We start from the raw sequence: 288,358 nt of genomic DNA, 5'->3' as shown, positions 1-288,358 counted from the left end.
CAAGAACAGGACCGTACTCATTTTCCTGACCATTCTATGTCCAGTATCTACAACAGCGCCTACCTCACTGAGGGTACTAAGCAAATCATTTTGTTGAATGAATAATGGGAGAGGAGGTTGTGTAAGGCTGGGGACACCAAATGATGAAGGGCCTGGAATGACAGGTGATAAGCTTGAATTTGATCTTATCAGCAGCACAAAGATAATTCACAGCGCACATCCTGACAGATCTCACCATTATGAGGTTCCCTTAACTGTGTTACTGAGCCCCTTGAAAAGCCTCCCTCCCTTCTAGTTATTTCTGAAAATTTTGCCTCATGGCTTCCATCACTTTCTTCTCTGTCTCTGCCATCCCCTTGGAGATTACCAGATGACCAGTGTCAGAGCCTCTCAGGCCCTAGATGTGCATGTGTGCAGCCCCCATATGAGCAAGGGGCACGGGAGCCTGGAGCCACCAGCAGCCTGAGTGTGCTGTGCCCCGTGCAGAAGAGCAAAAGCCCTCCCCACTCAGCATAACTCGTCAATGGGCCTGGGGGTCGCATGAGCTCCTTCGCAGGTGTGGCTCATGACCACAGCCCTTGGATGTCTCCTCTCCGCCCCTCTTCCCCTCCAGCTTAGACACAAATCGCCAGGAAGGACATTACGATGTCCTCCTCAAAACCTAACCCCAAACCTTGGGTGCCCTCCCTTCCAGTCTGCCCCTTTCCCTTCTGGCCATCCCCCACAGGGCTCCTTAACCATCCCGCCTGACATGGGCCTGATGCTCACTTTTGACTATTTCAGTTTTCCTAGAGGTGAATGTTTTTATAGGGGGCCAGGGGTGGTAACCATGACCTGGTGGAAACCTTTCATCTCACAGAAGTAGAAACTGAGGCTCAGGAGGGGCAAGTGACTCACCCAGCTTTAAACGACGATCCATGCCTTCTTGGTCCCTGGTCCTGAACTCCCTAGGTTTCTGAGTGGGAAAGTGGCACCATCCTCACAAGGCTGCAGGGTGACGAGTCGGGCACTCTTGGCTCAGCACTGAGCGAGGCTGGAAGCGAAGAGATCCTCCGTGCTCTGCTGCCACAATGCAGGGGAGCGGGGATGGCTGTGGAGGGGGAAGGCAAGGCTTAAAAAGGAGTTTGGAAGGAAAACATCAGGAAGCTTGGTGACTGGCTGGAATAGAAGAGACAAAGAGGAGGAGGAGTCAAATAGGCATACTCCTTTCCAGGACTGAGCCAGCCCCTGGGCTTGCCCTACAGGGAGAACGACAGCTGCCCTCCCCCCCCACCGGCCCCCAAGCTTATTGCACACTCTGGAGCACAGTCGATCAAAGAAAACATAGGAAACAAGAAAACTTGCAGGGGGGCAGCAGGTGGGTGAAATGGGCGAAGGTGTCAAAAGGTACACACTTGCAGTTATTAAACAAATAAGTCACAAGATATAATGTACATCTTGGGGATCATGGGGACTGCAGTTAATAACACTGTATTGCATACTTAAAAGGCGCTAAGAGAGTAAATCTGAAAAGTCCTCATCACATGAAAAACATTTTCGAAAGCTTGCAAACCAGGATATGTGCCACAAAAAAAGAAGCAACCCGCTAGCTTGAGGACTACTCTTCTTTAGACCAGGTGGCTGGAGAAAGTTCTTGGGTGGAGATGATAAGATGTTTCAAATGGTAGACTCATGAAACAGTGATGACCTTGATGAAAGTGGCAACATTTGGAAAACGGGCTGATTTATGAAAGGAGAGCACTTTTAAGGAGACAACCTACAAAAGAACATGAGCGCTTAATTGCTAGCGTTTTCCCCGATCAAGTTATTGTTTGTTAAGTAAAGGGGCGAGGGGGAATCTTGCTGTCTTTTGAAAGTGTTTGAATTATTGATTATTGCAAAAGGAAACACACCACACGGGATGCTCTTGAGGGAACTGTGCAGCGGGTCTAGCCCAGCTGAGCACGAGTTCTTCCCCGGGTTATCACGAGCACTGGGGCTGAATACGTGTGTTCTGGGAGACCCTCTGAAAGGAAGAATACTGGTTGGGGCTTTGATAGCTGGTGAGAGAAACCCTTCGTAGAGCTTTGCTTTTAGCAGCCTGGACTCTTCCAGAGTAAAATCCCTAATTCTGCAGAGCCACACTCAGCCAGCCAGAAGGGTCCCATTAAAGAGTGTCTCCCACTTGCAGAACTGTGAGGTATGAAAGAATGTTCCCCCTTGGTGACTTCTTTCCTTGCCTGGGTTGGAAGAAGCAGTGGTTCTTGACACTAGAAAGCGTAGACCAGTAACCCCAGTCTCTGGGAAAAGGGAAAAGGGGCAGCACTCCCATCGGCACTGGGCAGTCCCCGGAGCACCCAGGGTTTGTTCTGTTCAGTGCTGTGTACCCAGCACATAGTATGCATCTTTACCCCTACTGCACCCTCGCACACAGCCTTCCTCCCCTTGACCGCTAGCCCAGCTTCCTGCCAGAAAGTTCAGAAAAGACTCAACATATTAACTCTCTGAAAGGAGCAACCACATTACTTCCCTAACAGGCACAAGACCAGAATTACACTATTTCAAGCCTCAGTTAAATAGAAGGAAAGAAGAGCAGGTCCTTCTAAAGGCATGTGGACCTAACATCCCCTTGCCCTGTTTGTAAGCTTGATGCAGTCATCAGGATAAATGGGCTCAGTGAGCTGTGCTGGCCAGAGGTACGGCTCGTTCTCAGGAGCTGGGAGCCAGGCTTAGCCAACTTCTGTCTCCCCAGGACCACGGTGGGAGGCCGATGGAAGCTGGAGTCCTCTCCTCAGGAAAATGAATCTCTGTGCATACATGGACTTGTATTTCATTTCATGGGAAGTCTATCCATGAATGTTCAGTTGAGAGCCTAGGGTTCTAGCTTGTGGTCAATCTGGCCAGCATTCTTTGATATTCCTGACCGTGATTCTAGGTGGAGAACGTAAAGTCTCCTGTCTGGCTGAGAACCGCCCAAGTGTGGTCCCTGGATGAGCCTCCGGAGGGCTCAGGGATGTCACTCAGACACGGCCAAATTGGCAGCCCAACACAGAGGGCTCTGGTAGACTCTGGGATGAGAAGAAACTTGGTCCTGCACTTATCCTTCGATTCCGACAGCTCTTCTCTGGGGTTTTGTTAAGTGGGGCAGAGTTTTCTTCTGGGCAAGAAGATGCCAACTGATCTGGCCTGAATGTTGCTTGTCACTGGAACTCCTTGGCCTGGGGCCCTGGCCGCCTCTTTGTGCAACAGCTTGCGTCTCTCCTCTGTTCACCGGATGCATACTAGTCACAGACCGGTACCACATGCACAGAGAGACCACGGGTTGGATGGGGAGAAACAATTAAGGGTCATTTGCTCCCAGTGTCACATAACATTAGCTTCTTCTTTGGAGTCCACATTCTTTTAATTAGAGTCATTTAAACTCCAATTTTCAGAATGTGATACCCTGCAGATGGGTCGTTCCAAGATCATCACCCACTGTGCTTTTTTCCAGGGTCTGAACACTACATTATGACTTTTTAAATGCTGTCATTATTGATGGTGCTGCTCTCCTCCCCTTTGTTTCTCATGATCCCTGAAAAAACCTGTCATCGTCCTATGACAACAGCTGCACAGAACTGCCATGAACACTTCCTGGGCCATGGCGGTGTTGCTAAATGGAACCCAAGATCAGGAGTGGAAATGGGTGAAACCGTGCGGAGTCTGGGTCTAGGCCTGGCTGGACCACCAATGAGCCAGGTGATTCTGTGGAAACCATTCCCCTCCCGGGCCTCACTGTCTTCATCTATAAGGAAGGATGTTGGTGCTGCCTAGGTGCTAAGTTTCTGCCACTCTCCACGTTCTGGCATTCTGTGACTCCGGCTAATTCGAGCTTATCATAACCCGGTCTCTCCCAAAGTTGTCATTAAGATGAGAAGTTTGCAGGTGGGTGAAATGAAGCATAGAAGCTGGAAGACTAGAACCAAGAACACTGACTCCTAGCCTTCTGCTTCCATACCAAGTCACCCTGATTCTGAGAGAGCTGAACTCAAGAAGAACCTTCTCATGACCAGTGCTGGGTTGGAATTTGAGAACTACATTTGGATCCTCACTGCTTTTTAGAGTGAACTGAAGCACTGGGGGAGAAAACTCACTTAGGAGACCAACAGTGGCAGAAAAACTGGTTTTCTCTTGTGTTGGGGGCATTGAGAGGAAACATTGCTGTCACTTGGTAGCTAAAATGTGACTCTAGGTGGCCAAGCTTTCACTTGAGTGGCTCCCAGTGGCCCCCATCATAAGCCTACAGATGAGCCCTGGGTCAGAAATGAAAGGTCACATGTTCCTAATGGAGAGGACATTGAGTGACGAGACATAAGTAGCATCATTTGAAGCCATCAGTTTGAATTTCCCCTTAAAATGTAGAAGCCTCAACAGTGGAGGTGAGGGTTCTGAATCTCCAAGGGTGAAGGCGTGGATGGTGTTCAAGGATAAACTCGTGCTGTACCCACCTCGTCTGGCCAAATTTTAGTTCACCAAGATGTTTGGAGGGTCCCGAAAAGAAAAGAGCCAGAAATTCTGCAGCAGACCAAGTGGTGGAAGGAAACTCAGTGAAGAGATGAGTCCCTAGGGGCTTGGGGATTTTCCAAAGCTCAAGAATTTAACCAGGCAGATTCACAGGCAAGGGATGACATGACCTACAGGCTGAGGGGTTCAGAGAATTAAGCTGGGAGCAGTTTGCTCCTTTTGAAGCAGAGTCTGGGCAGGGGGCAGGAGGTGTGGAACAGCACAGCCAGCCTACGGTGACAAGAGAAATAGGAGCCCCTATGCTCCTGAGGGTCATTCAAAAGTCTGGCTCTTCCTATGAAACATGATGAGAACAACGATAGCGTTTGATACCAGATAAGGCAGCAAGGAAGAAAAGGTAGTGAAACACCATCACAGAGAAAACCCTCTGGTTGTGAACAGAAACTGGGCAGAAAAAGCGAAAGAAGAAAAAAACAAAACAAAAAGAAGGAAGGCACCAGCAGGAAGAGAAATCAGGGCTACAGCTGTCAGGCAAAGAAAGCCAGGCCACGTCTTCAGGAAGCAGAGTCATGGAGAGGTCAGGGGTCGGTTGCTCACTCAGCAGTAACTGGGGGGAGCCTCTGAGATGCCAGCATCGTGCTGGCTTCTAGAACTCCGCCAGCGAGCAACACTGACGCGGTGCAGGCTCAGAGGGGGTTTACGGCCTAGTGACTGGGTCAGAGGCACCATCCCAGAACCAGCGGGTTCCACCCTGGGGCTCCATGCCATGGTGGGTGGAAAGCAGGGAGAAGCATGACTCAGTAGCCTTCCCATTCTAAAAAGCGTCATCATCATCAAGAAAAAAGGGATCTGAGAAGAAATTGAGGCTGGGGATAGAAATAGTGGGGATCACCGAGAAGACAGTGCCTGAGTGAGAAGGTTTGGACAGAGAAGGAGATGGAGGGATGAGGGAACCCTGCTGGGGACCAGACAGCAGCAACTCTTTTCCAGCTCAATCTCCCTGTCCTAGGGGAGTAAAAATGAAAGGCGGGAAGAGATCGAAGGATGTGAATAAGGAGGGAAACAGCCCATGCTGGCTTTTCTCACCTTTTTGGAAAGTTCCTGAAGGACGGACAGACAGTTATGAGTGCCTCTGCTCATACCTACGAGCAGCTGCTGAAGGAGAACTTCCCCCCCACCCAAGGGAGAAGGAACACACCAGTAGGAAAAATGAATCCCACGACCTGCCCCTATGGGATTGTCAGATTGGGAATGGCCAGATCGTGCTAGGTTTCAACGCATCTAGGTGCTATCACACACTTAATGGGATAAATTAAAAGGGGGTCATTGATGAAGGCCTGTGGTCCAGAAGAATCTCTCAATTAGTCTGAAAAGCCAACATCTAGAGATTTGATTGCATTACCCAAGACAATATCCCTGGAACATTAAAGCTGGAGACCATCTGACATTCCAATCTTGGTGTAAATTCATTTTAACCATCTCCCTGTCTCACCCAATACCCTAGCTGCAGGGAGGAGATGGTGTTTTGAGCACATAGACTGGGAAACCCGTATTTACCTCTTAAACTATGGACACAGCAGGAAGGCCAATGTATATAGAGAACCCTAGAGCCCGGCTCTGGGTCAGCCAGACCTGGAATTTGAGGGGGCTCAAGGGAAGGAAGAGAATTCTTGAGATTCATGAATGCAAAACTGGGCTCTGTGAGGACAGTGTCCTTGAAGAGATTGTGGGAAATTCCAGGGTTCCCAAATCACTCTATTAGCACTCGCATTCATAATTCATACTTCATATATATATATATATATATATATATATATTTGCAATCCCCTGCCTACCTGATGTACAGAATGGTGAGCTCCCCAGACAGAGTATGCCAGGCTCATATTCTCGTTAAGCCCAGGCCAAGTCGTGCCTTTGTGAAGCAGGTTCCCTTAATCTTGTCGCTGTCACTATTAGAAAGAAAGAGTGGACAATATATAGGTGTCATAATGTAAGATGATTTTTTTTTCTAGAACTGACCATATTCACACTAAACCACCAGTCATGTTGGCGTTGGCCACTTTCTCCACATCTCAAATGAAGTTTGAAAAAGCATCTTTCCAATTTCGCTTCCGCCAACTGTGCACTTCATCACTCCCCATACACCATCTTCCTTCTCAAGAGATGTGTTATTCCAGTATATTTTGATATTCCATGAGGAAACATAGATCCTAAAGTCCAACTGGCCAATTTCACATCCAAGCTCTACCAGTAATTAGTTATCTGCCTGAGTGACCTGAACTGAGTTATTCAACCCCATTAAACCACAGTTTCTTCCTTGTCTAGAGTAGGGATATTGATAAGAGTCCCATAATTCTTAATGTTACTAATGGTGATTAAATTGTATTTAAAGCATTTTACTGCAAACCAGGCAATCAATATGAGTAAGTTCCATGAAAATTACAGGAAAACATTAAGTGGTTTGGAGTTAAAGAATAATGCTTTCTCACGTAACAGCAATCATCTGTATGTGTGTGCGTGTTTCAGAGGCAATAAATGTTCCCATCCACCACCGTACCATTTTGTCTTCTTTGGTTCTATAATGTTTGAATTCACTTTCACTTGTATTTGTCAAATCCCCTGCTGAGTTTCAGGGCAATGTTCACCAGAGTGGATCTTAAGCACACCCAACAGTTTGTCATGACTCTGATGGGTCTGTCGAGCAGAGAGAAACAGAAAGATGTGAAATCAAGACCTTAGGTTGATGCAAAAAAAAAAAAGTGGTGCAGAGAATAAAGAACGCTGTGAGTTCTCTATGCCTTTATCCATCACCATGGCAGTGGGATTATCCCTCACTGTGGCGATCAAGTTTGTGACAACTTTTTAATCATTGTTTTTTTTAAATTTGAAAACTCAGTAATTAAATAAGATAATCCCTAAGATTGTTCGTGCTTTAGGGTTCCATTGTTTTGTCATTCTGCTACCAAGATCTAGGTGACAGCTACTGTATAAGATGTAAAGAGGTCTGAAACTTGACTTCCCCCCCCCATAAATTAATGGATAAGACTTGAGCAGGTAAAGAGGATGGGAAAGAACATTTTAGACATCAAGACCCACCTTGAGAGGACCAAAAAATGAGCCATGATGGGTAAAGTTGGTAGTGAGTCTGGTTAGAGTAAAAGTATTCATGCTAGAAAGCTAGCTTACATTGGGTACTGTGAAGGATCCTCAATGTCAAGTGCCTGACAAGCATTTGGCAGCCCTTGGCGCATGTTGAGCAGGGGAGTATACTAGAACATCAAAAGGCATCATCAACAATAATCGTCATCATTTCGGCATAATAGAAAATCGCTGCTGAAAGTTGGCAAGGCCAATACTTTGTGAATTTTGGATTCTCATTAAAAAATACAATTCCCATGTTCGAGAGAGAAGGGATTCATAATAACTTAGGCTGTGTCTATGTAACCCCACATCAAAGAACAAAGGGAATATTTAGGTAACCCCATTTTAATATGGCTTATTTTAATGGATTCCAACTTGTTTCTATTTTTTTTATTTTTTTAAAGATTTTATTTTTATTTTTTTATTTGAGAGAGAGACAAAGATAGTGACAGAGAGCACGAGTGAGACGAGTGAGCACGAGCGGGGAGGAGAGGGAGAAGCAGGCTCCCCGCCGAGCAGGGAGCCTGATGCGGGGCTCTATCCCAGGACCCCCGGATCATGACCTGAGCTGAAGGCAAACGCTTAACTGACAGGCACCCCCCGACTTGTTTTTAAATGCAGTCAAAACAACTCGCATATGTGGACTCAGCCTAAATTTCATTTTTTTTATTACTTAAAGCTTCATCGCAGCCATCAAGCGACGTTGATGAGAACTGGTACAAACCCACCCAGTGGGTCTGGCTCCCATAATAGATATTGCATGTATGAACCAGGTGAGAACAGCCTCGGAGGATATTACACGTAGGGGCTAGCCAGTCAGATGTGAGAAACGCAGACGCATTCGGAATCACATGAAACATTTGAGAGACGTACAAATAAGTGTGTTGGTTTGTTTGCTTGTTTTCCTAGCCAGTTGGCCTGTTGGCTTGCAAATAATATGTACAAATCTGTGTTTTCTTCCAGGGTCTTTCTTCCCTGATTTCAAGCCCTCAGAAACAGTTTTTAAAATAGCATTTTGGCTCGGATACCTAAACAGCTGCATCAACCCCATTATATACCCGTGCTCCAGTCAAGAGTTTAAAAAGGCCTTCCAGAATGTCTTGAGAATCCAGTGTCTCCGCAGAAAGCAGTCTAAACATACCCCGGGCTATACCCTGCACCCTCCCAGCCACGCCGTGGAGGGGCAGCACAAGGACCTGGTGCGCATCCCAGTGGGATCGGGAGAGACCTTCTATAAGATCTCCAAGACGGATGGGGTCTGTGAATGGAAATTTTTCTCTTCAGTGCCCCGTGAATCTGCCAGGAGTACAGTGTCCAAAGACCAGTCAGCCTGCACCACAGCCCGGGTGAGAAGTAAAAGCTTTTTGCAGGTGTGCTGCTGTGTGGGGCCCTCGACCCCCAGCCATGGAGAGACCCACCAAGTTCCAACCATTAAGATCCACACCATCTCCCTCAGTGAAAATGGGGAGGAAGTCTAGAGGACAGGAAAGATCAGAAGGAAGGGGGTTGGGGGGGAGGGAATGATCTTAGGCACCCACCCCACTTCCTACTTGGAAGGCCAGTTCACTCTTCCTGAATGACAAGACAGGACCAGGGACCGGGGACCATCTGGGAATGGGGTGGGGGGAAGAGACCCGACTCTGGGGCAGTGGGTAGGGCTCAGGGAAGAAGGAGGATATCACGCAACCATCCGGCTGCAAATGATGATAAACAGCATTTCCTTGAGGCTAATGCTCTCGCAGTCATCCTCTGAGGCCGCTTTCCACGTCTGGCCCTTGCAATGAAAAACACCATGGGAAACAGAATGTCATACACAATCCAAAAGACTATAAATATAAGGTTATGATTTCATCATGAATATTTTGAGCACACACTCTAAGTTTGGAGCTATTTCTTGATGGAGTGAGGGGATTTTATTTTCAGGCTAAACTTACTGACAGCCACGTTGGATATTTACGAGGAGAGGGCCTGGAGAGGAAGAGCCTTAAGATGGTGGCCAGTATCCAGGCACATTATTTTTAGAGCACGTTTTAAACTCCACCATTTCTGACCATATCCAGTTTCTTAACTTGGGTGCAACTTGACAGTGAGATCTACCTTTTGCTGCCATTTCACCAGCTCCTGCTCCCGATTCCCTAAAGATGAGGGTGAGGGGCCCTCATGACGCGTCGGAACTCGTGGAGGCTCCTCTATGCTTGGGTCTAGACAGTCGGGGAAAAGATGGCTTTTCCTGATGGGAGACAGGAGGGGTGAGGGTCGTTTTTTTTTTTCAACTTTCCTGCTGCAGAAAAAATTCCAGTAAGCGGTTCCAAGATCAAATGGAGGAAGGCTTCTTGTGAAACATATTTAAAGATCAAGGGTTTGGGGTGGGGTGGGGCGGGTGCTAATTTCATGCTAAGAGGCTGCAAACTTCCTGCACAGCCGTTTCGATGTGGCCTAGAACGGCTTTTCTTGGCAAATCGCTTACCTTTTCCAGAACACCAGTATGAAAATCCAGAGCTTATAGTATTTTGGAAGGCGCCTCCGGACTTCCATTTTTCCTCTGCGGCTTCGCCACTGCCTAAGGAATGAGGTTCAAGGCCCTGAATGCACAGGTAGCATGGTGGAATGAGCCTTAGGATCCGGGTATATCCTTCCTGAACTTTGAGAGATACACATGCTTAGCTTGGGAGGATACCGACTGGTCACCAGAAAATCGTCTAAAGCCGGAATTTGCAAATAGTTTTCAACAGAAGCCCATTTATTCTGGTGAAAGATCCAGGAGCCCGTTCACTTCATCTATTCCCACTTTCTATGGGAACTTGGGGAACGTGCTGCTTTTGCTTTCTGTATACCAAATTCTGGCTAACCTTAATAACTCGGTATATGGCTTAAGAGGAAGAGGATTATCGTATGTAAAGAATTAAAATATTTTTCACATCCCACAATAAGAATTTAAAATAAGATTTATGGTTTGGGCATAATTCCTGGCCAGAATCACTGATCGAAAACTGCTGACTGACCATTTCTGTAGCCTCTTCCCCCTATTTGAGTAATTTCCTCTAAGAATTTCAAAGTTGATTACGGCCCCTATTTAGCCTTCACAGCCAAGGTAGGGGCCCATTATCTTTTCTTCTTCCCATGCAGCAAAATGAAAATTTCTTCAAGTGCTTCTTTAAGGCTAATATCTTTGCACACTGCCATGGGGGCGGGGAGGGGGTATGTTTGCATGTGGATTTGAGACTGTTGTCAGTCGTGCTTGGCTATTGAATATTTTGCTTTTTCAGCCTTTTCTGGAGAATGTCTTCTTGCTGACCAGACAGGCGCCATGCCTTGTGCTTATGATTCTGGCTTCAGATATTGGCCGGATTTTTAGATTCTTCTGGTCTGTCCGCATGTCCCATAACAGCTCTACCAGATGTGGGTGTCCTATTATGGACATAAGCATCAGGGAAGGACTCGAGTATGCGAACTGCGCTTGTCTTCTGCCTTGATAGGAAAGATAAGTTTCATTGTTGAGAAGAGCTTCTTTCGGGATCTGAATTTTAAAAACCCCTTTTGTCAGGCTTCCCTTCACAGGAAGGGCATCCCCACGAAAAGAATGGTAATAGTTTTGCTTCCATAAAATATGGCTCCCCTTAAACTCATTCCCGGACAAATTTAAGTTTTAGATTTTAGAAAGCTAAGGATTACCAGAAAGCTAGCACTGAAGCCACTTCTAATTAAAATAAACAACTAGGAAATCGTTTGGTCATCAGATAAAACCATGACAATTGTATTCATGTGAAACGGTCCATAAAGAATTATCTGCTACACTCTTCACCAACCCCAGTCCCTCCAGGGAGGCAAACTTTAACATTTATTTCCTTTCCCATAACGTTCTATTAGGTATAAATACGCCAATTTTACAAGAAATTGATAATGTCACCCAAGACTTAGTCAAAGTGGGATAAACAATACTCGAGTTATTTTTTACTCATCCACAAAAATCTCTGTACCTTTTGAGCATGCCAAAAACTCTCTAAAATTGTCACAGTTAAACAAATGATTGTCATATTTATACTCACATGTTTACTGCTTCTATTTGGAGTTTGAAGAATTTACCCAGAGCAACAGTGGTCACAATGTTTTCTCTAATGTGTTATAAAAAGCAGTTGCTTTGAGACTATCGAAACATCGCAAAAAAAATCAACTTGACATTATGGGATAGGCCAAACTTGAGTTTCTTCTGCAGTTCGAATTGCATGCCTTCAGGGAGACCCTGAAGCTCTCTCCTTGAACATTTCCCCAGGCTATTGCCAGGATTTCAGGAAAGCCTTTTGCTTATCACTTTTCTTCCACTTGCCTTTACTCCTGTCTTGTCCAAGACCATTCTGCTTGTTATCACTTTGCGTGTGCCAACATGAAGGCTTCAGACTCTCACTACTCACCTGGATTTGTCCAGCCATGGTGGACAAGTGATATTTGGCTAAATAAATATATTCGTAAGGTTTTCTTTTGTTAGGTTCTTCTGTGCACCAGGCATCGGCAGGACATTTTATACCCCATTGGCTCTAAACCTCATAGCAATTTCACCTTTCTATTTCAAAGGTAAAAATCTGATAGTTCGGAGTAATGAAGGACTCGCCTTAGGCCAGTGAGGAACCATGATTCAGTCCTGGATCTGCCTAACACTAAAGTCTACACGTTCTTCCCGTGCCTCTGCCTCCTAAATAGTTGGGGGGGGAGGGATGTTCCCCAGTTTGGATTGGGGATGCTGAGGATAGGAAGCCTTGCAGCGTTTTAACATTTTGTTTCTTGGGGATCTGCCTTCCAATCAACCTCCATACATATGCTGCCAAACTCCAGCCTAGCCAAATCCCCAAAACAGATCAGAATCAGAAGGGTTTGGTGCCTACAAGTCTACCTTTCAGACTGCACCATTTTTTAGAGGATAATGACATGGAAAGTTATTCAGGCCTTGCAAGAAAGACAAATTCTATCAGACTGGGAGCAGATGGGCATATAAGAGAATGCAGAAGAGGCTGCATTGGCCTAGAATGTTAAAACCCAGTTGTGGATATGAAACACGTTGCATAGGATGTTAGAGTTACTGACTACCAACCAGAGTTAATTGGCACACTTTCAGGAAGTATATCCCTTTTTAAAATAAATAACAAATACAACATCGCTGTCCCCGGTACTCCAACATTATTTTTTTATTTGAGTTGGAGAGAGAGGGAGAAGGAATTATAGATATTTCCCCAGGAATTACACCAAGCCCAGATAGCATGTCAAACATGTGAATTTCATGTGTGTTCCCGTAGGGGTATGGCTCACAATGCTGATCCCCAGGTAGCCAGAGACGTAGGCCATCTTGGGAAAGGAAGAACCCGTTGGCAGCCGTGGCTGTGGATTAGCCGGCGTCCACTTGTTCTTGGATTCCTTTTTGCAAGTGAGAGCTTTATGCCCTGAGTATCTCGGATTGCCTCGGCCCCTCAAACTGAACCCATCATGCAGACCTTCTGGCCCCATAGGTCCCATGGCCACCGCCTGGGAGCGAGAAGGTTTTAGGAACTTTTTACTTGGGCAGGTAATGATTCACTCTTTAATCACAGCTACTTTATCCGAGCTTGACAAACATTCTCATTTGCTTCTGGGGTTGGTTCTGCACAGGTCCTCTTGCCAAAAGAGATGCTGCCTCTGCGTATGAGTACTTGTTGACTTAATTAAAGAAAGAGCTCTGCTCGTCAGCAAAGGGAGAAGGGAGCCCGAGCCTGTGGAAGGTAAACTCTGCAAGCAAAAATAGGGTGACCGAAAAGAAGGCAATGGTGGCTAGTAGGAAGGCATCAGAGGGGTGCTCACTGTTGCTCTGATTTCTTTTTATGCTACTAGGACTTTTAACCCTGAAACCACCTGCACACAGCTCCGGTCCAGCCTGGTTGGAACACTATTGGCACCTGCTCCTTGTCTACCCACTGTGCCGGGGAGCAGGGCTCAGCCCAGGCTGCTGCGGGGTCCACCGTCTTCAAAAAGCAATGACAACAGTGGCCTCCTGGCCCTCCAAAGTCCCCGCAAGATGAGTGAGTGGAGATGACTTTGGGGGCCGGGGCTGGCAAAATCAAATTAGGATTTCGGCAGAGGACACCGGGCCCCTTGCCCCTGTTCCCATCAGCATGGCCTCACTCGTGCCCCCCACCCCAGATCCAGATGTCGTGGGGGCTGAGGATGGAGCTCATCTGCTCTGTGCAGGAAAATATTATTTCTTCTCTGCTACCGCAACATGGATTCCTGAGTCTCCCGGCTAGAAGGAAGGGTATGGCGGTGGGCAGGGGGCGGTGTTGAGGAGGAAGGAGAAGACTTACCCTGGACATCGCTCAAAGCAGGATGCGCGGTTTCCTAACACTTTGCTGCAACTGACAAGCAAGGAACTGCCCTGAAGCTGCTTGCTACTTCATTTCCAAACACAAAATGATTGTTTTTCCCTGTGGCTCGGGAGTCTTTACAGCACTTTCCCTCTATATTCCAGTCAACAGAGCCACATTATAAGCTGGAAATGATTAGAGCTAAGCTATGAGAAATACAGACTTAATTAGGTGAGAAAAAATCTAAGAGCAAGTTCATACTGTATTTGTAGGAAAAAAAAATAATGAAGGCGCCAACCTATTAAGAAGCCCGACTAGGGGAGGTGCCTTCAGATGCAATAGAAAAGAAGCTAAGACAGGATGTCCCAACATGAGCTTAGTATGTCCTCCCATTTGTGTAACACTTTGCACTTGGCCAAGTAATTTCGCCTATCTCAGGTCTTTCCTGTGAGGGACAAAGCTAAGGAAGGGTGTATTATCTATTCTTAACATCTGAAGAAACATAGAGACTTAAGGAGGATGCTTCAGATAGCCCCAAATCCAGCCTCTGACTCCGTTTTCCGTGACGCCCTCGGTATCCCCAGGGTCCACTGTGTTTCTCGAGACCGTGAATTTCCTATGTCACTCATTCATCTCTGATCCATATTTTCGGCTCCATTGGCACCTTCTCTGCTATTACATCCCTGCCGGAGGCTGGGCGATGCCAGATTGTTCAGAGTGCGTATTTGTCTATGCTTTTCTCATTGGCTAAAGGACTAGCAGATGTGATTCTGTTCTTTCTCCCTAGGTAGGCAGCACCAGACCTAAGGAAGCAAGCAGGGCAGGGGGCTCTTGGCTTGCTCAGCAGGGTGACGGGTAAGGCAAAGCCAGCAGGGATTAACACCTTAAGGACCTCCTTGCATTCCTGAGAATGCAAAGGCTGCAAAGGAAGTTTCAGTGAGCCTGAGGGTTGTTGTTACACCCCTTCGTCATAGTGAGCAAGCTGCTCGCTTCCTCTCCTGCACCAGACACTGCTTTGGGCACAAAAAATGCAAAGAGGCACAGACAGTCCCCAGCTCATGAGCTGGGTGGGTACCAAGTTCATCTGTTGCAAGTCAAGAACGCATTTTTCCAAGAAGCATTGTTACCGATGGGGGAGGGGAAGGGTGTTCCCAGACCAACTAAAAAAAATAAAAATCTATTTAATGTACACCTGGGGTTGGCAAACTTTTTCTGTAAATGGCTAGATAGTAAATATTTGAGGCATTGTGGGCCATACGCTCTCTGTCACACGTTCTTTTTTGGTTTTTGCTTTTTTTTGGACAGCCCTCTAAAAATGTAGAATCCATTCTTAGTTCACAGGCCATAGCAAAAAACAAAAAACAAAAACAAAACAACCCATGGGCCCCAATTTGCCATCCTTGATCTATGCCATCTCTAGCTTACGGAATAGGAATAATAACAATGCTAAACAGTGGATTTGGGTGTTCAGCTTAAAAGCATCTTTTTTTTAAGTATGCCATTGACACAGCTCCACTTGACCAAATTAATATTTCCAACCTGCATGATTTGTTAGATGAAGGGACAAGTTCATACTGAGGTGGGCGGGGGGAGGCTGCCCATATAACCCACTCACCCAAAAGACATACTCTAGTACAACATTGTAACTTTCTACCCAGGCATCGGGACAAGAGGGAAGCACCCACCACACCTTCCCACTGCTGGGTTCTGTAAAACAGGCAGGCTGCAGAAGCCCAGAGAGTCCATGGTGTGGGGGTGGGATCTTTCAGCTTTTCATCCCACTGAAAGTCTCCCAGCACAATCCAGCTGACTCCATGAGTAGCAACAACCAGGGGGTGCCATTTGACCACAGCCGATGTGAAATCCCTCCCAGAGCACTGGAGCCTGTTGAAATGGGGATCCCTAGAGGCTTTGGGGGTCACACTTGGCTTCTTGGGAAGGCTTTCTGACCACAGCACCTTGCACCAGGACATCCGAGGGCCCACCCTGGGGATCACCAAGAAGCGGGGTACAGAAAGGGGTGCTGGAGGGGAGAGACATCTTCCAAACACAAATACTAGCTTCTAGCAGGACTTCTCTTCCCTTTCTTCCTCATCCTTTTCCTCCTTCTTTCTTTGGTTTTCATTTTTAAGTCTGAAATCACCTAACTAGACTCAAAATGGTGCTGCCATGGGGAAATATTCAGTCCTTCCCTGTGATGATGAAGCCATGTTTCTCGAGGCTGGCATGTTATTGGAGGGAGTTCCTTCCCTGTCCCCATCCCCTCTCCAGTCCTGATGGGGCAGTGAGGGGGAGGCACACGCTGTCTGTTGGAAACAAGGGGTACAGTTCCTGTGGCCTAGGCCAAGGTCCACAGTGTTGAGAGATGAGACTCTGCAGCAGGGCGGGGGGTAGGGAATGGGAATGGGGGCAGAACTGATGAGGAAGAACCTGGAGATAGCTATAATAATATCAGGAATATATCTAATAATGGAATAATATCAAAAATATCAGTACTAACAGCAGCGCCTATGCTGGGCACAGAAAAGAAGGCCTCTGGGCTGACGCTATGTGGCAGCCTCCCTTCCCTTCCCCGTCCCTTTCCGTCTCGACCCTGACCCTCTCTCCTTTCCAGTCTCCTTTCCTTATCCCTGCCTCTCTCTCCATGATTCCACCCTCTACTTTTTTCAAACTGATAAGCAATGAATGATGGGGAAGGAACCCTTGCCCCACAGGGTGCCCATGCCCATGGGATACAGTGCTCCGTGCATTGCCCTGGGTGACAAGGGGGACTTCCCTCAGCTTCTCTGTCCCCTCCCCAGGTCAGGCCTGACACTGCAAGCTGGTGTCCCTGAGGCCTTGGGGAGCCCCGGGCCGGAGATGGGTGCCTCAGGGGAAGCCCATTCAAGGTCCCTCCACAAAGACTTGTACCTGGGCTGCCATTGCTATCTTTCTGGGCTTATACTATTAGTTCCATGTTAAGGGTACAAGCACAACGTGCTGGTGGTCAAGCGTGGTTCCCTGTTATTTCTATCCCCACCCACAGGTGAGCACCTCTTTTACCAGCTGCCCCCTCTCACTTTGACATTTCTGAAGTCTTTACCGAGCCCTACGATGTCACCTTCTCTTTCTCTCCTGCATCATTGGTCTCTTGCCTCTGTGTGCCTTCACCTTTCACTCTCCCTCTTAGCCCTTAGGGCCTTCAAGACCGCGATGAATCCCAAAGCAAACTTGGTTTCATGTTAGCATTAAGCAAGTTAAGCAATTAAGCAATGATTGCTCCCTCGGAAGGCACACCCTGCACAAAACTCAGCAGAACTCAACTGGGTGAAAGGTGCTCCTTCTCATCTAGCGCTCCCACTGCCTGTCCCCATCCCCACCAGCTCCTCTGCCACAGGAACTTGTTCATAGACTCTCTCTATTCTCTCATCATAACTTTGTGCCAGGAACCTTTCTCCCCTATGCAGAGGGTCCTCTCCTACCCAATGTGCTCCTGCTTTCGCTGACATAGCACCCCCTGGGGTAGGCTGCCGGGGCCGTCATAGCAGAATACCCCAGACTGGGGGCTTCAACACAGACATTTATTCTTTCGCAGTTCTGGAAGCTGGACGTCTGAAATCAAGGGTCTGCAGGGCTGTCTCTTCTGAGGCCTCTCTCCTTGCCCTGTGGCGGGGGCTGCCTTCTCCGAGTGTCTGCCCATCACCTTCGCTCTGTGTGTCTGCGTCCTAATCTCCTCTTTCTCTAAGGACACAGCCAGATTGGATCAGGGCCCACCCCAATGACCTCATTTAACCTTAACGGCCTCTTTAAAGAACGTTTCTCCAAACACAGTCTCATTCTGAAATCCTGGGGATTAGGACCTCCACATACGAAATTGGGGTTGGGGGGGACAGTTTAACCCATAAAACTTTCTCCCCACACTCTCCTTTCTGCCTGCAAAGTCTTATCCACAATTCTTTCCCCAACTCAAATGTTCAAATTCAGCCCTTCCTGCCCATTCTCTCTGAGTCCCTATAACAATTGTCTCTAAATTGCATTTGACAAGTAATTGTGCACCCTATTTGTTATCCGTCTGTTGCTTTTTTAAAATCTATAGTTTTTTCACCTTAAAATGTACTTTACACCACGCCTATATAGGTTCTGTCTTTCAACCAGATTAAAACTCCTGGAGAGTGGAACCTGTCATGTCACTCTGTATGCCCAGAACAGTACTCAGCCCCTGAGGGATCCTATCTAGGACCAGGGCCCCTCCTGAGCAAGCAAGCAGGGAGGAGACAAAGAGGGACAAGGAACCAGAGCCAAGCGCTAGTTCCAGGCAGGGGCTGGGAGACCAGGTCCACAGGGCCTTCGAAATACCAGCTGACTCACCAGGAAGGCTCAGGTAATAGGGCTTCTGAACAGTTAGTGAGATTCTAATCAGGGGTGGAGAGCACAGCAGTAGGGAATCCCATGTTAGCTGCCATCTTGAGTCAGGGCAGGCACCGAATCCCCCAGGAGACCTCTGCACCCGGAAAAGCAGACCCCCATCAGTGAATGGGCCAGACCCTAGACCCTGAGAGCAAGGTGAGATGCAGTAAGATGGGGTGAAGAACCAACAACAGAACCCAGTCCCAGGAAATGGGTCACTGAGGAGCATGCCATAGGCTGTGATCCCCACTGGGCCCCAATCCTGGCAATGGGGGAGTTAATGCTGTTTCAGAGACGTCCTCCCCACATCAGGAGCAGCGTGGAAAATGGATGCCAGTGAGCCTTCAGGTAGCTTTCCTTCCACCCTGTCTCACAGCTTAGAAAGAGTAGAGGAAAGGAAGTGACACTGACTTGATTGGATATGAGGATGTAGATAGCCATTCCCTGCTAAAAGGCTTTCTAAGTCTGACCTTCTGCAGACCACTTCCCACTATTCCTGCCCCAGCCCTCAGTGACTCTAGCGTAGGGTCTTAGCCCCCGCTGCTCCGGCCTCTTGGGTGCTGCTGCCCGTTCCGTGTGGTTTTAGAGGGTCTTGGCCTGGTAACCTTGCTTCTCTTGAGAAATTCAGTTCCATTTCTGTTTCATCAACCCCACCTAAGCCTTTTATTGTAGACAAATTGATCGCTGGCAGGGTGCTGCCCTGACAGTCATGGAGTGATGCCTTCTGCCTGGTTCCTGCTGAGACACAAAGACCATTTATCCTCATTTGGAGGGATCGGGATTGCTCTAAGTGCATAGCATCGACTGTCGCGCTTTCTGGGCAAGGCACGGTGCCACTTTGGTTTCCTGTGCCCCTGCCCCCTCCCTGGGGCACTGCTCAAATTGGAAGTGTCTCTGGCCCCACAATATCCATCACAATGGAACAGCCTTGTTGGCTAAGAGTTTGTGCTTCACCAGCTTCCATCCCATCTAGAAATTACAGGAGGAAAAATCAAATGAAAAGCCAGCACCTACCAAAGTAGTGAGTGTATTTCAGCCAAAACCATCCAAAAACAGGTTTGATTGAGTATAGCAATGGCTTATTGATTTATCCACTAAAAAAAAAGAAAAAAACTTGTCTTTCTTCCCCAGTCTGGTCCCCGTTCCTTTCGCTAAACCCAGCCTTATCTTCATAATGAAAAGGTTTCAGCTCTGCAGCTTGGCTAATTGAAGTCTCAAGGGTTGGAAAGCCTTTGGCTCATTAATCAAAAGCTAAGGGAGCGTCAGGATGAATGCTTTGCCGTCCACAGCACCTCCCCCACCCAGCCCCTGTGAACTGGCAGAGGTGACAGTCCTTGTAAAGGGCAGGGGAAGAGGGAGCATTGATGAATAGGTAGGTGGATGAGCAGCTTTAATCAAAAATAAGGATACCCAAATGTCATCTGACAAGAAGGCTATTAAACTAAGGTGATGAAATCTTTTTAAGAGCAAAACAAGCAAGTATTACAAACATTTAAATAACAATTAATTGTTCGTTTTCTATATACTTTCTTAAGGGAGTTAAACATTGACTAGGGACTAATTGGATTAAAAAGTGGGGTCCCCTGCGTGCTTATGTCCCCATCTCCAGCAGCTCACCTCACCCTCTGCCTTCCTACTCCGAACATCACTCGTGACCCTTATACCTAAACTTCAGCACACAGTCACTGACATTCTGCAACAGAAATTTTACTTCAGCTTTTAAAGCCTGAATCAAAACACATGCTTTCTTCATCAGTTGTGGAGGGAAAAAAATAGCTCCCTTTGTCTCTGGGGTATAACAAGTCACAGGCAGCCCACTTTCCAATTATACCACCACACCTACTTAACCCAATATTGCAGACAATGAAATGAGCGTGCTCCGTATGAAGCACTGTGATGAGGTATACAGAGATAAAGTTTAAGTCGGAGAAATTACATTTAGAGCACCTACTATGTGCCAAGTCCTTTGCACATTTGGATATGGTAAAATGTAAGATTATTTTTTAATTTATTTAGAGAGAGAGAGAGAGAGCATGTGATCAGGGGGAGGGGCAGAAGAAGAGGGAGAGAGAGAATCTCTGGCCAACTCCACGCTGAACGCAGAGGCTGACGCGGGGGCTCGATCTCACAACCCTGAGACTGTGATCCAAGCCGAAATCAAGGGTTGGACGCTTAACCAGCTGAGCCACCCAGGCCCCCTAACGTGTAAAGACTTCACGGTCACATTACAAAAGAAACGTTTTCACAGAGAACCAATAGGATGATACGGGTGTGAGAAGAATAGAGTCAAGTCTGATAGGGAGTGAGGAAAAAGACAAAGACTGGAGAGTTGAGCCTGCCGGTACCTCTTCCTGCAGTTAGTTCACCCGTGCTGGCCACCCGCCTGGCCTGACTTAACCACCTTCACCCAGAACCAGTCATCGGAGGAGAACTAGCGGGATCTCGTCAGTAGGGTTGGGGAAAGAGCCATGGCCTAGGAGCCATAAGGCCTGGGCTTAATTTCAGGCCCTTCTCATTACCTAACTAAGTGATCCTGGACAAGTCATTTGACCTCTCTTGACTGCATTTTCCTCACCTGTGAAATGGGGTAAGCAAATGCAATGCTGCACATAAAAATGCCTCATGAGGGCTGATACAATGTGTGGAATCATAGAAGGCCCCCAAGAAATGCTAGCACGCTTTGCCTGTCTTCGTTTCCCCTCCCAAATGCTATATTAATTCAACTTTATTATAAATTACATCACCTGTAAAGTGTCTTAAAGCACCGAGAACTCAACATGCGGGAAAAGATGGAATAAGTCTTTTACTCTCTTTTACTTTCCATCCCAGTTGATCTGTTTCCAGAAGTGGGTCGTCACCAGTTCAAGACACTAATTACTCTTTCATGAGAAAGTCACAAGAGCTGTGGTGCCATTGCTTCGATTGCAATCTTTCTCGAATTAACTACTTACTTGGCAATAGGAAGTATTTTTTTACAACAGTTGTTTTATGAAAGATACTCTATAGCGTGCAGTTATTATATAAAAGATGTGTGTGTGTTTATGTAAATGATGCTATGAGAAAGAGGAGTAATTTTGGCCACTGGAAGACAGTAGAATATTTGAAGCAAAGTTTGGGTTTAAAACCATCTAAACAAATAGGGAGGCACCTGGCCTGGGTGACTATCAGAAGTGTTTACAAGACAAAACAGCAAATTCCCAGTCATGACCCACAGGCAGTTTTGATTTCAGCCAGAATTGAAATCCACATCATGGAAAGGCCAACTCAGTCTCTGCTCTAATTTCAAGTTGCCAGTGAGCGCCGTGGCATTTCTGTGGCCCCGCCTTGTATGATCTCTGGGACCCTTCCAGGCAGGTGGCTTCACAGGAGAATCCATACTGCAAACTCCACTCACCACGACTCAGTAGGGCAGGCAGCCATACTCAAAGGCCATGTTTGACAGGGACCTGCCACCTCTCCCTGCCAAATGGTCTCTTGTGATTCGGAATCTCAGACTTGTTTTAAGAGGAGGGGGAAAGTCACTTTCAGGGATGAAGTTCTTGGCCCAGCTCTGCTTTGTGTAAACACCGTCTGTGGCTATTTGGGTCTTCTGGGTTTTTGAGAAGCTGAGTCGTGGCAAGGCTGAATGGGTTGGTGTTGGCCCAAATTAAAAAGAGTTTTTTCATTCTTTCAGTGCTAGGGGAAGGAACACTGAGAACAGCACCTCATAGGGAGCAGAAGGGGACTGGGTTGGCCAACAGGGAAATAAATATGGGCCTCGGTTTACAAAGAACCAGCTCGACCAAAGTATGAACTTGTGAAAATGCATACATTGGGTTTGTAGTAAGAATTCTTACTCTACAGAAGGCTACAGTTTTAGTCATGTTGACACATGATGCTTAGTATATTAAAAGTATTAATGTAATCCATGAAAGGTCCATTTGTCTTTTTTTTTTTTGAGGGGACATACACTCATTACATGAAGCCAGCTTCATGTCCGTGAGTGCTGTCCTCATGGCCCAGTGAAGGGGGTGTCCAGCCCAGCCCCCTTTCCTGCTACCAACTGTCTTTCAAATCCACCTCAGAAACCTGTAAGTCTTACCTGCCACACGGATTTACTTCTTTGTCAAGCATTCTTCTAAGACACAAGTCTAACATATTACTCTTGTCAAGACTGGGACAATAGTGATTTAAGGAGTGGCTGTGGATGGAAACACAAGACAGAAAAACAGGTTTGGGGGACAAAGAGTGCAATTTTTTGAGAATCAGCTTAGTACAGCTTCCCCTGTTGCATTCTTAAACATTAAACACTAAAATTCCCTTCATGTTCCTCGAATTCTAGCACCTCATAAAAGTAGAAGAAGCCATGCTGCAAAACCAAATCACCTTTTTCCAAGGGAAGTTGTCATTGCACACAGCAGTTCTTTTCCTCACCCATCCATTCTGTAATATTCGGTGAGGGCTCCAGGCTCAGCTCCAGACAGTGGAGGAAACAAGGGTGGACACATGGTCCTCACCCTCAAGGTGCCTTTGGTCCATGGAGAGGACAGGAAAGTCAACGACTATAATAGAACACAGTAAAGCTCTGTGGCACAAGAATTCACGCAGGACCAAAGGAGTTTAGCGTAAGGCACCCAAGCCACCCTTGGAGTTGGGCTTTTCAAAAAGGGTGACCTCTAATTTGGATCCTGGAGGATAAAATGGAGTGGGAAACAAATGGAGTTTTTCCAAGCAAGTAAGGAATGAACCAGTGCAAAGGCCCAGGGCCTGGTGAACCTCAGGCATGTCTGACAGGGCACATGGAAAGCAGCTTCCCATTTCATGGCGGCCAGTTGGCTCTGCAAACCCCACCCCTCAAGTCCCATGCAGGAAAACCATGCCTGATTTTCTTCCTACTCTGTTTAAGCCAAGGATGAACCAAGGAAGAGCCAGGAAATAATGAGCCAGGGGCTTTCCTGCTAGAGCTCCCATGTTTGGCTTGGCTGAATATTGAAAGGCCTTGGTTTCTCAGTTGTCTGATTCTCTTTGTTTTCAAGGCTTAGCACACAGCATTACAGTGGGATGGCTAAATAGAAAAAAAAAAGTCTGTTTCTCATTGTGCAAATAAACATCTGTTGAACATGAAGTGGCTAATCCACACGAATAACCAAATGCCTTGGAAGTCTTTGCAAGCAAATCTTACACGATGCAATTCAGTGTTTTTAAAAATTGAGGAATTGCTTTTAGCATGAAAATGTCATACAATATTAAAAGAAAGAGTTTTCCCTACCCCCGAAAAATGCAGAAAATAAATGGATCGCTACAGCTCCCCAAGGCTGTCTTTCACATCATCCATCATTGGAGGGTCAGTATCAGGACACTGCATAGTAGCGAAGGGTACCTGGTAGATTTTGCAAATCCAATGCAGTGGAGGTGTGGGAGCAACCGAAACAAAATGAAGACCTTTGAGCTGCACTTCTCCAATCAACTAGCAACTGGAAGGACTTGACTTGCTGGGGCTAGAAAATAATTCTGGAAGCTCATTTTGCCTGTGAAATTAAAACTGTATTTTAGTAAATAAAGCTGATGCCATTTAAACATGAACCCTGTGACATTTCCTGGCTTACTGCAGCTTTTCTGCTTGTCTACTCATTAGATCTGTTCAAAATACAAACATGGCATTTCTGCTTTGCCAGAGAAGCAAATGCGGGCTGACAGGCTGATTTTAGCGGCTATGATTTTCCCGTAACCCTTACAATTGTCGCAGTGAATAAGGTCCCCGCAGGGACATTTTCTAACTCTGCTATGTTTGCAGACCACGCCACTTTCTCCAGGTTTTAGTATTTGGCTGATTGAGTTGATATCATGACCCTGCCCTCCATGTAACAAACAAAATTCATCTGAACCTTGCTGAGAGTTTGTTTTGTGTTCTATGCTGTAAAAGGGAGACTTCTCTCCTAAGTCAGATAAAAATGCTCATGCGTGTGAGTCGTCATACTGGAACTTGCTGCAGCATTTTGTATTGATGCATATCTATGACACCAGGCTGACTGCAATGGCTTCTGAAGCATCTAATTCCTTTTAAATGGATTTGGTATCTTTGGAATGTGCTATTTAAGTGTCTCTGAATTTTCTACACGTCATTTTTACAGGTTCATTTGTTTTATGATGTGATGTGGTGAACAATCACATTGTTGTTGTTTTTTTGAAGAAAACAAATGTACATTTTCCTAAGCAGATGAGTAAATTATTGAAAAAATATACTTTATGGATCATACAGCCCACTGTCTAAAAGGAATTTATTTTATTTGTTTCATAAAGTAACTGTTCAGGTTATAAACATTTATATTGTCCTTCTAAATATGGATGCCATAATATTTAAGTGTCATTGAATATTGATATATGTTCCCTAATAAAATATTTTAAACCTCTTTCTTTAGACACACAGTGCCCTCGTTCTTCAATCGTAATGTATCGTTACCAGGTCAGTTGACAAGTGGAGTGGGTAGCTCAGAGAAGGAGAGCTGGTTTTTGACCAGCTAAAGAGCATAGATGTAAAATATGCCGGTTGGCAGCATTCAAGGCACAGGTAAGAGCCAAAATACAACCATATCATCCAGTTTAGAGGGAGGGAAAGGTGGTAGTGGCAGTCTGACCCGGGAGAATATTAAATGTCTTTAAGGCTGGGTATATTAAGTGACCCAAAGCCAAGTCAATAGGTTAGGGGGGGCTAGTGGTCAGAGAAGGTCACGGGCAACATGATTCAAGGGGAATTCTTCGGTGGAAATTCTTGTTTAACCAGGTTCTCAGAACCTGTGAGCCCCAGGACTACCCTTTTAGCCCCATTCCCTCAAGGTAGCATGATGGCATCTCTGGGAGCAAGAACTCTGGGGTCTGATTGTCACGGGCTTCAAATTCCTTCAGCCACTTGCCACCTACATGATCTCAAGCCAGTGAGTCAACCTCTCTGTATTTTAGTTTTCTCTCCTCAGAGACGGGGACGATTAGTATACATCACTCAGATAATAAAACACTGTCTGTAAAATGTTTCGGAAAATGCCTGACATCTAGTTGGCACCCAGCAATTTTTGTTAAGGCTGCCCACAAGGATGACCATTGCCTTCTTCATGATGAGGGGAAGCCCTTAGCATTTAAGTCAAATGATAGTACCGCATCTCCTATGCTGATTTGGGTTTTGCCAAATGGCGTCATGTCCTGCAGATGCTCTGCTGGTCACATTCCAGGCTCAATTGTCATGACGGTGGCTCTACTCCCTGGACCCCCACAGAGGGTGGGCAGTGGAGGGACAGATGCAGGATGAGAGAGCATCCTAAGGTACATGAAAGCTTGCAGTTGCTCAGGCTTTATTTTCACAGAGCTTGCAAGTGGCATAACTAGTTTGTAGACTAGCGTCACAGGGTTATGCTGGCGAATTCTCTTTTTAACTAATTTAGTTTTTGCCCCCGATCTAGACTATGGAAGAGAGAAAAAATAGAGACATGGTCAGTTCTGCCACTGACTACAATTTATAGTACCATTATCAATAATTTGGCATGAAAACATTCATCTTTGCCAAAATGCCCTGGAATCAAACTGCCTGGGTTTGGCTCCTATCCAGTGATGTGTCAGTAAATGTTTAGTAACCACATCTCAGAGGAAAATACATTTTTAAAAACACACACCATGCGCAGTATTTGCCAATTTCTGTGGTGTAAATTCTCCCACATTGACAGATAACAAGTGACCAACACGAAGTCACAGAGCGTAATTTGGGGGATAGATTGGACACAGTTGCCTCTTTGGAGCCTGTACCAGTCACCCTCGGCACGCCACGGATTCCCCCCTCTGCCCCTTAGTATCGTGTGGCCTAAGCCTGTCTGTGTGTGTAATGTTAATACTTTCCTCATTGCACTACACATGTAAAGAATTTCTGTGCTAAGCGCATACATAGTACTGCTTCCTCCAGGCACAAAGCAGAGATCATCTCCAAAGAGCAGAAGTGTTCATCCTTACTCAATTCCTAGTGCAGCAACTCCTCTGGAATATGTGGGGCAGTACTATGATCCTTTTTTGGACATTATATTGCACTGACTCCCGGGCGCCTGGGTGGCTCAGTTGGTTAAGCGACTGCCTTCGGCTCAGGTCATGATCCTGGAGTCCCGGGATCGAGTCCCACATCGGGCTCCTTGCTCGGCGGGGAGTCTGCTTCTCCCTCTGCCCTTCCCCCATCTCATGCTCTCTCTCAAATAAATAAATAAATAAATCTTATATTGCACTGACTCCCTACCCCCACCCCCAGCCCACTGAACTTGTTAGTCTCTGATCCAGAATGCAAAGTGTCTCACTGAAATTCTGCTCTTTTGTATTTTTATTTTAACCATTTAATGATCCTGTGAGCCAGTTTTCTCAAAGAGCCTCTTAATGCCAAATCATTCTGCCAGCCAATTATTATTATCTCTCCTGTTTATAAATGCAAATTGCCTCCAACAGAGTTTGTGAAAAATAATTATTCTGTTGTAGGTGGACAGAAAAACCACTCTCTCTGTGCCCACTCTTCACTCTGTTATTATGTAATGATACATACCTTCTTTTCAAAAATAATATATGCACATGACAAACTAAATAATTAAATCACTGTAGCATCAGGGGATTGGGATGAGTTTGGGGCTCCTGAATGCTACCACAAGGCACTCTGCAGTTGTTGTCTACAGGAACTATGCATAGAAAGACAAGAACAAAAGTAGAACTTATTAATCGCCGAGAGCTCTGTTCCCACCTAAGGTTTCTTATACCAACTTGCTTGAATCTAAAATGTCCAGGGCACCTGGGTTACTCAGTGAAGCTTCTGATTCTGATCTCTGCTCAGGTCTTGATCTCAGGATCGTGAGTTCAAGACCCACATTGGGCTCCACATTTAGCATGGAGCCTACTTTTTTAAAGATTTTATTTATTTTTATTTCAGAGAGAGAGAGTGAGAGAGAGAGAGAGCATGAGAGGGGGTAGGGTCAGAGGGAGAAGAAGACTCCCCACTGAGCGGAGAGCCTGATGTGGGACTCGATCCCAAGACTGGGATCACGACCCAGATTTGAAGAACAAACTCCAATGTCCACTTCCATTCAGCCCCATGAGCAAGGCACTGGTAGGAAAGCTGAAATTGAAAGTATAATTACAGCCACACTTACTTCTCCAAGTGAAGCCCAGATCGCAATGCAATGGGGATGGGAACTGGAGGAAGAAGAGTGAAATCCTGCCCACTAAGAATGTAAGGTCCAAGAACAACCAGCCAGAGTATACATTTCTCCTCAGTTTGGCAGAGTTGAGGACCATAAGGCCAAAGGACAACAGTGAAAACAAATCCAAAGTTTCTTCCTTTCTATGAACAAAAGTCAAAGTACAAGGAGCCAAGCAGACATTCTTCCCACACTCCCCATAGATATACCACACGTGGGTACAAGTTGAAAAGTAATATCTTCACCTCAGTCCGACTCCCCCAAGCTAACCGCTGTTACCATCTTCTTGTGAGTTCATTCATTCAACATGTATCTATTGAACATGCGTTATTATATGCCAGGCACCACCTCAGGATACATTACTAAACAAAGCCAGGGGGAAAAAAGGCTTGCCTCATGAAACTCCCATTCTAGAGCATCTTCCAGAAATGTTCTATGTACAGGCAAACATATGGATCTTTTAAATAGCTTTATAAAATCAGAATAAGCCAGATATTCTGATCAGTTATTGTAGATGCATTTTTATAGTTCGTTGATGAAGCGATTGGTTGATCCCTGATTATCTTAGATCTCTGAGGTTTTGCAACAAACACCCCACAAAGTTAATTAAGCAAAATCCTGTCTCTTGCCCTTTGGAAAGTTACAGTTTGATATCATGTGTCCTACAAAAAGATTTTGAGAGCTTATTTTAGAGCTTCTAGCATATTTAGGGGCCCATAAACTTATTTCAACAGTGTTGTCACTGCTTAAAATATTTTTGGAACTCTTCAGAGATTGCCTTAGGGGTCAATTTCTGTATGGTACCTCCCCTACAAACTCCTGTGTATTCCCACCAGTAGTACTAAGCCGGACCACGAAAGGTCTTGCTCCAACATGGAAGGTGAGACTTTCAGCTGAGGGGACAACTTCAGAGGTCGGCCCTGTTTGACTCCGTGGGTGACCGGTGCCAATGCCTTGGCCAGACTCCTCTGTCATTGTGTTGGCCAAACACAAGCTGGGAGAGTCAAACCACTATAAAAAGCCATTCTGCATAAATTCAGTGGAAAAAATTAGGCCAATGGTTTTCAAACTATTAAAAAAAAAAAAAAAAAACCCAGTGCAGTCCTTTCTTTAGATGGAATCTTACACAGAAGCCCAGTATGAAGAACAAAGAAGAGCAGAATAGTTCTGGAATGATGTGGGGAGTAGGGTGAAACCCCCACCACACACACACCCTCTCCCTGGTGACCCCTCTGGGACCGTTAGGGCCCCCTGGAGCAGGACTGAAGTACCATTGAACTGCACATTCTTCTGGAGCAATGGGTATCTTACCTTCCCATAGCCCTGGCACATGGCACTCAGCCAATAAAGGTTTCCCAAGAGCAAGAGGGATCAGGTAGCAAAAGGCTATGGGGTAGGGATGGGACTCGAGATGTCTCATTAAAGAGCTCAGTTTCTAAAGAAGCCTGCTAAAGATCAATAAAGGGCCAATAACCAAAGACAACTACCACACAGAGGTTCGTATCTGCCCGACTGACTTCCTGAAGGTGGGAATCCAGAGCAGGCAGAATGCGATGAAGTCTGCCGAAAGAAATAGAGGTGTACTAACTCTCTTTGAATTAATAATGTGATGAGTAAGGGACAGGCCCACACAGGTGGGGTGAATGGTGTGATGACAATTAATGACAGAGGACAAGACAGATACTCGATTTCCGTTTTGTTCCCTTCTTCCTCAGCAGAGAGAATAGTCTATGTAAACACAAGAAAAGAAAAAATAAAAAGATAAAAACAAGACAAGTAATGTATATGCATTTGAGCAGAAATTTGTGGGAATCACAGCCAAGGTGGGGTGCTCAGGAGAGGCCTTGGCTCAGGAGCAGGGGGAGCAGCAGAGGGGACCCATGGAGGAGGAGGAACTGGGTCTCTGAGGGACCCAGCATCCACTATCCACCTTCCCTCGGCAAGTTCCGAAAAAAATGACCAGGGAGTGGCCATTAGTAAACATTCGTTTACTACTTACCAACGGCAGGTATTATTCTAAATGCGTTCTATATACTAACTCCTCAAATGTTCCCAACAAACCTAAGAAGCGGGTTCCATTATTTTCCCCCTTTCATAGAAGAGAACCAAGACCCAGCAAGGTTTAGGAGTCTGTGAAATGTACACACCAGTTAGTGGCAAAGTTAGAAGTTAAGCCCAGTTTCTCTGAGTCCAGAGACCAGTCTCTTAACCAATATGCCATGATGGCTTTGGAAATTGGACTGTTGGGGGGGTTTTTGCTAGTAAAACTCTGAGTTGGAGGATAAAGCTTATATCGATAATGGGCAAATGAGCTTTGTGGGGGGCTGCCCTGCAGGCAGGGCAGGCCCAGGGCACATGGGGTGGGGGTGCCCCTGAGGAATGGCACAGCCTGAAGGGGCAGAAGGGCGCTGCTGCTCCCCGAGGCCAGCTCACCAGATAAAAGGAGACAGAGTCTGAGCTGAGCCTGTCCTGTTTGTTTCTTCCAACGTCTTCAATCAGATTAAACTCCTCGGTGGGATGGATGGGAATGAAGTTGCGGAGTAGGGAAAAACGCCCTCCCTCTCACCCCAAGCACACAGGATGCTCCACAAGGTCAGGGAAGCAGTGGGCCCCACGTCCAGTAAGAAACAAAATTCAGGGCGGTTCAAAAATCCAGTGATAAAGCAAAGTGGACGAGCTGACTACCTGCAAATGGTCTAAAACCAGGAGATATCCGGGGATGAAGGAAGCTGCCAAAAATGAAACTGGGGGCGGGGCAAAGAGTCAGCACCGATGCCATTCATTATGTGGCTTCACACACCTTCATGTGACAGGCCTGCTACCCACGCTGCCCAGCATGCTCTGTACAGCCAGCCTTTAAGGCACGTAGGATGCTCCTTTGACAGGTGAGCAAACTGAGGCATGGAGGGATTTAGGCACCTGCCCAGTTGCCCAGCTGTGGAATGCCAGGGCCCTGTTTCCTCTCTGCCTCTAATAAACCTCACTTTCTGGCAAAGACCAAGAGAAACTTGTGGCAAGGCACGCATATTCAAATGCTACCCCGAATTACAGCATTGCTTCTAAAATTCTCCATTTCATATAGCAAGGGTTTTAATGAAATGTTTAATGTGGCTTCTCTGCCAAAGTAGATTCGATACCTACAGTGGACGATATTCTGTCTTCCCAAAAACAGGATGTGCGGTTTTTGAAACAAGGCAGGATCTTTCCTGGACACACAGTTGCTTGAGGACACTAGTCCCCAGTTCACAGAGGAGGCACCGTCAGTTTAACACTGTCCTGTGCTCGGCTGCAGTAAGGAGCCCCCAAACTAATCTCATGATCCCATGAGTGAGCTGGGACAACTGATTGCCTGACTTTCTAGAAGGAAACCAATGAGACACCTCGAACCAATGAAATGTGAACACCAACATCAAGGCCCTGAAAATTATGCCTCTTGCAGCTGCTTCCAGCCTTGCAGCTGGAAGCCTCCTTTACAACTCAGATCTTGAAATTTTCCAGATATTGCTTCCAGAAAAAGTTCCTCCTAGAATTCATCTCAGGAACACTCTTTCTCGTTACTTGCAAAAATGGCACCCGAGTTAATACCCTTGCCCCCAATTATCTAGTAAGTGGGGAGTTGATTTGATCACTGCTTGCTGCCCCCATAAAGGACAGGACAGGCCCTGTGACATTATGATCAATATTTAGTAGGGAAAAAAGAGACCCTCCTTTCCAGGTCTAGTACCCTACAGCCACTTAGGAATATTGAAGTGTGAGAAGAATTCACAGCCACGTTTGGAAGAGACATCTTCAAGTTGTGGCAACAGTTGTGAACCTAAAGGAGAAAATGCTGGAACAAAGCAGGACAGACAAAATTCTTATGCCTCAGGCACAAGGTCCCTGTGAACTGTTTGGACTACAGCCGCCTGAGAAACAATCAAGAGAAATGAAAGTCACACTGACTGGCAAGCAACGCTTTCCCATGGGCTTGGGGTTAACAGCCGTCGAGGCAGGCAATAGAGACATCAGCCTTGACCTTCAGAGGCCTCACTTGGCATATGGCAAGAAATCCATGATCCCTTCAATCTTCTAGACAACAGTCCAGGTCCTGGGCCCCGAAGGCCCTGCCAGGTGGCCCAGAGATTGCTTCCTAAACCCGCCCTGACCTCTTCCCACGTCTGCCCACTCCAGCCCAGGGAGAGGCCAAGGGAGTGGTTTCCAGGGCCATGGGCAGAGCCTGGACCTGCGGCCCCCAGAGTCAAGCTGGGAGGTGGACAGGAGAAGGGAGCCAAAGGCCAGGGGCCAGCTCTCCAGCACTGGTTCCACCATTCGAAACTGTCTTCCAGATATTTCTGAATGTATATTTGCCCTAGTGGGAGGAAGAACATAGAGTCAGATCTCCTAATTCACAGTGGTTATGTTCTATAAGGTCACCACAAACACTGATTTAGAGCATACTGAACCATTGCTCTTAGGGAAGATACAGGGTTATAGTCCTGTGAGCCTCTGAACACAACTTTTTGTCAACTCACCAATATATAACCTTGTTAATGTGAAGGCACTTTATGTAATAAGTATTGTTGACTCATCAACAACTGAACCCATGGCCAACAGCATTAAAATGCATGCCTGAAGGAAGCTTCTCTAACAACTCCTGTTTTCTCTGTAAGCCACATCACAGCCTTCTCGTACTTAGGAACACCAGACAGCACTTTAGCACTACTTTTGGAGGTGATTTTAAACAGCAAAATCCCCAACAAAAGCACAAAAATGCAAAAAAACATGACACTAACTAAGCACAAAGGCCATGTGGTTAGTCCTAGAGCTGAAACAGGAAGGCAGTGCTGCTCTTCTTTGACCTCAGCCGGGAACGTACCGATGATCACAAAAATGCCACAAGTATTGATCTGGGAGTTATAAATAAGTTTTAGCAAGCAGACAAATTTGCAAATATGGAATCTGGAAAGAGTGAGGAGGACTATATTTGATTTAAGATGGTGGCATTTGGGCCTCCACTGACACTCTTGCCTTGGTCAGAAATGTCAAAAGTGGGCCTGCCAACAAGAAATAGATTCTTCCATCAGCCCACTCATGCAACTTGAAAATGGTGTGTCTGCAAAGAAAAGCAACATGATGATGGTGTGAGTTTCAGACTTTCATCAATGAAAGGACAGAGTGGACTCCTGGGGCCAGGCAGAGTTGTTGGCCAGTGAACGGCAGCCAATATGTGGACAAGCCTGATCTTGACTTAGGTGAACTGAAGGCCACATGGATGACTACTGGTGTGCTTGGACATATCAAGAGAATCATCCCTATCTTTCTTGATAGCTCCATGTTCTCAGTCTCCTACTTCATTCCTTGCCAGGGCTGGAGCCTGGGACTTTGGGAGCCCTCAGTGGCCTGGCTCAGTCATCCTGGCCCTGCAGAGCCCCCAAAACCAACCGTGTGCTTCAGAAACAATCATTGCTACCCTTATGATATGCTCCCCATGCATCAGGCAATACACGAACTGCTTTGCATATACTACCATTTATTGCTCATAGCAATACTACAGATGGTAATTGCTCATGCACATTTTACACATTAGAGAACAGAGGTCGAGAGAGGTGGAATAACCCACCCAGGGTCAAGCAGCTAGAGAATCAGCACTGTAGAGTAATACCGATTGATCCATGAGTTCCAATTTTATTCAGGCTCTCAACACACTTGTCCCTGATCAGCATCACTCACTTCTGCTGTTGTTCCAAACCTGGGGCATTCTTTGGGTCCCAAACCAACCCCTTCCCTGCTTCCCACACAGAAGTCCTCACTGCCTATTTCAACAGTACAGATGAGAAGGCAGGCACCAATTTTATTGTACTTCCAGTGCCGCAAATGTATCTAAGCTACACCAGGAATAAAATAGCATCAACCGCCATGTAACCATTCCCAGGAACTTTGCAAATTATGCTTTATTATCTTTACAAAAAATCCTGCCGGGGAATTCATAGTATGTTTTATGACTTGCTAGGACAAGTTCCCCTAGTCATTTTTTCCTTTTTCAAAAGCTTTTGATTAGACTTAACCATTTAATCTACCGGAAAATGTCAGGACCATTAGTTTGCCATGTTTCAAGAAGAAAAAAAAAAAAATCACTGGAATTTTTATTGAAATGGCATTAAATTAATAAATTAATTGAGGGGAATTCTTATCTTTGTTATGAGCCTTTGTTCCTGAGCAGGGACACCCCTAAGCCCACCTTGGGCCAGGGGTGGAAGGCAGAATTGGGCAAGCGTGCATACATCTCTTTCAGTGGGAACATGGGAACATGTCAGTGGGGGGTGGGTGGGAGAGACATCCTCCCAAGAGCTCAACCACACCAGACCCACAGAGGGAGAGAGGAGCAGCACAGAGTCACCGAGACGGGGCCTGGGACAGGGGAGCCCTCGATCCTGCTGGGCTCTATTTAGTTCTTTCATAGCTAGAGTTTTCTGTTATACATTTGGAGCGTGAGTTCCTTAACCAATGTCCATTCTCAGATACTGAGGCTATTTCTGATTTTTGCCTATTCTAAAACACTTCTTTTTTTTTTCTTAAGATTTTATTTATTTATTTGACAGAGAGAGACACAGCAAGAGAGGGAACACAAGCAGGGGGAGTGGGAGAAGGAGAAGCGGGGCTCGATCCCAGGACCCCGGGATCATGACCTGAGCCGAAGGCAGACGCTTAACGACTGAGCCACCCAGGCGCCCCTATTCTAAAACACTTCTATAAACATCCTCATGGCTAAATCTTTGCACATACCCACTATTAGTTCCTGAATACAATAAACAGAAGTGAAACTTCTGGTTGAAAGCACATGCCTATTTTTAAGTCTCTGATACAGATGGCCACATTCCCATCTGAAAAGTGTCACTTTACCTGTCAGCAGTGTTCCCAAGCACAGATGTCCCCATGTTCTCACACCACTCATTTCACTGTTGTCATCCCATTTTCTTCTTTTTCAATGTGGTAGACCAGAATGGCCGCTTGCTATGTAAGTGTGGTTTGATTCCTGGGAAGGTGAAACATTGCTTCATCAACTCATTGACAATTTGTATATCTTCATTTCTTCGTACATCCTGTGTCTCCTTTTCCACTGTACTGTTTGCCTTTTCTTATTAAGCTGTAAGGACTCTACATACCAAGAAATTCAACTTGTATTACCTATGTTGCAAATGTTTTCTGAGTGTTTTTGCTTGTCTTAAATTTTGTTTATGTTGTGTTTTTATGTAACAGGCTTTATTTTGCTTCACTTTCTGAAAAATTTTAGCCAGTCAAATCTGTTCCCATTTTTCTATGATTTCTGATTTTGGTTACGTTGAGAGAGACTTTTGCCACATGATTTTCAACTGCATTTTCTTCTCATTCTTTTAAGTACTTATAAGTTATATTTAACTTTTTCTTCAATTTGGAATTTATTTTGGTTTGTGATATAAGGCCAGGCTCTAAATTTATTTTTTTGTAAATAGTTGTCTAATTATTCCAACAAATTCCAACTGCTGACCTTCAATTCTCGTCACTGCTTCTATAAAGCGACATGGAATAAAGAAGGTTGGCATTCAGTCCCTCAGAACTTTGGTAGATGTATCTTTTCTCTTATGCCCAGAAATCTTTGAATTTGATTCATTCTGGCGTCACAGTAAACACTAAATCAAGAAGCCACTTCGCTGGGGTGCCTGGCTGGCTCAGTCCGTAGGGCATGCAACTCTTGATCTCGGAGTTGTGAGTTCGAGCCCCACATTGGGTGTAGAGATTACTTAAAAATAAAATCTTGAAAAAAAAAGAAGAAGCCCCTTCATTTATTTTCCACTTCCAAGTGTACTCAGTTGTCTCATCCACCCAAACTCAACAGATAAGCCAATTCAATGTGTTCAAGATATTCAAAATATGTCATCAGTTTCATCGCCATATTAAAATTTTACATTTTAAACTTACTTTTCTATCAACACAATGCCCTATACCCATAGAGAAGCCATGGCCCTACAAAATGAATCTTCCTATATGCCTCCATTATAAGTTATAAAATGGGACTCAGAGCAACCCCCAATCCCATCTTCTGGCGTGGCCCCAACAGAGGGTGTCACCAGGGGCCTGGGTGTTGAGTCTGCTCCTCAGCAGGCAGAGCCAGGTGATCATGCCCATCAACACCTCCAAAACTGGAGTAGACAACCCTAGATGCCCATCAGTCACACCTTTCAAAAGCTCTGTATTTCCTTCCAGTCTCAGAATTTGGAAAACAGAAGCAACTTCAGAACCAGATACGACTCCTTGCAGCAGCTTCCAAAACAAGCACCCATCCTTGTATTTGGTTGGATATCCCAAATGTAGGTGGGGTTCAAGACTACACACTTCTAGCGCTGGCCATGGAACAGGGCTGGCACTTCACGTTTCTCAAAGGAGTAAGTAGACAGAAGTAGAGAGAAGGAAGAGGAAAATAATTCATGGCTTCTCTTCTCCCACGCCAGTGGCAAGTCTAAAAGAGTATTTCTCTGAACTAAAAGTCATTTGGGAGATTTTGCCCAATAGAGGGTTAATTTGTACAGTTTTCTTTGGAGGGGGAGAGGCATCCATCAACTAGAGAAACTAACTTCTCTCTCATAAAGTAGTATTTGAAATAGCTATAAATACTTGAAATTTTTAGTACTGTGGATTGTGGCCCTTCTGGTTCCCAAGCTATTTCTGAGGACCCCTTATTCCTTTCAGTGTCTCTTCCAATTAAATTCCATTTTCAAAATTTCAAAGATTCTCTTTATCTTCTTCTCGATCCTTGAGTCCCTGGTACCTCAAAGCCAAATTCGGTGCATGCTCTGTCCAATGACACAGACTCCGCTCTGACTTATAAACAGGGTGCTATGATCTGAATGTTTGAGTTCCCCCAAAATTCATATGTTGAAAATCTAATGCCCAAGGTGATGGTATTAGGAGGTGGGGCCTCGGGAGACCTTAGGTCATGAAGGTGGAACCCTCATAAAAGAGATCAGTGCCCTTATAAAAGAGACCCCAGAGGGATCCCTCTCCCCTTCCACCATGTGAGGCCACAGCGAGAAGTCAGCATCATCTAGAAGGTGGCCCTCTCCAGAACCCAACTATGCTGACACCCTGAACTTGGACTTCCAGCCTCCACAACTGTGAGAAATAAATTTCTCCTGTTTATAAGCTACCCAGTCTGTGGTATTTTGTTATAGCAGTCTGGACGGACTGTGACATAAGGCATCTGCCATTTATAAGAAGCACTCTGCAAATGGATGGGCACAAGCTTAATCAGGCCCCTGTTCTTCATTCTAGAGAGGTATCTAGTAGAGTGCTTGACCTCATGGCTTTTGGTACCAGACTGCCTAGATTCTAATCCTAGCTCTGCCTTTTACTAGCAGTGAAAAATCCATTCTGTGCCTTAATTTCCTCATTTGTAAAATGAAGGTGGTAATAAGCATCTACTTAGCATGGTAGGATTTACATGAGCTCATACACATTTACAGCTCAGACACATGGCTGGCCTCACACCTAAGAGGCACAACCTGAGTGTTAACTGTCTTTCCAGTTATGTCTCTAATGCTCAGGGTGTCTAAGCTACATGCTGCTTCTGAACCAAGTGCCACCAAGCCTGTGCCTGAGAATCTATCATCTATGCCATGCCTCTCTAGAAATCATGCCACTTTCTGAGTTTGAATCCTAGAATAGACATCACTAGCACGTGGGAAATATAAGCATTTCTTTTTCAGCATTTCTGGGCTACGGTAGTACCCACCTAAATCTTTCCCTCCGGAGTGCCAGGTTAAGGAACTGTCAGCCAGTTTCAGGGGAAGGATAAAGAGGAATAAAGAGACTAGAGTGATAAATGCCAAGCCATCTCCAACCTTAAAAGCCTACACCCTGGAGGTCTATTCGAGATGAGTCCACTGTGGCCTTTGAACTGAATCCCTGTTTTCTGCAGGGCCAGAGCTCACCTGCTGCAGTGTGGAAATGGTCTGCAGGAGGTGACTGGCCAGGCTGACTCTGCACTGGCCCTAGAATTGATGGCTCATTGCCAACAACACAACTTCATCCTTGGGGAACTTCTCCCACCACAAGTGCCTGTTCTCCTCCAATGGGAATTCAACACAGACAACATCATCTGGTCCCACACTGGCTGGATCTGGAAGAACAAGGCAAGGCCCTAGGCAGATGCTCCAGCCATCCAGCAGTATAAGGTTAGGAATCTGAGGAGGGGAGTCAGGATCTAGAAACCTGGTATCCTATTTTCACCCCTAGCTATTCCTGCTGGGTTTCCAAGCCATTTAGGCAAGAAGAGCAAGGCCAGGCAAGTGACAACTAACCATTGCTAATGAGGATTTGGCCCAAATCCCTCTCTGGTCTCCTGCCAAATCAATCATGTCACTCCCTGCTTGAAACCTTCCAATGACTTCTCATTCTCAGGAAAAAACCCAGAATCCTTAACAAGTCCCTGGCTGAACAGGCCTCTCTTTCACTTCCTCTCTGCTCTCCATTCACTTTGCCTTACAGCTCCTTGCTTACCTGCTCCATGCACCTGGGTCTGGAAAGTTCCTCCCTCTCCACTCAGTCTCTTTCTACTCATCCTTTGGATCTCAGCTTCAGCACCACTAGACCTAAGACTAAGTCAGATCCTCTTTGTAGAGTCTTATAGCATCCCATACTTCTTGGTGGCACTTATTAAATTATAATTACAGAACTAATAGGTAATTATTTGGCCCATATCTGTCTCTTTGACTAGACTGTGAGGTCCGTGTGGGTGGGAACCATGTCTGCCAGAATTCCTGTGGCATCCGTGTGTCCAGTGCAGTGCCTGGCACATAGGAATAACTCAAAAATATCTGTTGACCAGGTGAATAAATTAAATGGGGTTGCAGTTTTAATGCTAACCAAAGAATTTCTAATTTCTTTTTCATTCTGGCTTTAAAATTTTCTAGGCTTCTTGCAAATGATATTCTCAGTTCCTTTAAATGTCATTCTCTTGAGCCCTCCCTAACCGAGATCACATAAACAAGCATTGGAATACCTTCTTAGCCAAGCCACATTATTTTATTCCTCTTTGTCATTCTAAGCCACATTTTCTCTTGCAATCCCTATAAATCAATCTGTCCTGCTCTTCTTCCCACAAGGCATTAGCCTTGACCTTTACATTACTGCTATTTTTTCCTAGAAAGCTCTTTGCTCTTAAAAGAAAACTGAATGCCTTCAAATCCTCTCCATGCCATACCATCTTTGCCTCTGCACAAATAAAGTACTGCAGAAAATGTCTTTATTGGTAAGCCCTGGATCCTGGTCACAGATCAGATAAAACCACACTCTAAGGCCTTGGTATATAAGCAAACCTCACCCCTAAATTAGATGATCTCTAACAGTACTTCCAGCATTAATGCTCTACAATTCCATGATTATATGATTACTCACAGGGGAGATTGGTTAAGAGTTAAATAAGCCTTTGAAGTTGAACAAACTTAGATTCTAGCTCTAGCGTCACTTACCAGTTCTGTGACCTTGACCAGTTCCTTGATCTCTCAAAGCCTAGGTGACTTCTTATGTGATAGGAGGGAAGTCACTGGGGGGAATGAAATAAACTGATGCCTATGAATGTTTAGAACATTTCCTAGTCCTTAAAACCATAGTTGTTGTGGATGTCACCAGGATCATCACTTTCCTGAACCATCTTCATTTATAGAATTGAATCCCCTCATTCTAGCCCACAGAGGCTCCAGCCAAATTCATCCTAATTCAGCAGGGCTTCACTAAAAATGAGGGGGGGTGGGAATAAGCCAATTTGTAGGAGTGTGTCCTTAAGGATTCATCCATTTCTAGAAATTGTCTCACTAAATTTATTTAAACACAACCATATTAGTCGTGGTTCTCCAGAGAGAACCATGGCCAATAGGACCTACATATATAAAGATTTATTATACTTATTATAAAGAGATTTATTATAAGGTATTGACTCACACAGTTATGGAGTCTGAGAAGTCCCACAGTCTGCCATCCACAAGCCTGAGACCAGGAAGATTGGTGGTATCATTCAAAGGTCTAAGAACCAGAGAACCCAAGGTGGAGACTGTATATCCAGCCTGGATCTGAAGGCCTGAGAACCAGGGGAGCAGAGACAGAAGATCAATGTCTCTGCAATCAGGCAGAGAGAGTGAATTCAAACTTCCTCCACTTTTATGTTCTATTCAGGCCCTCCAGATGCCCACCTGCATTGGTAAGGACCATCTGCTTTACTCAGTTCATCAAATGCTAATCTCAAAACACCCCCACAGACACTCCCTGACACAATGTTTAACCAGATATCTGGGCATCTCATGACCCACTCAAGTGGACGCATAAAATTAACCATCACAACAACAGTTACAAACATTGGGTTATGGTTTTTTTTAATTTTATTATTTATTATGTTCAATTAGCCAACATATAGTAGTACATCATTAGTTTTTGATGTAGTGTTCAATAATTCATTAGTTTCGCATAATATCCAGTGCTCATGTTTTTTAAATTTCCTGTTAGGATTTGTATCTTATGATACCTAAAATTTGGACTAATTTTTTTCCAGCCACTTAGCATTCATTTCATGTAGACAGAGTTTATGAGAAATCAACACAGGCACACTGTGTTGATAAAGTAGAGCTCATAGAAATAACTTGGGTTGTCGAAATACACTACTACTAGCTAGCTTCTCCATCTCTAGGCTCATTGCCCTTTATAATCTACCTACACATCTTCATTGCATTAGTTTGCTAGGGCTGCTGTAACAAATCACCACAAACCTGGAGACTTACAATAACGGAAACTTATTCTGTCACTGTTCTGGAGGTCGGGAGTCCAAAATTAAGGTGTGCGCAAGGCCAATTCCTTCTGGAGGCTCTGGGGGAGTATCTATTTCATGCCTCCTTGCTAGATTCTGGTAATTGCTAGAAACTCTTGGTATTCCTTGGCTTATAGCTGCATCACTCCAATCTCTGCCTCCATCTTCACATGGCCTTCTCCTCTGTATCTCTCAGTGTCTCCTTCTCCCTTCTCTCTTATAAGGGCTCTTGTGATTGGATTTAGGTTCCGAACTAATCCAGGATGATCTCACCTCAAGATCCTTAATAATATCTGCAAAGATCTTTATTCTAAATAAGATGGTCATACTCTGAAGTTCTGGGTGGACGCATCCTTCGGGGGGATACCAGTCAACCTACTACACCCACCAAACTAATTTTTCTCAAGTATCATTTGGCAAATCTTCGTTAGCAATGTATAGCCTATAAAATTAATCGTAGACTCTTTAGCCTGGTTTTCAGTGCCCTCCACAATCTTTCCCCAGCTTGCATTTCAGTCTTATCTCTCCCTTTCCCCTACATCAAGTCGACATTTCTACCAAAATGTTCTACTCAGTACCAAGCTACAATTTTCTCTTCCACATCCACACTCAGAAAGTCTTCTGTTGTTTTTTCTCAACCTTTGTGACACATCTTCAACCCCAACTCTCAAAAAGACTTCTCTGATGATATCTGCATGAAGAATAAATATTTATTGTTTCTACCTTCCTTCCATTTGAGGGACACTTACACTGCATTTTGACAACTTTTATGTTAGTATTTGATCAGTTACTTGAATTACATTATTATTTAACTTTCTGTATGTTTCTTCTTTGTCTCCCATAGTTTAAGTTCTTTGAGGTAGAACAACTTTTTCTCAAATTCCTGGCATCCCTCCCCCACAAGAATCTTTGTTACTTTAACTTAGAGAATATGTTAGTCAGAGTTCCCCAAAGATACAGAGACAATAGGGTGTGTGTGTGTGTGTGTGTGTGTGTACAGAGAGAGAATTTATTGAGGCTGAGAAGTCACAAGATCTGTAGCAGGCAAGCTGGAGACACAGGAATGCTGATGTTTCATTTTGAGTCTAAAAACTGGAAAAGGCCAAAATCCCAGCTCAAGCACTCAGGCAGAAGGAGATCTCTCCTACTCAGCCCTTTTATTCTATTCAGGTCTTCAACTAATTGGATATGGCCCACCCACATTGGGGAGGGTAATCTGCTTTACTCAGTATACCAATTCAAATGTTAATCTCATCCAGAAACACCCTCACAGACACACCCAGAATCATGTTTGACCAAATATCTGTGCACCCCATGGCCCAGTCAAACTGACACATAAAATTAACCATCATGGAGAGATACACAAGAGTAGTGATTAGCTCCAACTCTGCTAATGAGCAATGCACTACTAATCCCTAAAATCAGAGACTCAGCAACTTGGAACTGCTAAATCTTCCTGCAGGTTTTCTCCAGCTATGGTTTGAGATTTTTCCAGAATCTTATTTTTGTAATGGGAGGCAGTGTTCTTCCTCTCATGGCTCCTGCCACAGGAGCAATGAAATAAAGCAATATTTATTAGCAAACCAAATAACAATATAAATACCAGCTGGCCTCTTATCTTCTCAACCCATATCCCACATGCAATCAGTTCTGACAAATTATGCTTGACAGAAACTGAGAAATCAAACTCATAGCTTCCAAGAGGAATGTTTTAAGATTCCCTTGAGAATCATTACATTTACACTGATATACTATATCTGAAAGGTCACTTAACTCGAGTAATACATACCTAAAACCCTGTACTTTGTCTGTAATACATAATAAATATTGTTGAATCAATGAATGCAGAATATCCAGTTTTACTTTTATGCTCACACTGCTAAAACACTTTTCTCCTATGAATGTGATATTGTATTTCACTTCATCATTTGAGGAGATTTATAAAAGAGAATAACACTTCGATGCTGTGATTAGTACTATGAATGAAAGTGTACTAAAAATAAAATAAACTCTTTCAGTCCAATAATCTATCTTCTACTACCTACACTTCTAAGCTATACATAATGTCTTCTCAAACGCCACCATTTTTTATACCTGGCTTGAAAAGATTTTCCTGTGACATTCCCAAGTGCTTTTGATTCCCATTTATTTTAGGATAATGTTATCCTATATCTGTACCTATGAATCTCCAGCAATAATTTAATTCATTTTAAGTGTAAACATTTCTTATTCATCCATGACATGCTGAGCATTGAGCTACACTCACAGGCTTATTAAGTAAGAATATGCCAGCCTAACTGTATCTGTCAATGTCCAGCCAGGAAAATAGGCATCACTCTAAATAATCCAAAGGGAAATATAATGCAGGGAATTAGTTTTGAATGTGCTGTAGTGGCTGAAAGGGCAAAAGAAAGAAGGGTGTGGGGAAAGGCTAGGAGAGCAAAAGAAAAAAGAGAATTATTACCCAAATATCAGAGAGCTGGCCTGGAAAGGTCAGGCCCACAGTTGGTGCTCAGCTCCTTGAGCCATGGCCACTGCTGCCGGGGGAAACACGCTGCTGGCTCAGGTCACCAGCAGCCCAGACACCCATCAATAGGACAGAAAAGCACTTCTGCTGCTGAGCCCACGGGTGCCTGCTGTGCCTCAGCCACCGGCCAATGCAGCTGCCACTGTCCCCGCGGGTCCCTCGTGGTCCTGCGTGCCCTGCCGGGTGTGCCGAAGATGCACAGCTTTGACCACCAACTAACACAAATATGCTGATGTTCATGCAGTGTGCTGTGCTTGGACTTGCCAGATTTAGCAAATAACACTACAGGATGCCCAGTTAAATTTGAATTTCAGATGAAGGACAAATAATTTTTTTTAGTATCAGTATGCGTCAGGAGTAACAAAGTCCTTCATCACTGACTCAGGAGACTTGATTCTTCTGCCAGATTCCATGAAACAGTAACAGGCTAACTTCTTAGCTTGGAAGGAGGGTAGAAATCAAATCCCAGACCCAACCTTGAGGAGCCCTTGGCACTAGGGCCCACCAGATGTCCAAATCTGATCTCCATATTCAAACATACAATATAAATTTCTGAAGCTAAATAATCAGCATCCTCCCACCTCTGGTTACCCAATTCTCTTGCAGGGAGGAATCTGGTACAAAGGCTCATACATACAGCCTATGTCAACACATGTCGAGGCATGCCATCAACTCTAGAAAAAAATCTACTTCAAATAAATTGAAGGGGCACCTGGGTGGCTCAGTCTGATAAGCGTCTGCCTTCGGCTCAGGTCATGATCCCAGGGTCCTGGGATCGAGCCCCGCATCGGGCTCCCTGCTCTGCGGGAAGCCTGCTTCTCCCTCTCCCTCTGCCATTCCTTCCACCTGTGCTCTCTGGCTCTATCTCTCTGTCAAATAAATAAATAAAATCTTTAAAAAAATAAAAATTAAAAAAAAATTGAAAACTTGAGTGAATTAATTGCTTGAGTCTTTCACTTTTCAAATGATTACTACTCCATGGTTGAAGCATTCTTAGTTTGCAAGCTCTTTAGCCTGGTTTTCGTGACCTCCACCATTTGACTTCAAGCTCCCAACAGAGGGTTATATCATTTGACTCAAGTCCAGGTACAGTCAGTACATCTTAACTGAGCTCAACATGCACTAGAAAACATGAAGTAGCAGACAGAATTCTTGACTCCAACTAATAGAAATCAACCCTCCCAAACTTGAGATTTATGGAAAGACTGACAACAAGCTCAGAGGATTGGCCTTCACGATGACCTTTTGGGGGTTCAGTAGATATCACCTGTATTTATGATGTGGATTTTGAGATTGGGACTCAAAAGTCAGGAATCCAGTCATAGTTCAACTATATATAGCTGTGCAGTCATTTAGCTTCTCTGAAACTGAAGTTCTTCATCTGGGAAATGTGACTAACTCCTGGTCTCTTCATCTCGCAGGATTGTTAGGAAGTTAGGAAGATTGTTAGGAAACTATATTCTGCTTCAGGCAGCAGAATATAGTTTATGTCACTCAGTGCCTGAGTCTCCCTCTTCCAAGGGGCCCAGGGTCCCTAAAATGGTAACTCTGGTAACTCTGAATTATCAAAGCCCCAAAGCTGTGGTGAAGAACAAAATTGTCTTCAAGATAGAGCTTCATTTTGTTCTGGAAGAGACCACTTTGTGAGACCTGTTAAGTTATGGAGATGTTTCTGTAGATGCGGGAAATAATTCACATGGATGTGATCCAGGCTCAGAGGGTTAAGTGTTCTATTCAGGAAGTTCACTTGGGTTCTTTTGGAGCATAATCATGCTTGCATCTGTGAAATCTAAAAAGGTTTTCCTTAAATTTTTATTTTGACTCTCCAATGCTTAAAAAAAAATGCTCTTGAGGGATGTGTGTGTCATCTTTTTCCAGGTATTGGCTTACCAGCAATGAGGTCCTGAGCGTGGAATGGAAAATGTAAACTTGGTCTCCTCAGGAGGAAAGATTATAGAAGGCTTTCATGGCAACTGATGCGAAGCACACTGAACTGCACTGTTGGTTTTATGCACAAGTAATTATTTAGAAGGAAGTAAGCCACACTTCAAGAAATCTTTCTTGTGGTTGCCTTCTCTGGGCCGTGAGGGTGGATGAGGTTCAAGGTGTCCCCCTGAGGGACTGCATCTCCACTACTCAGTGGACTTGCAGAACAGCTAGCTCTGGGTCAGTTAAGGGGGCTCTGGGCCTGGACTCTGAGCCATGGAGATGCTGCACATGTGGGCCCACCACAGCCCGACCTGCCAGGATCAGGTTCCTGTCAGCACTTCCAGTAGCCCTGAGCCCTCAGTCAAGTGGTGCAGGAAGGTTCGGCGACAGTTGTGCTGGGGGGAAACAGAGAGGGCATTCCTCCTTGCACAGGCCAGAGTGTCGGGTGTCCTTGGTGGTCACAAACAGAGACAGGGTTTCCCAGCAAGAGAAGTGAGGCAGCAGTGGGGAGGCCCCATAAGGAGCCAGGGCAGCGAGACACGGATTCTGGACACTTCCAGTCAGTGCCCTGGGAAACCCTCAGAAATAGTCACTGGGTGTTCTAAGAAACAATGACTCATCGAACGCTATATCAAAAACTAATGATGTACTGTATGATGACTAACATAACATAATAAAAAAAAGAAAAGGAAAGAAATAGTCGGGGAGGAGGGGATTGACATTTTCAGAGGATAATGTTTCCAGAAAGTGCGTCAGTGTATGCAAAGTTTATATAATCCCATTTTATAGACTCAGAATAACGAGACTGGAAAGGTGTAAGTGCAAGACATTGTACTAAGCATTTAATACGCTTTCTCACGTTTGAACCTTACACAATACTATGACATAGTACTGCTGTTCTCATCTTACCACTGAAGAAACTGAAGCTTAGAAACTACATTACTGGGGCGCCTGGGTGGCTCAGTTGGTTGTGTCTGACTTGGTTTCAGCTCAGGTCGTGGTCTCAGGGTTGCGAGATCGAGCCCTGCATTGGGCTCTGTGCTCAGTGCAGAGTCCGCTTGGGAGTCTCTCTCTTCCTCTTCCTCCGCCTCTCCCCGCTTCTGGAATAAATAGATAAATAAATCTTTTTTTAAAAAAAAGATGTTAAATTACTTGCACACAGTCACATGCCTGCTAAAGGGAACAGTTGGGACTTGAGCTCAGACATGCCTAATACCACAGTCTGTGCTCCTAACCACTGTGCTTAGCTGCATCTGGACTGAGTCACTCCTGCAAGGCTCTGGGGATCCCAAAGTCAGATGGACGTGTGGAACTTGGCCAAAGACTGGTCAAGTAAATCAAAGAAGAAGTTGGGACAGGCCTTCACAACTGAAGGGAAAAACCTCAGGCATTGAGATCCCACAGAGTCAGGGCTCAGAGAAAGGGTTGAATACACAGCAGGAGGCAACAGGTAGCATGCGGTTGTTCTGGAAAATGACATACACCAGCCATTGTCCTGAGTCACTTTATGTGCTGCCCTCTCTCTGTTGGGACAGACTGAGACTTTGCTGGCTTGTCAAGCACAGTCCTTGTGTTGACTAATTTTATGTGTCAATTTGACTGAATCAGGGTGTGCTCAGATATGTGGCTAAACATTTTTCTGGGTTATGCCAATGAGGGTGTTTCCAGAAAAGATTAACATTTGAATTGGTAAACTGATTAAAGAAGATCACCCTCTCCAGTGCTGGCAGGCCTCATCCAATCCATGGAGGGCCCAAATAGAACAAAAAGGCAGAGGAAGGGAGAATTCACTCCCTCTGCCTGACGGCTCCAGCTGGACATCCATCTCCTCTTGTGCTCTGACTGGGACTTATACCAACAGCTCCCCTGGTTCTCAGGCCTTCAGAATCAGACTCAAATACACCACTAGCTCTCCTGGGTCTCCAGCTTGCAGACAGCACATTATGGGACTTCTCAGTCTCCATAGAGACGTGAGCCAATTCCTCAAAATAAATAAATCTCTGTGTATGTGTATCTCCATCCTACTGGTTCTATTTTTCTGGAGAACCTTAATACAGGTTTACAAATAATTTGGATCATTCTTGAAGCTGGAGGTAGGCTTCCATGGGCCTTGATCTTGAAGCTGAGCAGAGATCCTATTGACTGAATGGGCCTGGATATAACAGAACGTGACCCTGTTAATGCTTCTATTTCTAAACGGATTTTGCTACTTCTGTAGACAAACAAGCCTTTATCCTTTTAAAATTCCTATGTAAGTATGGGGAAATAGACATGGGAGTATAAATTAGCATACTTTAAAGAATGATTTGACAAATGTATATCAAAATTTAAAACGTGCTTCAGACCAAACAATCCCACTTCTATGCATTTATTCTACAAAGTCATAACTAGTGCATGAAGCTATATTTACAAAGATGCTTATTGCAGCGCATTTTTATTTAACTGTTTACTGTAAAAATGTGCATTACTATTTGCAGTAGAGAGCAACCTTCTAATCTATTAATAGGAGACTAGTTAAAAATTATGATACATCTATCTTATAACTGATATGTAACTATTTTTAAAAATGAGCAAGCCCTTTGTCATGAAAGGGTAGGTAACGCATATTAAGTGGAAAAAACTTAATTTCAAGAGAGTATATATAAAATGATCCTATTTATGTAAAAAAGGATATATTATGATGCTTTGTTTTATTTTTTTAAATTTATTTATTTGAGAAAGTGAGAGTATGAACCCACAAGGGTGCCCCTGATACTTTATTTTAAAAATATTTAAAAACTTGGGGCACCTGGGTGGCTCAGTTGATTAAGCATCTGCCTTCAGCTCAGGTCATGATCTCAGGGTCCTGAGATCGAGTCCCCTTTGGGCTCCCTGCTCAGCAGGGAGTCTGCTTCTCCCTCTCCCTCTCCCTCTCTGCGTTCTCTCTCTCTCTCTCTCTCTCAAATAAATAAATAAAATCTTAAAAAAATAATAATTAAAAAAAACAAATAAAAATACTTAAAAACATTTCCACTACTGCCAAGATCCTTCATTTTGTCCTTTTGTAACACATCCATATGTCTCGATGGTTACCCACCCCATCCCTAACCCCTGATAACCAGTAATCTGTTCTCTGTCTCAATAATTTTGTCATTTCAAGAATGTTATAGAGATGGAACCATACAGTACGTAACATTTGGGGGTTAGCTTTTATTCACTCAGAATAATTCCCTTGAGGTTCTTCCAAGTTGTTCTGTGTATCAAGAGTTTATTCCTTTTTATTGCTGAATAGTATGGATGGATGTACCACAGTTTGTTTAGCCACCTGGAAGAACATCTGGGTTCTTTCCAGTTTGGTACTATTATGAATACAATTGCTATGAACATTCATGTGCTTATAAAGGGCAGCAAAGAGATCTTCATGGTGATGAATTCTTCAGTATCTTGACTGGCAGTACGAAATATATACACACATGAGTGAGTACAAGTCAAACCGGGAAAATTTCAGTAAGGTTCGTGTATTTTATCAGCGTCAATATTCTGGTCATGATATTGTGCCATAAGTTCTGCATAATGTTACCACCAGGGGAAACTGGGTAAAAGGATACATAGGATGCTTTCTACATGTGAACCTGCAATTATCTCAAATTAGAAACTTAATTTCTTTTTTACTCTTTTAAGAACTCCACATGAAATGCACAGTTTGATTTCTGTTGTTTCAAATTTACTTCACTAAATGTCATTGATTGTCTACTATGTGTGAAATATATTCAATTGTGCTTTATAACAGCTTGATCTTCCTATGCTATTACATAATTTTAAAGGACCAAATTAATTTAACAAAAAAAATTAGTGTCACTAAAACATTTTTTTTAAGTCACAAAAATTTAAAAGTCAGCAATACAATTTTAAAAATAATGTCCATGCAGAAAGTCATCTTTCTGCCTCAAGATCCCTCCTCCCATCAAATTCCATCCCCAAAGAATTTCCGTTCACTACATCTCCTTCCTGGCTCCAAAGCATACACACATCCACACACACACACACACACATCCACACAGATTTTTTTAATGAAAAAGGAATCCTGCTATTCAAAATGATCTACATCCTGCTTTCTCATTTAATAATATATTGAGAATGAATAGTGTATCTGTGATGAATAATGACAGCTAGATCTACTTTGGCCACTTTTAATGGTGTACTCCATAACTTATTCAACAACTCCCCTATAAATGAATGTGTAGGCTGTTTCCACTATTGTGCGATTATAAGTAAATCTGCCACAATCATTCTTACACATATGTCTTTACATAATAATGATATCATTTCCAAAGAATAGATCCCTTGAAATGATATTGCTGCGTCCAAATATAGATATGTCTTTAACTGTTTACTCTTAAAAATGTAATATCAGGGGGCACCTGGGTGGCTCAGTAGGTTGAGCATCTGACTCTTGGTTTCAGCTCAGGTCATGATCCCAGGGTCGTGAGATGGAGCCCTGCCCCAGGCTCCATGCTCAGCAGGGAGTCTGTTTGAAATTCTCTCTCTCCCTCTCCCTCTGCCCCTCCCCCCACCCCACCCCACCCCAGCCCCCCAGCTCACATGTGCTCACGCGCGCTCTCTCTCTCAAAATAAATAAATAAATCTTTTAAAAATGTGTTATCAGGGGTATTACAGATATTTTCTTTTTACTTTATGCACCTGCATTGCTTAAATTTTTGAAATGAGCATATAACTTTTAAAATAAATTAAAACATTTAACCGCTTTAAAAGAAAACAAAAACAAAAAGACTTTCATCACTTTGGGTCATTCCCTATAGTCTTCTTTCCCTGAAATTATCTCTACTATTCAGTACTTCCCACTTGAGGCATTTTGGAAGTGTATGGGAGCAGGATTTGCCTAGTTGATTGGTTGGTTGGTTGGCTGGCTAACGGTTTGGTTTGTTAGGTGTGAGCTCTCAAGATGACTAGGAGTGGCATTTAGTGGGTGGGAGCCACGTGTGCCAATATCTTGCAATCTATGAGACATTTCTGCACAAAATGCCAAAAGTTTCCCTGTGCTTGGAAACCCCAAATTTTGTTTGAGAGTATCAGATCCACTTCTTCCCACTCTGGCTTTTAGTCTGAGGCCCTTACCATTATCATCCAAGGACATATAGGGCCGCAGTATCATCTGCTTCTTGATACACAAGAGTACAGATCTCAGAGAGGAGGAAAATCACTGAAGACCCAGGCTGCTGAACTGAACCTGTATCTGCCCAGACCTACCAGACTTAGCTTGGTGGCTAAGCTGCCAAGCAGATCCCTGGCATCCCTACACATGTGATTGGCTCTTGTTAAAACAATCCAGATGATGGCAACCGTTTCCATTATTTATTCATCGCCTAGCACTTGCCCGTTATGATGACTGAGAAGAAAATGAATTAAAAATCATCCAGCCTGAACTTCAGCCCAGTGGGAGACCCACGCACAGAAAAGAAAAAAAAAAAATGTATTTTCTAATGGACCAGCAATAATACAATAAGAGTCCTTTGACTTCAAATGCAGAGTCTCAGGACAGGAAGTCGGGACATTTATGGAGCGAGTAAGCTCCTAACCCTCATGACCTCTTGGGGAAAACCACAATTTGTTTTCAATAAAACAGTGTCTACAACTTATTCTATTATCAAGAGACTAGAATCCCTGTTGCCAGAAGGATAGCCTCTGCGGTCTCAGGTCTGCAGTCTGCCTATTTGTAAGTGAACCCAAAACTATAGTATCACTGACTCCCTTGATGCATTTCACAAAACCAAAAGAGGCTGTTACATTAAATTATGAAGCTTAATTTTCTTATTCCTGGCCTCCCAGCATTATGCAGAGAGGCTTCTACCTCCATTAGGAAATACTCAACTATAAATTCGCCCCCAAATGTATTTGCATATGGCGTGGTGGATGCTGATGGGCTCCAGGGGCTTCCTCAAAATTACCCTCCACTCGGGTCTGAATTTCAATGCTCTTCCTGGTGCTGCCTGAGGTGCGTTTGATAGCAAGAGAGGAATGTGCACTGAAGAGAGAGAGTGGGGAGTCATAGTCCAAGGGAGGCAGGCAATCCTGCCTTCTCGACTAGCTCATAAAGGAGGGAAGTGGAGGCTCCCTCATTCCTCCAGGCGGAACTCTTTCTTGAACCCCTGACACAGTAGAATGCAGTAAAAACCCCTCAGTTTTATCCTCAAAGCTATCTTAGATATCTCCCCGTGGTGAATTGGCTCAGGGTACACAGTGCCTTATTTAGAACCTTGCTGTTGTAATAGTCGTAGTTCAGTGACAATCTCACAAAGAAGTGCCACAAAAAAACGACACAGGTTTTATTGTTTACTTGAAATTCCGTTTTTGCCTAGGGACATCTGGCGGCAATCATAATTTACTCATTTGGACCGAATGAATGGTGTCTTATTTCCTCCCCTCTGTGCAAACCCTCAAGTATGGCCATTAGAGGAGGCAAAGCTCTCGTATGTCATCCGATGCTGCTCTTTGCCAAGAAAGTCTTGTTCCCTATTTTTAAGCTCCTAGAACAATCCCATTTTAGGATATTTTTTATCTGGACTAGCTTTTCAATAATTTGCATCACCTGTTTTCCTTTAAAAATGATTTATATCTTTTTTCCACATTGGGAGGCCTTTCTGGATTTCATGTTGGAATATTCTCAGAGTCTCTATCCGATGTCCCTGCTCATTCAGTTAAGAAGGAAGCAGCCTTCACTCTTATTGAAGGAACAAGCTACAAAGACTGTGTCAGTGGTTCTCCACCTTGGCAGCACATTAGAATCACATGGAAAGCTTTTTAAAATCCCAATGCTCCAAAAATGACATACATATAATTCCATTTACATGAGGTTCTTAAAGGGAGGCGGGAGGGGCTATAGGGACAAAGAACAGACCCATGGTAGCCAGGGTCTGAGCCCGGGGGGAGGGGTGGCTGTCTGACCTAAAAGAATGAACCAGACAATTTGGGAGGCATTAGAATTATTCTGTACCCTGATTGTGATGGGTGTTACCAGAGTCTACTATACATATGTTAAACTCACAGGAACGTACATCCAAAAAAAAAGTGAATACTACCATATATATTTTATTTTAAATCCCAATGTCCAGGCCATATCCTGACTAATTAATTCTGAATTTCTGCGTTGGAAATATGCCATGCCTGGGATCCAGGCATCCATATTTTTTAAAGCTCCCAGGGGTTTTCAGTGTGCAGTCAAGGTTAAGAACCACTGGTCTATGTGAGTAATGTTCCTTTGACCTGGAAAAGCTGCTGCTTTGTTAGCAGCTAATTCCCCACATCCCAAAAGAACTCTGCCAGTCAGGACCCACCTGCTACAGTTCAGGGTATAAGGTAGGGTTTTGTGCTTCAGTTCTCACAGAGATACTTTTCCTTATGATTAGTATGTATTTCTGTCTCTGAGACCCCTGCCCAGTGCCTAAAAGTAGTCCTATTAGACATAAAAGAGACTGGGATGCTGTGCTTCTGGACTATTCCAAGTTCACTCTGGTATCCTCCCCTCCCCTAGCCACAGAAGGTAAAAGATGTAAAAACTGGCATACGTGATCAGAGACAGGCAAGAGTTTTAGGATGGTTAATTTTATACATCAACTTGCCTGGGCCATGGAGTGCCCAAACATTATTCCAGGTGTTTCTGTGAAGGGGTTTTTGGATGAGATTAACATTTAAATCAATAGACTGAGTAAAGCAGATTGCCTCTATAATGTGGGTGGGCCTTGTCCAATCACTTGAAGATCTGAACAGAACACAAAGACCAGCTCTCATGAGTAAGAAAGAATTCTTCCTGCCTACTTGTCTTCAAACTGGGACAATGGCTTTTTCCTGCCTTCAGGCTGGAACTCAAATATCAACTTCTCCAGATCTTGAGCTTGTCAGTCTGTTGACCTGTTGGACTAGAACTATACCATCAGCTCTCTTGGTTTTCAGGTCTTCTGACTTAGACTAGAATTACTCATCAGCTCTCCTGACCTCCATCCTGATGACTCACTCTGCAGATCTTGGGATGTATATGTATGTGTATAACTATATGTATATGTATATGTATATGTATATGTATATGTATATGTGTAAGTATATGTACTGTTCCAGAAACACTATAGAAGACTTACCTGCCCTGCCCACCATGCACTTCTGTTCCAAGACACCTTCTCAGGGCCTGGGGACATGGACCTCACTTCCTGCTACAGCCTCCCTGATCACTACTCCAAAATTAAGAGCAGCAAGGAGAGGAAGAGAGATCTTTCATTGCCTTTTCCTAAAATATGGTGAAAATGTCCTCCTTGAAACAAACTCAGAAAGGTCGGTTGAAGCAGATCTTTGATTATTGCTTCCATTTCTATTGTTTTGTTTCCTCCTTGGGAATATCTGAAATTCTGAGATTGGATTTCTTTGTTATCTTCAGTAGTTATTATCCAGCCCACATCATCTTGGTTAAAAGTCCTTGTACTTTTCTTCTGCATTCTAGAAGAGATTATAACATTCATGCTCTACCTCAGTGGGCCCATTGCTTTCTGCCCACCCTGCAGTTTACTGCCTTCCAAGTGGATAGCGATGCAGTTGTTGCATTTTTAATTACTTTGCAAAGGTTCCTTAATTTACCCAACTCCTTTCTTGTCTCGTCCTCTTATATTTTCATGGAGGCAGGTTCTCCTGCTATAAATGTCTATCCCTTCATCATTTACCCCAGGTATTCCTGCATCCTGTTATGCAAATGCTCCCTGGAATGTTCTTGTACTTCTGCAATAAGTTGTTCCAGACTTTACTCTCCATCTGAATATTTAGGAAGATGTTTCCTCTCCTTTCTTTGGCAGGAGGATTTCATAAGCCCCGTGATTAAATGTTTTCTGTTAACTTATTCAATAAAGAGAAGATACCTGGGCGCCTGGGTGGCTCAGTTGGTTAAGCGACTGCCTTCGGCTCAGGTCATGATCCTGGAGTCCCTGGATCGAGTCCTGCATCGGGCTCCCTGCTCGGCGGGGAGTCTGCTTCTCTCTCTGACACTAACCCCTCTCATGTGCTCTCTCTCATTCTCTCTCTCTCAAATAAATAAATAAAAATCTTTAAAAAAAAAAAAAAAAGAGAAGATACCCATCAGGACTCAATGTTTACTAAAATTCAAGGTGTGTGGACTGTCCTTGACCCTAAACCCTCTCCACTAGGGTGCTGACTAAATTTTATTCTCAAATAGGCAGCTGGAGAGGAGTTGATATTTCAGCTTCTGGATCAATTTTCATGCCTAGGAAGCTTTTATCAGATGTGAATCTGTTAAGCTAAAATGTAATCAAATTTTATTTCCGGGACCTGACTCTGATGCTCTGAAAGGATGAAGCACATAAAAACCATAATTCCCCAAATGTACCACTGTTGAGTTCTTTTAGTCTCTGATTCCCACATAGACTCAAGGAGGCAGGTGTTAAACTTCTTATGAGATAATGCACCCTGGCCATCTCCTTCCCTCTTCTTCATGCAATCTGTGAGGGAAGGTAGAACAATAGGCAAAGATGGGATGATGGTGCCTAAAGAGCAGTGACCACTCAGTGTAACATTTTTCATTCTTTTGTTTATTGAAGGGCTATTGAACATCCACTCTGTGTTTGTCACTCTCCTATGATGAGAGCACATAGGAAAACAAAGTTCCCCCTCGTGGAGGTTACATTCTGGTGGGTACAGCACCAATGACTGGCCAAAGAGTTGATCAGGTGGGTAAGTGTCATGAAGAACGTTAACAGGGTAAAGGGATGGGAAGTAATGGAGGGGCTTAAGGATTTGGGAAAGGCATCTCATAAATTGACTTTTACCAGCTTCTTTTCCTCCAAATAAATACTATATAGAATCCTAATACATAAAACACAAAATTCTCAGTTAAAATGGGCACTCAGCTTCCTTTTGTTCCCTTCAGAGGTCCTTGGGTATGTCCACAGGGCTTCAAGAGACACAGCCGGAAAGGCCCTGAAAAGAGTCCATCAGACATATTTTCAAAAATTTTAATGGTATTTTGGATTTTTGGTTTTTTTTTAATTTTTTATGTTATGTTAGTCACCATACAATACATCATTGGTTTTTGATGTGGTGATCCACGATCCATTGTTTTCGTATAACACCCAGTGCTCCATGCAGTACGTGCCCTCCTTAATACCCATCACTGGGCTAACCAATCCCCCCTCCCCCCTCCCCTCTAAAACCCTGTTTGTTCTCAGAGTCCATAGTCTCTCATGGTTCATCTCTCCCTCCGATTCCCCCCCCCCATTTTTCCCTTCCTTCTCCTAATGTCCTCCATGCTATTCCTTATGTTCCACAAATAAGTGAAACCATATGATAATTGACTTTCTCTGCTTGACTTATTTCACTTAGCATAATCCCCTCCAGTCCCATCCATGTTGATGTAAAAGTTGGGTATTCATCCTTTCTGATGGCTGAGTAATATTCCATTGTATATTTGGACCACATCTTCTTTATCCATTCATCAGTTGAAGGGCATCTCAGCTCTTTCCACAATTTGGCTATTGCAGACATTGCTGCTATGAACATTGGGGTGCATATGGCCCTTCTTTTCACTACATCTGTGTCTTTGGGGTAAATACCCAGTAGTGCAATTGCTGGGTCATAGGGTAGCTCTATTTTTAATTTTTTGAGGAACCTCCACCCTGTTTTCCAAAGTGGCTGTACCAACTTGCATTCCCACCAACAGTGTAAGAGGGTTCCCCTTTCTCCACAACTTCTCCAACATTTGTTGTTTCTTTCCCTGTCCATTTTTGCCATTCTAACTGGTGTAAAGTGGTATCTCAATGTGGTTTTGATTTGGATTTCCCTGATGGCTAATGATGATGAACACTTTTTCATGTGTCTGTTAGCCATTTGTATGCCTTCTTTGGGAAAGTGTCTGTTCATATCTTCTGCCCACTTTTTGATTTGATTATTTGTTTTTTGGGTGTTGAGTTTGAGAAGTTCTTTATACATCTTGGATACCAGCCCTTTATCTGTAGTGTCATTTGCAAATATCTTCTCCCATTCTTTGGGTTGCCTCTTTGTTTTGTTGACTGTTTCCTTTGCTGTGCAGAAGCTTTTTATCTTGATGAAGTCCCAAAAGTTCATTTTTGCTTTTCTTTCACTAGCTTTTGGAGATGTGTTTTGAAAGAAGTTGCTGTGGTCGGTGTCAAAGAGGTTACTGCCTATGTTCTCCTCTAGGATTTTGATGGATTCCTGTCTCACATTGAGGTCTTTCATCCACTCTGAGTTTATCTTTGTGAATGGTGTTAGAGAATGGTCGAGTTTCATTCTGCATGTGGCTGTCCAATTTTCCCAGCACCATTTATTGAAGAGACTGTCTTTTTTCCATTGCATGTTTTTTCCTGCTTTGTCAAAGATTATTTGACCATAGAGTTGAGGGTCCACATCTGGGTTCTCTATTCTGTTCCATTGGTCTATATGTCTGTTTTTGTGCCAGTACCATGCTGTCTTGGTGATCACAGCTTTGTAATATAGCTTGAAATCGGGCAACGTGATGCCCCCAGCTTTGTTTTTCTTTTTCAACATTTCCTTGGTGATTTGGGGTCTTTTCTGATTCCATACAAATTTTAGGATTGTTTGTTCCAGAACTTTGAAAAATGTCATTGAAATTTTGATCGGGATGGCATTGAAGGTATAGATTGCTCTGGGTAGCATAGACATTTTAACAATGTTTATTCTTCCAGTCCATGAGCATGGAATCTTTTTCCATCTTTTTGTGTCTTCTTCAATTTCTTTCATGAGTGTTTTGTAGTTCCTAGAGTATAGATCCTTTACCTCTTTGGTTAGGTTTATTCCAAGGTATCTTACGGTTTTTGGTGCGATTGTAAATGGAATCATTTCTCTAATTTCTCTTTCTACAGTTGCATTGTTGGTGTATAAGAAAGCAACTGATTTCTGTGCATTGATTTTGTATCCTGCCACATTACTGAATTGCTGGATGAGTTCTAGTAATTTGGGGGTGGAGTCTTTTGGGTTTTCCACATAAAGTATCATGTCGTCTGCAAAAAGAGAGAGTTTGACTTCTTCTTTGCCAATTTGAATACCTTTTATTTCTTTTTGTTGTCTGATTGCTGTTGCTAGGACTCCTAGTACTAGGTTGAACAATAGTGGCAAGAGTGGGCATCCTTGATGTGTTCCTGATCTTAAGGGAAAGGCTCTCATCTTTTCCGCATTGAGGATGATATTCGCTGTGGGTTTTTCATAGATGGATTTTATGAGCTTGAGGAATGTTGCCTCTATCCCTATACTCTGGAGAGTTTTAATCAGGAAAGGATGTTGTATTTTGTCAAATGCTTTTTCTGCATCAATTGAGATGACCAAATGGTTCTTCTCCCTCCTCTTATTAATGTGTTCCTTCACAGTGATTGATTTGCAAATGTTGAACCACCTTGCGTCCCGGGGATAAATCCCACTTGGTCGTGGTGGATGATCCTTTTAATGTATTGTTGGATCCTATTAGCTAGGATTTTGTTGAGGATTTTGGAATCCATATTCATCAAGGATATCGGTCTGAAATTCTCCTTTTTGATGGGGTCTTTGCCTGGTTTGGGGATTAAGGTAATGCTGGCCTCATAGAATGAGTTTGGAAGTTTTCCTTCTGTTTCTATTTTTTGAAACAGCTTCGGTAGAATAGGTATTATTTCTTCTTGAACGTTTGGTAGAATTCCCCAGGGAATCCATCAGGCCCTGGACTCTTTTGTTTTTTGGGAGGTTTTTGATCACTGCTTCAATCTCGTTACTGGTTATTGGCCTATTCAGGTTATCAATTTCTTCCTGTTTCAGTCTTGGCAGCTTCTAGGTTTCCAGGAAGGTCTCCATTTCATCCAGATTGCTCCGTTTATTGGCATATAGTTGTTGATAATAATTTCTAATAATTGTTTCTATTTCCTTGGTGTTAGTCGTGATCTCCCCTTTCATTCATAATTTTATTAATTTGGGTCCTTTCTCTTTTCTTTTGGATAAGTCTGGCCAGTGGTTTATCAATCTTATTAATTCTTTCAAAGAACCAACTTCTAGTTTCGTTGATCTGATCTACTGTGTTTCTGGTTTCTAATTCATTGATTTCTACTCTAATTTTAATTATTTCTCTTCTAATGCGTGGCTTAGGCATCGTTTGTTGCTTTTTCTCTAGTTCTTTAAGGTGTAGAGTTAGTTGGTGAATTCGGGATTTTTCTATTTTTTTGAGTGAGGTTTGGATGGCTATGTATTTCCCCCTTAGGACTACCTTTGCAGTATCCCATAGGTTTTGGACCGATGTGTTTTTGTTCTCATTGATTTCCATGAATTGTTTAAGTTCTTCTTTGATTTCCTGGTTGACCCAAACATTCTTGAGCAGAGTGGTCTTTAGCTTCCAAGCGTTTGAATTTCTGCCAAATTTTTTCTTGTGATTGAGTTCCAGTTTTAAAGCATTGTGGTCTGAGAATATACAGGGAATAATCTCAATCTTTTGATATCGGTTGAGACCTGATTTATGACCCAGTATGTGGTCTATTCTGGTGAAAGTTCCATGTGTGCTCAAGAAGAATGAGTATTCTGTTGTTTTAGGGTGGAATGTTCTGTAAATATCTACGAGGTCCATCTGGTCCAATGTATCATTCAAAGCTCTTGTTTCCTTGTTGATTTTCTGCTTAGATGATCTGTCCATTGCTGAGAGTGGAGTGTTGAGGTCTCCTACAATTAACATATTGTTATCAATACGACTCTTTATTTTGGTTAACAGTTGGCTTATGTAGATGGCTGCTCCCATGTTGGGGGCATAGATATTTACAATTGTTAAATCTTCTTGTTGGATAGACCCTTTAAGAATGATATAGTGTCCTTCTGTGTCTCTAATTACAGACTTTAATTTAAAATCTAATTTGTCTGATACAAGAATTGTTACCCCAGCTTTCTTTTGAGGTCCGCTGGCATGGAAGATAGATCTCCATCCCTTCACTTTTAGTCTGGATGTATCTTTAGGTTCAAAATGAGTCTCTTGTAGACAGCATATGGATGGGTCCTGTCTTTTTATCCAATCTGCAACCCTGTGCCATTTTATGGGAGCGTCTAGGCCATTCACGTTGAGAGTGATTATTGAAAGATATGAATTAATTGTCATCATGTTGCCTGTGAAGACGTTGTTTTTATAGATTGATGCTGTAAATTTCTGTTGTATATCACTCTTGGGGTCTTTCTCCTTTTATAGAACCCCCCTTAATATTTCTTGCAGGGCCGGCTTAGTGGTCACATATTCTTTCAGTTTCTGCCGGGCGTGGAAGCTCTGCATCTCTCCATCCATTCTAAATGAAAGCCTTGCCGGATAAAGTATTCTTGGCTGCATGTTCTTCTCATTTAGTACCCTGAATATGTCTTGCTAGGCCTTTCTGGCTTGCCAGGTCTGTGGATAGGTCTGACGTTATTCTGATGTTCCTCCCTCTGTATGTAAAGAATCTCTTCCCCCTAACTGCCCTTAAGATAGTTTCCTTGGTTAAGATTTGCAAGTTTTACGATTACATGCCGGGGTGTTGGCCTATTTTCCTTGATCTTGGGAGGGGTCCTCTCTGCCTCTAGGATGCGAATGTTTGTTTCATTCCCCAGATTAGGGAAGTTCTCAGCTACGATTTGCTCAAATACATCTTCTAGTTCTCTCTCTCTCTCCACTCGCTCCGAGTAATTCCAGTTATTCTGACATTGGAACGCTTCATGGTGTCACTTATTTCTCTGATTCTATTTTCATGGATTCTGAGTTGTTTTTTCCTGGCCTCCTCTTTTCCCTTTTTATCTATTATATTGTCTTCCAGGTCGCTTATTTGCTCTTCTGCCTCAGTTACCCTAGCTGTTAGATTATCTAGATTGGATTGGATCTCATTGACAGCATTTTTAAGTTCTGCCAATTCAGCTTTCATTTCTGCCCTTAGAGACTCTATGTTGCCATTAATTGATTTCTCCATTCTAGCCATTGTCTTCACAATTGCTAGCCTGAATTCCATCTCTGACATCTTGGTTATATCTGCATCCATTTGTAAATCTGCAGCATAAGTCATAATCTCTGAGTCTTTCTGTTTTGGGGGCTCCTCCTCCTAGTCATTCTGTTGATGGGTGTTTGAGGGAATGTATAGAGTCCAAATTATTGATCAGAACCCAAGCAAGATGCACCTGTTTTCTTGGGACCTTAGGGTTGCTGGTCTCTTGTTTTCCCAGCCTATCTTCTGTGGGAGGGGCCTGCCGCGCTGTTACTCAGGCAACCCTGTTTGGACAGAGTTGCCCCGCCCCACTGTGGCAGGGGTTGGGCTCAGCGGGAATCAGTTTTTGGGGCTTTTGTTCTCTGGCAGCTTTCCCTGGTGGCTTTCCACGTCTCTTCCGCGAGTCAGAGCAGAAGAGACCGTTTCCAGCCCTCTGCCTCAGAGCAGAGAGATCGCAGTCTGTTCCTCAGTGAGCTCTCCAGGCCACACTGTCTCCATTTCTGTCCTTGCTGCTATAAACTGCAGCGGCCTGGGGTGTGCGCCCCTCCGCAGTGCCCCCAGTCCTGCCTCCAAGTCGGGGCACGTCTCTGCCCTTTGTGCTTCTAAAACCGCCAGCCACTCCCAGTTCGCATGCGTGACCCCGCCGGTCAGGTTTTCCACCCCGGGTGCTGCCCTAAAGTCCTTTCCCAACGCGACCGGTCTGCGAGTCTGTGCCCGTCCCCAGCGCCGGAGGCTGTCGCTCACCGGTGGTGTAGGATCCCCACGTCCAGGCACCCTCCCGCTGCCATTTATCCTCCGATATCTGCCCACGGAATCTCGGTTCCCCTCTTCGTACCTCAAAACCAACCGCCTACGATATTCTGTTTGTAGAGATCCAGATCTTCTTACATCTCAGGCTGGTTTCGTGGGTGCTCAGAGTGGTCTGGTAGATATCCGGCTCAATTCCGGGGACCAGTTGAACTAGGGTCCCCTACTCCTCCGCCATCTTTCCCCCCTCTCCGGTATTTTGGTTTTTGAAACAACTGAGAGTCATGCAGAATGGACCTAGTTCCTAAAGTGAATGAAAAACCTGGAGAGTATAATTTAGATTCCAAATAGACTAAGAAAATTTAATAAGACTATTTTTCTTACAAAGGCTTATAAACTGACAGTTTCGAATGGTGGCATTTGTGAAAAGAAATCTACAAACTGTTCAAACAATGGCCTCATTGTTGGACTAAAAGGACAGACTTCTAAAATGAGTCCTTTGAAGGAAAGCACCTATTTGAGTGAATGACTTCTGGTATATTTATTAAAAACCGGTCCCACTGCTTAAGGAAACTGTATCAGGTGGTGGAAAAAACAAATGTTCTGTGTTCAGACAGACTTGACTTTGAAGCCCAGATCTGCCCCATGATACTTACATAAGTAGGGGGGATACTTAACTTCTTTGAGTCTTCATTTTCTCATCTGTAAAATGAGAGTAAGTAGACATTCCACTATAGGAAATACACATGGCCAAGAAACATGTGGAGATGTTCAACATCATCTTCTTCAGAGAATGTAATTCAAGGTCACAATGAGATGCCAATTTACACCCATGTGGTAAGAAAAAAAATGTAAAATGTGGCAATACCAAGTGTTGGAGAGTATGTGGGAACTGCTGAATTTTTACAGATTACTCATTGATATAAAAACTGGTGCAACCATGTTGAAAAACAATCGGGCATGATCTTCTGAAGTTGAATATTTATAGACTCTGCCTCAGCAATTCCACTCCTAGAAATACACATGAGACCACATACAGCAAAATCACACAGGATTGTTCTCTATATTTACGAATCTGGTTTCTTGTCTCTTTTTTTCTTTGTTTGTTTTGTTTCTTAAATTTCACATATGAGTGAAATCATATGGTATTTGTTTTTCTCTGATGGATTTGTTTCACTTAGCATTATACCCTCTAGATCCATTCATATCATTGCAAATGGCGAAATTTCATCCTTTTAATGGCTCAGTAATATCTCATTGTATATATACCACATCTTCTTCATCCATTCCTCTATTGATAGACACTTGGGTTGACAAATTCAGAGAACAAACTGGTTATCAGAGGGGAGGTGGGTAGGGAGATGCGTGAAACAGGTGAAGGGGATTAAAAGCACACTTACTGTGATGAACACTGAGTAATGCATGGAATTGTTGAATCAGTATATTGTACACCTGAAACTCATATAACACTGTACGTTAATTATACCAGAACTAAATAATAATTAATTAATAATAAATAAATAAAAACACACATAAGAATGTCCATAGCAGTATCATTCACAAAAGAAAAATCCTGGAGACAACCTTGGTGCCTATCAACTGGAGAGGGGACAAACTGTGATGTATTCACACAGTGGAATAGAATACATCAGGTAAAGTGAATGAAATATAACCACACAACGTGAATAAATCTTAGCAAAATAATACTGGATATAAAAGGTAGGTTTTGAAAAATACAAGCTACTTGATATGCTTTTTATAAAGTTAAAATGAACATAAGAATACTTATAGATGTAATAAAATGATGTAAAAAGGAAGACAAGGTAACAACACACACAGGATCCAGGATGATGGTTACCTTGATTGGGAGGAATCAGCAAGATGGAAGCAGATGTAGTTATTGTCAAGATCCTAGCTTTTGTTTTGGGCAGTGAATTTAAGGTGTTTATCACATTAATAGAAAATATCCAACTATATAAATAAAAGTGGGCAATGCATGATACAATAACAAGAATGTGTCATTAACCTAGGATTATGATTGACCCAATTCTGTACACCTGGGATCTAATGAAAAAATAATAAAATAAAATAGAATGGGGCTGAATAAGCCTTATTGATCTATATATGTCCTGCTAGAAATTTCCTTAAAACGCATTGTACTGTCATTTATCATTACATTTGCTTATGAGGCCAAGAAGAAGAAGAAAATAGAATGGGACCAATAACACTTACTTCCCATGGTTATTGTGAAAATTTGCATGACTTAACAAAAAAAAAATATGTAAAACAGCTGACACTTAGAAATAGATCTTAAATATTAACTCCCTTAATACATATTCTTTACTTAACAGTCACAAAAATGTAGTGCTATTCCTTCACATTTTCTTGCTAAAATATGGAATAGCAAAAAGAGGGGAGAGTGCACTTAGAATTAGAAGACCTAGTTCTCCCAGCTGCTAGCTGGTGACTTTGGACAAGTCATTTGAACTCAATGAATATAGTTTACTCACTTGAAAAAAAAAAAAACAGTAAATTAAAATGCTTGAGGGGAGCCTGGATGGCACAGTCATTAGATCAAGCCCTGTGTTGTGCTCTGTGCATGGAGCCTGCTTGAAATTCTCTCTCTCCTCTCCCTCCACCCTCCCCCCATGCTCATGCCCACTGACTCTCTAAATAAACAAACAAACAAACAAACAAACAAATAAACAAATAAATTTAAAATGCTTGAGACCCCTGAATGTGGTACTCATGTCTGTTTATGTCCTGTGATTTTCTCATTTCATGAAATATCGCATTTATTTACATATTTTCCTCTTTATCATTCCCAAGAACACCTGACATACAGAATAGGATTATTAGCCAGTCCTCTTGCTGGCATTTACTCTATGAAAGTTAGAATGGCTTAATAGTAAATAATGTAATAAATAAGAAGAAACTGAGAATCCCCATTACATAAAAATTCCATATCTGTAACCATCTTTCATTGAGGTCATCGTAGCTTAAGAGTTTTAAGATTCAAACAAAGTATATTTAAACTACTGCAGCCCAAATGGCTTCTCAGATCTTAGTGCAGGTCAAGGCTCAGAAAGAGTAAGATACAAGACAAACTAAAGAGGAATAAATGGATAAAGGCGGGACCAAAGGAGATCCAGAAAATGGGAAATTCCCAGCATTTGTGGGGGAGAGTGAGAGGCCTGGTTTCATCGCAAATGAGGCTGTGGAATAAGGAAGGAGGAAGCCTCTGGAGCACAGGGAAGGATTTGAATCAAAGGGCATGGCAGGGGCACCTGGCTGGCTCAGTCACAAGAGCACACCATTCTTGATCTCGGTGCCCTGAGTTCGAACCTCACACTGGGTATAGAAATTACCACCTTACACCAGTTAGAATGGCAAAAATTGACAAGGCAAGAAACAATCAATGTTGGGGAGGTTGTGGAGAAAGGGGAACCCTCTTACACTGTTGGTGGGAATGCAAGTTGGTACAGCCACTTTGGAAAACACGGTGGAGGTTCCTCAAAAAATTAAAAATAGAGCTACCCTATGACCCAGCAATTGTACTACTGGGTATTTACCCCAAAGACACAGATGTAGTGAAAAGAAGGGCCATATGCACCCCAGTGTTCATAGCAGCAATGTCCGCAATAGCCAAACTGTGGAAAGAGCCGAGATGCCCTTCAACTGATGAATGGATAAAGAAGATGTGGTCCATATACACAATGGAATATTACTTAGCCATCAGAAAGGATGAATACCCAACTTAACATCAACATGGATGGGACTGGAGGAGATTATACTAAGTGAAATAAGTCAAGCAGAGAAAGTCAATTATCATATGGTTTCACTTATTTGTGGAACATAAGGAATAGTATGGAGGACATTAGGAGAAGGAAGGGAAAAATGAAGGGGGAGAAATCGGAGGCAGAGATGAACCATGAGAGACTATGGACTCCGAGAAACAAACTGAGGGTTTTAGAGTGGAGGGGGTGGGGGGATGGGTTAGCCCGGTGATGGGTATTAAGAAGGGCATGTACTGCATGGAGCAGTGGGTGTTATACGAAAACAATGAATCATGGATCACTACATCAAAAACTAATGATGTATTGTATGGTGACTAACATAACATAATAAAATTAAATAGAATTTTTTAAAAAAAGAAATTACTTAAATAAATAAACTTTTTTATAAAAGGGCACTGTAGACCAAAGATGCTCAGTTATCATTCCATCAGTTGGGGATGGGGGTAGCCCAGGTGCAGTGTGTGAATCTCTGCCACTCTCTTTCTTTCACAAACACCACATACATGGGCTCTCACACATCTACAATTCTATTAGACAAACCTCAAGCAGAATAAAATCTGAAGAAATTCATGTTCCCCAAAAAACAGATAAGTGCATGAGATTTTATTTCTTCAAGATAGTACCCTAATGAATATGAGAAATATTTCAGTCATTAATTCAGTCTCTTGATCAGTTTTGTGAAATATATACTGAGTATCGACTATGAAAATATTGCTAGTCAACTGGATGAAGTAAGGCATATAAGGAAGGAAATTCAGTGTCTGACTCAAGGTAGACGTGACAGCAATCAGAAGGAGAAGAAGAGGAGGAAAAGGAAGGGAGACAGAAGAGGGAGAGGAAGGGGTTCTCACATACTGCTGATGAAGCAGGAAATTAATTTACTCCTTTCAGAAAATAATTTGTCAGGGCGCCTGGGTGGCTCAGTCGGTAAAGTGTCTGCCTTCAGCTCAGGTCATGATCACAGGGTTCTAGGATCATGCCCCGCATCAGGCTCTCTGCTCAACAGGGAGCCTGCTTCTCCCTCTCCCTCTGCTGCTCCCCCTGCTTGTGCACACACTCTCTCTCTCCTTCTCTCTCTGTCAAATAAATAAATAAAATCTTAAAAAAAAAAAAAGGAAACAGTTTGTCATTATCTGATAACATTTAAGATGTATACACCTTCCAACACCAAAATCCCACTCCTGAGGAATTACTGTACAAAAATCCATGCTTATATACTCCAAAAAATGGTCTTAGCAGCACTGTACTTAGTAATGCCTACAGAAGAAACATAGTTAAATTGTGGTCTGTTCATCCAATGGAATACTATATAGCAATGAAAATTTTAAAACCACAGCTACACACAGCAATGATGACACAGATGAATCTTAAAAATGTTGATATAAAAGTTGGGTATTCATCTTTTCTGATGGCTGAGTAATATTCCATTGTATATATGGACCACATCTTCTTTATCCATTCATCAGTTGAAGGGCATCTCGGCTCTTTCCACAGTTTGGCTATTGCGGACATTGCTGCTATGAACATTGGGGTGCATATGGCCCTTCTTTTCACTACATCTGTGTCTTTGGGGTAAATACCCAGTAGTACAATTGCTGGGTCATAGGGTAGCTCTATTTTTAATTTTTTGAGGAACCTCCACCCTGTTTTCCAAAGTGGCTGTACCAACTTGCATTCCCACCAAAAGTGTAAGAGGGTTCCCCTTTCCCCACAACCTCTCCAACATTTGTTGTTTCTTGCCTTGTCAATTTTTGCCATTCTAACTGGTGTAAGGTGGTATCTCAGTGGGACTGGAGGAGATTATGTTAAGTGAAATAAGTCAAGCTGAGAAAGCCAATTATCATATGGTTTCACTTATTTGTGGAACATAAGGAATAGCATGGAGGACATTAGGAGAAGGAAGGGAAAAATGAAGAGGGGGAAATCGGAGGGGGAGATGAACTATGAGAGACTATGGACTCCGAGAAACAACTGAGGGTTTTAGAGGAAAGGGGGATGGAGGGATGGGTTAGCCCGGAGATGGGTATTAAGGAGGGCATGTACTGCAGGGAGCACTGGGTGTTATATGAAAACAATGAATCATGGAACACTACATCAAAAACTAATAATGTACTGTATGGTGACTAACATAACATAATAAAATAAAATAAAATTTTTAAAAAATCTTAAAAATGTAATGTTGAACAAAACAAGCCAGATACAATATTCATTCTGCACAATCCCATTTATAAAGTTCAAAATCTGAAAAAACTAAATTAATTTTAGGGATGTGTACATAGGTCGTAAATCATAAAGTAAAACAAAGAAGGGAGGTTGTGATCCACATGATGGTTAATCTTATGTGTTAACCTGATTAGGCCAGGGGACCCAGATACTTAGACAGTAGTCTAGATGTTGCTGTGAAGGCATGTCTTAGATAAGATTAGCATTTAGTACAGCAGACCACCCTTCATAACTTGGTTGAGCTTCACCCAGTCAGTTGAAGACCTTAGGGAAAAAAAGAATGAGGTCCCCAGAAGAAGGGATTCTGCTCCTGATTGCCTTCAGACCTGAGCTGCAACATCAGCTCTTCCCCAGGTCTCCAGCCCACTGGCCTGCCCTGCAAGTTTCAGACTTGCCAGTCCCCACAATTGCATGAGCAAACTCCTTCAATATCTCTCTTTCTCTCCCTTTTCTCTCACTCTCTTGCTTTCCATATAGGTATGTACATGTGTCCTTTTGATTCTGTTTTCCTAGAGAACTCTAACTAATATGATCATCTAGAATGGGCCTTTGGATTGCTAGGAATATTCTATTTCTTGTCCTGGATGGTAGTTACATAGGTGTTCACTCCTCAATAATTCATTGAACTGTACATTTATGTTTAATGTACTCCTGTATATATTTTTATACTTTACAATGAAAAAGGATTCATAAAAGTATTACTTTCTAGCTAGCATTGAGAAGTTCACAAATAGTCACCAGATATTGTATGTAACATCAAATGACATGCTTCATAGCTGGACAACTGGGGAGTCATGATAAAACATCCAAATGTCAGTATACCACATTTTCTTCCAGCGCCTGATCTTTGCCTCCCCCCATTCTCTAAAAACTTAAGTCTTTTTCTTACGAATCCCCATAATAGTTCATCTATACCTCTTTCTATCTTCTCTCATCTCCTCGATTAAACTGAATGCTCTGTAAGGGAAAGACTTCTGTCTCTTTCATTTTTGCATCCACTTTTGAGCACAGCATTCCTGCAGAACAATGGGGATATCTGCAGAGATGGGACAGAACACATAAACTGAGAAGTGGAACAAAGCTGATTGAATAAATAAAGCCAGGCAGGGAGACTGGGCCTTATTCTCTAAAACAGGAGCCAGTTATTATTTTCTTATCCTTTTTACTTTACATGGAAACCCCACTTTCAGGAAGAAGAACCTACAAGCTCGTTCTCCATGTGGCAGGACTCTTCATTACTAAAAGATCTAAATTCCATGTTATTGTAGTTCCAATGTTGCTGAAACACTTAGATTTCCTCTTTTTCTTTGGCCTTCAGAGAGGTAGAAATACAGTTGTTACTAAGGCATGAACAGAGTACTTTAAAACAGAGAAATGATCATCTTAGGATAATGGCCTTTGGTTTTCATCAAGGAAGCACACTTAGGAAGACCCAAGTTCTTACACTGAATTATTGGACACAAGATACAAAAGGCTAAGTCCTCATAATTGGTTAGATTGGGCTTTGTCCACAGAGCTGAGTAATATTTTTCAATTATTTAGATGGTTATTTTGACATCAAGTAGACTTAACCACCAACAGATTAGACTTTCACTTTTTGTGCTCTTGAGTTCATGCATTTCATGTCTAAAAAAACTAATAACCTTTATGATAATGCCAATAGCACCATAGAGAGATTGCCAATATCTGGGGAATGTTTTGGCCCATAGTTTCAGTCATCTCTGTACCATTGTTCTCTCTGAAAATTTCTTCACTGCTGTTCTTTTTCTTTAGCTATACATGGACTCCTAATGCAGCTTTCTTAGCTCTATAGCTTTTTTTCCTTTTAGTGTATTACATTCATAAAATATAAAGCAGCCCTCCATAATTGAATCCTTTGTGAACCAAAAAAATGAAATTAAGAAAAAGCAGAGAAAATGAGAGATGGGAAAAGTGTCTGAGAAAATGGTTAAAATCATGGGCAACTTTCCAACTTGATTTATGCGTTTTTAATTGCCAAGTCCCAGGAGCCTCTTCTGCCTGTTCTTTAATAGGAGAGGGGATGATCTATACTTTGACCCAGAGTGAACCTGAAATGATGGATGGTGTGTGCCTTCAACAATTATGCTCTTCTCGTATGTAGAAAACTTTCCCTGCCTGGGCCAAAAGCTTAGCTCGTTGGTTTATAATTCCCATAAAGGCCAGAGCCCACACAGTGTGCACTGGAATGCTACAGTGTCATGGCACCTATTTTAAAGAATGGTGTTTGTTGTAGATTCTTTGTTCTGCAATTGATACAGAATGTTTCATACCTCAATGCAAAATGGAGGGAGAAACACATTTGGAGGTCATTATTCAACTGTAAGGTGTTGTATTAGCATGTAATCCCTTACATAAAAGTAAATTTTCTTTTGAAAACAATGAAAAATATGCAAAAATATATCACCTCTTGTCCTACTACTCAGAGATAACCACTATTAATTTGTTTGTGTGTGTTATTACAACACATATAGGTGAGAGTGTTGTTAAGGACTGAATGTGTCCCCCTAAAATTTGTACATTGAAACCCTAATTTCCAATGTGATAGTATTGGGAGGTGGGGTCTTTGGAAGGTAATTAAGTTTAGATGAGGTCATGAGGATGGAACCCTCATAATGGGATTAGTGTCCTTATGAGAAGAGGAAGAAACTAGAGCTCTCCTTTTCTCTCTCTTTGTGCACAAGGGAGAGGCCATGAATAGACACAGCAAAAAGGCAGCTGTCCACAAGCCAGGAAGCAGTTCTCACCAGGAACCAAATCAGCTGGCACCTTGATCTTGGACTTCCGGCCTCCAGAACTGTGAGAAATAAATTTACATTAGTTAAGCCACCCAGTCTATGGCATTTTCTCATAGCAGCCAGAACTAACTAATACAAGCTTGTTTTTTGTTTTTGTTTTTGTTTTTTTAACAGGGAGAAATGGTTTTCCATCCCTCTCACTCACAGGTTTCTTTTTTATTTAGCCCATGTGAGAAGTGCTCTATAAAGAGAGAAAGGTTTGTCTGGTAGATGCTCCTCCCTATAACAGATTGACTAAAAGCAGGGGCTCCAGTCTGTTTGTGTTCAAATCTACCACTTATTAGCTGTGTGACATTGGGCATGCTATTTAATCACTCTGTGCCTCAGTTTTCTTAATTTGCACAAGATGTGTACAGTACCTCCTACAAAGGGCTCTTGGAGGCATTAAATTAGTAAATATATTTATAGTACTTAGAACAGCATCTGTTATATGGTAATCACTCCACAAGAATTCACTACTACTGTGTCTGTTACTCCTGTGGACTTCTCGGGTGGAGCACCACAAGCAAGGAGCTAAAACTTGAAGAAGAGGTCAGTGAGACAGAGGCAATGTGGGGCAGAAGGGAGAAGAGGAAGAGAAGCCAGAGAGAGGAAAGTATACCAAGACAGCCACCCAACTCCATAAGGACCAAAAAGCAATGTAAAAAATTGTCCTAAGCCCAGCCTGGGACAGAACCTTTTCATATGATGTAATTCAAAACTCATTCTGAAAAGAAATTAGTGTTTCTGATCATATGCTTGAGCAATTTTCTGATAAACTTTAATGGAATTAAGACTTGTTCTTGGAAAAGAAAAAAAAAAAGACTTGTTCTTGGAAACCATGCTCTGTGCTGTCAGTCAAGAGTCTAATGGTCATGCATCCTTGGGTGCAGGGTAAAGTCCCAGGTTCATCTCAGTGTAATCATTAATAGTGTGTCCTTGTTCTCTCAAATGTGTGCCAGTTGGGACAATTAATTCTTAGGACAAGTATTCCTTTCTTTTTAATATAGTATAACTTTTTAAATGTAGATTAACAATTATTAGCTAGCCATTCTATTTTCCTTTAAATGTGTCTTCCAAAAGTGAATCTCTAGAATATAATTAAAGCCTTTTCCTATGCAATAAGATTAAAATAAAACTTTGGCACATGTTCTTAACTAAACTGTTAGGAAATATTTTTACTTGACAACAACTCAATAGGTAAAAGACAAGGTGCCTGGTCCCATTCTCTTATATGGTTGTGACCTGTTAGAAATAATTTGTTACCTGCAATGAATAATTGGGATTTAAAATTAAAAAGCACAATAGCATTTTCACTAGTACTAAAAAAGTGAAATATTAAGATATAAATTTTTTAAAAGTACAAGATCTATATGAAGAAACTACAAAACTCTGATGAAAGAAATAAAAGAGGAACTCAATAAATGAAGAGATATAATATGTTCATGGATAGGAAGACTCAATATTGTCAAAAGGTCAGTTCTTCCCAGCTTGATCTATATATTCAGTTCAGTCTCAATCAAAATCCCAGCAAGTTATTTTGTAGATATTGACGAGCTAATTCTCAAGTTTATATGAAAAGACAAAAGACCCAGAATAGCAAGCACAGTATTGAAGAAGAACAAAGTCAGAGGACTAATACTACCCAATTTCAAGATTTACTGAAAAGTTACAGTAACTGAGACTGTGTAGTGTTGGTGAAGGAATAGACAGATCAGTGGAACAGAATAGAGAGCCCAGAAACAGATCCACACAAATTATAGTCAACTGATCTTAGACAAAAGAGCAAAAGTAATTCAATGAAAAAAAATAGCCTTTTCATAAATTATGCTGAAACAACTGTACATCCACATTCAAAAAAAATCTAGACACAGTCCTTAAACTTTTCATAAAAATTAATTCAAAGTGAATTATAGAAGTAAATGTAAAATTGAAAACTATCAAACTCCTAGAAGATAACACAGGAGAAATCCTAGGTGACCTTGGGTTTGGCTATGACTTTTTATTTATTTTATTCATTTTTTTAATTTGTTTTTTAATTCAGGTATAATTAACATGCAGTGTTATATTAGTTTCAGGTATACAATATAGTGATTCAACAATTCTATCCATCACCCAGTGCTCATCTAGGTAAGTGTACTCTGAATCCCCTTCACCTATTTCACCCATCCCCCCACCCATCTCCCCTCTGGTAACCATTTGTTTGTTCTCTATATTTAAGATTCTGGTTTTTGGTTTGTCTCTTTTTTTCTTTGTTTGTTTTGTTTTTAAATTCCACATATAAGTGAAATCATATGGTATTTGTCTTTCTCTGACCAACTTATTTCACTTAGCATTATGACCTCCAGCTCCATCTATGTTGTGGCAAATGGCAAGATTTCATTCTTTTTCATAACTATGCCATCATATATAATGGTGATGATTTTTTTAAGTACCATATCAAAGGCACAATTCATGAAGAAAAGAATAAATTTTACTTCATTAAAATTAGAAACTTTTGCTCTGCAAAAGACATTGTTCAGAGAATGAGATGACAAGCCACCAACTGGGAGAAAACATTTTTAAAATACATAACTGATAAAGGTCTTGTATCCAAAATATACAAAGAAATCTTAAATCTCTATGATAAGAAAACAAGTGCCCAATTAAGAAATGGGCAACAGATCTGAACAGAAATCTCACCAAAGAAAATATACAGATGACAAATCAACATCTGAAGAGGTGCTCCACATCATATGTCATTAGGGAATTGCAAATTAAAACAATGAAATACCACCAACAGTATTAGAATGGCCAAAATCCAAAACACTAAAACACCGAGTGGTGGCAAAAATGTAAAGCAACAGGAACTTTTACTCATTGCTAGTGAAAATCAAAATAGTGCAGCCACTTGGAATAGAGTTTGACAATTTCTTATAAAACTAAACTCTTACCATACAATTCAGTAATCATATTCCTTAGTATTTATCCAAAGGAGCTGAAAACATGCCCACAGAACAATCTGCACATGGACGTTTATTGCAGCTTTATTCACAATTGCTAAAACTTGGAATCAACCAAGATGTCCTTCAGTAGGTGAATGGATAAATACACTGTGATACATCCAGACAATGGAACATTATTCAGTACTAAAGAGAAATAATCATCAAGCCATGAAGAAACATGTTAAAATATGTTAAATTCATATTACTAAGTGAAAGAAGCTAATTTAAAAAGGCTACACACTGTATGATTTCACCTATATGATATTCTAGAAAAGGCAAAACTATGGAAACACTAAAAAGATCAGTGGTTGCCAGCTCAGAGAGAGGGAGGGAGGGATGGATAGGTGGAGCACAAAGGATTTAGGGGGCAGTAAAACTATTCTGTATGATACTGTAATAGGATACATGTCACTACACATTTATTAAGACTCATAGAATGTAAATGCAAAGAGTGAACCCTGATATCACTTAAAGACTTCAGTTAATAATAATGTAGTAAAATTGGCTCATTAATGGTATCATACGTACCACACTAAAGCAAAATGTTAATAATAGAGGAAAGTGGGGAGTGGGGGTGAATGGGCATATAAGAACTCTCTATGCTGGAGCGCCTTGGTGGCTCAGTTGGTTAAGCATCTGCCTTCGGCTAAGGTCATGATCTTGGGGCCCTGAGATCCAGCCCCACATGGGGCTCCCTGCTCAGCAGGGAGTCTGCTTCTCCCTCTCCCTCTGCCCCTCTGCCTTGTTTGTGCTCTCTCTCTCTCAAATAAATAAAATCTTAAATAAAAAAAAGATTTTGTGCTGTATACAGCACATCTCATAGGAAAGAGTCAATCTACAGGAAGACAATAGAAAGCAAGTAAACACCCCAAAGCAAGAAGGTGACTTCTACACACCAACATTTTCATTCACCACTATGGTGCTGAAGTGATGCTGACTGATTTGAAAGAACTAGGTTTGCTGTGAAGAACTGGCCTGGATTCCTTGACGTCTTAGAACTATCATCCAGATTCAGTAGAAGGATAAATTTCCATTTCACTTACTTTTGAAACTCACCATCCTGCTACTGATTGGCTTATAGCCAAATCCTTAAAGACTTGTGAAGAGAATTCCAGGAAGTTCAACCAAAGATAGGCAATCTCAATACATCTCTGAAAGATGGAAGTAAATGGAAGTGGGTAGCCAGTGAAGCAGAGCTGAGCATGCATGGCTTTAAACAGTTATAGAAGCTTCAGGCCTGCCTTGCTGACAGGGAGGATGGGGCTTGAAACTGGGCCTTAATGGACGGTCTGTGTGTGTCAAAGTTCACCACCCATCCATCCCTACAACCACCACCAAGCAAGCAGAAAATGTAGATACCTACAGTCTCCTCCCCAACACAGTACCAGCAAAGACCAAAGAAAAAACACAATAGAAGCTAGGGGGATGCTGGTTTTTGTTTTGGTTTTGGTGTTTTTGGGGGGGCATTATTTTACAATTTATTTTTTTCATTATGTTCAGTTAGCCACTGTATAGTACATCAACAGTTTTTGATGCAGTGCTCAGTGATTCATTTGTTACGTATAACACCCAGCGCTCATCACAGCACGTGCCCTCCTTAATACCCATCACCCTGTTACCTCCTACCCCTACCTCCCTCTCCTCTGAAACTCTGTTTGTTTCCTGGGGTCCATAGTCTCTCATGGTTCATCTCCCTGTCTGATTTCTCCCCCTTCGGATTTCCCTCCCTTCCCCTATGGTCTTCTGTGCTATTGCTTATGTTCCACATATGAATGAAACCATAAAAAAAAAAAAAAAAGAAAAATGAATGAGCTGTCTTGCTATCAGCCAAGTAAGAACAAAGACACAATTTGAAAGGTACTTACGTAATGACTCACCCAGTTAGTAGGTCACCCCAAATCAGCCTTTTTATTGCCTCATACTTAGATACAAACAAGCAAAGTTTACCAGACCTTCCTCAAATAAGGAAAACCCACAACATGAAAAAGACAGACGGACCAAGATAAACATACTACTCAAATTTCATGCGACTGAGTTTCTCTTTTACTTCACCTGATATGAACTATGAGTACAATTGCAAATTTGTTTGCAATTTCCCAGTGGACAGCTGGTGTTGCTTCCCCAAGAATACGCTGAGATCCAAGATGTCAGCTTCACCATGTGGCGGGCCTGGTCATAAACAGAGTCAGCCAATTAGAGCGTTCTAGTCATTGTGACAGCTACTGGAGGGCAGTTTAGTTTGCTGCACACCTCAGTAGTTCACTTCATGCACAAGAGAGTCAGGTTGGCACCCACAAAATGTTTGCAAGAACTGGACTCACACTGAGTAGCTGCTGTTCATGCTTTGAAGTTTGGGAGAAAGCTAAATTCAGAAGTCAGTAGTACAAAAGAGTGGTTTGGCTGTGCTTGTACTGATACTTGCTCTCACTGGGAGAGAAGCTAGTGTGTGACCAACCTTCACTTCCTTGCCTGGAGGCTCACGTGCTGCCACCATTTCAATCATGGGAAGGAGACGTGGAGTGAGCACTGGTAAGGATACTCTCAAGTTCCTAGGAGGACTAAGCCACCACATTCTTGTGATGAAATGCATGTCCTAGGCATTGAAAATGATGGTTGGACATTTCGATCAAAGTCCATTATTTTTGAGAGAATCCAAGAATGTCATTCTATTGACTCTTTCAATTCCTTTTTCCTTCTTTAGTTCAGGTTTTTATGGTGCTGCTCTATTCTGCTTTCAAAAATAGAACTTGAAGCAAGTAGCTGGTGTGCTTCCTTGACCTTTTCAGAGAACTGTTGCAAACAAACTCTTGTATCTGTAGTTGAGTACTGGACATCCTGTCAGTGCTCAGTATAAGCTGTTGTTAAATTGCTTTCAATGAAATGATGAGTACTTCATTAAAGTTGGTGCCAACCTCACAGTCAGGATACTAATTTGTTTACAGAAAATGGACTTGTAGCAATTAGAACGAGTTCTCAGAAAGACCTGAAAGACACTCTCTGGTTCTCAATTCTGATCTTAGAAAGGGAAAAGCAGCATTTGGAAGCTTTATGCGTGCTACCTAAGGCCAGAACAAACACAATTCTTGAGTAGCTCCTTCTTTGCAACTGCTAGGAAGAAGATAGTAGTATAGTTATAGTGAGGGACATGAATGGGTGAGACTAAAACTTGGCTGTATTTCAACCCTGGCCATGTAGCATTGACAGAGGACATTGCTGACATTGCTATCAATGTCCAGATCCAGAATCTCTTGTGCTTGAACTTGTTCTCATGGAAAGGTCATGGGATTCATACCAGACACTCCTTCAGTACACAGGAATTTCTCAAGGAGGAGTCTGTATTCTTGACTCTGATCGACCCTTATCATGTTGGAGAGGACACAGAGACAAACCCTTCCCCAGTGGTTAACATGTATAGATGATCCTCCCGGGTCCACTTCTTACAAAACAAGTGCTATCAGAGCCATCAGTGTCGATGAAGGACTTCTAATATTTCACTGCACGTTAGCCATAAAGAAACTTCCAAACATTAATTTCTCAGATCTTCCCAAAGTTGCAAGGAATCATTCCAGGTATCCCATGTGAATATACTTCCTATAAAGCAAGGCAAAGCCTTGTGGCTGGTGAAAGGGAAGAGTTCATTCACATACTCTACCTTGAACTCACTCCTGACTTGTGTAAGTATCCACACAAGTTCTCAAACATTGGTCTGGATTTCAAGAACTGAAATTTAAATTCTACTTGTAAGTCCTAAGGATCTACAGGAGCGAACAGTCCAGTGTTAACTGTTGGACCTTTTTAATACCAAAAAAATAGTAGTTAGCCAACTAATTCATCACACTTAAAAGTGGGCATTCAAAGAAGCTTCTAAACAATAATTCATTGCTGTTGAGGACTAGAATCAAGGTTCTGAACCTTAATCCTCCCTGAAACGTCAAGAAATCCACATCAACATTTTTGCATTTTTATATTTTGCCAAAAATAAGTCACAAGACTAAGAATTTTCTAGCAGAAAAATTAAAAATAAGCTTACTCTGGTATTAAAAAACGTCTTCTTGAAACTGCTTTGAATCCAGACTAATACAGTCTATGTTTCCTGTAGATGCACCTGTACTAATTATATGACTTATTGGCTGGCATGGAGTTAGCTTATTATACAACTAAATTTTCCTAACTGTATCACTTTCCAACAGATGCTTAAAAACTTTGCTTTCATTGTCCAGGATATAAATTACGCACTCGAGCTTGTATGATTTGGTTCTCCCTGAATCTCCAACAAATGGAGATCAGATTCTCACCAAGTCCTGATTATTATAAACAAAGTGGGATTTGCAAGAGGAGCTCCAAGTTTTCTAAAATACAAACATTAATGTAAGAGCACAGTGCCTTAGTTCTCTTTGACGTTGCAAAGAATTCTTGTCTTTACCCACAGAGAATCCATTGCTAGTAGCAAACTGGCAGCCCTGCCATGTGCTGAGAGCTTTTGGATAGAAAAATGAACTTCATTAGAGCATTAACAAGGGTAGACAGAAATATGTAGATATTACTGTCATTGTCTAAGAAATAAAGTCAAAGCGTTGGCACATGTGACCTTCTATTTCCCCTTAAATTTCAAGGATCTACTTCAGGTGATCCCTGCCATTTTTGCTTCCCATGAGCAAAAGGGTACTTTTTGTTTTTATTTTTAGTCTCATAGTAGGTGCAAGGAATACATTAACAGCCCTGGATGGCCAGCATTTAAACAGCTTCCGCATGTAGGCCTGTACTGTTTGGAGCCAGCTTCATAGCTCTGGAGTTTCTTCCAAGCTTTGAAAAGTCACACCAGCTGTTTCATTCATGTCTCCTTCAAAAAAATTTTGTTTTTAAAGTTTTTATAGCTTCCCAAATGAACATTGGTATATTTTCTTTGTGCAACAGTCTTACCTATGGTGACCCTTCAAAGAAACCTCCAGACCTTGCTGTCACTTTCCAGGTAAGGCACACAGGTGCAAGAGGCTGCTCATTCAGTTCTCAGGAACTCACCAAGGCATTAACTCTAATTGTTTCCTGGAAAGCTACTTCTGGAAATTGAATTAGTAAAGGCAAACATGTTCGGGGCAGTAAAATGGAAGTATTAGCATGCTACCTGTTTAGTCGTCAGCCTAATGAACATCAACCAAGACACTCTAGATTGTTACCTCAGCCAAGGAATAGATTTAAGCTCAGTTATTTCTCTCACCCAGTGGCCTCAAAACTTCCATGAGTCCCTACTAGCTCCCACTGTGGATAAACAGAATTACTGGTATTCAGAACAAATGTATTTTTATAAATTAGGTTATGTTCCATAAACAGGATGATGTGAGAGAGAAACATTATGGGGAACAGTGAGGGGTCAGGAAAAGACAATGCAAAAACTGGAAATGCACAATATGACTTTCTCTCAAACTACAAAGGCATCAACTACTCCTTCCAGGGAGCAAATGAGGGCAGGCAAGGGGAGTTTCCTAATGGCAAAAGTGAAGGTATTCTCCACTGGGATATTGAGCAGCACTTCTGCCTTGGCAAGAAGGGATGTTGGTAGATCTTCTGAACCTCTGTTGTTGCCTAGGATTAGATTCAAGGGCTAGAGCTTGGGTCACTCTCTTCTTGCAATTTCAAGGATTCAAGTCAAGGTGTTTTGCTTCCTGGATTCTTTCCCGAGAACAAGTTTTGTAGACAGTGAAAAAGAGGCTGTAATAGACTGTAGAGGCTTATAGGCTTGTATACAGAAATAGACTTAATAGCCTTGGTCCTGGCCCCATGTGGTTCAGATAGAAGCCTCCACATGTTTGAATGCCTAGGATTTGGCTATATGCTAGATCTGCCTCTGCCCTTCCAACGAATCCACTCACACAAAGCATTAGGAGTTAACATGAACTTTACTGAAGATCTCACAAAGGAGACAGTGGAGAGACCTGTGTTACATTACACAGCCCATAGCCCACTCTTTAAAATCTTCATTAAAAGATTCTTGGTGCCCCAGCCCCTGCACCCAATATTCATTCCCAAAACCACCACTGGGGTCTGCCGGTTTATTGGATCCACCCTCCTACAGAGGTAGCTAGACACCATCTTTTATCTTGTTGCATGCTCTAGGGGATCCCATTCAAAATCCTCACCCCTGGTAGTTTATTTTCCTAAACAAATTAAGTACTCTTACAAAGAGGAATTATGGTGAGTGAAACTGTCTAATTACACTGATAAAGGCAACCAAATAATCAAAAGCAAAGGGAAATCAGGCATGGTTGTGCAAGCACCAACTATAGATAATCCAATTTGAAAAGTCAGAGTCGTGATTACAGTCAGCTATAGCACACAGATTCCATGAACAATAGAGCCCCAGTCAGCAATTGAGGGTCCCCAAGGAGCTGGACCAAGGCCCGGGAGAAAGGAGACCCTAGGCATCAGCAGGGAGTCAAGACCTAAACTATATGGAATTTGAAGCAAAGCTCCAGTTTTAGAAGGGAAATAGAGACAGAAGTCCAGTAATAAAGCATTGGAGAAATAAGAAACGGTATGACTCAAAGGTAATATAGATGTCCAGGAGTCATGTAAGTCATACAAGGTCAGTGAGCACCAAAGCTTTCATTTCTGAGAGCCTTCCTGCTCTGACTCCAAAGTAGGAAGTTCTAAACCAAGTTGGAGAACATCAGTGACTTCCCCTAGGAGGGCCTGGCCATTAAGAAGGGCAAAAGGGGTGTACTGCTGAGCCGTATGGGCCTAGGGCCAGGCACAGCTGTCTGATGCTGACTCTTAGTACAAGCCATGAAGATAAAAAGTTATCATTTACATTCTTCTGGAAAACAGACAGTCCCCAATCTTGTCATTCTGATTGACTGTTTCTGAGAAGTATTTTGATGATGGACCCATGAGCTATAAAAATAATACAGGACAGTAGAACAATTTCTTGGATTTTTTTTCTACCTCAACTTTCAATGTCTTTGGTCTAAGGTGTTCTATTGTTTTCTGACTCGACCCATTTCTCATGTCAGGAAACTTAAGTGTGACCTAAACTCTACAGATGTTTGCCTACTTTCATTTAATAGAATATTTCTCCTTCATTATTTCATCTTAATTTTAATTTTTCTTTTTTTTTTAAGATTTTATTTATTTGACAGAGAGAGACACAGCGAGAGAGAGAACACAAGCAGGGGGAGTGGGGAAGGGAGAAGCAGGTTTCCTGCCAAGCAGGGAGCCCGATATGGGGCTCGATCCCAGGATCCTGGGACCATAACCTGAGCCGAAGGCAGACACTTAACGACTGAGCCACCCAGGCACCCCAATTTTAATTTTTCTTAGCAAAACAAGACTTGGGATATATAATGAAATAATTATATGTTCAATTTCAGAATATTTTTAAAAATATTTTTTGCAAACAACCTCTCAATATTAGAATAGGTTGGAAAAGTATATTACCATACAAAGGAATAGAACACAACCATTAAAAGCAATTAAGCAGACAATGAGGGGAAAGCTGATGATCAACTGTTAAGTGGAAAAAAAAAAAGTTGGGGCACCGGGGTGGCTCAGTCGTTAAGTGTCTGCCTTCGGCTCAGGTCATAATCCCAGGGTCCTAGGATCGAGCCCCGCATCGGGCTCCCTGCTCCGCAGGAAGCCTGCTCTCCCTCTCCCACTCCCCTGGCTTGTGTTCCCTCTCTCGCTGTGTCTCTCTCTGTCAAATAAATAAATAAAATCTTTAAAAAAATAAAAATAAAAAGCTAAACTCTCCTCAGGACACTCCAGATGATCAAATACAAAAGCTGACCTTGGAAGAAATGGTTTATGCCCTAAATGAAATCCAAGACTGTGCTCATCAAGACCAGCAGGAAACTTGTAACATGTGTAGAAGCAGGTTGTAAGGAGGCTACACCAAGGGGATAGAACATAGCATAGGACTGCGCCAACAGTATTGATCTGGGTGAAATACTTGAGATGCAGGGTTTATGTGTCAACTATTACAACTGGAAATGGTTCTCACAGTCTGCTTGGCTGGGCAACTGAACCCTGGACTCAGCAGTAGGCTACATGCACTGTGTTTGGGATTCTAGAACTTTTCTGGCATAACGTAAAGGAAGGAGTCCAAAGGGTTATAGAGATAGGAACATTAGAGTAGATTTGTCATACACATCCTGCACACCTATTCACACCCCTTCAGTGTTCCCCAAGAGGACTCAATGGACACCTCCCCTCTAAGGCATCAAGAACTGCAGTGGTGAGCAAAGCGCCCGTACCCTCACAAACCTCACTGGAGGCTCTCTCCTGGATGCCAGAGTGACATCTCCAGGGGAATGATGGGATCTCAGAGCAGCAGAGGCCGATGGCAGCACCTAGATGTCAGAGACAAAGTGGCACAATCAGTGAGGGCAGCAGGGGTGATGTGGTAGATCAGACCCTTTTCATCTGCTTGGTCTTTGATCTAATGTGGCTCATTGATCACAATGTTTCTAGGAGAGAATAGATGGAGAGAGTAATAGTCTACTAACATGTGTCTTGGTCTATATAAAAAGAAAACTCCAGATCTGGTGGTCAGACACATGACTGGAGTCACAACAATGGAAAAACTTTACTCCACTTCCTACATTCAGTCTATTTCACAAACACTTGATTGAAGGAGGGACTGGGTCACCTTAAGAAAAGACCCTTCAACATGATCACAAGTCTATACTCCCCCAAGCTCTCTCCCAAAGGACATGTGAGCCTGATAAATGGTGACTGCAAGCAGGGGAAGGAGAATATCCAGACCTTGTGGGGAGTATAAGACCCTAGCTCAGAGTGGATGCTTATTCCTAAGAACATAAAACATCTCTATGATCCACTAATCCAAGTGAAGTGTTGAAATCATGAGCTGAAAAGTGAAGTTTTAGCTGAAGTCTAGATCACAGTGGGCCCAGGAGGTCTGACGACCATCCTTATTATTATTTCTCCCTTTCCTAAACGTATAATTAAAATAGGCACACTCAACTCAAAGAATCCCCACATTGGCTCTCGGACCCACAGGGTAAGAGCTACTATGTTAGGAAGGGCTACACGGAGTCCTCAAAACATCCCCTCTCTGCTAGGATAGTAAACCCAAAGCTATACTACATCCTGAAAGGAGTTTGCAGAAATCAGTGCACTACACTTGAAGGAAGAAGGAGGGGTGAAACGTACCACTTTTCTCATTCCATAGGTCTATTTGGCCCGTCAGGAGGTAGAGAGATCTCAGGGAGTGTCAATTATTGTAAATGTAAACAGGTGCTGACTTCTATTGCAGCTGCTGCTCCAGATGTGAAATCTTTCCTAGAACAAATTGGAACAGCTCATTGCATCTTGTATACAGTGCTTGATGTGGCAGATTCTTGGTTTCTCTACTCCAGTTTTCGAGGACCACTAGAATCAATCTGCTTTCATTGGCAGAGCCAACAGTACACTTTCAAATTTTGCCAGAGGGTAGAAAGATTAATGGTCTTGACATCCCACAAAAATCATCCCAGTCTGCTGTATCAACGACATTCTGCCTATTAGATGCAATGCACATGAAGTAGCGGCTACCTTAGATGCTTGAGTAAGAAAATGCATACCAGTCAGGGGTGGAGGGAGAGATGAGCCCCGAGGTCTAAGCAGAGCATGTTGGGATATCTTCTCCAAAGTGGAAATAAGCTGCACCTTCCCCCTCTTACCACTGAAAAAGAAATGATAATGCTTGGAAGATCCTTTTTTATTTTAAAGGGAACATGTCACATTAAATGTGCTATTCTGACCCATCACAGTTCTGGTTTTCAGTGGGGACCAGAGGCCAAGAGGGAGTCTGCAGCAGGCCCAGACTCCAGGACAAGTTGTTCTGTCATTTGGGCCTTGTGGCAAGGAATATCCATGAGGCATGATGCATGTTAGTTTCTATGGAAACTAACAATGTGGTATGAAGACTCTGACAAGCTTCAGTAAGGGTGTCTTAGTGCAGAACCTTAAGGTTTGGGAGCAAAGCCTTGGCCTGTTCCATGGATAATTATTCTCCTCTGGAGAAATGGCTCCTGCCTTTCTACCAGACTTCATAGGGACTGAACATGTAGCCATGGGATATCATATGGTTATGGGACTTGAGTATCCCATCATGTACCAGTGTTATCTGATATATACTTAGTCATAACATGGGGGATGTCCAAGATCAGAGATGCAGATTTCCGAGTAGAAATGGTATAATGCATCAGGTTCAAGCAGGTTGAGAAGGCAAGGGTACCTTGCATTGAGTGTCTGTCTCAGACTTCCCTGACATCTGCTCATGTTCAGTCCCCTTGTACAAGCTCAGAGGGAGCTGCTTAGGACTCACTGATGGAGGTGGAGAAAGGCTCTTCCCTTGTGTCAGATGGCTTTGCACAATACATGAAGCAGACATGGATTGCTGCTGGCTACAACACAATCAAGAGTGTTCCTGGAAGATGGTGGGAAGAATTCCAATCAGAACATTTGTTGTTCTCTTTGGAGAGGTAGCCAGAGGCACAGTCTCTGCTGATTCATGGGGAGCAGCTAATGGTTTGGCAGGTGTCAAGGACTTAGAACAGGATTGGAAGAGACTAGGCCCCCAGCAGGAGACTAGGCTGTCTGCTGTCAAAAAGGTATGTGGGTGGATCTCTGAGAATAAGCATGGGGTGTGGCGATATATGTGTCCCATATGAATGTTAACTGTAGGGCATCACGACAGTGGAGGCTCTTACTAATTAGGTGAGAGTGAGCCAGCCTGTTTCCCATACACCCAGTTCTTTATCTGTGCATGTGCAAGAGCCTCTGGTGTTGGGGAAGGGGCTGTCTTAATCAGGCCAGGCTGCTTTAGCAGAATACCATTGATTGAGTGGCTTAAACAACAGACAGTTCTTCCTCATGGTTCTGGAGGCTGGAAGTCCAAGATCAAAGTGCCGGCTCATTTGATGCCTGCTGAGGGCGCTTTTCCAAGTTGTAGATGGTGACCATCTTGCTGATACAGGTGATACTCACAAGGTGCAGAGAGAGAAAGCTCTCTGGTCTCTTTTATAAGAGCACTTATTCCATTGATGAGGGATCCACCCTCATGACCTAATCATCTCCCTCCAAGGGTTCAACCTCCAAATGTCATCACACTGGGTATTCAATTTCAGCATATGAATTTGTGGGGAAGCACAAATATTCAACCCATCACAGGGGCTGTGCATGAACCCACTAACTTGAGCCTCTCTCCACCAAGGTTAATCTAGCCACTGCCACTGCCTAGCCTGTCAGGCATTCATTCTCCTGTGAGGAATGCATCCACCAGGCACAGACACGATGATTCCATGATGACTGCCACCCCACCATGTTGGAGTCTTCATGCCTCTGAACCAATGGCAAAAAAGGAAACTCCTGAATTAGCTAGAGTGATTGGTGCTGAGTTCCAGTAACTATAGTTATTTCTATACAATAGAAGGAAGGGGATATTTCTGGAACCCTGTGGTTCCAGTGGGTTCTCCAAAATTTTCTTAGTACTACCCTGCTCAGCGATGATAGTTAATGAAAAACTACAGTAACTAAAAAAAAGACAAGACCACGGAGGATTCAGACCCTTTAGGAATAAAGATTTGGGTTACCCTAACAAGTAAAGAACCCCAAGCAGCTGAGGAAAAGGGGAACAATGAAAGCTTTTAATACATTTTTATATTAGAATATAAAAAAGTGCAGAGAGGGCCTGAATATCTATGCCTGTCACCCAGTTTCTGCTAATGCCATCATCTTCCATTACTGTGGTACATTTGCAAAACTAAGAAACCAACACTGGTATATTACTAGTAACCAAACCCCAGGCTCAGTTTGGTTTTTAACAGTTTTTCCATCAGTGTTCTTTTTTCTAGTCTACTCAATCCATAATATGATTCTCGATTCAGTTGTCATGTCTGCTTAGTGTTCTCTGGCCTATGACAGTTTCTCAGCCCGTCCTTGTGCTTCATAGCCTTGGCAATTTTGAAGAGTACTGCTCAGGCATTTTGAAGGATGTCCCTCAATTTAGGTCGGTCTGACATTTCTCTCATGATTAGATGGGGGTAATAGAATTTGGGAAATACCTCTGAGATGAAGCACCCTTCTTGTCACATCATATCAGGGGATGCATGACATTCGCATGGCATCAAGGGTGATGTTAGCCTTCATCTCTTTGTCAAGGTTGTGTTTGCCAGGTTTCACACAGTCAAGCTGTTATCTATCCCTTTCCATACTGTATGCATTAACAGTGAGTCACCAAGTCCAGCCCAACCTCAAGGAGCAGGGTGGGGCAGAACTAATCTTCCCCTCTTGGAAGGAGGACAGAATCTGCATATGTTATATGGAATTCTTCTATAAAGAATAGTTGTCTCTTCTCTCCATTTATTTATTCAGTCATCTATTTTTTTAAGATTTTATGTATTTATTTGACAGAGAGAGACACAGCAAGAGAGGGAACACACGCAGGGGGAGTGGGAGAGGGAGAGGCAGACTCCCTGCCGAGCAGAGAGGCTGGTGCGGGGCCCAATCCCAGGACCCTAGGATCATAAACTGAGCCGAAGGCAGACGCCCAACGACTGAGCCACCCAGGCACCCTCAGTCATTTATTTATATCAGTATGGGCTCATTTACACTTTGGGTTATAATCCAATGCTACTTTATGTTCTATAGCTCAAATTGGTCCACTTTGGCCATAGGAAGCCCTCTCAAGTTGGTTCCTACGTCCTTTTGACATACCCTCATCTTTTGGGTTTTTTTTTTTTTTTTTAGCATTTCCTTACTTTCTGGCACTACAAGATGCTTCAGGCTCATCCTGTGTTTTCCTTGCCCCAGATCTAAAATCGGTCATTTCTCCAAAGAACTGTGATTCCTTTTATTAGAGAATAGAATTTATAAATCAAGATCTGGGCACTGGGTGTCCTCATTGCTATTCTATAGCTCAAACTGGTCCATTTGGGCCATAGGAAGCCCTCTCAAGTTGGTTCCCATGTCCTTTGACATACCCCCATCTTTTGGGTTTGTTTGTTTGTTTGTTTGTTTGTTTAGCATTTCCTTACTTTCTGGCACTACAAGATGCTCCAGGCTCATCCCGTGTTTTCCCTGCCCCAGATCTAAAATCAGTCATTTCTCCAAAGAACTGTGATTCCTTTTGTTAGAGAATAGAATTTAGAAATCAAGATCTGGGCACTGGGTGTCCTCATTGCTACTGGGGTGTCATTGTTTCTAGACCTTCTTAGTGGACATAGCTAGGTGATATGTGTATACATACTACCCCATGTGTATACACACATCTATAATTGTTTCTAGATCTGTCCATCTGTATACAGACATTAAATGAACCTGAGTTCCTATTGATGTCTCCAACTTAAGCCCAGTGCTACAGAGTTCATTTTAGCCTTTCCCCTTTACTTATCTATAACTTTGGGAAAAGGAAGTTTTAAATATTAACTATAGCCCTATAAACAAAAGGAAACAAGCACTCTAGTAGCTTATGCATATTTTTCCTTTCTTGTGCTGTGTGTATAGTATACATCAACTAATTTTTCCCTCTCTCTTACTTTCCTCTTTTTATTTCATGTAAAAATTGTTGGTAGTGGTTAACTGTTAATTTATCATTTAGGTTACAGAATATTCCAGAGGGAGCCTAACTGAATTTGGGAAGTAATAAATATCACCCAGAGGTGGGTGCCATGACTGACTCCTCTTGAGCTTCCTGTCTCCAACTGGAGTGGGGGTAGTCCTGGCATCTTCGTTTACCTGAAAGGTGGTTCCAGCCCCACAGAGACCCCCTCCAAGCTCCTGTTTTCTAATCATCTCACCCCTTCCCCTCCCTTGCCCCAGTCCCAAGTGTGGGAGTTGCTCCCTGCAACTCTTGTTTATGTGTTACCTCAGTTTCTCCTGGGTGCTTATTCAGTTCTCCAACTCTTGCTTAGCCAATTCTCTATATTAAATTTTCTCTGTTAAAACAACTAGTTTAGCTTCTATGTGCCCACCTGGATCCTTATAGATATTGACCACAATATGTGAGCATGCAACTAAGAAACCACAAGCAATATGCAAGGTGAAGATGGTTGTTTCCATGTGGTGAGCCCATGGGTGCTTCTGTATATTCCTCCAAATATTTCTAAAGTCCTGGTATAATTTGGTTTCATAACTCCGTGCCCTTTTCAGAGGACAGTGTGTACCCTGTGTACCAGGTCAAGCTCCTTCTATGAGTAATGATAGGTAAGGAGACCAATTTATGTAACGAACTGGTAATTTCCAGATGGGAGGGGATAGAAAGCAAGTGCTAGGAGAAAAAGCAAATAAAATACTCACAGAGATGCTATCTAATGGAGAAAAAAATGTTTTCTGGTAACAGAAAACAATCCCAGAGTTGAAAAAGAACACAGTATTTTATCACATTAAAAGTTCTGCTCTCTTTTACTTCCCCTGACATTTGGAAATGGATGAGGTACACAGTAAACTGGGGTACACCCAGAAGAAAAAAGCTGTGTTTCAGGAAGCATTCTGAAAAGCAGAGTGATGATCTGGTGGGAAGCTTCCTGGGAACGGCACTGCAAGCGTTAACGCCCTCTGTTGGTCAGGATTCTGAGGGTGAATGGACAGCACCGTGAGGGTCATTGGCTGAATCATGTCCCTTCCAAAATTCATCTGTTGAAGTCCTAACCCCCAGGATCTCAGAATGTGATTTATTTTTAGTTCTGCCCTTTAAAGAGGTAATTAAGGTTAAATGAAGACCTTTAGGGTGGGCCCTTATGCAATGTGACTGTTGTCCTTATAAGAAGAGTCCACACAGAGGGAAAGCCATGTAGGGAGAACACAGCCATCCATAAGCCAAGGAGAGAGACCTCAGAAGAAACCTTGACACTTTGATATTGGGTATCTATTCTCCAGAACTGTGAGAAAATAAATCTATTGTCTAAGCCACCCAGCCTGTGGTGTTTGTTAGAGTGGCCCTGGCAAACTAATACAGTGAGTCTTTGATTGCCATGACCACAGCCCCTCTTCCTTTGACCCCACTCCAGAAAAATGCATATTTTGTTCCTAGATAGAGATGTGGTCCCAAACCCCTATCAAGTCTCCTACTCTGGAAAATTGGGCTTGGCAAAGTAAGAACTGCAAGGAATTGGCATCAAGTTGTCTCAAGTCCAAGGTGGAATAGCTTTCTATTTCAAGAATAAGGAACATGAGGGACGCCTGGGTGGCTCAGTTGGTTGAGCGACCGACTCTTGATTTCAGCTCAGGTCATGATCTCAGGGTTGTGGGATCAAGCCCTGTGTTGGGCTCCGCACTCTGCAGGGAGTCTGCTTAGGATTCTCTCTCCCTCTGCCCCTACCCCCTCTAAAATAAATAAATAAATCTTAAAAAAAAAATGAGAAAAAGGAACATGAGGCCATGTGGCACAAGTGGAAAGAGCACCAGCTTTGTAGTCAGGCAGATCTGGTTTCAATTCCAGTCACAACACTCATTGTAGGAGAAAGCAAATCAGTTCCTTAGAGATTCCGTCTCCGTAAAATGAGGATACTAATGTTTGCCCCATTGTTACAGACTCTATTATTATGGAATGTTTGTGTCCACCACCCAAAGTTTTATGTTGAAGCCATTACCTCCAATACTGCTGTATTTAGAAATGGGTCCACTAAAAAAGTAATTAAGGTTAAATGAGGTCATAAAGGTGGGGCCCTGATCCCACAGGATCAGTGTCCTTACAGAGAGTGCTCTCCGCCCCTTCCCCCGACCAGCACACACACTGAGGAAAGGCCATGTGAGGACAAGACAAGGACAAGCTTTCCATCTAAAAGCTTGGAAGAGAATTCTCACCAGAAGCTAAAACTGAACCAGCCAGGTCTTAATCTTGGACTTCCAGCCTCCAGAATTATGAGAAAATGAATTTCTGTTTTTAAGCCTCCCAGTCTGTGGAATTTTATTAGGGCAGTCCTAGTAAACTAATACATCCATAGAGATATCTTATGGGGTTAAGGTATCCATAGTGGCTAGGAGTGTGATTTGAAGACAGATACCTTTGAAGAAAATAAGAGAATAACCAGCTCCCAATATTCAATAAATACTAGCAGCAATTTTTAAAAATTGGAGAGTAGGGGATAGAAAGAAAAGGTGACTTCATTTTCTTAATCCCAGAATTACCCAAATTGGAAGGGGATACCTTTACAGGTATGTCTGCCACCATGAAATTCAAGAATAGGCCAGAAAACCCTTGGAAGGCGTTGCCACAGAGATGACTCAAGCATCAAAAAGTGGTGGGAGAGGAGCAAGATGGCGGAGGAGTAGGAGACCTGGATCTCGTCTGGTCCCAGGAATTCAGCTGGATAGGGATCAAACCATTCTGAACACCTACGAACTCAACAGGAGATCGAAGAAAAGAAGAGCAACAACTCTCTGAACAGAAAAACGACCACTTTCTGGAAGGTAGGACGTGCGGAGAAGTGAATCCGAGGCGATATTCGGGAGGATAGACGGCGGGGGAGGGGGCCTCCATCGGCCGCTTCTGGCAAGTGATAGAGCAGCAGAGCACAAAATCGGAACTTTTAGAAGTCTGCTCCTCTGTGGGACGTCACTCGGTAGCTAAGCGGGGGGTGGAACCCTCGTGGGACAGTGTGGTCTCAGGACCCTCGGGGTCACAGAAAGACCGGGGGTGCCTGAGTGTGGCAGAGCTCCCAGGTATCGGAGCGGGGAAGCCGGCTGCAGAGACGGAGCCGAGGAGCAGGCTCTCAGCTCGGGGTTGCCCTAAACCGTGAGCCGCGGCACAGTCGGGCCACTGCTCCTCCAACAGGGACCCAACAAGCGGCAGATCTGGGGAGACTCCCCTTCCTCCCCTGGGAGGAGCGGCGCGGGAGCGCACCACAGGGATCTGCTGGGTTTGGAGACTCCACACGGGGTCGGGTGCCAGAGATAGAAATGTGCGATCACAGGCCGGGTGGGCACGGAGTGCGGCTGGAGACCTGGGAAACGGGAGTGACTGACTGCTTTTCTCTGGGGGCGCACTGAGGAGCGGGGCCCCAAGTTCTCAGCTCCTCCAGGGTGGAGATTGGGAGGCCGCCATTTTCACTCTCCTCCTCCAAAGCTGTACAGAGAGCTTGCAGGGAACAAAACCTGAGCAGATTACTTAGCCTGGACCGGGCAAGGGCGGGGCAATTCCGCCTCCGGCAAAGACATTTGGGAACCACGGCAACAGGCCCCTCCCCCAGAAGATCAGTGAGAACAGCCAGCCAAGACCAAGTTTACCCATCAATAAGAACGGCAGAACTCCAGTGCTAGGGGAATACTGCACATAGAATCCATGGCTTTTTTACCATGATTCTTTAGTCTTTCAAAGTTAATTTTTTTTTAACTGTCTTTTTTATTTTTGAATTTTTCTTTTCCCTTTTTCAACCAACATCTTATCAATCCCTTTTTTAAAAAACATTTTTATTTTTCATTTTTAGAGTCATATTCTATCCCTTCATAGTAGTTACCCTTATTTTTGGCATATATATATAAGTTGTTCTCTCTTTAAAATTTTGAGATACAGTTTCTTCTAACAGATCAAAATATACCCTAAATCTCTAGTGTATGGCTTTGTTCTAGTCTCCTGTCTGATCACATTCTCTCCCTTTTTTTTTTTTTATCCTCTTCTTTCTTTTTTCAAACAACTTCTTATCAATTCCTTTCATAAAATTTTTTATAATTTTCATCTTTACAGTCATATTCCATCCCTTTATCATATCAACCCTTATTTTTGTACATATATAAGTTTTTCTTTCTTTAAAATTTTGGGAGGCACTTTCTTCTAACAGACCAAAATACACCCAAAATCTAGTGTGTGGCTCTGATCTATGCACCAGCCTGATCATATTTGATCATATTCTGGTTTCTTTTGTTTTGTTCTGTTTTTGTTTGTTTTTATCTTTTTCTTTTTCCTTTTTTTCTTTTTCTTTTTTCTTTCTTTCCCTTTCTTTTCCCCTGGCTTCAGGTCTTTTCTGATTTGTTTAGAGTATATTTTCTGGGGATGTTGTTACCCTGTTAGCATTTTGTTCTCTCATTCACCTATTCTCCTCTGGACAAAATGACAAGATGGAAAAAATCACCTCAACAAAAAGAACAAGAGGTAGTACCGACTGCCAGGGACCTACTCAATACGGACATTAGTACGATGTCGGATCTAGAGTTCAGAATCATCACTTTAAAGATACTAGCTGGGCTTGAAAAAAGCATGGAAGTTATTAGAGAAACCCTTTCTGGAGAAGTAAAAGAACTAAAATCTAACCAAGTCGAAATCAAAAAGGCTAAAATGAGGTGTAATAAAAAAAATGGAGGTTCTAACTGCTAGGATAAAAGAAACAGAAGAGAGAATTAGTGATATAGAAGACCAAATGATGGAGAATAAAGAAGCTGAGAAAAAGAGAGATAAACAACTACTGGATCATGAGGGCAGAATTCGAGAGATAAGCGATACCATAAGATGACACAATATTAGAATAATTGGGACCCCAGAAGAAGAAGAAAGAGAGAGAGGGGCAGAAGGTATAATGGAGCAAATTATAGCAGAGAACTTCCCTAATTTGGGGAAGGAAACAGGCATCAAAATCCAGGAGGCACAGAGAACCCCTCTCAAAATCAATAAAAATAGGTCAACACCCCGACATCTAATAGTAAAACTTACGAGTCTCAGAGACAAAGAGAAAACCCTGAAAGCAGCTTGGGAGAAGAGATATGTAACCTACAATGGTAGAAACATTAGATTGGCAACAGACCTATCCACAGAGACCTGGCAGGCCAGAAAGGACTGGCAAGATATATTCAGAGCACTAAATGAGAAAAATATGCAGCCAAGAATACTATATCCAGCTAGGCTGTCATTGAAAATAGAAGGAGAGATAAAAAGCTTCCAGGACAAACAAAAACTAAAGGAATTTTCAAACATGAAACCAGGTCTACAAGAAATATTGAAAGGGGTCCTCTAAGCAAAGAGAGAGCCTAAAAGCAACATAGACCAGAAAGGAACACAGACAATATTCAGTAACAGTCACCTTACAGGCAATACAATGGCACTAAATTCATATCTTTCAATAGTTACCCTGCATGTAAATGGGCTCAATACCCCAATCAAAAGACACAGGCTATCAGATTGGATTAAAAACAAGACCCATCAATATGCTGTCTGCAAGAAACTCATTTTAGACCCAAAGACACCCCCAGATTGAAAGTAAGGGGGTGGAAAACCATTTACCATGCTAATGGACACCAAAAGAAAGCTGGGGTGGCAATCCTTATATCAGACAAATTAGATTTTAAACCAAAGACTGTAATATGAGATGAGGAAGGACACTATATCCTACTTAAACAGTCTATCCAACAAGAAGATCTAACAATTGTAAATATCTATGCCCCTAACATGGGATGCAACCAATTATATAAGGCAATTAATAACAAAAGCAAAGAAACACATTGACAACAATACAATAATAGTGGGGGACTTTAACACCCCCCTCACTGAAATGGACAAATCATCTAAGCAAAAGATCAACAAGGAAATAAAGACTTTAAATGACACACTGGACCAAATGGACTTCACAGACATATTCAGAACATTCCATCCCAAAGCAACGGAATACACATTCGTCTCTAGTGCCCATGGAACATTCTCCAGAATAGATCACATCCTAGGTCACAAATCAGGTCTCAACCAGTACCAAAAGATTGGGATCATTCCCTGCCTATTTTCAGACCACAATGCTTTGAAACTAGAACTCAATCACAAGAGGAAAGTTGGAAAGAATTCAAATACATGGAGACTAAAGAGCATCCTACTAAAGAATAAATGGGTCAACCCGGAAATTAAAGAAGAATTTAAAAAATTCATGGAAACCAAGGAAAATGAAAACACAACTGTTCAAAATCTTTGGGATGCAGCAAAGGCGGTCCTAAGAGGAAAGTATATAGCAATACAAGCCTTTCTCAAGAAACAAGAAAAGTCTCAAATACACAACCTAACCCTACACCTAAAGGAACTAGAGAAAAACAGCAAATAAAGCCTAAATCCAGCAGGAGAAGAGAAATAATAAAGATCAGAGCAGAAATCAATGAAATAGAAACCAAAAGAACAGTAGAACAGATCAATGAAACTAGGAGCTGGTTCTCTGAAAGAATTAACAAGATTGATAAACCCCTGGCCAGACTTATCAAAAAGAAAAGAGAAATGACCCAAATCAACAAAATCATGAATGAAAGAGGAGAGATCACAACCAACACCAAAGAAATACAAACAATTATAAGAACATTTTATGAGCAACTCTATGCCAGCAAATTAGATAACCTGGAAGAAATGGATGCATTCCTAGAGATGTATCAACTACCAAAACTGAACCAGGAAGAAATAGAAAACTTGAACAGACCTATAACCACTAAGGAAATTGAAGCAGTCATCAAAAATCTCCCAACAAACAAAAGCCCAGGGCCAGATGGCTTCCCAGGGGAATTCTACCAAAAATTTAAAGAATTAATACCTATTCTTCTGAAACTGTTCCAAAAGATAGAAATGGAAGGAAAACTTCCAAACTCGTTTTATGAGGCCACCATTACCTTGATCCCAAAACCAAAGACCCCATCAAAAAGGAGAATTACAGACCAATATCCTTGATGAACATGGATGCAAAAATTCTCACCAAAATACTAGCCAATAGGATCCAAGAGTACATTAAAAGGATTATTCACCACGACCAAGTGGGATTTATCCCTGGGCTGCAAGGTTGGTTCAACATCCACAAATCAATCAACATGATACAATACATTAACAAAAGAAAGAACAAGAATCATATGATCCTCTCAGTAGATGCAGAAAAAACATTTGACAAAGTACAGCATCCTTTCTTGATCAAAACTCTTCAGAGTATAGGGATAGAGGGTACATACCTCAATATCATAAAAGCCATCTATGAAAAACCTACAGCAAATATCATTCTCTATGGGGAAAAAACTGAGAGCTTTTCCCCCTAAGGTCAGGAATGTGGCAGGAATGTCCACTATCACCACTGCTATTCAACATAGTATTAGAAGTCCTAGCCACAGCAATCAGACAACAAAAAGAAATCAAAGGCATCCAAATCGGCAAAGAAGAAGTCAAACTCTCACTCTTTGTAGATGATATGATACTTTATGGGGAAAACCCAAAAGACTCCACCCCAAAACTGCTAGAACTGATACAGGAATTCAGTAAAGTGGCAGGATATAAAATCAATGCACAGAAATCAGTGGCATTCCTATACACCCACAACAAGACAGAAGAAAGAGAAATTAAGGAGTTGATCCCATTTACAATTGCACCCAAAACCATAAGATACCTAGGAATAAATCTAACCAAAGAGGCAAAGAATCTGTACTCAGAAAATTATAAAATACTCATGAAAGAAATTGAGGAAGACACAAAGAAATGGAAAAATGTTCCATGCTCATGGATTGGAAGAATAAACATTGTTAAAATGTCTATGCTACCTAGAGCAATCTACACATTCAATGCAATCCCCATCAAAATACCATCCACTTTTTTCAAAGAAATGGAACAAATAATCCTAAAATTTGTATGGAACCAGAAAAGACCCCAAATAGCCAGAGGAATGTTGAAAAAGAAAAGCAAAGCTGGCAGCATCACAATTCCGGACTTCGAGCTCTATTACAAAGCTGTCATCATCAAGACAGTATGGTACTGGCACAAAAACAGACACATAGATCAATGGAACAGAATAGAGAGCCCAGAAATGGACCCTCAACTCTATGGTCAACTAATCTTTGACAAAGCAGGAAAGAATGTCCAATGGAAAAAAGACAGTCTCTTCAACAAATGGTGTTGGGAAAATTGGACAGCCACATGCAGAAGAATGAAACTGGACCATTTCCTTACACCACACACAAAAATAGACTCCAAATGGTTGAAAGACCTAAATGTGAGACAGGAGTCCATCAAAATCCTAAAGGAGAACACAGGCAGCAACCTCTTCGACCTCAGCCGCAGCAGCAATTTCTTCCTAGAAACATCGCCAAAGGCAAGGGAAGCAAGGGCAAAAATGAACTATTGGGACTTCATCAAGATAAAAAGCTTTTGCACAGCAAAAGAAACAGTCAACAAAACCAAAAGACAACTGACAGAATGGGAGAAGATATTTGCAAATGACATATCAGATAAAGGGCTAGTATCCAAAATCTATAAAGAACTTATCAAACTCCACACCCAAAGAACAAAGAATCCAATCAAGAAATGGACAGAAGGCATGAACAGACATTTTTCCAAAGAAGACAGCCAAACGGCCAACAGACACATGAAAAAGTGCTCAACATTGCTCGGCATCAGGGAAATCCAAATCAAAACCTCAATGAGATACCACCTCACACCAGTCAGAATGGCTAAAATTAACAAGTCAGGAAATGACAGATGTTGGCGGGGATGCAGAGAAAAGGGAACCCTCCTACACTGTTGGTGGGAATGCAAGCTGGTGCAACCACTCTGGAAAACAGTATGGAAGTTCCTCAAAAAGTTGAAAATAGAGCTACCATATGACCCAGCAATTGCACTACTGGGTATTTACCCCAAAGATACAAATGTAGGGATCCGAAGGGGTACGTGCACCCCGATGTTTATAGCGGCAATGTCCACAATAGCCAAACTGTGGAAAGAGCCAAGATGTCCATCGACAGATGAATGGATAAAGAAGATGTGGTATATATATACGATGGAATATTATGCAACCATCAAAAGGAATGAGATCTTGCCATTTGCAATGACGTGGATGGAACTGGAGGGTGTTATGCTGAGCGAAATAAGTCAATCAGAGAAAGACATGTATCATATGACCTCACTGATATGAGGAATTCTTAATCTCAGGAAACAAAGTGAGGGTTGCTGGAGTGGGGGGTAGGGTGGGAGGGATGGGGTGGCTGGGTGATAGACATTGGGGAGGGTATGTGCTATGGTGAACGCTGTGAATTGTGCAAGACTGTTGAATCACAGATCTGTACCTCTGAAACAAATAATGCAATATATGTTAAGAAAAAAAAAAGAAGATAGCAGGAGGGGAAGAATGAAGGGGGGGAAATCGGAGGGGGAGACGAACCATGAGAGACGATGGACTCTGAAAAACAAACTGAGGGTTCTAGAGAGGAAGGGGGTGGGGGGTTGGGTATTAAAGAGGGCACGTTCTGCATGGAGCACTGGGTGTTATGCACAAACAATGAATCATGGAACACTACATCAAAAACTAATGATGTAATGTATGGTGATTAACATAACAATAAAAAATTTTTTAAAATGTGGTGGGAGAACATGTCTTTTCAACTTTCTTTGAACCCCACGTTTTTGAAAATATGCACTAGGATTTTAAAGTTTTTCTAAGATGACTTAATATCCATTTTCTCTGGACAAGATATACTCCATCTTATAAAATGATGGTCAATGCCATAAAAAATTATCAGAAAAGGTGTCCTTGTTGAGCTATCCTCTTGTGTGTGTGTATGTGTGTGTTATGCTTAGAATATTGAAAATTCCTACTTTCATGTTTCCCTAATATCAGTGTAACATATTTTTCACAGACCACTTGTCCAGTGACAATAAAGTCACATACATGCACTTACACAAAGAAAAATCCAAAAAACAGTTAATCTGTGGCTTCCTCAACTTTCTCCAGCACAACAGGGCAGCCCTAACAAATCTCTCCTTTTGGCTTATCACAGGAAACTTCTTCCTTACCTGAGGCCCTGCACGGGGTTTTAAGGGTTGATTTTATTAACTAGCAACTGAGAGGTCTTAGTCAATGTGCTGACTCTTAGCCCCTAAAATGTCCTGACATTTTCCTCCTGCAGGGACACCCCTTCCTAGCCTGCCCCACGTGCCCCATCATCCTGGCCTGGTGTGTGCCTGCAGGACAGCCACATTAGGCTATCACTCTGGGATCCCCCTCACAGGACACAGAATTATCACCATGAATCAGATTTACATGTCCTTTTCTGCCCAGTTTCCACTCCTTGAGGAAAGCCACAAACAGAACAACACCACAGGGAACAGAATTCCTTTGGTTTTAGTGCCCCTTGCTTTGAACACTCTTGAATTTTGTCAAAGATGGACAACTGTGTGAGGCTGGCCACTGTCATCAGTAGAGAGTTGCAGGGACCCAATCTATTAGAACCATGAGAGAGGTTGAGAGCCATGAACTGGGGGATTGTGCTGGAAGCACCCTCTGGTGGACAAAGACAATGCTGCCTTGGTCCCTGAAAAACTGAAAAATTGTATAAAACTGTATTGAATCTATTTGATAACTTTAATGAAGTTAAACACATTGTCTTATCTTCCAAAATTGATTGGTAAGTTTACTTAATTTTACTGAAGTGGCATGGTGGCTAGGAGTGTGATTTGAAGACAGACAGCCTGGCTTTGAATCCCAGCAAAGCCACTTTGCAGCTGTATAAACTTAGGTAAATTATTTTGACTCTTTATGCTTCAGTTTCCTACTCCATGAAATAGTTCACACCATATTGTGATAATTGAATGGGTAAATACATGCAAAGTGCTTAGAAGTGCCTAGCACTAAATAAATACCAATTCTTAAACTTAAAAGATGCTGAGAAGACAGGTGTCTGATTCAAAGTTACCTTATCCAGAAATCCTTTTTTATTAGCCTTGATTTGATCAGTCCTATAATGACCAAGATTCCTAATTCTGAAACTGATACAATCTGTTTATCAACACTTCAGTGGGTATCTCCTGCCCCCCACTGCAAGTTCAGCTTGCCCCTGTACAGGACTAGTCTAACCAGGCCGTGCTACTGTCCCATGATGGTGATGTGTGACTCCCTTGCTCCTGTAAACCTTACCTTGTTCCTTTTACTCTGGTACCAGTCAGTTGGCCCATGTTGTGTCCCCCCAAGCCTGTGTAATCTGGACTTTGCTTTCTGGGCAGCTCTTTACCTCCTTTGATAAAGGGCCCTCTTTGCTGATCCCATTCTTCATTCGTGCATGAATCTTCCATCCGGACCACTGTACCCAATACCCACTCCCTGATCTCAGATCACAGGTGGAATGTCACAAAATGCTGGGGGAATAAACAGATTCATTGGACATGGTGATGACAAGCATCTCCACGAAGTGGTCAGAGTTTATTTTTATTTCATAACTGGATGGGAAAAATGTGATTTGTCTCCATTGTCACAGAATAAATAGAAAATGTTTTTAAAGGAAAATAAAATGTTTAAATCCCCCCAAACCCAACTCCATCATTAAAAATAGATGAAGAAAGTGAAATACAGATAAGTGATGTCAATTAATCAAAGACAGACAGCTAGTATTGAGAAAACTAGAATTAGAACCCAGAACCCCTGAGCCCTAACCAGCCTAGAACCAGAAGGGCTTCTTTCTAATGCCCCACACAACTTCCTACTCTTGATAATAACTGCATGATCACATTTTCAGTCCAAAATGTCCAAATACTTAAGTATTTCATAAATATGAATATTCTTATTAAATAAGTGATTCAGATTTGAATTATGATGGAAAATGGGCTCATCAACCCCTTCCAGACCTAAATGGGGATTTACAGCACTTAACAAGAATAAATTTGAGGTGAAGGCACATTGGTAATCTACTTTAATCAAGAGACATGGAATGTGAAGGAAGAATTACCCCACAGCTCATTGATGCTCTGTTTATTTTTTTAATATTTGAATAATATACTTATATTTCATCTGTTTCTGATATGCAGCAACAGATGAGATATTTTCCCAAATAGCTGACAACTGAAAAAAATCTTTGGAATCAGGAAAGCAAATGGTCTGTCAAAATGGCTTCATGGCATAAAGACATAAATGACTTAGCAAACTCACAAAGACTGAATCATCAAGAAGGTTATTTAACATTAACATAAATCCTTTTAACATTGCAGAGTGCCCCCCAAAACTCAGGCATTGGCAGCACCCAGATACCTTTATATTTATCCACATGGTTACCATTTATTTTGTTTTTCATTCACTTTGTGTAATCTAGATTTCCATCTGGCATCATTTTCTTTCTGCCTGAAAGATTTTCTTTAACATTTCTTGCAGTGTGAGTCTGCTGGTGATAAATTCTTACACCCTTTTTTATTTCTTTTTTTTTTTTAAGATTTTATTTATTTGTTTGACTGAGAGAGACACAGCGAGAGAGGGAACACAAGCAGGGGGAGTGGGAGAGGGAGAAGCAGACTTCCCGCAGAGCAGGGAGCCCAATGCAGGGCTCGATCCCAGGACCCTGGGATCATGACCTGAGCCAAAGGCAGACGCTTAATGACTGAGCCACCCAGGTGCCCCCAGCCCTTTTTATTTCTAAATAAGTTCTTATTTCATCTTCATTTTTTAACAATATTGAGCTTGGTAAAGAATTCTAGGTTGATAGTTTTTTCTGGTAGTACCTTCCTCCACTATCCTCTGGGTTGCATTGTTTCCTAGAAGAAGTCTGCTGTCATTCTTAAATTGTTTATTCATATATGTTTCTTTCTCTGACTGCTCTTTTTTGTTTTTTATTGTTATTAGTAGACTTTACTTTTTTAAAAGATTATTTATTGAAGAGAGAGAGAATGTGTGAGCAGAGGGATGGGCAGAGGGAAAGAGAGAATCCTCAAGCAGGCTCCCTGCTGAGCACTGAGCCCAACACAGGACTCGATCCCAGGACCCTGAGATCATGACCTGAGCCAAAATCAAGAGGCAGCCACTTAACTGACTGAGCCACCCAGGCACCCTAATAGACTTTACTTTTTAAAGCAGTGTAGGTTTATATAAAAATTGAGAGGAAAATATAGAGAGTTCCCATATACCTTCTCTCCTCTCCCCATACAGTTTCCTCTATTATTAACACCTTGCATTAGTATGGCACATTTGTTGCAATTAATGAACCAATATTGATACATTATTATTAACTAAAGTCCTTAGTTTACATTAGGGTTTACTTTTTGCATCGTACAGTTCTATCAGTTTTCATAAATGCATAATATCATGTATCCACCATTACAGTACCACAAAGAATGGTTTTACCACCCTAAAAATTTCCTATATTCCATCTATTCATCTCTCCCTCTCTCCCTGCCTCTGAACCTCTGGCAATGACCAAACTTTTTCCCTGTTTCTATAGTTTCACCTTCTCTAAGTGCTCTGTCTTTATTGTGATAAAATTTATATAACATAAAATTTACCATTTTAACCATTTTTAAATATACAATTCAGTGGTATTAAGTATATATTCACAGAGTTGTGCAATCATCTCCACTATCCACTTCCAGAAATTTTTCATCATTTCAAACAGAAACTCTGTGCCCATTAAATAATAACTCTCCATTCCCCCCCTTCCCACATCCCCAGTAACCTCTATTATGCTTTCTGCATCCATGAATTTGCCTATTCTCGATACCTCATATAAGTGGAATCATATAATATCTGTGTTTTTGTGTCTGGTTGATTTTAGTCATTGTTATTCACTAATGTCCTGAAAATTCACTCATTCTGTAGCATGTATCAGAATTTCATTTCTTTTTATGGTTGAATAGTATTCCATTATATGTATATATCATATTTTCTATCCTTTCATTTATTGAACAACTTAGGTTGTTTTCATCTTTTAGCTTTTGTGAATAATGCTGCTATAAACAAAGGTGTGTGAGTATCTGAGTTTCTGCTTTCAATCCTTTGGGGCATATAAATACAAGTGAAATTTCCCTGGTGCTTTTAAGATTTTTGCTTTATCCTTGGTTTTAAGCAATTTAATTATGATGTGCCTTGATATAGTTTTTGTTGTTGTTGTGCTTGGAATTTGCTGAGCTTCTCCAATCTGTGCAGTTATCCTTTTCATCAAACCTGAAAATGTTTCAGCCATTATTTCTTTGCATGCTTTTTTCTGCCTTTTCCTGTCTTCTTCTTTGAGAACTCCAATTACTCATATATTAGGCTGTTTGAAATTGCCTCATGGCTCATTGATGCTGTTTATTTTTATCTTTTGCTCTGAGTTTCATTCTGGATAGTTTCTAATGTTATGTCTTCAAATTTACTAATGTTTTTTTCTGAAATGTCCCATCTTCTGTTAATCCCATCCAGTGTATTTTTCATCTCAAACATTGTAACTTTCATCTCAAGATCTTTGATTTGAGTCCCTTTTTAAAGAAATCTTCCATATGTCTAGTTAACACAGCCCATCTTTCCTCTACCTCCTTGAACATATGGAGATTGGCTGTAATACTTGTTTTAATGTCTTTGTCTACTAATTCTATCATCTGTTTCATTTCTGTGTCTGTTTCTATTGACTGATTTTTCTCCTCATAATGAGTCATATTTTCGTGCTTCTTTGCATGCCTGATAATTTTTTATTGGATGCCAGACATTGTATTACCTTCTTTGGTACTAGATATTTTGTAATGCCTGCAAATATTCCCCTGAGCTTTGTTCTGGAATGCAGTTAAATTACTTGGAAATGGTTTGACCCTTTCATGTCTTAGATTTATGTTTTGTTAGGTAAGACCAGACAGTGTTAGTCTAGGGCTGATTCTGCCCCAATACTGAGGCAAACCTAACCTTTCTGGGTATTCTGTTGGTTTCCCTGTGAATTATGAGGGTTTTTTACTCTGCTCTGTGGGACTAGGAACTATTCCTGATATTATGTGAGCTGAGTTATTGCTCCTTCTAATCCTTTTAGGTGGTTTTTGTAGGCTTGGGGAATTTCCTCATGTGCATGCACTGCTCAGTACTCACCTGACAACTCCAGGCAGACCCTCTGCAGATCATCAGAGCTCTTTCTGTGCAGTTCTCTTCTGACTCTCTGACCTGTGAGCTTTTCTTTTTTTAAAAAAAGATTTTATTTATTTATTTGACAGAGAGAGACACAGAGGGAGAGGGAACACAAGCGGAGGAGTGGGAGAGGGAGAGGCAGGCTTCCTGCGGAGCAGGGAGCCGGATTCAGGGCTCAATGCCAGGACCCTGGGATCATGACCTGAGCCAAAGGCAGACGCCCAATGACTGAGCCACCCAGGCGCCCCTAACCTGTGAGCTTTAAGTGTGATTGCCACACTATATTCCGAGCTCCATCCCCTCAACTCAGCTTCTGCAGATATACCACAAGGTCAGAGGCAATAGGAACTGACGTGGTTTCAGACCATCCTCTGGGGTTCCAGTCCATGCTCTGGCTTCTAGCCTGCCCTTGACAACCATCTTCCCTTCCTGAATCCCTGTCCTGTGGATGTGAAATTCCGGCATCAGACATGGAGAAAACAGACTTACAGAGACTGCTTAACCAGCTCTCCCAATTGTGTGGGGCCACATTCCTGTAACAATCCCTTGATCCCCTATCCCTTTGCATATTTTGGTCCTTTTTCCTATGGGTACTACTTCTCTGGTTAAACACACTAACACACCTGGAATTTTAAAATGAACTTTGCCTGCTTCCAGGGAGAGGAATGGGGCAGACTGTGCATGGAGCCTGGCTTGGAGAAATCAGAGCAGGAACATCATATGCTGCATGTATGGAGCACAAGAAGCCTGAAACAAGAGTAACCAAGAGTTAGCACCAAAGAGGTAGCAGCCAAGCTTTCACTGAGCAAAGCATGGGGCTGAGGGGTGGAGCCAGGGTCAATTACTAGGGGTCAAACTCAAAACATAGAACCAACTTGAGTGGTTGGCGGTGACAAGGGTCACACCTGTGCCATAAAAAGCCACAGTGGCTAAAATGGTCAGAGTGAGTAGAACAGAGATTGGCTTGGGAAGCCAGCAACCCCTCCCCTCTACACCCTCACCCCATGCACCCTCATCAGGATCTATTTATATCAGATAATTTGCATACTGTCTCAGTCAATATCAAGACAGGAAAATAAAAACCACTCTGGATAGAGAAAATGGGATGTAATGCTGCGAATCGGTTACAAATGTGTTGGCAGAACTGGGGAAGTAAAATAGGATGAGGATGGGGATTATCCAGAGATCAGGAATCTGCTACCTGAGCTGGAGCCACACTTGCTGCCACTGTGGTTTCTGGAACTCTGTCACTGCTGTGGCTGCAGCAATGCTGTTGGACCCTTCCATCACCTGCTACTGCTGCTGCTTCCGGTGCCGGACACAGGGAGAGCCTTCTATCTCGTGCCTCCTGCTGACGGGCCTTACCTGCTAAACAGTCAGCAGGGGGGCCTGAAAAAGGCAGTTTTCAGACTTCTGGCCCCTGCAAAATAGAGGAGAACACAGAAAGCAGCAATGGAGCTGAGTGCCAACAGACAGCATCTGACACGCATGCCATGCTCTTATTTTTTCCCAACTGGCTAGAGGAATAGGGATGGTTTTGTGAATGGGCATCTTGGGGAGAGATGGGGACAAGAGAGGAGATGGCATTAAATCTCTTCCCACCTAGACTCACGGGCTGATTCTTTTTTTTTTTTTTTTTAAAGATTTTTTATTTATTTATTTGAGAGAGAGAATGAGATAGAGAGAGCATGAGGGGGGAGGGTCAGAGGGAGAAGCAGACTCCCTGCTGACAACAGGGAGCCCGATGCGGGACTCGATCCTGGGACTCCAGGATTATGACCTGAGCCGAAGGCAGTCGCTTAACCAACTGAGCCACCCAGGCGCCCCTCACGGGCTGATTCTGATCCGTCCTGGAGCAAAGTCAGAAAAGTCAGTCACTGTTTTCTTGCAAGTCCTTGCAAACAGAAAGCAGTCAGGCCCAGGTGACAGACTGTAACAAATCTGTAGGGATCAAGTTTGTTGGATTGCATGCAAGTACTTAAATCCATAGGAGCATGAAGAGAGTACACAACCCGCTCGCGCTAGTTGTAAGGGTGTAAGTTAGGGAGATGAAAAGACAGCTCTGCAACCAGAGGGAGTTTGTCAGTCTCTGAAGAGCCCTGTTTTATGTTGCTCGGGCCGCCATCACAAAGTACCGCAGACTGTGCGGATTAAACAACAGACATTTCTTTTCTCACAGCTCTTGAGGCTCTAAGTCTAAGACCAAGGTGTCAGCAGGGTTGGCTCCTGCCCAGGCTTCCCTCCTTGGCTTGTGGGTGGCCACCTTCTCACCATGTCCTCACATGGTCTTTCTTCTGTGTGTACATCCCAGTGTCTCTCTCTCATTTTGCAAGGACACAATCATATTAGATTAATGACAAATGACCTCATTTTAACTTAATCACCTCCTTAAAGAGCTTATCTCCAAAAATAGTCATATTCTAAGGTACTAGGGGTTAGGACTTCAATATATGAATTGGGGGAGGGGAAATATTTCAGCCTATAAGTCCGGAAGTTTGCAGGGTCAGGGGAGCCAAAGAATCTTCAGGAATGCCTCTGAGCTCTGAGCAGCCACGCTTCCTGATGGGAGAGACCCAGGTGATATTTTCAACTCAATAAGGCACATATAAGCACACTGAAGTTAAGAGGATGCATGTACTACTGCAACAGAACTCATCTGATCACTGTCAGCTCATTTATAATTTCGGATGTGGTTGAAGTCAGTGCTTCTCAAAGTTTCTTGTGTGTACAAATGCTGGGAGTTTGTTAACACAGATTCTGACTCAGTGCGCCAGGGTAGGGCCAGAGATTCTTCATTCCTACACACTTCTAGGGACCCCCCCCCCCCGCCCATGCTGCAGGTCTACAAACCATACTTTAAGTAGCAGGCAGTAGTTCTCAACCTTGACCATGTTAGAATCTGGGGAGCTTTTAAGACCCCCAAGGGCTGGGCTTTACCTCACACTAATGAGATCTGAATGCTGATCCTGGGACCCAGGCATCAGTATTTATAAAGCTCCCCAGGCAGTTCCAATAAGCAGCCGAGATGGAGAATCATTTCTATTGATGAACGGCCACTACCCAAAGTGTGATGAAATCGGGAAAGAGATCATTCCTCCAGCTGTAGCTTCACCATGCTCCCCTCCACCGGGCAGCTTTGACACCAGGCAGCATGCAGACGGCAGCCAGTGACATTACCAGAAACAGGCCGGTCTCAAGTGTGTCACTGCATCTCCACCAGAGACAGAGAGGCAGACTAATTCCTAAGGACGTGGGGGAAACACTGGGGAGTCCCCGAAATAACTAGAGGAAAATCTGAGGAAGCTAAAGTTTCACATCAGCACGTGGGAGATAGGAAGTTAGCAAAATCTGGGTGGCAGTTTTAAAAGGACCTCTTTCACCTCCGCAGTCTGGTGAGATGTGGGACATTCAGGTTACACAGGTTCAAAGGCCAGGGCGATAGACAAGGCAAAGGGAGATAAGGTTGTGGGCAGAAATCACTAGGCTGTCTGAGAACCTGTCTGGCACTTGGGAGGTAGGGAAGCGGTCACCAGTCACAGGCGTGAGTGCTATTGCGTTAAGTGTTCTTCCAAGTGAAAGGTACAAGGCAAGGAGTGCTGGTCTGGACTCATGGAAACATTGGCCTGATGGCGGTGTGTCTGGTAAAGCCTACTTCCATGAGCAGTTTTCTTTCTTAGTACATCTTAGTACATCTGGGCGAAGGTACTGGACATCCTATGCCGCCTGTGCACATACCTTCAGAATAAAGAAAGAGACTTAACTCATGGCAAATATAAGATCGAATACTAAGTGTACAGGCTTTAACAGGAAGCTGAGTTTCCTCCGTATCTCAATCCCATGCCCCAGCTCACAGTCTCTGAAGAAGCCACACCTGAGCCCCACCAAAGAGCCAGAATTTAAATGCCTGGCACTGACAAAGCGTGTCACTATTGCAAACCAGGTTTAGCCGAGAGCAAGCTATAGCAATTAAATTTAAAAATACTTTTTTAAATTCCTTTCCTCAAACCTTTCCTCATCCCCACCCCCTTTGATCCTGAAAACGACAGAGACCTAAGGAAATGGGGAAAGGAGAAAAATGTGATTATGCTCCTTCCCCACTGTGGGTCCTGTTTGGGCTTGTCCTGTTCTGAATTATGTCCCCCCCAGAATTCATATGTTGAAGTTCCAACCCCCAGCACCTTAGAACATGACTGTATTTGGAGACAGGGCCTTTAAAGAAGTCATTAAGTTAAAAAATAAAGTGATTAGTGGGTCCTAACCCAATACGACTGGGGTCCTTCTAAGAGGAGAAGGACAGACATGTAGAGACAGAAGACCGTGTGAGGACCCAGGGAAAGGACCACCATCTGCAAGCCAAGGAGAGAGGCCCAGGAGGAAACTTGACACCTTGATCTCAAGCTCCACAGCCTCTAGGATTTTGAGAAAAAAAATTTCTGTTGTTTAAAGCACCCAATGTGTGGGACTTTGCTATGGAAGCCTGAACAAACTACCCTAGTCCCCAGCCACAGATCAGCCTGGAATTGGGATGAAGGGTGAAAAAGCAGGATGTGGTATTTTGGGCTGGTCCTTTTCATTGTGAAACTAGGTTACGACTGTCAAATGGGACTTGTTTTTATTACTGAAAGCACTTTAAATGCCACAGTGTCTGCAGGAGACGCCGCCGAAGAGTAGGAAGCACATCGCAGAGCCGGTCTGAAGGCGGTGTGGGAGGAGATACAAGGCACGTCCTGTTTGGGCGCCACGGAGGTCAGCCTGTTCCATAAACCCATCGCACGCAGCATGGTTTAGTGTCGTCCGTTGGCCTCTTTTCCCTTCTGAGCCTTTCTTCCCTAATTATATCTTTTTGAAATCCTTTTGCTCCATTTTTCTGATTCCTGGAATTCTTTAAAAGAGGAAGCACTCTTTAAAAGATCTTAAATGTTAAGATCCGAGTGTTTTCATGTAATTTCTGAATTTTTAGTGTTCACCCATCATAGGGTAAATAGGACTTCGCATCTCAAGAGATTTTTCATGAGTAATTTCTTATTGTGGCATACTCTCTCGTGCTTATGTAAAGCCCTTGTTTATTGAGCCATGAATTCAATTTACAGAGCCACTTCAGGTGTGAATCATCTATATGAATCTGGACAGCAGTATACTCTCAGCCACGAAGAAACAATGGTTTCCATGATGATCAGTCTCAGCATTTCCTGGATGAAAAGGATCCCGGGCCACAGTAGTCAAGGCTCTTCCGTTATGAACAACAGACTCCGGTTAGCTCTTTAAAGGGGGCGGGGAAGAATCGTACTGGGAAACACTGAATTAATAAGAATTAAGAAGCCATACCTTAAGAAAGACAAACTCCGGGAGCCCACGGAGCAGGAATGCACTGAACCTTTCCTTGTGTGCTGCATTATTATGGCTCAGCTCTACCGACTGGCAGACTCTGTTTCTCTGTTCAAATACACACAACGGACTAATACTGAACCTCAAAAAGAAAAGAAACCCTGACACATGCTACAATGAACCTTAAAGACATTATGCAGTCACAACAGGACAAATACTATAGGATTCTACTTATATGAGGGACCCACAGTAGTGGGATTAGTAGAGACATAAAATAGAAGGGTTGGGGGGAGGGGAGAGTGGGAGCTGTTGCTTCATGGGTACAGAGTTTCAGTTTGGGAAGATAGGAAAAGTTCTGGAGTGGATGGGGGTGATGGTTGTGCAATTGTGTGAATGTACTTCATGCCACTGAAGTGTATACTTAAATATGGTAAAGATATTCAAAAGCAAAAAGAAAGAAAGAAAAAGAAAAAAAAAAGAAGAAGAAAAGGAAAAAGAGAAAAGAAATAGAAATGGCGACTAAGAGGTTAAGTCCAACCCTGATTCTGATGCCAGGAGCTAATCCCACTCCAAAGACTACAGGCTCATGTTTCAGTTATCAAATAGACAGAGCAGACCCTGAGAAACAGACAACAGGAAGTGATTTGCCCACGAAGAAGAGAATTGATGTTGGGTGACGACCAGGTGCATACCCTGACATCGAGAACTGGGTGCTTACTGTCAGGATTGTAGGAACCATGGCCTGTGCTGTGCTTGCTATCTCCAGGGCAGGGAGCCTTTGCTCAGGTGGGATGCTCTGTTCCCAGCCACCTCTCTCAGTTTAGCTCACTTTGTAGCAGTAGCAGGTTATCCAGTGCTAAGAGGGGTCTAACCACTATAGTTTCTTCTGCCGTTGGTCAAGATAAAGCCAGAGGCCTCTGTCCTAGTCAAAGTACAGGTTATACCTGTTACATAAAGCCATGGCTGATCAGTCCTGTGTGTATCAACCTGATAAAGGGAAACTCTTAAGTCAGAGAACATAGAGAGAGCCAATGTTTTACTTATATTTAGTGTCAAGAGGTTCTATTACTCTAAGCAGACCGCTTCAATATGTCAAGCAATTAACTCTCCTCCAGTCTTTACAAACAAAACAAACCACAGTCCCTTAATTGTTCGCATTTATAATCTAGTTATGGCTCCAGGCTCAGACAGTTTTGGGGGCAAGTCTTTCCAAACTTTCAAACAATAGACAATTCTTGTGCTATGTAAACTATTCTGCAGCACAGAAACAAATGGAAACAATCCAAATTAATTTAAGAAGATACCATAGCCCTAAAACCAAAATCTGATAAAACTGACATATGCATAAAAATTAGATCATTCTTAGTAATAAATATTGATCCAAATAAAGTTCTAACAAGTTGATATCATCTTTATGTTAAAAATAATATGCATAAATTAATTTGATTTATCACTTCAATAGATTTTTTAAATATAATTATCCCAATAGGATATGATAAAATTCGGATCCAAAATAGGATTTTAAAAATATTTTCCTAACATAATAAAGAATATCTATACTAACACAACAGCCAAAGCCATATTTACTTGGTATATCTTAAAGTATGTCCCAAATAATTTTAGTTTTGATGGATTTTATTAGTAAGTATTAAATTGTGCTTTGAACAAATAAATTTGAGAAATGATCAATTAACCAAATTAAACAGGCTTTTATGTGTTTATATGTATTTTCACTGTGCATATGTTTCATATCCATTTGATCCTATGGCATATTATTTCCACCGAGTTTGTCACCAGACTAGTATTTTATAGAAATTCACTTTGGAAAATGTTGTAGTGATGGTCTCCCTAGTAATATGGACAACAAAATGGAATGCTGCTGACTCCACTTTAACATTGTTCTAAAACTTCAGATTAAATTATTCCCAGGTAGGGGCACCTAGGTTGCTCAGTCATTAAGCGTCTGCCTTCGGCTCAGGTCATGATCCCAGGGTCCTGGGATCGAGCCCCGCATCGGGCTCCCTGATTGGAGGAAGCCTGTTTCTCCCTCTCCCACTCCCCCTGCTTGTGTTCCCTCTCTTGCTGTGTCTCTCTTGTCAAATAAATACATAAAATCTTTTTAAAAAATTATTCTCAGGTATACCATATTGGTATGAACTAATATCAGAAGCAGACAGATAATCAATGTGAACATTAGAAGATTCGAATGACTCTATCATCCAATTTGACCGACTGGCACTTGTAGAGTATTCCATCTACCAACAGCAGAAAGTTCATTCTTCTCAAGTGCACTTGGCACATTTTTCAAGATGGACCACATTTAGGTCCATAAAACAATTCTCAATAAATGTAAAGTTATTTAAGTCACAGAAAATATGATCTTTAGTTATAATGAAATTAAAATAGAAATCAATAACAGAAAGATCTCTGCACAAGCTCTAAATACTTAGAAACTAAATACCACATTTCTCAATAACTGAAATAATATATAATCTATAACTAGATTATAAATGTGAACAATTAAGGGACTGTGGTTTGTTTCTCAATAAAAGAAAGTAAAACACTAACCAAAATAAAATTTATAGCACTAAATGCCTATATTAGAAAAGAAGAAATATTTCAGATACACTTTAGGAAACTAGAAAAAGAAGACCAAATTAAACTCGAAGTAAATAGAACAAAGGAAATTATAAAGATCAGAGTACATTATCAATTAAATAGAAAAGAGTAACACAATAGAGAAAATCAATGAAACCAAAAGCTGGTTCTTTGAGAAGATCAATAAAATTGATAGCTTCTAGCCATTGTGATGAGGCAAAAAAGAGAGAAGACACAAATTACTAATATCAGGAATGAGATGGTGACACTGTACAAGTTCTACAGATATCAAAAACATAAGGAAATAGTATTAACATAATATTTATTAGCATAAATTCAACAACTCAGATGAAATAGATCAATTCCTTCAAAGACACAAATTTCCAAAGCGTATGCAAAAAGAAATAGATAACCTAAATAGCCCTCTACCTTTTTTTTTTTAATATTTTTTTTAAAGATTTTATTTATTTATTTGAGAGAGAGAGAATGAGAGAGAGCACATGAGAGGGGTTAGGGTCAGAGGGAGAAGCAGACTCCCTGCTGAGCAGGGAGCCTGATGCGGGACTCGATCCAGGGACTCCAGGATCATGACCTGAGCTGAAGGCAGTCGCTTAACCAACTGAGCCACCCAGGCACCCAGCCCTCTACCTTTTGAAGAAATTGAATTTGTAATCTAAAAATCTTACCGCAGGGGCGCCTGGGTGGCTCAGTCGTTAAGCGTCTGCCTTCGGCTCAGGTCATGATTCCGGGGTCCTGGGATCGAGCCCCGCATTGGGCTCCCTGCTCGGTGGGAAGCCTGCTTCTCCCTCTCCCACTCCCCCTGCTTGTGTTCCCTCTCTCGCTGTGTCTCTCTCTGTCAAATAAATAAAATCTTAAAAAATAAATAAATAAATAAAAATAAAAAAAATAAAAATCTTACCACAAAGATAATTCCAAGACTAGATGGCTTTGATAGTAAATTCTACCAAACAGTTTAGAAAGAAATAATTTCAATTCTACACAAGGTCTTTTAGAGACTGAGGAGAAAATACTTCAAAATTTATTATATAAAACCAACATTACATGGATAGTAACCAAAGACATTACAAGTAAAGAAAACTCAGATCACTATTTCCCATGAACAAGATATAAACATTCTAAATAAAAGTTTAGCAAATTGAATCAAACAATGTAACAGAAGGATAATACATTAGGGCAGTTTTTCCCAAGAATGCAAGGTTTGAAAATCAATCTAGGTAATCCATCATACTAAAAATTTTAAAATAAAAAGCATAAGGTCATCTCAATAAATAAAGAAAAAGCACTTGGAAAAAATCTAACATCTATTCTTATTTTTTAAAAAATTCTCAAGGGGTGCCTGGATGGCTCAGTCAGTTAAGTGTCTAACCCTTGATTTTGACTCAGGTCATGACCTCAGGGTTGTGAGATCAAGCCCCACACTGGGCATGGATCCTGCTTAAGATTCTCTCTCTCACTCTCCCTCTGCTCCTCCCCACTTCTCTCTCCCTCTCTTAAAATAAATAAAGAAATAAATACAATTTAAAAATAAAGTATTTTATTGGTAGTGACTTAAAAAAATAATTCTCAGGAAACAAGGAACAGAAAGGAATTTCCTCAAACTTAAAAGAATATCTACAGATATTCTTACAGATGACATCATACTTTAAAAGACTAAATGTCTTCCCCATAAGATGAGGAACATGATAAAGATTTCTCTTCTCTCTGCTTCTATTTAACATTGAACTAGAGGTTCTAGCCAATGTAATAAGGTATGAAAAAGAAATAAAGGGACCTAGATTAAAAAGAAACAAGTAAAATTGTTTTTATTTGCAGACAAGTTAATTGTCTCAACAGAAAATTCAATGGGATCTACAAAAAGCTACTGAAACAAATAAGCAAGATTAGCAAGATTGCAAGATCCATATATAAAGATCAACTGCATATCTAAACACTAACAACAAATTAAAATCTATAAAACAATCCCACTTTGAATAGCATCAAAAATACAAAATGGGAAAAATCTGACAAAAATGAAAGATTGGGGGGTAGGGGGTGCTGGGTGGTCAGTCCGTTAAGCATCTGCCTTCAGCTCAGGTCATGATCCCAGGGTCCTGGGATTGAGCCCCGCATCGGGCTCCCTACTCAGCCAGGAGCCTGCTTCTCCCTCTCCTGCTTCCCCTTCTGTGTTCTCTCTCTCTCTCTCTCTGTCAAATAAATAAATAAAATCTTTTAAAAATTTTTTTAAAATTAAAAATCTGTACATTAAAAATCTATATACTCTACCCCCAAAGAAGTGGCCTATAACTCCTCACTCCTTAAGTGCAAGATGTGCATGGTGACTTTTTTCCAAAGAGAATAGTATGTAAGGAAGGAAAAAAATAGTAACTTCACAGAAGAAAAACCTGAAAAACTCTTCCTCAGCCAAGTGATCAAGATTCACATCAACAGTGATAAATCATGTTGATAATATACACCTTTGATATGATGTGATGAGATATATGTAATGATAATGATACTTTACCTCTGTGGTCATCCTCCTAAAACCAATAACCCCAGGCTAATTGTGAGAAAAACATCAGACAAATCCCTACTGAGGGACGTTCTTCAAAGTACCTAACATATACTCTTCAAAACTATCAAGATCACCAAAAACAAGGAAAGTCTGAGAAACTATCACAGCCAAGAGGAGCCTAAGGAGACAAGACAACTTGTCTCGCTGGAGGGGATCCCATATCATAGAAAGCACATTAGGTAAAAACTAAGGAAATATGAGTAAAATATAGATTTTAGTTATTAATAATATATCAATATTGGTTCATTAAATGTGACAAATGTACCATACTTACATAAGATGTTAATGATAGGAGAAACTAGGTGTGGGGGGCATGGGAAATCTCTGTACTATATTCACAATTTTTCTGTAACTCTAAAACTATTAAAAGTAAAAATAGATTTAAAATAAAAGTCTACATGCTGAAGGTTATTTTATAAAAGCCTTAAAAAATGGAGAGATATATTATATTTATGGGTTAGATAACTCAATGTTGTAAAAATTTCCATTCTCTCCCAAACTGATCTACCACACAATCCCAATCAGGCTTTTTCTGTAAAAAATGACAAACTCACTCTAAAATTCATAAGGAAACTTAGGGGACCTAGAAAAGTCAAAAAAATTTTGAGGACTAACACTAACTGATTCTAAGACTTATTATCAAGACAGTGAAATACTGGTGTCAAGATACATAAATAGGTCAATGCCACAGAATAAGAAGTCCAGAAATAGGCCCACACATATATGAACATCTGCTTTTTAATAGAAGTACAAAAGCATTTCAGTGGAGAATGAAAAGACAATCCCACAGATTGGAGAAAATATTTGCAAGATATATATCTAATAAAAACATGAATCCAGAATATTTTAAACCCTCAAAAATTGATAAGTTCAGTGCCAAAGAAGATATACAGATGGCAAATAAGTATATGAAAAGATGTTTGACATTATGCACCATTGGGAAAATACAATTTAAATATTAAAAAGACTGATCATACCACATGTTGGTTAGGGGAAGAAGCAACTAGAACTCTCATACCTGCTGGTGGAAATGTAAAGTGGTACAAAGTCTTTGAAAAATAGTTTGGCTGTTTTGTTTTTTTTTTTAAGTGAAACATGCCATATGATCGAGCCATTCCATTCCTAGGTATTTACATACAAAAGCAAATGTCCATACAAAGACTGTACCTGAAAGTTCATGGCAGTTTTTATTGTAGTAGCAAAAAAGTGGAAACAATCCAAATGACTCTCAACAAGTAAATGGATAAACAACTTATCTATGCAAAGTAACACTGTCCAGCCATGAAAAGGAATGGACTACTGATATATGCAACAACATGAATGAATATAAAAATAATTATACTAAGAGTAAGAAACCAGGTAAAATGAATCATACATACTATAGGGTTCCATTTATATGAAATTCTAGAAAATGCAAATTAGCTGCTAGTGACAGAAAGCAGATCAACGGTTGCCTGGGGTTAGGGATGGAAGGCAGGGCGGATTTACACAGGCACAATGAAACACAGGGGCATATGCTCATTATCTTTATTCTGGTGATGGTGTCATACAAGTATACAAGTGTCCAAACATCAAATTGGTCACTTTAAATATGTATAGTTTAGTATATTTCAATTATATCTCAATGAAGCTGTTAAAGAACTAACAGACTTTTTAAATATTTTTAAAAAGCAAATGATGAATGGGGCACAAGGGTGTCTCAGTTGGTTAAGCAGCCAACTGTTGGTTTTGGCTCAGGTCATGATCTCAGGGTCCTGGGATTGAGCCCCACATCAGGCTCCAGGCTCAGCAGGGGTCTGCCCGAGTTTCTCTCTCTCTCCCTCTGCCGCCCCCTGCCCCCCGCTCACACACACACACTCTCTCTCTCTCTCTCAAATAAATAAATAAATAAGTCTTTTTTTAAAAAAAAAGCAAATGATGAATTAAGGAAATATTTGCAAATACATTACAGAGAAAGTGTAAATATCTGTATACAAAGACTTCATACAAATCAATGGAAATAATAAACACTATAAATTTTAAATGGACAAATGACATGAATATGCAATTTACAAAGAATAAGCACAAATATAAATAATAAATACAAATATAAGAAAATGAAATAAGTATAAGAAACAATAATCAAAGAACTATAAATAGCACAAAAAATAGAATTCTCTTGCCTATCCAGTTGGCAAATACTACTTTTAAACTTAGTATATTCGGTGTTAGTGAGGATGTGAGGGAACTCAGGCAAACACTTTCTGAAGGTCATTTTGACAATGCATATCACAGTCTTAAAATGTACCTTTTGACTAAAGAATTTGGTTCCTAGCAATTTGTACTAAGGCTAAAATCATGAATGAATGCAAAGATCTATCTGCAAGTGTGTTCGTTAAAGTATGAGTTATAACAGAAAAGAATGAAAACCAACAACAAGAACAGGGGATTGGTCAAATACATTATACTTTTTTAGAACGGAGTACTAACTGGCCATTAAAAATGACATTACTAGGGACACCCAACTCTTATAGCTGACAACACTGCTGAAAACAAGCCACCCCCAACAGAAAGACCACCTTACTTAATGGGGGGACTTGAGACTTTGGCGCCTAGTAATCAGCTTTTCTAGCGACTCCTGTTAATTCTCCACACCACTTTGTATTAACACATAACTCTCCAAACTTAGAGTTATCCACTGATCTCCTCACAGAACACAGCCCATCTCCATATATAGTGGGCTGGGTGCTTGTTTAGAAATGGGCTGTGCCCTGACTTAGACTTTGCATTGGGTTCTCTGTTTCCAGTGTTCAGAGGCTTGCTCTTGCAGAGCTGGTACACTGCTGCCATCTAATGGGAAAATTGTGCAACTTGCCAGAGTGGTGTTCTTGATACCCTTCATTCCAAACTCCTCACCAAATATTTTGTCAACTGAGACTGTCATGTCTTCAGCCGGGCATCCAGGAAGAAAAGGGCATGGTGAGGGCAGACAGGACTCCATGTGAAAGTGGAATTAAGCATTTAAAGGCAATCAGGTGAAGGACTGTTCTTCTAAGTAAGGACCAGAAGGACAGGATGGCATTCTGGAATGAGTGGAGGCTGAGCAGCAGGGTGGAGTGTGGAGAAGATGAAGAAGTGGGAATGAGAAACAGAAAGGGCATTAATAATTCCAATGGGGTGATCCTTTGTGAAAATTATAGTGTTTCAATAAGTGTCAGGTTTGCAAATGGATTACTAAGAACTGACAAATATTTCTTGGGGAATACAGAAGGACCAGAGGAACAGGACATCTGGTCACCTCGGTCCTAACACAGTTACATAAAAAGCTCAAGTTCAAGCATCAGATTAGTATCCTTGGAGATGAACTGGGCCTGAGGTATAGATACAATGGGCCTGGGGGTCTCTGCTCTGCAGGAGCAGACGTCCCCATTTTTGTCTTTCTTCCATTTTCATTGTTTAAGACTCATTAATTCCTTGTGAAATCTTTCCCTTTCCCTCAATTAGTACATTCTCCTGATTGTGTATCTTGTGGCTTATAGTTCTGTTGCAACACTAATCTGAATTGTTTGTTTACAAGTCTGCCTTCTTCTCTAGAATGAAACCTCATTTGATCCATTTGCTGTTGTACTGGGCATGCCCCCAGGCCCCTGGGTCTGGTACAGGTCTACCTCTCCACAAACTGTGCACTGGAGGTGAGTATAATACACACTACACTGCCCTCTTCTCTCTGCCCAGTGAGCCCCCACTGAGGGGAATTTATGGATGCAGCACTGAGGACAATTGTGTCAAGAGCTGAGGCCATAACCTAGAGAGCTCTGAGATGCAGCTGGGATCCATGCAGTCTGGCACAAAAAACTACAACGCTTTGGAATCACTTTCCCATTTTTCTTTAAATGAAAGCGATGAGAGTATCACATGGTGGAGAGGCACTTGGGCCTTGCAAATAATCTTTAAATAATCTGAGAGTAGTGACATCAACAGCATTTTCCACTCCTCTTCTGCTCCTATCACCCTGCTTTTCCTTCGGAGAACTCTCTCGTCCCTGGTGTGGCAGAGATCATACTCTGTGTTAAGCGAAGTATGACACTGTCCGCCTGGACACACAGGAAGCCTATGTATCCCAAGCTCCTTGCATGGAGGTGGGTCATAAGATGAGTTCTGGCCAATGGAATGCAAGCAAAAGGCCGCGCATGTGTCCAGGCCTGACCTAAAAATCTCTCTCTCTCTTCTGGCAGGTCATGTGCTAAGGATGGTGATTTCAGAAAACTAAAGGAGTCAGGGTCCCCATGAAATCAGGAACCAGGGTCCCTTAGAAGAAAGACACACAGGAAAGCAAATGTTTCTGGCGTGGAACAGCCATGTTGGAATTTGCATGAATTGGGATGAAAATGAACAGTGGCTGCATTAGCCACTGAGATTTGAAGGTTGTTTGTTCTAAAAAGCCTACAATCCACTTGAGAGATAATACAGGCACTTTAAAAAGAAAATGACAGTAACAGCAAGCACTTTATATAGTGCTTATGATGAATCTGGCATTGTCCTAAGCACTTCACATATACTAACTTCTCCAGTCCTCACTGTGAACTTCCAGGGTGGGAAATACTGATTATCCTTAATTTTCAGATGAGGAAGCTGGGGCTCAGAGTGCTTAAGTCACTTGTTCAAGAGCACACAGCTAGTAAGCGGCAGGTCTGGAATCTGAACCCAGATTAGTAAGGCTCCAGAGTCTATGTTCCTAAATAGTATGCTGGCTGCCTTACAAGACAGTTCAAGAGACCTTTATTCGGCATCTGCCTGTGCAAGAAACCGTGCTAAATGCTATGGGGGGCGATGCATAAAGCATGTCTCTATCGTTAAAAAGCTGCTAACTACATATAAGATAAAACTGAGAAGCTTCTACTGAGGAGTACTGAGTATCGAGCACTGAGTACTGAGGATCAATAGCGTAAGAGGCCAAAGAAGGGAGCCCTGACAGTGCAGTGAGTGTAGCAAGAACCTATTGAGCTCGTGGTGGGCACAAGTGAGCTCTCACACGCCAGCACATTCAAGCCTCACAACCGCCGTATGAAGTATGTACTGTTTTTGTCCCCATCCTACAAAGGAGGAAACCGGCACAGACTTTCAATGCCTCGCCCACGCACTCAGCGGGGAGATGGCTAAGCTGGGATTCGCACCCACACAGCCTGGCTGCAGAGCCCCCGTGCCTACCCACTAGTCTGTCGCCTCTCGTGACTCAGCAAAAAAGAGCCCAGGATGAGACTCACAGATTTCAAATTTTGCCATTTGCAGGAATAGGGAGCTGGGCTCATTATTGAGCTTCCCTTAGCCTCAGTCTCATCATCCATGAAACGAAGCTAATGATGTCTCCTCCACTCACTAAATTGTATTTAGGGCTAGGATCATCGATATTATTATTATCACTGGTATTGTCATTAGATACGGAGGCAAACAAAAGAATAGAGAAGGATGGTGTTTCCCGCAAGCGCGCTGAGGTAGAACTCGCAAGTATGTATAATAACCCTGCCACAAAATGTCTTGGGAGGTCTGTTAGTTATAAGAAAGAACTCAATCTTACTGAGTCAGCTAATTGTAAATACACCTGGTGGAAACGTTTCTTTATTGTTTTATCGGAAACCTTCCCATCAATGCCAGTTTTCCTGGCTTGCTCCCACGAATCTCTCCCCCACCGTCCCTTTGCAACCCCTACCTTCTAACTTTGGGTCATTAGCTTCATCCTGTTGTCCTCCCTGTGTGTGAGCCAGCAAGTCCCACTGAGCAACATCTTTTATATCATTGGCTATGGATTTTTACATTCTTCAGAGACGAGCACCTGTCTAACGGCAGGGGGAAAAGCTCAGCTTCTCCTGCTGAAATGGATCACCTCTCATTAGCGTAACTCCAAAGCGTTACTTGCTAACAGGTCCCCTTCACACCAGGGATGAAGATGGGTTGGGACAAAGGAAGTGAAAGGGACAGGCATGTTTGGAAAATAATAATGAGAGTAGTCTGGCCGAAGCAGAGATTTCATTTGGGTAATGTGAAGAATTCAGTGAAATAAAACCTTAGAAATACCAAGTTCAAATTAGCATATGAGACCTGGGGAGGAGAAACTTTTTTTTCCTTCAACCAAAGTAGCTCCTGTTAAGTCGACTCATGTACCAGCCAACCTCAGTACTGAGTCTGTACCTGGTGGGATTTATCGTGCAATTAATTGTATAGTTTCATCCAAATATTTTCCCAGACATTCTGCTTTCTAAAGTAAGCAGCTGCTCCTGGCTGGGGAAAACCAGTCAAAAATGTAAATCAAGTCAGGAAAAGGTCTATGAGAAAAGACACAAAGGACACTGGATAGACTCGCCTTGGCTTTCTTTCTCCTTTTCTCTTCTGCAGCATCTAAGCCTGGGTCTTGCCAACTTCTTTAAAATGTAGCCAAAGGAACATGTCTATATGGCCCTTGAATGAGAGGGCGTTTAACTCAATTAAGTCCAGAAAAATTTTGAGTAATTTTTATGAGCTGGATGTGATAAAATGAAGACTATAAATAGAAGTAAGGAGTTTAATAAAAAATAATGGAGCTTAATAATAGGAGCTTAATAAAAAATGGGCAAATGATTTAAACAGCCATTTTACAATATCTCTAGATGGTAAAAATGTAAAAGTCTGATCATTTCAAGTGTTTTTGAGTATGTAGAGCCATGGGAGTTCTCATATATAGCCAGCCCGTGTGATGATGGTACAACCACTTTGGAAAATAGTTCAGCAATTTCTTAGAAAATTAAACATGCACCTACATTATGAACCAAAATTCCACTCCTAAGTATCTCTACTAAAACATATGAAAACATATGTCCACAAAAGTCAGTATAAAATGCACAGCAGCTTTATTCACAATAGCCAGAAACTAGAAACAACCCAAACATCCATCCCCTGGTTAATGGACAAATTGTGGTATTTTCATACAATGGAATGCTTCTTACCAATACAAAAGAAAGGGTTATTGAATCTCATGAACATCATACTGAGAAAAAAAGCTGGACACAAAAGAGTACATACTTTATGATTTGATGTATATGAAATTCTAGAACAGGCAAAACTAACCTATGATGTTAGAAAGCAGAAGACTGGTTGCCCCGGATTGGGGCCGGGGTTGTTGTGGCAAAGACTGACTAGAAAAACATACAAGGAAACTTTCTGGGTGATGGAAATATACTTCACTGGGGCATTGGTTCCATGGGGGTATACATCTAGAAAAATCAAGAATTGTACACCTAAAACCTGTACCATCTTTTGTCTCTATACTTCAGTCAAGAAAAGTTAAACAAAAAAAATACAAATGGATGCAATAAAACCACTTAAGAGATTCTTTAGTTATCTAGGAAAATAATAACGGTGGTTGAGACTAAGGCAATAGAGCAGAGGGAAGATAATAGGAATAGATATGAGACTGTGCATTTGAGAGATACTGAAGAGGTGGAATCAACAGACCTTGGACACAGTTATGTAGGATGGGTGAAGGATGACTAGGAATTGAAGGTTTAGATTCTTGGTTTAAAACTTGTGTTTCAATTCCGTGAAACATGGAAGTTGAAACAGATTTGTAAAGGAAAGAAGACAGAGAACTCTATTTTTCACACGTGCTTGAGATGACCATAAACTATACAAGCAAGGTTTGAGTAAGAGTTGAATATATGGGTTTGACTGGGAAGAGAAGTCATCATCACAGGACCTCTTGGGAATCATTATCATATAGATAGAAAGGGAACTGTGGAAGAATAGATTGCCTAGGGAGAGAATGTAGGGTGAAGTGAAATAAAAGAGCCATTGTGACAGAGCCTTGAAAGATTCTTTTTTTTTTTTTTAAAGATTTTATTTATTTATTTGACAGAGAGAGGCACAGTGAGAGAGGGAACACAAGCAGGGGGAGTGGGAGAGGGAGAAGCAGGCTTCCCGCCGAGCAGAGAGCCCCATGCGGGACTCCATCCCAGGACCCTGAGATCATGACCTGAGCCAAAGGCAGATGCTTAACGACTGAGCCACCCAGGTGCCCCAGAGCCTTGAAAGATTCTAAATACCAGGTCAAGTGGTAAAGAAATGGCTGGCAAAGAATACTGAATAATGGCTGGAGAGATAGAAAGAAAATAAGGCAAATGAAATGAGAGTTAAAGAAAGAAAGGAGAAGTCAATTGCACCAAGTGCTTCCAAGAGGTCAGATAGGATAAAGATGGAAAATCTCCCTTGAATTTAGTAACAGGGAGGTCATTTTGTGGTCCAGTCAGGATTTGAATAGGTTAAGGAGTAAATGGGATGTGGAAAAATGGATCCAGTGAACCAGACACCTCATCCAAGAAAGTTGGCTCTGAAGAGGGAAGGAAGAAGACAGTGGTATCAGATGGAAATGTAGAGTTAGGGGAGGGATTTATTAAAGATATTTGAGCATGCTTTGATGTTGATAAAATTAGCCAGGAGAGAGAGAGATTGAAAATATAGATAAAATTTTCTGAGAAAGTGGGCATAGCTGGCACGGAGAGAGGGCCTGACTTAGATAAAATGTGGGATTGGAGAGGAAGACAGGGTGAGTGGGGATAGCTACGATAGTTTTATTCATCTAGTAAAGAGATGTCAAAGAAGTTTCTGCTTGATGGTTTATATCTTCCTTGTGAAATGGGAGGAAAGAACATTTCCTGAGGGGTACATGGGAAAAAGGGGGACAGAGATTCAAGATATGGAAAGTAGGACACCAGCCTATAAATTAAAAAAAAAAAATCCTGGAAAGTGTTCACAGGTCAGTGTTCAGTTGGGAGTCAGTGACCAGGATTTTCTCATGATAGCAACCTGCCTTGTGTAATTTTCTCTAGCAGAATTCTGTGGTTCATGCCCAAGTTATAGAGCAAGATGGTTGGGTTCTTCTAGGGTTGTGGTTTGACAAAGAGGATACCATGAAAAATGACAAAGCGTCAAGGAATTAGAATGTTGGCAAGAGAAGAATGAAATGATGTACCATGGAATCTAGGTAGGATACGGAAGGAAGACAGGAGGAAGCTGGTGGATAGAGAAGACAGATGGAATGAGGGACAGGGAGACTTGGTGCTGCCAAAGAGCAGGAGCATTGGAAGTATTTGAATAGCAAGCCAAAAGGATCAGAGGATTGGCTAGAGACGAAATGTCTACAGTAGCAATTTCAGCAGAGTATTTGGGGAAATTAAATGGCCCAGGGAGTAGGTAGCTAAGGTAGAGTGGAGAATGGATCATACAACCGAAGGTCTAGCATACTAGATGGGCCATCTCCATGGATGTTGAAGTAACTCCTACTGATGACAGGAGTTGTGGTAGAGGGCAAAGCTACACCATGGTTTGATGCCAAAGTCTTCCATAAAAGAGAAGTGTCTCTGAATCAGTAGATTACAGCAGTGAGCAGGGTGTGAGAGCAGTAGAGCCAAATGGCAGAGGATGGAGGAAGTATAGAGGCTTGAGCAGCACGTCAACCCCCTACCATCCTGGAGAATGTGGGGAGTGAGATACAGAGGAACTTCCACTTGAGAAGACTAAGGATGAAATTTTGTCCAAGAACCAGGATTTCTTTTTAAAATCAAAGCTGTAGAAGAGAATTTTCAGTGAGGCTGGGAGTTTATTGAATTATATGAGTGAGTTTGTTGGTCATGAAGCACATAAGTAGATTTTGAGAGCGGGAGGTTTGGTCAAGGGGAGGAAGCACAGAAGAGGACAGATGCCCAGGACAACACGTGGGTGACAAGTGAGAAAAGAATGGAAAGCTAGATGTCCCCTGAGAATCTAGCCGTGGCCTAGAGGGAGGCCATGCTGCTGGGGGGTGGGTCATGAATTCTCATTCCTCACGATCTGGCACATGGCATGGATGCCAGGGAGCAGCTAAGCAATTGTCAGGAGATCCTTCACCCCGAAGCGGTTGTCCTTGTCCTCCGGGGTTGATGCTCTGGATCAAGACAGAGCGGTACAGGGGCTGCTGGCTGGCAGGGCTGCTGTGGTCAGGAATCCAGAACTGGGTCTGTTCAACAGGTACAATTCGAGGACATGGGTTCAAAGAAATTGAGGGAACTAGTAAGAGAGTTCAAGTGCCTGCCATGGGGTCCTGGTGAGTTGCTAGGGGGAGACTAACAGCCAGAGGACAACCAAGTCACAAGACTGAAGGTGTATGACATTAAAACATGGGTGTAGTGGGAATAGATGAGTGGGAATGCTGGTCAGAGTGGAAGATAAAGCTGGGGGCCCATCTCCCTACATCTAGGCAGGACACCCACAGTCCATCCCAGCAGACAGCTAACCCCCTCTTTGTTCTCTTGAGAAACAAGGCAGTCCTTGATTCCATTCTGTGCTTTCTCACCTAACACTTAAATAAGTAAGAAAAGATAAAAGGTGATTGTCTCCAGCAGAGGGAGCGCAACACCATGGATAAGTAGACTTGTAATAGGCTTATTGCGTACTCAGAGGACTTTTGAAAGACTGAGGGATAAAAATGGTGACCGTTTGGAGTGATAGGAAAAATCAAGGGGAATAACCACCAGAAACGGAAAGCCTCAGTGTAAAGTCCACCGTTCATCTAGTCTTCTCTGAAGAGGGATCAACCCTTAAGAGCTGTGAACAGCATACAAGCTCCCCCCTTCTGCCCCCTTCTTCCCTGAGGCGCCTACACTTGAGTCCCATCAAGGGTCCCTGGTGTCCCCACAGTTGTAAGATAAAGCTGGAAATAGTTGGTCCCCAGCAAGGTCATTGCTGGAAGAGTATGGGCCACATCTCTCTGACCTCCACCCCACGCCCAACTCACGCAGCAGGTTTCCAAATAGTTCTATGTTATAGGATGAAGTTTATGAGGATGAGGACTGTTTGCATAACTACAGCACAGACAAAGCTTAGCTGCCAAAACTAATCACATAAAAATCTTAATGCAATACATTATTTGAACCATAAGACTTTATGTGCTATCGTGTTTGGTCTTCAGTCCTCCCAGAGTTCCTTCCCCTCTTGAGTCTCTCATGCTATGCCCATCCTTCAAGGCCCCAAGCCCTGAGTGGAGGCCACATTCCTCATTGCTAAGGGTGGCATCTGCTGCCCTCATCCTGACTGCACCAGCCCTATCTTGACATCCAACCTTCAAAAACAACAATGCATTTATGTGTCTAGGTCCCTTTGCTCCTTTTCAAAGTACTTTTTTTTTTTTTTCAAACTCATGACCCTGAGATCAAGACCTCTGAGTTGAGACCAAGAGTCAGATGCTCAACCGACTGAGCCACTCAGGTGCCCCTCAAAGTATTTTCAATAGACATTACTTTTGAGGCACCTGGGTGGCTCAGTCAGTTGAGTGTCTGCCTTCAGCTCAGGTCATGATTCCGGGGTCCTGGGATCAAGCCCCGCATCGGGTTCCCCACTCAGGGAACTTGTGTTCCCTCTCTCTCAAATAATTAAATAAAATCTTTCTTTTTTTTTTTTAATATTTTTTTATTTATTTGACAGAGAGAGAGACACAGCGAGAGAGGGAACACAAGCAGGGGGAGTGGGAGAGGGAGAAGCAGACTCCCTGCGGAGCAGGGGGCCCGATGCAGGGCTCGATCCCAGGACTCCGGGATCATGACCTGAGCCGAAGGCAGACGCTTAACGACTGAGCCACTCAGGCGCCCCTTAAATAAAATCTTTCAAAAAAAAAAATAGACATTACTTTTTTCTTTCCACATCCTTATAAAAATTAATTATATATATGTACATGTGTGTGTATACATGATTTGTAATTTTTCACCAAATCAATACAATTTCCCCAAATCTTCTGTATAAAACTCAACTATACTCAAATTATTATTGTTCTCCTTCACACTTGGTGCCCTCCTCCAAACCATTTTTCTCCTAGCTCCTAGTGTATTTTGTAGGCCTCTCCTTTCTCTTACCTAGAGCCCACATGTCTCCAAATCTGTGTCGGCTGCATGAGATCGTCGTGCTCTTTCTCGCCAAGCGCTCGCCTGTCCACAATTTCCCTCCATGAGTCTGCCTAACTGCCTGCCCGGGCTTATTCTCTGCCATTTTCCACCTTCTCTCTTTCCCACGTGCTTCTAAGCAGGAACTTTCTCATAAGAAATAGTAAAACAATAGTGATGAAGAACATGGGCACTGGCCCCAGACCAGAGGGGTTCAAAGCCCAGCTCTGAGCAAGTTGTTTAACACTCTGTGCTTCTGTCTCGTCCCCTGTCCCCAGGTGCCGTGTCCTGGGCTGCTGCAAAGCCTAACTGCGCTAACATGCCTTTAGAAGAGAGCCTGGCATGTAGTAATAAGTGCTAGCTACGGTCAGCGGGGCGTTAGCCAACAGATTGTTTTGTCTGACGATTGACACCATCTCTGGTGTGGCATGGTTCTGCAGTCTCTGCCCTCAACCACAGACCTCTGCCGTCACCAGTCATCTGCTAATCTAGTTCTATTTTAGGACAGACACTGAGGATACTGGTTCCAGCAGCTTCCTATTGCTCTTTCGCAATCCTCTGCTCTGCACCACATCTGATTTATGGCTCGTCCTTTCCGATTTGGTCCTAAAACTGAGAGTTAGGTTGAGTAGATAACATCATCTCTATCTTGCAGAAAGGGTAAATGAGGCCAATAGAAGCTTTCCGAAAGATGCGGACCTCATCAGTGGCACCATCCAAACTTATCCCCACCTCAATTGATGAGAAAAGAATAAATCTGCCTTTTCTTACGTGTGCTATAGAAACTTGCCAGAGAATATTACTTTCAATTCACAGATACACAGGACAGAAACCCTTCCTGAAGGGGCTGCATTCCACTTGCCTTCCCTAGATGCTTTAAAATCTGTCTTTGGAGGGGCGCCTGGGTGGCTCAGTCAGTTAAGCCTCCGACTCTTGATTTCGGCTCAGGTCAGGATCTCAGGGTGGGAAGATCGGGCCCTGCGTCAGGCTCCCCGCTCAGTGCGGAGTGTGCTTCTCTCACTCTCCCTCTTTCTCTCGGCCCCTCCCCCCCACTTGTGCTCTCTCTCTCTCTCCAAAACAAATAAATAAATCTTTAAAATAATAATAAAATAAAATCTGTCTTTGTATTAAATCACACTGCTGAAGAGTTCTCTACCTGGCTCCATCGTCTAGCCATGTGGCGCCCATAGGACTTTCTCTTTAGGGCACCTGCTCTCTGGCTTCCCTGCAATTGCCCGCTCAGATGGACCCACGCCTTCTCCCAGCACCTACTTGGGCCTCTCCCAGAGGGCAGACCTCACAGCCGGGGAGGACAGCCTTGGGGCGGCTGTTTGCTAGGGGTTGGGAAGAACTCCTGGGACATGGGGCTGAGCTGTCCACAGGCATGAGCAGGAGGGCTTTCGTGATGTAGGGTGAAGCCAGGTGGGAAAGGAGCATGGGCTGTGGGCCTGGGATTTCCCTTCTTGTCACAGGTCCTCTGTAAAGCTTAGGGTGAGGGACGCCTGGGTGGCTCAGTCGGTTAAGCGTCTGCCTTCGGCTCAGGTCGTGATCCCAGGGTCCTGGGATCGAGTCCCGCATCGGGCTCCCTGCTCCGCGGGGAGCCTGCTTCTCCCTCTGCCTCTGTCTCTCTCTCTCTCTCTCTCTGTCTCTCATGAATAAATAAATAAAATCTTTAAAAAAAAAAAAAAAAAAAAAGCTTAGGGTGAGCCTTTTTGCCTCCATCTCCTGGACAGATTTGATTTTCCTAGCTCACGGTGATCTGTCACCTCATACAGTGAGGGCAGTAGCCACCCCTAGACACACAACACTGATCACAGGGGTTGCCAGGACTTTCCAGTAGAGCTGAGGGCGGGAAACCTGTTTTTCTTCTGAAGGACTAATGTATAAATGTTTTGTGGTCTTCCGGCCACATCTCCCTTTTTTGTATTTGCTGTTAGAACACTCAGAGCTCCCTCCCAAGTGTACAACTTCATGGCGGGGGTGTGGTATGAACCCCACTCAGGCCTTATCTTATTTTCCCTTAACTCAAACACTCTAGTTTATAAAGCTTGGTATGGTGTATATATTTTTGTAAACCACCTCATATCCTGTTTGGACAGGGCTGGATAGAAAACAAAGAGAAAGGAAGAAAGACTTCATCAATTGCAGGATGGACCTGGGGAGCCCCAAGCACACATTTTCTTCAGTGTCTTCAGACCCAATACACCAGTGTCAGTTAACAAGGTAACTATGGGAACCTAGCAACCAGCCTGCTGGGGTTGGCGTGGCTCACCCCACCCCCCAATGTGCATTCCTGGCACTTGCTCTGGGGGTAGAGGAACATGTACTCTACGTCCTGCTTTCCTGCAAGCTTACTTGACTGGGCCTTGGATGCAAGTCAACCCCAGTCTCTTATCTTGTATGCCCCTTGTAGCTTGAAGATTTTTCCAGGGTGAACCAGCTATACCAACGCAGAGAGCACAGAGGTCACCACACCAACCTATATCGTACCCCCACCCCACCCCCAGATTCCCACTTCCAAACTTGTGCTTGCAGCTTGATTCTAGAAGATCTCACACCCTCTCTAGGGTAGAGTCTATGAATGTCTCACACTCAGCTCTGCCATACAGAGTTCTGTTCGGCATTAGACCCCAGTGGCCTGGACATAAGCTCAGAGCTGCCTACAAGTTTACAACATGCAGTGAAAACTCTTGAATGGGTACCATCACCAAAGCCAGGCCAAAGACACCCATGAATGCTTCCAGAAGGAAGGCTGCAGGCGGGCCGGGCCAAGCAACTGCCTCCTTGAACATCTCAACACAGACACACCCCTGAAACAACCACATTTTGCTTTATTAGGCGTTCCATGGTAATATAACACAGAGTTCTTAAGGAATAATAAACACGAGACTTTTTTTTTACCATAATTATTTTGCCATTAAGACAGTGGTTACAAAAAAAAAAAAAAAGGTACTCTCCTGGCTACACACATTATCAGCTTTAGCACTGAAAGTTCCTCCACTCATGGGTCACGATCACAATTCCAAGGATTAGAAACCATCTATTATTAAGTCCTACACTGTTTTAGAGCATCAAGTCACTGTAGTTATTCAGTTCGGAGACACTGTCCATTTATTTTAGCATTTACATATGACATTCATTGAACAGACACACAAAGCAAGCCAACAGGTAAACATGCTTACACAGCCTGCAGAAATCTTCAGGTTTTAAATCGTTGTAAGAAAACAATCAAAATAACCAAAATCACCATGACCTGGTACAGGAAAAACAGGAAGACTCAGTGAATACTAAAAGAGCTGCAAGTGTTTCTTAGAATTGAAACAAAAAAAAAATTTTTTTCCAACTTGTTCAAATTTCCTCTAAGTGCAGGTGAGAAAAAAAAAGCAAATATATTAAGTTAACCAATTATTCTTTAAAAGTGCAATTTATTTTAAAATAACAAATAAACAACAACAACAAAAATAAACCCCAACCACAACCCCAAAGGCAAAATGTGTGGAGAGATGAGTGTAATGATGTGACCTACTTTTCCATGTTATGCTTTACAAAAGCAGATTTGGTTCGATAAAAGCCTGCAAACGTTAACATTGCTTAAGAGAACCTGTAAACGCGTTTGGAAGGAAATGCAACACGAATCAGCAAAGACAGGGCCCGGCACGAAGGCAGCTAGCGGGAAGGGTCACAGAGACGAGGGCGGGGACGTGGACACAAGGTCACCTGTGGTCTCTACGGGGGCCACATGCTCGATTTGTAAGATCTTCTCCCCACAACAGCTCTGACAGGACGTATCGCTCCTTCAACAGATTTTTCCCCTTACAAAGTAAAACAGACTCTAAATCGAATTTCCCAAAGATTTTCTGAGTTTAGAAGGCCTCCCTATAAGGTAGTCCCCCCTCATCTGTGGTCTGGCTTTTCGAGGTTTCAGTTCTTTGCGGTCAACCGAAGTCCAGAAGCAGGTGCTCCTCGCTCTGACGTACTGTCAGAAGGTCAGCAGGAGCCCGCCGCTACGTCACAGTGCCTGTGTCATTCACGTCACATAGCCATCTTACCCGCTGACGTCATCACGAGAAGGGTGAGCACGGTATGGTATTTTGAGAGAGACCATTCACATAACTTTTATTATAGTATATTGTTATAATTATTCTATTTTATTATTGTTGTTGTTAACCTCCTACTGTGCCTAATTTATAAATTAAAGTGTATCACAAGTATGTATGGGAAAAAAACAATATATATCAAGTTGAGTACTATTTGCGATTTCAGGTATCCACTGGGGGTCTTAGAATGTATCCCCCGGGTCGAGGTGAGGAATGATATCTTCCAAAATAATTGAACAAGAAAAAATATTTTTTGCCCCGAAGCAAGAAGCCCCAGCATGCTCTGGAATCCCAAAAGATACTTAGCTGGGAAACAGCAGGCCCCAGGGTCAGACTCCTACCAGCTCAACACTGAGCTGGTGGCTGGCTTGAGGCTGACTGGCTCACTTGGGCCATGGGGCTCAATGTACAGATTTGATCGCGTCTTTCTTTAGCTAGTTAGCATTGCATGGAGGAAAAAACTTATGTCCTATAGCCTCAGGTTTCTGCAACATCTCAGTACTGTTTGAGGTTCTATTCTGAGCCCATAGGTGACAGTGTGGGTAGCTCAGCCCTTCGCTGCCCCTGGAAGGATCCCGAACTCAAACGCATATCCTGGTGGCGGGTGGGCAGCACCAGTCGTGTCTGGACTAGGACAGCATATTACTATGGTTGCAATGACAAAGCTCAAACCCTTCCAGGCAGGTTCTTAAGACCACACTAGAACAGGAGACCTGGTCATCTGAGAAGACATGGGGGGACAGAGAGAAAAACATGGGTCTCAGAGACAAGGGCTGAAGGAAACACAAAGAAAGGGACAGACATGAAAATAGTCATGAATGAAAAAGCTAGAGAGAGAGAGAGAGCAGAAAAGATGTTAAGAAAGGAGAAGAGAATCCTCGAAAAATGTAATCTGCAGCAAAATCTAGGCCAAAAAGAAAACCTGCCCTTTATCAACAGTTGACCCAGAAGATGATGGAATGCAATGTGGACATTTTGGAGCCTCTCAGGAGGGACATGAGTTTGCCAACCACCCTGAACCAGCTCGATGGTTACATAATTGCATCATTAGGATGTCCAGTTCAAACCCCTTGTATTAATATTGAATTAGGCTTCCCAATTTAGTATGTTAAAACAAAACAAAACAAAACAAAACAAAACAAAACACTACTCTCCCCCCTCCCCTACCCACCCTCTCCCCAGACCCATGAAGAAAACTTTTAAAAATTTAAAAAGAAAAAGGCAGCTCTGGGCAATTCACTTTATCTTCCCCCCCGCCCCCCCTCCCCCCACGAAAAGGAAGATGGTAACAAGTACAACAGAGGTTAGAGATGAAAAATGCCCTCGTTGTGATTTGCTTTGTTTCGCATGTCTGAGTGTTGGATGCAGTTCCGTGTATGGGGTTGGTGGATAGACCTGGGTGTGATATTCCTTAGATGTATAGGGAAGTGGGTGAGCAAAATCAGTGACTCCGGGTGAGGGACGGAGTGCAGGGCCCAAGAGGGAGCCCCATGAACTGGCTGCCCCACAGTAACTATCACAGGCTCTTAAAAAAAAAAAGTTAGGAAGGAAGTCTCAGAATGTCCTCAGGTGTCCCATTCCCCCATCCCCAAGTAGGCTGCAACCTGGGCCTCTAGCCCAGGCTGGTGATGTTGGCACGGCCACCAGGGGGAGCCACAATGCGCTGGGTGGTGCGGCGGGGAATGTTGTCGTCAATCTGAGCACCTGGAGAGAAGACAGGGGTGGGGGTCAAAAACAGTCCGGCGAGGTCCCGCGAGGTCCCGCAAGGTCCCGCTCTCAACCAAAACAGCACAGCCCAGGAGAAAAAGGGCCAGGCCCATTCTCTGTCCCTGTCTCAAAACCTCACTGCAAGTTTAAGCTACAAAAAAGGGGGCCGACCTAAAATAGCCAAAGAAATCAGCGACCCTGGAAAGCAGTCCTTGCAAAAGCTGGTGGAGTCCCTTACTTGAAAGAGTAGAACTGTATATAAACTAACACTGTTTCAGCTTGTGACTGACTGAGACTACATCCTGCCCCTACCCTCATTAGTCAGACTGAGTGGGGCCTGCGCTGCGAGCACGGCCCTGCAGGACCGGGCCCTAAGCAAACCATAACCGTACCGGACAAGCTGAATCCAGACTGGTGCAGGTTCCGGACAGGTGGGGCCTGCTGCTTGGCAGGAGATGTCTTAGCCGAGGAGGCCGGAGTGACTGTCTTGGGTGTCACAGACACCTCGCACACGGGTCCGTCGTAAAGGCCACGAGGAACCCCTCTCAGCTCTGCCAGCTGCAAAACACAAGAGCCCCCTGATTCAGGCCATCTTCAGTGGGCGAGTCTCCCTGGCGACTCTCCAAAGGGGAGAGAATGGCGGTCAGGAAGGGCCTGTGAGATGTAGGGATAGAGGGCTTCCCTTATGGACACATACGGCAGGGACAGATGTCATCGAAGAGCCAGCCCCCACCGTTCCAGGCCACAGTTCCCCCAAGGGAGACCAAGGGTAGCTGGTTATGCTACAAAAACTGACTAACGTCTCTTACCATTGTCCCCCCCAGGGCACTTTAACTTACACCCAAGGCCAAAACTCCAAACACGTCGTGAAGAGATTTGGTCTCACATTCAAGATCTGGCCCCCAACTTTCCTTTCAACCTCTCTCTCTCTGTAATTCCCTCACAGCTCCATCCATTCTCTGCCTCATAGTCCCCAAGCACCAGTGCCTTACCATGCCCTGAATACACTCTACATCTTCCATGCTCATTCTAATTCCCTTGGCTCCCTTCTTTGACTTCTCAAACTCCTACCTAACCCTCAAAACCCAACTCAAAATGCCCTCTCCCCATGACACTTTCCCCTAAGACTCCACAGCAGTGGCTGCCTCCTCTGAACCTCACTATACACGTCTCATCCCAGCACATACCACAGTCTTACTTCAATCTGGCTGGCTATGGACACACACCTGACTCATCCACTGGTATTCTGAACTCCAGAAATAAAAAAGATCATGTATCCCTTATTCCTGAGCCACGCCCTCCTCCATACCCATCTCAATATTCTAACTCAAAAGTGCTTAGTCAGCATGTATGGAATTGAACTTAGCCCATAATAAAAACAGTTTGCAAGATCAAAGCTACTCACTCTGCTCCTCGCCTTGATACGCTTGTAAACAAAATCAGGGAAGGGCTTCCGGGGGATGTAGCGCCCAGAGCCTTCAGTGACATGAAGGGTGCCATCCTCCAGGACAATCTTCCCCTGGCTGATGACCACCAGTGGAGAGCCACGGCACTCCATGCCCTCAAAGATGTTGTACTCGAGAGACTAGGAAGAGAGAACACATAAACTTTAGCATACACCTTGCCCAAGATCTCGCAGACAAAAGAAAGGCCCAGAGATGAAGTCCCTGTCCCGACTGGCCACCCCAGCAGGCACTTAATCTCTCTGTCTCGATTTCCCTGTCTGGAATACGGAATCATCTTTTCCTGCCTCTCAAAAACCTGGGGGAAAAATACTTGAACAGAAAAACTGTGTGGAAAAAAAGCATGAGGGTTTATAAATGCTACACAAACGTAAAGGAAGTGATTCCCTGTATTAGCAGCGACTTTGTCCTCATTGACTTAAGCACCCATCGGGCTAAAATCCCAAGATCTTCTCTGACCAAGTTCTAAATTTCAAAATGGGCCATCCACGTGCAGGTTTTCCCACTGGCGGTCCTAATTTTCCAGTCTGTTACCGACGTGGTTCAATGGCAGTCCCTGAATGGAAAGCCTGTGGGAACTCGAGCCAATGCCTTCAGTAAAATGTTGGTGTCTAGTTAACTTCTGGAACCACGCGGCTATCCTTTTAGCGTCAAGCTTTGCAGAGTGACCTATCCGTGCATCCTCTTGGAAAACAGGCGGGATCTTCACGTGCATGTGAGTCTGCTGTTACAGAAGAAGGCAACAGAAAAGAGGGGGCACTAGCCCACGTGCCACAGGCCCATCCCCCAGCTTCGGCTCACCCCGTGCTCCTTCCCCAGGTTCCACAATGCCCCGCGCTTCTTCCTGCCTGCCCTGTTCCCGGGCACGAACGGCTGTGGCTGGAGAGTTCACAGGGAGCTCTCACCAGAGAGAAAGAAAGAAACCGTGGCCTTCTGGGGAAAGTGAGACAGCTTATCAGCATTAAGGAATCGGTCTGCGGAGAAAGAGCTGTAACAGGGACAGTGAGGTTCAGGAGAACATGTCTGCCTGGCGCAGTGGCTCAGAAAGATGGGGAAGCCCCGGGCTGGCTTCACAGCTCGCATTCAGTGTCAGGATGCTGTGGTGTTGGTTGAAAACAGCAAGGAAAGGCTATCAGCACTGTTCTGAGACCCCCAAAGAATCCTGCAGAAGCTACCCAAGGAATGAGGCAGAGACTCACCTGCCGGGGGGGGGGGGGTCCACACACACACTCCAGGACCAGAGTGTGTCCCCAAGTCTGGGACTGTCTTTCACCCATTTGAAGACACTCATCCCTGGAATCAGTATGTTTCTCACAGCAACGGAGCTACGCAACCCCTTGTCAAGTCTCCCCAGAACTGAGCTCTGCCAGTGGGATCTGGCTTTGCTTTTCCCACTGGCCCGGAGGATGACCACACTGAGGCCATTTTACATTAAATGCTCGGCGTGGCATTTTTCTACACCACTGTGGCAGAAGGAATTCAGACCACCAATGTGCGGGAGGACCGGCTTGCAGCTCCTCTTCTCAGGAGCCATTTTTGCCTGCTCAGCACCCAATGCCAGTGTTGAGACACACAAGAGTCTTTGTCCCCCCTTTCTCCAGGGCAGATTCACCTCTCAGTTATCGTATGCGAAGCACAGGTGAGCCCTAGGTGTCAGTCTATCTGTAAAGGAGTCTTGTAGCAGACTCAAAGTGGTGTCTCTCCTTTCACGGTGGTATACAAACTCGGAATAGCTTCACATCGAAGGCATCTCAGATCTGGTGAAATCCAGGAGTTGTGTGTGGAACTCTGAGCAGATCACTTGAATCCCGTCTCACAACTACAGGTTCTCCATCTGCCTGTCCCCTGCGGCTTACGTGGATATGACAACACAAAAGCAACGTACGTGTGTAGCTCACACTGTCAGAATCCTGTCATCTCCGAAGTGACCTTTGGACAGGGTGTGCATCATCCTGAGGGCATCAAGCCCCATCTTTTACTCCGCAGCTGTGTCTACACTCTAACAAGCTCCTACTGGAGGATTGGCGACAACCCTGTGTTCATATATCCCAGGTCTGCCACACCCCGGCTGTGTGACTTTGGACAAGTCCCTTACACTCCTGAGACTCAGCTCCAGGGATAAAGCCTGCCCTGCAGGACTGATGCCAAGATTCAAGGAAATAAAATGAACAAAAGCATCCAGCACGGTACTTGGCACAGACTAGGCATTTAGGAAATGTTCACTCATCCACTGTCTGGTTTTTTTTTTTATTGTGCTTTCACAATAAGACTGCAAGCTCTTTAATGACAAAGCCATCATAAGACGCCTATGTTGAGTTTAATTGCCTGTAAATGACACATCACAAATGCCTAAAAGGGCTTTGAGCCATTCCCCCATTTTTAAAAGATGGGAAGAACCAGCCCCATGACTCTACGTCACTTAAAATTAACAAGCCCAGTGGTCCGATCCCAGCTCAGGGTACACAGAACCGACCCTCTGTCAAACCGCGAAGCAGTGAGGCTTCGTTGCTCGCCCGGTATAAACATTTTTAACCTACATCCAACCCTGGCTCCCTAAAATGACTCATCTGGCTGGATGCCTGAAAAGCCCAAGCAGAGGCTTTAGCAACGGGGCTCAGTAATAGTTAGCTAAATGCTCCAAATTAAAGCTAATTAGCCCAGTGGTATGAAACACTGTATTACACAGGGAAAGCCTCTCATTTGTATTTTCCCGGATGATTAATGCTGCACAAATGTGTTTAGTGTGGACTCTCCGAATCAGGTGAGGACAGAAGAGAGGCACTTTCCTTACGTGGGGTTGCCTGGAGGTAAAGGTAGGGTAGTGCTATTGCTCCGGAAAGGTTTGGGAGTGATGCATCTTCTCGAATCATCTCTCCGTCACATCCTCTCTTCTGCCACGGTCAGGGCTCCACATGCAAACTCCTTAGCTAGGTCGTCCACAGCTTAAATAATGAGCCCAGTTCACTCATCCCCTCTGCAGAAGGGACTGCCAGGTTGGGGAAGCATTCTCTCCATCTAAGCCTGGCCAAGAGGCTGCATATGCAGTCTGGTAGGGAAGAACCCTGGACAATGTGGGGTTGTAATTCACGAAGTAGCTTTGTAGCATCAGACTGGTCACTTAAGCTCTTGAAGCTTCCGTGTACTATCTTCCCACTAAGTAACTGGGGTAATGGTGCCATGTCTTTACTGAGAAGGCCCCACGAAGAGTAAATGGGACTGTGTTGTTAATGCAGATGAACAGGTAAGGTTCACTGGGCAGGACCCTAGGAGCTCTGCCGGCAGAGGCCATTCTGGACCCCCACGAGGTTGTGATCTAAGTTACAAGGAGGTGCGGCTGTAACGCTAAGCAGTGGCTTAAAAGAATAAAAGTGCCCAGTGGGCATCTGAATGTTTGCTGCGAGTCCCTTGTGGCAAGCACTGCCATGAAAGGTGCTGCCCCCAACCGTTAAAATGGGACGGTGCCTGACTTCTAGAAGCTTCTGATGTCCTGGCATGACTTTGGAGGCTCTGAAGGTCTACAGACAGAGAACTCTACCTGTAAAGAACTCCAAAATGCTGGGGCGCCTGGGTGGCTCAGTTGGTTAAGCGACTGCCTTCGGCTCAGGTCATGATCCCGGAATCCTGGGATCGCGTCCCACATCGGCCTCCCAGCTCAGCGGGGAGCCTGCTTCTCCCTCTGACCCTCTCCCCTCTCATGCTGTTTCTCTCTCTCTCTTGCTCTCTAATAAATAAAATCTTTAAAAAAAAAAAGAACTCCAAAATGCTGAGAAGAGTAACAGTCTTACTGTCCTGACCAAAGATAAGAAGATAGCTTTTTTTTTTTCCTCAACAAATTACAAGTTATAATATATCCTGGGAAAAAGTTCAGTTCTATCACAGCAAGCTCTTTCTGGGGACTGTCCCTGCCTCAGTCCCTTTCTAGGACTACAATTCATTCAGGATTGGGTCCATGCAGTTAACAGGACTTACGCTGCTGTGCGTCTTGGCGGAGATGGTTCTGACGCTGTCGGGGTCCCAGATGACCAGGTCGGCATCGGATCCCACAGCAATGCGGCCTTTCCGAGGGTAAAGGTTGAAGACTTTGGCCGCATTGGTGCTGGTCACAGCCACAAACTGGTTCTCGTCCATCTTCCCAGTGACCTGAGGAGTCGGACACACACACACACACCCCCCCCAAAAGCAAGTTAAAAAGTTGAAGGGTGGAACACTACTTAGCAAAAATAGGAACACACTTCGAATCCACACAACAGTTTGGATGGATGTTAAGGGCACTGTGCAGAGTGAAATAACCAATCTCAAAAGGCCACACAACATACAGCTTTATTTCTAGCCCATTCTCAAAATAACGAAGTTATGGAGATGGAGGACGGATGAGGGGCGAGGTGGGGATTCCTCGAGGGGTCAGTGTGACTATCACAGGGCAGCACAAAGGGGGTCTTTGTGGTGATGGAGGAAATCTGGGTCTTGACGGTGGTGGTGGATACATGACCCTACATAGGGCAAAATGACACCGAACCACAAGCACACGTTGCAACATCATCACTCTGTGGGCTTGGATATGATGCCATAATCATGCATCGGTGAGACCGGATGAAGGGTACCCAGGACCCCTCTGTCTTGTCTTTGTTAACGTCCTCTGAATCTACAATTATTTCAAAGTGAAAAGTTAAAAAAAAAAAAAAAAAAGGTTGAAGGGGCTGCAGTGCCTCTTCAGGAAACCTCACTCGGCTTGAATGACTGTTCTTTTCACAACCACGGGCCCAGTCCTAGGCTTCCAGTCCGGCCCAGCTAGAGGTCCCAGGCTGGTGACTGGCTGTCCGCGGCATGCTGTAGGGGCTAATCGCAGTCTCCTCACAGCCTTCCCTGCAGCTCCTCAACTCTACCGCTTGTGCGTCTCTTCCCTTTAAATAGAGAATCTGAGGAAATTTCTGCCTATTTCTGAGTTAGGGAACCCACTCCGAAGCTAGTAGAAAAATGAGCAAAGGAAATGAGCAGGTATTAAGGGAGAGAGGAATACAAATGTCCAATAAGGACATGAAAAAGAAATTCACTGTAATCAGTAACTGAAGAGATTAAATGTAAAACAAATTCACCAGCCAGATCAGAAATACTTCTGTTTTGCTGATGATAATACCAGTTTGGACCTGGAAGATGGCACACGCCACGGCAGCATAAAATTGGTGCAATCTTTCTGGAAGGAACTTTGACAATATATAGCAACAGCCTTAAAAATAGACACGCCCTTTGACCCACGAATACCACTTCTAGAAATTTCTTCTATAAGCATCATTAAAGATCTGTCCAAGGATGTGTATACAAGATGTTCGTCCCAGTAAAAAAAAAAAAAATCAGAAACAACGTGAATGTTCAAAGAATGACAAATGAGTTATAGTCCAGCATTAAGATGGAATCTTCTGCTACTAAAGACCAAGTTTTTCAAGTCCATTTAAGGATGTGGAGACATTTTCATGATAGACTGTTTTCATAAAACAGGCCACAAAATAGTACAGAGGAAGCCAGTGTTACACATGCACACATACACGTGTGCTCTCACACGGGCAAAAACTAGAAGGACGTTTGCCAAAATGTTCACTGCAGTCATCTGAAAGATGGTGTGATGAGGGATTTTTACTCACTTCCTTATTCTTTTTGGAATAAGGATATATTGTTTCCATCATCTAAAAAAAAAATCGTAAGAACCAGAAAACCTGTTTTGTTTTTATGTTTTACAACACTGAAAATCAAAGAGCCCAAAGGACCCCGGAAAGGTCGGAGTACATTCAAAACAAGCCTGCCAGAAGCCTGCAGTGGGCAGAAAGGCTAACTCGAGAGAGCCCTAAAAGACAGTTTTAAGGAAACTGAGTCCATTTCCCAGAGTGGAAGATTGACTGAGACCGTCACCAGGTTGCTAAGAAAGTTTTTTCCTGAGTGATCAAAAAAGTCCTTATTTTTAAAGAGTCTCTGGGTTTGTTTGGTTTTTTTTTTTCAGTCTCCACTGATGCACAGAGGACAACGATAATAAATACATATGTAATATTTAGGAGGAAATGACCTCTAAGGAGCGGTCTTGGATTCCCAAACCGAAAAAATATTGTCACACAAGGACCAGCTTCTAGAATTCTCTCCACTGCCATTTCAAGGCCTCCATGAGACCCATGACCGTGAGACGAGGAGGCGGGGGCAAGCTGACACCAGTCCACAAGCGAGGCCCGGGCTCCTTACCACAGCCTTATCCCAGATGACGGACATCCGTTCCTCGGTGCCATTGGTGCCTTCGGGGATCAGGGTGAAGTTGTCCTTTCCTACAGCCTTCTGGGCAGTGTTGAATGTACAATGGGCACTGCCAGTGACCTGCAGATCTCCGCTGGAAGGAAAACACACAGCCGGCTTTTAACTCATCTTCGACGTCAAAGCATCCTTGGACAGATTTTTAATTTGCCAAGCCACTGAGTTTTTGAAATAGCCTCTCTTCCCCCCTCAGGAGACAGGACATTCAGGAGGAAGTGACATGGTACCGAAGCTTCGTTATAACGCTGTGTGTCTAAATCCGTTCTGTGAGATAGCTTATCTTAGGGTGACTCTGCACCGCAGTGGAACCCTTTTGATACCTCATCCCCGCTGGTTGACTTTCAAGATGGCCTGGGTTTTATCTGGAACTTCCCCGCAGAACGTCAGCACGATAATCCCCCATTCCCGCTTAGTGATCTGAATTTCGAGAACAAAGGTCTCTCTGTGTGCAAGGCTGTTTTTGCCCACCAGGCTGTACCCTGACGGGTCAGTCGGTCCGGGGAGAGGCTGGGAATGGGGAGCGTGACCAGGTCGCCAAGACTCACCAGGACAGCAAGGAGTTCAGAAAGTCCGGAGTGGTCGGGTCAGGGCTCAGGGGTGGGGAGGTGACAAAAGCAGCGGCCTTGGCCCAGTTCTTGCTCCAGTAGTGGGAGCCATCAGTCCCCAGGCTGGCAGTGATGGGCTCACCATACACCACGGTTCCTGACAACAGAAAGACAAGGCTGAGTACTCACGATACAGCAGGGGAAAGAAACCACCCCGGTGCGAATCAGTACCCGCCTGGCCGCTTGCCACGGGCTCTCACCATCCCCTCCAAGGAGGCGCCAGCCCCCTCTCACAGGTGAGGACGCCGATGGCCAGATACCTCCTCCGGCCAACGTCACCAATCCAACGTGTGCTCCCCAAGATTCCCCCATTGGGCCCCACTCTTCCCCCTCTGACACTGATGCTTCCCACGTCTATTAACAACCTCCTGCTCAGAGTGCATCCAAGCACCCAGTCCCAAATGCCATCTAGACTCGATTATTGGGATGACCCATGGCACCTCAAGCTTAACCTCACTGCTCACCAAACCCTTTCCCTGCTCTCCCAACATTGCCCCATTGCCCCCCTTTGCACAGCCCCATTCTGGGCTGAGAGGGGAAGTCAGACATGAAATCAGTGGGCTGAAGCCCTTGAGAACACGTCTACAGCCCTCTGGGTGGGTCCAAGAGACAGCCGGGATCCCGGAGTCACCACCTGAGGGCAGCTGTCCCCAAGAGCCACCAGAGGTATAGCCGACTTGGTAAGACTGAGAAATGAAGGGCCCTGCACAGTTACACTACTGAGATGTCAGTGTTTCCAGAAGCTTAGTTTAACGTAATACATCGTCCAAGAATGTCAATTCTCTGATGCTCACTCAAATCAGGTCTTCCTCTCTGTCTGTTCCAGTGCAACCCAGAAAATCAGGAGTCATAAAGCCACTGAATGCCAGTGCTTCGACACCTTAAATACATCCTTCCCTGGCCCCCCTCACATTTCTTCCTTTCCATCAGGCCTTCTTCCTTTCTCCCCGGCTCATTCCGCGGAGCCTCCCAATCAGAGTTCAGATTTGCTTTTGCTTTCCCCACGTTCTTCCCCACCCCTCTGCTCATTCTCCAAGACGATCGTCCCCTGCCATTCTCTTGCATAAACTCCTCCTAAGCAGCCCTTCTGCCTTCAAGAATTGAAACAAACTTCCCAAGGAAGCATCTAATGCCCTTCATTATCCAGCTTCGTATCAAAGTTCATCTCTTCCCCAACACCATCCACAGCTCACCCAGTCCTCCCCTCCAATAATCCAATAATCACCCAGTTTTGAATTTTCTGATTCTCCGCTTGGTGGGAGAATTCCTGAAGAAAATGAGTCTGCCTGCACACAGTAGGCACTCAATAAATGTGTGTCACACTGATGGAAGGGCGTAATACTTCATTAGTGGAAGGCATCAGCTCCGGAATTTGACCTCCTCCAGCCTTGACCGCAACCAGGAATGCACCTCTCCTCACCGCCTCCTCCCATCGTACATAGGGCTGACCCACCCCCACAGCAGTCGGCCACAGGGTTCCCTCTTCTCCAAACACACGGCCCTCAAGGCCAAACACTTCCCAGTCAGGAATGCACCTCCTTTCCTCTCCCCAGCCTCTTCTAAGGACTTATCTCTTGATAATACACCACAACACCCTCCCTCCTGTGGCTCCAGAGCTGGCTCCTCCCGGCTGCCCCCTCCAGCCTCAGGAATTTCACGGAGGAGTGGCTCTCCAGCCAAGGGAGTGTTCGAGGCCAGGGCAGGCAGCTCACTGGGGCAAAATCAGTAACAATCCCCAGGCAGGAGGGCTGGCTCCAGAACCCAGGGGAAAGCCTCACACAGCAGGAAGCCCCCAGCCAGCAAAGGCCAATGCTCAGAATCACGTGGAAGGACTCCTGAGTTCCTGACCCACTCAAAGCCTCCCAGGCAGGATTTGGTCCGAGGAGCCAGCTTGGCTGCCTAAGCGGCTCCAGCTCATCCCGAAGTGGAAAAACACTGCACAACAGAAGCCCTTAGCTGCTGCCAGCACCATGTATAAATGCAAATGGCCGAGCAGACCAGGGCTGGGCCCTGGGCTCTCACAGGACCTCAGGCTCTCAGCATTTGGTTTGCACGTTCAGTGGCACCTTCTGACCCAGCCAGGTCTGGAGGTCCCAATACCGCCTGAGCACAAAGGGGAGGTCTCTGCCAGTCATTAGGGAACCAAAGGATCCCACCCTAAAGGTTTCCCAGTTCTGTGGACATGAATAGGTTTGAGAGCAGAACACTCGGAGAACAAGAGTGGTTAGGCTGTCTCTGAAAAATCCGTGGGCAAGCATAAACATTTTCCTGATTTTCCTGTAACTTGCTCTTGCTCATCATCTCCCTGAAACTTTCGTGCAAGGAGCAGCTGGTTCCTGTAACACCTCCTGGATCCCACAAGTGTGAGTGCCCTTGACCGTGGCCTTGATCTCACTCTGTGAAATTCAACGCAGACTGGGGAGTGGCGGGGGGGGGGGGGGGGCGGCTCCCGTTCTCTCTGTACACAGGAACACGCACCTCCCCGCAAAGGGATGAACCCAGCCTGCAGCCCCCGGAAAGCCCAGAACTGGGTCAGAGCTTCAAGGCCATCACAGACCAGAACCTGCCTCCTTAGACCGAGGCTGAGCAGGACTCCTGGCCCAGGGCCGAGCCAAGATGGGGATCCTGGAGAAGGAGAGAGGCATCTTGTGGCTCATTTCTGCTTTGTCCTGTTCACATTCCAAGGGATTCAGAGATTCTTGCTGGCTTTCGGTTGATTTCTTTTCTTTAGCCCCCAAAGACAGGGTAGGAGTTAAGCCATCCTGTAGGGGGCCTCCACCTCCAGGGAGATGTGGGATCACAAGTGGGGGGCTCTGCCTCCCAGTCCTAATGGCCTCCCAGTCCCTTCCCAGGGCACCTCTCCCATTTTATAAACACTGTACCGGAGGGAGCCGTGGATGAGCTTTCAGACTTCAATCAGGCCACAAGACACCACTAAACTGTGTGCCAGAAAGAATTACCAATAATAATAATAAACCATGAAATAAGCTGAAATGGCCTTTACGTACTCCTCTAAACACACTGCTGACTCTTTCTTGGCAACAGTTAGACCTTCATGATTTTCTTCTCCAGGCAAAGTCTAAACTGAAGGATGTGACCCTGAGCCAGCCTTTGGCAGGCTCTCTAGGATGGCCGGGAACTGCAAGGCCCTGGGGGTGGTGTTTATTCACCACGAGCCTGGGGCCTGCGTGCATTCATGAAGAATAAATGCAAGCCTGGGGTTCAGAAATGTTTGACAGCTCCCGGCTCTGACAGTTAAGTCATTTCCCATGAACGACAGCAGGAGGACAAATCCAGGGTAGAAACAATGGGAAACCATGTATGTGTATTTCAAAAGGCAGCCACAAAAGCAGAGTAAAAAACCAACTGGGACATGGACACACACACACACACACACACACAGCCACTCTCCCTCTCCTCTCAGAGAGCCCAGGCCAGAATTCAACAGCCTAGGGCCTCTCCATGGATAACCCTGTCAGATTTGGGTACCAAGAGTGGTTCCAGTGGAATAGAATCAAAAGTTTTATGAATCGGTCCTGGGGTTTCGAGAATTACTTCTCTAATCTGATTTGATTTAAAAGTACTAATGCTTCTAATTCCTGGTAGTAAGGCGAGCACTACCAGTCCATGGCATGTTGGGGCAATAGAGAAGCACAAAATATCATCCCTGGATTCTCCTATCAAATACTTCTCCTAAGAGGCTAAGTTTGGGTTGACCGTGGATTTGATTCCTTAGAACATTTCTGTCAAACTGAGTCTAACAAGACTGGCTGGTTGTTCCTAATTACATTGGACAAAGTGGGGGAAAGGAAAGGACGAGTCCAGGGATTCAAACTCCCAGCCCGAGTGGCTACAGAAATGACACAAAAGTTTCCACGTCTGCCCTGAAGGAGAGCCACATCTCCAGTAGTCTTAGAGTTTAGATGGCTGCAAACCAACCCCAGCGTCTCATCTGGAGAGTGGCTACACCACAACACGGCACTGACCTCCCAACCTGGCAAGGGCACTGCTTGGGAAGGAAGTCTGCCTCCAGACAGCCTCGGGCTCAGGCTGCAGCGGCCACTCTTCCCTGAGTCTCCAGGCCTGCCCACCCACAACCACGAGGGCCGGTTCCTTAAGACCAATCAATCTCCTTCTCTGTCTCTCTCTCTCACTTTCTCCCTCCTTCCCTCCCTCTCTCTCCCCACCCCCTCTCTCCCTGTTTCTCTGAAGAGCCCTAACCCAGATCCAGATTTTGGTAAGAACTTATGATATTCACAAGCCAACCCATGTGCCACTCTTCAGGTCAAGATGGTTAGGCTGTGCATTAACTTAATGCTAAGGCTTCGTCCCCAAGTTGGGGTGGTCTTCGCAGGCCCCATGAACGCAAGTTTCTCATCACGCCGGAGTCATTCCAATTGACCCATAGGGCATAGCAAGTTTTGGCTCCAGTTTGGGTTCCCAGGGTTTAACGTGCCTCAGCAGTCACCAGATGTTCTAAACATTTCTGCATCTGGGTTATAGGGGTGGGGCGAGGAGGAGGACGGAGAAGGCTGTCTGTCAGATGAGCTTATCAGGCACGCCGACACACTACAGTTCATAGACAGAAGGCACCAGCAGCCACACTAGATCCCGTTCGTGGACAAAGTAGAGTCTGAGAGAGTCCATTCTAGAGAAATCCTCACACTGGACCCTCAGTGGAAAGAGAGGTGGCCAGGAATCTGGAACTATGGGCTGGACGATCTCGGGCAAGGTATTTACTTTCTGCATTTTAATTTCTCTTCCATGAAATGAGCCTATTAAATTAACCAACACCTAAGTTCTTTTGAAGAGTAAAAATTGCCCCAAATATTCTTTTCCGGGCTATGTCTTCATTTCCTTATCTGCAGAATGGGGTTGATGATCCTCGGTCCTGCTGACAGGCACAGTGCGCAGGGGGCAGCCTGAGCAATGCAGTCTCTCCAGAAGATGGGAAGACGGCAGGTGGTCGCCCTGGGTCAAGTGCACATAGAAAATACTCTCCTTCACATTCATCTCACATCCTCACTAGCCTATACCTCCTGTCTTAGATTTAGGACCAGCAGGCTTCTAGGTGAGGAGGCACACGGGCATTAGTAAGACATAAAATCATGATCTTTCAATCGCTCCCACTGTAGAGAAATGCTGAGTCCCTTTATGCAGCCTGACCTCCCTGAGACAGGTGGGGTGTGTGTCTATAAACAGTGGCCCCTTCCTCTGTGTGTTCTAACCGTACCTGGCTTGCACCTCTTCTACAACACTGACCATTTCCCATTGTGACTTTCTATCCAAGTGTCCCACCCCTACAAGTAAAGGAGCTGAGGCCTGGGACCATGTCTCGCCTCCAGCGCAAAAGCCTGCAGGATCACATAATAAAAGTTTGCCGAATAAATGAAGACTCTCTCCATTTTACAGATGAAGAAAAGCAGCAGCAGAAAGTTGGCAGTGCCTGAACGCTGGCCACCAGGGGACCCGAAGAACTCACCTGAAATAGAATCCTTAGCAGAAAACCCCTGACCTGGGTCAGCAGGCATCCTTGCTGTACTTCTAACCAATGCTTTACTCTCTAATCACGAGAACAGTGGCTACAGTCATTATATACATCTTTACATACATTAGGTCAGTTAGGCACCATCCTCACCCTAAAAGATGAGTCACTATCGCTAGCCCCGGCCCTTGCAGATGGGAAAATGAGACCTAGCGATGGTAAGGGAGCTGCCCGGCATCACATGCTAGTGCCCGCGAGCTGGGATTTGATCCAGGACATTGATCCCAGAGTGCAAATGCGTAATAAAACCTTATCCTGTTTTCCTTCTTGGTTGTTTGGGAATCTTTTCTTCTGTATGATACACAAGTCTACTGGGTGACAAGCTCCAGTTTCTACCAGGTTTGTTAAGAAACTAAACCCCAACAGGGGCGCCTGGGTGGCTCAGTCAGTTAAGCATCTGCCTTTGACTCAGGTCATGATCCCAGGGTCCTGGGATGGAGCCCCGCATCGGGCTCCCTGCTCGGCAGGGAGCCTGCTTCTCCCTCTCCCTCTGCTTGCTGCCCCCCTGCTTGTGCGCTCTCTTTCTCTCTCTGTCAAATAAATAAAATCTTTAAAATAAAAAAAAAAGAAAGAAAGAAACTAAACCCCAAGAGATACCAGCATTGCTCATACTAAAATAATCTCAAAACAGGAAGGCAAATGAGATACTCAAGTGGATCTTCAGGCCTGAAGTCAGGCACCTGACAATCAAAGCCCAATCCCAACACTCATTCATTAGCTCTGAGCTACAGTTTACTTGGCTGCAAAGTAAACCAAAGTACAAAAATTCCTGCCTTGGCCCTCCCAAAGTTGTTATGATGAAGTTCCAACAAGATGGAAAGAACCTTAAGAGCCCACAAGCAAGCAAGGATCTCTCATTCTTGCTCATTAGCACCTAAATGCACCGGAAATTCCTTTCTGGCAGCTCAGGCCCATCTAAAGCAAAGGGTTTCACAGACTAAAGGGGTATGGTTGGAATGCAAAAGCCACCCCAGGAACCATGATGCAGGCAGCGTGGGACTCACACGTGGAAGGTTCTGGAACAAACAGACCGAAGTAGTCCCTTCTTAGTGCTCACTACCCAATACACACACAGGATCAAAGTCCTAAAGACAATGGAGGGACATCATCAGGCACTGAGGTGAGAGTATTAGAGCAGGACTGGACTCTACAGTAACATACTCCCGCTCTACCTCTTCAAATAAGGAAACTGAGGCACAGGAAGGAGAAGCCCCAGCGCTGCTGGCCGGGTTAGCTCACAGGCCAGCACTCTGCGCCCCAGACCAGGGCTAGCGCCACCTGCCAGGCCCAGGGTCTCATGAGAGACGGACTCCTCCACCCTCCGATTTGGACAAGTGAAAAGTCTGAATCAGAAAGCAGGTTCTCGGGTTTTCCATCTGTTAAATGGAACATTTAATTATATTAAAATTATGTTAAAATGCCCTACGCCCTATGCCTCATAAGACTCTTAACTCTTTGCTTATTATCATCATCTGGGTACAGTATGGTTCCTAAAATAAATAAAGCTGCCCGCTAACTTCCCCTTTTCAGCCACCAGCCAACTGTCCCCATTCTCCATGCAAGCAGCAGTTCTGTGATCGGTGTTGGGGGCTGGGGCTGAAGCAAACACGTGCCCAGGTGACAAAGGGCCCAGGCGAGGGAGGGTCACCAACAGTAATCATCCACAGCATCTCCTAGAAAACAACTCGACGCTGATTCTGAGAAGATGCCGTTACTTCGGTAAATGTCCCTTTATTTCAGAAAGGCAATTCCTACTAGCTGCCAGGAGAGGGCAGGTGTCCAGGAAGATAGGAAGGCAGCAACCATGCGTTGGCAAAGCCTCCGGACAGAGGCCCCCGGGGAGAGCTCCAAAGAGCCCGGGGAAGGAGCTGCTGGGTCCGTCTGGAAGCCATCATCTCTGGGGACAAGCTGACTCAGTGGGCATTGAGCAATCTGTTCTCGGTCTCGCACCGAGTCACCCGCCAGTGAGAAACTCCTACAGTCCTCCTCCTCCACGGGGATCACATCCCGCGGAGAACTAGCAACAGAAGCATAGAGATCAAACGGCTCCCTTCTTCACAGATAAAGAGAAAGGGATAGAAAGAGAGTGAGAAAGAGAGAGTCCAGGAGAAAGCTAGACAGAAATCAAGAGAGAAATGATGGGGCCAGCATGCGCACCCTCACAAACTACGCGCTATCGGGCTGTCCGTGGAGCTAGACTCCCAAGCGCAGGACACGTGGCTGGTGTGATGACTCAGACTCAGTCAATGGCGGATGACAAGAGGGTTCTGCCGCATTCATAACGTAGAAGGTGCGCCACGGACCAGCCTTTGGAAGCAGCAGGGGAAGCTGTACTTAGTAAATTACTTTCCAAGAACCTTCTCAACAGACTCCCTAGTTCTTACAGAGGACCAGCCTCAGCCCCGAATATGTCAATATAATTTACAGGGAGCGACTCAAGCACCCAGAGAACTAGACATGAGGAGGCCCGGGGCAAAGTCCCCTTCCCTACACCCCCACAAGACTCTCTTACTTACCAGGGCAGAAATCACTACCAGCCACGGAGCAGGGACTCATTTTGCAATAGAATGTTCCCCAGAAGGATTCTGGGGCAGATGGAGACTGACGCCATCTGTGTATGTGCCTAGTTTATGGAGACTGTATCGAATTAAGTCCAACTTCTCTATGGAAGCAGGGGCAGGAGGGAAACGTGCCTGCCCACCCACTCTTTGCTGTGCGCGGCTTTAAATAGACAGCGACGAGTCGGCCGCAGTGGAACAGCCGGGAGAAACTGGAGCTCCCGGTCTTGCTCGGCGGTAATTAGGTTAATGCTGGAACGTGATGCACGCAGCCCACTTGGCATGCAGGTCTGGAAAAGGAGCCTTCCTCCCTTGCGAACCTGCCTGCAGTCAGACAGCTGGTAAGGCAACACTCACCCTTTTTCCGGGCCTGGGCGATGACTTCAGCCGCGCTCTTGCTCATCACCTTGGTGACGTACAGGGGGCAGTTGGTCTGGTTGGCAATGGTAATCGAGCGATTCACGGCTTCGGCCTCGACCTGCAGAGGAGCACATGAACGTTGAGAACAGGGGCCAATCTGTGCCCACCCCATGAGCCCGTCTTTGCCCTCAACCCACCGAGGGAAGCCGAGAGGAACGAAGAGGCCCCCACCGTGTCCTCAAGGTTCTGCCCTGAGCGGCACCACAGGAGGGCGATGAGACTTTCCCAGGGTCACTCAATACTGATGGGTGGAAATGATGGGGCAATTCCTTCCTAGACCTTGTGAGTGGCTGGAAGGGTGCCCAGCAGACTGACACCATCACCATCAGCCCGGAGTTGATAATAAATGCAGATTCTCAGGCCCTTCCTGGACACCCCCCAGCCCCCGGATCAGTAACTCTGGGGATGGGACCCAGAATGTGGGTCTTAACAGCTCTAGGTGATTTTTATGCTTGCTCCTATGAGAAAACCACCAGGCACGGACAGGGATTGCCCCCAAGTCAGTGATGAGATTTTTGTGCTGGGCTTCTATCCGACACCCACAAATGGGACCCAAGGAACAACGCAACCTCACAGGGCTCCGGGAATGGAACAGGCAGATTTGTGTCAAGCAATGGTCCTCAGTATGGGAAACATGCCCATGGTTGCACAGGCTGGTATGACCTTCAGTGCGAGATGGGAGAGCTGCTCCAATTAATAATATGATTCTTTAAACCTGATGCTTCAACGAATAATATTCCAAAGACCCCAAGTGATTACTGCTAACTACCGGGCCAGGTAAGACTACTGAGATCAAGGTATATCCTATAGATACATGTGTGTTAGAATGGGCAACTGCAGAACATGTGAAATGGTAGAATGATGGATCTCAAAAGGCCTTCTGCTCCCTCCCCAAAACCTGGTAGAAGCTGTGACTTCTTCAACTCCTCACGGCAAGAGGCTGGGTTCGACTCAGATTTTTTCTATCTCCTGTGCCCCACCCCCAAGAGTTCCCAGCGTAGTACACAGCAGTCGCCCCAAAATGTTTACTGAGCAAATAAAATATTTTATTGTATGTTAATGGTTAAAGCGAGGCTGTTCCATACAGAGCTGCTACTTTTCATAAGACATAGCTGAGCTCCTAACTGAATTATCTTAGCTAACTGAGTTTCTACAGGAGCTTGGCAGAGAGCTGAAGTTCTGTAATTGCATTAACTGGTAATCTAATTTAATAAACGAAGACAACTTCATTCGCGTTGGCCCTTTCGGGCATCAACTACGTGAAGAGAGAGGTCTCAAAATTCAAAGGCAAACCAAATGGCTCTTGAAAAAGCTCATTAAACATCCAAATGTTTTTAATTCCTGGAATAGCTGAGCCATCAGCCCTCCCTCTCCTTGACTCCAGTTACAATAGAAGTGCCTCCAGCCCGGAGAAGCACAGTGGAGGGATGGCCTGAATCTCTGCGGTCACTTCAAGAGTCCAAAGTGGGAAGCATGGAAAGGACTCCTCTAGAAGCCTCACGGCTTCCCGGGGGCGCCAATGACTACCCAATTAATTGGCCCAACACCAATACCTCCGAAAGTGAACAGAGGCACTATTAATAACTCCATGGGAGCAATGGGTATGGACTGGGACTGTCCTGGGTGAACTGGAATGTGAAATCAGACTAATTAGGAAGTAAATGGAGCGAAAGTGCCAGTTCTATGGGGGGCCCTGCCCCTGCAGGACTGGCATCCAGGGGCTCTGTGTGGATTCGCTCATCCGCTGTGAGGTGAGCTCTGACCCCTCCCCTGGCCCAGCACACCCCCGGGTGAGGGCACAGGCCTAACTACAAGGTTCCCTCATGGAAAGAGAAGGTCACTTAAACCCCAAGTCTCTGGGTTCCACCCAGAACCGTGGAAGGATCCACATTTACCCTTCTGTGTGTACCTGTGCATGCCCCTTACACGCAGCGAATGGATTTAAATAATACCCACTTAAAATATTATGAAAATTGTTTTACAGCTCAAAAATAAAAAAAAATTTTTGTCTGCCTTATTATAGAGTTATCAAGGATTTGGGGGGTCATCTAACCTTGCTGATTTTTAAGATCAGGCACCCCAAGATCCAGAGAGGAAAGCCACTTGTCTAGGAACACACAACAGTGTCAGTACACACAAGAGAATCAAAATACACAATAGTGTCTGTACACAACACACCCTTTCACGCCCAGTCCCCCACTGTCTGCATACTCCAGTCGCAGTTCCCACAAGGCCCAGCTGGAAAGTTCCCTTCTCTGGGAAAGATTCTTTGTCACCGTCACCCTCATCTCCGTGTCCCCAACTTTCTTCCCAGATGCCAGTCTTTCGGCCCAGAGCCCCTGTCACCTTCTGCCCTCCCTAGCAACTTCCCCCCGTCTCTTCCTCTCCAACTCATCCCCCATCCCTTCCTCATGCAGCTCGCTGTCCCAGCAGGGCCCAGGCGTCACACGTGCAGGGCACCACTGGCGGACAGGTGGTTTCTAGACTTCCGCGTTCCCGGCGGTGTCTCCCTCTCAAGCTTCCCGGCTGGGACCCGGGAAGAACCCTGCTGGCGATCTCACACGGTGGGCTGGAGGGAACAGCAGAGAGGGGCAGGAGCACATTTTGTGCAGCTCAAGCCAAGTTCACCACCACGATGTACTGACAGATGAAGACACTCTGTCTCTGTCTGTCTGACGTGTTTGTATGTTATTAACTGCTGTTGCCGGTGTACGGGCGGGCTCTCCCTCACTGCCCTGTCCAGCTCGAGTTCCTGCTTTCTTCTCTTTATTGTCCACAGAGGGTTTAACACACAACAGATCCCCGGCGACGAACAGAAAGATCACCACCAGGAGCTGAGGGAGAAGGCGCCGGCTCGTGCCTGGCGGTTCATGGGGCTATCGTAAGGGTGCACCCGCTCAGGGGAAGCACCCAATATTGGGGCTGACAGGGAGCAGATGCCTCTGCACCAGCTAAGAAGAGGTGACCCCGGAAAGCACCCAAGACAGCCTTTCGTGAGACAAGAGGACCCTCCCCAAAAGCCAAGAGCTCCTCGAATTAAAGCACTCCAGATCTGCCAGCCCCCAAAGGCCTCATAATCCACCGCTGGGGACCCCGAAATTCTCCATGCAACAACTGCTACAAGAGAAATCTCCTGTGTCTCATCATGGAACAATGGGTTTGACTTTTGTGGTCAAAACAGCAACCAGAACAACTCTCCTCTGATAGCTTTTGCCCGTTCCGTAAACCCCGGGCTTGCGTCCCGTGTTCAAGCCTGCAGGGGTCTGGGGATGCAGAGCAGACAGGAGAGAGGAAAGCAAGCCCCCAGGAAGGCTCTTACAAGTTCAACAAGAGTTTGGCTCTCAGAAGTAGCCTCGTGAAACAAGCTAAGTGGCATTGGCTTTTCTCAGAGGGCAACACATTCTCGCCTACCTGCACAGCTGGAACAACTGGATGAAGGTGAGAGCTAACGTTCTAAGCCAGGTGTCGTCACCTGGTTACCAGGGCCCACTGGCTTTACAGTGAGCTGGGGCTCCCGAGTGTCGTGTCTGCGTGCGCACGAGCGTGCACGCATGCGAACATGCAAGTGCGAGCATTACAATGTGTGCACGTACACGTGTGTACATGACTGCACACGTGTGCACGTATACGCTTGTGTGTGTGCGTGTTATATGTACATACTAGCGTACAAAGCCAACCTCAGGTACTCTGAGCATCAGCTACTGAGACTCTCGCCCTCTCTCTCCGATAAGCTCCTCCCCAAGTCCCTGTCCACCAGCCCCAGTGACAGCATGCAGCCCTAACACAGGGGCCAAAAGATGTCACCTTCAACCTCCCTCGCCCGTGTGCTGGCTCCGGCTCATCCATTCGGCTTTCTAGTGTGCGTGGAAGCTTGGATGGTGTCAGAGGAACTACATACACCCCAAAGAGGGACCGGACAGTACTGAAAATGTCATAGCTTCCGTCCCTCAACTGATGAAGAGGAGAGTGTCCTCAGGGCCACAGATGGTGCCGAAGGTGCCCTGGTGTGTGTGTGTGTCTGTGGCTCTGTCTCTGTCTGTCTGTCTCTGTCAGTCTGTGTGTGTGTGCACGTGCAGCAAGAAGGGCAGGACAAGGAAGTGCAAATCCTCAGTGGGTATGGGACATTCCCAGTGCCTCCCCCTTCTCTTTTTTCAGCCTCTTTCTGACATTCTTTCTCTTTTTCCAGCCTCGCTTCTCCCCCAAAGTCAGAGGAAAAAGGCTGTGGATACCCTGCCCTCCCACCCCAACCTGGACAAGCTTATTAATGGCACCTTTGGTCTCAAACCCTTGCGAATCTATTTTCTTCTTAGGGAGAGCAGGTGCCCCCTATCCCACGGCTCCTAAAGTGAACACTTCCCAGAGCCGGAGGGAACCTCCCAGTTCTCAAGTTCTGTGCTTTGGGGGCACCGGTCCCATTCATACTCCTCTGATCAAGCATCTCCCTCCACCTGTCTCCACCAGGAAAAATCCTACTGTTAAGTCAACATCCAGTTGCTTGAGGACTTTACCTGCCCTTCTCTGCCTGTCACTTCTTTCCTGTAAGGAGAAAAGTCTGTTCATTTCCAGCATTCTCTTTGCTCAGAGCCGCCAGGCCCTCAAAAGTCTGACCTGGAACCTTTCATCAAGGAGCCAATTTCCAAAAAGGTCACAGATTCTAAGTTTAGAAAAACAGATTCCCCAGCACGTAAGATGTGAGTACCTCCCTTCTGTCTTACAAGCCTCACCATCCAAGACAGTGACCCTCAGCCTATGCTCCTGATCTCAGTGATCCCTCCCGGGTCTGGAAGATTATCTGCTACTCTGCTGATAACCCGCGCAGACTTACCATGGAAAAACTTACAATTCCCCTTATGCTTTTTAGCAATTTAGAAGAGCTGTTAGATCCCCGTGACTATGTCTCGGTGATGGTGAGATTTTGGAGGCCCCCACGTTATGAACCACGAAACCCACGCTGCAGGATGCTAATAAAAAGCTGTTTGTATCTACCCAAAGAAGGGCATGGAGAATCAGAGACACAAAGGAGAGCCTCCAGGCTAAAGAACCCCGACGGCTGTACTCCACAGCTCAGGCGAGGACTTCACTTTGCCTACGTAGACACCCAGACAAGTAACCTGTGACTTCTCAGAAGGCCCAAATTCAGATCCTGAGAAGCCCCAGTCTCGACAGGAAGTGGGCTCTATGTGGCACCGGCAGCACCCAAGGGACACCGAGTCACGCGTTCCATTCAATAGATGTTCACCTCCTCAGGCCGGCTCAGCACATGCCCCTCGGGGCCCGTGATGCCCAGATCCAGGATCCTCTGCTGTTCCTGCAAGGTTTGAAGAAAGCCAGGCATCAGGGAGAGCTGGACTGAAAATGGCTAGAGATCTTTTACCCAAAAGTCACTCGGGCAAGATGTAAAAACGGCCTTGCTGACCACCCAGCCCTCATCCCAGGACCTCGGGAATAGAAGAAGGGTTCACTACCCTGTCCCCAGTCCTGCCTGAGCTCCCACGTGAGTTCAGCTCTTCCCCCGAAATGCTGAAAGCCCACGTGTGCCCAGCCCTGGGCCACAGTGTCTGTGTCCCAGCACCGAGGGAAATGACTCCTCTGTGGAAAGGGAACAGGCTGAATGTCCCGCGGAACCCAGGGAGGCGCGGGTTACCAACATCCATGCTGCTGATGAGACTGCCACCAGCCCCGTGCCCCAGGACGGTGGCACCAGGTCACCCTGCTTTTCCTCCTTGCAGCTGAGCTACAGAGCGGCTTCCCTTTGCAGAGCCCACCTCGCCCTGCAGGCCATGAAGACACCTCGAAGAGAAAAGCGCCGTACCTCTGCAATGATGTCACCGTTTTCTGCGTGGACTTGGGCGATCGCACCGATATCCCGGATCACGCTCAGGACTTCATAGATCTGAAGGGGAAGAGCAGAGGTAGGGAGGTCCATCTCCCCGTTCCCGAGTACAGCCACTCCCCTGCCGGCCACAGGGGTCAGAAACAGCACCCGCGGCTACTAAAGCCAACTCTCTTGACATGCCCCAAGGTCAAGGCTTCTGGTCACCCGGGGCAGAGCAGAACCACTTGGGAATCAAGAGGCAGCATAACCTAAAGGACGCGGAGTAGGGGAGGCTCAAAGAGGACACTCGGGCCTGCACCAGGTTTGCCGAGCGGGCTCTGAGGACACCTCTGGGCCATGCTGTCCCACAGAGGCAGCTCCGAGGCTGACTCCAGAGCCTGGTGGAACACCAATCCGGGGGGGCCAGGGCACTGGGGTCATACCCTCCCTAAAGGTAAACTTACGCCAGGGCCCTCATCCACCAGCCATTTCCCACGAAGCTAAGGGCAGCTTCCAACACAAGAGCATTGACCCCGATGTACCAAATGCCAGTGAGCTTATGCAGAAAAGCCAACTTTTCTTACCTGGGAATCAGTTAGCTGGAAGCGATCCTTGAAAGCCATGTACACGAGGAAGGAATTTACCCCTAGTGGACAGACAAAATAGAGAGGCGGAGACGTGACTTTAATAAATAAACCAAATAATCTGGAAGCAAGTAAGAACGGTATGATACAACGTATATGTGTATATAAAGAGAGACAGAGAGAGGAAGGACAAGAGAGAGACACAGAGATAGAGGTGGAGACAGAGAAAGAAGGATAAAGCAAATGGGGTAAAATATAAAGAATTGGTGTAAAAAAAAAAAAATCTGGGCATAGGGTGCAAAAGTTCTTTTTAGTACCCTGACAGTTGTTCTCTAAGGTTATCAAAATTTGAAGTTGCCCGTATTGTATACCCATCCAAATACACAGCAGTGTTATTCACAATAGCCAAAGGGCAGAAGTGTCCACGGACAGATGACTGGATATACGAAATGTCATACAGCCATACAACAGAATATTATTCAGCCTTAAGCGGGAAGGAAATCCTGTCACATGGATGAACGCTGAGGACATGATGCTAAGGGAAGTATGCCAGTCACTAAAGGACAGGTAGGTAGGATTCCATTAATATGTCAAACTTACAGAGACAGAAAGTAGAATGGGGGTTACAGGGGCTGGAAGAGGGAGGGGATGGGGGGTGGGGGGTTCGTGTTTAACGGGTATGGTATTTCAGTTTGGAAAGATTAAAAGTTCTCGGGATGAATGGTGTGATGATTGCACAACAATGTAGATGTACTTGACGTCACTGAACTGTACATTTAAAAATGACTAAGATGGTAAATTTTATGTTACGCTGTATTTTACCACAATCTAAAAAATTAAAAAATAAAAACAAAAGTTGCCCTCGACTGTTCTGACTTTAAGAAGATGACTAATTAGAAGATTCGGTGGATGAAGATCTATAATAAATGTCTAGATCTTTGGTAAACAGACTGCACGCCAAGCTGATTTTTAAGAAACCTTTTTAAGAAAGGGTCCAACAAGCTGATGTCACAATTCTCACCCTGGCATTTCAGAGTCCTTGTCACCCAAGGCACCAGACCAAACACCCCTGCCCCATATCCATCACGATGGTAAACAACTGTACTGACAACCTTCTAGTTCTGCAGCTTAATTCAAGCCACCTGGGGGTGCTGGACGCTGCCCCAGGTTCAATGGCTCGGGACAACCCAGCCTTTCTCTCCTGCCAGGCAACAGTTGCTATGGTAACCCTCCTGGTTGATTTGAAGTCAATTCACTTTCAGTATGGAAAGTTAAACCCCCTTGAGCCTCAGTATTCTCAAAAGTAAGAAAGGTTAAGGATTACCTGTTTTCTTTTAGGTGGGACCTTTGTACCAGAATCTTAGGATATCTAGTCCAAAACCCTGTGAGAGATGTTTTTGTTTTAATTCAGACTCATAAAATTTAAGTAATTCCCCAAGGTCATAAGACTCCAGACTTTCATTCTGGGCATTTTCTGCCATATCTGTGGATACCTACCATACCCATGCCTAGAGATTTCCCTCCTGCTATTTTACTCACCGCTCATGGTACTTCTGAGCTTAGAAGTCTCGAAACCTGAAAGCAATAGGTGCTTCCCTGACAGTTAAGATCCAATGAGGTCAACATGTCACCCTAGGAGTCTAGTCTATAACCAAGCTCAAGGGGACCCCAGAAGATGATGGGACTCGGCGATACCACCTCAACTCCCAAGGTTCCTGTGGAGAAAAAAATCCCGGAGGCACCTTAAGGTAGTCCAGATTCCTCCAGCCTCCCCGGGAATCTTCCAGGGCCCAACCTCTGGAATCCTACTCCCTAAAATAGTCCTATGGAATAAAAAAGACCCGGGGCACCTGGGTGGCTCAGTTGGTTAAGTGTCTGAGTCTTGGTTTTGGCTCAGGTCATGATCTCAGGGTCGAGCCACTTTGGGCTCTGTGGTCAGTGGGAGTCTGCTTGAGATTCTCTCTCTCCATCTCCCTCTACCTCTCCTCTCCTACTCTCTCTCCCTCTAAAATAAATAAATCTTAATAAATCAATCAATCAATCAATCTTAAGGAAGGAAGGAAGGGAGGGAGGAAGGAAGGAAGGAAGAGAAAGAAAGGAGGAAGGAAGGAAGGAAGGAAGAGAGAGAGAAGGAAGGAAGGAAGGAAGGAAGGAAGGAAGGAAGGAAGGAAGGAAGGCTCTTCAGGTTGTCCCAGAGCCTCCTCACCCTCAAATCTACCCTGGTTCTTATGGGTTTGTACAAAGAGCTTGCCTGAGTCGCCCACTCAGCGTCCTGGGCACCGGCCCCCACCTATGACTGCCCAGAATCATCACTGGGATAAGCATTCTCGGCCTCAACTCTGCAACCCGGCTGGGTGCAGTTCCCTCAAACCAGTAAGCTGTGAGCCGTTGTTATATAAGAACCGGTCCCCGTGGTGAGGCTCGGGTTCTCTTGTCCGCAAAAGCTTCTACTGCTGTACTGGGTTTGGTCACCTCCAACGGGCACCAGCTGCAGTTCAACCCTCTCTCCTGGCAGGCATGGAGGTGAGGCACAGAAGGGATGTGCAAGCGCGATTCACAGAGCTGTCCTTCACAGAGCTGTGCTGGTTCGTGCACTGAAATGGGAATATCCCCAGGGCCGTTTGGTCAGCACAACCTACCGTGGTCCTTCACCAGGGCCTCCATCTCCTCCTGGATGCCCTTATGCCACTCAGTGATGTCCACGTGCAGAGAGTAGTCACAGCAGGACTTGCTGTCAGCCCATTCCCTCCATTGGTCGAAGGCTGCCAGCAGGCTTGTCCCGGGCTCGGGCACGACATGGTCAACTAGGAAAGAAGAGACACTGGTCGTCACCAACAGAAATTTCAAGGGCCACGGGTCAGCAGCCGTTTTCCCACTGCAACCTTGAACAAGGCTCCTTGGGTTCAAAATTCGAGGTGGTGATCTCTATAAGCAGCTTCTAAGAATCCACTGAAACCAGCGGACTCCCCAAGAGGAAGAAAGCAGAAAGCAGAAACTTGGCATGGCGTGATCACTCCGGTGAAACCACACGCGCACCGCCCGGATCTGATCGCCCAGCTCAAAAGGCCCTGAAAGCACGTACCTCGGGTACATTTCACGGACACTGAGTCCTTATGGACAATGGCAGTGTCAAATGGCCGGCCGGAGCTGCCAACCCTTCCCATGTGTTGATAGCTGCCAGTAAGATACCCCACCAGACAGCATGGAAGTTGAAGATGCTGGACCACAGCCACACAGACTGGGGCTTTGAAAGGTTCCCGGCATATCCAATCTCTCCGCACCGCTCATATTTCTGCCGCATAATACCACTTTGTAATTTAAGGGAGATCTTTCGTCTTAAGAGTTCAAAGCGTCTTTTAAAACAGTGGTTATTGTTATATTGTTACTGAGTTAGGCTGAGATGGAGGACAGGGGACTTTGGACTCCGGCTGACCTGAGTTGGTCTCCTGGCTCCACCACCTACCAGCAACGTGCTCTTGGGTAAGCGGCTTAATCTCCACCACCCTGTTTCTGGAGTGGTTTAAAATGGGGATGTGAACTGCCACACACATTTCTTAAGAGGATTAAATGAATCAGCATATCTATCGATCTTTTGTCATTCGCCTATTTAAATCTTCCAACAGTCTCCCCTTGGTCTTAAGATAAAGAATCAAGGGGCGCCTGGGTGGCTCAGCCGTTAAGTGTCTGCTTTTAGTTCAGGTCGTGATCCCAGGGTCCTGGGATCGAGCCCCGCATCGGGCTCCCTGCTCAGCGGGAGTCTGCTTCTCCCTCTCCCACTCCCCCTACTTGTGTTCCTGCTCTCACGCGCGCACTCTTTCTCTCTCTATCAAATAAATAAATAAAATCTTAAAAAAAAAAAAAAAAAGATAAAGAATCGAGTCCCCAACAGGGTCCACAAGAGTCTGCCCAGCTTGGCCCTTGCCTACCTCTACAATCTACAACATCACTCTGGATTATCTCCCACCTTGCACTCTGCTCTCCAACCACGTGGGCTATCTTTCAGTTCCTGCTCCCTCCTGCCACAGGGCCTTTGCAGAGATACTGTATCTCTATGTCTCAGAGAGCTCTCGCCCAGTTACCCTGATGACCAGAGGTTTGCCAGAACAATTACTCCCCATCTTCTGCACAGAGACACTAAAATATGAAGTGAAAAGACTTGTCCAAGGTCAAACCAAACTTATGCAACAAAGAAGATAAAACCCAGGACTCTAGACACCTAAAGCAATGAATCATTCTTCTAAATAAAATATTAGGTTGTCTACACCCAGGTAAGCAGTTCTCAGCTAAAAAATGCCAGCCCAGGAACGCTAGTGAGCTCAAATTTCTGAAATGGCTCAAATCTTGCAGATGCTGCTGAACAATAATCAACTGAGCTTGGTTTTATAGGTCTCCAAAATGTGGACCTCTAAGCTGAATTTTCTTTTGATGAAATGTACTTTTTTTTAATAAGTAACAGTATATGTAACTAAATGGGTCCACGCACCACTGGTATTGTAACACATAGAGTATTCTCTAGTGAAAGCAACGAGGACGTACACTTGTAAAACAAGTCGGTTCCATCTGTAAAATGCTAACATAGAAACCCTGACAAAACAATTCCGATTTTCTTAAATTGTGTCCGCTCCCCCTCCACACACACACACGGGAAGAAGAAGGGGGAGTGGGAGGGGGGAGAGGAAGAGGAGAGGGGAGGGGGAAGAGGAGGAGGAGAAGAAAATATGACTCTGTGGCCATCACAGAATCTCCGTAGTCATGTCCCTGGCTTCATCACCCATCCCACCACACCGGCCTGCATAAGCAGCCAGATGGATCTTCTTAAATCTTTCCCCAGGTCCCACCACTCTGCTGATGAATCTTTCGGTAGCTGTCCACCACCCTAAGAGTCAAATTCAAATCCCCTCCCTTGATCCTGCAGATCGGGTCTCATCTCACCATGTACTCTCCACCTCCTAGCCCTGCTCACCACCATCAGCCCCCAGTTTTCATACCTTGACCTGCCTGACTCCTCCCCACCTCCAGGCCTTCATACCAGCAGTTCTCTCTCTCTCTCTGGAAACCCATTCCCTTGGCTCTTTACTTGGGCATCCCCGCCTCCTTGTCACTATCCCAGGGTCGCATCCCCATCTGCAGTAATTTCTGCCCCGGTTCCTCTCGTTTGCTATCTGACTCCCCACTAGGATGTAAACTCCAGCACAGGGATTAAATGCTTGGAAAGAGGAAGTGCTCGATAAACGTTTTCAATAAATGAATGAATGCTCCCTTCCAGCTCGCATTCCTCCCGGCAAGATCTGCACAGAAGGAGCCCAGAAGGAGGTGCTCTCCCAGGAATGTGACCAGATTTTCCTGCTCACCCACAAGTATATGTAAGGTCGTCTGGTGCTAAGCTACTCAAACTTGAGTGTGTTTAAGAATTCTCTTGAGAGCTTATGAAAACACAGGTTCCTAGACATCATCCCCACAGTTTCAGATTCTGTAGGTCTGTGCTGAAACCTGAGAACTTGCATTTTTAATAATCTCTCTTGGAGCAGATATGTCTGCCTTGGACCACTCTGAACATCACTAACTGAGTGCAAATCTTTTCCCACTTACTTCTCCTACCACCTGAATTCACTCCTGCCCATTGTACCATGAGGGTCCTGTTGTACGATCCACCAGCATGATCACTTACAAAAAAATATCAGGTTCCCTGTGGCTGTAATACGATGGCTTCCCTCCATTTCCAAAAACAGCTCCTAGAGTGACAAACTCTTGCAAATTCAGGATGCAAAGCTGAGGGCTCCAGGGAAATCCACATGTTTCCGCTAAGAACTAATGACACTCAAGAAACGTGGCCACGAAAAGCCTCCTCGTGTTTTCCCACAGTCTTCTTTCCATAGGAGCTCTCTCCGGGGAAAAGCTGCTCCAGGGAACAGGGCAGAATGTCATCCTCGCTTCCGGAGGGAGAAGAGATTCCCCACTGAAGACACAAGCCTGCAAAGGATTTGCCCAGAACTCTCAGGCCTTTCCTCTGGTGATTTTCCTAAGCTATCTGTCCCTGCAAGAGCCTGGCTCCTGCCTTGCAGCTGACTTTTTCCGCTCATGTAATAGGTGAGAGAAAGCTCATCAACCCAGCCTTCCACCAGGCAGGGAAGAGAATGACCCTGGGGTCAGCAAGCTGGTTCTTGCTGAAGTTCTGCCTGGCTGTGTATACTCTTTGGGAACTCCATTTCTTCATGCATAAAATATGGGCAGTGAGGGCTGCCGGAGGTTTAAGAAAGCATGTATGAAAGCACCTGGCAAAATGTCTGGCACACACTGAGTTTTCATTCCCCAGGGATTTCAGCGGTTTCAGTGGCAGGCCCGTGAATCTGGTCGATGAGGGAGCCAAGAACATGCCCCGGGACAGTGGCCTGAATTGAGGAGTCACAACCAGGGTCCGGAAGTGCCTGCATCTAGAAGACACCAGCTACTTCCAAAGAACTATTATTACTTCTCTTAAAACTATCAAAAGAGGGGCGCCTGGGTGGCTCAGTCGTTAAGCGGCTGCCTTCGGCTCAGGTCATGATCCCAGGGTCCTGGGATCGAGCCCCGCATTGGGCTCCCTGCTCTGCCGGAAGCCTGCTTCTCCCTCTCGCACTCCCCCTGCTTGTGTTCCAGCTCTCGCTGTCTCTGTCTCTGTCAAATAAATAAATAAAATCTTTAAAAAAAAAAAAAAAAACTGTCAAAAGACCCCCAATTTTTTTTAACAGTGTTATTGAAATGTAATTCACATACTACACAATTCGCCCATTTACACTGTATGATTCAACGGTGTTTGGGCTAGTCAGAGAGTTGTGTAACCATCGCCACAATCTAATTGTGGAACATCACCCAAAAAAGAAACCCCATACCCGTCTGCAGTCCTTCCCCATTCCCTCCTAAGCCTGCTGCTCCCAGTCCCAGGCAACCACTAATTTGCTCGCTGTCTCTATATATTTGCCCCATCTGGACATTCATGTAAATGGAATCACACAGTATGTGGTCTTCTGCGTCTGGCTTCTTTCACTCAGCATCATGTTCTCAAGGTGCATCCACATTGGAGCAGGTCAGCCCTCCATTCCTCTTTACTGCCCTGAGTGCTTTCGGTACCCTATTTTTATATTTATAGGATATTAGCAAGGCGCTGGACGCAAAAGAAATAAGTTGCTCCTTGAAAATTCAAATATAGAACTCCTCTGGAGTTTGTAGGATTTAGAAGACCCTACGTTTTTAACTTTTTACTTTGAGGTAACTGTAGGTTCACATGCAGTTGTAAGAGATCCTCAGACCCTCCACCCAGTGTTCCCCAGGGGTAACATCTTGCTTCATGTTAACACGATATCACAACCAGGACGTCCGCCTCGACACAATCCAAGACCCCAAGTTTTTAAAAGGCCAGCAGTTGGTGTTTGTGACCAGCTCTCAAGGGGCCCAGAGTTATTGAAAACACAGAGGTGCCAGAAAAGTCATCACTGCAGTCCCTGTTCGGGAATTGAGGTGGCTGAGCAGGAACCCCATCCCAAAAGTCTGCTGGGGAGAAGCAGGTGGAGCAGGAGAAAGAGGGGGATGGCCCTGCTGGGTCCCTCTCTGGCCCCAGCCTCTCTGAAGCCTCCCACATGGTTGCACGGAGGGCAGTAGTTCTAGAAACTCCATTTAGTACACACACCACCCCGCACTCCCCACGGCATTTACTCTATCAGAATTGCCCATCTCCTGCCTCCCCTTCCAGAATCGTCGCTGCCTCATTCTCTAGTCCCTGCACTTAGCTATCTGTGCGTCTGCCTGCCTCTCCCATTCTCGACCTAGATGGAATCAGCGGACTTGAATTAAAAGCAAACCATCAGGAAGACAATGGTTCATCCATGGGGCATCCAGCTGCTACCTACTCAGCAAGATGCTGGGTGACCTATTCAGCAGAGAATGGCTTTTGTTGGTGAAGAGATAAGAGCCTCCGGGAGCCCCCCCCCCAGGCCTGCCAGTTAGAATAACATGGTTTTGTTCTGGAAAAAAGCCGAAAGGGAAGAGAAAGCACCTGCCCTTGGGAACATAAGGGGTCCCCGGAGGAGCAGTGGTGGAGAAATGGAGCGAACACCGGTACCCAACCCACAGGGTTCCAGTGAGGTGTAATGAGTTGGCGTGGGAACTCCTAGAAGATGCCTGCTACGGAGCCGTGCTCAATAAACACCAGGAGGGAGACAGTGACACTCCTTTGTACGGAAAACTACCACACATAAACCCCGTCAGGAAGTATTTCAGCTGCCTCTAAAGCACACGCTTACAGGGCTCCCTACTTGCCTTGCACAAACATACTGCTTCTCCAGCAATGCCAAGAAGCATTTTCCACAGAGCTGGAACTACCTGGAATGTTTGTGCCTGACATGCTCATCTACAAAGCGGGGACAGTATCATCTCCCAGCACCTTTGTGAGTGCTCAGTGAGGTGGTATTAGTTAACAACAAAGCGCTATTCCAGTATGAGCACATCCTCTTCCCTGTGTCCCCCAGAGCATCAAGCAGAGGACTGGCATACAGAAGGTGCTTAATAAGCAGAGGAGAGACCAAACGTCACACATGCCTCTGGCAAGAAAAGTCCTTGGCCGGAGCACTGAGGAACCTCTTCCTCCAAGAGGCCCAGCCACGGGGCTCTGTGATTGAACACTTGACCCATGGATCCCTAGCACTCCCTGGGAAAGCTCTTGGAGCATACAGCTTTCCTGTCCGTCTGCCATATAGACTCACTGCGGCTGGCTGTGAAATCCCAGCCCTCCTGAATGCTGGCAAGGGGACTCACCACAGTGACTACCTTTAACCTAAGTGTAACTCACACGCTTCAAAACGGGAGGAACGGTAAAAATAATCCTTATCGAATACTTCCTATGTCTGATTCGATTTTATGCAACTTTCGTGGACTATCTCGTTTAATCCTTACATTGGCCCGCTAAGATTGGAGCCAGTGGGGGTCCCAGTTTTCAGGTGGAGAAGCTGAGGACAGTGGGGTTAAGTAACCCGCTCATATTCCTTAAAATGCAGAGATGCATGCAGAAGGTGTGCGACGTTCATACCCCCGTGCCTCGGCCAAGCAAGGCCCTTGAGAGAACTCTGGGAGGTGGTCAATAACGTGGCCATCGGCGGTAAAATGGCTGACCAGCAGAGGTGGAATTCGAGCCCAGGAAGTCTGACTCCAGAGCCTCTACTCTTAAACGAGTGGGGAGAGCTGGATCACTGAGACGTGAAATGGAGCCTTATCCCTTTATATTTTATAACTACAGCATGTAGCTCAATTAATTCAATAAACAGAAAACTGTGTAATTAGCCTAACAAGTCCAGGGATATTAACTCAGGCTCCTAACTGCTCGACCTTGGAGGCACCTGGGTAATCCCCTCATTTCTCTCTCTGCCAAACTTTCTTTAATGTAACCTTGCTTCTAAAGCTAAACAAGTACAGTCATACAAAGTAAGCTGAGCCGGGAGTAATTGTTCAGCATCCAGTGATCACTGCTAGAATCATTAAGCCAGAATCTGGAGGGAATAAGGGCTGAAGCGAGATCCAGTAAAATGTATTTATAAAACAAGCAAACAACCTCTGATGTGATCTGATGATCAGCCAGCTTCGGAGGAAAACAAAGAGGTAGAAGGTACAAACCATACCCTTAAAATGTTGAAAATCTAGTTTGGGGGGGAAAAAAAAAAAGACATTCAAGAGTGCAGGGAGGAAGTGATGTTGCTCCATCCTCAGGCTACCCTCACCCTGCCCTCACCAAGCTCTGCAAAAAGCTGAATGCTGTTGATGTCCCACTTTGTCACCTCCCATTCACTCTCGGCCCACTGCACCCTTGGCTCTACCATGCCAACACCCCCGAACGAGCTCTCAATTCTTCCCATCCACTGGGGACCACCACCGCCCTCCGCTGCATCCTGCTGCCCATGCCCGCCCCAGCTCCCAGACAGCATTCCGCATGTCTGCCTCTGCTTTTCTCTGAATAACTGTCCCCTGGCCCCCCTTGGGCCCCAACGTTTTCAATGCTGGTGTCCCCAGGAGCTCTGTCCGACTTCATTAAATTCCACTCACATGTCTGACATTTATTCAAAAGGTCCTGAGCCGGGGATCTGAACAGCAGAACCTCAGGCCCTGCTCCAGCTGGCTGGCACGGGGCCCCTTATTTCTTGCTCTTGTCTTTTTTCTGCTCTCCTTGCCCCCAGCCATGTCCTCTCTTTCTCCTTCCTGATCTTCCTCCTCCTTCCTCTGCTTCCTGCAATCTTCCTCAGTGCATCTTGGGCTCAGCATTTGACAGGTGACAGATCTGGGGACTGGGACTCTCTTCAGTCTCAGGCAAATCTGGGATAAGCAGCTGGAAGCAGGACTACAGCACCTGTCAGGGCTGGCTTCTGCCACGTGAAGGGAGCTGCCCATCTAGAAGCTGGGGGTGGGCACCAGGAGTTTCCCACCTGCAGTCCATGCCTCCTGCTCACCCATTTCCCTTCCTGTGGCCTGCGCCCGCCAGAATGAAATTGCCATTCCTTCCAGGCTGCTGGAAGATGACTCTGGGAGTCCAGGAGCTAGAGCTGGAGTCTGAGGGTGGGAAAGGAGAGGTGGGGAGCAGGCCAGAGAAGGCCCAGCTTCCAAACCCAGCATTCTTTCTGATTCTAAAGATGATCCTGGACAGACATCCTGAGCTTTCCTCCATCTTCACAACTTGACACCAGCAGAACCAGACGTCCCCACGTTAGAGAAATACATCCACCCCTCCAGAAGTATATAACTTCATACCGCTGTTCGCATTTATCTGATGGCAAGAACATCAACCTCCCACGGGTCCAGCTTTTCCACAATTCACGAAGTGCTAGCGCAGGCCTTACCTCACTGGATGCTTACACCAGGGAGGCAGACGTGTTTCCGATGCTGACATCAGAGACCAACTGTGGCTGTGAGACTTGCCTGCGGTCAAGCAGACACAAACTCACAGAGCTGGAGTCTAACCCCCACCTTCCCTTACAGCCTTTACGGATGGCCACCTTCTCGGCGTTTCTATGAATACCACTCACCTCAACTCTTCAAACCTAGGCTGTTTTCTATCATCGAAAACATCTGCAGGTTCACTTACATGCACAGCTAATGACCTTAACCGAGTGGACAGAGGAGGAAATGGCCAATGTGAGCCGGTGACAGTCAATTTGGGATGTCAGATAAAAAGCTTGTCAAAATGTCCGCACCTCGTAAAACCCTTTTCTTTGAGGCCTGGCGTGGCCTGCCCATGGCCTAGCGAGCACATGGCCCACAAGATCAAAGGCCAGGCTAATGCAATCTGTGCGTAGCGATAAAGGGTCATTTATAACGTGTAAATCCTCTCAGAGTGACAAACCACACCATGGGCAGAATCCTCTCCCTGACTTAGCAAGGGCAGACGTGGAGAGACTGCGGGAGTCTGAGAGCCCATCTGTAGGCCGCACAGGCTCAGCCTTCCCAGGAAGGGCCCATCGGAGTTGACCGGGGGGCTTGGGGAGGGAGAGAAGAAAGCCACTTTCCCAAGAAGCGTTTACTTCAAAATCAGCCTCTGGGGTAGGACTTGGTAGTTTGCTCTAAATTCACTCAGAAAGGATGTGCCTGGGCTGCGTAGTGCCCACGGGGAAGGTTCCCTCAAACCATGAATGGTGAGAACAAATCTGTGGGAGCACTGTTTAACCACCAAGAATGCTTAAAGGCCTTCAATTGTTGGTGCGCAATGATGCTCCTGAGTGCCCGGGAGTCCGTCTTACTGATAGGGGTAAGTCTGGCAGATTCTCCATGAAGACTTATCAGTGGCAAGAAGCAGGTTCAGATCCAGGATGCTTAGAAATTGCTCTTTTTACTGATGAGGAAATCTGAGTCCCAGGGAAGTTTCAAGAGTTGCTAAAAGATACATGAGATGAGTAATACCAGAATTAATCCTAGGTCTGAAACCAAAATCTGTACTCTTGCCTTTACTTTATATATGTATATAAAAGGAGAAAATAGTACCTATAAGCCCACCGTCCTAATAGTAGCCATGAATCTTTTTCTCTATCATCTTCCAGATCTGTCTTGTGCATATATTTTATACGGGGATAATGACAGGGCACATTCACATTTCCTTAATTCCATGTTGCCTTTACAGTCTTCATAATTCCATTTTTTTCTAAGAGCTGTTTTGGGAGGAATCTCCTATAACTTTCTGAACCATCCCCCTCTGTTGACCCTGTAGACTGCTTCCAGTCTTCCCGTGTTACATAATGTTCTCAGGAGCACATTTACGCAAATACCTCTCCCCTCTTCTAGGTGCTTTTCTCTGGAGAGGGTCCTAGAGCTGGGATGAACTAGGGTTCTTAATACAGATGACCACATTGCATTCCAAAAGTGTCACCCATTCACGCTGCCACCAGCAACACGTCAGGATGTCACCCCAGCCAATGCTGGTATTTTCATTTTATTTGCTTACTATTTAAGGGGGTAAGAAACAAAGCTCTTTTCACTCTGCTATGCTGTCTTCTCTGTTTCAGATAAATGGCCACCTTCCAAGACCCAAATCGGGAACTGAGTAATACACGAGAGACCAGACCAAGCAGCTGTACAAAGAAGTTACTGACAATCTAACAAGAACATGATTAAATGGCCACATCCACCATCTTAGCTCTGGTGCCCCCTCAATCCTTCCCCCAGCTTTGTCCCGGGAGGCCGAAGACGACTCCCACTAAGGCTGCCTTGCCAAGCATCCGAGATGTAGGTAGGGCAGCGGCAGAGCTGGACAGGGCCCAGGCCCCCCGGCCCCAGGTGCACAGAGAGAGGCTGAGCGTTGTCTCAGCTCCATGTATGTTCACAGGAAGACAGACACTCAAGAGGAAGCGCCATCCCCAAAGCACGAGGATGAAATCGTGGCCCGGGGAGAAGGTGAGGAGAGCCAAAGGTGAAAATCCCAGCCAAATTCATTAGAATGCAAAGCTTCAAACTTCAGATCCATGGAGAAGCTCTCCAAGAGATGTTGAAATCATTGGCTAACAGCGGGAGAGGTTTCTGTTTCCTGTAATTAGACAGGCATTCGGAGTCTGAAGAAAAGCCAGGTTTATGGCATCTCCTATCCATGCACCGGTGGGAGAACCACAAAGTTGGCTTCAGGCTAGCGTTTTGATCCTGGAATTCCTCGGAGCATCGTGAAGTCCTGGAGAGTGACTCCTCCCTCCAAGGCTTCACAGGCCCCGCAGCTTGCTGGCTCTCAGATGCCCTGCTCGGACCACTGGGCCTCAGCACCACCATCTGCAAAGCTGGGCTCTCGCTCATGAAGGAAATGCCAGAGAACCAGGAAACAGTGCTGTGTGGGGAATGGTCTCTGATGCTGTAAGTGTCCATGCTGAATGTGCTGGAAACACAGTGTGATGAAAACTCACAGGCAGGGGCGCCTGGGTGGCTCAGTCGGTTAAGCATCTGCCTTCGGCTCATGTCGAGATCTCAGGGTCCTGGGATCGAGCCCCACATCAGGCCCACTGCTCAGTGGGGAGCCTGCTTCTCCCTCTGCCTGTTCATGCTCTCTCCCTCTCTCTCTCTCAAATAAATAAATAAAATCTTTTTTTAAAAAAAGACAAGAAAAGAAGAAAAAAAAACCCCACAGGCAAGTGTGCTGCCGAGGTGCAGGATCCACAGCTCACCTGTCCGGGCTTGAATCCCCGGCCCTGCCACCGACTAGGTTCTAGGACCTTAGGCAAGTTACTTAAAAAAAAAAAAAAAAAAAAAAAGTGCCTCAGTTTCACCATCTGCAAAATAAGAACAGCAACAGTGGCTTCTTCCTAGGATAGGGGTTAAAAGCATGAACTCCATAGTCAGACTGCCTGAGTTGGCACCCCAGCTCTATCATCCATCCATGAGCTGTATAACCTTAGCAACCTTGTCCTTCTCTGGGCCTCAGTTTCCTTACCTGTAAAATGGAGATTTATTTAATGGCACCCACTCACAAGGTCATTATGAAATGGTATTTGTAAAGGGCTAAAGATAGTGCTTGCACAAAAGGTCTTACATAAGCATTCGTTAACTTAAAAGCAAAATAGGATTGTCTTGAGGATAAGAGTCTGCTTGGACCAATTCCTGGCCCGCAAGTCAGCCTTCCCTAAATGTTCCACTTTACTGAGAGGTATCACACAAAGGGGCCAGGGCTTCGGGCATCTTGGGGGCAGAGAATCGAGGAGGCCGAGGGTATTCTCCAGTGCTACAGGTGGGCCAGGGGGCAGGGGAAGGGCTCAGCGGGGTAGGCTCAGGTAGAAAACCCACGAGGAGTAACAGGATATGGGAAGGGACAGGAGAAAGCCCTTACTGAACGGAGGAGGCCACAAGAAAGGCATGGAACTTTAAGTCTTTTGCATAAAACAGAGTAAGACCAAGACAAGCAAAACAGATCTGTCCTGTTGATAGAGCAAGTAGGCACTGGCTATAAAATCCAACACAGTAAATGCTAATGCAGGAAGAATCAGAGACCCTCTTTCAAGCAACATAAATGTAGACTTTTCACCACCCAGGGAACCTCCCTCCCCAAACCCCTCCTAAACCCTGGATACTACGATGGAAACAATCTTCCTATCAAACGGAATGTATTAGGAATGAATAAATTCATCCCCATTTTATTATGAGTCAAATACAAGAAAAACGACCCAATCAGAACAGAAAACATAAACCATTAACAGAGTCCATGTAATTCCAATCACAAGAAAAGAAACCTGGGCCTACCCTGGAAACATCACTTCAGTTAAGTCTCCAGCCGGCTTCTAAAACATTGAAACAATTTATATTTTCAAAAACCCCTAGGGATATATATGGGCACCACAGGCTGGGATCCAGGATCTGGTTCTCCCCGGTCCCCTTCGGGGAGGAAAGGACCTAGCAGGAGGTGAGCTTCCTAAGAGTTGCTAGCAAAGGCAGCCCAGGGGTCTGCAGACTTCCTGAGCACACCCGCTCCCATCAGCTCTGTTTACAAGACCCAATATCCTGGACACCCGCATGTGGACGCAAGAGTGTCATGTGTACGTGTGTATGTGCGTGTGCACGTGCGTCTGTATGCCTGTGTGAGTGTGATAGGGACTTCGGGGTAGGAGGTGAGCTCCCTCTGCCTCCCGGGGCCTTCAGGCTGCTTTAAGGAAATGGAGACTTCCCTGTTTTTACCACAAAGTCTGCCATAAAATAAAATCCAGACTATGAACAAATTACAGAAAGAGTGCAGGAAAGTAAGGAGCCACAGGGACCCTCGGGGGTCAGGGCGCAACAACCTGCAGGGTCTCCATGTGGGGCCTGGTCCGACTCCGCGCCGAGGAGCTCCACCTCCAGAAAGGGGCGGCAGCTAGCGGCGACGGGCCCAGATGAGGTGGCCGGGGAAACATGTGAGTAATGACACTTCCTCTGTTTGTCTCAGCTTTTGGTTGCCTGGGGCTACCGGACCACAGTTTCAGTGCTGGCTTGCCAAAAATAAGAGATTACAGGGCTGTGTGGAACATCACAAAAAAATAAAAGTCACACTGCAAGGCTTTCACGTGCAGAGTGGGTTTGTCTCAGTTTTCCTTCCTGCTGGTCCCTCGTTGGAAAGGGAATCCAACTATAAACTCAAGGACCTGCGGCTTCCTTGTTAGAGCCCAACAGAAACCCATGTACTCACATACATAATGGGTAGAACTGTGTCCAATGCTACAGCCAAAGACCCAACGTCAAGGTCAACAACAGGAAAAAACAGGAAGCAAATTAAAGAAACAGGGTCATGTTTACATTCTTATTTAAGTAGCTAATCAGACAAACCCTATGACCTGATTACAATCATCTTTGTGCGGAAATAGGGTCTTAAACAATGTTCACACCCACTGTATTTCAGGACATCATTTATGGACACACACCAAATAATATAAAAAAGACAAGAGCATCTAGTTCAAATAAGAACCGACATGTATGCAGGACTCTAATAAGCTAACGAGCAGCTAATCCACCCTTGTACAAAGCTGCTGAGACAATCTCCCTGTATCTGGAGAAGAACGTTATCAGCTATCGGATTGGAGCTCAACCCAGAAACAAAAGCGTGAGAGGCCTGGTATCTATTCTGTTTATTCCAATGTTACACAACTGTCCTCCTTGCATCCCCTCCAAAGAAAGCTGCGCAGGGAAGGAAGAGTTGGTGATGTCATATGTTGACTGGGCCCTATCTAGAGCCAACATAATTGACGCGTGTTTTCCTCCTAGGAACCTGGACTGAATTCAAAAACATAGCATAACATCTCTGGAGTCTGAACCATGGTCATTGTACCATCATGTGCTCTCCATCTCAGGCTGAGGGCTAACTGTTCAATGGGTCTTTTTCCCCTAGTCGATTAATAAGACTCTGAATAACAGCCAATGTATCTGGACAATGAGGTTTAAGCCTGATAAGGGAACCAGTTGTTCAGGCAGTCTTTTTTTTTAAGAGAGGGAGAGACAGAGAAAGAGAAAGAAAGCATATATGCACCGGAGTGGGGTGGTGGGGGTGGGGCAGAGGGAGAAGGAGAGAGAGAATCCTAAGCAAACTCTACGCTCAGCGTGGAGCCGGACGCAGGGCTCGATCTCACGACCCTGAGATCTCAACCTGAGCCGAAATCAAGAGTCAGATGCTCAACCAACTGAGCCACCCAGGCACCCACAGGGAGCCTTTCATTAAACCTCACAACTGTGTGGGTAGTTGAAAGTTCACCAACACCAGCCTCCGCCACTGTACATAAAATTCAAACACTTCCTCACATTATGTTCTCTTCCTTCCCAGGAACGACAGGGGTAAGAGATAATACCCAGATGCAAAGGAGAGTTCCAAGGAAACTTTTCTTTTTATAAAATTCCTTTAAGTGAAAAAGTACTTAAATGCCAAAAACCTGGAAAACAAGAATTTAGGGAAAACCCAAAATTCTGTTATTTCATCATCCAAAGAAAATACATACTGATGTATGTCTACCCAATCTTTATTCCTACCCACTTACACACCCGCTTATATATTCTTTACAAAAGTGGTATCCTAATTTTAGTCTGTAAATTACATTTCAATAAAGCTCTTTTTTTAGAAAAAGTAGTATGAAATTGGACATAGTGATCATGGTCTGCTTTCTTCCATCAATATACTACAATATACTGTGAACATGTTCATATTAATATATATTTCCCACTATGGTTTTTAATGACTACACACTACCTTTTCCTACAGATGGCCATCATTTATTTAGCCTATCACCTATTTTGCTCATTTAGCTTGTTTTTAATTTTTTCTCATTATAAATATTACAGTGAACACCCTTAGAGGGAAATGTTGCACATCGGTAATTCAGAGTCAAACGGTATGAATATCCTCTGCTTATACATTGTCAAAGCTCTTGTTAGATATTGTCTTACTGGGATGCCTGAGTGGCTCAGTCGGTTAAGCGTCTGCCTTCTGCTCAGGTCATGATCCCAGGGTCCTGGAATCCGGTCCCATGTCGGGCTCCTTGCTCAGCGGGGAGTCTGCTTCTCCCTCTGCCTGCTGCTCCCTCTGCTTGTGCGTGCTCTCTCTAACAAATAAATAAATAAAATCTTAAAAAAAAAAAAAAAGATATTGTCTTATTGCCCTCCAGAAAGGCCATATTCAGCCTCAGTTGCGAGTGCCCATTTCACATTAACAAGGTATTACAATTCTTTTCAATATTTGAACATTTAGAAGACAAAAACTAAGCTCATTGTTATTTTAATTTGTATTTTGCATTATTCAGTTGAATATTTTTTCATAAGTTTAATGGTAGAATTATTTCTTCTTTTATGAATACCATGTTCATATCCTTTAGTTTCCCTATTAGTGTTCATCTTATTACTGAAATGTTAAGATTTCATATTTTAAATGCATCAACCCTTTATCATATTTTGCAAATCTAATTTCCTACTTCTGATGCTCCTTTTAATTATTTTACTCTGATGATGACTTTTTCATTTCTATGTTGTCAAATGTCTCTGTCTTTTCTGATTCTACCTCTGATAAAATATCTAAAGTACAGGACTCTTCATCTGTATTCTCTTCTGGTTCTCTTTTGACTTTGTTGTTTAAATTTAACTTAACCCATCTGAAAGATATTTGGATATAGGAGGTAAGCTACAAAATTTACCTTTCTTTGTTTTTCAAATGGTTAGCTATGCCAGCATAATACTAGGCCTGTGCCATCATTTCACCATGAGCTTGAAATGTTCCTTTTTTCATACATTAAATACTTAAGACACAGTTGGTTCCACTTATGGATTTTCTGCTTCATCTCATTGATGTAGATGTCTCTTCCAGAGCTAGTGCCATTCCACTTTATGACATTTTTTATAGTTTTTAAAATATCCCATTAAGCATGGCTTCCTGCCCTTCTTCATTATTTTCTTTTAAAATATTTTCTTGGCTTTTACTGTCTGTGATTCAGTCAAGTGTCAAAAAACCAAAATACCTTTAGAGGTTTTCCTTGGAATCACACTGAATTTATAGATTAATCCCTAAAGAATTTGCTTCTTTACAGTATTAGGTCTTTCTATTCATTAACATAGTATTTTTTTTATTAATGTCTTTTCTCTGTTCCCATATGTAAGAATGTATTCTTATAATTCCCAGTTATTTTATATTTTGTAGGCTATTATGAATGGGATTCTTAAATTATATTTTCTAATTGGTTACTTCTGGCATAGGAGAAAGCTGTTAATTTTGAATACATATTTTTAAACTGGTCATCTTAATAAACTTTCTTCTTAGATCCAATACTTCCTTCAGTGAATTCCTTTGAATACTTAAGGCCATCCAACAAATAACAATCATTTTATTTTTCCTTTCCAATATTTTCACTGCTTATTTTTCTTGTCTTATTACACAGGCTAGGACTTCCAGAACAATGTAAATAACAGAGATAATAATTGGCATTCCAGTCTCTTACTCAGCAGGGAGGGAGACACTGAAGTATGTGCTGGGTCAGCACTAGTACTCCTGCCCAAGTTCCATGGCCCAGAGACCTGATGCAAAATTAAAGTTCAAAGCAAAGAGAAGACACCGGCTTCTACACACTTTCCACAATGAACAAAAATGCCTTTGAGGAACACATAAGATACCGGATACTAAAACAGACCAAATGAAGACAATGCTAATATTTCCTATGGTAAATACAAGACTTGACAGGGAAAGGGTAGAATGGAGATGGTCAGATGTCAGACTTTTCCTGGGACCTACATTGAAGGAGTGACAAAGCATAGTGGCCATGGAGCCCAAGGGGCAGCCAGGAGCTGATTTCCTAGCTCTGTGCTTCCTCTGACTCTCTCCAGAGGAGGGAGATACATTCTCTTGTGCATGTATTCACCTCCTCTTTCCCCAGCTGGGCCCATTTCCCCCTCCTCTAAGAAGTCTTCCAAGACCATCCAGATGGAAACTGTCCACTTGCCCTTCGGACCTGGTAGAGTACTCATCTGGCTTTCACCTCCTCCATGGCATAATTTCCAAGACGCAATGACACCTCACTATCCAAATCCGGCCACCTGACTCCTCACTCAAGCTCCATAAAATTGCCAAAAAATACTTCTACTCAGTCAAAACAAACTGCTCTCAGGGAAGGGTGGTTATAGAATTTCATTCAGCGCTTGTCTCTTCCTACTTTCACACAACAGTGAGAGTCTCAGTCATTTGGTCCCCAAGTAGAAGGAAGACTTGAAACATGAACTTAAATGAGGGAGGGTGGCAACCACAGTCAGATACACTAACAGCACTAAGAAGGACAGGAAGGGAGGAGGCAGGAAAATGATGAAATGGAGACAAATACTCCCAACAGCTAGAGACCATTTGCGGGAGTTGTTAAAAGCCCAATTCTTTGAAGGCAGCACGGTGCTCTAACATAGATCCTAACAATAACCCAGAGGCATCAAGAGAGGCTTAAATTATGTTCCATTCCCTTCACTTAGAAGGAACCAGGCACTACCCCTGAGGAGGTTTTGTTTTTTTTTTAATGCATGAGAACGGCAAAGAACATTTATTTCATATTATTTTATTTTGTTGTTTTAAGTAAACTCTATGTGCAACATGGGGCTCGAACTCACAACCCCGAGATCAAGATTCACATGCTCTACCAACTGAGTCAGCCAGGTGCCTTTGAAGAGGTATTTTTCATCAAAAGAGTTAAAAGTCCTTTTGTTTTAAAGGGCACAAAGGGGCCTTTCAGAAAGGAAGGGATTAACATTTATTGTGTGCCAAGCATATGCTCGGCAGTTTGTATAATCTATCAAACTTAAGCTGCACGGTAACCTTGAAACCTCATATTACATATCAGAAAAATGTGGCTAAGAATTGCCCTATGATTCAGCAACTCCACTTCTGGGTATGTATCCCAAAGGATCAAAAGCAAGGACTGCAACAGGTATTTGCTCATAGAAGATTGCTCACAAGAGCCAAACGGTGGAAACAACCCAACAGATGCCCGTCAACAGATGAGTAGATTGAAAAATACGGCGTATCCATACAATGGACTATCACTCAGCCTTTAAAAGGAAGGAAATTCTGACACATGCACCAACATGGATGGACCCTGAAGACCTTATGCTGAGTGCAATAAGCCAGGCACAAAACAAGACAAATATGTATGATTCAACAATTCACAGTCAAATTCATAGAGACAGGAAGTAGCATAGCAGTTGTCAGGGGCTGCAGGGAGGGGGGCCAGGGAGTTAGTGTTTAACAGGTGTAGAGTTTCAGGTTGGGAAGATAAACAAGTTCTGGAGATGGACGGTGGTGATGGTTGCACTACAATGGGAATGTACTTAATGCCGCTGAGCTGGACACTGAATAATGGCCAAAATGGTACAACTTTCTGTTATGTATGTGTTAGGGCCTTTAAAAAAAAAATAAATTAAAAAGGAAGAAATAGAAAACTGAGGCTCAGAGAAATAAAAAGCACTTGCCCAACTGGTGTGCAGTGAAGGCAGGACTCAAACACCATCCAGGCAAATCCGGAGCCCATCTGTCTGTCACACCTCCCCAGGACCTGCCCTGCGCCTAAGGCTGCAACTCCCGAAGACCTGTCCTTGCACAAGGAGGGTTTCCCGTCAATGCCCTGGTTCTGTGCTCCAGGAACTGACTCTCTACAACCTGGAGTCCCTCTGCATTGCCTGTGACAGGACGGGCTAGATTGTGATGATAAATGGAAGGGAACAGAAACTGGAGAGTAGCGGAAAAAAATAGGTGGCGGGGGCTCTCCTTTGACCACAGGGATCAGAGGCAACACCCCTGCTCCCCCCAACAGGATGCTCTCTACAGCGTACCCTTCCCCACCAGCCTCCACTCCCCACTCCCGTTCCTTCTAGACTCCTCCCATGCCCTTCAGGCTAAAACTTTTTTTTTTTAAATAACCAACAATACTGATTTACTTATTCTAAAATTCTAAAGCATGCCAGACTCTTATTTACCAGGTCCCACATGCCTCAATCCATTCATCCATGCCTCACTTTTGTCTGGACAACCTCCTCCTGCTGCCCACCCCACAACCGGACTCTAGGGCAAAATCCTGACCCGCCTTCAAGCCTTGGCGGAAGTCTCCCCCTGACCCTCTCGGGCTGATTTTAAAGACTTCTTCTTCTCAGTTGCCCCTGAACCTTACTGTTGGGATCACCACATTACATGGTAAGCTTTCATTTGTTGGTCTCCCCAAGAGCCTGCAAGTTCTTTGAGAACAGGGACCACAGCTCTAATGCCTAGACGGGTACCTACCAAGTGGCATAACAAACATCAGCTGAATGGATGAATGAACAGGGTTTTCTTAGCAGGAGAAACCACAGTGCTAATTACTTTGTTTAAACAAAGCAATAGCTGTGATGGCACGGGCAAAGTGACCACATCCTCGTTATCACCCTCCACCAGCCCACATGAATGCAGCCTCAGCCACCTAAGCACAACACTGTCAGTTCTCGGATCCAGCAGGTTCTCATCGCCGTTACATCAGAAACATCCAGAAAGCAAATGATGGAGCCACTTCAAATCCAGCGCACATCCTGAAACCACGTTCACATGCCTGATGTCCCCCAGCCCGATGACAAGAGACCCAGCAACATGCCACCAGATGACCAGGACGTGAGTCTGCTTCTGGCCTTGTACTAGCTGGGTGGCCTTGGGGAAGACACTTAACCTCTCTATTCTGCAATTTCCTCATGGGAAGGGTGGGGGGGGACATTTCTCACCCTATCTTACAGAATGTGAAAAAGAGGGTCCCAGGAGAGAGCAGCTGTGTGCAAAGGGCTCTGTAACTATCAGTGCAGAAGGTAATTATCTGGCCTATGGGGGGCGGGGGGGATGCCCATCTGAGGCAGGAATGGACTGGCCCGGGAGATCTCCAGTACTCAGTCAGGAGTTCCCCGGGCCTGGCAGGCTAAAGAGCCTCTGCCAAGTTCCCTCCCTGGCACAGGGCACTGACCTGCCCACCCCACCATAAAGCAGAATGAATGATGGTCACAAAAGCAGCAAAACAGGACTCACTCTGGGCCATGCGGTGAGACAAAAACCAATCTGGAGGGGGCAGAGGCAGCCAACCAGGACAGTAAACACTGCTTTTCTGGGGTAGACCTGGTTTTAGTGATTCTGTCTCATAGAGAGGAGCATCCCTGTACTTGTCACATCAGATGCCCGCATGCAGGACTAGGAAAACATACTCAAAACCAAGTTCTCACATCACAGATCAAGACAAGTGTGACTAAGAGGCAGTGAACAAGCAGACTGGCCTCAAAATAAAGCCCTAGAGTCAAACCACAATGACATACCCCCTCACCGCCCCCGCCCGCCCCCAGCTCCCCGGATGGCTGTGATCAAAACAACAGACAGTAACAAGTGTTGGCAAGGCTATGGAGAAATTGGAGCCTTCCTACACTGCTGGTGGGAGCAGAAAATGGCGCCACTAGCGAAGTTTGGCAGGTCCCCGGAAAGTTAAAGATAGAATTAGCATAAACCCCAGCACATCCTCTCCTGGATATATACCCAAGACAAGCGAAAACATATGTGCACATACAAATCTGTCCACCCACTGAACATTATATCACTCACAACAGCCACAGAGTAGAAACAACCCAAATGCCATCAACTGGTCGACGGATGAGCGAAACATAGTCCATCCATACAACATGCTACTCTTCAGCCATACAAAAGAATGAAGTGCTGATTCATGCTACGACAGGCATGAGCCTTGAAAACGTTCTGCTAAACACAAGAAGGCAGACACAAAAGGCCACATGTTATATGATTCCATTTATGTGAAATATCCCAATCCACAGAGACGGAGAGCAGCTGAGTGTCTGGCATGAGTTAGGGGTGGGGAGTAGCTGCTAACTGGTATGGAGTTTCTTTTTGGGGGTGAACGTTCTGACATCAGATGGTAGTGATGGCTGCACAATTCTATGAATATACCGAAAACCACTGAATTATACACTTGAAGAGTAAGTTTTGTGCAAACCAACATATAAATAATAAATAATGAGTGAACGAAGGAAGGAAGGAAGGAAGCAAGCCTGAACTAATGAGACTCTGTTACTCAGAATCTCTTCTTGATGAAATTCCTAGGAACAAGCAGAATGGATAGGCAGGTTTTTGTGCAAACTGCCTTCAGGACAAAGAGAATGAGAAAAGGCTAGGGTCAAGCCAATCCATGAAGAGGGAACACAATCAGGAAAATAACATTTTCTGGCACAGTCATGGATGGAAAACCCAACAGTCACTACAGGCCACCTTTAACTGGCAAGGAGACAATGGAAATCGGGGATTTATGTCATAGAAACAGAAATGTTGCACGGAACATGGTCTCGGGATCATCTGACTCTCAGAACTGAGACATAAAAGTCATATGCCTACTCACTCAAGCCAAAGGCAGCAGGAATATAGTTGGATAAAAACTTTCCGACCCCCTAGAGAAGAGAATCTATTTCTTTTTTATTTATCAGCTTTTCCAGTCTGTCTTTCTAAGGCTAAGGCTTGGCCATTTAATGAAAACCCCCGTTTTACCACAAAGAGGAATGACACCTTTTCCAGCTAGTCTCTAGAAAGGAAGCTTTTCCAAAGAGATGAGCTTTGCACGGTGGAAAAGCTTCTCTTCATGAGAAGAATGAGGGAACTTCCGCCAGCATTCACTGCTGTTAGTGAACAAAAATACACATAAGACATGCCTAGTACAGATAGAAACATGCCCCATGGGAGACAGAGCACAGCAGCGGTCTCTGTCCTGTCCCCAAGGTTACCCACCTCCTGGGCTTTGGTCTCCCTGCTGCAAAATGAAGAGATAGCAATAATAGCAATAAACAATCTCTAAATCCCAGACACAGCCCTCACCTGGGGCTCACAATCAGGTGTTGCACTATCATCCATCCCCCAGGAGCAAAGATTTTGGTGTTAAAATTTTACCTGTCCTTGGAGCCAGCCATTATTTAAAAGTACCTTTTTCTAATTAAACAAATGGGCCTTTTCCCAGAATATAAGGGAGAAAATGATCAGGTATCTTAAATTTCCCACTAAGCAGGATATAAAATTCAGCAAAGCAAATCCTTCTTTTCCAAAGTAAGGTGGAAACTGTTTCCTGGGGCCAGGGGAGAACTCTCCAATAACAGAGCTAAATGCTTTCAGCAAGAAAAGAAATTTGGGTGATGGAGAGGATGTGCTACCATAATGTCCAAAAAAAACCACTTCAGAGCTATCCTGACCATTTGATCGAATCTCGATGAAAGAAGGCAAGGTGTATAGATGATGAAATGCGAGGTGATTGCTGAAGTCGATCACTACAAAACAAATGTCCCCCTTCAAATACTTCAGTGTCCACTCATCATGATAAAAGTATTCACTGTCAGGAGCAAAACTGGGCTGTAGGGTCAACCCCCACCCCCACCCCCATCCGTAACCTGCCCAAGCCCTGTCAAATGCACCACCCCACTGACCCCTTCCTGCAATCCTATCAGGCAAGAAAGTCTGATAGGCCCTTCAGACAACCCAGGCCCTTCAGACAACTGACAAAACCAAGACAGAAATAAGGGACCATCTGCCTGAGCTAATGAATAGGCAGCAGAGTCCCTTCCAGAATTAAGGTCTCCCGATTCCTAGCTCTGTGAAGATGTGTCGTCAAGAAGTGTAGGCCTCAAATTCTTTCCACTCCACCTCATGCTTCTCCTTGGATTATCTCCATAAAGGAAAACACAATGTGCAGAACAGCAATCCCAACTCTGAAAAACTGTGGGATTTTCCTCCCTGTCCTTGCTCCTCCTCAAACGATGCCATCTGCCTGAGGTGTTTCCCAATCAGACTCGAGAAGAGCTGAGCCCAGTGAACCTCGAGGGGGGACCATGCCAAAATGAGTCAGAGAAATGAGGAAAGACAAGGCCCAGGCAAGGGCAAGAAGACCTTTGAAGCAGCTTGGGTGACAGACTCAGCACAATCAGGCTCTGCACAGAAAAAAGCTCCCGGGCCTCCCAGAAGCAGGGCAAGTTCAGCTGATGAACGCATGGCATTGGTTACCCTTCTCGATCACTCTCCTGATACACCCTGGGACTCAGGGGGGCAATCTAGGGCACCAATCCGGTGCTTCTGCTGGGACGGCCGGATACTCCCCTACCACCACACCTTGATGAGCATCTTCCCCCACTGGGCACAGCCTCCTGCTTAGAGAGGATGATCACTATCTGATCACTCCCTCCCTTAATGTTACAGAAAAAATACTTTTAAATGAAAGCGGGGGGAACCTGGGTGGCTCAGTCAGTTAAGCATCTGCCTTCGGCTCAGGTCATGATCCCAGTGTCCTGGGATCGAGCCCCGCATCGGGCTCCCTGCTCGGCTGGGAGTCTGCTTCTCCCTCTCCCTCTCCCCTTGCTCGTGTTCCCTCTCTAGCTGGCTCTCTCTCAAATAAGTAAATAAATAATTTTTTTAAAAAAGTAAATAAATGAAAGTTGGATCAAAGAGCAATATAGAGCTCGAACACCAAAATCTTTCTGTTTCTTGGGGATGGATATTAGCCCAATGCCTGATCACAAAGTCAAGGTGGGGGCTACATCTGGGATATGTGGGAAGCACCCGGCACAACGCTGGGCACAGAACAGCATTCATGAGCACACTTTTTAATTGTTAAAAAGCAAACAGTACCCCTTTATTCTGTGATCTGCAAGTGCCGTCAGCCCAGAGCTTGGATCAGAATCCCAGCCCTAACATTTGCAAGCTCCATGGCTTTATACAAGTCACCTGGCTTCTCTGGGCTTCCCATTCATTTCCTCACTTATGGCATGAGCAGAAGCCCACCCATCTTCAGGGCTGATGAAGAACTAGAAATGGCAGGCATAGGGCTGGCCAAGCATCGATGCCCCAATAAGTAGTACTGATTACCTGCTCCCTCCCAGTTACCCCATATTCTTTTAACCATCTCAAGTGCAAAAGACAGTCATGCAGCTCCACCCTGGGAATCCCTGCAGGCAAGAGAAGTCAATGCAAGCCCTCTGCAAGCCTCTCAGAGGAGGAGTGATGTTCATCCGGGTTTCTGAGACCACCCTGATTGACCATGTTGTCCTGGGGTGATAATCAGGAGCAGCCCCCGCCCCGCTCCCAGAACTGTAATGCCCATCCTACTTATAGGGCTGAAGCCCCCCATCTAATGGTGTAAAATGACACTTAAAACACACCACCAATCCTGGGCTTGAGCTGCAACACTCTGTCGGGTTTGCATATAAAATTCTAAAGCAAAAATTACATTTCCTCCCAAATACCAGTGCCATCCCCCCGCCCTTGGGCTCAGTGTATCCCCAAAATATCTGTCAACCCCTCAGGGCACAGTTTTCTAACTAAACTCTCTTCTTGCCTTCACAATGGATTTGTTCCGTCTGCTTTTTGTCCCCGGTGATTTTGTTGCTGGTGAATCCAGGCAAGAAATAAATAAATAATAAATAATAAAGACTCCCTGCTGGATGAAAGCAGCAGGAGATGTGCATGTCGAAGAGAAAGCAACTATTTGTCTCTGCCAGAACTGGCCAATAATGGATCAGGGACGGGCGCTTTCAACTCTGAGGGGGTCTGACACGGTCCCTTCATTCGATGTCAAAAACAGGTCACTCACCATGCCTGCCCAGAGAGGAGAGAGCTCAGCATTCTGCCCGGACTCTCTCACCACGCTCTCTGAGTGCTGGGCCCCGTATGACTAAAGCCCTCCTTCGGTGGGACACCCACTGGGGGAGAATTTGTCACCAATACCACCAGAGGAATGACTCCGGGCTGTGCTCGGTGAGCTCCGCGAGCAGAGGGAAAGGAGGTATTTGCGCAGGTTCAGCAAGGAATGCAAACATCCTTGCTGAGACTGCAACGAGTCCACCACAGGAAAGAGAGGGGCCCGGGTGTCCAACAGCTCAGTCAAAGCCAAGTATCAAGTCGACCTCGTCTGAATTCCTGTTTGGCTGAAAATTCAAATCTAGCAAGAGTTACTGACTTGATGAGCTGTTTCCTGGTGACATCGCTTTGCATCTATGGGGCGGAGTGTGTTGTCAAGAAATTTGAGCCCCAAATTTTCCAGCGATTATTTGGGGGGGCGGGACTTGAAAAGTAAAATTTTCAATTTCTGTATAAGAAGCCATTTTGGAGGGCTTCACAGATAGACAGATGGATGGATAGATAGATAGTGGTTTCTCCTGCTATGTTCAGAACACGATGTCCATTACAAGGGCTTGAAGACAAAACAAGCCTTGAACTCACCAGGTGGCAGCAAAGGGAGATAAGCCATCTGGAATCAGCCGGCACGTGACTGCACGCTTGGAGCAGGAGAGATGAACAGCTCATCAATAGACACATTGACCCATCGATAGGCAGGTAGACATTAGATGACACAGATGGATTAGAGAGATAATATAGATTTATCTAGATGCATAGACTAGATGGATAGAAAAGATGATGATAAATCACATACAGAGATGAGAGAGGAGATAAATGACAGAAAGACAGATATAGAGATCAGACAGACAGACACATAATAGGTAGATGGATAGATCAGTCGATTCACACATGTGCCAAAAGTGTCACAGTAATCATTTCCAAATAGTGGTACAAACAACCTCACTTACTTCGCATATAACTCCAACAAATAGACTGCATTGTTCTCATGTTATAGACGTGGAAACGGCCATCTAGAACCAAGGTATCACATGATCACACTCAAGCAGCGAGTCCTAGAAAGGGAAACTAAACCAAAGTCTTCGGCCCCTTGGAGCTCTCCCACCCCTGTCCTGTTGTGTCGCCCTCTGAAGCATGGTCCAGTAAATTTCACCCAGCTGGGAGACAGAGACAGGGACAGAAAATCTGAATGGTTGCCTTAAGAGTCTATGATTCTATGTTATTTCCAGGCTCTTTTGATTTTTTCCCTCACAGGCTCCCCACAAGGAAGGATTCCAGTTCTCACCCTATCATTAGAGGGAGAGTAGGTCATAAACACTATTGATTCAACCTAAAGACAGTAGGGTTTTCTCAGGGAAACCAGCACAGCAGGTGGCCCACAGGGCTGGGGACATCAGTCCACATCCCAGCTCTAGCACTCAGCACTCCCTTGCCTTCAGCACTCCCCCCCATCCAACCTCCCACCCCACTTCCTCCAAGTCCTAACCAGTGCCCTATTAGGGCGTTAGCCAAGTACAACTTTCCAGGACGCCAAGGACAGCAACTGAAGGAGGAGGGCCTTTTCGGTAACATTAGCGCAGCCCCATCCTGTTTCTTTAAGATTTTATTTTTTTTATTTATCTGTCAGAGAGAGAGAGAGAGAGAGAGAGAGAACGCAAGAGAGTGGCAGGCAGAGGGAGAAGCAGGCTCCCCGCTGAGCAAGGAGCCCAATGTGGGGCTCCACCCCAGGACCCTGGGGTCATGACCTGAGCTGAAGGCAGACGCTTAACGGGCTGAGCCACCCAGGCGTCCCATCCCCACCCTGTTTCATAAGCTTCTGGAGGACACCTGGCTACAGAATCCACACACCTCAGGTTCGTGACAGTGCAATCCCCCCACCTCCCTTCACAAAGAGGACAGGAGTCAGCAGGAAGCAGAGGGCAGAGGGCACTTCTAGCTTTCAGAAAACCTTGACAGAGGGTGCCCCTCCTCCACACTCGTGCACTCTCTCTCTCGCAAAAATAAATAAAATAAAATAAAGTAAAATAAAAAAGAATAGAAAACCTTGACAGATATTCACTCAGTTTCAGCTGAAGACCAACTGTTGGAACAAGCACCTAGATCCATAGCTCTTAACCCTGGCCACACCTGGAAGCTTTAAAAACTAATGCCCATACTGTTTTCAACAGTATGGAGGTTCCTCAAAAAGTTGAAAATAGAGCTACCCTACAACCCAGCAATTGCACTACTGGGTATTTACCCCAAAGATACAAATGTAGTGATCCGAAGGGGTACGTGCATCCCAATGTTTATAGCAGCAATGTCCACAATAGCCAAACTGTGGAAAGAGCCAAGATGTCCATCGACAGATGAATGGATAAAGAAGATGTGGTATATATACACAATGGAATATTATGCAGCCATCAAAAGGAATGAAATCTTGCCATTTGCAACGACGTGGATGGAACTGGAGGGTATTGTGCTAAGCGAAATAAGTCAATCAGAGAAAGACATGTATCATATGACCTCACTGATATGAGGAATTCTTAATCTCAGGAAACAAACTGAGGGTTGCTGGAGTGGTGGGGGGTGGGAGGGATGGGCTGGCTGGGTGATAGACATTGGGGAGGGTATGTGCTATGGTGAGCACTGTGAATTGTGTAAGACTGATGAATCACAGACCTGTACCTCTGAAACAAATAATACATTCTATGTTTAAAAAAAAAAAAAGATAGTAGGAAGGGAAAAATGAAGGGGGGGAATCGGAAGGGGAGACAAACCATGAGAGACTATGGACTCTGAGAAACAAACTGAGGGTTCTAGAGGGGAGGAGGATGGGACAATGGGTTAGCCTGGTGATGGGTATTAAAGAGGGCTCGTATTGAATGGAGCACTGGGTGTTATACGCAAATAATGAATCATGGAACACTACATGAAAAACTAATGATGGAATGTATAGTGATTAACATAATAATAATAATAAAAAAAAACTAATGCCCAGGCCACCTAGAACAATTAGGTCAGAAGTTCTGGTCTCTGCAGTTTGTGAAAACTCCCCAGGGGATCCCAGTGTGCAATCAAGGTTTGTAACTACTGCCCTGGTTCCCTGCAAAATTCCCTTCTCTGGACAGGCAGCCTCGGCCACAGCCCCAGCCACCCCACCACATCCTCTCTCTCATTAGGGGAACATTTAGTCACATTCAAAGAAAGCTGCCTCCCAAATGGGTTAACCAGAAAGAACCCTAATTTCTACTCACTGTAATTACCCTTTATCATTACCATGGCAGTTAGGATGGCCTAAAAGCAAGAAATTTGGGTAAATGGCTTCACCCAACAAGAGCAGAAACTCAGAGGCAGAGCCCTCAAAACCCAAAGACATAAATAATCATTTTCCAAGAAAAAAATAGGGAGGTCTCCAAGAGGAAAAAGGGGCAAGGAGCCCAAATGGAGTGACCTGGGGCCAGAACTATGAATGGTAGGTAGGAAAACGCAAACACCTAGGCCAGCCACTCCCTAAGACAGGCATTTGTCCCTTTAAAACACTGTGTATCATTAATTTTGCAAATGAGGACATAGTGTTTACCTATTATGGGCTTTCATGAAAAGCCCAGCAAAGCAGTGCAAACCCAGGCAGGGAAAATGACATGGGTGCTCTGTCCCAGTTCCTGTCTTGAACAGGAGGAGGTATGTTACAAAAACCACCCCAAACTTCCAGTGTGGTTAGGAGTTTTCTTCAATGACCAGTGGGTATGTCCCTTCCTACCAAACCCCCTCCTCCCCTACAACTCGATGTGGGAGCTGTGCAGGGAGCCGTCACATGGCTGGGTAGGGAAGGGAAGCAATGGGGAAGGCAGTAATGGAATGGGGTGGTTTCCGAACTGTGCTTCCCCAAGCCCTAGGATTCCCCAAAGACAGAGGAGCTGCCAAGACGGGGAGCACAGTGAGGACCTCGGCTCTCCCACAGCCCACTGTTCAGCCAGAGCAGCTCTGCCTTCATCAGCCTTATCTGCCAGGTGGTGAGGGGCGGGAGGGGGGAGGGCTGCCCATGTAGGATTTCACATGAGAAGAGGGGTCCCAGGACAACAACGTTAAGCTACCAAGTTCTTTGTAGAAGGAGCAATGGGGTCCGGATTTTGGTCCAGGCTCATCAGTTCTTGATCAGGCAGACAGGAGAGGCAGCGTCCACGTTATGCTAGGTGCCATATATGAATGGATAGGAAATGATGTGTGCCCTCCGGAAGTCTTTGCCCAACTTACGGAGCCAGGACACAGAACAAGGGTGTCCTCGGACATGTATGTGTCATGCAGGCTCTAACTTAGCCACATAGAACCCCGATCCCGCAGGATGCTGACCATGGAAGCCCATCCCCCACATCCGGAGACTGGGAAGACTTTGCTGGAACTCAACATTTCCACTTCCCCCGCTACCATTCCTGGCTCTAGCTGCCATTGTGGGCAACAGGGTCGACAGGAAGCTCCCAAAAGTCTAAACATCCCGCTGTATGGGAAGTCTGGGAGCATCCGAGTACTGAGACTCCCCAAACTCCGAGGAGATTAGGATAACTGCCACAGTGTCCATGACATAGGGCCTAGGGACCCAAAGAGGAACAGCCCTGCTTCTGGAGGGGCCTTACCCTAAACCCACAGGGCTGTGAGGCTGGCTGGTCAAGCCCAACCCAACGGCCTCCTTCATGAAAACAGCATTTAGTAAAGTGTATATGCGGACCTTCAGGAAGAGCTGAGCCATCTCTCAGGATGCTTCACCTTTTCCCTCCCTTCCTCCATTCTGCTCAGCAGCAGGTAGTAGGTGATCAGCCCAAAACACTGCGGGAAGTAGACGGATTCTTCCAATCCCGCCTTTCCTGCCTGAGACTTGCATGGCGCCACCTGGGCAGGCCCTTTCCAATGGTGTCTGCTCACAGAGTGACCTCACCAACGTGGGCCTGGGGAGACGTGAGCAGCGGACAGGAAGAGCCTACACTGACAGCCCATCGGCTAACGTGGCTTTCTAATCGCCAGGCCACGGGCAGATTCTGTGGCCGTGACTTTGGTCCTGGACTTTGAAACTTTAGTCTGATGTGGTCGGCCTTTTTTGTAAACACTTTCTAACCCAAGTCAAATGAATGGTGCAAAGGGAATAATCAAAGTATCAATTACAGACAACTCATATTATAGAGTGTGTGTGTTCACACATGTGTCCTCATCAGAAGCAGGGAGTGAACCCAAATGCCACATGGATGAAAAAATGACAAGCAGTGGATGTACCACAGTGACACCCTGAGCCACGTCTCCTGAGGAAAGCCTGGCCAGCAGGGCCGTGGGAAGCCACCTCGTCTTTCTGTCAGGCCTCCCGCCTCCACAGCCAAGGCTGGCCGGAAAGGACTGGGACGGACCTGCCCAAGGGGTGTCGGGCAAGGACCGCTGCGTCTCCCACAGTGCTCAGGACTCCTCCCCAAACAGATCAGACCCTGTGCGCTAAGAGCAAGCTCTCTCACAGGACGACCGCGTGAGACTGCAACCCCGCCTCCTCCTGAAAGAATGATCCAGATGAAGGGGGAGGAGAGAGCTGTCCCTGATCATGACCTTAGGCCAGGAATGGGCCCCGGGCTCTCCTCTCCTGCCTCCCTCCCCCAACTGATCAACAGGATGACCATGATGGACATCAGACACGCTAACCCTACCCCGGGATTCTCAGGACTCTGGCATCGCGCTCAGATGAAGTGTGAAACCAAGTCCCCTTAGAGTCTCCATTCACTCATTCACTCATTCATTCATTCACTCAACTGGAAGCATCAGTGGAGTGCCTGAAGGGTGAGACACAGCTGGGTGCGTGGGGAGGATGGAAATGAAAGGGGCAGGAGGCTTGATCAAACGGTAACACAGGATGCATGCCATAAGGGCCATGGGATAAAGACCCAATGTCTGCCAAGGCACAGAGAAGCCACGGTGCATTACAGTGAAGGGGGCTGAGCAGGGGCTCTGGGACAGAGGTAACACCTAGCAGGGCCTCCAAGGGTAACAAAGAAAAGAAGGTAAGGGCATCCCTGGCCGAGGTGACAACGTGAGTCCAGACTGGGGCAGCGGGGCTGCGTCACGTGGAGGGCTCTGCTGCTAGAGCTGCGTTCTCTGGGCAAGAGGGAGCCCTCTGAGGGCTTCACGGGAGGGAGATGGCACGATCCCTGCCGGGCCAGACAAAGAGCCCAGGGTGCAAGGAGACGTGCAGGCTGCAGAGACAGGCTCCTGGAGGCAGTGAGCCTCCTCAGGAGGCTGGGGCAAAAATCCAGTACAGGCAACAAAGGCATGAATCAGTGGCCGTAATGGGATGGGTGCCAGAGATAATACAGAGACAACATTCTCACCTCAGCACACGGTGAGTTTATGGGTCCAAGCCAGCATGACCGTGACGGAGGCCCTCTCTGGGGTTGGGCACCAGGAGAGGCTGCCTGGGGATAGGTGGATGGAGGTGCCTGAGGCACATCCAGGGGGCCCCATCTGCAAGGTGACAAGTCCAGAGCTCAGAGAGAGAGAGAGGCCCCTTCCAGGCCTGCAGCAGCAGTCTGTCCTCACCTTCTCCGTGCTCAAGTCCTATCCGGATCTCTGCTGTATGGTGTGTTGTGTTGGGGCTCCACCCCTCCACGGAAAGCCTGGAGTTCAGGTTAGCAGAAATGACAGTCGGGCTCTCTTCTCTGAGCTGTGGCTCCTGGTCTTGGACATCGAGAGTCTGGAGAGCTGGCTTGGACCCCTGAGATCCATATTTGCAAACAGCTCAAGTGCATGTGACAATCACCATACAAGTTCACGGGTCCCACCAGCACACCCTCTACTTCAATAGGCTGGGTGGGGCCCAAGAAACTGCATGTTTTTAGGATGCATGCAGGTGACATTGGGGTTCACAGCCTGCTGGCCACGCTTGGAGAAGCCCTGCTTCCTCCCGCAGGTGGAGCCTCTTCTCTGGCTCCGTTAAGAAAGTAGAGATCCTGGGGCGCCTGGGTGGCTCAGTTCGTTAAGCGTCTGCCTTCAGCTCAGGTCATGATCCCAGGGTCCTGGGATCGAGCCCCACATCGGGCTCCCTGCTCGGCGGAAGCCTGCTTCTTCCTCTCCCACTCCCCCTGCTTGTGTTCCCTCTCTCACTGTCTCTCTCTCTGTCAAATAAATAAGTAAAATCTTAAAAAAAAAAAAAAAGAAAGAAAGTAGAGATCCAGAGGGGGTCTCTACAGAGATGGGAGGTTGCTGGCACCTAATGCAGATGGAATAACAGTAACTTACCACATCTGAGTGCTCACTATGGGCCAAGTACTGTTCCGATGTCTCCAAGTCAATCTTTGTAACTTTCCCCATTTTGCAGATGAAGCCACTGAGGCTTAAGGTCACACAGCTGGCAGGGTGAAGCCAGAGCCGCAGGTGTGTTTTCCACACCTACCACCTACACTAACGCACATGGTAAAGTGTCAGCAAATAATGCGCTTCCCTCTGGCCTCAGATTTCCCCTCTATAAAATGGAGGTAACCATTCCCATCTGCTTCCCAGAGATGCTGGGGTCTTAACTCTGATGATCATAAAGCTCCCAGGGAGGCCAGCAGCACTTTCCCCAAGACGCAACTCCGCCACCTCCGCGACCCCGCAGCCGGTCTAGAAGCCGCCTGCACGGCATGTCTGGAGGTTCCGCCCACCCATCACTGGATGGGAAGGGCAAAGTTGCCCGGCACTGAGCGCCCCTTACAAAGATCTCCTTGTGCCATTCTGAATGGGAGGCTCTGTTTGATGGCAATAATATTATTTTCTGCTGCTGACGTGTCACCTCCATTTTTAAACTTGGACCGCTCAGCTACATTTTCCACCTTGGGCAGTGCCGATGCAGACGGACCTGAGAAGCACACAGCAAAGGGCACGTGCTTGTAGCAACACGGAGAGATGGCAGCACAGGGGTGTGGGCCGTGGGGCACCAATTTACTTCGATGGCTTGTTTCTGCAAGTTTTCACTTGAATCTTTTCAAGTGCCCTAAGCATTTCCGTTTGGCCTCCATGCTCACTGAAGAAGCTACGATCTCATTGAAGGAGGAGGTCGAAGGTACCAACAAAGTCACGTGAAGCTAGCTCTCCCTCTTTGCAAAACTGTCTCCGTAAAGCGTGCCCGTGCCAGGGACTCACTGGAAGCCAGTGCAGAATATATGACCAGCAAGCAGAAAAAATCCTGACTTCTTCACCTGTATTATTCCCACTTACATCCTAAGGGAAGGGCAGGCCAGTGGGCATTCTGTAGAGGTCAGTAACCACGGGTGGTTATTTGCGAGGGTAGTTAATATTTTTCTCAGGCTATAAAAGCAGTGGAGTTTGGGGTATGACAACTCTGACCACATCCCCACCACCGCTGAGGACTTTCACTCTTTGGGGTGTGCTCATTAAACTCCCCTACTCTTTGGCCTAACTGACTGTATCACAAACCCTACAATAAAACACGATCACGTTCTGCCCAACTGAGTAAGGCAGGCGGTCCGACTTCTCACTTCCCCTTCATTCTGACCTGCCATAAGGCCTTCCGCTGACTGTTCTCAGCCCCCAGGCCAGAGGCAGGACTGGTGGAGCTGTCCTTCGTCCCTGCTCAGAAGGAGCCCACCCTGAATGAAGGGAAAGAACCCCAGAGCTGCTGAGGAGGAAGGTCAAAGAGTAAGTCAAGGCATCAGCAAGAAGGGATATGCCCTGACTCGTGGTGAAGGTGGTGGGGGATGGGAATGCAGAGAAGAGACGAGAAGCGGGAAGCGGGGGCCAAAGAATGGGTCAAGTGTGAGGAGTGAAAGGCACATTCAGGGATGCAGGAGAGGAGAAAACAGAATGATGGGGTCTTTCAAATAAGTCTGAAAAGAAACAGGGTTTTTATGCATCTGCTGAGCGAAGTGCATTTGATCACAAACTGTGTCTGAGCTCAGCGAATCACCAAATGTGGGAGCTGAAAGGGACATCCAAGGTCATCTTGAGCAAATCCTTCATTGTGCAGATGAGCAGCCCCACCAAGGGAGGTGACTTGCTCACGGTCACACAGCAACTTAATGCTGGACGGAGACCAGAACGTCAGACTCCGGGTTAGCGGCATTTCTACCATGGAGCGCTCCGGCCCAGCAATCCCTCTAGTGAGAGACACCACTGACCACTCACTCAGGAAATGTTATTTATGGCTTCTTAATACTCTGTGACCAACGTGGGGGCCTACAGGGCCCTCATATGAACTCCAAACGGAGGCAGATTATAGCCTTGATTTGGCCCTGGAGGCTCTGCACCGGCGCTGAAGGACAGGCAGCCATGCCCACTGGTACCAAGTAAGTCTTAACAGACGTCACTGACAAAATGGCAGCCTTCTCCAGGAGGTCAGGGTCCTGAGGTGTGTGTGTGGGGGGGGTCCCCTCGCCCCTTGAGAATGTCCCCCACTAGGTTAGGAGGTGATGTGTGCAGCAGAAACAAAGAAGTAATAAGGCTTAAACCTGCAGGCTGTGTCATTAGAGAGCTGAACCAGGAGAGAACGGTCCCTGATCCTTCAGACACTCTGAAGACGGAGACCGAGAGAAGACCAGGAATGCGCAATTTAAAATGTAGAGGAACTCAGAACTAGGAGGGGATGGCAGGGTAACGTTCACCTAGGTGGTAGGATAGAAAAGAGGAACTGAGAGACTGGATCATAAAGTTATAGGGGAAAAGACCATCATTCTGAAAAATAAGCAGTAAAAGGGGTTTCTCCAAGGAATAAAATAGCGAAGTTCTTTCTACTTTGACCCTCTTCTGAACTGAACTATAAGTTTTGAAGATAGACTGTGTATTTACTTTCACTCTCAGATAAACTTGTTTTTTTTTTACCTATGTGTCTGACAGGTCACTGTGTAGCTTGCTCACCTCCTCAAAAACAAGATCTGTTACAGGGACATCAAGAGACACACTGGAAATTGCCATTCTACAAGCAAACTCTTAACACGTGTGCTAGGACTCCAGGAAATACACTTTAGATTTAGCTGAAAGAAAAGCATAAATTCTTCGCAGCAATGCATGAAGGACACCCAGCTGTTGGTGCTGGCACTTTTCATATCTAAATGACAATTAATAGTATCTGTGGCTCCCTCTCCAAGCAGGACTGCCCAAATCCATTTATGTCAAAGCCAGGCCAGGAAATATTCCCCCGATTTGATTTTCTCAGCAGTAGAAGAGAAGTTCCCGCTTCAACATTTCATTTACTGCACCCCATCTTCATTCCAGTAAGATGCACCCTCAGGAATTCTTTAAAAACCCAAATCAAATACTTTGGAGCAAAGGCTCAAAACGGATAGTTTTGACACCTACTCCAAACGCTGTGTCTTTAAAGTGACCACAAACAAATCACATTTTCAGGTTAAGGAAGACAAAAGTTCAAGCAGAGAAAGCAAAAAGCCATTCCTTCTATCCTACCAAATTCTCTAGAACCGTATTCTCCAGTTCAACTGGACAACTCCGAGTTGGACATGAAAATGAGGACAAGGACACCCAGACAAACAGCTGGCCCACCCCCACCCCCTTCTGCGGTATATCAATCCACTGTTCAGTCCAGCAACTTTCAGAAGGAAAGAATCAAACAACAAAGACTCATTTTCAAACAATAATGGCTACCAAGCTCTAAGATGATTATTTTTAAGCTCTCTTACTGATCATGGTGGTTCCCCCAGCCAGGGCTGCCTTCGTGCCTTGAAAGAAGTCATCGGCGGAGGTCATTCCTTGGTCAGGCATCTGGAAGCGGGTATGGACATCAATCCCTCCAGGGATCACCATCCTAGAATGGGCTTCGATGGTCTTCACGCCTCCTGGCACAATCAGGTTTTCCCCTATTTGCCTAAATAAACAGGATGGATGATAACGGCTATAAATGAACCATCCCTGAATCAAATGGCATCTGAAAGACATTTCACGCAGCCAGAAACCATCCTTCCCTAGGTTCTGTAGACCTTTTGCATTATTGTTCGTTTTCATAATATGTGCGGTCCCCAGTCCCTATGCCCAACTAAGGGGCAAAGCAGAGCATACTAGAAAACAAAATTTAAATAAGACACCAGAAGCCCTGATCGAAGAGGTTTAGTTGCCAGAAAACCCCTAAGATCAAATGATAACAAAGCCCAAGATATTTACATAAAAGGTCACAACACTTTCGCTGTAACACACGTAGTTGAACTAATTATCGTAGAGCAATTCTCTCCAGGTCTGGCTGCACTTTACAAACATTTATTTTCAACCCTGAAAAAACAGGGGTGGAAAGGTAGTAGTAGAACAAAGCAAAAGAAAAAACAAAACGAAACAAAAAAAGTGAACAGGATGATTACAACTATTTAAAAATCTGGAAGCATGTGCTCAGCAACTCAGATACTAAGGACAGAAAAGCTGATATTATGGGGCGCCTGGGTGGCTCAGTCATTAAGCGTCTGCCTTCAGCTCAGGTCATGATCCCAGGGTCCTGAGATCGAGCCCCGCATCGGGTTCCCTGCTCGGCGGGAAGACTGCTTCTCCCTCTCCCACTCCCCCTGCTTGTGTTCCCTCTCTCGCTGTGTCTCTGTCAAATAAATAAATAAAATCTTTAAAAAAAAAAAAAGAAAAACTGATATTATGTTGGGGGACATGGATTCATTTCCAATTTTTAAAAAACATCTGGGCTACATCTTGCTACCAGTTTTTTTTTTTTTTTTTCCAGAAGGAAAAAGTAATCAAGGAGGAGTTGATAAAGTTCTAAAACAATTAGTGTTGACTAAAAATAGCATGCAGGCTTTCTCACTTCTAGGCCAGTATCATGCTGCCTTCTAATTGGGGGAAAATGGAACATGAAAGTCATGGTATTTGAGAGCCTGGAGCGGAGAATGTCACAAGCAAACACACATGGAGAAAACATTAAATGCGGAAATGTTAAAACCTATTTTAGGTTCATAAATCAGGGTGTGAGTTTCCAGGCAACAGACACATCCACTCCAGTTTTCCACTCCTCTGGACTGGTTTGCTGCTAGCACTTGATGAATGCTGCTTATTTAAAAGATGTCATTTGCTACAGTGTTTGTCTTTAAACAGATGTGCTCCTTCTCCAGGGCCCTGTGAGCTGTCCCAGTCTGAAGGGCAGGAGGATACTGGTATATACTCAGCTCACTTAACCCTCTGTTGGTTCTCCTCTGCAACACAATACACAATAAACACAAGGGCAGTCTTATTTGTGTTACAGAATGAAACCTACAATTCCCTCAGGATGAGGCAGTACTTTGTCTGCTACTTGGTTGTTAATTTGGTGTCCATTGGCCCCAGCAACTTGGATTCTTAATTAAGAAAGCAGATGTGCTCTCTTGGTAGAAGAGGCTGGAACACCGCTTGTGTCTTAGATTGGGCAATCTACCGAAACAACTACATTCCAGGAAAAACCTTTAATATATTCAATAGATCATAAACCAAGTATTTGAACTGGCAACAAGATGATATTGTGTCACCTCAGTTAAAACAGTGAATTGCATAACACATAAAGAAATGGGTGCGCATTTAATTGTGGCTTTGAATTCCCTAAATCTGAGTTTTCAAATTCACTAATTACCACCAATCAAAATGAGCTTAAACAGACCCTAAGGTAGTCGGGGCTTTGAAGTCACCAGAGTTTGATGCTGTGTACGTGAGCTGTACAGGAAGGTACACAAATTCGTCTCTATTATGAGTTACACTTACTTGATCAACCCATCTTCCATGTATATGTCCGCATAGAATGACTGGTCATCATTAACGATTTTACCTCCTTTGATCAGAAGACGATCGCTCTGAAACAAAGAAAGTAATAAGGTCACAATTCATACCCGACCGATGAGAAACACTGGTACTAAGACAATGAGCTAAGGACATATTTTTCACTATTCCAAAGAGATGCTCAAAATAAGTCAATTTTGGAAAGGTTCAGTGACAAAGGTGAACCTGAAATGACAACTTATTCATCACTTGATGAATCAGAACATACTGGCAAAAGCTCAAAGCTTATCCTAGGTTTAAAAACAAAACAAAACAAAAAAGATCCCTTTCCACTGAAAGACAGAAAATGAAAGAATACCTAACAATCTCCCTTTAAAGAGCAGTGAAAACATTTCAGATAAAGAAGACAATATTTTTTAAATGGCTTTAGGCTAAACGTCATTCTAAAAAAAAATACACCCACATGTAGGGAAGTCAATTCTTGGCAAGGTTGGTGTCGGGGAAAAATTAACCAAGTTTGTTGTCATGGGATACTCTATACAAACAACACTTGGTTCAACCATTGCAAAGTTTCATTTCAATATGTTCTTTATATTTGCTTTTTATCTTTGAGGTAAATCAGAGATTGTAACAAGGGGGGAGGGGATATACTTCAAATATACACCACTTTAAATACCAAGCTGCTAAGAAAAAGGTAGAGTTTTGTGATCAAGTAGATGAAAAGGCAAGTTCCAAAATCTACATTATTGATGCACTTGTATTTTAATTGGTGAAAAACACAGATCTATGACAAGCAGCACATGAGGGCCAGAAATGCAATAGAAATGCTACGTTATGACTCATCTCTATCCCAACTGCTGTTGATGGAATGTGATGTTAACAGCCTGGGTTCAGTGGAGATGCACCTGTATTCTTCCAGACTGGGTTACAAGTTGAACCACAGACTGCTCTTTTAATATACAAAACACTTCAGAGGATGACTTCACTTTGACAATGGTTAACTTATTCAGTTACAAACCAGTATTCTTACTAAGTGCTCTTTATAGTTAGCACCCACCAAAAAAAAGAAAATCATAGAGATCTTTAAAAAATATAGGGGGTGGGAGGTATAAATAAATAAATAAGCTGCTAGACACCTAGGGGAAAAAAGATACTTTTACACATAAATGCACACACAGCCGGGTACAGAAAGTATTTATTGTTTCTCTAACATTATGAAAAACAGTAAGATCATTTTAATTTTGTACACTGTAGGGTCCTTCATCCTGCTATAGACTTTGGAAAGTCAAATGAGAATAAAGAGTCAACAGTAATTCCTGGACTTGTATAAGGTAAATGTAAAGACCTTTACAAAATCCTGTCATGTACCCTAAGTCACCAAAGCCTCGAAAACACATCTGTGAGGTGGGTGGGGCCAGATTCTTATTCCTATGACACATAAACAAACAGAGGCTGAGGGGTTAAGCCACTCGCTCAAGGTCACCTGCTCCAGTGCCCTTTTCTCCGTCTATAATGATCTTTCCCCCTTTCCCCCAGTCTCCAGCTCTAACAGGATAAATCTCACCTAGAAGGGAAGGAGAAGCCCTGCCCTTCATTACCAGCTCCCTTAGTCACTGCGGTACCTGTCCCAGCCATCACTGTGAATCCCCGAGCCAACATCATGCTAAGAAAAAAAATGAGACATCACAGCCCCGTCCACTCTAGTGCCTTCCAGAAGGCTTCTTACATAAGATGCTGGCCATGATGATGGAAGGAGGGAAACCACGCTATATAGGTCCTAAAATGATGCAACCAGATTTTTAAGGGTAGAGGGGGCGCTCTTTAAAGGAAAAAAAAAGTCTTGTTTGCTTTTTAAATTTTTTTCTCCCCACACTGTCAAAATGAAACTGCCTTTTCCATTCACGAAGACAACAAATTATTTGAGGCTTGCAGCAAATCTGCTCCCCACCCCCACTCCCCAGACTCCTTCCTCCAGAGCCGGGAACACGTAACGTAGGGTCGGTGCCCCTCATCCCGGCCCTTTCGGATCTTGGGTCTTCGGCCTTCAAGAAAAAGCTAGTACCCACCCTCGCCGTAGCACAGCCTGGCTCATCCCATAAAGTCCTCCCGAGCACACGCCCCCTCCCCTCTGCATTTGTTTCCACGTCTCTCTCCTGCGGATGGGTGTGCCCTTGTGCATCCAGAGAAAGCCGGGGTGTCCGTGGCTAAGGAGGAAACCAGAGCGAAAGCGCGCCCTCAAATCCAGCCCTAAACACATCTTGAGTTTACCAGGATTCTTTCGGTCTCTGCCTCAGCCCTGGGTTCTACCCAGCAATCAACTGGCCAATTCCAATTGCACATCATTATATAACAATGAATTTCCCTCGCGTTCCTCCCTCCCCGGGATTTTATTCGGGGATGTAGAGAACTAGGGCTGGTGCGATTTTTTTCCAGGAAAAGATGGGGAGAGGGTGGGGGTTAGGAGAGCGGTGAAGGCAAGAACCTGTGGTTCAGCGCTGAAGCATCGCAAATCCATCGCTTCGATGTTTTTTTCTCGTGATTTACAAACCAACAACCCCAGGCCCCAGAACTGCGCCGACACCTCCCGCCGCTACGATCATTGTCTGGCCGAGGCCGGGCCGGGCCATCTGCTCCGCGCCTCGCGCAGCGCCATTACCTCCGCGAGCCCGGTTCGGCGCTGTCCCCAACGCCCACCCTCCCAGCCCGCTTTGTATGCGCCAACACAGGCGCCTCCTTGGCTGCAGAAGGGGCAGAAAGACACAAGAAAGCGAGCTCAGAGCCCTGCCAGGGTTCCGGCCCCAAACCGAGGGCGAGGAAGCCGAGAGGGCCACCGAAAACCAGCCCCTGATCAACAAAAAGCCCACGCCTCGCCCCCCACCCTCCTCTGCTCATCACCGCGTCCCTGTTTTCCCTTCCCGTTTCCACATCATCCCGGTACTCCCTGCCCTTTCCAGCATCCCTCTGCTGTCATTACGCCTCCGGGCTGAAACCCCTCCTTTTTCTAAGAAGCCAGAGGAAGGCTCCAGAAAGCCTTTATGGTGGGGGCGGGAGGCACAGGGAGAATCCATTTCTCCATCTCCCCCATCCAGCTCCTGGAGTCCAGCCTCACAGCACGCAGCCCGGAGAACAATATCCGAGCTTCAACCATGCATATTCAATCTGGCATCCATTTGCTTACACCCCGCAGGCCAGCACTGCAGCATCTCGCACTGACAATAAAAGGATACAGCGGATCTGGCGCGCTATCTAAGACGTCCTTTAATGCACTTACGCTCCTATTTTAATGCCTTACAAATTATGTAGCTTACAATTATATATGATTGCGTCTCCCACCACCCCGATCGCCTTCTTTAGCAACATGAAAAAGAGAAAAGAAAAAAGAAAAGTTGTGTTCCTCTTCCTCCCCCTCCTTTTAAAAAATTCCTTAGATGTTCTTTGCCACAAAAGGTTGCTGGCCGACCGCAGATTTCCCAAGTACCAAACTCACCGTGATGCGTGGAATATTTTTCTTCCCCTGATAAGACATCTCTCTCCTGGGAAAAAAATAATTTCAAGAGGACAGCTTTAAAGCAAAAATTGCCAGGAAAGAGATGGTATTTTTTGCAGGATTGAAAAAGCTGCAACCGCTTAGCTGGTCTTGCTGATAGCAGATTTCAGGAACGTAAGGGATAAATGCAATTCTCTGTCTCTCTTTCTTCCTCTGCTCCAACACAGCCCCAGCTAGGGCGGAAAAAAAAGAAAGAGAGAGAGAGAGAACAGGAGGGAAGGGGTGGAAATAAACTACAGCAATAAAAGCCTCGGTTCAAGTCGGCCACCGCGGCGCATGCGCCGCCAGCCACTCCCTTTCCTCTCAGGCAAAAGCCATCCGCTTCGAGAGAGACGAGCCCTGATTGGCCATAATCGTGGGATATGCAAATGAGTGCAGGCGGGGAGGGGAGCGGCGCGAGAGCGCGAAATGCTGCAGTGTGCCGCCGAGGGCGGCGGTCGGTGCGTGCGCCCGAGAGGGGAGCGCGCCTTTCGCGCCCTTTCTTTAGGCCGGAGCCTTAGGGACTGTGGCTGGCAGCCGCCCCAAAAGCAGCATCAGCAACTCAAGGACAATGGAAGGGTGGTCATTACGGGCCGGGGGAGCCCAGCCCGGCGACGGTGGGCTTCGCTGCAGCCCATGCAGCACGCACCCGCTCGCGCGCGCCCCGCTGGATGCCCGCCCGCGCGCCAATCCGCGGAGGCCGCCGCTGCAGCCCCGCGTGGGGTGACTGCGCCGAGCCAATGGCTTTGCTGGCGGCGAGCGCGCGACTGCGCCGCCGGCCGGCGCCGCGCCGCCCGGGAGGGGCGCCCGGGCCCTCCTCCCGCCGCCCTCGCCCTTCGCGAAGGCTCGCTCGGCCTCCGCCCAGGAGTCGACGGGGGAATTCAAATGGCAGCGAGCGGAGGGAAGGGGAGCGGGGCGGGGAGGGCTCGCGGCGCCGGCCACGCCCGTCCGCCGCCCAGCCCCCGAGAGGGGCGCCTAGACGCCGGCCTGCGAGCCGGGCGGCGCGGGAGCGGTGCGGGGGCGTCGGGCGCGCGGTCGGGCTCCCTGGGGCGCTGGCGGCGAGGCGAGGCGAGCTGCGGGAGGAAAGCTAGCCTGAGGGCAGGCGCCGGGCCGCAGGTTTCCGTGGCCTGGCGGCCGGCAGCAAAACCCATAGCCCTTAGTACTGCGAGCAGGGAAGGGAGGCCGCGTGTGGTCGGCTGCTGGAGCTGGGAGAGAGGTGGGAAACCCGGCCCGGAAAGCCCTTTGGTGCCCGCGGGCCGCCCGTTGAGGCCCAGTGTAGGGCCCAGCTCTCTTGAGCGGCCACACCCACCCAGACCCATTTGGGGGAATAGAGGGGTGCATTTCACCGGTGCCTGCAGATCTGTCAAGGAAAAACTTGGCATTACAGTGCTGTCGACGGGCCTCCACATCACACAATGGGGCACAAAGCGGAGATGAACTGTGGGGAAGCTGGAGGAATGAAAGAAGGGGAAACTAAGTCATGGAGAGAACCTCCGGAATCAGAGTTAAAAACACAGGCCACTCTTCACTCCCCACTCAGAGATACCAGTTACAATTCAAACGGCGTTCAAAGCCTGTCTTCTTGGCGCTACCAGTTGAACAGGCTTGGAACCCCTCCGCTTTGCTGGTCCAAATTGTATACTGGCGCTTGTACTTCAGAATAGGAGAAACAAGCCAATCCACTTGATCCCGAGCAATCTACCAGGGGTCTCTTTGGAGATGTCGCCCAGGCAGGTGCAATGACTAAAACATCTGGGTAGGCCCATGGCTTTGGGTTTCTCTGCTTGAGATCAAACGATAGATAGAATCCTTCCATAATCTAGGCCATCAGGCAGCCATGGGAAAAAATAAGAGTCTATTTAATTGGCTCATACCTGCTCAGCAAAGATTAGCCAGATAAATACAAAATAATCCTGGGGCCACTGTGGGCCACGTTCCAATGTCTTTCTGCATCTGGCCACTTTGGATGGTTACCTGTCTGTCCAGAAGGTGTAAGATTGTATAAGATTGTACTCTTTCACTCCTATTCTGGTAAATTCTAAAGTCCCAGAAAAGAGCTGTGGGGGCATGCAGCAAACCTCATAGCTGGTTAATTCATTCAAGTTCCAATTAGCTGTGCATCTTGAAAACAAAGTGGAAGCACTCCCCCCTCCAACTATGTGATGTGCTAAGAGCAAAGTGACTTGATGTCAGCAGGTATTGGTGTCAAGCTGTAAGGGTTAAAGTCACAAGTCTGAGGAAGCTCAAATGTGCCCTGCTACAAGTGAAAGCCAACTGTAGGTTCCAAAAGGGCTGGGGGTAAGTGTTCTATTAAATCATGAGTAAAATACCACTAGGCAAGCACGCAAATAATGAGATTCAAATTAATTTAAAACAGAATGACTTCTAATTAAATTGTTAAATATTCTTGTTAAATTTTCCTGCTCCTGAACTGTTTGATCTTAACAGATTTATCTTGTTATTTACTAATTTGCCAGTGAGTACTTTGCTTTGTAATAAAAACTTTAAAAAAAAATTATTATTTATTTGAGAGAGGAAGAGTAGGGGGAGGGGCAGGGGAAGAGGGAGAGAGAGAATCCCAAGCGGACTCCCTGCCGAGCAGAGAGACCCGCACAGGGCTCCATCCCAGAACCCCAAGACCATGACCTGAGCTGAAACCAAGAGTTGGACGCTCAACCGACTGAGCCACCCAGACACCCCTGTAAAAAAAGCTTGTATGTCAGTCTTATTTGTATCAGCCTTATTTCTATAGCCTTCCATATGAGGTTCTTAGTCCATGATAACTGACATTTCCACTCATACATATCCAAAGAGTTAAGGTTTAAATTGATTTGTCTGTTCCGACTACAGCCTAAGAGTATTTGGCACAAAGAAGATACCAAATAGTTTTAATTGGCCAAGGAACTGTCTGCAATCCGCATTTCTTACCATACTGCTCAATGCAATGCAGAAAAGTAAAGAGGGTGGGGAAGAATTTTCCACCCACACTGCACTGATAGGCTTGTTAATATACACTGTTTTTTCACATGGTCTTTAGACAAACACTCAACGAAAATTCCTGTAAAGTTACAAATCATTATCCCTGAACCAAATATTTTAGCCTATTCTCGGGCATGATTTTTCTAAACTTTTTTTTTTTTTTAATTTTTTTTATTATGTTAATCCCCATACATTACATCATTAGTTTTAGATATAGTGTTCCATGATTCATTGTTTGTGCATAACACCCAGTGCTCCATGCAGAACGTGTGATTTTTCTGAACTTTTAAAAAATTAAATGCACATCAGGGCGCCCGGGTGGCTCAGTCCGCTAAGCGTCTACCTTCAGCTCAGGTCGTGATCCCAGGGTCCTGGGATCCAGGCTCACATCGGCTTCTCCATCTAGACATCCCCCCTGCTCATGATCTCTCTCTCAAATAAATAAATAAATAAAATCTTTTTAAAAATTAAATGCATATCAAACATGAAAAAAGAGCGTTGTACCAGGATCTCTATCAGTCTCTGCCCACAGCCTCCTCTGCAACTTCACCTCCCGTCCCTTGACACCCATGCCTCCATCCCCAGGCTCAGGGGGTGCATGCACACATGGGGCAGCACACACGCTGCCTCTCGAGGCCGTGCGCCTTCTCCAATCCGTGCCCTGCCCCATGTTTCCTTCATTTCCTTCCGTTTTCCCTCAACCCTTCCTCTAAAAGTGAGCTTAAAGGTCACCTCCTCGGTGCCGTCTGCCTCCCTACTGCCTCCGAAAACATTAAGCACAACCTCCTGTATTCACCACCACTGGAACACGCGTCCTTCCGTATTGTAATTATTTGTCCTTTTCTTCCGTCAGAGCATGACTCCTAAAAGCCAAGAGCTGGGCATTTCTTTTTCCGGTGACCAGTAAGTACCCTGCCTGACCTGTGGCAGGGGCCCTCAAGGTTTGGTATATAACTAAATGCTGTCATTGCTTTTCCAAGAGAATTTCCACGTTTCTTCCATGTCACTGCCACAGTGAGTTTTAATGTCAACAAAATCCTCAGCTCAGCCTTTCTCTTAGCACTGTCGCTTTGCTTGCTGGGTCTTCCTTCTCTCCTCCAAGTCCCGGAAACTGCAAGAGAACCTTGTTATAATGCAGCTCATTATTCCTTGTGTGGGCGTAGCTGCCTGGATTTTAAGCTAAGCATCCCCTAAACAAAGCTGCCACATACCACCACGCCTGATAAAATCCAGGGAGAGAGCATCCAGTTCAGAACTCTAGAGTCCTACAAGGCGTCTCAGGTCATTTTTTCCTGAGCGCTAGTTTCCTTTTTTTTCTTTTCTTTTTTTAAATATTTTATTTATTTATTTACCAGAGAGAGAGAGCAAGAGAGAGAGGTAGAAAGAGCACGAGAGTACAAGCAGGGGGGGGGCAGCAGGCAGAGGGAGAAGCAAGCTCCTTGCTGAGCAGGGAGCCCGATGCGGGACTCGATCCTAGGACCCTGGGACATGACCTGAGCCGAAGGCAGACACTTCACCGACTGAGCCACCCGGGTGCCCCTGAGCTCCAGTTTCTTAAACCGTTCTCTTCTTCACCCTTCCAGTATTCTTTCTACATGCCTTCCATTGAAAGTTGGAGCTCGCAAAGACTAGGAACTCTTTCCAAACGCTTCCTCATGTCTCACCCTTTACAGGGCCTGGGGTGGGGGGGGAAGGGGCTGCTCAAGAGGGATGACATCCAGTCAGGATTTTTAAGATGTTCAAGTCATACAGCTCGCTGGGCACTGGGGGTGGGGAGACAAAGTGCTGTCACCGGGGACACTGCAGGGTGACTGGGCTGCTTTCAGTTCCTCAGCAGCCGGCTCACTCCGCGTCCCATCTCGGACCAGGCCCGCCACTGCTCTTGGTTTCAGCTTCCGCCTTTGGGAAGCTGCAGTTGCCGGTTCTGCTTCCACGGACCCCCTGGGCCTCTCTCTGTGGAAGTGCAACATTCAGGATGTCACAGAGGAGGGAAACCCCAAAACGGACATTTTGATCAGAAGAACAGAGCCCAGAAGTGGCAAAGAAGAGAACACCCGAAGTTCCCCCATCGCGGCAGGACTGCCGCCAAGGGCTACGGCTTTAAATGCAGTCTGCAGAGGAGGTTACACTTAATGCGGTGGTAAAGAGAAGGTGCTGGAATTCTTCCTTGCCAAAAACTAAGGGCACTGACGAGGACACTTGAGCTGGAAATGATGCCTTCTTCCCCGCAGATGGAATCCGGCCATAACAGTCGTTTTGTTTGGGTGCATAACCCTGATGGGGCAGCCTGCAGAGGGACAGCCAAGGGCTAGCCCGTCCAAGCCTTTCCACGGGGTGCATCCTTTACCCAGGGTTGGGGAGCGGTGACCCATGAGGGTGGAAGTGACTGGCCCTCTGAGCCAGATGCCACTTTTGCAGAAAAGAGTACTGGTCAGCTCAGTAGGGGCTATGAGAGCATCCCGACTAAAGTCCTTACTGGGTGAAGACAAGAGGCTCATCTGTCCCCGTCCCGTCGGACATTGGGACACAGAGGAAAACATACACTTCAGAATCTAGTGGCCTTTGGCTTTCTCCTCTTATCACTCCTTCCTTACCTACCTTGCACATCATCCTCTGTGTAACTATAGATTTTCCCTAGGGTCTTTTCCGCCCAGGGCTGGAGACAGCAGCTTGCTTTGGCCGTCATGCCTCAGGCCCGCCCTCTGGTGGTGAATGAGGAGAGTGCAGTTTTGGTCCCCTCTGTCCTCCGCTCAGAACTAGGAAAGCGCCTGGTCCCAGGGTTCCTGGAGTGATTTTGCCTCTGCATTGGAATCAGCTGGATCCCCCAGACTTCTTGATTAGAATCTCCCGTGATAAGGCCCAGGGATGTTTTTTAACCAGTTTACCTCCAGCTAGTAGCCCACTACACCCTGCTTTTTACAGAAGAGGAAGCTGGGAGAACATGGACGAGCACTCAGGTCTCAGGCCTACCCAGGACTTTTCCACTCCCCAAAATACACATCAGTGGCCCTGCTCTGTACCCCATGGAAACATCTTATGAAAGAGTAGTAAATATTCCCACTATCCTTCCACTTGATTGCCTTCTAGTAAAACACTCATGTAGTCAGCAGGAGGCAACTAATATTTATTGAGCACCTACTGTAGTCTACGTGAAGCAGAGTGCTTTAAATACATCTTATTTCATCCTCCCCAAAAATCTTACTAGGGCAATCTTCACATCCCTATTGTATAGCTAGGAGAATACAACTCAAAGAAACCTCTTGTTCCAGGCCCAGGTGCGTGCAAGAGTGAGCACGGGACTCGAATCCGGATCTGTGTGACCCCACAACCCAAGGCGCTAGTTCTTTAAACGATAAAGTAATAGCAGAAACCAGGACCCACCTTGTGAAAGAAGTGGGTATGGGTGGCCTGCTGTCTCTTTCTTTACCCCCTGTCCCACTCCCCCGGCTGCAACCACTCGAAGCTCCAAGGACTTAGTACATTCCATTGGCACTGCCCCTTGTCCCAAAATTAATTCTCCATCTCTCTTTCTTCATCACCCAGCAAGATTCAGATTCTGTCAGTGGTCAGCTCTCCTCTCATTGGAAACATAATAGATGAACACGAACTTTTGAAGGAGCACTGAACCCTTACAATACTACCCCGGAGCTAAAAGGGCAAGACCCTGATTGGCGGGTGGCTTGCCTAAAGAAAATGCGAACTGTCCAAACTGTTTTGGTTTGGACATCCTTTCCCAGCCTCATCCTGCCCTCATCCTTTCCCGGCCTCATCCTGCCCTCCCCGCCTCCCCTCCTCAGCACCCGGATTTCCTGTTGCCACTACTGTCCCCTCCTCTTCCATTCACTGCAGGGACGGCTCCTTCTCACCCTTCAGTGCCCTCTTCCGGGACACTCGCCCTGACCCCCTATCTGAAGTCCGCCCACATATTCGCTACCTTCCCTATCTCAGCAGCCCCTCAACAGCAGGGATCCCAGGCGGAAGTACTTTGTGTATTTGTTTCCATCTGTATTTTTTAGTCTCTACCTCACAACTGCAGCCTCCCTAAGCCACCTTGTTCTCCACCCCACCCAGCAAAGAGCTCACAGCACCCCATAAACACGAGCTGGGGGAGCAGCCCAACAGCAGAGCCTCTCTGGCAACCCAGTGCAGATTGCCTCCCACTGCCCTGCCCCAGCTTGCTGGCCCTCCAGCCTAGGCGACCCAAGCCTCGCCTTCCACCTCTGCCTGCCTGACGTGCACCTGCCACCCCGCCAGTCCTCATTCACCTGAGTGTTTAAAATGCCAGAGGGCAAGAATTCACCTGACCGGATTGGGTCACCTAGGCTTGTGGCTCCCCCCACCCCCACCCCACCCCCATGGCAGTGAATGCAGATTTCTCTCCCACTGGGACCTGGCCTTCAGGTGCACGGGCCTGGCCTTCACCAAGCATGACTCCAGATGCAGGTCCGCCCGTGGTACCTGCAGGTGGATTCCCTTTTCCAAGCCCACGCTTAGGGCTCGGGCTCCAACACAGTTAGGAAATAAAGCAGTTGCTCGTCCATGTGGGCCCTCCCTGGTTCAGAAGCTATGTCATTTCTACAGAGGGCTCAGAAAACATGTGAACTGTGTGTCCAGAGAGCCCAAATATGTCAGGAGCTTCAGTCTCTTAGAAGAATCAAGTCGTGTTCAAATATTGAGAACTACCCACTTATTTAAAAACATTCTGTGCTTCTAGCCCATTCGTCCAAACAGGTTCCCTAGAGACCTCTTTGGGGGCGATTTATTAGCTTAGTCTATGGATTTTTGGAAGTAGTCCATTTGGATACTGTAAAGATTTAAAGAATTACTGAATTTTCCCTTCATCAGATTAGGCTTCCTGCCCCCCTTCCTCACTCCCCTCTCCCCTGCCCACCTGCCATTTGTCTTCGAGTTAGAGTTTATTATCCACAGTGTACCAGCCCAAGAAGACCAAAGGGTAATCGGGAGGTGAGCTCACAAGCTCCTCACGCACAGCCCCTCCGTGGGTTGCAAGGCCTTGTGCACGGCGAGGCCGTGGGCTGAGGACACACGGTGCTCCCCCTGCCCCAGAGAAGCTGTGCCCCTCTGCCACGGGCCTGGGCCCCCACAATGTCACCCACCAAAGACTGAGCACCCCCAACTTCTGAGCATGCCTGGCCTCCCTCGAGAAGCAGAACGGGACCCAATAGGACACAAGCAGATAAGGAGGTGACTGAAAGCTACACCAACTGGAGTAGACTGTCCACCACATATGTGGGCTTTTAAACCAGATTCTACAGGTATGGGCCACACTGACTTCGTGTAGGCGTGCAAACCAGGGGAGGAGGCGGAGTGCCTCAGAAATTGAGGAATGATGTTCAACTAGTAAAATGGCCGCTTTAAGGTGATTGGCTGAGACAGGAAGAAAGTAATCCTGGGGGCCCAAGAGACTAAGGGCCACTGTCTCATTGGGGTGTCACCATCTTTCCTGTGCTGAATTAAGGGCCCCACTGCTTCTGGATCTTATGTGGTCCTGAATCAGTACTTGCCCCAAAGTGCAAATCTGACCTTGTTACTCTCCCGCTTAAAATGCTTCCACAGCTCCACGATACCTGTGTGACAAAGTCCAAAGTCCTCAGTACTGGGTCCAGGCTTTTCGCATAGTCTGGCTTCTGCCTACTTCTCGTGCCTTCTTGGGCGCTGTCGGCATCCCTGTTCCACCCCCCATGCTCCAGCCACGTCAAGCTCTTCAGCTTCCCTAGATGTGTCAGGCTATTTGTAGTCTGTGTCTGTACACATATGTCCACCTCTCCCAGCACCGCACCCCCTCTCTGGCCCCTCACACCATCACCTCCTCTATGCAGCACCCCTGAGCCCCCAGAGAGATCTGACCACTCTTTCTGTTGTGCACCACTGGGCCCTATAAAGATTCCTAGCAGGGTGCCAGAAGCAGTTTCCAGTGTTATTTCTTTATACACTATCTCCTCCTACACAAGAAGCATCCTGATGGTGGGAGACTATACTTTGTTTCTGCAGCATGCACCATAAGGCTTTGCATACACACACACACATTCTGAAAGAATGGATGGATGGGGAGATGGATGGATTGGATGGATGGATGGATAGATGGATGGATGGATAAATGGATGGATGGATGGATGGATGGATGGATGGATGAGCCAATGGATGGATGAATGGATGGGTGGATGATGGATGGATGGATGAGCAGATGGATAGATGGATGAATGAATGGATGGATGGGTGGATGATGGATGGATGGGTGAGCAGATGGGTGGATGGTGGATGGATGAATGAATGGATGGATGGATGTGCAGATGGATGGATGAGCGATGGATGGATGAGCAGATGGATGAATGGATGAATGGATGGGTGGATGATGGATGGATGGATGGGCAGATGGATGATGGATAGATGGGTGGATGATGGATGGATGGAGGGAGGGATAAAGAATGAACAGATGAATTAAATGAATAAGCTCCCTGAACAAAAGTCCCAGTTATAAAATATAGTTACACTGGGCCTTGAGTCTAAAATGATCTTCCAAGGCACAGAGGTCATGACCAGGCTCTGTCTTAGGCCCCATCCATTTAGTCCAAGTTCTCAGGAGGACCAGAGGGCACTCATGACAGCCATTCTCTCCTGCCAGAGAAGACTGCAGAACTTCCACTTGGGCCTGGGTACCTCTAACTTGCTACCAGCATCACTGTGTACTTATAGATGGATTAGGCCCTCTCTGGGAGAGACTCTTCATGTTGCAGAAACTTCTAGGATCTGCAAACATGTCTGCAGACACTTCTCCTTGATGGGAATGGGATAGGAGACCTTGAACAAAGGACATCTTTACAACACTGGCATCCTCCAGTGTGACAAATATCCTTACTTGGTATGGGGGACGTTCAGATAGGCAAAGGCAGGATGACCAAGTTTACCCTCTGGAAGATTCTTTCAACCCAGTATTGAGACAAATGCTCCTTATCCCTTCTCCTTCCCTCTCCCACTATTTTTCTCCCTGCTTTTGGCTTTATCAAGCCTTTTGGCCATTTTTGCCTACAAAGTACCAGAAGTAGTCATCATCTGGTGGACGACCAAGGTTATCAGCAGAGCTGCAGGGGTCTGAATCTTAGACTTGTGACCCCTGGAGAGCCAGTGGTTTGAGACCTTCTCTTTCAGCCCTCTTTGGGGTCAAGGCCAGAGCTGAGCTCCACACCGATCCTTTCCTGAGTCCTCCTCTGCTGGGGTGGCCAGGTCTGGGCACTCACATGACAGCCTCCAAGTCAGATGGTGGAGAAGAAGAGGGGAAGAACACATCAAGGCCATTGTAATTTTGACTAGCAAGGATGCAACATCATAATAAAAAACACAGCATGCAATATCAGGATACGCGGCCATTCCTGGTTTAAGCCAGCCCCTCAGCCCACGGATAGCCACAGCCAGTTGGCCAAAATGCAGCTTGCTTGCGTCACTATTTCAGCCCACTGAGGTTAATGCTCAACAGCAGTTCTTACTGGGACAATCTGGAAGTTTCTCCCACTTGCTTGTGAAAGTTAGTTTGGTGCCCAGGATGACAGCAATGAGCAGGCCAGTGGACCATGGTCCAACCCATCCTCCCATCACCTTCCTAGGATGGCAACCTAACCAAATGCCTGGTTCTCCATCTCCTGACAGTTTCCTCCAGGCCCATTTAACACGCAAACCTGAAGTAGCTCTCTTATGGCCATTGTGTCTGCCCACACCAACCAGCGAACACATTCCCAAGAGAGACAGTGTCGTTTGGAAGGTTCCAGGCTGTGGTTCTCATCAAAGCATGAGGAATAGAGTGACCCAAATGGCTTCATGCTCTTATTGCCGAAGCCACCAAGACAGAGGGTCCAGGGGAAGAACTGAACAAAAATCTTTGCTGGCCTTTGCATCATCTTAAAATCACCCTCTAGGCATTAGTTTTCTCTGTGTGGTTATTATTCTCTTGCCTCAAATGTCCTGCAGATAACAAGAGGACAAAAAAGACCTTTGGTCAAATGTGGAGGGCTTTTCTTTTCCTTGTCTCCTCATTTTTTTCTCCTTTCCCTTCCCTGTCAGATTTATGAGGTTTGCCTCAAAGGCATTGTAAACATCCATACCTGTCCCCAATTCTGTGAATGCCCATCACGTTGTTGACCACATTCTTCAGTTTCCAGACAAGTCCAAATGGGATGCAAGTGTTGCAAGGTGCCACAGTCAGGGTTGGATATTAGGTATTTTTCTCTGAGAGGGGATTCAGGATTTTGCAGCTAACAGTGGGCTCTTGTTCCACTCTCTCCACTGCCCCCCTTCTCCTGCATGGACCCTTTGAAGGAGGGGGTTCCTGGAAGTTGGAGTTGGGGCCCAGCCCCTCCCAGGTGCCATCAACCCCTATGGCCTGGGTCCTGCCTGGCTCTTGCTAGTTTCCCTTTTGAGGATGGAAGTCTAGCCCTGGACCCCAGCCTGGTGGATTCTAGGAACTGGGATCTGATATGCATGGAGGACCACCCAAGAAATGGCGGACCTCCCACAGAATGGCAGGTCTCCCACAGAAAGGCTGTTGCCTGCCTACCAGCTAGTGCTTCTCAGAGTGACCTATTCTTGGACCCCATCCCAGGGCTCTACTTAACTGACGGACCACTGGCCTTTGCACCTTGGAGATCCCCTCACCCCCCCACCAACCACTGCCACTGCTACCCATTTTGCCTAAAATGGGATGCAAGAGAGTTGAACTGTTTGATGGACTGTACTTGCCTGACTAAAGCACCAGTCCCTATCTCTGCCAAACAGTCACCTTCCTTGCATATCTGTTCCAACTTAGGAGGACCTAGGACAGATCACAGTCCCTTCCCACTGGAGGAACCAAGCGTCCTGCCTGAAAGGTGTTAGGATGTAACACCTTCTCCTCACACAGGGCGTGTATCTCATCTTGTACATTCAGAGTGCAGTGGAGAGAGCCAAGCTGGAGTGGAGGATTCTCCATCCATCCGACACAGTCAAGTCTCCATAACTCACCAAAGTTACAGCCCAGAGATGGGTCTTACACTTGTGTGTGAGACAACATGAAACTCTGCGAGTCTTTCTTCTGATCACCATCTTGGCTGTGTGACAATACCAAATTCATCAAGACAGGCAAAACATAACAAATGTCTAAGGAAGGGAACCACTTGTGACGTGATACTACCTTTCATGCCTCTTCCATCCAGGGAGCTGTGCCTTGTAAAAGAACTTCCTTCCATGAGGGGAATATTCTATATCTGCTCTGTCCAACACAATAGTCACTACCCCCGCCCCCACCCATGGCTGTGGAGCATTCGAAACATGGTTAGTGTGATGGAGGGGGGGCCTCAATTTTTAATTTATTTCATTTAAATTAATTTTAATATAAATAGCTCCTTGTGGTTATGGCTGTTGCGTTGGTCAGCAAAGATCCAGAAGCCAAGGCTTATAGCTGGCCTTAAGTGATGGAGAATATGAAAGTCACAAACTGGTAGCCTATGGGCCAGATCAGCCCAGAGACATATTTTGTTTCACTATACAGTGTTTTCAATGGATTTTTAATTGGGCCAACATTTTAGAGTGAGGAGACTTCTCATGAAAAAGCCACACTTTCACCTTCTGGAAATCAGAAGATCCAGGAAACTCTAATGTCTGTTCCCAGGTGGCTGGACGAGGGTAGCAGCTGCCCCTAGAGAAGGGTCCTGGGCTCTGCTTGTGTGATCCACACTCCACTGGTCCCCCCCACACTGAGGCTGAGTTACAGTTACTATACAGCATTTACCTGGACCCTCTTCATTCACGACTGCTACACATCTACCTACCTGGCTCCAGGTAGCCTTGATGTAAGGTCTGCTCTAGCCAACCACGGACCTCACCCAACTTCTTGAACAACATTGCTCTCAGTCTGTGACTTTGAAGAGCCTTAAATAAGCAGCAGAAGAAAAATGACTTATGAAACTGCTGCTATTCACTAAAAATTATGACATACATTATCCATTGAATAGTGTGAAATCAGGGGCATCTGTCCCATTTTACAGATGAAGAGACTAAGGCTGGAAGAAGTTAAATAATTAAATTGAATAACTGGGCCCAATTGAAAGCCAGAAAGTAACATAGCCAGCATTCAAACCGGATAAATCTGACTCATATACACTCCATCTGTCCACTGGACAAAGTCATTTCCAGACCATCACACTCCCATTGCCCTGCAGAAGCCCCCACCCTCCAGTGCACTGGTATCTCTCAGTTTCTGGGCCACCTCTCCACATTTATCCAGGGTGTAAGCAACTGGATCAGTCTTTCTCTCCGTGGCACTGCAGTGTGGCAGAGGCTGCTACCTGTTCACAAAATCCACGTTCTCCTCTCTGGGACACACAAGTGCACCACATGTCCCAGCCTACTCATCAACTAAATGTGGCGGGGTTCTAGCCAACTGAATGGGGTGGGGCGGGGGGGAGACCTATGGCTGTCTCTTCTAGAGACAGAGCTCTCTCTGTGCTCTTCCAAGCTCCTTTCTCCTTCTGGCTGACTGAGATGTTGCTCCCCAGACAACCTCGGGAGCCACATGTTGGCAGTTAGAGCCATCAGCAGCCTGAATCTCTAATTAACTGCATGGAGCAGGGACCCTGTGCCCACCCCCGCCTGCTGATCAATAACACACACCTTGTACTATTATATGATATGGACATAAACTCCTCTTGTGCTTGAGCCATTATACTTATTGGGGTCTATTTGTTATAGCAGCAATATTCTTTCTATCAACTCCGATCATAATGCTGTTTGGATTTAACATTTTTGTGAAACACACACACACACACACACACACTCAATTCCCTCACCTTCTTGACCCCAGCAACCTTGGCCTGCCCTTATCTTCAGCCATTGCTTCCAGGGCTTCGTGTAGCCTCATCACCACACTGCACTGTCAAGGCCAGCTGAGTCACCTTCTCCATCCCAGCTGAATTCCACAGTCCATCACATGACCAACTCTCAGCAGCATCCTTCCATTATTCCTCTTACCCTGCAACCTCCCGATCCTGGAGCAACCCTGAAACTCACTATTCCTGCACCAATACTGCAGAGAGATGCTGGAGAAAACACACTGCCTTAAAGATTGGGACAGATTATCTCAGAAAAGCCCTTGACTTGCTCATATCCTCAGCTGTGTGTCTCAGCAGCTGTCATGACCTTTACCATCTGCTCTCATGGACCTCAGTCTGGCTGGCCAGGCAGATGCTGAGTATTCCTAGCAGAGAATCATGTATGCCCATCTTCTCTCCTTGCCTACAGTCTCATTGGAAGAGGACAGCCTGTTCAAGTGTTCTTTCTTAATCCATGTTGCATCGCACCCTCTTCCTCCTGGACCTCATCCTTCCTGCCACTTGTTCCCTTCAGCTTCGAAACACTCCCCAGCCCTTCCTATCCCCCTTGGCCCTGTGTTCTCACCAGATATTGCCCTGGCATTGCTCTTCCCTCATAGTCAAGTGTCATGGTCTCCACCTCCTCAACTTCAGCTCCCACTAGCTTCTCAGCTGCTGTCATCTGGCTCTTCCCCCAACTGCACTGAAAGGGCTCTGGCAAAGAGCCCCCTCCTTGGTAAATGTAAGGAAGAATTTGTGGTCTTCATCTTAATTGACCTCCCTATGATACTTAACATTATCACCTCTACTGTTTTTCTTCAACTTCCCCTCTCTGGCTTCTTGGTACCTTTCTTCTAGCTCCCTTCATACCTTTATGCCCCTTCTATCTCAGTGTTCATTCTTACTCCATTGCAAATGTTGACGATTTTTTATTATCTCCTGAGCTTCTTTCTCCTGCTATGTTTAATGATTAACCAGAAGCTTAACCACTTAAATGTTTCTGACTTCAAAATCTTCATTTCTGACCCCTCCCAACCTTCATTCATTCATCCAACAAGGATATATTAAGTGCCTCCTACATGCCCAGGGATAGAGTAATGGAAAAAACAAAATAACAAACCTTACAACCTGCCCTCATGGAAGTTACATACTATAAACAGGTAAAGAAACATACACAAGATGACTACAGATTGCTCTAAGCACTATCCATGAGATAAACAGAGGATAGACAGATGGAGGCATTTTCTTTTTTTTTAATTTTTATTTTTTTAAAGATTTTGTTTATGCATTTGAGAGAGAGAGTGAGGGAGAGCAGGAGCACGGGGGAGAGGGAGAAGAAGACTCTCCCGACATGGGGCTCGATCCCAGGACCCTGGGGTCATGACCTGTGCCGAAGGCAGGCGCTTAACTGACTGAGTCACCCAGGTGCCCCAAGACAGAGTCACTTTAGATATGGGTCTAGGAAGGTCTTTCTGGGCAGCTGACATTTAAGTAGGGATTTAGTCCCAAGAGCAAAAATCAGGTCTTTGCCTCTGGAGGCAAATTCTGGACTTAGCCTCAGGCAGCAGAAGTCAAGAGTTTGACCCTACAGGGAGAAGTCAGAATGTGTTGACTGGGAACTGAGTTTAGGACTTCATCTCTGGAAGGAACTATCAGGGCTTTATCACTGGCAGCAAAGTTTCAAAGTCATTCTGTGAATTGAAAGTGAAGACCTAGTCCAAACTCTGAGAAGGAGCCAATCATGCAATCATCTGGGAGAAGAGAATTCACATCAGAGAGTACAAAAAAGGGTGAAAACTTTGAGTTTAGGATTAGGTGGTGTGTTTTTAGAACAGAAAGGAATCTGGTGTGACTGGAAAGCTGTGAGCAAGAGAGAGAGACAACGATAAGTATGGCAGTATGAAAACACTGCCATAATCCTTTAATATTCTCCTACCTTGGGTGGGGTCCGAGTGCCCTCCCCTTTAATATGAGTGGGATTGTCACTGCTTTGACTAAAAGAGTCTGTGAGAAGAGATGCTATTTGCCTTCCAAGTAACAGGTCATAAAAGACCATGTTCTGAATTCTGAGCCACCACGTAAGGAACCCAGGTACCCTGAGGCTGCCATGATGGAAAGAAGCACAAGCCATGGTGAGGTCGATGTAGGAATTCCAATGGACAGTTCCAGCTGAGCCCCGCTTTCCTGCCATCATTGCTAAGATGCCAGATGATTCCATCCCCAATTGTTCAAGTCACTCCAAGCCATTCAAGTTTCGCCAGATGAGTCCCCAGACATTATGGAGTAGGGACAATACATCCCTCCTCTACTGTGTCCAAATTCCCAGCCCACAGGATCCAGGAGCATAATAAAACCACTGTTGGCTTTTGCTGCTGCATTTTGGGGTAGTTTGTTATGCAGCAATATCTACCTTGTACAACTGAAGTGAAAGCAGTAGGGAGGGGCCACATGTGGAGGATTTTCTAGGCCATGGAAATAAATTTAGATTTTTATTCTGTGTTTAAAAGGAAACCATTTGAGGGGAGCAACAAAATCCTATTCATACTTTCTATATATTGTTCTGGCTGCCAGACAGTAGGAGGATTGTTGGGACACAGTCTACAGGAAGGTGAAGCTGATCACGACTAAGAGTAGCAAGTGGGCAGTAGCACAGAGAGGAGTGGACGGGTATGTCATTTACTTTGGGGATAAGGTAATACTAACAGTTACCACTTTTTCAGTAATTACTGTGCCAGGCATTGTTCTAAGTGCTTTACATGTATTAACTCAGGTTAATCCTCATAATACTTACATTTAATTCTCACAAAACCCTGTGAGGTGTGGGGGAAAACAGAGAGAGATTAAGGAACTTTCTCCAGGACCCAAAACTAGTAAGTGGCAGAACCAGGAATCAAGCCTCTGAGGTCTGATCTGAGTCTATGTCCCTTCTCGTTGCTCCTGGCAACAGGCATCATGGCTGGATTGGATGTAGGGAGGTGCAGGAAAACCATCAAGTGTGAATCCCAGATCTGAGGCCTGACTGGAGGGGAATGGTGGCGCTTCTGGTCAATATAAGAAAGGCAAGGAGAGCAGCAGGCTGATGTGGGGGTGTGCAAATATGAGGCAGGGCAACATTTCCATGGGGGTGAAAGGGATTGCCATTTGAGGCATGGTAATTTGGGATGTCTTTTAGACACCAAATGGAAATAATAAAGTGCTCAAGTGAGAAGTCAGGGCTTAGGTTTATTTAGGAGTCATTAACTCATGGATGGTAATTGCTATAGACTGACTGTGTCCTCCCAAAGTTTGTATATTGAATCCTAATCCCCAATGTGGTGATCTTAGGAGGTGGGGCCTTTGGAAGATGATTACATCATGGGGGCGGAGCCCTCATGAATGGGATGAGTATCCTTAAAAATGTGGCCCCAGGGGGCTCCCTTCCCCTTCCGCCACAGGAAGAACTATCTATGAACCAGGAAGCAGGCTCCCACTAGACACCAATCTGCCAGTGCCTTGACCTTGGATTTTGCAGCCTCCAGAACTGTGAGAAAGAAATATCTGTTGTTTATAAGCCACCCAGGCTGTGGGATCCTGTTATGGTAGCCTGAATGGACTAGGACAGTGGTTAAAGCCAGAGGACACTATGAGACCTCCTGGGGACAAAGTGAGGTTGGTGGACAGAAGAGGGCCCAGGTCTGATATTTCCACTGCAATTAGAAAAAAATCTGCCTGTGAAGACTCAAAAGGTGGGATGGGCACCAAGAGAGGACAGTGTTTCAGGAGAGTGGGAATGGCCGACTAAGGCTGCCAAGAGGCTGACAGAATATCCCCCACGCAGACAGCTACCGGCACATCACATCAGGAACACTGAGTGACAAACTCCTGGATCAAACTTTCCCTTCCCATTTATCCCCTTGCTTCTGGAAGGTTGCTGTGGGTGGGCAGCAATGAGATCACAGATGTTTTACAGCAATGGGATAATATAAGATGCCATTAATATACATGAATGACTGCTTTCTCCCTTTCTCTGGGAGACTCCAGTTCAAGTTCAGATTCCTCTTTGGATCTGGAGGCCCGACACTCATATAATTAATAATTAATGATGTTCTTTCCTTTCTGGTGGGAAACAAGGGGGATCAGCAAATTTTAACTCCTGTCAATTATACTTATGTGGATCACACTGAGGCCCACATGAACCTTTACCAAAAGGATAAATTATATACATCACAGAAACAGAGCATATGATGCTTGAAAAATCCCCATAGGAAATCTCCCTGTACCCCAAAGTTATGGCTGCTCACGTTTTTAATGCTTCTATTAAAGAACAGAAATGAACCTGCTTCAAGCAACATTATCGGGTGTCACCAAGACATTATCGGGTGTCTGCTCCAGGGAGTGGAGGTCCCCCAATGCTTTCCCTGACCAGTTCTCACTGAGTCCACCCCACAGAGCCTGGTTGTGAGCTATGGACATACTCACTAATGTCCATCTTCAAGATCAAGTAAATGGACATCCAGAACTTAGACTTTTCAGCCAGAAGAAGTTCCTCTCACCAGTAGAGGGCTGCAATCACTGTGAATAAAATCTAAATGTTATCTTAAGTAGTGAATAAAGAAAATCCTTTGACAGGGCTCTGTCTTTAAGTGTCCCAAGATTTGTTTATTTCTCATTTGTAATTAATCCAAATGTAGCTCGGCCTAGAGAATGGAAACATACCTGGTTTTGTGAAAGTTCTAAAACACACGCCCGAGATCAGTCAGGATTACCCGCCAAGACCGTCAAACATGGTGGGGTCTGCTCTTGATGCATAATTACACTTGGCCTTTAGCTGAGCCAACTCTATTACTACTATTGACAGAGTATCTCCTATGGACTGACTGTAGGGGAGCTGGGATGTGAGGCAAGGAGAAGAGGATAAAGGTCTTCCATGGGATGTTTCAATCCAGCACAGTGTGATTACTGAACCGTCCTGGACCAGTGCACTCCCAGGGCACTCCTCCCTGTGTCTCTGACCTCCTATTGGAACTTGCTCGACTTATAGGCGCCAGAGCGCAAAGGAACGAGTGGCGGGTAGAGGGGGATTTGTGCAGCATGACACCAAAGCTAAAAACCATAAAGGAAAAGATTCATAGAAATGTCTCAATATCATACATAAAATTAAAAGGCAGGTGATAAACTATGAAATAAACATTTGGAACCTATGACAGTAAAGAACTAATATCCTTATTTAATTCCTTATAGATCAATAAGAGAAAGGTGAACATTCCAGTACATTTAAAGATGAAACTAAATTCACATTCATAAGAGAAGAAACAAAAAGGAAAACAAAGGAAAATATGTCTAACTTTACTATTATTCAAAAATAATATTTAACTAGTAAATATGATTTACTATTTTAGCCGTCAAGTAAATGAACCCTGAAAAGATTGGGAACATTCAGTTTTGACCAAAGTAGGAAGAAATGAGCCCTTTCATTTCTCTCAGAGGAAAATACACTGGCACAATCTTTATGGAGGGAAATACAGGTAAAAATTTTAATGTGCATACCCCTTGATACAAACTGATTCTTTTTCTAGAAATGTATCCTAAGGAAATAATTGACAGATACGCATGTTTACGGATGTTCTTCACAGTACTATTAGAAATCGTAAAAAAGTAGAAACAATGGAGAATTTCTAAGATTCATGAAACCTCCAACCGTGCAATTATTAATTTTTTTATGTTTGCAACATATTATTAAGTGGAAAAAGTAAGTTACAAAACAGTTTATATAATATAATCCCATTTTCAAAATTAATACTTTATTTTTTTAGAGCAACTTTATCTTTACAGAAAAAAATGAGCAGAAAGTACAGAAAGCTCTCATACAGCACCTTCCCCTCCCACAAACACAGTTCCCTTATTGTTAACAGACTAACATCTTGCATTAGGAAGATAGATTTGTTACAGCTGATAAGGCCAATACTGATACGTTATTATTCACTAAAGTCCATAGCTTACACCTGGGTTCACTCTTGGTGTTGTACATTCTGTAGGTTTGGACAGATGTAGGATAACATGCATCCACAACTACAGAATTACAGAATAATTTCACTGTGCTAAAAATCCCGTGTGCTCTGCCTATTGATCATTCCCTTCCTCTTCCTGAACCCCTGGCAACCACTGTTCTTTTTACTGTCGCCATACTTTCACCTTCCACAGAATGTCATATAACTAGAATCCTACAGCATATAGACTCTTCAGATTGGCTTCTTTCCCATAGCAATAAACATTTAAGGTTCTTCTATGTTTCTTCATGGCTTGATAGTACATTTCTTTTTAGCACTGAATAATATTCCATTGTCTGGTTGTACCACAGTTTATTTATCCATTCACCTACTGAAGGACATCTTGGTTGCCTCCAAATTTTGGCAATGATGACAAATAAAGCTGCTACAAACATCTGTGTGCAGGTTTTTGTGTGAACCTGTTTTCAACTCCTTTGGGTAAATTCCAAGAAATGTGATTGCTGGATCATAAGAGTAGGTTTAGTTTTTGTAAGAAACAGCCAAACTGCCTTCCACAGAATGGCTGTACCATTTTGTATTCCCTCCAGCAATGAATGAGAGTTCCTCTTGCACCACATCCTCGGGAGCATTTGGTGTTGTCAATGTTCTGGATTTTAGCCATTCCGGAAGGTATAGAATCTCATTGTTTTGTTTTGTTTTGTTTAAAAAAAGATTTTATTTATTTATTTGAAAGAGAGAGCGTGAACAAGAGAGCAGACGCAGGGCTAGCAGCCGAGGGAGAGAGAGAAGTAGACTCCCCACTGAGCAGGGACCCCAATGCGGGGCTTGATCCCAGGACCCTGGGATCATGACCCAAACAGAAGGTAGCTGCTTAACCGACCGAGCCACCCAGGTGCCCCTAGAATCTCACTGTTTTAATTTACATTTCCCTAAGGGTATATAGTGTTGAGCATCTTTTTGTTTTTTTTATCTTCTGTGTGAAGTATCTCCAATTCTTTATCAGATAAGTGTTCTGCAAAGATTTTCTTCCCATCTGTGGCTCTTTATTCTCTTAACAGTGTTTTTGAAAAGCAGAGGTTTTTAATTTTAATTAAGTCTAACTTATCAATTTTTTCTTTAATGAATTTGGCTTTTGGCTTTGCATCTAAAAAGTCACCTTCAAGCAAAAGGTCACTAAAAATTTCTTCTATGTTATTTTTTAGGACTTTTATACTTTTGTATTTTACATCTAGTTTTATAATCCATATTGAGTTAATTTTTATAAAAGGTATAAGGTATATGGCCAAGGTCTGTGTCTAGATTCATTTTGTACATATGGATGTCCAATTGTTCCAGTACCATTTCTTGAAAAGAATAGACATTTTTCATTGAATTACCTTTGTTCCTTTGTCAAAGATCAGTTGGCTATATTTGTGTGGGTCTATTTCTGGGCTTTTACCTTTGTTCCCTCAATCTATTTGTCTATTCTTTCACCAGTACCACACTGTCTTGATTACTATAGAATTAAGTCTTAAAGCCAGCCCCTCCTTTATGGTTTTTAGCTTTGGTGTCATGCTGCACAAATCCCCCTCTACCTGCCACTCATTCCTTTGCACTCTGGCTCCTATAAGTCGAGCAAGTTCCAATGGGAGGTCAGAGACACAGGGAGGAGTGCCCTGGGAATGCACTGGTCCAGGATGGCTCAGTAATCACACTGTGCTGGACTGAAACATCCCATGGAAGACCTTTATCCTCTTCTCCTTGCCTTAAAATTGGTCCTTCAATTTTATTCTTGTCTTTCAATATTGTATTGGCATTACTAAATCTTTTGCCTTTCCCTATGAACTTTTTTTTTTTTTGAGAGAGAGAGAGAGAGAGAGTGCATGAGCAGGGGTGAGGGGCAGAGGGAAAAGGAGAGAGAGAATCCTAAGCAGGCTCCATGCTCAACACAGAGCCTGATGCAGTGCTTGATCTCACAACCCTGAGATCATGACTTGAGCTGAAATCAAGAGTAGGACACTTAACCAATTGAGCCACCCAGGCACCCCATTTCTGTATAAACTTTAAAATCAGTTTGCTAATATTAATGAAATAACTGATTGGATTGCACTGATTGTATAGATTAAATTAGGAATAAATGACATCTTAACAACATTAAATCTTCCCATCCACAAACATGGATTATCTCTCTATCTATTTAGATCATCTTTGATTTCTTTCATCATCAGAGAATTATGGGTTTCTTCATTTAGATTGTATACAGGTTTTAATGAATTTATACCTATGATGCTAATAAAAATAGTACTGTTTTTAATTATAAATTCCAGTTGTTCACTGCTGCTGTAGTAAAGCAATTGACTTTTGTATATTAACATTCTACAACTTTGTTATAATCACTTACTTGTTCCAGGAGGGTTTTCTTTGTTGTTGGTACTTCAGGATTTATGACTTACACAATATGTCATATGCAAACAAAGATCATTTTATTTCTTCCTTCCCAATCTATACACTTCTTGTTTCCTTTTCTTGTCTTATTGCATTAGCTAGGCCTTCCAATACCATGTTGAACAGAAGTGGTGAGAAGAGATATCCTGGCTTGTTCTTAATGTTAGCAAGAAAGCGTTTAGTTTCTCATCACTAGATATGATGTTAGCTATAATATTCCTAGTTTTCTGGGAGTATTTATCATGAATCAATGCTGGATTTTATCAAAGGCTTTTCTACATCTCAACAGATATGATCAAATGATTTTTTTTCTCTTTAGCCCATGAATGTGATGGGTTACACGAATTGGTTTTTGAATGTTGAACCAAACTTGGATACCTGGAATAAATCCCACTTAGTCGTGGTATAGAACTCTTTTTATATTTTGTTGGATTTTACTTGTTAATATTTCATTGAGGATTTTTACATCTATGTTCATGAGAGACATTGGTTTACAAATTTTTTTCATGTAAATATAACTGAAAAAAATTTGTTTGCCTGGTTTTAGTATTGGGGTAATGCTGGCCTCACAGAATGGGTTGGAAAGTAGTACCACTGCTTCTATTTTCTGGAAGCCATTGCGAAGAACTGGTACACAGAGGGGGGAAAGATGGCGGAGGAGTAGGGGACCCTATTTCAACTGGTTCCCAGAATTGAGCTGGATATCTACCAGACCACTCTGAGCACCCACTAAACCAGCCTGAGATGTAAGAAGATCTGGATCTCTACAAACAGAATATCGCAGGCGGTTGGTTTCGAGGTAGGAAGCAGGGAGCCCTGCTTCCGCGGGCAGATATCGGAGGATAAACGGCAGCTGGAGGGTGCCTGGCCATGGGGAACCTACACCGCCGGTGAGTGACAGCCTTGCGCTGCAGACGGGGGACACAGACTTGCAGACCAGTAGCTGAGGGGAAAGGACTTTAGGGCAGCCCCTGGGGTGGAAACCCAGAGTGGCGGGGTCACACCTGTGAACTGCAGCCCCCAGGACGGAAACCTGGAGCAGCGGGGTCATGCCTGCGAACTGTAGCCCCCTGGATGGAAACTCGGAGCGGCGGGGTCACACGGCCGAACTGGGAGCGGCTGACGGTTTTAGAAGCACAAAGGGCAGAGACGTGCCCGACCTGGAGGCAGGATTGGGAGCGCTGCGGAGGGGTGCACAACCCAGGACGCTGCAGTTTATAGCAGCACGGACAGAAACGGAGACGGTGTGGCCTGGAGAGCTCACTGAAGAACAGACTGTGCTCTCTCTGCTCTGAGGCAGAGGATTGGAAACAGTCTCTTCTGCTCTGACTCGCGGAAGAGAAGTGGAAAGCCACCAGGGAAAGCCACCAGAGAACAAAAGCCCCCAAAAACTGATTCTCGCTGAGCCCATACCCGGCCACAGGGGGGCAGGGCAACTCCGCCCAAACAGGGTTGCCTGAGTAACAGCGCGGCAGGCCCCACCCGCACAACAAAGGCTGGGAAAACAAGAGGCCAGCAACCCTAAGGTCCCAAGAAAACAGGTGCATCTTGCTTGGGTCCTGGTCAATAATTTGGACTCTATACATTCCCTCAAACACCCATCAACAGAATGACTAGGAGGACGAGCCCCCAAAATAGAAAAGACTCAGAGATTATGACTTATGCTGCAGATTTACAAATGGATGCAGATATAACCAAGATGTCGGAGATGGAATTCAGGCTAGCAATTGTGAAGACAATGGCTAGAATGGAGAAATCAATTAATGGCAACATAGAGTCTCTAAGGGCAGAAATGAAAGCTGAATTGGCAGAACTTAAAAATGCTGTCAATGAGATCCAATCCAATCTAGATAATCTAACAGCTAGGGTAACTGAGGCAGAAGAACGAATAAGCGACCTGGAAGACAATATAATAGATAAAAAGGGAAAAGAGGAGGCCAGGGAAAAACAACTCAGAATCCATGAAAATAGAATCAGAGAAATAAGTGACACCAGGAAGCGTTCCAATGTCAGAATAATTGGAATCCCGGAGGGAGTGGAGAGAGAGAGAGGACTAGAAGATGTATTTGAGCAAATCACAGCTGAGAACTTCCCTAATCTGGGGAATGAAACAAACGTTCGAGTCCTGGAGGGAGAGAGGACCCCTCCTAAGATCAAGGAAAACAGGCCAACACTCTGGCATGTAATAGCAAAACTTGCAAATCTTAGAACCAAGGAAACCATCTTAAGGGCAGTTAGGGGGAAGAGAGTCCTTACGTACAGAGGGAGGAACATCAGAATAACGTCAGATCTATCCACAGAGACCTGGCAAGCCAGAAAGGCTTGGCAAGACATATTTAGGGTACTAAATGAGAAGAACATGCAGCTAAGAATACTTTATCTGGCAAGGCTTTCATTTAGAATGGATGGAGAGATGCAGAGCTTCCAAGACCGGCAGAAACTGAAAGAATATGTGACCACTAAGCCGGCCCTGCAAGAAATATTAAGGGGGGTTCTATAAAAGGAGAAAGACCCCAAGAGTGATATACAACAGAAATTTACAGCGTCAATCTATAAAAACAACGTCTTCACAGGCAACATGATGACAATTAATTCATATCTTTCAATAATCACTCTCAACGTGAATGGCCTAGACGCTCCCATAAAATGGCACAGGGTTGCAGATTGGATAAAAAGACAGGACCCATCCATATGCTGCTTACAAGAGACTCATTTTGAACCTAAAGATACATCCAGACTGAAAGTGAAGGGATGGAGATCTATCTTCCATGCCAGCAGACCTCAAAAGAAAGCTGGGGTAGCAATTCTTATATCAGACAAATTAGATTTTAAACTAAAGTCCGTAATTAGAGACACAGAAGGATACTATATCATTCTTAAAGGGTCTATCTAATAATAAGGTCTAACAATTGTAAATATCTATGCCCCCAACATGGGAGCAGCCATCTACATAAGCCAACTGTTAACCAAAATAAAGAGTCATATTGATAACAATACATTAATTGTAGGAGACCTCAATACTCCACTCTCAGCAATGGACAGATCATCTCAGCAGAAAATCAACAAGGAAATGAGAGCTTTGAATGATACATTGGACCAGATGGACCTCATAGATATATACAGAACATTCTACCCTAAAACAACAGAATACTCATTGTTCTCGAGCGCACATGGAACTTTCTCCAGAATAGACCATATACTGGGTCGCAAATCAGGTCTCAACCGATACCAAAAGACTGAGATTATTCCCTGCATATTCTCAGACCACAATGCTTTAAAACTGGAACTCAATCACAAGAAAAAATTTGGCAGAAATTCAAACGCTTGGAAGCTAAAGACCACTCTGCTCAAGAATGTTTGGGTCAACCAGGAAATCAAAGAAGAACTTAAACAATTCATGGAAATCAATGAGAATGAAAACACATCGGTCCAAAACCTATGGGATACTGCAAAGGCGGTCCTAAGGGGGAAATACATAGCCATCCAAGCCTCACTCAAAAAAATAGAAAAATCCCGAATTCAACAACTAACTCTACACCTTAAAGAACTAGAGAAAAAGCAACAAACAATGCCACGCATTAGAAAAGAAATAATTAAAATTAGAGCAGAAATCAATGAATTAGAAACCAGAAACACAGTAGATCAGATCAACAAAACTAGAAGTTGGTTCTTGAAAGAATTAATAAGATCGATAAACCACTGGCCAGACTTATCCAAAAGAAAAGAGAAAGGACCCAAATTAATAAAATTATGAATGAAAGGGGAGAGATCACGACTAACACCAAGGAAATAGAAACAATTATTAGAAATTATTATCAACAACTATATGCCAATAAACGGAGCAATCTGGATGAAATGGAGGCCTTCCTGGAAACCTAGAAGCTGCCAAGACTGAAACAGGAAGAAATTGACAACCTGAATAGGCCAATAACCAGTAACGAGATTGAAGCAGTGATCAAAAACCTCCCAAAAAACAAGAGTCCAGGGCCTGATGGATTCCCTGGGGAATTCTACCAAACATTCAAAGAAGAAATAATACCTATTCTACTGAAGCTGTTTCAAAAAATAGAAACAGAAGGAAAACTTACAAACTCATTCTATGAGGCCAGCACTACCTTAATCCCCAAACCAGGCAAAGACCCCATCAAAAAGGAGAATTTCAGACCGATATCCCTGATGAATATGGATTCCAAAATCCTCAACAAAATCCTAGCTAGTAGGATCCAACAATACTTTAAAAGGATCATCCACCACGACCAAGTGGGATTTATCCCCGGAACGCAAGGGTGGTTCAACATTCGCAAATCAATCAATGTGATAGAACACATTAATAAGAGGAGGGAGAAGAACCATATGGTCCTCTCAATTGATGCAGAAAAAGCATTTGACAAAATACAACATCCTTTCCTGATTAAAACTCTCCAGAGTATAGGGATAGAGGGAACATTCCTCAAGTTCATAAAATCCATCTATGAAAAACCCACAGTGAATATCATCCTCAATGGGGAAAAGCTGAGAGCCTTTCCCTTAAGATCAGGAACACGTCAAGGATGCCCGCTCTCGCCACTATTGTTCAACATAGTACTAGAAGTCCTAGCAACAGCAATCAGACAACAAAAAGAAATAAAAGGTATTCAAATTGGCAAAGAAGAAGTCAAACTCTCTCTTTTCGCAGACGACATGATACTTTATGTGGAAAACCCAAAAGACTCCACCCCCAAATTACTAGAACTCATCCAGCAATTCAGTAATGTGGCAGGATACAAAATCAATGCACAGAAATCAGTTGCTTCCTTATACACTAACAACGCAACTGTAGAAAGAGAAATTAGAGAAACGATTCCATTTACAATCGCACCAAAAACCATAAGATACCTCGGAATAAACCTAACCAAAGAGGTAAAGGATCTATACTCTAGGAACTACAAAACACTCATGAAAGAAATTGAAGAAGACACAAAAAGATGGAAAAAGATTCCATGCTCATGGATCGGAAGAATAAACATTGGTAAAATGTCTGTGCTACCCAGAGCAATCTATACCTTCAATGCCATCCTGATCAAAATTCCAATGACATTTTTCAAAGTGCTGGAACAAACAATCCTAAAATTTGTATGGAATCAGAAAAGACCCCGAATCGCCAAGGAAATGTTGAAAAAGAAAAACAAAGCTGGGGGCATCACGTTGCCCGATTTCAAGCTATATTACAAAGCAGTGATCACCAAGACAGCATGGTACTGGCACAAAAACAGACATACAGACCAATGGAACAGAATAGAGAACCCAGATATGGACCCTTAACTCTATGGTCAAATAATCTTTGACAAAGCAGGAAAAAACATGCAATGGAAAAAAGACAGTCTCTTCAATAAATGGTACTGGGAAAATTGGACAGCCACATGCAGAAGAATGAAACTCGACCATTCTCTAACACCATTCACAAAGATAAACTCAAAGTGGATGAAAGACCTCAATGTGAGACAGGAATCCATCAAAATCCTAGAGGAGAACATAGGCAGTAACCTCTTTGACATTGGCCACAGCAACTTCTTTCAAGATACATCTTCAAAAGCTAGTGAAACAAAAGCAAAAATGAACTTTTGGGACTTCATCAAGATAAAAAGCTTCTGCACAGCAAAGGAAACAGTGAACAAAACAAAGAGGCAACCCACAGAATGGGAGAAGATATTTGCAAACGACACTACAGATAAAGGGCTGGTATCCAAGATGTATAAAGAACTTCTCAAACTCAACACCCAAAAAACAAATAATCAAGTCAAAAAGTGGGCAGAAGATATGAAAAGACACTTCTCTGAAGAAGACATACAAATGGCAACAGACACATGAAAAAGTGTTCATCATTAGCCATCAGGGAAATCCAAATCAAAACCACGCTGAGATACCACCTTACACCAGTTAGAATGGCAAAAATAGACAGGGAAAGAAACAACAAATGTTGGAGAAGTTGTGGAGAAAGGGGAACCCTCTTACACTGTTGGTGGGAATGCAAGTTGGTACAGCCACTTTGGAAAACAGGGTGGAGCTTCCTCAAAAATTTAAAAATAGAGCTACCCTATGACCCAGCAATTGCACTACTGGGTATTTACCCCAAAGACACAGACATAGTGAAAAGAAGGGCCATATGCACCCCAATGTTCACAGCAGCAATGTCCACAATAGCCAAACTGTGGAAAGAGCTGAGATGCCCTTCAATAGATGAATGGATAAAGAAGATGTGGTCCATATATACAATGGAATATTACTCAGCCATCAGAAAGGATGAATACCCCACTTTTACATCAACATGGATGGGACTGGAAGAGATTATGCTAAGTGAAATAAGTCAAGCAGAGAAAGTCAATTATCATATGGTTTCACTTATTTGTGGAACATAAGGAATAGCATGGAAGACATTAGGAGAAGGAAGGGAAAAATTGGGGGGGCGGAATTGGAGGGAGAAATGAACCATGAGAGACTATGGACTCTGAGAAACAAACAGGGTTTTAGAGGGGAGGGGGTAGGGGGGATTGGTTAGCCTGGTGATGGGTATTAAGGAGGGCACGTACTGCATGGAGCACTGGGTGTTATACGAAAACAGTGGATCATGGATCACCACATCAAAAACTAATGATGTATTGTATGGTGACTAACATAACATAATAAAATTAAAAAAAAAAAAAGAACTGGTACACTTTCTTCCTTGTTTGGTAGAATTCACTGGTATTTTCTGTTTTAGAAGATTATTAATTATTGATTCCAGGTCCTTAATAGATATGTCTATTCAGATTTTGTATTTCTTCTTCTGTGAATTTAGGTCTATGTGCCTATTAAGGCATTAGTCCATTTCATCTATATTACCAAATTTATGGACATAGAATTGTTCATAATACTCCTTTATTATCCTTTTCACATCCCTGAAATCAGTAATGATGATTCCTCTTTCATTTCTGATATTAGTAATTTGTTTCTTCTCTCTTTTGTCTTTAGTTAGCATGCCTAGAGATCTATCAAATTTATTTATTCTTTAAAAAAAAACAGTTCGTAGTTTCATTGATTTTCTCTCGTCATTTCCTGTTTCAATTTTATTGATTTCTGCTCCAATTTTTATTACTTATTTTCTTCTCCTTACTTTGGATTCTTTTTTTTTTTAAGTTTTATTTATTTATTTGAGAGACAGAGAAAGCAAGAGAGTACAAGCAGAGGGATGGGCAGAGGGAGAGGGAAAGGCAGGCAGAGAGCCTGATGTGGGGCTCAATCCCAAGCCCCTGTGATCATGACCTGAGCCGAAGGCAGACGCTTAACTGACTGAGCCACCCAAGAGCCCTTACTTTGGATTCTAATTTGTTCTCCTTTCTCCAGTTTCCCAAGGTGGAAGCTCAGATTAGTGACTTGAGATCTTTCCTCTTTTCTAATATGTGCATGCAATTCTATAAAATTCCCTCTATGTGCTGCTTTTTCTGATTCTTTGTTCTTTTTTGTTGTTGTTTTTTCCCCACTCTTTGCTGCCTTCTCTGGTTTTAATTGAGCATTTTCTCTCCTTTCTAAGCATATCCATTTTACTTCTTTTAAACTTTTTTTTAGTGGTGTTCATGGAGTCTGCAATACACATTTACAACTAATCCAAGTCCACTTTTAAATAGCACTAAACTGCTTCACTGGTGGTGCATGTACCTTATAACAAAGACTTCCCAATTCCTCCTTCCCATCTCCTACATCATTGCTTTTATTCATTGCACTTCATAGGCGATCATTACAAATATGTTGTTGGTAATATTATTTTGCACAGTTATCTTTTAGGTCAACAAAGAATAAGAAAAATAAATGATTGCATTTTTATCTTTATTTACTCCTTCTCTAATGCTCTTCCTTCCTTTATGTAGACCCAAGTTTCTGACCTATATCATTTTCCTTCTCTCTGAAGAATTCCTTCTTGCAAGGCAAATCTACTGGCAACAAATTCCCTCAATTTCGTTTGAGAAGGTATTTATTTCTCCTTGCCTTTTGAAAGATAATTTCCCTGGACACAGGATTCTAGGTTGATGGGGCTACTGCTGCTGCTATTGTCATTGATGTTTTTCTTTACCACTTTAAATATTTCACTGCATTCTCTTCTCATTTGCATGGGTCTGAAGAGAAATCTGAAATTTTTCTTGTTCCGCTCTACATAAGCTGTTCCCTCCCCTCTTTGGCTTCTTTCGAGATTTTATTTCTCTTGAATTTTGTGCATTTTAAATATGATATGTAGGGATGCATTTTTGAAGTGTACCCTGCTTCGTGTCCTCTGAGATTCCTAGATTTATGTTGTAATGTCTATTATTAATTTTGAGAAAATCTCAGTTATTATTGCTTTGAGTATTTCTTCTGTTCTTTTCTTTATTTCTTCACCTTCTGGTATTCCCACTACATATACGTTACACTTTTTATAACTGTCCCACAGTTCTTGTTTTTTTTTTTAAGATTTATTTATTTATTTATTTATTTATTTGAGACAGAGACACAGAGAGAGAGAGAGCACGGGGGGGGAGGGGCAGAGGGAGAGAGAATCTTGAGTAGGTTCCCCACTGAGCACGGAGCCCAATGTGGGGCTCCATCTCTCAACCCTGAGATCATGACCTCAGCCGAAATCAAGAGTCAGACACTTAACTGACTGAGCCACCAGGCACCTCTGTCCCACGGTTCTTGTATATTCTGTTCTGTCATTTTCATTCTTTTTTTTTCCTCTCTGCATTTCAGTTTGGGAAGTTTCCATTAAAGTTTCTTCAAACTCATTGATCCTTTTTTGTCTGTGTCTAGTCTCTTGATAAGCTCATCAAAGACATTCTTCATTACTGTTACAGTGTTTCTGCTTTCTAGGGTTTCCTTTTGATTCTTTCTTAGAGTTTCCATCTGTTCTTGCATGTTTTCTACTTTTTCCATGATAACTTTTAGTTATATTAATATTAATTGTTTTATTTATTTTTTTTTAAAGATTTTATTTATTTATTTGACAGAGAGAGACACAGTGAGAGAGGGAACACAAGCAGGGGGAGTGGGAGAAAGAGAAGCAGGCTTCCCGCGGAGCAGGGAGCCCGATGTGGGGCTCGATCCCAGGACCCTGGGATCATGACCTGAGCCGAAGGCAGACGCTTAACGACTGAGCCACCCAGGCGCCCCAATATTAATTGTTTTAAATTCCCTGTTTGATAAATCCAAAATCTCTGTCATATCTGAGTCTAGTTATGATGTTTGCTCTGTGACTTCAAACTATGTTGTCCTTTAGTATGCTCTGTAATTTTTTGTTGAAAGCCAGCCACGATGTCCTGGGTAAAGAAATCCATACTTGTTCTTATGGAGGGCCTCTGCCGCAGTAAGCTGGTTCTCTGTATTAGTTTATCTCTCCAATTGTGGGTGTAATAGTTTGGCCTGTAACCTGGGTTATCTGATGGATCTAAAGAGAGTTGATTTTTCATTTGTTTAGCTTTTTTCTTATTGTGAAAACAGAAGTCATGACTTCCAAGCTTCTAGCATGTCAGACCAGAAACCAGAAATCCTCTCATCTGATCCTGTTTTTTTAAATGTAATATACACAGTGTATATACACACAAAAAATGTAAATAAATGCATATGTATAAATTCCTTTAAAAGACTCTAAAAGGATATAACCGACATACCAGCAATAGTCTGCTCTCCCCTGAAATTTCTTAACATGCTCTGTCTACATTGATAAATGCACTTAGGGAAAACTAACAAATTAAAGCTCATTTTAAAGTTAAAAAAAAAAAGACTCCTTTAAAAGACTCTAAAAGGATATACACCAAAATGTTAATATTATTAATATTTCTTGAACAGCCACTGTGTGCCAAGTATTATTTTAAGCTCTCCTTGGTAATTAATTATTACTATATTATATGTTATAATTATGATGCTATTATATAATTATTAATAATGATGATTAAATATTTAGTTAAATAATTAAGTAATTATTTAATTAAATAATTGTTTAAATGTTTAAATAAATAGTTCATTTATTCCTGACACCAACCCCAGAGATAGTTTGATATCATTGTCATTTCCTTTTTATAGATGAAGGAACTGAGGCACAAAGAGGTCAAGTAACTCACCTAAGTAAGTATTTGAAACCAGGCAATCTGTCTGCTGCATCTGTACACTTAACTTGTGGTTATCCTTGAGGTGGAATTAGGTAAGAGTCACCTCTTTATTCTTTTCTATAATGTCTGATTTTTTCACAATGAGCATATATTACTTTTTTTTTTTTAAAGATTTTATTTATTTATTTGACAGAGACACAGCGAGAGAGGGAACACAAGCAGGGGGAGTGGGAGAGGGAGAAGCGGGGTCCCTGTGTGGGGCTTGATCCCAGGACCCCGGGATCATGACCTGAGCCGAAGGCAGACACTTAACGACTGAGCCACCCAGTCACCCCGAGCATATATTACTTCTATAATAAAATAAATAAAGATATTGTCTTGAAAAACAAACCAAGTAGGAATGCAAAGCAGCTGGGGGAGGAAATCAGAGAAAACATTTCAAAGTCAAATCTAAATTGCTCTTACATTATCCACTGCTAAGGTCACATTACCACTTGTCTCCATAATGAGCTGTGGCCCTTATATTCATCTAGCAGAAAATTTTAGACCAGTGTTTTGCAAACATTTGACCAAGATTCTTAGTTAAAAAAATACATTTTACATCACGACCTAACATACAAATATGTCTGTGCAACTAAAATAAAACAAAATAGGGGCCCCTATTTTGTGGCTCAGATGGTTAAACATCTGCCTTCAGCTCGGGTCATGATCCCAGGGTCCTGGGATCGAGCCCCGCATCGGGCTCCCTGCTCAGTGGGGAGCCTGCTTCTCCCTCTCCCTCTGCCATTCTCTCCACTTGTGCTCTCTGGCTCTATCTCTCTGTCAGATAAATAAATAAAATCTTTTAAAAATATAAAATAAAATAAAATAAATAAAATAAAACAAAATATTTTCTCTCTTAAAAATTGGTCACAACTAACTATGGTGATCCAACCACCCATTAGCCCCATTTGAAAGATTTTTAGATAACTATAATGAAGAATAATTGGGACAACATGACTGTAAGTCCCTTTCCCTGACTTTTAGCAAAATATCAGAAGTTTAGAGGGTAAGTCTATGCATACATTCTGTCTTCACAACTCATCTGCCACAGAGCTTGTATGTCCACTTCTCAGGTGGCCAGTGTTCAAAACTGGACAAATCCCATGGTCTTTTGAGGTTCTGGTATACCACACAGCAGGCAATTGCTGCAAAACTCACCAGCTCCCAGGACCTGCACTTTATGAAATCCTCAGAGGATCCCCTCTCTAGGCAAACTCAACCATGAAGCTGGAGCCTTAGGACTCAAGAGTCCTGCATGGCCAGCAGGTGCTGGTCCTACTCAGTAACTGCAGGAGATCAAATCTGGCCTTGGAGCTCAAGACAGATCACTCAGATTCCTGCAACCCCACATCCAAGCAGCCGGTAACCCCAACTCCCAAGAACAAAGACTTTGCATCAGATGAGAGCTATCTGTCTACCCTGGCCTCTGCTTTTCATGAGGAACAGTGCAATCCCCTTCCTTCCCCCAGCCCATTCAACAAGTAAAGTACCAAGCACACTGCTAGGCCCTAGGCATGTAATGACAGACAAGGTTCCTATTATCCAGAAACTTGCAGATTAGAAAAGGAAATAGACAATTAGATAGTCACACTAATGAAGTGAGAAGCTGGGATTACAAGCTAATAAGGGGCACTGAAGGAATGAGCAGACGTGTGTTTTGAAAACACCTGCAGTGTGGAGAATGGGTTACAGGAGACTCAAACTGGACAAGGGGAGAGCAGATAGTAGGCTATCAAGGGATGTCCTGGGGAAGCAGAAGGCAGCTAGAACAGTGTTGCATAGTGGAAGGAGACCCAGGCTCGTTCCAGTCCTGCTCGTGTCAGATTAACTGTGTCACCATGGACAGCAACACCTTGCTGAGCCCCAAGCTTGTTAGAGTCAATTTTACAGGGTATTATGAGGGTTAAATAAGAAAAAGCCTGAAAATTATAAAATGCTACACATTGACATAAGAATTCTTTATGGTAAGCAGTATTCTTTATAAGTATTCTTTATGGTAAGCAGATTGCTAAGGTGCTCCCTAGTAGCCCCTTCCTCCTGGTATTCACACCTTTATGTAATCTCATGAACTGTTCCAGATTGAAAGATATTAAAGAGATAAAAACTAAGTATAAATCCTAACTCACAGGGCACCTGGGTGGCTCAGTTGGTTAAGCATCCAATTCTTGATTTCGGCTGGGCTGGGATCATGGTCTCAGGGTCGTGAGAGTGAACCCCTCATCAGGCTCCGCACAGGGCATGGAGCCTGCTTATGATTCTCCCTCTCCCTCGGCCCCTCCCCACCCCGCTCTCACTCTCTCTCTCTAAAAAAATAAAAAATAAAAAATAAAATCATGATTTGGATGTTAAACCCAAAAAAGGACATTACTGGATAACTGGCAAAATTTTAATGGTATCTGAAAATTAGATGGTAGTACTGTAACAATGTTAATTTGCCAATTTTGACGGTTGTACTTGGTTATGGAGGAGAGTGTCCTTGTCTAAAGTATTAAGGAGTAATGGGCATTATATCTGTAAGTTTCAAATAATTCAGAAAAAACACATATAGAGGTGTGTGTGTATGTTTAAAGAGAGAATAAGGCAGATGTAGTAAAATGCCAACAATTTAGAGAAACTGGATAAAGTTACACAGAAAGTCTGTACTACTTCTGCACTGTTTCTCTAAATTTTCAATTACTTCAAAATATAAAGTTAAAAAATAAGCTTAAAAGCAGAAGTTGATTTTTATTAAATACTGTATAAATAATAGTACAGACTGCATGCAGATGTAACAAAACTAGCAAACGCCTGGAGTTAGGGACCCTACGCTGAATCATCCTGCAGCTTCTGCACTTGCCTTGACTCCGCAGAGCTGGGGCAACCTGCCCACATGAGGCTCCACGAAGTCAGAAAGTGGAGAACCAAGGCCATCCCTCAGCTCCTCCCAGAACACTTGATTTTGCCCTAATTATCCAAATATTTAGGCAGTTGTGAGGAAACTATTGCCCAGTCATTTCTGTAAGAATCACTTTTCGTTCCTACAGTCCATTAACATAAATCTAGCTGTAAACAAATCTATCGGAGGAGATTATGCTAAGTGAAATAAGTCAAACAGAGAAAGTCAATTATCATATGGTTTCACTCATATGTGGAACCTAAGAAATAGCATGGAGGACACTAGGAGAAGGAAGGGAAAAATGAAGGGGGGTAAATTGGAGGGAGTGATGAACCATGAGAGACTATGGACTCTGAGAAACAAACTGAGGGTTTTAGAGGGGAGGGGGGTGGGGGGACGGGTTAGCCTGGTGATGGGTATTAAAGAGGGCACGTTCTGCATGGAGCACTGGGTGTTATACGCAAACAATGAATCATGGAACACTACATCAAAAACTAATGATGCACTGTATGGTGAATAACATAACATAATAATAATAATAATAATAATAATAAAAATCTATGCCACTAATCAGAAAATTCAAATTTTTTAAAGATTTTATTTATTTATTTATTTATTTATTATCAGAGGGGGAGAGAGAGAGAGAGCACACGCAGAGGGAGAGGGAGAAGCAGACTCCCCACTGAACAAGGAGCCCGATGCAGGGCTCGATCCCAGGACCCTAGGATCATGACCTGAGCAGAAGGCAGACGCTTAACCAACTGAGCCACCCAGGTGCCCCCAGAAAATCATTTTTTAAAATTTTCTATCAAATAAATATATCCTTATTACCTATCATAACCTTCCTTCGCATGCCTGTCAGCGATGAAGGGACATCAGGGTTCATAGGCATTTTCTCATGCATTACAAGCGTCTCCCTCTCCCACTCCCCCTGCTTGTGTTCCCTCTCTCACTGCGTCTCTCTCTGTCAAGTAAATAAATAAAATCTTTAAAAAAATGGAAATGTGAAAACATATGTCCACACAAAAACTTATACATAGATATTCATAGTAGCATTATTCATAATAGCTAAAAAGTGGAAATAATGCAAATATCTTTTTTTAATTTTTTTAAGACTTTATTTATTTATTTGCCAGAGAGAGAACAAAAGCGAGCCAGAGAGAGAGAGAGCACGCACAAGCAGGGGGAGTGGCAAGCAGAGGGGAAAAGCAGGCTCCCTGCTGAGCAAAGAGCCTGATGCGGGACTGAATCCTAGGACCCTGGGATCATGACCTGAACCAAAGGCAGATGCTTAACCGACTGAGCCACCCAGGCAACCCAACAATGCAATTATCTGAATGGATAAAGAAAAAGTGGGATATTCATACAATGAAATATCATTCAGCCATAAAAAGGATAAAGTACTAATACATATTCTAACATGGATGAATCTTGAAAACATTACACAAATTGTCTTAGTTTGGGCTGCTATAACAGAAGGCCATTGACTGTGTAGCTTAAGTAACATTATTTATCACAATTCTAGAGATTGGAATTCCAAAATCAGGGTACCAGCATGGTCAAGTTCTGATGAAAGTTCTCTTCCTGGTTTATAGACAGCCATCTACTCAACATCTCCTCACATGGTGGAGAGGGAAAGAGAGAGAGAGAGCAAAAGAGAGAGAGAGGACTAGTTCTCTTTCTCATATTATAAGGGCACTAATCCCATCATGGGGGTTCCACCCTGATGACTTAATTACCTCTCAATGGCCTCACCTCCTACCACAATCCCAGTGGGAGTTAGGGATTCAACATATATATTTGTTGGGGGACACAAACATGCAGTTTACAAAACTAAGGAAAAGAAACAAGTCACAAAAAGCTTCTTATTGTATGATTTCATTTATATGAAATGTCCAGAATAGGCAAATCAGTGGAGATGGAAAGCAAATTAGTGGTTTCCAGGAGCTGGGGGTGGAGGGAATAGAGAGTAACTGCTTAAGGGTTTCCTTTTGGGGTGATGAAAATGACTTGAAAGTAGATCATGTGATGGCTGCACAACTTATGAACAAACTAAAATCACTGAATCATACACTTTAAAGAGGTGAAATCCTATGGTGTGTGAAGTATATCTCATTTAAAAAATGCCTTTATCAAAACTCATTCCTCTCCTGAAGTACACCCTGGCCTCACTTGCCTTTGAACATACCCTCCCTTCCTCTTTTACCTAAAAATCAAGCCCACCAGACATAAACTCCCTCAAGTGCCCTCCCTTCACCTTCACCCCCCCATCCCTGGTCACACAGTTTCTTTCCAACTGCAAGAAAAAGCCTTGATCATCCTCCAGCAACCACATCCACCCCTGTACTTGAAGCCAATCCATCTTTCCTAGTAAGGAAACCACACCCCCACTCTCTATCAGTCCTGCCCTTGCACTGGGGCCCTCCTCTCACTACCCAAAAGTGATCAGGGCTCCCCATTGTATCAAAGCAAATAGGGGTGCCTGGGTGTCTCAGTTGGTTAAGCAATAGCGATCGGTTCGGGTCATGATCCCGGAGTCCTGGGATCGAGTCCCATATTGGGCTCCTGGCTCAGCGGGGAGCCTGCTTCTCCCTCTGACCCTCTCCCCTCTCATGCTGTTTCTCTCTCTCTCTCTCTCTCTCTCAAATAAATAAATAAATAAATAAAATCTTTTAAAAAGCAAATAAACTTACAAAAACACAAAGGGCCTTCTCATGCCTGCCTCCCCAGCAAACTACCTGTCTTCCCTAAGGACATCAAGATGAGATCTCTCCATCCACCCCCACCCCCTCACCTCCCAATCTCCCCAACCTCACAGCACATAGCTGCTACCATCCACCCTCCACCAGCCTCCACTACTTGTTCAAAGATCCAGAACTTAACAGCCAACTTGTGGTGTCCTTTCAGGTTTCATCCTATTTCATTTGATTCTGCCTTTCACACTGTTGACCATCTTGCACCTTCTGAAATTTCCTTCTCTCCCCTTCCTATCTTGACTTTTATGATCCTAAATAAAATACAATCGCCATTTATTAAGCATCTGGTAATACCAGGCACTGTACTTCCACCAATCCTCTGGGTTAATCTGAATGATGCTATGGAATAAGGGTTGAGACAATTAAAAAAGAACTGTTTCTATTTTTCATACATGGCTCCAAAGCCAATAGATTAGTTACACTGAGGCCCAAAATTAAATAAGTGACTCACCTCCAGCTCTGGATGACTCCAAAATCATGTACCATGATACCATGCCTGCCTGTTATTGGTCTTATTCCTCTGACCGCTGCTTTTCAATCTCTTTTGGTCATTTTGCCTCCAGACTCTCCCACATCTAATAAATTCTTCACCCTCATGCCAGAACAATCTTTTTACAACAGGTGTCTAAGCATGCCATCCCTGTTGAGAACCCTCCAGAAGAGTTCCATCAGACCTTCAAAGAACAGGTAAACCTAATGTTATTTAAACCATTCCAGAGCAGGGGATTGCCTGGGTGGCTCAGTCAGTTAAGCATCGGACTCTTGATTTTGGCTCAGGTCATGATCTCAGGGTCGTAAGATTGAACCCCGAGTCGGGTTGTACACTGGGTGTGGAGCCTGCTTAAGGTTCTCTCTCTTCCTCTCCTTCTGCTCCTCCCCCTCCCACTCTCTCAGAAGAAAGAAAGAAAGAAAGAAAGAAAGAAAGAAAGAAAGAAAGGAAGGAAGGAAGGAAGGAAGGAAGGAAGAAATGTGGCTAGTCCAAACTGAGATGTGTTCTAAGTATAAATAAGATACACACCAGATTTCAAAGACTTGGTATGGAGAGACAGCAACAAGATGAATGAATAAAACACCCTTCACTTGTACCCCTTCAAAAACAACAATTTAGCATCTTTCTACAGACAGAAATGCCTTTGCGGGAGCTATGGGATCCAGCACCATGTGTGTAGGGATCCTGGAGTAGCCTTGCTCCCCTGTGTGTTGGGTAACAGGCACACAGGCCTCAGTCCCAGCTGTGGACTCTGCAGTAGCCCATGAAACTACTCCAGTCCCTCTCAGCCACAGCAGAGAACCCCCTGGAGAACACTGCCTTAGACAATCATTCACAGATAAGCCAGCAGAGGAGTTCTAGCATACCACTGGAGGAAAAAAAAAAAAAAAAAAAAACCATGAGTTTGGATGCATTGGCATGGTATGAGGAACACCTTTACTTTACCTGCATCACACCTACCCCAGGACAGCACAGCTCTGTGCCATGAGCCCTTCTTGGACTGTGATTTCTCCCACAGATAAAAGTTAGAACATGTGAATGAGCACTCAGTTTCCCCAGCTGTGTGGGATGCTGCCAAACAGGCCTTTTCTCTCTCATCCAGAGTACTAAGTCGTGAGCTGCATGATTGGGGGGCATGTAGAGGCTGGAAGAGCAGCAGATAAGACATTCAGAGGGCATTAAAGTAGTATAAACTGCCACTACCAAGAAGCAAGTCCAGGAGCCACTGGGGATGCCTCATTTGTGGACCTCCCAGTTGGCTCACAGGTACCCTCAGTGCTGTGAGCTCCTCACCCACACACACTCCACTCTGTGCATGCTCCCTGTGCATGCTCCTGACAGTAGCAAAAGTGGCAAGAAAAAGCTTTGGTAGACAAATAGTGAGCACATATGAATAGCTGACCCAAATTTGTGGGACAAGGAGAGGACCACAAACTTGAGCTCAGCTCTACCCTTGGGAAAGCAAAAGGGAGGCTATCAGAATCTGACTCCTGCACTGCATGATTGAGAGAAAGCATACAAGCTTAAAGATTCTGCCACAAGAGGGAGCAAGAAATGTGGAGCAGATATATCATAGAAGATCTGAAAAGTCTCAGAATCCCTAGTAGGGCTGACAAAGGGCACTTCCTTCACAAAGTCAGTTAGTAAAGACTGAAGGAGGGGGGCCTGGCTGGCTCAGTTGGTAGAGCATGCAACTCTGGATCTTGGGGTTGTAAGTTCAAGCTGAACTTTGGGTATAGAGATTACTTAAAAATTAAAAAAAAAAAAGACCTCAAAAATAAAAAAGACTGGAGGAGATGACTGCTACTTCAAATCTGAAGACAGCCACCTTAGACTTTAGAAAACATAAAAAAATCAAAGAAACATAACACCACCAGGGGATCACAATAATCTTCTTGTACCCTAACCCCAAAGACATGGAGATCAGCAATTTACCCAATAAAGAATTCAAAATGGCTGTTTAAAAAAAAATAGCTGTTTTAAGGAAGGTCAATGAGCTACAAGAAAACACAGAAAGATAATTCAACAAAATCAGGAAATAATATATGAACAAAATGAGAAGTTTAATAAAGAGAAATCATAAAAAGAGCCAAACAGAAATTATGACACTGAAGAATACAAAGAATGAAATTAAAAATACAATATAGAATATCAACAACAGAAAAGGTAAAGGAGAAGAAAGAATCTGTGAATTAGAAGAGAGGACCTTTGAAATTATTCAGTCAGAGGAGAATGAAGAAAAAGATAGAAGAAAGCCTATGTGATCTATGGGAAACTATGGAAAAAAAAAAAAATCTGCAAATTATTGGAATCCCAGAAAGAAAAGAGAAAGAGAAGGGGCCAAAACATTTATTTAAAAAAAAAAAAAAAGGCTGACACTGTTGGTGGGACTGTAAATTGGAGAAAAAAAAATTTGTTGTTTTTTTTTATTAAAGGTTTTATTTATTTGTTTGTCAGAGACAGAGAGAGCACAAGCAGGGGGAGAGGCAGGCAGAGGGAGAAGCAGGCTCCCCACCAAGCAAGGAGCCCGATTCGGGACTCGATCCCAGGATCCCAGGATCATGACCCAAGGCAAAGGCATGACCCAAGCCAAAGGCAACTGAGCCACCCAGGCATCCCTGGAGCAGACATTGTGAAAAATCGTATGGATATTTCTCAAAACATTAAAAATAAAACTACCAGATGATCCAGCAATTCCACTTTGGGTATTTATTCTAAAAGAAATGAAAGCACTAACTCAAAAAGATATATGACCCCCATGTTCACCACAGCATTATTTACGATAGCCAAGTTATGGAAACAAACTAAGTATCCATCAGTGGAGGAATGAATGAAGAAAATGTGATATATATATATATATATATATATATATATATATATATATACACACACATATATATATACATATATATATATATATATACATATATATATATATGGAATACTATTCAGCCAAAAAAAAGGGAAATCCTGCCATTTGCAACACCATGGAATTATCTTGAGGACATTATGCTAAGTGAAATAAATCAGACAGAAAGACAAATATCATATTACCATATGCCTTTACTTATATGTGGAATCTAAAACAAACAAACAAAAAAACCCTCATACATACAGAGAACAAATTGGTGGTTGCCAGAAGTGGTGGATGGAGAGTGGGCAAAATGGGTAAAATCAAAGGTACAAACTTCCAGTTACATATCGTGGGCTTGTAATGTACAGTTTGGTGACTATAGTTAACTGAATTGTATATTTTAAAGTTGCTAACAGAGTAAATCTTAGAAGTTCTTATCACAAGAAAAAACGATTTGTAACAATTATGGTAATGTATGTTAACTAGACTGATTATGATAACCACTTTGCAATATATACATATATTGAATCATTATGTTGTGCACCTGAAAGTAATATAATGTTATATGGCAATTATATCTCAATTAGAAAAAAAGAAAAAGAAAAAAATGGCTGAAAATGTCCCAAATCTGGAGACAGACATGGATATCCAAGTTCATAAAGCTCATAGGCCACCAAACAAACTCAACTTAAAGAGATCTTTTCCAAGACACATTATAATAAAATTATAAAAAATCAAAAACAGGGGCACCTGGGTGGCTCAGTCATTAAGCGTCTGCCTTCGGCTCAGGTCATGATCCCAGGGTCCTGGGATCAAGCCTTGCATCGGGCTCCCTGCTCTGCGGGAGGCCTGCTTCTCCCTCTCCCACTCCCCCTGCTTGTGTTCCCTCTCTCGCTCTCTCTCTCTCTGTCAAATAAATAAATAAAATCTTCAAAAAAAAAAAAAATCAAAAACAGAGAATCTGAAAAGAAGCAAAAGAAAAGAAGCTTGTAATTTACAAGATTACAGGATAAGGCTCTCAGCTGTTTTCTTAGCAGAAATCTTACAAGCTAAGGGCACCTGGATGTCTCAGTCAGTTAAGCATCTGACTCTTGGTTTCGGCTCAGGGGGTTCAGGGTCATTAGATTGAGCCCTGCATGGGGCTCCACCCTGGGCATGGAGCCTGCTTAATATTCTCTTTCTTTCTCTCCCTCTGCCCCCTCCCCCTCCACTCATGCTTTCTCCCACCCTCCCGCAAAAAAAAAAAAGAAAAAAAGAAAAGAAAAGAAAAAAGAAAGCTTACAGACCAGGAGAGAATGAGAAGAGTTGGGAGGAAAATATGAACCAAGAATAATCTATCTGGAAAAGTTGTCCTTCAGAAATGAAGGAGAGATATAGACTTTCTTAGACAAACAAAAGCTACAGGAATTCATTGCCACTATACCTGCCTTACAAGAAATGCTGAAAGAAGCTCCTCAAGCTGAAATGAAAGGACACTAGTTACATGAAAACAGATGAAAATATAAAGCTCACTGGTAAAGGTAAGTATATAGTCAAGTTCAGAATAGTCTGATACTGTAATATAGTGGTATGTTAACCATTTAACTCCAGTATAAAGGTTAAAGGCCAAAAGTATTAAAAACAACTATAGGTATAATACTTTGTTAATGAATACACAATATAAAAAAGACAAATCGTGACATCAAACACATAAAAGAAGGGAAGTAAAAAGGTAAAGGTTTTTGTATGCTATCAAAGTTGTTATCAGCACAAAACAGACTTACATCTATAAGATGTTTGATAAACCTCATTGTAACCACACAGGAAAAAAAAAAAACAAATACGCAAAAGATAAAGAAAAGGGAATCAAAGTGTACAACTATAGAAAATCAGTTCACAAAGCAGGGCAGCAAAAGAGGAAGAAAGAAACAAAGGAACTACAAAACAGCCACAAAACAATTAATAAGATGGCATTAGTAAGTCCTTAACTATGAATAATTACTCTAAATGTAAATGGATCAAAGTCTCCAATCAAAAGGCAAAGAATGGCTGAAAGAATTAAAGGAAAAAAAAAAAAGACCCAACTATATGCTACCCACAAGAGACTCACTTCAGCTTTAAGAATATACAGAGGCTCAAGGTGAAGGGATAGAAAAAGATATTTCATGCAAGTGGAAACCAAAAGACAGCAAGGGTAGCTATATTTATACCAGACATAATAGATTGTAAGCCAAAAAAAGTAACAAAAAACAAAGGTCATCATAAAATGATAAAGGGTTCAATTCAAGATGATATAATGATTATAAATATATACATACCCAGCATCAAAGCACCTAAATATATTAAGCAAATACTAACAAATCTGAAGTAGACGATACAATAATACTAGGGATTGCAATACCTCATTTTCAACAATGGATAGATCATCAAAACAACAAGGAAATGTTGCATTTGAACTATGCTTTAGAACCAATGAACCTAACAAATATAACGAACATACTATCCAACAGCAGAAGAATACATATTCTTCTCAAATACACATAAAACATTCTCTTAAATAATTCATGTGATAGATCACAAAACAAGTCTTAGCAAATTTAAGATTGAAACCATACCAAGTATCTTTTCCAACCACAATGGTATGAAACTAGAAATCAATAACCAGAGGAAAACTGTAAAATTCAGAAATATGTGAAATTAAGCAACATTCTCTTGAACAACCAATGGACTAAAGAGGAAATTAAAATGGGGAGCCTAGGTGGCTCAGTCAGTTAAGCATCTGCCTTTGGCTCAGGTCATGATCTCAGGGTCCTGGGATTGAGCCCCATGTTGGGCTCCCTGCTCAGCGGGGAGTCTGCTTGTCTCTCTGCCCCTCCCCCTGCTCGTGCTCTCTCTCTCTCTCTCTCTCTCTCGAATAAATATATAGAATCCTTTGAAAAAAGAAATTAAAATGGAAATTTAAAAATATCTTTAAACAAATGAAAATACAACATATCAAAACTTGTGGGATACAGCAAAAGCAGTTCTAAGAGGAGAATTTATAGCAATAAACACCTACATTTTAAAAAATAATAATAAAGGTCACAAATAACCTAACTTTATACCTTAAGGAACTAGAAAAAAGAACAAACTCATCCCAAAATTAGCAGAGGTAAGGAAATGACAAAGATTGGAGTGAAAATAAATGAATTGGAGACCAGAAAAAAACAATAGAAAAACAAAACTAAGAGCTGAGTTTTTTAAAGATAGAGAAATAGGCAAAACTTTAGCTACACTAACTTGGGAAAAATGAGAGAGGACCCAAACAAATAAAATCATAACTGAAAGAGGAGACATGACAGCCAATACTACACAAATATGAAAGCTAGTAAGAGACTACTATGAACAATTATACTCCAATAAACTGGACAACCTAGAAGAAATGGATAAATTCCTAGAAACATAGAACTTACCAAGACTGAATCATGAAGAAACAGAAAATCTGAACAGATCAATGAGTAAAGAGATAGAATCTAATCAAGACCCTCCCAACAGAAGTCCCTGGCTGGCTCCGTTGGTTGAGCATCTGACTATTCATTTCAGCTCAGGTCGTGATCTCAGGGTTGTGAGATGGAGACCTGCATCAGGCTCTACACTCAGTGGGGAGTCTGCTTGAGATTCTCTCTCTCCTTCTCCCTCTGCCCCTTCCCCCTATCCTCTCCCCCCACCAAATAAATAAATAAATCTTAAAAACAGCAACAACAAAGAAAAGCCCAGGACCAGATGGTTTTCCTGGTGAGTTCTGTCAAACATTTAAAGAATTAACACAATCCTTCTCAAACTTTTCCAAAAAATCGAAGAGGAGGGAACATTTCCAAACTTATTTTACAAGGCCACCATTATTACCCTGATACCAAAGCCAGTTAAGGACATAACAAGAAAAAGAAAACTATAGGCCAATAATTCAATAGCACATTAAAAGGATCTCAGACCATGTTCACGTTGGATTTATACCAGGGATTCAAGTGGGAGGCAACATCTGCAGATGAGTCAGTGATATACACCACATTAACACAATGAAGGATGAAAATTTATATGATCATCTCAATAAATGCAGAAAAAGCTTTTGATAAGAAAAATAATATCCTTTCATGACAGAAACAATAACAAGAAGGGCGTACTTCAACATAATAAAGGCCATATAGGACAAGTCCATAGCTAACATCATACTCAATACCTCCTAGTACTGGAAGTCCTACCCAGAGCAATAAGGCAAGAAAAAAATTAATAAAAAGCATCTAAATTGAAAAAGAAAATGCAAAATTATCTGTTTGCAGATAATTTTTTGATTATCTTTTGTATCAAAAATCCTAAAGACTCCACAAATAAATCTATTAGAACTAATCAAGGAATTCAGTAAAGTTGCAAGATACAAAGTTAACATACAGAAATCAATTTTATTTCTATACACCAACAATGAATTATCTGAAAAAGAAATAAATAAAGCAATCCCATTCATAATAGCAAAGGAGCCACCTTAACCACAGAGGTAAAAGATCAGTACGCCAAAAGACCTTGATGAAAGAAATTGAAGATACAAATAAATGAAAAGATATCCTGTGTTCATGCATCAGAAGAATTAATATTGTTAAAATGTCCACACTACCCAAAGTCATCTACAGATTCATTTCCACAGAAATAGAAATAAAACAATCCTAAAATTAATATTGAACAACAAAAGGGCTGCAAATAGCCAACGCAAACTTGCAAAGAACAAAGCTGAGGCATCACACTTCCTGACTTCAAACTATATTACAAAGCCATAAAAATCAAAACAGTATGGTACTGGCTTAAAAAGACACATAGACCAGTGGGACAGAATCCAGAGCCCAGGAAAAATATTCATATTTAGTCATAGGCGGCCAAGAAATATTTGACAAGGAAACCAAGAATACTTAATGGGGTAAGAATAATTTCTAAAATAAATGATGCTAGAAAAACTGGATAATCAGATACAGAAGAATGAAATTAGACCTTTAACTTACAGTATTCACAAAAAAATGACTCAAAATGGATTGTAGATTTAAATATAAGACTGAAAACTGTAAAATTCCTAGAAGAAAAAAAGGGAAAAATCTCCTCAGTATTGGTCTTGGCAATGATATTTTGAATAGGACACCAACAGCACAGGCAACGAAGCAAAACTCAAAAATTGGTACTACATCAAACTAAAATGTTCTCTGCACAGCAAAAGAAACAATTAACAACATAAAAAGGCAACTTACAGAATGGGAGAAAATATTTGCAAGCTATCTATCTGATAAGAGGTTACTATCTTAAATATATAAGGAACTCATGCAACTCAGTAGCAAAAACAAAGAAAAACTGATTTAAAAATGGGCAGAGAAACTGACTAGACATTTATACAGATGGCCAATGGGTACATGAAAAGGTGCTCTACATCACTAATCATTAGGAAAATGCAAATCAAAACCATAAAATATCACCTCACACCTATGAAAATACTTATCAAAAAGACCAGAGACAACATTACTGGCAAAGATGTGGAAAAAGGGAATCCCTGTATACTGTTGGTGGGAATGTAAATTAGTACAGCCACTATGCAAAACAGTATGGAGGTTCCTGAAAAAATTAAAACTAGAACTATCATATGATGTAGCAATTCCACTTCTGTGTATACATCTAGAGAAGATGAAATCACTAGCTAGATTTCTACACTCCCGTGTTCATTGCAGCATCATTCACAATGGCCAAGATATGGAAACAACCTAAGCACCTATCTGTGGATGAATGGATAAAGAAGATGTGATACACACACACACACACACACACACACACACACACACACACACAGGAATATTATTCAGTCATGAGAAAGAAGGAAGTCCTGCCATTTGTGATTACACAAATGTACATTGAGGGCATAATGATGCTAAGTGAAGTAAGTCAGACAGAGAAAGATAAGTACTGTATGATATCACTTATATGTGGAATCTAAAAAAGCCAAACTCATAGAAACAGAGAGTAGAATGGTGGTTGCCAAGAGCTCTGGGGTGGGGGAAGTAGGGGACATATTGTTCAAAGGGTCCAAATTTCTTTTTATAAAATGAATAAGGTGATATACTTAACAATACTTTAGTATATATTTGAAAGTTGCTAAGAGAGGAAATCTTAAATGTTCTTGCCCCCAAAAAAGAAACAGTAATTATATGATGTAATGGAGATGTTAACTAACCCTACTGTGATAATCATTTTACACTATACACATATATCAAGTCATCACATTGTATACCTTAAAGTTTCACAAGGTATGTCAATTATATCTCAGTAAAGCTAAAAAAAAACTTAGTATGAGTAAAAAACAACTTAGTATGAGCAAAAGAATGAGCAACTTAGTATGAGCAAAAGATGTCATTAATGGAGCACCTGGGTGGCTCAGTCAGTTAAGCTTCCAACTCATGGCTTCAGCTCAGGTCATGATTTCAGGGTCGTAAGATCGAGCCCTGCGTCAGGTTCCGCATTGGGTGTGGAGCCTGCTTGGGATTCTCTCTCTCTCTCTCCATCTGCCCCTCGCCCCTCCCCCTCAAATAAAATAAATAAAAAATTAAATAAATAAATAAAGCAAATTCTAGGTATCTTTAAAAAAAGAAGTCATTAATGATTTTATAACAATTGCATATTGAAATTACATTATTTTGGATATATTTGGGTCAAGTGCATTTTATTATTAAAATTAATTTCACATAGTTCTTTTTACTTTTTCAGTGTGGCTACTAGAAAGCGTGAAGTTACCTATCCCATCATATTTCTACTGACGGCACTGTTTAGATGAAGGGCAGCCTTTCTGTAGGGCTTTCTGTAGGAAGAGCTCGCTGTAAAGGTGACATTAAAATGGAGACCTGAAGCATAAGAAAGAATTATTCATGCAAAGAACTGAGGAAAGAACAATTCAAGTAGAGGGAAGAGATGATACAAAGACTGAAAGATGAGAACGAGATTGCCATGTTCAAGGAAAAGAAAAGAATCTGAGAAACTGGAGGATAATAAAGAAGGGGATGAGTGATCTGAATGTGGTTGGAATGGAAGGCAATTGCCAAATCATGGGAAACTAACACTAAAGCCAGAACGAGTTGAGGTAGAAGAATGGCACAATCTAATTTGCATTTTAAAAAAAAAATCACTGTAGCTGCTGTGGGACAGTTGGATTATAGTAGCACAAGAGTTAATCAACAGTAATAATGGTCCAGGTGAAACAAGATGGTAGCTGGGACCAAGTGGGAAGTGTAGAGATGGAGGAGTCAGTGGATTTTAACTGTTATGAAGGTAAACCCTACAAACTTCCTGATGGGATGGATATAAGGGATGAGGAACAGGGAAACATACTGGATGTGTACTGTGATTTCTGAACTTGCACCTTCATGTTGGTGGTACAATGCATTGATGATGACTGGAAGATGAGCATATTTAGGGGAAGTCAAAAGTTCTGTTTTGGGCATGTTAATTTTGAGATGTCTGTTAGATATATAGGTGAAAATGCTGAGTAGGCAAGTGGATAAGTCCAAGTTGGAGATACAAATTTCAAGTCATTAACACATGTATTTAAAGCCGTGGGTTTGGAGGACATCATCTAGGTAGACATAGAGGATTTAGGCTCTAGTCTGAGTCCTAAGGCACTCACTCCAGCACTGGACTCCTGCAGGGGGGTCTAGAAGATCAGAACTATTACTATTATAATAATACTAAGATGTAATTTGTCTTTTTCAACTCCATTCTCTCATGAGGATACAGTAGGGTTCTCCAAAGGCTGTATGATGTGTGATAGTATCATGGTTCCAACAGCTACTTGAATATATTCTTATGCATCCTTATGTTTTCTAGAATTTTCTAAAGTAGTAGGTTTAAGTACGAATATGTGTATTTTTAGAGATTTGTTCTTTTCTTGGGACTTATACTCTGTTTTTGCCAGCTATCATCAGTTACACCTACTATAATCTCCATAGTCTCATTATCATTCAACAAACAGTTATTTTGAAATCCCAGAGTTTCCTTGAACCCATGTGGGAACATAACTAGAACTAAGTATACTCTGTTTCCTTGTTTTACAATAATGTTTTTTAAAATTTTGAAATATTTTCTAAATTTTTAAATTTTACCTTGGGCTGTTATTACTTAGAATATTTCATCCTAAAATAAAAGTTATTTATAATATTTTATTATATCTAAGGAAGGATTGTTGGCTTTAAAAAAGATTAAAAGACTCGATTTCTAGACATATAGTATATTGTCTACACTTAAAGATGATGAAAACAAAATCAATATATCAGAAAGTTCTTTAGTCACTTTTCATGTAAAAGATGTTATTTATGTTAACTTGCAATGGGTTTAGTACTGTTATTTTTAAATAAATGAATAAATATACTTTAATTCCCCTGTCCTAATTTCTAAGACAGTAAATATAGAGAAATAGGACCTGCAAAAGCAAAGGCTCTTTGGGGACCACAATTTTTCAGAATTTAAAGGCATCCTTTTATTTTTTTTTTTTTTAAGATTTTATTTATTTATTCGACAGAGAGAGACACAGCGAGAGAGGGAACACCAGCAGGGGGAGTGGGAGAGGGAGAAGCAGGCTTCCCGCCGAGCAGGGAGCCCGATGTGGGGCTCGATGCGGGGCTCGATCCCAGGACCCCGGGATCATGACCTGAGCCGAAGGCAGACACTTAACCATCTGAGCCACCCAGGCGCCCTTAAAGGCATCCTTTTAAAAAAAATTTGAGAATCACTGATTTAGAGGACAGATGGAAGGTATGAATCAGCAAAAAGCATTAAGAGAGAGGTGATTAGGAAGAGAAGCTGACCGCAGCATCATATAAATCAGAAGAGTGTTTGCCAAGAGTGTTAGGTAAATGGGTTACGGACGGCCCCTATACAGCGGTCCCTATGTTGTTTTTTCTTCACAGTACACCGGGACTTCCGGCTCAAAGGCCGCCAGCACCAAACTCAAATTTTCACACATCTAATTGCTGTAAGTATATTTTGTGTAAAGCATATTTTTAGCCATTTAGAGCCTGCCTGCTTTGCAGATTCCACAAAACCGCACCCAATATCGCTAGCCACAGATAAACCAACCCTCAGGGCTATAAAGCAAACAACCCCAAGCTGCTACTACCCTTTGAAGCCTTCTGACCCAGAGACGAGCCACTGTGCTGCTGAGGAACATCACATGGAAATCCCAACCTCGCCACATAGTATGTCCGTCTCCCCCAGGAGTTCCCTTGCCCTCTTCCCCTTCTGGATGGTGGCTCCACCTCTGTCCCCGGAAGGTCTCCTGCTCTGAGCGACTTCCCCTCCCGGGCAACTTGTCAAAGGACCCTCCCAAATAAGACTGTTGCGTGCTACTGCCATCTAGCGGTCATGTTTTTCCTTTACCAGCCCCGATAGCCTCAAACCCAGTACTGCCGGCATGGCATGGTCATGAGCTACTGAGTTACAGAGTAAGATAACGACAGAGAAGGATCTACTGAAGCCACTATATGAAGGATACTATGACCTTAACGAGTTTCAGTAGAGACAGAAGCCATATGGAAGTGATCTGTAGTGAGCTGTGGTATCCCACATAGGTAAACTCTTACAAATTGAAAAGAAAAAGACAAATAGAAAAACAGGTAAAAATTATAAACACCATAAAAGAACACCATAAATAATGTGACTGTACAAAAAGATGTTCCACCCACTAGCACAAGTGAAATTGGAGCTCCTGGGTGACGCAGTTGGTCAAGCAGCTGACTCTTGGTTTCGGCTCAGGTTGTGATCTCAGGGTAGTGAGAGTGAGTCCGTGTTGGGCTCCAGGGTCAGTGGGGAGTCTGCTTGGGATTCTCTCTCTCTCTCCCTCTGTCCCTCCCCCCGCACCTTCTCTCTCTCTCGCCCCCAAAATAAATAGATATATCTTTTTTAAAGAGAAAAAACAAGTGAAATTTATGAGATAACATTTTTAACCTGTGTGATTGCAAAATTTTTTAAATTTTGGTGAAATGATAAGGAAAAAAGTATGCTCCTATCTGGCTGGTGGGAATATAAAATGGAGAGTCCCTCTCAAAGGGGATCTGACAATATCCATAATGATGCTAAATGTGCTCATCCCATGACCCAGAACTTTTACTCTCCAGTGTCTACCATCAAGAAACACAGTCCCCTGCACGAGCAAGCAAGCATGTGCAAGATGCTCACTGAAGCATTGTTTATTATTAATAAACACTGTAAACAACAACAAAAACACAGCTAAATCAGCCACAGTATATCCATACTGTAGAATAGTGTCATGATAAGTAACACAGACTCTGGAGCCAAGTGCCTGATTTTATACCCTAACGCCATCATTTACTGAGCACATAACCTTAATTAAGCAAGTCACTTAGTCTCTTTCTGCCTCAGTTTCCTCATTAAAGTGGAGACAGTAGAGGTGCCTGGATGGCTCAGTTGGTTAAGCAGCCGACTCTTGATTTTGGCTCAGGCCCTAATCTCAGGGTGGTGAGATCAAGCCCCGTGACCGGCTGGAGCTAGGCGGAAAGCCTGCTTAAGATTCTCACCCTCTCCCTCTGCCCCTCCCCCCGCTCTCACTCTCTCTCCCTCTCCAGAATAAATAAATAAATCTTTTTTTAAAATGGAGACAATAAATCCTACTCCCCAGCGTCCTTGAAAGACCTCAATAAGTAATCACATGTAAAACATGGGACATGGCCAGCCCACAATAAATATTAGCAATTATTAATAGAGTCAGAAGCTAAAAGAATATAAATTTATGTAAACTAATATAATTTTTATATACTAACACAGACCTCTGAAACACAAAGAGAGAAAAGAAACAAATTGATGATATAGGGTGGTATCATTTAGGTAAAACAAACACACTAATAAGACTACACATTTTTGCAAGGCCATATAACACATGTAAATACGTGGAAATGGGGCTGGAAGGATACAAGGCAACACATAAATCTTGGTGACCTCCAGTCAGGGGAGAGACAGGATGGGGAGAGTGATCGAAGTGGGCTTTAGCCATATCTCTGTGTTTAATAATATATTTGTGTGATGTACAGAAAGTTCATTTTTTTAAAAGATTTTTATTTATTTATTTATTTATTTATTTATTTATTTATTTATTTGTTGAGAGAGAGAGCATGTGAACTGGGGGAGGAGCAGAGGGAGAGAGAGAATCTCAAGCAGACTCCACGCTCATTGCGGAGCCCCATGCCAGGCTCGATCTCACTACCCTGAGATCACTACCTGAGCCCAAATCAACAGTCGGATGCTCAGCCGACTGAGCCACCCAGGCGCCCCCAGAAAGTTCATTTTCTAAACAGTGATTGGGAGCTGAAGAAATGGAGACAGCAAATACAGGTAAGACTTTAGAAAAGTTTGCTAAGAAAAGGAATAGAAAAATAATAGATCTGTGTGAGACTGCGGAGTCAGGAGAGGATTCTGTGAGTTTCGTTGTTGCCATTTTTTAATGGAGGTGTTCAAGGATGTTGGTATGTGGTAGAAACAACGCGGTAGAGGTGATGAGGGTGGACAGTTTGAGGAGGTAGGAAGTGATGTATTCAGGCCATAGGTAAGCAGATGGCCAGAGACATAGTAGGGACCTTTCTTCTGCTGTGAGCAGTGGGAGGGCGGGATAGTACCAGTGATAGAAGGTGACATATTTAGTGGTAAGAAGATTCGTGGGTTCCTCTCTCAAGACTTGTACCCCCCCGACCTCCCAGTGAATAAAGCGAAGTCAACCACTGACAGAAGGGAGATGGAGAGTGTGTAAGATCTGAGTGTAGAGAAGATGTCGAGTATTTGTCTTTGTACTGGAAAGGCTTCAAAGTCCATTTGCCATTTGTCACTGTAAGTTAACAGAAAATAAACCCTTCCCACCCTGGCATTTCCACAGCAGCACTTCCGTACCTTTGCTATGGACCCCATCAAAGGGTGCTCTAATTTCATACATGTGTCCATCTCCTTACTTAGGCCAAGCATTTTACATGCGATACCCACCAGTCTTCACAGTAACCCGTGAGGTCACTATGTTGATGCCCACTTTTCAAATGAGAAAGCAGGTCTAAAAGAAATAGGTGATTTGCTCGAAGTCACCATCTGGTATAATCAAAAGGCTCTCTGTAATGTGGTACAGTCACCCTAATCTTTTATACACTAAGTTCTCCAGCGACATTCAAGGAAACCTTAAGAACTGAGTGTGCAACACACAACACGGGAGTAGTTTTCTCACGGAAGTACATCATCCTAATTAAATGGCTGAAAGGAAGGAAGGAGAAAGAACCAAGTGGTGAGAATGCTAAATATTAAAGAATTCTAAAAGCAGCCCTAGGTCCTGTTGGGTTAGAGAAGTTTGTAGACTATCTCTGCCTTGCTTCCTCTGGTTTCCAACTTGGGTAATTCCATGCAGGTCTTAATTCCTGAATCCTGCAAGATAACTTCCCGAGCCCACACCTTCATGAGGATACCACAGACCAGTTAAAGGTTATTTCAAGAAGAGCATTACAAAGATACCCTTTTGCTGGTGTACTGGGGTGAAGCTGAGGGAGCTGTGATAAAGCTGTGATTAGCGGGTTCACTGCCCCTGGATGAACTCATGGTCAGGAGGTCAAGCTGATCCTGCCCGGAAATCCTGCTTTTGCAAATTCTGTCATTGAAGTTGGAGGAAATTTAGGGTGCAAAACTGTAGATGAGAGTTTTTTTGCGGTTGATTTTTTTTCCTAGCTATCTTCACTACCAGCTTTGGCATGATCATATGCCCTGTAAGAAATGTAGTTCATTTATATAAATAAATAAGAAGGCCCAGCAGTGAATGAGCAGGTTTGGGTTCCATTGCTTTTAGTGATTATGACTATAACTCTGAACACGCATCAAGTTTTTAAAAGTCAAATTATGGATTTCCAGACTTAAAAAGGCATTGGGCCAGAAATCACAGATAGAACATTCCAAATAAATACTAATGAAGAATGTACAAACACGAAAGTGCCCAGTAATTCTGTAGACCTAAGACCAACAGACGCCTAAGTCCAGAATCTTGTAATATTCTTAAGTCTACTATTGCCAGCTAGTATTGTATTCAATCATGTCTTCTTATGTTCTGTATTTCTGGTGCTAGGACATCCGGGGCTTTACTGACCCTGGAAAGACTGCCCCTTGCAGGACTAGTCAATTTCCTACATTCCTAGACTCTCCTGGGAGTGCACCTTTCATATGCAAACTAATCAATCAAGAACCCATACAGCCATCTACCTCTTTTTTGAAGCACTTAAACTCAAGGCCATTGTCCACCTGCCCTCATCACCCCAGGGCCAAGTTTCAGACAACCAGGAACAGCCCCTATGCCCCAGGGCCCACTAAAATTATCCAAACTAAGCCTGTTTTCCTTGCCTTGCGTGCTCCTTCCCAGAAACCACAATAATGGCTCTTGCCTTGTCTTCCCCTCATCCCACTGCCTCCTGACTAATGCTGGTGCTTCCCCTTGTAGCCCTGTGCGTATGCTCTGTCTCCTGTTCTAGGGATCCACGAGGATAAAAACCTCTTCCTTCATGACAGCCATTTCCATGCTGTGCATCTCACCACACCGGTTGTAACAAATCCCAGGTGCATTTGAAAACAACTGCCTATACTAGCCTGCAAGAGGTGTTCCTTTATCCAACAGAGATAACAACTTCTAGAAAGAGACTACTCAGGAAAGGACAGACGAGGAGAAGTAAGAGATAGACCAGACTGCCTCCACCAATGCTGGTCTGGTAGCTGATGCCAGGCTGCCTGGGGCAAAGTGCTCAGACACCTAGGTCAAAGTAAGAAAAACAAGGACAAGACATGTAATTTTTCATAAAGCTCAATTTATGCATACTTCTAAATCCTAGAATTATTTTCCCTTTAATGGTTTTGGTGCTAAATTGTTCTTCGTGTTAGGAGATGATACTGTGTAGTAATGTTTTTGTTTGGTTTGGTTTGGTTCTTTAGTGTCCCTATTTTGGCAAAATAAAAATTTGGCAACCCTTAGGTTGTTCCCCAAATTTATTTTTGAAATTTCACTGGAGTGTGAAAGCCAAAGTCTGCCGACGCAGCTCCAGAAAATGGGAATGGGACAGGCAGCTGGTGCTCAAATCAAGCCTCAAACTATAAGCCTAATAAAGAAGATTCAATGGTGCATGTAGTCAGTTCACACATCCCTCTGCTAAAAACATGCAGTCTGATGGGATCTCACTTTAATTGAAGGTAAGAACACAATTTAAAAAAAAAATAGCAAGCTTACCAAAAATTATTACAGAACAAGGATAGCAGGTATCATGGGGGGTGGGGGGAAAACATTCAAGAAACTATTTGGCATCTTCAGTAGAGGGTAGGAAAATATTGGTGGATAGGAAACACAATAGATGATCTATCAGATCAAACCCTGGTTTTAACAGTATGCTGAGAAACAGAAAATAGTTGCCAAGAGCTGGCCTGGGTGTTGTCCTGTTGAACATAAATTTCACAGAGTATTATTAACATCAGACCACTCAGTGACCATGATGGATCAAGACAAAAACGAGACCCCTCCATGATCATGTCTGATAAAATACAAACCTTGTCCAAGTCGCAAAGTACCAAATCCCCCTCTCCTAAATGCTCTAAGTGCCTGCTGCTTTTTTCCCAGTCACAGCTCCACCTCTGTCTAATCCGTCCTTGTACAGGTAAGATTTAGTGAGATATCAAATCATAGAACTGCTTTCCTTTTTGGCAGCCCCAGCCCAGAGGGAACCTTCATTTCCTTGGACCCTCCCCCAAGCCCCACTGAAACCCAAATAATCTCTCTCGAATACCCTCTTACGGAGATGCCCCATGGTTCCCCATGGTGTGTGTTCTCCCTCACTACAGCAAGTAATAAACCCAGCTCATTCAACTACAAGTGCACTCCTGGGGGTTGCTGGCTGAAGGACGCTACCAGGACGCTCAAGTAGGAATTCAATGATTATTTAACGTGACAGATATCTCTCTCAAAAATTAGTGAAGGTATAGGGGCCTTCTCATTAAAGTCAGAAATCAAACAGGGGGCCCCAATGCTGCCACCATTATCCAACATTGTTCTAAAGCTCTAACCAATGTAGTCAGACACAGAAGAGAAATAATAAGTAAAGGCAGTAGAAAAAAGACATAAAAGTAATATCAGGTAATAAAACTGTCCCAAGAGAATCAACTGGAAAATACTAGAGCCAAGAGCAAGTAGAATAAGGCACTCTATTATTAATTAATATAAAACTCAAGAGTCACACAGAATGTAAACTACACAATATAATGGCAATTATAGTCACAATAACAACAAAGCACCGGGAATAAATGTAAAAAAAATTTTCAGAGGAATAGAACAAAATACCTGGAAAAAAAAAAAAAATGGCAAGCCCATACTATAAGCTTAGGTAGAAAGACTTGCTATCTTAAAAATTAAATATATCTTCTAGTTCGCTAGATAAATTTCATATAATTCTGGTAAAAATTATATCAGCTTTCTGTAATTGAAAATATCTTTCATGGAAAAGGCAGTTGAATGGTAGCAAAAATGAAAAAAGTAAAAATATTTAAAAGCAACAGTAACTAAAGCAGTATTGAACCACCACATTAGTAAGGCAGATCAGTGCAACAGCAGGAAGCCAAAACTCATATCCAGACATATGGAAAAGGCGGAGTATATAAAAAATAAATAGAGAAACATCAATTATTGACTAAATGACATTAGGACAATAGGCTAACTATTCGGAAAATTAAGTTATACCTTATTTCAAGGTATTGAAAATTTAATTGCAAGATTTAAATATAAACATGGAATCCAAAAAGGTTTTAGAAGAAAATGTAAGTAAATAATAATCTTGAAAGGCAGGAACATATCAGAAAAAACAAACTGATTTAAGTTCAAAATTTAAATTTGGATGTCAAAATATAAAAGCCACAAAAAATCAGATGCAAACTAGGAAAAAAATGTGTAACAAGTTGACATTGAAGTGGATACATTCTAATATAGAATTTTTACAAATCAGTGTTTAAATATGAATGCTTTAATAGGAAAACTGGCAAAAAGCAGGATACCACTTATCACCTACAAATTTGGGAAATATCTATAAAAATGATAATACCCAGTGATACTAGAAATGCTGAAAAACAGTATTTCTCATTCATTTTTGGTGGGAGTATAAAGACTGGAAAAAATATACCAAAATGAGGGGCGCCTGGGTGGCTCAGTCGTTAAGCATCTGCCTTCGGCTCAGGTCATGATCCCAGGGTCCTGGGATCGAGCCCCGCATAAGGCTCCCTCCTCGGTGGGAAGCCTGCTTCTCCCTCTCCCACTCCCGCTGCTTGTGTTCTCTCTCTCACTGTGTCTCTCTGTCAAATAAATAAGTAAAATCTTTAAAATATATATATATACCAAAATGTTATCAATGCTTATTTCTAGATAATCAGGTTATCAAGGATTTCTTTCTTAAAAAAAAAAAAAATGCGCATGACTGTTATCTACAATAAATATGGTACTCTGTCATGTTATTTCTAAAAAAAATAGAACAAAATAAAAATTAAACTCAATTTGTTTCTCAAATTTATTTTTTCCTAAATTCAGCTTGTTAGTCATTGCCCTCCTCAACACCATCCCTGCCGCTCCCAAATCATCGGAGAGAGAGATATATATTTATATTTACATTTATATACATTATATATATAAATGAAGTTGAAAACTTGTGTGTATATATAAATTTACATAATTATATATATATATTTATTATAAAATACCAAATATACGTGTGAATACACACACAGGAAAGAAATTTCTTTATATGGGGCGCCTGGGTGGCTCAGTCGGTTAAGCGGCTGCCTTCGGCTCAGGTCATGGTCCCAGGGTCCTGGGATCGAGTCCCGCATCGGGCTCCCTGCTCTGCGGGGAGCCTGCTTCTCCCTCTCCATCTGCCTGCTTCTCTGCCTACTTGTGCTCTCTCTCTATCTCTCTGTCAAATAAATAAATAAAATCTTTAAAAAAATAAAATAAAAAAAAAAAAGAAATTTCTTTATATGAACAGGATCATGAAATAGATCAGACTTAGGCAGTACACAAAACACTCAAGAATACTGACCTATTGTAAATACTATTCTAAATAGATTTCAAAACTCCCATAAAGCAACGGATATAGTTACATGATTATCATTCTAAGAAATGAGGCCCTGGAACTTCTTTGCTAGATTTCAGTTGATCCAGTAGTTTTGAGAATAGCCAGGAATAATATTAACACCAAAAGTGGAAGCAACAAAAGAAAAGACAGATAAATCAGACTTCATCAAAATTAAAAACTTCTGTACGTCAAAAGGCACATATGAAGAAAGTGAAAAACCCAGAGAATGGGAGGAAAATAGGGGCGCCTGGGTGGGGCAGTTGGTTAAGCGCCCAACTTTTGGGTTGTGATCTCAGGATCATGAGATCAAGCCCCCTATGGGGCTCTGCGCTGTGCTGGGCATGGAGCCTGCTTAAGATTCTCTCTCTCTCTCCCTCTCCCTCTGCCCCTACCCCTGTTCGTGAGCACGCTTTCTCTCAAAAATAAATAAATAAATCTTAAAAAAAGAAAAAAAACAATGGGAGAAAATATTTGTAAATCATATGTCTGATATCCAGAATATATAAAGAACTTGTAGGCGTGCCTGGCTGGCTAAATCAGTAGAGCACAGTCTCGGGGTTGTTGAGTGCAAGCCTCACATTGGGTGTAGAGATTACTTAAAAATAAAATCTTTAAAAAAAAGAAAAAACTCATACAACGCAACAACAAAAAGACAACTCAATTTTTTAAAAAGTGGAAAGAATTCAAATAGACATTCTTCCAAAGAAGGTATGCAAATGACCAACTAGCACATGAAAAGCTGCTCAAATCATTAGTCACTGGGAAAATGCAAATCAAAACCACAATGAGATACCACTTCACAACCCCTGGGGCAGCTATAATCCAAAAAGGGGGAAACAACGTGTTGTGGAGGATGTGCAGAAAGAAACTGGAACCCTTGTACATTGTTGGGGGAAATGTAAAATGGAAGTAAAATTGTGGAAAACAGTCTGGCAGCTCCTCGAAAAGCTGAACATAGAATAACCATATGATCTAGCAGTTCCACTCCTAGGTATACACCTAAAAGAACTGAAAACATATGTTTCAACAAAAACTTGTAAAAGAATGTTAACAGCAGTATTATTCATAAAAGCCAAAAAATGGAAACAACCCAAATGTCCATAAACTGGTGAATGGATAAATGAAATGTGATATATACAAACAATGGAATTCTGTTCAGTGATGGAAGGACTGACACACGCTCCCACATGGCTTCACCTTGAGAACATGACACTGAATGAAAGAAGCCAGACACAAAAGGCCACGTGTTGTAGGATTCCATTTATGCAAAATGTCCAGAACAGGCAAATCCATGGAGACAGAACGTGGATTTGTGGTCGCCATAGGCTGGGGTGAGAGGGTATTGGGGGGTAGCCACTTAATGGATATGGGGTTTCCTCTTGGAGCGATGAAATGTTCTGGAATTAAATGGTTGCTCAACACTGTGAATGTCCTAGAAGTCATTGGATTGTAGACTAAAATGGTTTAAAGGAGAATTTGATGTTACATGAATTTTACCTCAACTCTGAAAAAAACAAAGAAAGAACGGCTGGGGACAGCATCAGTTTCTTTCAGAGGCTTTAGTGGAAATAGAGAAGGAGTCTTGGAGATTAAGGCCCCTCCTGATGACAGCTCAGGTTAGGTGACTGTGAGGTGGCTCAGCTAGTGAGCAGCAGAGCCAGGACTACAAGCCAGGTTTCCTGACTCCTAGTTCAGAGTTCTTTCCCCCAGAGAGCTGCCTTGAAATCAGAGACCAAGCAAGCTGCCTATACATGTTTCAAAAACACACCCCAAGCCACCACCTTCAAGACCAGATGCTTCCCCTTCAAGGCACTATTTGTGTGCAGCTCTTGGCCTACGCTACCAGCCTTTGCCACGGGCTGGAGCCAGCCAAATTCAAGTGTCCGTCAGCCCGTCCGCCAATGTTTTTATTGATGGTTCCCTCATTATTTGCTTGTAGTTCATGATTTACATCAAGTGGAAAAATCACACTGTCATCACATTGCTCTAATCTTAGAAAAGCATGTCATTCACATTGTCAGATTTGGCCTCTGTCCCAGCGATAGTTGAAGATATTTCTTGTGTTAAAAAAAAATGATGGACAGAATATCAGCAGTTTAGGGCACATTCATAAAGACAGATCAACAGTCCTTTTTATAAATGGCATCAAAAAGTACACTGCAAAACAGAAAACAAAGTAGGCACTCAGAACTATTTTGTAATAGTTAATTCTTTGGAGATAAAATGAGAAAAGAATGATTAATAAAGAAAGCAATTCAGTACATCACAGTGATTAAAAGGCTCGTCAGTCACATGGACCTGGGTTCAAATCCTGCCTCTGGTTTTTAGTTAGCAAGTTGCTTTGCAAGTTTCTTTTACCTTCAGATATTTCTTTTGCAAAATAAGGATAACAGTAGCACCTACTTCATAGAGTTACCTTAGGATTAATAAGATAGCACACATAAAGCATTTAGCACAGGGCCTACCGCATAGAACATATGAAGTTTAATGGGATATGAAATATTTCGCCTACAAAACTAAATTATACCTTTAAACTCACTAACCATCTCTGGCAGTGGAGTGGAGCCACAGAATGGTGTATTGCAAGAAGTATGGCACTGATGGGGAGCCTGGGTGGTGCAGTCGATTGAGTATCCAACTCCTGATTTCAGCTCAGGTCATGATCTCAGGGTCATGGCTCACACTCAGCATGGAGTCTGCTTGTCCTTCTCCCTCTGCCCCTCCCCCCCACTCACACACTCTCTCTCTCTCTCTCCTTCTCTCAAATAAATAAATAAAATCTTAAAAAAAAAAGAAGAAGAAGTACAGCACTGAGTCAGGAAACCTTGGTTCAAATCCTAGGTCATACACTTACTAAAAAGCAAGACCTTGGGACTGGTCAGTAAATATCACTAAATCTCAGTGTCCTTACTTACAAAAAGGGGAAATGCCTATATCAGAAGGTGTCCAAGCAAGTTTCAAAATAATATACTCTACACATTCTAAGAAATAATGCAAGTTTCAAAATAATATATTCTACAGATCTAAGATAAAATGCTACCAAAATAACAAGGTTTAGGAGTGGGACTGGGCAGTGAGAGGCCTCCATCCTAATGCTGAAACCATCACCTGAATTCCATGGGACCAAGCACGATTTTTCTGGGCATTGCTTTCTCCACTGCTAGAATGAGGTGGTTAAATAATCATGAGGTCTCTTTCAAGCTCTGACATTCAGTGGCAGTGTACATTCAACTCCATGATCAATTCTGACTCTCCCTTCTTTCTCAAGGAGAGAGGGACACTGGCACCAAAGGACCCACAAGAAAACTGGCCTATCTTTACCAAGGGTAGGAAAATGCCCAGCCTGTTCCTGATTCCCATGGCCCACGAGTTTGTGAACTATGCAACATTCAACCAGATGTTGCCACTGGAGGTTCAATGACAGCAATTTTCTTCTCCACCCTTGAGCCACAAGGGAGGTAGATGATAGACGCTGTTTAGTTGGTGAGAGTTTTCTTCTATTCAGGTCTCAGGCCCCAGGCTGGAGGAGTCTATTTCATCCCCAATGTAACCCTTCTTACTTCCTCTCACAATTAATTGATTGCAGATCTATTAATTGTACAACAAATTTTCAATCCTCAATGACTTATTAAAATTTAACCAATTATAGGAATATTATTCAACCTTAAAAAAAGAAAAAAGTCTTGTCACATGCTAGAACATGGTTTAACCTTGAGGACATTATGCTAAGTGATGTAAGCCAGTCACAAGAAGATAAACGCTGTAAGATTCCACTTATAGGAGGTGTCTAGAGTAGTCAAATTCATAGAGACAGAAAGTAAGATGGTGGATACCACGAGCTGGGGGAAGGGGAAATGGGGAGTTACTGTTTAATGGACACAGAGTTCCAGTTTTGTAAGATGAAAAGTTCTGGAGACTGATTACACAACAATAGGAGTATATTTACATTACTGAATTGTATATTTAAAAATGATCAAGATAAATTGTATGTTACGTGTATTTCACCACAATTATTTTTTTAGTTTAACTAATTATATGATTAGTTCCATAATTACTTGGGAAATCAAGGGCAACCAATAATTATGGATTATCACCATTTCCTTCTCTTCCCTTTGATCCCAGATGGGGCTTTTTGGAATCCTGAACATACAAATGTTTATATTTGTGTCTCCTCTTTTGAAACAATGTGGCCTCTAAAGTATCAAATGAATGCCCTTGTTCTTGGCTTCCAGCCAAATCTCTACCACATATCTGGCTAACTAGGTGTTCATTTTATTGAACAGGCTAGCCTACTATCAGACAAGTATCTCTGGGGACAACCTACGTATCAGTCATTCACATAACAGACGGAAGCCTTTAATCATTGGGATTTCTTTCTAGCTAAGATAAACATAAGGAAGGGATTTTGAATGGGAGAAGTGAGGGCAAAGGAGAAGAGTGATTTCAGAACTTGTTTTGGAGGAAGAAAGATCTAGAATGGGCATCACCATCAGGATGGGGTAAGGGTAGCATTGAACAGTAAGAGGGCAGCAGGGTCACTGGGCACCTAGGGCTGGGAGTTAATCAACTTGGAGAGGGGATGAGGGGAGACACAATGACAGGGAATATCAAAAAGCATTTTACAGACGGGAATTTTGTCAAGTTCAGTGGAACTCCTATGTAGTTTACTCATTGGCACCTGCACTGGAGAAATGGAGAATCACTCCCCAGACACATAGGTTTGCTGTGGGAAGAAGGGCCTGGGAGCACCTTTGGAAGAGATGCTCATGATCCAGCTTCCCTGGCTAACCTGTGTCTGAGGTAGAATAGAGGGAATTCCTAAGAGGAAGGGAGGAGGCAAGGGGGAACTAGGCCAATAACACTGCCCTTCTGCTCTCTCTTCCAAGAGGCTCAGAGTCCTTCACAGATGATAACCAATCTTACCTCACTGCAGCCCAAAGTGGACCTCACAAAGGACACAAAGGAAAAGAGAGTAAAGAGGTAGCTTTCCTCATTCATATTCACTACACTGGCTCTTTCCCTTCACCAAAACCTAACATCCCAGCCCAAGCCACACCCATTTTTTCTGGTGATTACCTGCTAGCACCTGTAAATGCAAATGCAGACACCCATGTCCCACAAGCCACATGGCATCTGGGTTGAGGAAGCCTGTTCCCTCCTTTCCCAAAGCCTTGCTAGAGGAACAGCAGACACCCTGCTACAGGTGGACAAAGCCACTTCTGACCAACCATACATTAACAATACCTATAAATACAGATTCAGGGGAAGAAAGTGGTGCAAACCAGGGACCCCAGGGCCCACTCACTCTAGTTCTCCTCCTCTCTTGTCCCAAGGCTTCAGACAGGAATGCACTGAGATGCTGGCAGTCACATTGCTCATTAGCTGAAAATTAAGTGATGGCTACTCAAGTCAATCAAAATGGTGGGCCCAACTGTGCTTTTGAAAATCACCATTGTTATACACACACACACACACACACACACACACACACACACACACACACCCCAAATACCTTTTCTCTCTTGTATAGACATGAAATATTCAACCACTGTAAGTACTGATCCCGGTAAGTGCTCTTAGTCATGAATGAAACCAATCCCATAGGAACATGTTGCCTTATGTGATAAGGCAAGACTGAATGAAAATTCAGGGAAGGCTGCAGAAAAACCAAGCAGAATCATCCTCTGTTGCTAATAACTGGGCAACTAAAGCAAATGTGGGTGTTACGGAGGCTAAAAGTGGCTGGGGTTCTGGTTGGGTATTTCCTCTTCATATCTCCCCCTCCATGCACCCTAGGTTTACAATTTTGAATGTCTATTAAAATCAGGGAGTATTCGGGGCGCTTGGGTGGCTCAGTCGTTAAGCGTTTGCCTTCAGCTCAGGTCATGATCCCAGGGTCCTGGGATGGAGCCCAGCATTGGGCTCCCTGCTCCACGGGAAGCCTGCTTCTCCCTCTCCCACTCCCCCTGCTGTGTTCCTGCTCTTGCTATCTCTCTCTATGTCAAATAAATAAATAAAATCTTTAAAAAAAAAATCAGGGAGTGTTCAAACAAAAAGCTGATGATCAAACATCTAAGCTTCCAAATGGACAGGAAAAGAGATGTATTATTCAACCTAATGAAACTTTGCCTTTCAAACCTGAGTTTTAATTCACTGCCATTATTATAGGGGTTGCCGTTCTCAAACTCTGTCCCTTGATCTGCCATTTTAAAAATAATCCCTTCCTTATCTCAAGGCATTTTTCTGCTCCCTTTAGGATATTAGGATTACCAGCACAACTTGTTAAAGATGAGGATACTCACACAACCATGAAGCTGTATGATCATGGTTTGGCCCTCATCCAATGTATTCACGTGGGAAAGTATTTCACACTCCCTCATGTTTCAATATTAGTTACATTATTTAAAACTTTTGTTTCAGTTGTCTGATCACTTGAATTCAGGTGAGTTTTCTGGATTAAGTTCTTTGGGTTGACTCATAGTGAAATACAGATATCAGGTACCCCCTATATGAATAAATCAGAGGACAGAGCTGGGGGAAGAGGAACCAATTAAGTAATTAATTGCCCCACCTTTTGAAAATGACAGTAAATGGTTTATCTTTCCTAGAATTGGTGCAATAAAAGTCAAAAGCTGCAAAACTCTGTGCTGTGTCAGGAAACGGTAACGTGTTCCAGCCATTATCACCAACTCCTTAATTGTTCTCCATGCGTTCACCGTAAGCACACAACCTGAATACTAAATAAATGTTGGTGGACTCACTCAGGGAATAGGTATAGACCACTCCCAACTACTCTGAACGCCCCTTAAGAAGAAATCACCTTGAACTTTTTATAGCTAACCTTCTCCCTGCCCCACAAGGCAAGGCACACAATAGGTATTCAATAATCAATCATTGACTGATTTCTCCTCTTCACCAGTGGGCATGGGAGAGAAACAGCAAACAAGTATTAAAACATTTCACACTGTAATTCATCGGTTGAGAAATTAAGGATGTGGAAAAAAATGCACGAGTATGAAGGTCACCCTGATAAAGAAAAAAATGCGAGAAGACTACCGCACTTAAAATGCACACCGTCCACAAGGGCCAGAGATAACAAATATCTTCTAAAATCAAGGTTTGCCAAATTGGCCTTCTTTGTTTCTCCATTAACACGGTATAGGGGGTCTAGTCCCTCTTTGACAATCTATTCAAAATGTGAGGGATTTTCCCCTTTTCTTTTCTTTTCACCCTTTGAACACAATCCACTAAGTCTCCATCCCCAAAGCACCTCCCAAATAGTGGCAGGGGGGGAGCACTCTGGGAAGCCCTTGCTGAGATACTTAGCGGAACTTTGTTCTCCACATGGGCTATTTGGAGCGTCTCGGGTTCCTTGGGTGACTCCACAGCCTCCCTCGTTTCACGCGGCGAACAGGAGTAGGGCGAGGAGATCCTCCCAGGCGGTCCGCGGGGGCGCTGACCATGGTCCTGGCCTCCGGGCTCCGGACGCGAGCGCCGAGGGCGAGGGAGAAGGTATCGTGGGAGAGCGCGCAGGGCGCGGCGGGGAGCGGCTGTCGAAGCCCCCGCCCCTCCCGAACCCCGGGGAGCCTTCGGGCCTGCATGCGAACCCGCCACTGCACGCTCCGAGATGCATCAAAAAAGGGTGGGGCACTCAGCCACAACTGCAATCGGAAGCCGCCCGGAAGGATTTAAGAAGAATGGAATCGGTTCAACCCTCCCCCACACCACCATACGACCCCCAACCGGGGATCGGTTCATCCGTTACCCCCACCCCCCACCTCCCAGGCCCAGGGAGGCTCTGGCAGCCTTTGTGGGCGCGTAGCCGCCCACCGCCGAGCCCGAGCCTCTCCGCACCCTGTACGTAGAAGGGGCAAGTAGGGTGGGGTGCATGTACAGATTTGAGGATGCAATATTCAAGCAAGGCAGGACGGTGGACCCGCTGGGATCCTCGGTTCTCCACCGAGCTGGAAGGGGGGCGAGGGAGGGGCGACCCCGCATCTGGTCCTGCGTCTCGAATACCCCCACCCCCACCCCCATACCAACCTGGTCGTAGATGTTCTGCAGGGCTTCCTTGCCCGAGGCCCGCCGGATCTCCACCTTCCGGCTCGATTCAACAGATGGCTCCCCGCCGGCGCGCCGGCCCTGCCGGGAGTACGCCGGCTGAGGGTCCGGGCCCAAGTGGGCGACGTCCCGCTGCTGAGCCACCACCTGCCCCGAGCCCCGGCCCACAGACAACGAGTCGAAGTCGATGGTCTTGTTCTCGGAGGACCCTTCCACTGGGCAGAACATGCCACAGAATTTCTGCCGGGGCTTGGGGCTGCCTGAGCCCAGGTTTTTAAAAAAGGCAGGGACTTCTTCGTCCTCTGCCGGCTTCCCGGATTGCTTCCTCTCGGCCATGGCGCGGGAGCTCGGGGAGGGTCCTCTCCGTCCGTCCGTCTGCCGGTCCCTAAATCGGTCTCTCAGTGCACAAACCCCCTGGTTGCTGCCGAGGCTGCCGCTCTCTGCCTACTGCAAGGTGTACAGAAAGGAAGGAGGGCTGGCGAGCAAGCGACCCACCCCTCGCGGTCCCTCCCTCTGACCCCGCTTTCTCCCCTCCCTGCCCACGCCCCCCGCCGCCGCGCCAGCTCCGCGAGCAGCAAAGTTGGGTCTGGAAGGGCGGCCGCTGCGGCAGCGGGAGCAGAGAGGCTGCCAGTTCCTGGCAGCGGCGGGAGGAGGGAGGCGCGGGCGGGGCGGGGGCGGGGCGCGGCGCAGGGGAGGGAGGGGAGGGCTGGGCCGCCAAGAGCCCCGCGCTCCGGAAGTGAAGCGGCCAGACCACCCGCTAATGGATGCGGAGCACAGTGCCTGCTGACCGCTCTCCGCGCCAGGGTAAGTATGGGGCAGGGCACGTAGGGGCGAGGACCGGAGGGCGCAGCCCCTGGCCTCTGCGCCCCTCTCCCCCACCTGCCTGGCCCAGGAGCCTCTCCCCCACCGCATTGCAGAGGTGGGCCAGGGGCAAGGGCCCGCCGGAGAGAGGGTTCTCTCCCCCTTACCCAGGGTGTGAGCTGATGGATGGGGAAAGAGGGACGAACCGACTGACGCCTGGACACCCGGAGGAGGGGAAGGGGCAGACCATATGGAGAAGTGGGGGCCTTACGAGGCATGGGATACCAAACCTTGTTACGCAAGGGCCTTGGTAGGCTACGCAGAGATTGAAACGAAAAGGTTCTCACTCACTGCACCCACAGTGGTAGGGGGCGCCTAGCATGGCGGGGAGAAATGCAGAGGGGCGTAGCAAAGGCGGGGGAGAAGTGTGGGTAAAGACATAGGTCTACGCGCCGTGGGAGTGTAGCAAAAAGTGCAGTCTGCAAATTCTGGCGCCGAACGGCAACTTGTAGTAAGAGTGGGTAGAGACCTGTTCTATTACCCGAAGGCGTCGTGTGCCGTAACTGCGCCACTGCACCCCTAAGAAGGGCCCAGGAGAATGTCTTGATTTGTTATCTTCCGCCCCTCCTTCCTTGCCAAAACAGAGGGTAAGACGCAGATTGAAGCCCACTCCCCAAGTCCCCAGCCCTTCTCCGCACCCAGAGTGCCCCGCCTTAATCCCCCGCCCCCGTTGCGCACTGCGCCAGAGCCGCGGGGTTTCCCAGGTTGCCAGACGCCAAGTGCCTGGGATGTAAAGTGCGTGCGCGCGAGTCCAGTGGTGGGGTAGGGGATGGGGTGCACTCTGTGACTGTGCCTTGAATTATGTGAGGCCACGCCGGGGAAAGGTGTGTGGGACTTGGTGTGTATGTGCGGCTCTACCAGCTACAGCTACTGGGTTGGTGGGCAGATAACGAGCATTTTGATTTGTGCCGGTAACGCGGTCTCTGAGAGTCCATTGCTTATTCCTGTCCCCATGTCTTTTCCATGGATCAATCCCTGCCTCTGGGCGATTACAGCCCCGCCCCGCCTTCCATAGTGGCAAAATCCTGCAGGAATGATGCCCATCCTTTGGCGGCTGGGGAGGGAGATCTGGGCATGCTCAGTAACCAGGGTGGGTTTGGGCTTGGAGAAGCTGTATACCGCAAGACCGTCGCGCAGCACAGCGTGACCGAGGATCCATTCCCATTGTCAGCCCTTGCTCCTGGAAGGATTAAGTTCGGATACCCTCCTCCCCCCACCCCCATCGTGAGGGACAGTCTGGGGAATGGAGTTAAATTTGGAGGACAACCAGTCACAGTCTGAAGACGAGCCCACCATGACAGGTGGGAAAGAGGATCCCGCTGAGAACTGCGAGAGGAGAGGGGAGGGCCTGGGAGGCCCAGAGAACCGGAGGCATGCATTTGGACTTTGAACCAGATGTGCTTCGCGTTTGAATAAAGTGCTTCCACACGAATTACATCATTTCCTACCCAGAGCGAGCCCGTGAGATGAGTGCTTTTATCATCACCCATTTCCAGAGCAGGAAACTGAGATTTAGAGAGATTGAGGTGCGTTGGCCAAGGTCACTCACTATCTGGCTAAATGATCCAACAGTTACAGCTGAAAATCTGATTCCTTTTCCAACTTGTCCCATCTTTACATGAGAAAATACAAGATTTTTACTTTTCTTTTTTTTTCATGTCCAAATATTTCCATTGCAGGTAGAGATCGCCTTTGGAAGAAGCAGCCAGCCAAAGGTAGCCTAAGCTCCGCATGGCCATTATTATGTAGACCTTGGAGATGTTTCTTCCTGGGCATTCAGTGCCTTTTTACATCTCCTGTTTCCTCTAAATATTACGAGAAGGTTACCCCCTTATCTTAGGAGGGAAAGTGTGGCATGGAGAAGCCACTGGGCTCAGGTCCCTGGGGCTGCTGGCTGAAGGTCAGATCTGACATTTTGCCCTCCTGGCCCTCTAGCACATGCCATGCCTTCTGCACCTTCCAGAAGGACTTGGAAAATGTGCCTGCAGTGAGAGCAGGTGCCATCGTAGCTACGGGCTGACATCTGTGGCATATGGACCCCATTTGGACTGATGGGGATGTTTTAGGCCTACGGAAGAATATTCGAGCCCCTTAACACACAAGCCCATGACTAACTGGGAGACGGTAGAAACTCTTCCCTTTCTACATCCCCCAGTCTCCACCACTCTCCACAGATGTGCTTCTTGTTTTTCTTTTTTCCTCCAATGACCCATTCAAGCTTGAGTATTATGAAGCATTTTTAACATTCATAGCAAAAGAAACACCTAGTTGTGCATTTGCAAAGCCTGCCCGCACATAACAAAAGAGAATTCATAATTCCAAGTTTAACTAACTTGGTTCTGAGATTTCTTTCTTTAATTGTTAAACCTAGGGGCGCCTGGGTGGCTCAGTTGCCTAAGTGTCTGCCTTCGGCTCAGGTCATGATCCCAGGGTCCTGGGATCGAGCCCCGCATCGGGCTCCCTGCTCAGTGGGGAGTCTGCTTCTCCCTCTCCCTCTGCCCCTGCTTGTGCTCTCTCTCTCTCTCACTTGCTCTTTCTCTTAAATAAATTAAATCTTTAAAAAATATTGTTAAACCTATACTAAATTGTTATGCCTATAGTATAGTATATAAGTTAAATTATTATACCTATATTAAATTGGTTTTAAATGTTTGAGTGATTTCTAATTGTATTTTTTAATCAAAGAAATGCAGCAACTCCATTTGTTTAGTAGATTTAATTGTAAAGGATTGTCATTTTTTTAAATAAGTGCATTAATAGTCATCATTGGCTATCATCAAAGCCATAAATATATATTATTGTTATTTATGTGTAACAGGGCAGCTTGGCTTGGCTGGAACTAAGACAGACCCAGACACACCATTGTGTGGAGTTGGGTGACATCTTCCTTTTCTAGAAGCTGACTAAATAAGCTCGTGACTCTCACGGAACAACTGGAACACATACACAGGTATCTAGCCACATCTGATTTCGTTCTTCACGTGGGGAAAATCTCGAGTCCTGTCCTCAACTGGGGCTCAGACATTAATTGGCATGCCTGATGAGCAAATGGTGGGGAAGCCAGATTGCAGGAGGGTCCCCAAAAGAAAAAAAAAAAGTCAGTCTAAGCAAAAAAGAGGTCTGACAGAGTGGGGCAGATGTAAATCCAATGTGAGACAGAACCCTTGGCCTACCCCCACTTGCGTCATGAGCCAAAGCACGATGCTCCCCGGGAAGGAGAAGGCTGTGTGGTAAAACTGACCATTGTTTCACTAGGAGTCCAAGTCACCCTCCTGGGACACATCTCTCTGGGAGCTCGGGATGCAGGGGTGCAGAGTGGAGGCCTTTCCCCATGACTAGCGAGAGGAGAGGTGAGGCGAGGCGGCAAAGACTGGGAGAGTGGCAGAAACAGCTCTTATAGGTGCCTCGGGCACTCGCAGAAGGGTCAACAGCACCAGGTGGCTGCTAGCATCTGGGAGAGAGCAACGGCAGACCCGGGACTGCAGAGCCAAGGGGAATGGCACTGTCATAACCGAGATACCGACCAGCCACCTTGGGTCAGGTCTAGAGACATAACTGGAAGTGCTGAGTTCTTGCCACTGGGCAAGTAAGGGTTATTGGTCCAGAAGACCTTGGGACTGCTGTGGGAGTGGCCTAGGACCCATTCAGGGGTGGAGTAGAAGTTCAGGAGCTCAGGCAGGGTATTCTGAGTCCTAAGGCAGCGTATTTGCACCACAAACTAATCGGCAGCCGTAGAGTTAGAGCGAGCAAATACTCAGAAGATGGCTCTGGCACTGTTGGAGGACTGGTGCAGGATCATGAGTGTGGATGAACAGAAATCACTGATGGTTATGGGGATACCAGTGGACTGTGATGAGGCTGAGATTCAGGAGGTTCTCCAGGAGACTTTGAAGGCTCTGGGCAGGTACAGACGGCTTGGCAAAATATTCAGGAAGCAGGAGAATGCCAGGGCAGTCTTATTAGAGCTCATGGAGGACATTGATGTCTCGGTGATACCCAGTGAGGTTCAGGGAAAGGGGGGGATCTGGAAAGTGATCTTTAAGACCCCTAACCAGGACACCGAATTTCTTGAACGACTGAACGTCTTTCTGGAAAAAGAGGGACAGACAGTCTCGGGGATGTTCCGAGCCCTCGGCCATGAGGGAGTGTCTCCGGCCGCCGTGTCCTGTGTTTCGCCAGAGTTATTGGCTCATTGGTTGGGGCAGGCGATAGCACAAGCCCCTCAGCCTCTGCTGCCCATGAGATACCGGAAACTGAGAGTGTTCTCGGGGAGTGCCATGCCCGCCCCCGAGGAAGAGCCCTTTGAAATCTGGTTGGAACAAGCCACTGAGATCGTCAAAGAGTGGCCGGTAGCAGAGGCAGAAAAGAAACGGTGGTTGATGGGAAGCCTGCGCGGCCCCGCCCTGGACCTCATGCATATAGTGCAGGCGGACAACGCGGCCATCAGCGTGGAAGAGTGCTTGGAGGCATTTAAGCAAGTGTTTGGAAGCCTGGAGAGCCGCAGGACCTCCCAGGTGAAGTACCTGAAGACCTATCAGGAGGAGGGGGAGAAGGTCTCAGCCTATGTGTTGCGGTTAGAAACCCTGCTCCGGCGAGCCGTGGAGAAACGGGCCATCCCCAGGAATATCGCAGATCAGGTCCGCCTAGAACAGGTGATGGCGGGGGCCAGCCTTAGCGAGGTCCTGTGGTGCAGGCTGAGGGAGCTGAAGGATCAGGGCCCGCCTCCCAGCTTTCTTGAGCTAATGAAGGTAATCCGGGAGGAAGAGGAGGAAGAGGCCTCTTTTGAAAACGAGATACTGAAGAGCCAGATGAAGGGGATGACTATGGCCACTGGGATCACGAGGCAGATGACTAAAAACCAGCTCAGCGCAGGACCCACAGCCAGTGCACCTAGGGACATGCGCTTTATCCAGCTGAGACGACGTGGCTCTTTTTGTCGTTAAATGTACACAACTGAAATCGAGGCTTTGGGGCCAGGTTTGCTGCTTCTTTCTCAGAAAAAATTATCCGAGAGTTGCTTGGACCCTACATAGATGCTGAACAAACACCGGATTAAATTCCAAATATGAGATAGGAAGCCTCAAGGAAGCTGAGGCACTTCAGGTCTCCCAAATAGACCAAAGTTTACCCCTACCATAAAAGAAAGAAATGATGTGAGGGAAAAAATATATATATATCTTTTGTAATTTATTTAAAAATCTAAGCTCTTGGACTTGTCAGGTGATTTCCCTTCTCAAGTCAGCACCTTGTCTCTGAGTACCTAGCAGTGTGAGGCGCTGGTCAAAGAGGTAAGGATCCTAAACCTAGGAGCAGGGGCGGTACTCTCAGGGAGCTTACCGCCTCCCTGAAGATGTGACCTCGGCATGGGAGAAGTAAATAGCTTCATGTGTAAATAAGTCACGACACCAGTAGAAGCGCCATTGCCAAATGAATACAACCACCCCCGCTGTGATGTTTCTTTCTTTACTTGGGATGCACTCCTCCACTTTTCCGCTAGGTGTCAGATGGTCAGTTCCAGGCACTGGGTCAGAGCCTCAAGACATAGATGACTCAGCCTAATCGCTGCTTTCAAGAGATTTACAGTATGCCAGACACCTTTGAGAAAGAGTGGACATTATGGGAAGACATGCTAGAGAGGGAGGATTGGATTTAGCAAGCAGACCATTTTGGTCAGAGAAGATTTTTAGTGGCGACAAAGGGGACGGAGGAGAGGAAAGGAGCTCGTGTTTACTGAGGGTCTATTATGTTCCAGGTGTTTTACACATATCTCATTTAATGTACACAGCAACCCCAACAGGGTATCATGTTGCCCTTTTTGAAAGAGAAGATGAAGCTCAGATGAGCTAAGTGGTCTCCTCAATATAGAAATGCTAACAAGTGGCAGAGCTGAGATAGAAGTCCGGAACTTTCGGACTCTTGCTAATCCTCCCGCCACTACAATCCTGATTTTTCAAGTTGTGCTCCACAGTTCTGCAGAGATTTTTCAGCAGTTCCATCTTTAAAATGTATTTTAAACTCCACATCTCTACTGAAAAACAGGTAGATTCAAGTGTGTCGATATCCAAATGTTCACACATTGGCATTCACCCGCAGGCTCACTTATGTTTCCAGATGGACTCGTTTTGTGCAGACCTCGGAAGTAACGTTCCCTTGTGATATCTGAGCACATATCTGGACTTAATTGTTCCAAGATTAAAGAAGTTAATGGCACCTCACAGGTGTTTAAATCATGTCCATGCATGCCCTGTGATGTAATGTGTGCTCGTGGAGCATAAATGAGCACCATTCGGTTAAATGCTAGTTGATATATAGCATCATGGTACCTTTTTGTAGACAGCAAACTTCTCTAAACATCAGTTTCCTCGTTGGGAAAATGGGAACAGAATAGAATAGGGTTGTTGTTGGGCTCCAATGACATAATGCCTTTGAATCACTTAGCATGATGCCTGGAACATAGAAAGCCTTCAGTACTTAAGACTCATGATTTTCATGATACTGAATGTTCAGCGCATGCTCTCTTTATTGTTCTAACAGTGGTGCGATAACAAGTATATATATAACCTGTCAGTCAAGTTGGGACAACATTGCATCAGAAACCATTTTAGCTCTGGTCCATTTGAGTGCTTGCTGTCTGTTATCTTTGTGATAAGTATGCCAGCAGCTGGACTGTTGTTAAGTGATTGGACTTGGAAACGATAAATTATTCTTTCCGATTGTGGATAATTTTAACAGACGAATATCCTGAGATTGTAAGAAAAGCATTTTTTTAGAAGGTACCATTTGTGATCATTTCTATGTTATAATTTTTCAATACTGTTCAACCAAAATGTCCAGTACACCCTTTCATGGGTTTTTTTTTGTATTCATGAAAATGACCTCATTGTTCTCAATTATTGACAGTATACAAAGTAAAATGTTATAAATGTGAAGTTATTAAATAAATACATGCTAATAAAATGCTGAGGTTTTTCATTTCATGTATTTTGATTCTGTATTAGCTATTGCTTGAAGGAGTTTCATTACAAAAAAAAGAAAAATTGATAGGTAAGGTTAGAAAGTCAAACCAAAGCCAGAAGGTCCGAACTCTTCTAGATAGGAAAACCTGAGAGCAAAATGCTGGGATAAGAGTACTTGAGCTTTGTCTCCAGGGATGAAAGAAAGCGCTGTCACCCATCATCGATTTCCCTTTTAAAATACATAGAAACAACAGATGGAGGCCTGTTCCCTCAGAGACCTCCAACTCATTTTCTTGGGCAAGTTACTGTACAGATAAATTCACCACGTCTATTCTGCCAAGAGTGAAATGACCTAGAGGTAAAATATTGCATCTTTTGGATGAAGTCATTTTTTTACTTGCAGATGTGTAGGAGGAAAGCTCCTCTTGCCATTGGCCTTCTCAAAATTGTTTCTCTTCCGCTGTTCTACAGTGCAATGGGGGAGGAGTCCTCCCTGAGCTGTACACAATGCCGATCGGCCTATTACAAGATGAGTGTCCTGAGGGATGCCCAACACCCTCTCCCAATCACTTGAGCAAAAACCTCTTAAAAAATTGGCCTCACCTTACACTTACTATGTCTCCAGTCCTGACTCTTGGACACTGAGGCCTCCAAGATTACATACTGCTGAAGACAACTTTTTTGGTTTTTTGTTTGTTTGTTTGTTTGTTTTTTACCAGGGTCATGAGTTTCTTCAGGCCTTAGGGTCATCTGACATCTCCACCTGCACCAGCCAGTCTGCCAAGCCTTGCATCCTATTGTCATCCGCTGTCCACCCCAAATGCAAGACTCTGATCATCAGTTCTCATCTTTACTCTCCTGTCCACACTGCACTGTGTTTCCTTCCAGTGTTGATCTTCAAGGTCGTCCAACATGCCTTCCTGGTACTCATGATGTCCTAGACAAACTAGCCTATATCATCAGAGTCCTTGCAAAGTACCCTGGCACCATATTCCTTAATTGAACTCTGGTCCTCCGGGTAGCCTGCTGCCCTCAAGTCTCTTGAGTGGAAGCTGCTCAGTCTCCCATCTCAGGAAAGATTGGAGAGTGCTGGTGGCACTTCTTTTAGTTCACCCTCATCACCTCCCCACTTGCAAACACGTTTCCTGGCATAAACTGACTCCCTCTGCCCCACAGTGAGCTGTGGGTCAGTCCTGGCAAGCCTAGACAGAGCATTGGCAAAGCAACCCAATGTGCAAAGAGCCTATTTAGGATGGCATCTGGCCAGATGTTATCTCTAGCAGCAAAAAGTAGGAAGAAAAAGATAACAAACATAAGCCCTATCTAAGGGAGTCCTACAAGTCAAGACTGGGAAAGCAAAGATGGTTGGAAGCTAGAGTTTTGAGGAGTGGAGCCTGAAATGAAACATAGAATTGAAGTAAGAGGGTCTGAGACAGTATTGTCAAAGACACTCAGAGTGCATTTTTTGTTGATCACCAGCATAATCTTTGGGTGGTCTATAAAGACTCATGATCAGAGCAGACATCTCTCCCATCTTTCAGGGTAGGCTGGGAGCTCCTTGAGTTTGCTCAGGGAAGACTTTTACTCACTGAGAAAGTCTCTTGGGGTGCAAGATGGTGTCCAGAGATGGGCTTCTCAGAAACTAGCTTCCCCACTGTAGCAGGCTCCGGATTTGGCCCTGGTGCTGACCTGACTTTCTGCTGTGCCTGAGTGGTCCTTGACATCCCAGATGAACATTTTCTTAAAAACTGGAGTAACTCCAGAAGTGGATGCCAAAATCAATTCGATCATAAGAAAAAAAGGTGTAGGATTTCAATCTTTCAGGACACCAGCTGGAGCTGACCATTAATTGTGTGGGGTGCTTAAAGCAGCAGCTGAGGCTTTTTCCCAATCTGCCCCACCCCCACCCACCCTTGAAGGGAAAGGTTACCAAAGGGAGGCATTACCCAGACTGGGGTAGTGCTGAGGCTAGGAGTCTAGGCAGGAAGTCCCCAGAAAAGGCAGGGAAGGCTCACTTCCATCCCATCTTATCCCAGACCTGCCCCCACTCTGCACAGCCTAAAGGCAGTCCCACTGAAGGCCTTCCCTGTCTTCTTGGTACAACAGCTTTCCCTATTAACTCAGTTACTAACACTGCTTTCTTGAAATAACAAGCAATTGTCACAAAAGTAAACTTCCTTTTTTTCCAGCTTTATTTAAGGTATAATTGACAAGTAAAAATTGTGTATATTTAAGGAGTGCAATGTGATGTTTTGATGTACTTATGAGTTGTGAAATGATCCCCACAATCAAACTAATTACCTCACATGGTTACCGTGTGTGCACATGCACACGTGTGTGGTGAGAACACTAAAAATCTATTCTCTTAGTAAATTTCAGGTACACAGCATAGTATTATTAACTATAGTCATCATGCTGTACATTGGATCTCCAGAACTTAAGCATCCTGTGTAAGTGAAAGTTTGTACCCTTTGGCCAACATGTTTCCATTTCTCTCACCTCCCAGCCCCTAGTAATGGCCATTCTACTCTCTGCCTCTATGAGTTCTACTTTTTTAAGATTCCACATGTAAGTGAGATAATGCAGTATTTGTCATTCTGTGTCTGGCTTATTTCATTTAGCATAATGTCCTCCAGGCTCACACATGGCAGGATTTCCTTCTACAAAAGTAAACTTTATATTGTGGGTGAACTTAAGAAAGGTGGTGGAAACCAGGTTGGGGAATAAGGGACATTGAGTTCTGCTAACTAGTGATCACATTGCATTCCCTGGTAAAATCCCATGCAAGAGATGGCAAGCCTCTGATGAATGACATTTGTTGAGCTTGGGAACCCTGCTATTCCAAAATAGTAGCTAGTGGACATTTTAAAGGTTCTCAATAGAAAGCTTCTACATGAGCCTAAGACAACTGTAAAAGTCTCAGGCTAGATGTGCGGCCATCTTGGGAAAAACATCTGCTGAATCCAGAATTGCCAATTACTGTTTCAAATTGCAGGGTGATTTATGGGTCTAAAACTAAGGTAGTAATCCTTTGGACTCCCAAGTCCTGTCACTGGCCTGGGTTTATGACCTACAAGTGGCAATGGGGGGCAAGGACCCAGTCATTAGAGGTCCCACAGGCCATATTCAAGCCCTTGAATGGGCTTTTGTAGATCACCAAATGGGCAACTAGGCAGAGCTATGGAATCCCCACTTCCGCACAGGGACCACTAAGTTTTATCAGTAGCTGAACTGCCTGGGAGCTATTCCTTCTTGACTAGGGTCCACCCAAAAGTTCTTTGATGCTTCAGAACACACAATTACGTGGATCTGAAATGTTTTCCACTGGTAACTAGAATATTTTTGGCTCAGCTTAGGAATCCATCAAAGTTGTAGTGCAACTTTGAGCACATGGGCTGAGCACATGTATCTCCTCTGTTACTAGGCAGGCTGTGGTGTGTGCCAGGAGAGGGCAGGTTAACCTGAACTGGACTTCTGTTTATGAAGTAGACAAAACCCTCATAGGCAAAAGGATTGGAACTGATATATATTGAGGAGGAGAAGGGGTCATGTATGTCTCCTACCCACCCACCCCCATTCCTGACACTTCCAACCTACATCAGAAACAAAGGAGAGAGCAACAGAAATTTTTTTTTTAATATTTTATTTATTTAATTGACAGAGAAAGAGACAGCGAGAGAGGGAACCCAAGCAGGGGGAGTGGGAGAGGGAGAAGCAGGCTTCCCGTGGAGCAGGGAGCCCGATGCGTGGCTCCATCCCAGGATCCTGGGAAAATGACCTGAGCTGAAGGCAGATGCTCAACTGACTGAGCCACCCAGGTGCCCCGAGAGAGCAACAAAAATTAAACCCTAAGGAGTAGAACAAAACATAAGCAAGAGAAAACAGACAACCCAAATAGAATAAGCATGAAGAAAATCATACATAGGCACATCATAGTCACACTGCTGTAACCAAAAATAAACTGCTATAAACCAAGAAAATCTTGAGAGCAGCCGGAGGAAAATGAGATATTACATACAAAAGAATAGTCATAGGAATTCTGCTGACTTCTCATAAGAAAACACGGAGACTAAAAGACAGGGCAATAATATCTTTAAACCACTGGATAGAGATTTTTTTATTGTTCAGCCAAAGTTTAGTAACAATTTGCCTATAAAATCATCTCAACCTGAGACATATATGGAGGCGGTTGGCCGTGTGGGGAGTTGGGACAACCGGGGAGAAACTTCTAAGTACTGATTAGATTTCTTTAATGGTTTTTGGAATATTAAGTTTTTCTATTTTCATCTGAATTCAACTTTCATGGTTCAAATATTCTACTTTTTCCATTTTATCTAAGTTTTTCAAATGTATATAGTCAGTATTCTCTTCAGATGTTTTAAATTACTAACAGTTCTATAGTTATGGCTCCCTTTTCATTCCTAATATTAATTATTTGTTGGTGGTTTTTTCTCTTTCTTTCTGGGTTAATATTCTCAGAAACTTACCTATTTCATTAATGTTTTTCAACGGATCAGCTTTGGGGTTAGTTTTATATTTTTTATCATTTTGTTAATTTCTGTTCTTATTTTTATTACTTTTCTATTATTACTTTATTAATTTCTGTCCTTATTATTTCTTTCCTCTCACCATGATTAGAATTAATATGCCATTTCATTTTTATCTCCTTGAGGATTCTTCCTTGTTCTCTGTGTTTCATGATTTTTCAAGAAATGTATTAAGTGTAAGAATTTATGTCTAAGTACAACTTTAATTACATCCCATTATTTTGCTATGTGATATTTTAAATATTTTCATTATGACTTTTTTCATTAAAGCATGAATTAGTTTTGGAGGGAAGCAAAGTAATTAACAATATTATTGATATTGTCATTGATAATAAATATATATTTTGGTCCTCCAGCCACAGTTTCTTGCTTACAGCTCCCCAAACCCTTGGAATTTCCTAAGTGATAAGAACAATGGGACCATCTTTTGTTCCATTTGGTCTCGTTTTCCTTAAGTGACTTCCTTAAGTGACTTCAGAGCCATAAAGGTGAAATGGGTGTCTTACTATTCACAAGCTCCTTTCAACCACTACTGAGTTTATGTTAATGATGTGACTTTTGAAAATCCCCGGAAGATGGGTGGAGCTGGCTGCCAGGGGAACCAACCATGAATAGAGGGTTGGAAATTTCAGTCCTGCCCCCTGATTTCCGGGCAGGGGAGGGGGCAGGAGGTTGAATCAATCACCAATGGCCAAAGACTTAATCAATGGTGCCTAAGTGATAAAGCCTCCACAAAAAAAAAAAAAAAATGGAGGGGGTTCAAAGACTTTCCAGGGTGGTGAACTGGAATGCTTCCTGATGCCAAAAACATCAGATACAGAGTGAATTCCTTGGGCACAAATATCCAATCACAGTAAGTGTGAAGCAAAATCACAAAAGGACTCTTTGAAAGTAAAATGTGTCCCTGGCGACATATATGATTACATGGCCCGTTGTGTTAGGAAACTTGAAAGGAAAAACCTGCCTCTGGCTTGATATAATTTTCTAGGGTGTTTAGGCCAGGTATCTTCCTGAGTGTTTTGTGTTACACATCCAAGCCAACCCGAATTCCTAAAGTTGACTGTGCAGAAATCCTATTTCTTTTCCGTGTATTGGACAGGCCCAGACAGGATTATCATAAGTTCCTCCAAACAACCACCATCATCATAAAAAAGTAATTATGGTAAAAAAAATTAATTATGGTAAAGCCTGTGAAAAGACAGCTTGTTACTTTTAAATATTAGTATCATCATATACGTGAGTACTTTAGAGTATAAAACAAACTACTCTCACACATATTTTGGTTCTCCCTGATAACCTGCGACATAGATGTTTTCTGAGAGATTTAAAATAATTTCCAAGGTTGTATAACTATGAAGTAACAGAAGCAGATGAGACACTAGATAGTCTAATTTCACATCCCACAGCATGTCCAGTAAGTATTTGGTAGTCTCAAGATCTATACAACTAATAAAATGTTAATTGCTTAAGCTTTCCACAGGCACGTCAAACCTAAATTTTGCTTCAGTTTGCTAGAATGTACCAGTGAAGTCAACAGGACCTGGAGATTGATTTAGGGAAAGGTATTAATTATTATTATTATTTATAACTAGGCTCCATGACCAACCTGGGACTCGAACTCACAACCCTGAGATTAAGGGTCACATGCTCTACCAACTGAGCCAGTCAGGCACCCCTAGGGAAAGGTTTTATTACAAATTCAAGTCATTCCAATTTTCTATTTTTTATTGAGTCAATTCTGGCAATTTCAAGAAATTTGTGCATTTCATCTAAGTGATCAAATTTATTGTCAAAAAATTTTATTGTCATAATAAATGTACTGTTCATAATACACCCTTTGTTTTTTTATTATACTTTCTTTCTTTTTCTTTCTTTCTTTTTTAAGATTTTATTTATTTATTTGACAGAGAGAAACACAGCGAGAGAGGGAACACAAGCAGGGAGAGTGGGAGAGGGAGAAGCAGGCTTCCCGTGGAGCAGGGAGCCTGATGTGGGGCTTGATCCCAGGACCCAGGGACCATGACCTGAGCCAAAGGCAGGCACTTAACAACTGAGCCACCCAGGTGCCCCATAATACACCCTTTGTATCTTTTCCAAGACTGTAAGAGCCCTAGTATTCCCTCCCCACCCCTCCCGCTTTCATTCCTGTTATTAGTATTTTGCATCTACTCTTTTTCCCTTGATCACTCTAACTAGAGGTTTGTCAGTGTTACTGACCATCTTAACAACACAACTTTTGGTTTTATTGATTTCTCTATTTGTTCATTTTCTATTTCACAAATTTCTGCTTTTACCTTAATTATTTTCTATCTCCTTACTTTGTGCTTAATTTCTTTTTCTAGCTTCTTAAGGTGGAATATAAGCATTGAAGCTATAAGTTTCCCTTTATAAACTGTTTTACCTGCATTTCACAAATTTTTATATATGTTTTTATTAGTAGTCATTTCAAAATATTTCCTACTTTCTCTTGTGATTTCTTCTTTGATTCATGAATTATTTAATAATATGCTGTCCAGTTTCCAATATTTGGGGTTTTTCAATCATCTTTCCATTACTGATTTCTCATCTAATTCTCTTGTGGTAATGGAATACGCTCTGTGTGATTTCAAAGGTGTTAAGACCCATCTTATGATCTAACATATGGTCTATTGTGGTGAGTGTTCAATGTGCCCATGGAAATAACGTAGACTCTAGTATTGAAGATTATATGTTTTGTTAACCTTCAAAATAAAACTGCCAGTTATTTTACCAACAAAAATGGGTTTATGGGTTTATTCAGAATTACAATCCAGAACAAGCAAGCTACTGCTAAACCACAGGCAAGTCCCAGAGAACAAAGGAGAGAAATACTTTTTCTTAGAGAAAAAGGGGAGTTGGGTGGGACTGTTATAAAATAAAAGTCTATTGGAGTAAACTGGGAGTTCAAAGTATCATCACTTTTCATTGGCTGAGCTGTGACTGTCTCTCATTGGCTGGGCTCTTACCAGGGTAGGAAGAAATCTTTCTTCCTCCTGCTAGAATAATAGTACAATTGACTTGCAAGATCTGTCTCTTCCTCTTGAATTTACAATTGACAAGTGCTGGACATCACAGCTCCCCCTGTTAGCTTCCTGATGCCATTCTAAATGAGTTTTCTTTTTATTACTTTTCACGGTTTTATTTATTGTTTCTTTTTAAGATTTTATTTATTTGACAGAGAGAGAGATAGCGAGAGCAGGAACACTAGCAGGGGGAGTGGGAGAGGGAGAAGCAGGCTTCCTGCCGAGCAAGGAGCCTGATATGGGGCTCGATCCCAGGACCCTGGGATCATGAACTGAGCCAAAGGCAGACGCATAACGACTGAGCCACCCAGGTGCCCCCTTTTCACGGTTTTAATTAAGTCAAGTTGGTTGAAAAAGTTGACAATTTTTCTATTTTCTTACTCATCTGTATACATGTTTTATGAATTACTGAGAGAGGAGTATTACAATATCCAATTATAATTGTAGATTTTTCTATTTCTCTCATTTAGTTCTTCCAGTTTTTGCTTCTTTTTTTATCTCTTTTGCATATGGATATCCAATTGTTCCAGCACCATTTGTTGAAAAGACTATCATTTCTCTACTAAATTGCCTTTAAATTATTGTCAAAAATCAGTGAGCTATATATGGAGGTGCCTATTTCTGTACTTTATTGTATCCTATTGATCTGTCTGTCTTTTTTTGACACCAATACCCACTGTCTGTTTACTGTAGCAAAATAATGTCTTGAGATCAAATAGTATAAGTTCTCCAATCTTGTTCTTCTTTTTCAATGTTGTTTTAGCTATTCAAGATCTTTTGCATTTCCATGTGAATTTTAGAACCAGCTTTTCAATCTCTAGGCAAAAAGCCTTCTGGAATTTTGTTTGGATTGCCTTTAATCTATAGATCAATTTGGGGATAGTTGACATCATGACAATAGTAACCTTCTGATCTATGAATTTGGTATATTTCTTCATCTACTAGGTCATATTTACTTTTTATAGCAATGTTTTGTAGTTTTGAGTATTGATGTCTTATGCATATTTTGTCAAATATAATCCTAAGTATTTCATTTTTAATGCTATTGTAAGTCATATTGTCTTTTGTTTGTTGCTAGTATATAGAAATACAATTAATTTTTATATATCAATCTGTGTCCTGCAACCTTGCTAAACTCACTTATCAGCTGTAGTAGTTTTTTAAAAAAAGATTTTATTTATATATTTGAGAGAAAGAGAGCACGAGCAGAAGGGGAGAGGGACAGAGGAAGAGGGAGAAGCAGACTCCCCGATGAATAAGGAGCCCAACATGGGACTCCATCCCAGGACTCGGAGACCATGACCCGAGCTGAAGGCAGATATTTAACCTACTGAGCTACCCAGGCACCCCATAGTCATTTTCTTTCTTTTTTTTTTTTTTTAATTTTATTATGTTATGTTAGTCACCATACAATACATCATTGGTTTTTGATGTGGTGATCCACGATCCATTGTTTTCGTATAACACCCAGTGCTCCACGCAGTTCGTGCCCTCCTTAATACCCATCACCGGGCTATTGTGGGTTGCCTCTTTGTTTTGTTGACTGTTTCCTTTGCTGTGCAGAAGCTTTTTATCTTGATGAAGTCCCAAAAGTTCATTTTTGCTTTTGTTTCACTAGCTTTTGGAGATGTATCTTGAAAGAAGTTGCTGTGGCCGATGTCAAAGAGGTTACTGCCTATGTTCTCCTCTAGGATTTTGATGGATTCCTATCTCACATTGAGGTCTTTCATCCACTTTGAGTTTATCTTTGTGAATGGTGTTAGAGAATGGTCGAGTTTCATTCTTCTGCATGTGGCTGTCCAATTTTCCCAGTACCATTTATTGAAGAGACTGTCTTTTTTCCATTGCATGTTTTTTCCTGCTTTGTCAAAGATTATTTGACCATAGAGTTGAGGGTCCATATCTGGATTCTCTATTCTGTTCCATTGGTCTGTATGTCTGTTTTTATGCCAGTACCATGCTGTCTTGGTGATCACTGCTTTGTAATATAGCTTGAAATCGGGCAACGTGATGCCCCCAGCTTTGTTTTTCTTTTTCAACATTTCCTTGGCGATTCGGGGTCTTTTCTGATTCCATACAAATTTTAGGATTGTTTGTTCCAGCACTTTGAAAAATGTCATTGGAATTTTGATCGGGATGGCATTGAAGGTATAGATTGCTCTGGGTAGCACAGACATTTTACCAATGTTTATTCTTCCGATCCATGAGCATGGAATCTTTTTCCATCTTTTTGTGTCTTCTTCAATTTCTTTCATGAGTGTTTTGTAGTTCCTAGAGTATAGATCCTTTACCTCTTTGGTTAGGTTTATTCCGAGGTATCTTATGGTTTTTGGTGCGATTGTAAATGGAATCGTTTCTCTAATTTCTCTTTCTACAGTTGCGTTGTTAGTGTATAAGGAAGCAACTGATTTCTGTGCATTGATTTTGTATCCTGCCACATTACTGAATTGCTGGATGAGTTCTAGTAATTTGGGGGTGGAGTCTTTTGGGTTTTCCACATAAAGTATCATGTCGTCTGCGAAAAGAGAGAGTTTGACTTCTTCTTTGCCAATTTGAATACCTTTTATTTCTTTTTGTTGTCTGATTGCTGTTGCTAGGACTTCTAGTACTATGTTGAACAATAGTGGCGAGAGCGGGCATCCTTGACGTGTTCCTGATCTTAAGGGAAAGGCTCTCAGCTTTTCCCCATTGAGGATGATATTCACTGTGGATTTTTCATAGATGGATTTTATGAACTTGAGGAATGTTCCCTCTATCCCTATACTCTGGAGAGTTTTAATCAGGAAAGGATGTTGTATTTTGTCAAATGCTTTTTCTGCATCAATTGAGAGGACCATATGGTTCTTCTCCCTCCTCTTATTAATGTGTTCTATCACATTGATTGATTTGCGAATGTTGAACCACCCTTGCGTTCCGGGGATAAATCCCACTTGGTCGTGGTGGATGATCCTTTTAAAGTATTGTTGGATCCTACTAGCTAGGATTTTGTTGAGGATTTTGGAATCCATATTCATCAGGGATATCGGTCTGAAATTCTCCTTTTTGATGGGGTCTTTGCCTGGTTTGGGGATTAAGGTAGTGCTGGCCTCATAGAATGAGTTTGTAAGTTTTCCTTCTGTTTCTATTTTTTGAAACAGCTTCAGTAGAATAGGTATTATTTCTTCTTTGAATGTTTGGTAGAATTCCCCAGGGAATCCATCAGGCCCTGGACTCTTGTTTTTTGGGAGGTTTTTGATCACTGCTTCAATCTCGTTACTGGTTATTGGCCTATTCAGGTTGTCAATTTCTTCCTGTTTCAGTCTTGGCAGCTTCTAGGTTTCCAGGAAGGCCTCCATTTCATCCAGATTGCTCCGTTTATTGGCATATAGTTGTTGATAATAATTTCTAATAATTGTTTCTATTTCCTTGGTGTTAGTCGTGATCTCTCCCCTTTCATTCATAATTTTATTAATTTGGGTCCTTTCTCTTTTCTTTTGGATAAGTCTGGCCAGTGGTTTATCGATCTTATTAATTCTTTCAAGAACCAACTTCTAGTTTTGTTGATCTGATCTACTGTGTTTCTGGTTTCTAATTCATTGATTTCTGCTCTAATTTTAATTATTTCTTTTCTAATGCGTGGCATTGTTTGTTGCTTTTTCTCTAGTTCTTTAAGGTATAGAGTTAGTTGTTGAATTCGGGATTTTTCTATTTTTTTGAGTGAGGCTTGGATGGCTATGTATTTTCCCCTTAGGACCACCTTTGCAGTATCCCATAGGTTTTGGACTGATGTATTTTCGTTCTCATTGATTTCCATGAATTGTTTAAGTTCTTCTTTGATTTCCTGGTTGACCCAAACATTCTTGAGCAGAGTGTTCTTTAGCTTCCAAGTGATTGAATTTCTGCCAAATTTTTTCTTGTGATTGAGTTCCAGTTTTAGAGCATTGTGGTCTGAGAATATGCAGGGAATAATCTCAGTCTTTTGGTATCGGTTGAGACCTGATTTGTGACCCAGTATATGGTCTATTCTGGAGAAAGTTCCATGTGCGCTCGAGAAGAATGAGTATTCTGTTGTTTTAGGGTGGAATGTTCTGTAAATATCTATGAGGTCCATCTGGTCCAATGTATCATTCAAAGCTCTTGTTTCCTTGTTGATTTTCTGCTGAGATGATCTGTCCATTGCTGAGAGTGGAGTATTGAGGTCTCCTACAATTAATGTATTGTTATCAATATGACTCTTTATTTTGGTTAACAGTTGGCTTATGTAGATGGCTGCTCCCATGTTGGGGGCATAGATATTTACAATTGTTAGATCTTCTTGTTGGATAGACCCTTTAAGAATGATATAGTGTCCTTCTGTGTCTCTTATTACAGACTTTAGTTTAAAATCTAATTTGTCTGATATAAGAATTGCTACCCCAGCTTTCTTTTGAGGTCCTCTGGCATGAAAGATGGATCTCCATCCCTTCACTTTCAGTCTGGATGTATCTTTAGGTTCAAAATGAGTCTCTTGTAGGCAGCATATGGATGGGTCCTGTCTTTTTATCCAATCTGCAACCCTGTGCCGTTTTATGGGAGCATCTAGGCCATTCACGTTGAGAGTGATTATTGAAAGATATGAATTAATTGTCATCATGTTGCCTGTGAAGACGTTGTTTTTATAGACTGACGCTGTAAATTTCTGTTGTATATCACTCTTGGGGTCTTTCTCCTTTTATAGAACCCCCCTTAATATTTCTTGCAGGGCCGGCTTAGTGGTCACATATTCTTTCAGTTTCTGCCGGTCTTGGAAGCTCTGCATCTCTCCATCCATTCTAAATGAAAGCCTTGCCAGATAAAGTATTCTTGGCTGCATGTTCTTCTCATTTAGTACCCTGAATATGTCTTGCCAGGCCTTTCTGGCTTGCCAGGTCTCTGTGGATAGGTCTGACGTTATTCTGATGTTCCTCCCTCTGTATGTAAGGAATCTCTTCCCCCTAACTGCCCTTAAGATGGTTTCCTTGGTTCTAAGATTTGCAAGTTTTACTATTACATGCCAGGGTTTTGGCCTGTTTTCCTTGATCTTAGGAGGGGTCCTCTCTCCCTCCAGGACTCGAATGTCTGTTTCATTCCCCAGATTAGGGAAGTTCTCAGCTGCGATTTGCTCAAATACATCTTCTAGTCCTCTCTCTCTCTCCACTCCCTCCGGGATTCCAATTATTCTGACATTGGAACGCTTCATGGTGTCATTTATTTCTCTGATTCTATTTTCATGGATTCTGAGTTGTTTTTCCCTGGCCTCCTCTTTTCCCTTTTTATCTATTATATTGTCTTCCAGGTCGCTTATTCGTTCTTCTGCCTCAGTTACCCTAGCTGTTAGATTATCTAGATTGGATTGGATCTCATTGACAGCATTTTTAAGTTCTGCCAATTCAGCTTTCATTTCTGCCCTTAGAGATTCTATGTTGCCATTAATTGATTTCTCCATTCTAGCCATTGTCTTCACAATTGCTAGCCTGAATTCCAGCTCCGACATCTTGGTTATATCTGCATCCATTTGTAAATCTGCAGCATAAGTCATAATCTCTGAGTCTTTTCTATTTTGGGGGCTCCTCCTCCTAGTCATTCTGTTGATGGGTGTTTGAGGGAATGTATAGAGTCCAAATTATTGACCAGAACCCAAGCAAGATGCACCTGTTTTCTTGGGACCTTAGGGTTGCTGGCCTCTTGTTTTCCCAGCCTGTCTTCTGCGGGAGGGGCCTGCCGCACTGTTACTCAGGCAACCCTGTTTGGGCAGAGTTGCCCTGCCCCCTGTGGTGGGGAATGGGCTCAGCAGGAATCAGTTTTTGGGGCTTTTGTTCTCTGGTGGCTTTCCGTGTCTCTTCCGCGAGTCAGAGCAGAAGAGACCGTTTCCAACCCTCTGCCTCAGAGCAGAGAGACCACAGTCTGTTCTTCAGTGAGGTCTCCAGGCCACACTGTCTTCGTTTCTCTCCGTGCTGCTGTAAACTGCAGCGGCCTGGGTTGTGCACCCCTCTGCAGCGCTCCCAGTCCTGCCTCCAGGTTGGAGCATGTCTCTGCCCTTTGTGTTTCTAAAACCACCAGCCGCTCCCAGTTCACACATGCGACCCCGCCTCTCCGGGTTTCTGCCCCAGGGGCTGCATTTCACAGGCGCGACCCCACCGATCCGGGTTTCCAGCCCGGGGCTGCCCTAAAGTCCTTTCCCTGCCACTACCGGCCTGCGAGTCTGTGCCCGTCCACAGCGTGAGAGGCTGTCACTGACCGGCGGTGTAGGATCCCCATGGCCAGGCACCCTCCCGCTGCCATTTATCCTCAAATATCTGCCCGCAGAATCAGGGCTCCCTGCTTCATACCTCAAAACCAACCACTGCGATATTCTGTTTATAGAGATCCAGATCTTCTTACATCTCAGTCTGGTTTCGTGGGTGCTCAGAGTGGTCTGGTAGATATCCAGCTCAATTCCGGGGACCAGTTGAAATAGGGTCCCCTACTCCTCTGCCATCTTCCCCCCCTCCTATAGTCATTTTCTTAAAGATTTCATGGGACTTTTTACACAAAAGATCATGTCATCTTAAAGACTGTTTGACTTCTTTATTCCAATCTGGATATCATTTATTTCTTTTTCTTGCCTTATGGCACTGGCTAGAACCTACAGTACCATATTGAATAAAAGTGGTGAGAACACATTCTTGTCTTGTTTCTGATCTTAAGGGGAAAGCATTCAATTTTTTACCATTAAGTTTGATGGTAGCTAGGTTTTTCATAAATACTTGTAGTAGGTAGAATTTCTAAAATGGTTCCCCAAAGATGTTCCTCCTAATCCTTTGAAAAACTGATTATACAACTGCCAGACCATGTATAAAAGTAGAAATCTGACCCAAAACTTCTGCAGCAACTAGCCCAAAACAGTCAGCACTTGGTCAATAACTGTCAGCTTCCCTAATTACTTCCCACTTCCAACTTAAAAACAATAAGAGAAAGCCAAATATGCTCCCCTAAGAAACCACATAGGATGTCCTGTTTCTATTTAGCCCACTTCCAGGTTTCCTATACCAAAAGTCTCCAATCAGAGTGTACCTTAGCCTTCTCTTTTTCCACTATAAAGCCTTCCACTTCCCCAGCCTGACTTTGGGTGTCTGCTAAATGCAAATGATGGTGTCTGACTCCCCTGCAAGGGCTAAATAAGTAGCTTTTGTTTGTTCTTATTTGGGTAGTCTTCATTTACTCCCATGCCCTGGAACCTGTGAATATAATGAGATCTCAGTCCTGCAATTATGTTATGCTATATGGCACAACTGACCTTAAGAGAGAGATTATCTGTGGGCCTTATCTAATCACATAAACCCTTAAAATTAGAGATGTTTATGGACCAAAGACCTTAACAGACACTTCACCAAAGAAGATATAGAGATGACAAGCATATAAAAAGATGTTCCACATAATGTCATCAGGGAAATGAAAATTAAAGTGACAAGATACCATTACACACCCATTAGAAATGCCAAATCCAGAGCATTAACAATACCAAATGCTCAAGAGGATGTGAAGCAACAGGAACTCTCATCTATTGGTGAGGGGAATGCAAAATCGGTACAGTCACTTTGGAAGACAGTTTAGCAGTTTCTTACAAAGCTAAACATAATCTTAATGTAAAACAATTTATGTCCACACAAAAACATGTCCACAGATGTTTATAGCAGCTTTCTTCATAATTGCACAAACTTGGAAACTACCGAGATATCTTTCCATAGGTGAATGGGTAAATAAATTGTGGTACATCCAGACAATGGAATATTATTCAGTGCCAAAAAAGAAATAAGCTCTCCTGAGACACCTGGGTGGCTTAGTCGGTTAGGAGTCTGCCTTCACCTCAGGTCATGATTCCAGAGTCCTGGGATCAAGTCCCACATTGGGTTCCCTGCTCATTGGGGAGCCTGCTTCTCCCTCTGCCTGCTGCTCCCCTGCTTGTGTTCTCTTTCTGACAACTAAATAAATAAAACCTTTAAAAATAAGAAAAGAAATAAGCTCTCCAAACCTTGAAAAGGACATGGAGGAAGACTGAATGCATATTACTAAGTGAAAGAAGCCAATTTAAAAAGGCAACTTACTGTATGATTCCAACAACATGACATTCTTAGATACAAAACTATGGAAACAACTTTTTTTATTTTTATTTTTTTAAAGATTTTATTTATTTATTTGACAGAGAGAGACACAGTGAGAGAGGGAACACAAGCAGGGGGAGTGGGAGAGGGAGAAGCAGGCTTCCCGCTGAGCAGGGAGCCTGATGTGGGGCTCGATCCCAGGACGCTGGGATCATGACCTGAGCCGAAGGCAGACGCTTAACAACTGAGCCATCCAGGCGCCCCTGGAAACAACTTTTTTTTAAAAAACAGTATTTGCCTGGGGTTAGGGTGAAGGGGAAGGATAAGTAGGCAGAACACAGAGGACTTTTTTGGGCAGTGAAAATACTCTGTATAATATCATAATGATGTATACATATCATTATACATTTGTTCAAACCCATGGGATGTACAACACCAAGAATGAATGTAAGGTAAACAATGGACTAATGATGTGTCAATATTGATCCATCAATTGTAACAAATGTAGGGAATATTGATAATGGTAAAGGCTGTTGATAGGGGATGCTATGATAAGAGGTGTTGATAATGGGAGAGGTTTTGCATGTGTGTGGCAGAGGGTGTATGGGAAATCCCTGTACCCTCCCCTTGATTTTGCTGTGAATCTAAAACTACTCTAAAAAAATATTTTTAAAAGGTTAGGGACCTTTCTATGGCTGATAGAAAGGGAAGTCAGACAGATTCAAAGTATGAATGAGAACTTCACATATGATTGCTGCTTTGAGATGGAGGGGGCCATTGAGAAGAAATGTGAGCTTCAAGGAGGTGATGGCAGGCCCTGGCTACCAGTCAGCTAGAAACCACAGATCTTATATCTACAACCTAAAACCTAACACTGAGTTCTGCCAACAACCTGAATGAGCTTGAAAGTAGATTCTTCCTCAGAGCCTCCAGATGAGAAACCAGCCCAAAAAAACTGTGAATGTGAGATTCTGAGCAGAGAATCTATGCCAGCCCACTCTGATTTCTGATCTACAGAGTGTTGGGTAATAAGTGGATGGCATTTTAAGTCTCTAAGTTTGTGATAATTTACTACACACCAACAGAAAACTAATTCCAGACACTCTCACTTTGAGGATGTTTTTGACACTAATGAATGTTGGATTTTGTCATTTGTATCTATTGAGATAATCATATGGTTTCCTTTTTTAGTCTGTTTATGTGGGGAGTTGCCTTCAGCGATTTGCAAATTTTAAACCAACCTTGCATTCCTGGGATAAATCTCACTTGGCCATGATGCACTAGACTTCATATAAATCTTATAAATTGTTGAATTGGATTAGCTAAAATATTAAGAATTTCCTCACCTATATGTATGAGGCATATTGGCCATTAGTTTGACCTTTTGTAATTTCTTTGTCTGGTTCAAAAATGACAGCAATGCTGACCTTATAACAGGAATTGGCAAATATTCCCTCCTTTTGAGTTTTATGGAAGAAATTGGTTAGAATTGGCCTTATTTCTTCCTTAAATGTTTGGTAGAAATCACCAGTTAAACCCGGAACTGGAGATTTCATTATGGAAACATGTAGGAAAGGTTTTAACTACAAATTCAATCCTTTAATATATGTAGGCCTATATAGATTATCTATACCTTCTTGTGGAAGTTTTGGGTTTTGTCTCTTTTAAGAATTTTTTTCCATATTATATAAGTTGTCAAATTTATTGTCATAAATTTTTCACAATACTCCTTTTTTTCCTTTTAGTATCTGTAAAATCACCTCTTCTTCTTCTCATTGGTTAATTGTGTCTTCTCCCTTCCTGACCAGTCTAGCAAGAGGTTTCTCAATTTTATTGCTGTTCTCAAAGAAGCAACTTTTAGTTATATTTATTTTCTCTAATGTTTTTCCACTTCCTCTTTCACTTATTTCTGCTCTGATTTTACTAAGTTTAATCTGCTTTATTTCTTTCTTTTCTGCTCACTGGGTTTTTTTGGTTCTTTTTCTACCTTTTTGAGGTGGAACCTAAGATTATTGATTTGAAACTTGTATTCCTTTGTAATACAGGTGCTATAAATTTTCCTTTCAGTGCTGCTTTTACTGCATCTCATAAATTTGACATGTTGTATGTTGAATTTCATTCAGTTCAAAATACTTTGTTTCCTTTTTGACTTTTTCTTTGACTCATGGGCTTTTTAGAAATGTGTCACTTTATTTACAAATATTTATGAATTTTTCCAGATATTTTCTGGTTTGGGTTTATAATTTAATTTATGGTTATTTAGAATCTTTTCAGGAGTACCTGGCTGGCTCAGTCAGGAGAGCATCTGATTCTTGACCGCAGGGTCATGAGTTCAAGCCCCACATTGGGTGTAGAGATTACTTTAAAAATATAAATAAAAATGCTGGTAGATGGGGCACATGGGTGGCTCAGTCAGTTAAGTTTCTGC

At 44.0% G+C, this 288,358-nt stretch overlaps 3 protein-coding genes across 8 annotated transcripts in view; 2 read left to right on the top strand and 1 right to left on the bottom strand.

Annotated features, from left to right (window-relative positions):
* Positions 1 to 14,263, top strand: part of ADRA1A (adrenoceptor alpha 1A) — a 110,884-nt gene extending 96,621 nt beyond the window's left edge. The window contains exons 3-4 of one of the 4 annotated variants that reach the window (XM_032389211.1): positions 8,587 to 8,969; positions 13,477 to 14,263. In XM_032389211.1, the coding sequence (XP_032245102.1) occupies positions 8,587 to 8,969; positions 13,477 to 13,485 (392 nt within the window). In that variant the 3' untranslated portion in view covers positions 13,486 to 14,263. Of the gene's footprint in view, positions 1 to 8,302; positions 8,562 to 8,586 lie in introns of those variants that run through there. The other 3 variants (XM_032389213.1, XM_032389210.1, XM_032389212.1) reach the window with 3 other exon arrangements.
* A 114,900-nt stretch (positions 14,264 to 129,163) lies between these two features.
* DPYSL2 (dihydropyrimidinase like 2) lies at positions 129,164 to 263,069 on the bottom strand. 3 transcript variants are annotated; one of them, XM_032389183.1, is made up of 14 exons: positions 262,430 to 263,069; positions 192,348 to 192,436; positions 190,310 to 190,494; positions 155,188 to 155,352; positions 152,549 to 152,610; positions 151,962 to 152,042; positions 151,389 to 151,457; positions 146,087 to 146,207; positions 137,567 to 137,723; positions 136,956 to 137,097; positions 134,703 to 134,873; positions 130,676 to 130,855; positions 129,663 to 129,828; positions 129,164 to 129,267 (listed from the first exon to the last, which is right to left on the bottom strand). In XM_032389183.1, exons 1-14 carry the CDS (start codon positions 262,781 to 262,783, stop codon positions 129,176 to 129,178), a joined length of 2,034 nt encoding a protein of 677 aa, XP_032245074.1. In that variant the 5' UTR covers positions 262,784 to 263,069; the 3' UTR covers positions 129,164 to 129,175. The 3 variants fall into 3 exon arrangements, with proteins under 3 accessions (XP_032245074.1, XP_032245075.1, XP_032245076.1); XM_032389184.1 differs by lacking the exon at positions 262,430 to 263,069 and adding an exon at positions 195,850 to 196,202; XM_032389185.1 differs by lacking the exon at positions 262,430 to 263,069 and adding an exon at positions 194,845 to 195,023.
* Positions 263,070 to 263,163: 94 nt separating this feature from the next.
* On the top strand, positions 263,164 to 270,963 carry PNMA2 (PNMA family member 2). The gene is given in 3 exon segments (XM_032389142.1): positions 263,164 to 263,251; positions 266,127 to 268,099; positions 268,102 to 270,963. Coding segments are annotated over 2 exon segments (1,092 nt in total). The 5' UTR covers positions 263,164 to 263,251; positions 266,127 to 267,069; the 3' UTR covers positions 268,164 to 270,963.
* Positions 270,964 to 288,358: the final 17,395 nt, after the last annotated feature.

This window comes from Phoca vitulina, unplaced genomic scaffold (genome assembly GCF_004348235.1).
Source record: "Phoca vitulina isolate PV1807 unplaced genomic scaffold, GSC_HSeal_1.0 scaffold53, whole genome shotgun sequence".
Classification (NCBI taxonomy): Eukaryota; Metazoa; Chordata; class Mammalia; order Carnivora; family Phocidae; genus Phoca; species Phoca vitulina.
The sequence above is the reverse complement of the archived record's forward strand: the minus strand, read 5'-3'. Positions and strand labels throughout refer to the sequence as shown.

Excerpts from the sequence above, each read along its gene's own strand:
- DPYSL2 (XM_032389183.1), bottom strand. The coding sequence starts at position 262,783 with ATGGCCGAGAGGAAGCAATCCGGGAAGCCGGCAGAGGACGAAGAAGTC. Across the intron at positions 137,098-137,566 it reads CTGAACTCCTTGCTGTCCTG|CGGAGATCTGCAGGTCACTG; the intron begins GTGAGTCTTGGC and ends TTTTCCTTCCAG. Across the intron at positions 129,829-130,675 it reads GTATCAAGGCGAGGAGCAGA|CTGGCAGAGCTGAGAGGGGT; the intron begins GTGAGTAGCTTT and ends TGTGTTTTGCAG.